Source organism: Phyllostomus hastatus, unplaced genomic scaffold, assembly GCF_019186645.2.
Source record: "Phyllostomus hastatus isolate PE091 unplaced genomic scaffold, TTU_PhHast_1.1 phas_contig_133, whole genome shotgun sequence".
NCBI lineage: Eukaryota > Metazoa > Chordata > Mammalia > Chiroptera > Phyllostomidae > Phyllostomus > Phyllostomus hastatus.
Genome location: NW_025333577.1, coordinates 2243374 through 2527073, shown reverse-complemented (window position 1 = coordinate 2527073; position 283700 = coordinate 2243374). Strand labels below are relative to the sequence as shown.

Below are 283700 nucleotides of genomic sequence, written 5' to 3'. Positions count from 1 at the left end.
TTTTTTAACTGTTGAAAACAATTATGTGATTTAAAATTGTATTTATTTATTTTAGAGAGATTGGAAGGGAGGAAGAAGGGGAAGGAGGGAAACATCCATGTTCGAGAGAAACATCTATCAACTGACTCTCTCACCCTTACACTGGGGACCTGGCCCGCAACCCAGTTGTACTCCTTGACTGGGAATCAAACTGGTGACCTTTCAGTTAGTAGCCTGCTACTGGCCAAGGCCAAAAAGAATTGTATTTGGACATGAAATGTCTCACTGAATTTTCTGAGATAAGATGTATTTTTCATTTCCATGATATTTAGCATGTACCTGGAAATAGTGGGTATGTACAAATTTTGTACCAGAATGGCCGTGATATCATCATCCATGAAGGTTTATAAAGTAGGCATGTGAATGTAAGAAAGACATTTTGAATTTTTGTATTTCTCCACCTTGCAGGGAAATGATCGTTATTTCACTTGTCAATGCAGTGACATTTTCTGCATGGGGACTGTTAAAGAGTTATGGAGCCATGACTGGTGTGGCTCAGTGGATTGAGTGCTGACATGCAAAGCAAAAGGTTGCTTGTTGGATTCCAAGTCAGGTCACAGACCTGCCTTGTGGGCTAGGTCCCCAGTAAGGGGCATTTATGAGGCAACCACACATTGATGTTTGTCTCCCTCTCTCCTTCCCTTCCTTTCTCTCTAAAAATAAATAAAATAATGTTAAAAAAATGAAATGAAGTTAAATTTCTAAAAAGAGTTATGAAGTGAGCAAACTATGGAAAGTTATGAATGTTTGTGAACAGGCATACAGTGATCATTACTTAAATAGAAACATGAGAAAATGCTCTACAAAGCCCAAGAACAGATAAGTCCTAAAGGGTTGGACATTAAGGGAACTTTGTCCTAAGAATGACAGAACTAACTTCAGCTATGGTTCCGCTGGAAATGTGGCCACCCTGAATATCTTTTTTCTACAATGCGTGAGTCATTTTCATTCTAGAGAACTTGAAGAAAAATAGTGAGGTGGAAAGATATAGGAAGATATAAGCCGAGGTTTAGAAGAGTAAATGAAAGCCATGACATCATGTTTCACTTGTTCAATAATCATTAGGTAATTACCTGACCTGTTTCAGAGGCTCACCTAGGTCTCAGGGAAGCTCTGTCTGATGTAGCTTGACTCCATGGCCAGGTTGCAGGGCAAATTGCAGAATTACCTTCATCCAGTAAGGCTCATTGTCCTCCAACTCACTGTCAGGAGGTGCATGTCATAATTGTGCCTTTAGTCAAAGAATAGGGCAAACCTGACTCCAGATGAAAATGCCCCAGGAATATAGGGAGTGCATGCAGCTCATTTTGGGGGCCAGATTGCCATCGATGGCCAATATACAGCACTGGATGTTCACCAGCTTTCAGATGAGTGCGTGGAAGATACTCTTGGAGCTCCACAGGGGCTTGTCTCTTTTCTGAGGATGACCTCAAGACTTTATCATAATATTCTAGGGCTGCACATCACTTGATGTCCTGTGGCTCTGGCACTTTCTTTTTAAGATTTTATTTATTTATTTATTTTTAGAGAGGGAAGGGAGGGTGATAGAGAGAAAGAAACATCAATGTGCAGTTGCTGGGGGTTATGGCCTGCAACCCAGCATATACCCTGGCTGGGAATCGAACCTGCGACACTTTGGGCTCTGACACTTTCAATAGAGAAACTTCATTAACTGAGTCTCCTAAGTTTTTGAAGTCAATTTGTTTTTCTTCCTAGCCCCAGAGAATTTCAGAGTCATGGTTTCTGTTTTGTTTGGTCCCTTTTTTTGACTATTATCTAAGTTGTCTCTTGACTTCTGGTCAAGGTTGTGGTATAGGCAGACATGGCTCCCCTCTTTGCACAACCACATACATATTACAACTAAAATAGAGAACAACTAGCACTCAGAACCATCAGATAAGGAGTTGAATGTGAGTCTGAGAACAAGGGAATGAAACAAACCTCATTCATCCAGACTGATAGGAGGGGCCCAGGTGAGGAATAGACTTGTCCCTCACCCATGGGTGGTGGATAAAGGTTTGGGAGGGATATCTGGGGAGCAAGGAGTCCAGCCCCACACCCAGCCCCTCCCCCAGGGTTCCAGTGCCTAGAAGATAAGTCCCCATAACTTCTGTCTGCAAAAACAAGTGGGGATTTCATTGGTGGAAGAAACTCTGGAGTCCCAAGCAGTTTCTTTTAAAGTCCCCCACACAGACTCACATACTCAGACTCAGTCCCTCTAGATCCAGAACAGCAGAGCAGCTTGAGACATTGTTGGTATACATGGAGAACCTGATGTGTCTGGCATCAAGATGAGCAGAGGCCATCATCCCTTTTCTAAATCTCCTACCCACACCCGACACAGCAAGCTGGTGCCGTATCTGGAACCACCCACCTGGCTAACTGTTTGACCCACCTCACAGATCCCTAGATACTCTGCCCCACCCTACTTATGGCCCCACCCAATCTGCTTTTCCATATGAATGAATGGTATTTGCTCGTGCTTTACAACTTCCTCAATTCTATCAAAAAACACCTGGCTTCAGTGAGCCCCAGACCCAGCAGTTGCTGCAGCCTGCCTACATTCTTAGCATGGTTTTGCATGGGAATCTACAAGACTAGCGCAAATAGCAGCCACCTCAGGATGCTTTCTAGATCAAGCAGGGTGGTTGAGGGCAAAGGACAGGTGGGAGCTGACCTTTGTCTGTACCACCTGGGAATCCCAAGGGGCAGAGCACCCAGTGGACACCTACAGACCATGTCAGAGCACCACCACCCTGCCCCTGCATAGTTGGTCCACCATGGATGGCAGAAATTGGTGGTCAGTGGTGACAGGCAATCCTTGCTTCTGACTGGCCTGGATAAATCCCTCCCATTGATCTGCCACCAGCAACCGAGGCTCAACTGCAAGAGAAGGGTATACTCAGCCTATATGAAGGGCACCCCTCAAGTACCCAGCTTGGGTGATAGGAGAAGTTGTGCCCCTGGGCCCTATAGGACACTTACTACACTAGGCCACACTACCAAGAAACGGAGTCAAAGCAGCTTTACCTAATACATAGAAGCAAACAAAGGGTGGCTGCCAAAATGAGTAGACAATGAAACATGGCCCAAAAAAGAACAGGTCAAAGTTCAAGCAAAACAAAATGGAGATTAGCAATCAATCAGATACAGACTTCAAAACTCTGTTTATCTGTATTGCCAGGGTCCAGCCCTGGTGGGTCTCAGGGTCCCCAAAAGAGGAACGGCTCAGGTGGAACAAGACAGACACCGGATGTGATGCCAGAGGATAGCCAGGCTCTCTAGACCTGACTGACTCACCGAGAAAAATCAATCTTTATTTTTATAGGGGAGGTTATACAACATTCAATGCATACTGTGATTATTAAAACAGAAACGGTTACCACAGAAATAATTTCTAAAAACACAGAAGGTTTTACAAATCAATCATGTTAAACAAAAAAATAACCAAAAAAATACAGGAAGTCCCACAGATCAACCACATTAAACAAAGGTTACTTTGACCAAGAGGGTCATTAATCAGAGAGCCAACGAAGCTATACGAGCACAAACTTTCAAATGCTGATTATAATTAAATATCTACTAAGTTTCTATAGATTGGTCTAAATCAAAGGGGTACAGGAGTGATTTAAAAATTAGTCACTGTTTATAGAAATTAGATTATCTGAATTAGATAAATGATTTTTTTGCCTAGGTCTATTAACTACATATCTAGGGGAGGCTATGCTATGTTTCCATGTACTGAGATTATTATATTTTAATTAAAACTCCTTCCTTCTCTATCTACATGGTCCCATCAATAACCACTCCTGCCCAGGGCATGGGAAAGGCAGTGGTTCTAATAAATCTTGAGCTTTTGAATGGTGACTCCTTAAACATTCCTAGCAATGGCCTCCTCCAGCGTTCTGGCAGCTAGTCTGCCCATAGTTTAATTCTATCTTTAACTTTCCAGGTGGGGGTAGTGGGCAGCATTAGGGTTATTAGGGGCTTCTAGTTAGTGTCAGCAAGTCATTTCACGCAGAGTCAGAGGCATCGTGCAAGGTTTTTTGTTATAAAGCACAGGTGTCCAAAAATCTCACCACCTGATGCTAATAGGGACAGGCATATGGGAAGAGATAGACAGGAGACCCGGCCACAGCTGCCTCTGCTGTGCAGATGCGTCTCACCCGACTCAACTGTGTCAAAGGTCAGCTGTTGGCCGGCTCCCGACAATGTGGCTCTTTCTGTGGCCACCGGGGCCCCTCTGCCACATTCAGGCCTTGGGATGAAAGCACAGTTTCAAGGTTTTCTTTTCCAGATAGTGGAAATGTTACATAAAATTTCAAGGACTTCCCTTCTTTCTTGCCAACATAGTGTCTCTTGTGATGTTGGAACACCTGGCAATATTATCAGACCAGACTCAGGACTGCTGAGTTAGCGTGTGGGACTTGTCTCCTTCCTCCTCCCTGCCTCAGTTTACTAGTTATTCTACCTAATTGGTAAAAGGTATTTCCTGGCAACCAGGGTGATAAATGCTGGCCAGTGACTGTATTGCAGTCTCAGAGTTCTTCCTATGCTGTCTCCTGCTTCAGATTGAGTGCCAGCCTGCGAACTGGAAGGTCATATGTTCAATTCCCAGTCAGGGCACATGCCTAGGTTGTGGGCCAGGTCCCCAGTTTGGGGCAGCAAAAGGCAACTTCCCACACTGTTGTCTCTTTCCCTCTCTTTCTCCGGCCCTTACCCTCTCTTTAAAAAGAAATAAATAAAATCTTTCCAAAAAGGTGGGGGTGGAAATGGAAATTTAAGATGCAGGCAACAATATATTATGTCATTCAGTTTCTATTACATCCCATAATCCACAATGAAGAATGCAGATCACCTCACAAAAGAGGAATGTGAAGGTCAAGAAGAAAAAAATAAAATGCCAAAGGTGAAAGATAAAGAGAGAGTCTTAAAAGCAGCCTAAGAAAAGAAGTTAGTTATCTACCAGAGAATTCTCATAAGACTATCAGCTGTCAATTTCTCAAAGAAACTTTGCAGGCTAGAAGGGATTGGTAAGAAATATTGAAAGTCATGAGAAGCAGGGACCTACACTGTAGCAGACTCCCGCTCATGGGGTCCACAGCGTTGTAGCTGAAACAAAAGAAATTCACAAGGACTACCAGATCCTGTGGAAGAAAAGGGCAATAGGCTTCTCTCTCAAGTGGAGCAAAAGCCTCAGTCCTTTCTCCACTGAGCTTTTATTGTCTTACTGGGCATATTACAAGAAGGTCCTCATTAACTATGCACAGGCTCACTCTAGGTGGTTACCTTTTACAGAAAACAAAGGAGAGGATTCCAGTAATCACATCGCAGAAGAAGGATATTTGCAAATGAAAAGGCAAGAGTGGTTGAACCGGTTACACTGGTCCTTGGAAAGTTTAGCATGGTTTTTAGGAAGTTTCTTTGCAGTAAATGTTTGCCACTGGGGGCTGGGCCCATGCCATGCAGAATGGTCTACTACACTACGCCAAGATTGCTCTACCTAGCAAAGATATCATTAGAATCCAAAGGCAGATAAAGAGTTACCCAGAGAAGAAAATACTAAAGGAATTCATCATGACTAAACCATTATTATGTGAAACATTAAAGAGACTTATTTAAGAAAAAAAAAAAAGATCAAAACTATGAACAATAAAATGACAAACAAGACAATATATCAACCATTGAATGTAGCCTTTCTGGCGGTGAGGCGCTCCCCAAGTCAACATGCCTCTCACTAAGCATCTCATTTATCCTTCTCCAGAAGAAGAGAAGAGGAAACACAAGAAGTGCCTGGTGCAGAGCCCCAGTTCCTACTGTAACCAGAAAAGACACCGGTGTTTGGGCTGCCTGTCACTACCAAATCCAATAAGCAATGACAGTGATTGAATCTTTTATAGGCGCTTTATTCAGATGGCCAGTGATCCGAGAAGATGGCAGGGCTCATACCCTAACAAACCATCTCCCTCTTTCTTTCCCAGGCAGATCTTTTATAAGGGGGTTGGGGGAGGGCAAACAAGGTGTCATCAAAAGCCTTTGAAATTCAACAGTTGCCTCCAAGGGGGAAGGGTAGTCGCTTGCTTCTTCCTGGTACAGACGTCTCCAGACTGAGGTGATCTCCAGCCAATGACCCAGGAGGTCAACTGCTTATTCTCAGGCGCCAGGATAGGCCTTATCTGTTGTTACTGAAACAAAAACTTAACATACACATTACTTGCTAGATTTATGACTATTTACCTTAAGCTAAATTTTCTCAAGTCTTAAGCCCCTATTACTACTTCATGGATGTGAAATGCCCTGGATGCTATACAATCACCGTCTGTAGCCATGCACAAACGGTAGTTTGGGTGTTGTCTTCTCCATTGCCCTCTCTCAGACTACAGGAGAAAAAACAAGATTTACAGAAGGATGTTCCTTCAGAAGGACGCATCACTAAAGTGCCTGAGTCAAGATGAGTGGGGCACCATGCCAAAAACATATTTTGGATAGAAACAAACCAACCAACAAACAATTAAATCTAAAAAAACAAACTAAGGAACAAGAACAGAGACACAGTCACAGATACGGAGTGCATTTTGATGGTTGCCATGTGGGAGAGGTGGTGAGGGGGAATGGCTAAAGAGGTGATGGGGTTAAGAAGTACACATGGGTAGTTACAGAATAGCCCTGGGGATGTAAAGTACAGTATAGGAAATGAAGTAGCCAAAGAACTTATATGCATGACCCATGGACATGAACAATGGTTGGGGGACTGCCTACGGGAGTTGGGGTACCTGGGTGGAGGGGGGCAAAAGGGAAAAAATTAGAAAAAGGGTAATAGTATAATCAATAAAAAATATTTTAAAAGGGAAGTAATTAAGGTCTATGAAGAAAAATAACTTGTCTCTGGAATTTTTTTTACAGGCATATGCATTCACTCTCTCTATCCTTGGTGCTTTTAGGCAGCACCTACAGGTTCAACTACTATGTTTTTAGGATCTTTGTCTGTGCTGAGGCTCTCATGTGGAAATTTCACCTAAATCAGTTGATAGGCTGTCTTTTGTGTGCCCACTGTGTCCACTATCTGGATACAGTTTCATCCCCCTCATGGACATAAGCTTGCTGACTTCACCACCAGACTGAGAGGGGTACTGATGCATGTCTTGGTAGGTGGCACACATCCAGTCTGTAGCTTTCATTAGGGGAGATCTCCTTAGTTGAATGGAGGTAGGGTGTATTGGGAACGTGCTTAACATTTACAAAGGGACTGTAAGTAACCAGAGGGAATGATGTCTTGGGTAAAGATTATCTTAAACTTTGAAATGTTTTAAAACCTGCAGTGACGTTAGCAGTCCAGATTTGAAAGATGATTTGAGACTGCAACCTTGACAACTAGTGCAATCTTTACAGGAACATTCTGTGCCGAATTCCTTTAAGGGCATGTCTTTGACGTCTTCAACATGTACTTCATTGTTTGAAAAAAGAATGTGTAATTTAAGTTAGAGGCATCAGCAGATCGAATCAGCAAGGAATCTAGTCACACTGCTGCCCAGGCAGAGCTATGCTTCTGCACTAGGCACAGATGCACTTAAGTGTTAGTGTGTTATGTATTACGTTTAATTTGCATTGTGGGTCCTACTGATGCAGGATAGAGACCATTAGGGACTGGAGCAAAGTTCCCAACCACATTCCACCTGAAGGAGACACAAGTTCCATGGCCTGAATGAGAGGCCTAGCAGGCATTCCAAATACTTTCTTGGCCAAGAAATGATGTCCACTGGGACAGCTATAGAGTAGATTTAGTATTCTTTGGGTATTCTTTGAGCAAACACCCACATATCCACCCCTCGAGTCAGCTCAGGATATACAGGATCTCATTCTTGGAATATACACCTTGTATTACTCAGAAGGCATGCGTGGACTATGACAAAGCTGAGTCAATAAAGACTCAGAAAATATATTTCCCTTGGGGCCATGCTGTAGGGCAGGACTTCCCTCGGTTTCCTGGCCAGCATTACCTCTTTTCTGTTTTCTTATTACCTGGTCGGGGTGTAGTGGTCACAGGATGGAAAGGAGAAGGCCCCAGTGTGCTGCTCCCCACAGAAGGAGTGAGGCCAAGTACGCTGCCCCGGTGTCCAGCATCAGGGTTGGGACAGTAACCACAATACCAGGAACAGCCTCCTTGCCCACTGCACCCGCCCCTCTCCTGCCACAGAGTCAGATGGTGGTGGCTGTGGTGAGGGACCCAGCTGAGGTTAGTGCATGGGCCCTGGGCCCTCCACCCTCAGCCCACTGAACCCTGCAGCCCAGGCCCACGGTGTGACCAGTGGGTGAGGGTGACCAGCCTAGATGCCCTCTTTGAAATATGTGAAGGGGTCGTTGACCCGCATAAACCCACACACCTGGCCTCTGCCTTGAAAGAGTCTGAGGGGGAGTCACGTCCTGACTGTGAGGCAGAGGTGTTGCACCTTCATTTTCAGGGTACTGGGAGCCCAGGATGGTTGTGAACCGAGGGAGACACAGGCTGTGTCATAGTTTTCAAAGCTGTTTAGATCCTTCTGAGATAGAAAGCCGACTGAAGTGTGGTGATGAAAACATTGAGATACAGGAACAGGAGTCCTTATCCAAGGTCGCAGGGTTGATAAGAGGGAGCACTGAGGAGAAACTTGGCTGGTGGTCACGTACTCCAGGGCTAGGTTGATACAGCTGAGACCTGCTTACCAGGAGCTGAGGGTGGTTGCTTGCTTCTTCCCACAGGTTCTGAAGTTGACAAGCATTATCAAACTAGACAAGGAAGGACAGGATGTCCCAGTCCCTACTTGGTGGTAACATTACTGAATAGTGTGTAAAGACTCTTCTCTTGGTAATATTCCAGCTTTCAAGTGAGGAGACCAGGGGGATACCCCAATCCTGAGTGTAGGTCACAAGTAATATCAAGATTCTCCCATTTGTGGTGTCAACATAAGAAACATTCAAACAGTAGAGACTTTTGAAAATGTTTATGTGAGCCGAACTGAGGATGAATTCCAGGAAACAAAATCTCAGTGCAGTGCAAAAGTGCTTTGGCAAATGGCAGTTTTACCACTTATTGTATACTTGAGAATCAAAAGGGAAAATGTGTAAGTTGGGAACTTGAAATCCATTGGTGATGGGTCACGGAGTTGGGAGAAAACAAAGCACGAAGATACCTGATATTAAATAAAAGGTAAAGATGAGTGGACACAGAATTCTTTTACATTACTGGGTATAACATTGTTAATATTTAATTAATTAACACAGTAATAACATGGAGTAGTACCTTGGTTTCTGCTGTCTTGCAGAGTTTGTGCCCTGAGGAGTAAGAAAAAAGGAAATTTATCCTGATATTCCAAAGGTGTGTTAACAAAGGTGCATAATACAAAGATGGGCTCCCTTAAAGTTAAAATTGATTTTCCTCAGGGAAGATAGAGGCCTAGGACATGACTACTTGCCAAGACTTGCTTTTAGTTAGGAACTTTTAATTTGAGATCATATACAGGGGTACTTTTAGTGTCTTAGTTTGTAAGGCCATCTGGGAGGACTCCCCTAAGCTAGTGTAGTATGTGAACCCTACCCATTTTTGGGGGGAGGGGATCCACTGGCAATCAGTGTAAGCAGTTAAGGCAGGATACATGGGAAGGGACACCAGCACCTGCTTGGAGATGCCACAGAGCTGAGAGTGCATCCCCCAGGTCTCTTTCCTTATGGTAAAAACAAGGCACAAGGGATTCAAAAATCAGACTTCAAAGTGGCGAAATGATAATTTGGTTATGTATTACCCAGTTAGTGTCTCCTGGGTTTAACAGGCTACATCTGGCTGCCTAGTAGAAAACAGATTATGGGGGTTCATGGAGAAGGCAGGGAGCTTTGAACCAGGAGAGTTCTATGATCCAGAGGAGAGCTGATGGACCCGAGTTGGGCCTCAGATGTAGGAGAAAAGGTTGAATTCTTGGTCCATCTTTTTTTAATTGAATTTTTTCCCCTTACCATTTATCTCCCTCATACCTCCTTCCACTTCCATCCACTCCCCTCCTCTTTACACTTTTTAAGAAGGGCAAGCATAGTTTCAGATTTTCAGTTGCAGGAAGAAAGGAAAGGGTTCAAAACCACCCCGGCATTTTTGGTCCTAGCAGCTGAAGCAGTGGAGGCTCCAGCAGCTGGCCTGGGGAGGATGGTGGTAGATTAATTTTCTTTAGAAATGTCAGAAGGTTCTTTTGGTACATGCTTTCACATGTCACAAAGAGAAGTAAGCAGAAACTGAAATGGTCAGGCCAATTCCCAGCCCGCCAGAGTGCTCATGACCTAGTCAAACCAGTTTTCCAACCGACTGGACTGCTCATGACTCAGTTATCTCAACTCAACTGATAGCCTGCAGCTCCATCGAAACTCTCCCAACACGCACAGTAGACATCTGGTGCTGGGCAAAATGGCCGGTGGTCACACTGACCCTGCCGTACCTGGGAATAGCCTGGCCCTGCACCTAACCTATTGTCTTGACTCTCATGCTGGAACCCTGAGGAACCCGCCTGGAAGAAAAAGAGATGAACCCCTCCCCTATCAGCTCACAAACCCTGTGCTTTTTCTTTTAGAAACCCCACTCTTGCCTTCCTCAGGGCTGAAGTCAACCCTGACTCAGCTGGCCTCTCAATGCAGCATCAAATAAAGGCACTTGGATCAGTTCATCAGGTTCCTCCCACCTCTATTTCTTGTACATTTCTAACAGAAAAATCTTGTGAGCAGCTAACACATGTGTCTGGAAATCAATCTATGGAAGGGTCGAGGAAGGAGTCATGCAAAAGTGGTGCCCCTTTTATGCAGGAGGGTGAAGGGGGCAGAGCTGAGGCAGTGCACCTGGGCGTGAAGCTGAGAAGCAGGGAGAGATCACACAGTGTGTGCACAGCTGGAGGAAGTGTGAGCTGATGGGCCTGGGTTCTTGGTGTTTGGATTTAAGGGTGAAGCCCAAGCCCATACACGGCTGTGTTTTGGAGGCATGATCTGGGAGACTCCGTGCAATTGTTTAGCAGGAAGAAAGGAGCCCTGCAGGCAGGGCCCTGAGTTTAGATGACATTCATCTGCCCCACTTCCTCTTCTCTCTGCCTTTGCTGAGGGCAATGTGAGTAATTAATGAGACTGTAATGAGACAGCAGGCAGCTCTGGCACCAAGCGCTGGTATCTTCTCTGAACAGGGGGCCCTGTAAGGGGTTGGGCATGGGGAAGAGTAGGATACAGGGTGTCAGACAGACTGTTCCAAATTCATTTGTATTAATTCTGACAGGTTGTTGCGACCTTTGAGGACATTGCCGTGTATTTTTCCAGGAAAGAATGGCTCCTCCTTGATGAGGTTCAGAGACGCCTATATCTCCATGTGATGCTGGAGAACTATGCTCTTATATCATCTCTGGGTAAGACACCGACTCTCCCTGAGCACTCTTCTTTGCCTTGCCTGTACACCCTTCCTCAGGGTGGCAGTTTGCTTCTTTTATCCTAAGCTTTAAGGGTCCTCACTAGACTTGTTCCCAGGGAAGAAGGAAAGCAGCAGCTGGTCTCAGGTTTGCCCCTGATCATGTCTGCAAGGATCCATTTTTGTTTGTTTCATTGCCCCCAACTAACTCACAGTTTCAAAAACAATCCTCCGTCTCACCTGTGACCTGGACTAGGCTTTGCATTTCCCCTGTGCCCTTCATTCCTCAGGGGTTGCTCTGTGCTCCCATGTGGCCTGTGAAGCACTATGTGCTCCCCCAGTGTGCTGGGTGGATCCTGGACTGGCAGGGCTGGTTTGCTTGCATTGCTCCCTACTCTCCCTGCTGCCCCCATACCTGCTGTACAGAACCCTCATAGGGAAGGATTTGACCTCAGTAGTATTGCCAGAAGCCTAACAGAATGCACATTGATGAGTAAGAAAAAGCATCTTTTATAGTCTCCAGCATTTCTACAACTATTTATATTTTTTGTCCTTACTGCAAAATATTTTTTGATTGTTAGAGAAAGAAGGGAGGGAGAAGGAGAAATATTGTGAAATAGAAGCATCAATTGGTTTTCTCCCATACATGTCTATAACAGGGACTCAAACCCATAATCTAGGTTTGCATCCTGACCAGGAATGAAAGTTGCAGCCTTTTGGGCCATGGGACAATGCCCTGAGTGCACCATTTGGCTAGGGCTGAATAAAATACTTATGCATATATTTATCAGCTCTGTTTTCTCAGTAGTATTTTCAAACTTCAATAATACCTTACTGCTTTTGAAATAGATGATCTACATATTGCAAGGAGAATATTCAAGTTGTCTAGTTGTGTTGCATTGTGTTTTCCACTTTCAGATCTCATATTATTTGCCTTTTTACTTGGTGCTCTGTGTTTGGGTGTGTAGTAATTACAATTGTTATCCTCCTGCTCTCTATGGTATTATTTGCATAGGATGTTTTTTATAATGAGAATGTACCTGCACAGAAGATGCTACATGACCCTTGCTTCATTATACTAGCATTATAATACATTAACATTGTGGAACCTCCTTCCCCAGTGGTCAATCAAGAAAGATCATGGGAGACCACAAGCGCAGTAGCTTTAAAGTAATGTAACTACTTGTACATGTGGAATAAAAGCCCACCCAAACTATCCAGGATCCCCATTAGGATACACCCTTAGAAACTGGGACAAGTTTGACCTTGAGTGTCTCAAGATAAAGACACTGACTTTCTTGTGTAACACAGCTTGGCCTCAGTATAAGTTGGGAGAGAGGGAGAAATGGCCTGAAAATAGGAGTAGCAATTACACCACCATACTCCAGTTATATCTATTCTGTCCGAGGCTAGGCAAGTGGTCGGAGCTTCCCTATGTAAAGACTTCTGTGTGTGTGTGTTATCTCACACTCCATCTCTTTGTTCTGGGTCAAAGGAAACATCTATTTTAGGGTTTACCGATGACATTCTAGATGACCTGCTTTTAAGTTCCACACCTGTGGTCGACGTCGCTGCGTCGTGAACCCTGGGTGAGTGTCCGAGCGGCGGAGCTCGCGCAAATCAGGACGCAGGGGATGCAAATGCGGGTGATCAAGAGCAAATGCATGCTCAGGCTTTATTAGCAGTGATATTTATAAAAATATATTTGGCAAGTATTCCTAAGTATATTGAATTTTAGCACAGCTGCACCTATTCAAAACAGCTCCTAACAAGTTTACATATTTGTAGAGTACACTTATATCTTTGTTCTTTTCCCAAGACTCATTTTCCCAAAACTCAACTCCTGGTATGAGATAATGGCTCTTATCCTACTAGCCCCGGGGGAGTAATACAAGCCAGGAGTCCGGTCTCAGAAAGCCTTCTTTCTGATGCCGCCTGGTTTGCCAGGGCTGACACAGACTTCCAGCTGCTTGTCCTTACTCAACCTGAGCCTCAGGAGTCCGCACATTATCCCCACACACACCTGTCTCTCAGGGGAAAGAAGAGGTTAGCACATCTGTTTCTCCGGGAGAATCTAATAAGCCTCAGAACCCTAAGACCTCAACCCCTGAGTTGACAACTACAACTTCTCCTCCACCCTACTCACCAATATACCCAAAGTTACCAAAGAAGGAGAAACCCAGTCCAGCGGGGCATACTAGGAGTGAGCCTCATATCTCCCTGCCCCTTCTGGCCTCCTGCCTCTGAGAGAAGTAGCAGGTGCAGAAGGCTCCCTACTTGAGTTCACATACCTTTCTCAATAGCTTACCTATAGTAGTGCAAGGAAAGGCTAGGAAACTTTTCTGAGCATCCCTCATGCTGCATTAATAACTTCCATATATTAACTTATGTTTTTGATATGGCTTGGAAGGACCTTTATATAGTTCTGACAACATGTTGCTCTCCAGAAGACAAGCAATTAATTTGGGAAGGGGCCCACAAACATGCAGATCAATTACATACTGAAGACCCTAGTAATTCGAGGCCTGCAGTGAATGCTGTCCCAGATCATGAGCCCAGTTGGGACTATAATACACCAGGAAGGAACAGAAGTAAATCTGTCATGATGCAGTGCTTATCAGATGGAATGAGGGCCTGTATCAAAAAGCCAGTGAATTATGATAAGGTTAAGGAAATAACATAAGGAAAGGAAGAGAACCCTGCACTCTTCCATAACAGACTGATAGAGGCCTTTCAGAAATACACTAACATAGACCCATCTTCTCTAGATAGGAAAAACTTTATCACCCAGTCAGCCCCTGATATATGTAAAAAGCTTCAGAAATTACAAATGGGGCCCCAAACCCCTTTGGCACAACTGATGGATGTTGCCTTTTCTGTCTTCATCAGCTGAGACTTAGAGGAAAGACAGGCCAAGCTGATAGGGGGCTTAAGACTTAGAAAATTTTAGCTTAAGGTAAATAGCCATAAATCTAGCAAGTAATGTGTATGTTAAGTTTTTGTTTCAGAAACTACAGATAAGGCCCATCTGGCGCCTGAGAAAAAGTGGCTGACCTCCTGGGGTGCTGGCTAGAGATTACCTCCTGGAGACATGTGTATTGGGAAGAACAGGCGACTACCCCTCCCCCTTGGAGATAGCTATTGCCTAGGATAGAAGTGCTGCAGCTGTGAACTTCAAAGACTCTCACTGATTCCTGTTTGCCCTCCCCCAACCCCCTTATAAAAGATCTGGCCAGGAAAGAAAGCGGAAGATGGTTTGTTAGTATATGAACCCACCATCTTCTCGGATCGCCGGCCATCTGAATAAAGCGCGTATAAAAGATTCAATCACTGTCATTGTTTATTGGATTTGGTAGTGACAGGCAGCCCGAACGCCGGTGTCTTTTTCAGTTACAAAGCTGCTTGCACTAGCTCTTAGCAACAACAATGGCCATGGACAGCCACCTCAAGGTAACCTGGGAAAGTCACAAAAGCATGGAGGACACAAGGATCAAGTGTGTTTTAGGTGCAAATGCCCTGGACACTAGGCAAAGGAATGTAGTAGGCCACTCCAGGGCCATGTCCCAAGCGCAGAGGAACAAACCCTGATACCTGCCACTGGAAGGCAGACTGCGCCCACTCCCAGAGCAGAAAGGGATCATCTCCTACGGCCACGGCAGCGCTTCAGGACTGAGGGTGCCTGTGCAGCAGGGTGGCCCCAGCCTACACCAGCATGTCAATCTCTACTGAAGAACCCTGGGTGAATCTTGATATGGCAGGTAAGAAAATTAATTTTCTTGTTGATACTGGGGCCACTTGGTCCTCAGTTCATGTACTGGGCCTCTCTCCTCTAACTCAAGTGGTATTATAGGGGTTGAAGGATAATCTAGGACTTGTTTTTACTTGTACCCCTATCATTCATCAGTTTGAAAGCCAAATTTTAAGGCATTCTTTCCTAATTATTCCACAATGCCCCATACCATTGCTAGGACGAGGCCTCTTAGCCAGATTAGGAGCTATTCTGAAGTTTTAGGAGGTACCAGAGAAGATCCTTATAATTATGCTAGCCTGTGAAGACAAGAAGGAAAATAATATCCCAGAGCAGATTTTACAAGGAGTAGATACCCTAGTTTGGGACTCTGTAGTTCCTGGCAGGGCCAGCACAGCCCAACCAGTCCAAATCTGCCTAAAGCCTGGGGTAGCTTATCCCCACAAGAAATACTATCCTATCAATCAGGGGGCCCTAGAGGGTCTGCAGCCCATCATAGAGAAGTTTATTACACACAGGCTGCCGGTACCCTGTCAATCATGTAATTGCATGTCTTTGATGTCAACATATACTCCACTATGTGGGAAAAAATGTGAATGTAAGTTAGAGGCATCCGATCACATCAATGAGGAATCCATCACAATGTGGCCCAGGCTGAGCTATGACTTCTGGCTACATTAGGTACACATGTACTTAAGTATTAGTGTGTTATTTATTACATTTAATGTACATTGCGCGTCCTACTGATACCGAATACACAGTATTAAGGACTAGAGCAACGTCCGCCAACCACATTCGGCCTGGGAGGGAGGCACGTGCCCCACGGCCTGAAACGAAGGTCCGGCAGGCATAGCAGACACGAACTCGCCCAAGAAATAATAAGGTCCACCCAGGCGGCTGTAGGGCAGATTGTGTTTTCTCACGGTATCTTTGAGGTCTAAACCACCAAATCCACTCCTGGAGTCCGATGGGGAAATCCAGGACCCCAGCCTTGGACCGTACAACCTACGTTACCTAGGAGGTAGGCGTGGAATATCACAGAGCTTCGTCCAGACTCAGGAAAGGTTATTTCCCTGCGGGCCACACTCGGGGGCGGGGCTTCCACCGGCCTCCTGGACGGTATTTCCTCCTCTCAGTTTCTACTTTGCTGGGTCAGGCGCTGGTAGTCACAAGATCGGTCGGAGAAGGCGCCAGTGGGCTGCTCCGTGCAGAAGCTGTGAGGCCAAGTGTGCTACCTGGGTGTCCGGTGTCAGGGTTGGGGCCGTAACCCCAGCACCAGGGACACCCTCCTTGCCCGCTGCTCCCAGACACCCTCGGGCCACAGAGTCCGAAGGCAATGGCGGAGACCGACCCAAGACGCCCCGCTGAGGTGAGTGAGTGTCCCCGGGCCTTCCTCCGCCTTCAGCCCACCGACCCGGGTGCAGGGCGCCCGTCAGGTCTTACAGCTCCGGCCCTGGCGTCTGGAATCTTAGGTGCTCGTGGGTAACACACGGTGTTACCGGTTGGTGTGGGTGACCAGCCAAGGTGCCGCCTTCTAAACACGTGCCGGTGTCGTTGACCCCGAAAGGCCGGCACACGTGGTCTTGGCCTTACATCTGCTTTAAACAGTCTGAGGTGGAGGGGTCTCACCTTCTTTCTGAGGGTCGGTCCGGGGAGTTCTGGATGGACGTGAACTGAAAGAGATGCAGGTTGTGTCATGGTTTTGAAAGCCTTTCAGATCCGTCTGAGAGAAAATCGGCAGGAGTGTGGTGATGACGACATTGAGGCACAGGAAGAAGGGCTCTTGTTAAAGGTCATGGAGCTGGTAAGAGGCCGCTCTGAGGAGACACTTGGCCGGAGGTCACCTTAGTCAGGGCTAGGTTGGGACAGCTAAGACCTGCTTACCAGGAGCTGAGAGTGGTTGATTGCTTCTTCCCACAGGTTCTGAAGTTGAAAATAATTATCAAACTAGACAAAGAAGGACAGGGTCCTTCCGATCCCCACCTGGTGATAACATTACCATTTAGTGTGTAAAGACTCTTCCCTTGGTAATTTTTCAACTTTAAATACGAAGACCCTGGTGATACACCAATCCTGAGTTCAGGTCTCGGGAAATATTAAGGTGCTCAGTGTCAAAAATATTCAAACTATAGAGACGTTTTAACATGTTTATTTGTGCCAAAGTGAGGACGGTTTCAGGACACAAAATCTCTATAGAGAGTGAAAATACTTAGGAAATGGCAGTTTTACCACTTACTTTATTTTATTATTATTTTTTTACCACTTATTTTATACATCTGAATCAAAAGGAAGATGTATAAGTTGGGAACTTGAAATCCAGTGGTGATGGGTCATGGAGGTGGGAGAAAGCAAAGCAGGAAAATCCCTGATATTAAATAAAAATTAAAGATGAATGGGCACACAATTGTTTTATATTACTGTGTATAACATCATTAATACTTAATGAATTAACATAATAATAACACAGAGTAGTTTCTTGGTCTCTGCCCTCATGCAGTGTTTGTGCCCTGAGAAAAAAGGAAATTATCCTGACATTCCAAAATGTTCCATATGTTAACAAATGTGCTAAATACAAAGATGGGCTCAGGTAAGATAAAAATTGACTTTCCTGCCCTGGCTGGTGTGGCTCAGTGGGCTGAGCGCCAGTCTGTGAACCAAAAGGTCCGTGGTTCAATTCCCAGTCAGGGCACATGACTATGTTGTGGGCCTGGCCTCTAGTTGGGGGCACACAAGTGGCTACCACACATTGATGTGAATTTGTCTCCCTCTCTTTCTCCCTCCTTTCCCTCTCTCTAAAAATAAATAAATAAAATCTTTTTAAAAATTGACTTTCCTCAGGGAAGATACAGACCTAGGACATGACTACTTGCCGTGACTCTCTTTTAGTTAGAAAGTTTTAATTTCAGACCACACATAGGGAGGGGTCTTTTCAGTCTCTCAGTTCCTAATGCCATCTCAGAGGACCTCCCCCACCCCACCGCAAACTGATCAGGTTTATTTTAGTATGTGCTCTCATCCCTTTTTTTTTATTTTTTGGTCCACAAAGCTAGCCAGTGTAAGCGTTGGTGGCTGGTCATCTGGGAAGGGACGCCTGCACCTCCAATTGCTTGGAGATGCCACAGAGCTGGGAATAGATATCTCAGTCTCCTTTGTTTGTGGTAAAAACAAGGTACAAGGGGGTGGAGAATCAGACTTACAAAGTAGCCAATGATAATTTGGGCATCTATTAGGGAGATAATGGGATGTTTGCATAAAACAAAGGAGTTGGTCTCTCCTGGGTGTAACAGGCTCCACCTGGCTGCCCAGTGGGAAACAGATTATGGGGGTTAATGGAAGAGGCCGGAAGCTCTGGATCCTGGACTTTTCTGATCCATAGGAGAGGTGATGGCACCAAGGTGGGCCTCAGGTAGGAGAAAAGGTTGGATTCTTGGTCCATCTTTTATTATTTTATTAAATTTTTTTGACATTACTTCTTATCTTCCTCATACCTTCTTGCACCTCCATCCACCCCCTTCCACTTTATTTTTTTTTAAGAAGGGCAAGGATAGTTTCAGATTTTGCAGTTGCAGGAAGAAGGAAAGGTTTCAAAGCCATCCCAATGTTTTTGGTCTCAGCAGCTAAAGCAGTAGAGGTTCCATCAACTGGGCTGGAGATGACGGAGGTAGATTAATTCCGTTTGAGAATATCAAGTGGTTCTTTTTCACGTTTTATCAGTTACAAAGACCATGTGGCAACATCTTGTGAGCAGCTAACATATGGGTCTGAAACCTGTGGAAGGGTAGAGGATGGAGTCATGCAAAAGTGGAGGCTCTTTCATGCAGGAGGGTGAAGGGGGCAGAGCTGAGGGAGCAAAATTGGGTGTAAAGCCAGGAAGCAGGGAGAAATCACACAGTGTGTGCACAACTAGAGGAAGTATGAGCTGATGACCCTGGGTTCTTGGTGTTTGGATTTACTCATGAAGCCTAAGCCCATATATGTCTGTGTTTTGGAGGCATGATTTGGGAGAGTCCGTGGGATTGTTTAGCAGGTAGAAAGGGGCGCTGCAGGCATGGCCCTGAGTTTAGATGGCCTTTATCTGCCCCACTTCCTCTTATCCTGCCTGTCTTGGCTGAGGATGATGTTTGAGATAAATGAGACTGTGATAAGACAACAGGCAGCTCTGGCACCAAGTTCTGCTGTTTCTCTGAAGGAGTGGTCTGTAAGGTGTTGTATGTGGGGAAGAGCAGAATACAGGGTCTCAGACAGACTGTTCCACATTCATTTGTATTAATTCTGACAGGTTGTGACCCTTGAGGAAGTTGCCGTGTACTTCTCCAGGACAGAATGGCTCCTCCTTGATGAGTCTCAGAGACGCCTGTACTTTGATGTCATGCTGGAGAACTATGCTGTTGTATCATCTCTGGGTAAGACTTTGACTCTCCCTGAGCAGTCTTTTTGCCTTGTCTGTACCCCCCTTTCCTCAGGGTTGCAGTTTGCTGCTTCTATCCTAAGCTCTAAGGGTCCTGACCTGACTTGTACCCAGGGAAAATGGACAGCAGTAGCTGCTCTGGGGCTTACTTACCCTTGATCATATCTGTAGGGGTGTTTCGTTGTTGTTTTCTGTTTGTTTCAATGCCCTCAATTTTAATAAACTAACTCACAGTTTCAAAAAAAAAAAATCCTCTCTCTTATCAGAGACGAAGTCTGGGCTTTGCATTTCCTCTTTGCCCTTCATTTCCTCAGGGGTGGCTCTGTCCTCCCATGTGGATTTGGGTCACCATTCACTTCCACAATGTTCTGGGTGGATCCTGGACTTGGCAGGGTTGGTGTGTTTGCAGTGACCCCTACTTTCCTTGCTTCCCCCATACCTGCTATATTGAACCCTCATAGGGAAGGATTTGACCTCAGTAGTATTGTGAGAAGCCGAATACTTGTGTTATCCTCACAAGTATTGTGAGTATTGTATTGTGAGAATCCTCACAATACTATTGTGAGTAGTGAGAAAAAGTATTTTTTTTTATATTCTTGAACATTTCTACAACTATATATATTTCTTATCCTCGTTGCAAAATATTTTTATTATTTGTTAAAGAAAGAAGGGAGGGAGAACGAGAACTATCATTGTGAAAGAGAAGCATCAATCAGTTTCTGCCTATACATGCCTTTAACATGCGATTGTTTCCACAATCTACATTTGTACTGTGACCAGGAATCAAACCTGCAACCTTGTGGTGCATGGGACAGGGCTCTAACTAACTGAGCCACTTGGCCAGAGCTGGATAACATACTATGCATATATTTATTAGTTCTGTTTTGTCAGTAGTGTTTTTAAATTTCAATAATTCCTTTTGCTTTTGAAATGGATGATTTACTCATCTTGGAAGGGGAATATCCAAGTTGTTTAGTAGTCTTGTTCTAGTAGTTTAGTTGCATTTTCCGCTTTTAGATCTCATATGTTTGCTTATGTACTTAGGTTCCCTGTAGTTGGCTACATAGTAATTAAATTGTTATTCTCCCGCTCTCTTGGTGTTATTTGCATGAAATATTTTTTGAAAGATTTTATTTATTTGTTTTTAGAGAGAAAGGAAGGGAAGGAAGAAGAGAGAAAAACATCAATTTTGGTTTTCTCTTGTGCACCCCCTACTGGGGAGCTGGCCCACAAAGCAGGCCTATCTATGCCTTTAATCTCTTCACCTTATTCACCCACCATGAGAATTGTTTTTAAAGATTATTTATTTATTTTTCTTTTGAGAAAAGAGAAGGGAGGGAGGAAGAGAGGGAAAGAAATATCAATGTGTGGTTGCCTCTTACTTGTCCCCCAGTTGGGAACACACCCACAACCCAAACATGTGCCTGACTGGGAATCAAACCTGTAACAATTTGATTTACAATCCACACTCAATCCACTGAGCCACACCAACCAGGAATGAATTTTTAAAAGTTTTTCCTTGAAACAAACTTATGCCTATGATCAGGACACAAGATCTCAAATTCTTCTGGGTCTTGTGTTTTTCATCCCTTCTCCCACTCTGTCTTTGATTGGAGAATTTCTTGAAGAACCTACTGTTGCCACCTTGTCATGTTTTTGGCTTCTTTTGTAGTTCCTTTATTGCCTTCCTATTTTGCTGTTGTGTGTGTGTGTGTGTGTGTGGCGGGGGGTTGATTCTTTTCTCTTTTGTACATGTATTACACCGCATTGTGCTTGTGGTTTTGTTTTTTTTAAGACTTATATAAAACTCATACTCTTAATAGTTTGTCGTAATCTGAAAACAGCTTCACTGCATGCAAAAATCCTATCCTGTCACTCTCTTCCACATCACCTCTTATATGTGTTGATGTCACACTTCACATCTTTCTATATTGTGTACCTATTGACATATGTTGACATATATTGACAGTGGTGATGTATATTTTTTAATACACTTTATCTTTTTCCTTTACAATAGAGTTAAATAAAGGACATCCACCAATGAACTGTCAGTATTATGAATCTCATATCCGACCTTACCAGAGAGTTTTACACTTTCCATGGTTTCCTGTTTCTTTTTTTAAATATGTTTTATTGATTATGTTACTACAGTCATCCCATTCCCCCCCTTTATTCCCCTCCACCCTGCACATCCCCTCCCACCTTCATTCCCCTCCTTTAGTTCATGTTCATGGGTCATATATGTAGGTTCTTTGGCTTCTACATTTCCTGTACTATTCTTAACCTCCCCCTGTCTATCTTCTACCTACCATTTATGCTACTTATTCTCTGTACCTTTTCCCCCTCTCTCCCCACCCACTCCCCCACAGATAACCCTCCATGTGATGTCTATTTCTGTGATTCTCTTCCTGTTCTAGTTGTTTGCTTAGTTTGTTTTTGTTTTTGTTTCAGGTTCAGTTGTTAGTAACTGAGTTTGTTGTCATCTTACTGTTCATTGTTTTGATCTTCCTTTTCTTAGATAAGTCCCTTCATATAATAATGGCTTGGTGACATGAACTCCTTTAACTTGACCTTATCTGGAAAGCTCTTTATCTGCCCTTCCATTCTAAATGAAAGCTTTGCTGGATAGAGCAATCTGGGACGTAGGTCCTTGCCTTTCATGACTTGGAATACTTCTTTCTAGCCTCTTCTTGCCTGTAAGTTCTCTTTTGAGAAATCAGCTGACAGTCTGATGGGAACTCCTTTGTAGTTAAATGTCTCCTTTTTTCTTGGTGCTTCTAGGATTCTCCCCTTAATTTTAATCTTGGGTAATGTAATTATGACGTACTTTGGTGTGTTCTTCCTTGGATCCAATTTCTTTGGACCTCTCTGAGCCTCCAGGACTTCCTGGAAGTCTATTTCCTTTGCCAGATTGGGGAAGTTCTCCTTTATTATTTGTTCAAATAACTTTTCCACTTGTTGCTCTTCCTCTTCTCCTTCTGGTACCCCTATAATTCAGATGTTGGACCATTTAAAGATGTTCTGGAGGTTCTTAAGCCTCTCCTCATTTTTTAAAATTCTCATTCCTTCATTCTTTTCTGATTGGATGTTTCTTCCTTCTGGTCTACACCGTTGATTTGAGTCCCAGTTTCCTTCCCATCACTGTTGGTTCCCTGTACATTTTCCCTTATTTCACTTAGCATAGCCTTTATTTTTTCATCTAATTTGTGATCATAATCAACCAATTCTGTGAGCATCATGATTACCAGCGTTCTGAACTGTGCATCTGGTATGTTGGCTATCTCTTCGTCACTTAGTTGTATTTTTTCTGGAGCTTTGATCTTTTCTTTCATTTGGGCCATTTTTTTGTCTCAGCATGCCTGTTACATAGTAAGGGGCAAAGCCTTAGGTGTTCACCAGGGCGGGACAACCCACATGGCTACGTTGTGACGCTGTATGTGGGGGAGCAGTCCAGGGAACAGTACTGCTTGCTCCACTCTCCACCAGCTTTCAGTCATTCCTCCTGTTACCCACAATCAAATTGGGCCCTTCTGTTGCTAATTCCTGGGTGGGTGGGCTTGTTCTTGCACTCTGTTGGTCTCGCCAATGAACTCTTCTCTGTGGCTGGGAGTTTCTCCTACTGCTGCCTCAACCCCCACTGGTGTTTTTAGTCAGAGGTTTGAGGCTTTATTTCCCCGCGCTGGAACCCTGGGTTGCATGGTCTCTCTTGTTCCTCAGTTGTTGTTCTTGGTTTATCTGCACTCAATGTAAGACCACCCACTCCACCAGCAGCTGCCTTGCTGTGAGTACTCTCTGCCCCTCCTACCAGTCTGGATGAATGTTTCTTCTTTAATTCCTTGGTTGTCGGACTTCCATACAGTTCAGTTTTCTGTCAGTTCTGGTTGTTTTTTTGTTTTTAAATTCGTTGTTATCCTTTTGGTTGTGTAAGGAGGCACAGTGTATCTGCCTACACCTCCATCTTGGTCGGAGTGCATTGCTGGGCCTGGATGGCTCCTGAGGCCTGACACTGCAGCGGGTTCCCCAGTGTCCTGTTTCTATGTAGTATGCCTTTATAGCAGCTCAGAGATCTTTTTTTTTTTTTGGCATTTCTAGTAAGTCAGGATGAGTAGAAATTAACTTCTTCATCATTTGTGTTTCCAGGAAGGTTTTTTCTCGTGACTTCTGAAGATGAGGCTTTTGGGATAAAGTATTGTGTTTTGCAGATGTTTTCTTGTAGTGTTTGAATATATCATTTGATATTTTCCAAGTTTGCAATGTTTCTTCAGAGAAATCTATTACTGGCCTTATGGGAATGTGTCCTTGCATGAGGAGTTTCTATTGTCTTTGGTCTTTGAAACTTCTTTTTGGTTTTGGTATTTGACCCTTTTATTACAAAATGTCCTGCTGAAATCCTCCATTGAATGCATACAGGGACCTGGAAGGATGTTGAACATGGCCATTCACATTTCTTTTTCATATTTCAAAGTCAATCTTTAACTCATTTTTGAAATAAATTTTTTATGCTTTGCCTTCCCCTCCCACTTACCTGTGTGTCATCTTCTCTCTTTTCCCCTTTTCTGGGACTCCCATGATGCAAATACAAGTTATTTCTGTGGCATTCCAAAATTCACCAAGGCTGTCCTCACAATATTTTTTACATGGAGTATTTTAAATCCCCTGCCTCTGAGGTGATGTATTCATTTTAGTCCTTGATTGTGTCTGCTTTTGAAACTCTTTTGCATTTTTCATTTTATTTATTGTATTCTTCAACTTTCAATTTCTGTTTCTATTTTTCGATTTCTGTTCTGTGATCCCCATGTTTTGTTCCCACATTTGTTCATTATGTCAAGTTCCTTATGTATTTGCTTGTACCTTAATGGAGTTTTTAGAAATGATTATTTGTATTCTTTTTTGGCAATTTATATTCCTCTATCTTTTAATTTAATTCTTTAACATTGTGATGTTCCTTTTGTCATTTTTCAAATATCTCCCTTTGTCTTAGTATCAATGTCTGATATTTGATGAAGCAGCTTTTTTGTTTGTTTGTTTTTGGACTTCAGGAACCAGTTCTGTTCAGAGGAATAGTTTTATCTGCATATGCTTATAAGAGTGCTTCCTAGCCCTGACTGTGTTTGTCTCCCTGTCTTTCTCTCTTCTTCCCTTCTCTAAAAAATAAAATAAATTTTTTTTTTAAAAAGAGTGTTTCCTAGGTGGTGTGGTGTGTTTTGGGCTGAGGAGAAGCTTCATTTCCTATCGTTCTTGCTTCCCCATGCCCAAGGTCAGCGATGTGAAGATTGAAGGGGTGCTCAGTGGCCAGGGCTGCGGCTTTCCAAATATTTAGTCATCTCTTGGAGTCTTTGGTGCCACAAAGTAGGCCGCTAGAGTCAATGGTAGCACAAGCTCAGTGTCTCCCAGAAGTTCTTACCCATGTGTTTTAATCTAACCCTGTTTCTTGAACCAATCTTTCCTGCTGTCCTTTTGTGTAGCTCTTTCTATTATGTTCTACCTTGTAGGTCTTTGAAATAACTGGTCTCATAAGCCTCTTCCCTTATCCTGAAGGGATGCTGTTTATCATGGATAATTGTCTAATTATTCTTGAAGGGGGTTGAATACTGGTATTTTTTTTTTAAAAGATTTTATTTATTTTTAGAGAGAGAAGGGAAGGAAATAGAGAGGGAGAGAAACATCAATGTGTGGTTGCCTCTCACACAACCCCAACTGGGGACCTGGCCTGCAGTGCTGGCCCATGTGCCCTGACTGGGAATCAAACTGGTTGACCCTGTGGTTCACAGGCCTGTGCTCAGTCCACTGAGCCACACCAGCCAGAGCCGAACACTGATATTTTTTATTCTGCCATCTTGCCATTTTCACTCATGTAGATGTTGTTCTTTGGGATTTTGGTGCAGAATTGGTTTATGACTTTGTTGCTCAGTCATCTCTTCTGCTTTCTCTTTGGAATGTAATTCCACTAGGGAGGGGAGGGAACAGTCCTTTGTGTATCACAAGAGGGACAGGCATCCAGCTGTGAAAGGATGGGCTCATAGGGTGTCTAGCATTGGTAAATGGCATTTGGGGAAATTTGATTCCAAGGCTTGGTTAAAACCTAATGAGGAACCTGTTCTGTTTAACTATATTTTGTCACCATTGCCAGTGGCCACACATTAATCAACTTGTCCTTTCCCAGTGTTGACACCTTACTAGTTTGTTACTTTTAATAATTGCCCATTGCACTCTTGATTTCCAGCCATGGGTGATCTCTGCCTATCTAACCTGTACACCACAACCCTTTCTCTGAGGCGTCTTTTTGGTGTGCTCTAACATTATGATCAATGCATGTTGCACCTTGAAATGTGCACGTATTTGTATAAATCCTAGCACAGCATCTGCTCCTCTGTGGTTAATTTTCATGGTTTGGGGCACATTCATATTCTCTATACAGCCTTACAACACAAGCAGGAATTGTTTTGCAAGCAGCCTCTAAGAAAGGAATATATTGCAAAGCCGGCCTCTCTTCTTTGTGTCTCACCGTGTTCTGCTTTCCTTCAATTCGTGAGTTGCCCGTTATTATAGCCCTGAGGGGCTTTTTTAGAGACTCTCCTTTGTCTTGGAAATCATCCCATAGAATCATGCCAGATGTTACAGAGCTAAATTAGTGAGGAAAAAAACATGCTCCCTATAGGTCAGTATATAATTCACCAGTGTTTGTTTTTCTTTAGGTTGCTGCTGTGGACCAACGGTTGTGGAGGCACCCACTGAACAGAATGTTACTGTAAGAGTCTCAGAGGCTGTGAATCTGAAGTCAGCGCTGTCTTCCCAGAAAAGCCACCCATGTGAGCGTTGTGGGTGTGTCTTAAGAGACATTTTACTCTTGCTTAACCAGCAGGGCAGCCAACAAGTCCCAACTCTGCTGAGGTGCGGGGCATGTGCAGAACCATTTTCTTTCAGTGCACAGAGTCACCAGCTCCAGGAGCAGGACACAACGCAGAATTGTTTCATAAGCAGTGTGAACAAGGTCTCCCTTGCAAACAGCTCTAATTCCGATGTGTCGTGGAAGCCTTGTACATCAGGTCAGGTTGAAAATTGCTTCCTCATCACCTCCAAACATCTTGAAAAATTGGCTGCCTTCACCATGAATAGGGGAAATGAAATTTCTAGGTCTGAAATGGCTTTTCAAACTCCAAATTATTACACTGCAACAGAACATCAAGCCAGTGGCTGTGATGACAGACTTGCTGAAGACCATAGTTTCCTTACTAGAAGACGGTGTTTTTTGTGTTGTGAATGTGGAAAGTCTTTTTCCAGAATCTCTGCCCTCCGTATTCATCAGAGAGTTCACACAGGAGAAAGGCCTTATAAATGTGGTACCTGTGGGAAATCTTATATTCGTAGCTCTGACCTCCGTAAACATGAGAAAATTCACTCTGCAGAAAGACCTTATGTGTGCACCAAATGTGGGAAGTCTTTTAAGCAAAGAAGTACCCTTAATGCTCATCAGAGAGTTCATACTGGAGAAAGGCCTTACAAGTGTGGTAAATGTGAAAAATCTTTCACCAGTAAACCTGTCCTCTTTTTTCATCAGAGAGTTCACACTGGAGAAAGGCCTTACGTGTGTGCTGAATGTGGGAAATGTTTCAACAGTAGCTGTTCCCTCCGTCGTCATTACAAAGTTCACACTGGAGAAAAGCCTTATAAGTGTGGTGAATGTGGGAAATCTTTTACTCGTAAATGTAGCCTCCGGTATCATCGCAGAATTCATACCGGAGAAAGGCCTTATGTGTGTGGTGAATGTGGGAAATCTTTTTCTCAAAACTTTACCCTCCATCGTCATCAGAAAATTCACACTGGAGAAAGGCCTCATAAGTGCGGTGATTGTGGTAAATCTTTTACCCATAGATCTGACCTGCGTAAACATCACAGAGTTCACACTGGAGAAAGGCCTTATAAGTGTAGCAAATGTGAGAAATCTTATACCACTTGCTCTTCTCTCCATTATCATCAGAAAGCACACAATTGAGAAAGACCATATGAGTGCAGTGAACATGGAAATCTTGTACCTGTAGCTCTGCCCTCCGTTTTCATCAAAGTGTTCACAGTGGTTAAAGTATTTATGCGTGCACTAAATGGGGAAGTCCTTTTTGCGTACCACTCATGTCAATTACCATCAAATTGTTCACACCTAGAAACACTTAAGAGTGTGGTGAATGTGGGAAATCTTTTATCTGTTGCATTAACTATCATTTGTATCAGAGACTACAAACCTGAGCAAAGTTTTATGGCTGCAGGGAATGTGAGAAATATTTGATCAATAACCTTCATTTTCCTTAAAGACTTCACATTGGAGAAAGGCCTCATGAGTGTGGTGAAAGTGGGAAAAACTTCTGTAGCAGTCCCCTCAGTTGTCATCAGAGAGTCACCCTGGAGAATGACCTTATGCCTGCAGTGATTTGGGAAATATTTTTCTTGTGTCATTGATTTCCACTAGTATGATAGAGTTTATACTGTCAAAATACAATTTGAGTGATGTGACTATGAGAATTTTCTTTAAAGATTTTATTCATTTTATTTTTAGACAGAGGAAAAGGGAGGGAGAGAACCATCAATATGTGGTTGCCTTTCATGCACCACCTGCTGGAGATCTGGCCCACAACCCAGGTATGTGCCCTGACTGGGAATCAAACTGGTGACCCTTTTTTTGCAGGCCGGTGCTCAATCAACTGAGCCACACTAGCCAGTGCATATATTAGAAATATTTGAACTGTAGACATTCCCTTTATTGTCATTAGAGAATTCACAATGTCTAAGTTCTTATAACAAGGAAATTTTTGAGATCTTTTATTATGTATCCATTACCTTTGTTCTCTTCTGAGATGTGACGCAGGAGAAAAATTTTTATATACCTGCAATATGAGAATTTTTTATGTAGCACAATCCTCCATTATATTCCCAGTTTCACTGTGGTAAAAGTTCTTATGAGTACAGGGAATGTGGGAAAATGTTTTTTGATTCTTTCTCCTTTCTTATCAGAAAGTTTACACAGGAGATAGCCTTTATGATGACATGAAATGGGAGAAATCTTTCACCTCCTTTCCATAGGCATGTTAATCATAGTTCACACTTGTGAAAGGCTTCATGCATGAAGTAAACATGAGAAATCTTTAGCCACGAGACTTACTATTTTGATGTTACAGAGTTGTCACTTTGTAAAATGTTAGATTGTAGGAAATGTTTTTTTTTTTCATTGTAATGATACTGAAAAAAACTTTCTGAAAATGCCCAAATTTAATTATATATGTTCACAGTGTGGTGATGTCTCAGATAGTTAATGTTTAAATTTTGGAGTAACTTACAAAGCGTGACTTTAACTAATTGCGCCTTTATGCATTCATGGTTACAGTGTATGATGGTTGTAGTCCCCCACTCTAACAAAATGTTGATTTGTTTAATTTTTATAATTTTAGCTTTTTTCATATATATGTCATCCTTTTTTTGTTGTTCTACTTGTATTTCTCTAAGGATTTATGAAAAGCATTTTTCTGGAGTGTGTGTAGTGGGGATTTATTTTTAGTATATTATGCGCTTTTATACTTTATCTATTATTTTATCATTTTGGGCTACTCTCCTTTAAAAAATGGGAGAGTTAGCCTTGGGTGGTTGTCTCAGTAGATTGAGCACCAGCCTGTGAACCAAAGGGTCACTGGTTCGAACCCCATCAGGGAGCATGTGCTGTTTGCAGGCAGGTCTCTGGTGGAGGGTGCACGAGAGGCGACTACACATTGATGTTTCTCTCTTTCTTCCTCCCTTCCCCTCTAAAATAAATAAATAAAATCTTTTAAAAAATAGGAGAGTGAAACAACTAAGAGCTATGTTGTAGTGTCACCCATTTTCACTCCTTGAATAACAAATAACTTTAAAAATTTTTGTTAATAATTTTGTGAAATATTGTTTTCATGGAATAATTCCTTTTAATAGTGGTAAACATATCCAAATTATTTGGATTCTTTTTTGCTGTACACAACGTAGTACATACATATCATATACTTTAAAGAATAAATCTGCATTATTAACCTACTTCTTTGCTTTTGTAAATTCAAACATTTAATAATATAATAATTTTTGCTTCAAAGTTTTTAGGCCTTTCTATGGTCTTTCATCTGGGGATGCTGGGCTGCAGCGGGACTTGAAGGTACACCAGGTGGTATGAGGATCGGTGGGTATTTGTTGTGTCTAAAAGCCCTTCTGGAAACAAAAGACAAGAAAACAGTGATTAGACTCCCCATATCTTGGCAGTCTCGTTTCAATCTTAGATTATTGACCGTAGTTATGGTAACAGAAAAGTGATTCAGTCTATAAGTTTAAATAGAGATATAAAGCAACCTTGCTCTGGGTTCAGTGGCACAGAAAGTTTAATGTCCTGTAAACCAAAAGGTTGTGTGTTCAATTACCGGTCAGGGTACATGCCTGTGAGTCGGTCCAGTTTCCAAGTTAGGGGAGTGGCAAACAATTAATGGTTTTGTACTTCAATATTTCTCTCTCCTTCTCCCTTCCTTACCCTCTCTAAAATCCAGAGAATAAGATATTTTTAAGAAAGAGCTGCCTTCATCTCTGAATGAAAGTTTTCCAGGGCAACTTGCTTTTTTACCATTATTATTTTTCAATCCTAACAACACCTGGGAATTAGTAACTGTTATTGTACTTCTGGGAAAAATAGGGTCGAGAAGAAGGGGTTTTTCCAGGGTCACAGAGCAGACAACTGTTAGATTGAAGTAGCTGGATTTGAACATGTGAGTCTGGCTTCAGGGCTGGGGACAATCTCTACCATAGGCCTCTCAGCACAAGGCAGGACGACAACAAACATCAGGGAACGACGTGAGAAACTTGGCTAGCTGCTGTTTTCATTGTTTTAATTATCATGAATTTTCTTCATTTTACTGATGTCTTAGGGTGTTTAACATCTGCCTCATGATCTTCATGGGAACCTTATCTGCCATTTCCAATGGTCTCTCCCAGGGAACCTACTTTGAGTCTTAGATGCATTTTGTCTATCTCCTTTTTGAGCTTAGTACACAGCTCACACTAATGAGACCCCAGTGATTCTCAGCTGGGTCTTTCTGCACATTCACTTACCTTTTGCATTTCAGGCTAGGATATTATGTACTCTTGTGAATATTATGCACTCTGTTTGATTGTTCAAGGGTTTTTTGTACATGTCACCGAGAACCTCCCTGCAGTGCTGAGAACAGCTGGCCCTGATACCTGGGATATATTCAGAAGTGATGCTAGAGACCTGCTGTATTGTTGTCTACTTAGTGGACGGTTCACCACTTCTTCAGTCAGGAAAGCGTCCCCTTGATCCTGTGTCCCAGGTGTGTCCAATCAGTGGCCCCTGGCGGACATGCAGCCCAGATGGCTATTAATGTGGCTGACACAAAATTGTAAACTAACTTACAACCTTATGACATTTACCACGTTTTCCGACTATAAGACGCACATTCCCCGCCCCCCATTTGGGAAGAGAAGGGGGTGCATCTTATAGTCCAAATGTAGCTTTACTTTTTACATTGATGAAATATTATGTTATTCATGTTATTAAATATTTAACCACATTTTTTGCTTGCAAAAATTTTTTTTTCTTATTTTTCTCTAAAACCTAGGTGCATCTTATGGTTCAAAAAATGCGTTATTTGAGATTACCTGTTGCAATGTATTTAATCTGTGGCCCGAGACAACCCTTCTTTCAGTGTGGCACAGAAATGCCAAAACATCAAGTAGTGGCTGGATGAGAAATTGAGGCTCACTGTGTTTTTCCTGCAGCCCTGACCATGTTCAGCAACCACATCCCCCTTTCCAACCTCCCCATGTCTGCACCAGAAATACTTCAGTAGGGACTAGTCCTTCTGAACAGACATTTTTCCTGATTGCTTGTGACAGGCCAGTGGTCCAAGTCAGGTTGGGTCTATGTGCACAGCCTTATTAGCATTGTTATGCTCATTGCTTTTTCAAGAATGGGATGAGTCTGCATCATCTTTGGTGATGTTTACAATCTGATCTTATGTTCCTAACAACATAATCCATCTAAAGGCACCAAGTGGCATACACGGACACTATCTGAAAATCAGCCTCTTTCCCCTGTTGTTTCCTCCTTACTGCTGTCATTAGAACGACTTGGATTAGTGCTAAATCTCTAAAGCCCTTCTAAGTGCTACTGATGATCTGGTTTCCACGTGGCACAGCTCTCAGCAGCCCTCATAAATTACCGGGATCTTGAGAATTATTTTGCTTTCATTGCATTTTCATGGTAACCTATCAATTGTCATAAGTCAAACAAATTTCCCCAGTTATTGAAGAAATACAAGTGCACATTTTAGCATGCAGTGCATACAAGAAAAATTGTATAGATCATGTTCCACAGAATAATAACTGTGGGCACAGCTATGTCCCCTAAGCAGAGATCAGGTATCAGGTCATTTGCAGGAACAATTCAGTCTCTTCCTGTTGAACTCTAAGATCATCCCTAGCCCTTAGTTTTAAGTTTCCTTATGGAAAATGGGCATGTGAACGTGAGAAAGACGTTTTGGATGGTTGTATTTCTCTACCTGGCAGGGAAATGATCATCATCTCACTTATCAATGAAGTGACAGTGTGCATGGGGACTGGAGATTATTTCTGTTAAAGTGTTATGGAGCCCTGCTTGGTGTTGCTCAGCGGATTGAGTGCTGACGTGCAAACCAAATGGTTGCTTGTTGGATTCCCAGTCAGGGCACAAGCCTGCATTGTGGGCCAGGTCCCCAGTAGCGGGTGTTTATGAGGCAACCACACATTGATGTTTATCTCCCTCTCATTCCCCTTCCCTTCTCTCTAAATATAAAATAAAATATTTAAAAAATGAAATTAAATTTATAAAAATGTATGGAGTGAGCAAACTATGGAAAGTTATTAATGTTGATGAATGGATGGATATACAATGATCAATTCCTAAATAGAAATATGAGAATGCACTCTACAAAGCCTGAGAACAGGTAAGTCGTAAAGGGTTGGACATTAAGGGAACTTTGTTCTAAGAATGAAAGGAGTAACGAGCTACAGCTGTGCTGGAAACGTGGCCACACGGAATATCTTTTTTATACAATACATGGGTCTTTTTCATTCTAGAGAACTTGAAGAAAAATAGTGAGGTGCAAAGATATAGTAAGGTGTAAACCGAGATTTAGAAGAGTAAACAAAAGCCATGATGTCATGTTTCACTTTTTCAATAATCATTAAGTAATTATCTGACCTGTTTCAGAGACTCACCCAGGTCTCAGGGAAGCTCTGTCTGATGTAGTTTGATTCCATTGCCAGGTTGCAGGGCAAATTGCAGAAGAGTGTGTGCAGCTCATCAGTGGGGCCAGATTGCCATCGGTGACCAACATATTTATTGCTCTAGATGTTCACCAGCTATCAGATGACAGGGTCATCTGTTGTGTTGAGTGTGTGGAAGATACTCTTGAAGCTCCACAGGGGCTTGTCTATTTTCTGAGGATGACCTCAAAGGCTTTATCATAATATTCTAGGGCCACACAGCACTCAATGTTTTGTGCTCTGACACTTCCGGTAGAGAAACTTCATTAAAGAGTCCATTTCTCTTTTTCTCCCAAGCCCTAAGGAGTTTCAGTGTCTCATGTTTTCTGTTATATTTGGTCCCTTTTGTGCCTCACTAAGTTGTCTCTGGATCTGGTCAATGTGGGGGTATAGACAGACATGACTTCTCTATTCCCAAAACCACATCAAAATTACAACTAAAATACATAACAACTAGCACTCAGAACCATCAGATACTGAGCTGAATATAAGTCTGAGAACAAGGGAATTAAAGAAACCACATCCATCCAGACTGATAGGAGGGGCACAGCTGAAGAACAGGCTTGTCCCTCACCCACGTGTGATGGATGAAAATTTGAGAGGGATATCTTGGGAGCAAATAGTCCAGTCCCACACTCAACCCCTCCCCCAGGGTTCCAGTGCCTGGAAGATAAGTCCCCATAACTTATGTCTGCAAAAACAAGTGGGGATTTCATTGGTGGAAAAAACTTCTAGTGTCCTAAGCAGTTTCTCTTAAAGTCCCCATACAGACTCACATACTCAGACTAATTCCCTCTGAGCTCCAGCACTGGCATAGCAACTTGAAAGGCACTCAGAACCATCAGATAAGGAGTTGAATGTGAGTCTGAGAATAAGGGAATGAAAGAAACCTCATCCATCCAGACTGATAGGAGGGGCCCAGGTGAGGCATAGACTTGTTCCCTCACCCATGGGTGGTGGATAAAGGTTTGGGAGGGATATCTGGGGAGCAAGGAGTCCAGCCCCACACCCAGTCCCTCCCCCAGGGTTCCAGTGCCTAGAAGATAAGTCCCCATAACTTCTGTCTGCAAAAAACAAGTGGGGATTTCATTGGTGGAAGAAACTCTGGAGTCCCAAGCAGTTTCTTTTAAAGTCCCCCACACAGACTCACATACTCAGACTCAGTCCCTCTAGATCCAGAACAGCAGAGCAGCTTGAAAGACATTGTTGGTATACATGGAGAACCTGATGTGTCTGGCATCAAGATGAGCAGAGGCCATCATCCCTTTTCTAAATCTCCTACTCGCACCCACAACAGCAAGCTGGTGCCGTATCTGGAACCACCCACCTGGCTAACTGTTTGACCCACCTCACAGATCCCTAGATACTCTGCCCCACCCTACTTATGGCCCCACCCAATCCGCTTTTCCATATGAATGAATGGTATTTGCTCGTGCTTTACAACTTCCTCAATTCTATCAAAAAACACCTGGCTTCAGTGAGCCCCAGACCCAGCAGTTTGCTGCAGCCTGCCTACATTCTTAGCATGGTTTTGCATGGGAATCTACAAGACTAGCGCAAATAGCAGCCACCTCAGGATGCTTTCTAGATCAAGCAGGGTGGTTGAGGGCAAAGGACAGGTGGGAGCTGACCTTTGTCTGTACCACCTGGGAATCCCAAGGGGCAGAGCACCCAGTGGACACCTACAGACCACGTCAGAGCACCACCACCCTGCCCCTGCATAGTTGGTCCACCATGGATGGCAGAAATTGGTGGTCAGTGGTGACAGGCAATCCTTGCTTCTAACTGGCCTGGATAAATCCCTCCCGTTGATCTGCCAACAGCAACCAAGGCTCAACTGCAAAAGGAGGGTGTACTACCAAAGGAGGGTGTGCCTACATGAAGGTACACCTGGAATACCTGGCTTGGGTGATAGGAGAAGTTGTGCCCTGGACCCTACAGGACACCTATTACATTAGGCCACACAACCAAGACACAGAGTCAAAACAGCTCTACCTAATACATAAAAACAAACACAGGGAGGCTGCCACAATGAGGGGACAGAGAAACATGGCCCAAAAGAAAGAGTAGGTCAAATATCCAGAAAAAGAGCTAAACAAAGTGGAGATTAGCAATCAATCAGATGCAGGCTTCAAAATTCTGTTTATTCTGATGCTCCAGAAAGTTCGTGAGGACCTCCACAGGATAAAAAAATCCAGTCAGAAGTAAAGCATACAGTAATTGAAACAGAGAACACCCCTGACTGGTGTAGCTCAGAGGATTGAGCACTGGCTGCAAACCAAATGGTTGCCAGTTCGATTCCCAGTGCGGGCACATGCCTGGGTTATGGGCCAGGTCCCCAGTATGGAGTGCTTGAGAGTCAACCACACACTGATACTTCCCTCCCTCTCTCCTTCTCTTCCCCTCTGTCTAAAAATGAATAAATAACATCTTAAAAAGAAAGAAACAGAGAACAATTTTGCATGGAAACAACAGTAGTGTTGATAAAGCTGAGAGTCAAATCAACTATATGGAACAAAGGGAAACAAACAACAACCAATCAGAACAACCATAGGAAAAAAGAATCCAAGAAATTAAGGATAGTATAAGCAGCCTAAAGGACAACTTTAAGAGATCCAACATTCACATCATGGGGGTGCAAGAAGGAAAACAGAAAGAACAAGTAGTTGGAAATCTATTTTGAAAAATAGTGATAGATAGGGCCCTGGCTGGCATAGCTCAGTGAATTGAGCGCGGGCTGTGAACCAAAGCATCGCAGGTTCGATTCCTAGTCAGGGCACATGCCTGGGTTGCAGGCCACAGCCCCCAGCAACCGCACATTGATGTTTCTCTCTCTTTCTCCCTCCCTTCCCTCTCTAAAAATAAATAAATAAAATCTTAAAAAAAAATAGTGATAGATAACTTGTCTAATTTTGTGAAGTAAATAGATATGCAAGTCCAGGAAGCAGAGTCCCAAACAAGATAGGTGCAAAGAGGCTCATTCCAAGACACATCAGTATCAAAGATTAACCCTGCCTGGTATAACTTAGTGGATTGAGTGCCAGCCTGTGAACTGGAAGGTTTTGAGTTTGATTCCCAGTCAGGATACATTCCTGGGTTGTGGGCCAGGTCCCCAGTTTGGGGCAGCGAGAGGCAACCTATCAATGTATCTCTTACATATCATTGATTCTTTCCATCTCTCCTTCCCTTACTCTCTTTTAAATAAATAAAATCTTTTTTAAAAAGGAGGAGGAGTGGAAATGGAAGTTTAAGATGCAGGCAATAATATATCATTCAGTTTCTATTATATTCCATAATCCATAGTGAAGAATGCAGATCACCTCACTAAAGAGGAATATTAAGGTCAAGAAGAAAAAAAATAAAATGCCAAAAGTGAAAGATAAAGAGAGAGTATTTTTTTAGTAATTTTTTAAATTATAAAAGTAAAAGAGGGCAACATCACACTAGTGGGATGGAAGTAGTTGCAATTCCCAGTGAATTTTCAAGGTGCTCATCGGATGTTTTTGGTTCTAATTTTACTTTTTTTTCCCATTTTTAAAAGTTTTATTGTTCAAATACAGTTTTCTGCCTTTTCTCACCATCTCTCCTCCACCACCCCAGCCATCCCCACTTCCCTCCCCCAATTTGAACCCCCCTTGGTTTTGTCCATGTGTCCTTTATAGTTGTTCCTGAAAACCCTTCACCCTTTTCCCCCAATTATCCCCTCCCATTTCCCCTCTGGTTACTGTCCGTTTGTTCTTAATTTCAAAGTCTCTGGTTATATTTTGCTTGCTTGGTTGTTTTGTTGATTAGGTTCCACTTAAAGGTGAGATCTTATGGTATTTACGTTTCACCACCTGGCTTATTTCACTTAGCATAATACTCTCCAGTTCCATCCATGCTGTTGCAAAGGGTAGGAGCTCCTTCTTTCTTTCTGCTGCATGGTGTTCCATTGTGTACATGTACCATAGTTTTTTGATTCATTCATTTACTGATGGGCACTTAGGTTGTTTCTAGCATGTGGCTATTGTAAATTGTGCTGCTATGAACATTGGGTGCATAGGGTTTTTTGGATTAATGTTTCAGGGTTCTTAGGATAAAATCCTAGCAGTGGAATTGCCAGGTCAAAAAGCAATTTCATTTTTAGTTTTCTGAGGAAATTCCATACTGTTTTTCACAGTGGTTGTACCAGTCTGCTGTTCCACCAACAGTGCACCAGGGTTCCTTTTTCTCCACATCCTCTACAACACTTGTTGTTTGTTACTTTGTTTATGATGGCCATTCTCACCAGTGTGAAGTGGTATCACATTGTGGTTTTAATTTGCACCTCTCTGGTGACTAGCGATGCAGAGCATCTTTTCATATGTCTCTGGACCCTTTGTATGTCCTCCTTGGAGAAGTGTCTGTTCAAGTCCTTTGCCCATTTTTTAATTTTTTTTTTGTCTTCCTAGAGTGGAGTTGCACGAGTTCTTTATATATTTTGGAGATCAAACCCTTGTCTGAGGTATCATTGGCAAATATGTTTTCCCATACAGTTGGTTCTCTTTTCATTTTAATGCTGTTTTTAAAGAGAGAGTCTTAAAAGCAGCATAAGAAAAGAAGTTAGTTACCTACAGGAGAATTGCCGGTGTCCAGCCTCGGCGAGTCTCAGGGTCCCCAAAGGAGGAACGGCTCAGGTGAAATGAGACAGACACCAGATGTGATGCCAGAGGATAGCCAGGCTCTCTAGACCTGACTGACTCACCGAGAAAAATCAATCTTTATTTTTATAGGGGAGGTTATACAACATTCAATGCATATTGTGATTATTAAAACAGAAATGGTTACCACAGAAATAATTTCTAAAAACACAGAAGGTTTACAAATCAATCATGTTAAACAAAAATTTTGTTTAATCATGTTAAACAAAAATAACCAAAAAGTACAGGAAGTCCCACAGATCAACCATATTAAACAAAGGTTATTTTGACCAAGAGGGTCATTAATCAGAGAGCCAACAAAGCTATACGAGCACAAACTTTCAAATGCTGATTATAATTAAATATCTACTAAGTTTCTATAGATTGGTCTAAATCAAAGGGGTACAAGGAGTGATTTAAAAATTAGTTACTGTTTATAGAAATTAGATTATCTGAATTAGATAAATGATTTTTTTGCCTAGGTCTATTAACTACATATCTAGGGGAGGCTATGTTATGTTTCCATGTACTGAGATTATTATATTTTAATTAAAACTCCTTCCTTCTCTATCTACATAGTCCCATCAATAACCACTCCTGCCCAGAGCATGGGAAAGGCAGTGTCTCTAATAAATCTTGAGCTTTTGAATAGTAACTCCCTAGACATTCCTAGCAATGGCCTCCTCCAGCATTCTGGCAGCTAGTCTGCCCATAGTTTAAATCTATCCTTAACTTTCCATGTGGGGGGAGTGGGCAGCATTAGGGTTATTAGGGGCTTCTAGTTAGTGTCAGCAAATCATTTCACGCAGAGTCAGAGGCATCGTGCAAGGTTTTTTGTTATAAAGCACAGGTGTCCAAAAATCTCACCACCTGATGCTAATAGGGACAGGCATATGGGAAGAGATAGACAGGAGACCCGGCCACAGCCTCTTTTGCTGTGCAGAGGCGATTCACCTGACCCAACTGTGTCAAAGGTCAGCTGTTTGTCGGCCCCCTCAACAGAGAATTCCCATAAGACCATCAGCTACCAATTATTCAAAAGAAACTTTGCAGGCTAGAAGAGATTAGGAAGAAATATTGAAAGTCATGAAAAGCAGGGGCCTACAGCCAAAATTGCTCTACCCAGCAAATATATCATTTAGAATCCAAGGGCAGATAAAGAGTTACCCAGACAAGAAAATACTAAAGGAGTTCATCATGACCAAACCATTATTATATAAAACGTTAAAGGGACTTATTTAAGAAAAAGAAGAAAATCAAAACTATGAACAATAAAATGGCAAACAAGACAATCTATTAACCACTGAATGTAGCCTTTCTGGCAGTAGGGAGCTCCCCACATCAACATGCCTCTTGCAAAAGATCTCCTTCATCCATCTCTAGGAGAGGAAAAGAGGAAACAAAAGAAGCACCTGGTACAGAGCTTCAATTCCTACATCATGGATGTGAAATGACCTGGATGCTATAAAGCCACCACCGTCTTTAACCATGCACAAATGATAGTTTTGTGTGTTGTCTTCTTCATTGCCCTCTCTCAGTCTACAGTAGGAAAAGAAAGGCTTACAGAAGGATGCTGTTTCAGATGGAAGCAGAACTAGAAGTACTGAATTAAGATGAGTGGGGAGCCTTCCCAAAAACACATTTTGGATAGAAAATTAAAAAAAAAACAATTGAATCTGAAAAACAAACTAAGCAACAAGAAGATCAAAGACCCCAGTCATGGATATGGAGAGCATTTTGATGGTTGCCATGTGGGAGAGGTGGTGTAGGGGAATGGCTGAAGATGTGAGGGGATTAACAAGTACACATAGGTAGTTACAGAATAGCCCTGGGGATATAAAGTAAAGTATAGGAAATGAAGTAGCCAAATAACTTATTATACGCATGACCCGTGTACATGAACAATGGTTGGAGAATTGCCTGAGGGAGTGGGTGATGCTGGGTGGAGGAGGGCATAAGGAGAAAACTTAGGACAACTGTAATAGCATAATCAATAAAATATTAAAATATAAAAAGTAATAAGGTCTATGAAGAAAAATAACTTGTCTTTGTAATTTTTCCCACAAGCATGTGCATTCACTCTCTCTATCCTTGGTGCTTTTAGGCAGCACCTACAGGTTCAGCTACTATGTTTTTTGTATCTGTGTCTGGGTCGAGATTCTGCTGTGAAAATTTCATCTAAATCAGTTGGTAGACTGTTGTGTCCACTATCTGGATACAGTTCATCCTTCTCATGGACATAAGCTTGCTGACTTCACCACCAAACTGAGAGGGGTACTAATGTACATCTTGGTAGGTGGCACACATCCAGTCTGTAGCCTTCCTTAGAGGAGGTCTCCTTAGTTGAATGGCAGGTAGGGTGTATTGAGAAGGTGCTTAGCATTTACAAAGGAACTGCAAGTAGCCTGAATGAATGATGTCTTGGGTCAAGGGTGTCATAAACTTTGCAATGTTTTAAAATCTGCGGTGACCAGCTGGTCCAGATTTGAAAAATGGTTTCAGACCGAGACTTCAACACCTAGTGCAATTAAAAACAACAAAAAAAGCCCTGACTGGCATAGCTCAGTGGATGGAGTGCGGGCTGGGAACCAGAGTGTCCCAGGTTCGATTCCCAGCCAGGGTACATGCCGGGGTTGCAGCCCATAACCCCCAGCAACTGCACATTGATGTTTCTCTCTCTCTATCTCTTTCCCTTCCCTCTCTAAAAGTAAATAAATAAAATCTTAAAAAAAAACAAAAAAAAGTGTATGTTAAGTTTTTTAAAAGGAAGAGACCTTACAGAATTTCTATTGAATTTTAATTTTTTATGGCATGTATACATACTCATAATTTTTAACAATTTATTTACTTTAAGAAAAAGAATGAGAGAGGGAAAGAGAAAAAAATTCTATTTGTTGTTCCACTTATATATGCATTCATTGGTTAATGTTTATGCAATTTATGTATTTTATCTTGTTATTCTTTTTTCATTTTCAAAGGTTTGTCCTATATTCCTGTGACATTTTAATGTATATGTGATGAGGAAACTAAGTATTACTCTGTTTCCCAGATTTGCTCACGTGAGCACACCCCCCTTTATTGCAATGTGCTTTATTAAGCTTCAGAGGACATGCATTTTCATCAACAGAAAGGCAAGACCCCCAGCAGCAAAAGATTGTATGCAACTCAACCAAGGCTCACATAATGGTTTACATTTATCAATAAAATATTTTTAAATTAAGCATATATTTTTATTTTTCACCTAGTGTTGTTGCATTCTTAATAGACCATAATGTGTACTTCACAACAAATAGATTAGGGTGACTAGCTTTATTAGCATATTCAGTTGGTTGGTCTGGGAATTTACATGCATTTTCTGGGCCAAATTCCTGTAATGGCTTATCTTTGATGTCTTTGACATGTACTCTATTGTTTGAAGAAAAAAAAAGTGTAATTTAAGTTAGAGGCATCAGATAAAATCAGTGAGTAATCCAGTCACAGTGTGACCCAGGAGAGGTAAGACTTCTGGGTACATCAAGCACAGATGCACTTAGGTATTAGTGTATTAATTATTACATTTAATTTGCTTTGTGAATCCTACTGATGCAGGGTAGAGAGCATTAGGGACTAGAGCAAAGTTCCCAAATACATTTGGCCTGAGGGAGGCACATGCCCCATTTTGTGCTAGGCCTGAATCAACAGCCCAGCAGGCACACGGGACCCTTTGTTGCCCAAGAAGCAATGTCCACCCAGGCAGCTATAGAGCAGATTGGGTATTCTTAGGGTATTCTTGGGGTGTAAACCTGGAGACTCGATCCAGGAGTCAGCTGGGGAAACCTCAGACCTCAGCCTTGAAGTCTGGGACCCAACCATGGAGTGTACAACCTACATTACCCGGAAGGCAGGGTGGAATGCCACAGAGCTGAGTCAATACTCAGAAAAGGCATTTCTCCTGGGGCCCTACTCTAAGGTGGAACTTCCATCGGTCTCTTGGCGGGCATTTCCTCTTTTCTCAGTTTTTATATTACCGGGTCAGGAAGTTGTGGTCGCAGGATTGAAAGAAGGCGCCAGGGCGTTGTTCCCCACAGAAGCTGTGAGGCCAAGTACGCTGCCGGGGTGTCTGACGTCAGGGTTGGGACAGTAACCCCAATACCAGGGATGCCCTCCTGCACCCCGCCCCCCGCTCCCGCCCCTTTCAGGTCACAGAGCACGATGGGGAAGGCCTCACTGAGGCGCTGGGCTGAGGTGAGTGGGTACACCCTTGGTCTTCACCACTCAGCCCACCGAGTACTGCAGCTCGGGTCGGGGACACCTGTCATGTCCTGCAGCCCAAGCCCTGGCTTCCGGAATCGTAGGTGCTTGTGGGTGACACGGTGTGACAGGGTTGGCGAGGGTGACAGGCCTTCTAAACATGTGCAGGTGTCGTTGACACCGAAAAACCCCGCAAACCTGACCTGGGACTCACATCTGGTTTGAACAGTCGGAGGTGAGCTCACGTCTTGACTGGGAGGCAGAGGCATTGCAGCTTCATTCTAATGGTCCTGGTCTCCCAGGATGGTCGTGCACTGAGAGAGGTACAGGCTGTGTCATGGTTTTGAAAGCCTTTTAGATCCTTCTAAGATAGGAAACCTACTGGAGTGGGGCAATGAGGACATTGAGGCACAGGAAGGGGAGTCCTTGTTAAGGGTCACAGAGCTGGTCAGAGGACTCGCTGAGGAGTCATTTAGCCTGAGGTCACCAGACTCCAGGACTAGGCAGAGATACAGCAGAGACCCGCTTACCAAGAGCTGAAGGGTGGTTGATTTCTTCTTCCCAGGTGCTCAAGTGGAAAATCATTATCAAATTAGACAAGGTAGGACAGGGATCTCAGTCCTTACCTGGTGGTGACATTACCATATAGTGTCTAAAGATTCTCCCCTCAGTAATTTTTCAGCTTTCAAGTGAGGAGACCCTGGGGATATGCTAATCCTGAGTGCAGGTCCCAGGAAATATCAAGGTCCTCCTGTTGCAGAAAATCACTTACACGCAGAGAGATAACGAAGCACAAACTTTATTACTCATGGGCTCAGAGGGGTTAAATTCCAAATTCTCTGAGCAAAGAGTCTAAGCTGGAGGTTTTTTTATATACTAGTTACACAGGCAGAAAGGGAGGGGGAACCAGCTGCTGAAAGCAAGCATGCAGAAGTGAAGGTCAGTGTTTTGGCCTTGAGATAATGGTTACCTTGGTAACGACTGCTGGTCAGCTTCTACCTAAAATAGTCCTGTGTAAAATTTTGCAAGTGTTACGGAGAACACTGTTTATCAAAGAAGCGCAGAGCATAGAAGCTTTTTCATGGGGTTTTTTCTTTTCCTGCCACATTCCCATTTCTGGTGTCAACATAAGAAACATTAAAACTGTAGAGACTTTTTAAAATGTTTATTTGAGCTGAACTGAGGACGGTTTTCAGGAAACAAAATCTCTATGGAGAGTGAAAATGCTTCAGACAATGGTAGTTTTACCACTTATTTTATACATCAGAATCAAAAAGGAAGTTGTATAAGTTGAGATCTTGAAATCTATTGGTGATGGGGTAGGGAGTTGGGAGAGAACAAAGCAGGAATACCCTTGATATTAAATAAAAGGGAAAGATGCATGGGCATACAATTGTTTTACATTACTGGGTATAAGATAGTTCGTATTCAATGAGTTAACACAATAATAACACAGAGCACAGGTCTCTGCTCCATACAGTGTTTGTGCCCTGAGGGATAAGAAAAAAGTAAATTACCCTGACAATCCAAAGGTATGTTAACAAAGGTGCCTAAATACAAAGATGGGCTCTGTGAAGGTTAAAAAATTGACCCTCCTCAGGGAATATACAGGCCTAGGACATGACTACTTGCCATGACTGGATTTTACTTAGAAAGTTTTAATTTCTCATTCTATATAGGGGTATTTTCAATCTCTCAGTTTGTAAGGCCATCTGGGAGTCCCCTAAGCTGATCATGATTAGTATATGCCCCCGGCCCCTTTGTTTTTTGGTTTTGGTCCACACAGGCAGCCAGTGTAAGCATTGAAGGCAGGTTATCTGGGAAGGGACATCTGCACTTAATAATGGTTGGAGATGCCATAGATCTGGGAATGGGTACCTCAAAAGTCTCCTTTGTGTTAAAAACAAAGTGCAAGCGGGTCAAGAATCAGATGTGTAAAGTAGCCAAATGATAATTTGCATATCTATTATGGAGATAATGGAACATTTGCGTAAGAGAAAGGAGTGGTCTCTCCAGTTTAACAGGCTCCCTCTGGCTGCCTAGTGGATAAGAGATTATGGGGATTAATGGAGGAGGCAGGGAGCCCTGGACCAGGTACCACCTATGGTCCAGAGGAGAGCTGATGGACCTGAGTTGGGCCTCACAGGTAAGAGAGAAAAGGTTGGATTCTTTGCCCATCTTTTTAATTGCATTTTTCCCCTTACTGTTTACCTTCCTCATACCTTCTTCCATTTCCATCTACCCTCCTCCACTTTATATTTTTAAGAAGGGCAAGTATAATTTCAGCTTTTGCAGTTGCAGAGTGTTCAAGACCACCCCAGCATTTATGGTGTAGCAGCTAAAGCAGTGCAAGTTCCATCAATTAGGCAGCAGAAGATGGTGGTAGATTAATTCTCTTTGGGAATATCAGAAGGTTCTTTTGGTTCACATTCTTAAAAGTCAAAGAACAATGAGTGGAAACATCTTGTGAGCAGCTAAACCATGTGTCTGGAAATCTGTGGAAGGGTAGAGGATGGAGTCATATCAAATGGTGGCTCTTTTGTGCATGAGCATGAAGGGGGCAGAGCTGAGGGAGCATAATTGGGTGTTAAGCCATGAAGCAGGGAGAGATCACAGTGTGTGCACAGCGGGACACTGTGTGTGCGCAGGTGTGAGCTAATGGCCCTGGGTTCTTGGTGTTTGGATTTAAGGGTGAAACCTAAGCCCATGTATGACTGTGTTTTGGAGGCATGATCTGGGAGACTGAGTGGAATTGTTTAGCAGGTAGAAAGGGGCGCTGCAGGCATGGCCCTTAGTTTAGATGGCATTTATCTGACCTACTTCCTCTCATCCTGCCTGCCTTTGCTAAAGGCAATGTGATTGATGAATAAGATTGTGATGAGACAGCAGACAGCTTTGGCACCAAGTGCTGCTGTGGGGTGGGGGGGCTCCGCCCACAGGGCCTACCCAGTCACCATAGATGAGACTAAGTCTACCAAGACATGATCCGCTTGGGGAGGAAAGGTGGCCGATCTCTCAAAGGAGAAGGGCTAGGAGCCTGTTCCTCAATGGGCTTTTATTGGGTTTGTTTATACAAGAATTCAGGTAAAGCTCATTAATCATTGCCAGGCAGTAAGGATCAAACAATAGATAACAAAGAACTCTGAGGGCCTATTTTGAGTCAGGGTCAGATAGCTAAAGAGCTGTAAAACTTTGAGGAACAAACTTACTTCTTGCTTGGGCCCTTATCATTTAATTGAGGGCATTCTAAACAAAGCAGGTTTCACAGGATTTTACATATTGTTTCTTAGGCCTGATCTCCTGGGGAACCGCCCTTTCCAGCACAGGGCTGCACCACCCTCTTTCATTGTTTCAGGCTTAGGTGGAGCAAGGGAAGTAAGGCAGCTAAGAGATTAGGAGATTTCTCACAGACAATGAGGACTCAGGCTTTGTCAACATCGAGGGGCGAGGGTCCATCACCCCCTTTTGGGGTAGCCCCCAAAGTCCTTCCTTGGGGGCCTCCCACATGATCGTGCCTGTCTTGGGTCGTTCCCCCCTTGGGGAATCTTACCCATCATTGGCTAACTGACCAAGCATTGGGGGCCAGTTATGGATGAAGTAAAAGGAGCAGAAGCAGCACTCCTGCCTGGGAGACAAGCTTTTGTCTCCCTGGTGGTTTACGGTCCAAGGTCACTCCCTCAGCCTTAGCCTTGCTGTGGATTACAGCTTCTGAAACCAGGCAGGGCGATTCCCAACACTTCTGTCTTCTCTGAAGGGGGTGGGGTTGGAAGGGGTTGGGCATGGGGAAGAGTAGGATACAGGGTGTCAGACTGACTGTTTCAGATTCATTTGTATTAATTCTGACAGGTTCTAGTGACCTTTGAGGATGTTGCTGTGTATCTCTCCAGGACAGAATGGCTCCTCCTTGATGAGACTCAGAGATGCCTGTACTTTAATGTCATACTGGAGAACTATGCTCTTATATCATCTCTGGGTAAGATGCCGACTCTCCCTGTGCACTCATCTTTGGATTGAGTGTGCCCCTCTTTCCCTCAAGAGTCCAGTTTGCTTCTTTTATCCTAATCTCTAAAGGTTCTGACCAGACTTGTTCCCAGGGAGAGATGGGCTGGAGCAGCTGGTCTCAGGTTGCCCCTCATCATGTCTGCAGGGGTCCATTTTTTTATGGTTGATTGTCCCAGATTTTAATAAACTAACTCACAGTTTAAAAAAAAAAAAGACCCTGTCTCTCACCAGCGACCTGGTCTGGGCTTTTCATTTCTCTAGTGTCCTTCATTCCAGAGGGGTTGCTCTGTCCTCCCATGTGGACTGCAGGCACTATTTGCTACCACAGTGTTCTGGGTGGATCCTGGACTTGGCAGGGCTGGTTTGCTTGCCCTGCCCTCAACTATCCCTGCTGCTACCTGTTGTACAGAACTCTCATAGGGAAGGATTCAACCTCAGTAGTATTGCAAGAAGCCGAATAGATTGCATATTGAGTAGTGAGAAAATATTTATGTTCTCAAACATTTCTACAACTATATATATTTTTATCCTCACTGCAAAATATTTTTATTGATTGTTAGAGAAAGAAGGGAAGGAGAAATATCAACGTGAAAGAGAAGCATTGATCAGTTTCTTCCTGTACACACCTTTAGCAGGCGATTGTCCCAGTGACCTACGTTTGTACCTTGACCAGGAATCAAACCTGCAGCCTTTTGGTACACAGGACAATGCTCTAACTGAGCCACTTGGCCAGGGTTGGTTAACATACTATGCATATATTTATTAGTTCTGGGTTTTTTTTTTTTAAGATTTTATTTATTTTTAGAGAGAGGGGAAGGAAGGGAGAACAAGGGACACTGAAACATCAATGTGTAGTTGCCTCTTGTGCGCCCCATACTGGAAACCTGGCCTGGAACCCAGGGATGTGCCCTGACTGAGAATTGACCTTGTGACCCTTTGGTTCACAGGCCAGAGCTCAATCCACTGAGCCACACCAGCCAGGGCTTATTAATTTTGTTTTGTTAGTAGTGTTTTCAAAGTTCAATAATTCCCTTTGCTTTTGAAATGGATGAGGTACTCATCTTGGAAGGGCAATGTCTAAGTTGTCTAGCGGCGTTGTGTTGCGTTTTCTGTGTCAGATTTCATTGTTTGCTTGTGTCCTCGGGTGCTCTGTATTTGGGTAACTAGTAATGAAAATTGTTGCCCTCCCACTCTCTTTGGTGTTATTTCCATGGAATATTTTTTTTGAAGACTTAATTATTTATTTTTAGAGAGATTGGTTGGGAAGGAGAGAAAAAACATCGATGGGTGGGTGCCTCTCATACACCCTCTACTGGGGACCTGGTCCACAATGCCAGCGTATGCCCTAATTGGGAGTGGAACCATCAGCCCTCTGTTTTATAGGCCCTTGCTCAGTCCACCGAGCTGCATCAACCAGGGCTGCGTGGATGCTTTTTATATCTCCTTATTTTAAGCATATTTGTGTCCATAAAGATTTAGTGAGTCTCCGGGAAGCAGCACATGTTGTGTCCTGGGGACTTTTTTTGCACAACACAATGTAAACCCATCCAGGCATCAGTTTATTTATTTATTTATTTACTTATTTCTATAGATTTTTTCATTTTTAAATACATTGACATACATCATTATATTTGTTTCATGCTTAGACATTTTGTAACTTACTAAATGATCATCTCTATAAATCTCACACCCATCTGAAACCATACATAATTAGTAGAATGTTATTGACTATATTTCCTAGGCTTTACTTTACATCCCCATGAATTTTGTGTAACTGCCCATTTGTAAGTTTTAATCTCTTCACTTCTTATACCCATTGTAAGAATTGATTTTTTAGAGATTATTTATTTATTTATTTTTAGAGAGAGGAGAAGGGAAGGAGAGAAATATCAGTGTGTGGTTGTCTATGGTGCACCCCCCAAATGGGGGCACGTCCACATACCAAACATGTGCCTGACTGTTAATCCAACCTGTGACGTTTTGCTTTACACTCTGCACTCAATCCACTGGGCCACACCAGCCAGGGCTGAATTTTTGTATGTCTTTTTTGAGCCAAACTGATGACAATGGCCAGGATGCAAGATCTCAAATGCTTTGTTTTATGTTTTTTATCCCTTTTCCCACTCTGTTAAGGGGAGAGACCTGGTTCTTCTTGCTGATGCATGTAAAAAAACTACAGATCAACAAATCTATTTGCATGTAATCAGTTTATTAGTGACCTGTTCCCATGGAAGAGAACAGGGCTGGGTAGATTAGGGGGTGAAGGTCAAAGTTTCAGGGCAAAGCAGGGAGGCAAAAGTAAGAGAGGCTGAAGACTAGGGTGGCAAGCCCCCAGGCAGCCTGAGGCCAGGTGGTCAGAGGCCCAGTGGCCTGGCAGCCAAGATCGCCTAGAGTGCCCCGAGCCCCCGAGAGAGAGTGAGTCTGTTGTTCTGAGGACTTATATAGTTGGTGGGATAGAAGGAAAAAAAAGTTACATATTAATTAACAGGTAAATGTGGTACCAGCTTTCCTGGGGGAATGTGACTACCCAAACTTAGGTATGTGTGGGGGTCTGTTAGCTCCAATCCTTATCTTGCTCCAGACTCCATTTGTTCATCTTGTTGTAAAATAAATACATGACAGGAGGCAGTTCATTAAAATCGGGGCACTTTCCAAAGTTATTATGGGCTCTTTCTGTAAGCATTAGGGACTCCTTCGTAAAACAGATAGTGACCAGAGGTAGATAATTAACCAAAGTTGCTTCATGGGCTTCCTCTTTGGGCACCATGGACATTCTCCCACATTCCAGGCCTTGGGATGAAAGCACAGTATCAGGGCTTTCTTTCTCAGATAGTGGAAGTGCTACATAAAATTTCAAGGACTTCCCTTCTTTCTTGCCAACATAGTGTTTCTTGTGATGTTGGAACACCTGGCAATACTATCAGACCAGGCTTAGGACTGCTGAGTTAACGTGTGAGACCTGTCTCCTTTCTCCTTCCTCCCTCAGTTTACTATTTAATTTACCTAATTGGTAAAAGGTGTTTCCTGGCAACCAGGGTGCTAGCTGCTGGCCAGTAACAGTATTGCAGTCTCAGAGTTCTTCCTATGCTGTCTCCTGCCTCAACTCTGTAACCTTGATTGGAAAATTTCTTGGAGAACATACTGTTGCCTCCTTGTCATGTTTTCTGCCTCTTGTGGAGTTCCTTTATTGCCTTCCTATTTTGCTGTCTTGTGTGTGTATGTGTGATTTTATTCCCTTCTCTTTTGTGTATCCATTACACAGTATTGTGCTTGTGGTTTGTTTTGATTAGACTTACATAAAACTCATACTCTTAACAGTTCATTGTAATCAAAAACAGCTTCACTACATGCAAAACTTCTACCCTGTCACTCTGCCACACCACTGCTTTATATGTATTGATTCACACTTCACATCTTTCTATATTGTGTACCTATTGACAAATATGTCACCATTGTTATTCATAATACACTTTATTTTTGTTCTATACAATAGAGTTAAATGAAGTACATCCACCAATGAACTGTCTTAGTATTGTGAACCTGATGACATCCTGGCTTTACCAGAAAGTTTTACAGTTTTCTACGGTTTCCTGTTTCTGTGCAGTATGCCTTTATTTCATCTCAAAGATTTTTTTTTAGCATATCCAATAAGTCAGGATTAATGGAAATTAGCTTCTTCACCTTTTGTGTTTCCAGGAAATTTTTTTTCTTCTGATTTCTGAGGATGAGGTTTGGGGGATAGTGTTCTTGTAGTGTTTTGAATATATCATGTGACATTCTCCAAAACCACAAGGTTTCTTCAGAAAAATCTATTGCTGCCCTTATGGAAGTGTTTTCCTTACTTGAGGAGCTTCTATTGTCTTTGGTCTTTGAAACTTTTTTTGGTTTTGATATTTGACCCTTTTATTAGAATATCTCATGCTGAAATCCTGTTTGCATCAAATGTGTACAGGAACCTGAGAGGTGTTGTACATGGCCATTCACATTTCTTTTTCCGATTTTGAAGTCAATCTTTAGCTTGTGTTTTAAAATAAATATTTTACACCTCTCCTTCCCCTCCAGTTTATCTATGTGTTTTGAATCTACCTCTGTTTGCTGAGCCAGTCTTCTTGCTTTCCTTTTGTGTAGCTCTTTGTATATGCCCCACTTTGTAGCTCTTAAGAATAACTGGTCTGTTAAGCCTCTTTGCCTTTCCTGAAGGGCTTGCTGTTTAGCATGGGTAGTTGTCTAATTATTTTCGAAGGGGGTTGAATACTTGTATTTTTTCTTCTTCAGCCTTCGTGTGGTCACTGACATAGATATTGTTCTTTTGGTTTTTTGCTGCAGAGTTTTTCTACGACTTTGTTGGTCAGTCATCTCTTCTGCTTTCTCTTTGGAGTTGAATCATCAGTATTCCATGTAATTACTCTAATGGTAGGGGAAGGAACAGTCCTTTATGTATCACAAGAGGGATAGGCAACCAGCCATGACAGGATGGGCTCACAGGGGATCTGGCATTGGTGAATGTCATTGGAGGAGAATTTGACTCCAAGGCTTGGTTAAAACCTAATGATAAACCTGTTCTGTTTAATTATATTTTGTCACCATTGCCAGTAGCCACACATTAATCAACTTGTCCTTTCCCAGTGTTGATACCTTATCAGTTTGTTACTTTTAATAATTTTCCTTTGCACTCTTGGTTTCCAGCAATGGATAATCTCTGCCTATCTAACTATACACCACAACCCTTTTTCTGAGGCATCTTTTTCATGTGCTTTCCCATTATGATCAATGTATGTTGCATCTTGAAGTGTCTATATATTTCTATAGAAACCTAGCACAGCATCTGCTCTACTGTTGTTGATTTTCATTGTTTTGGGCACACTCATATCTTCCACACAGTCTTACAAGACAAGCACAGAGGATTTTGCAAGTAGCCCCTAACAGTGGAATAACTTGTAGAGCCAGCATCTCTTCCTTGGGTCCTGTCCCATCTTAGTACCCTTTAATTAATGAGTTGCCCATTATTATAGACAGGAGGCACTTTTTTTGAGTCTCTCCTTTGTCTTGGAAATCATCCCATAGAATCATGCCAGATGTTACAGATGCAAATTAGTGATGAGAAAACCCTCTCCCTGTGGGTCAGTATGGACTTCACTAGCATTTGTTTTTCTTCAGGTTGTTGCTGTGCAGCAGAGCATGTGGTGGCACCCACTGAACAGAATGTTTCTATAAAAGTCTCAAAGGCTATGAATCTGAAGTCAACACCATCTTCCCAGAAGAGCCACCCATGTGAGAGTTGTGGGTGCATTTTGAGAGACATTTTCCTCTTGGTTGACCAGCAGGGAACCCAATAGGGCCCAGCACTGCTGAGGTGTGGGGCATGTGCAAAACCATTTTATTTCAGTGCAGAGAGTCACAAGCTCCAGGTTTTGGAGGACACAAAAAAGAATTGTTTCATAAGCAATGTGGACAGGGTCTTGCTAGCAAAGAGGTACAAATTCTATGTGCCATGGAAGCCTTGTACCTCTAGACAGGTTGAAAAATGTTTCCTCATCAGCTCTGGATATCATGAGGAACTAGTTGCTTACACCATGCACAGCGAAAACAAAATCTGTAAGTCTGGAATGAATTTTCAAACTGCAAAATATTACACCCCAAGAGAAAGAAAGAAAGTCATTGGCTGTGATAACACACATATTGAGGACCCAGAATTCCTTACTGGAAAAGAGCATTTCATGTTGTGAATGTGGCAAGTCTTTTATCAGAATTTCATCCCTCCATGTTCATCGGAGAGTTCACACCAGAGAAGGGCCTTATAAGTGCAGTGAATGTGGAAAATCTTACTCCAGTTACTCTGGTTTCCATCCTTATCAGAAAGTTCACACTGGAGAAAGGCCTTATGAGTGTATTGAATGTGGGAAATGTTTTAAACAGAGCTCTACCCTCTGCCATCATCACAGAGTTCACACAGGAGAAAGGCCTTATGAGTGCAGTGAATGCAGAAAATGTTTTACCTGTAGATCTTACCTCCTTCTTCATCAGAGAATTCACACTAGAGAAAGGCCTTGTGAGTGCAGTAAATGCAGTAAATCTTTTACCCAGAGCTCTGCCCTCCGTGTTCATCACAGAATTCACACAGGAGAAAAGGCCTTTTAGTTGTGGTGAATGTGGAAAATCTTTTACCCATAGCTTTTTCCTTCATCATCTTAAGAAAACTCACACTGAAGAAAGCCTGTATAAGCCTGGTGAATATGGAAAATCTTTTAACAGTAGCTCTAAACTTTGTCTGCACCACACAGCTCACACTGGAGAAAGGCCTTATAGGTGTAGCGAACATGGGAAATCTTGTACCTGAAGCTCTGCCCTCCACTTTCATGAAAGTGTTCACACTGGATAAAGTACTTATGAATCCACTAAATGGGGAAATACTTTTTTGTCTACTATTCACCTCAGTTATCATCCAAGTTTCATACCTAGAAACAATAGTGTGGTGAATGTGGGAAATCTTATCTGTTCCATTAACTATCATTGTTATCAGGGACTACACACAAGAGGAAAGTTTTATGGCTGCAGGGAATGTGGGAAATGTTGTTTAACCAGTAACTTTCTTTATCCTTGGAGACCTCACATTAGAGAAAGGCCTCATGAGTGCAGTGAAAATGGGAAAACCTTTTTCTGTAGCTTTCCTCTCTGTTGTCATCAGAGAGTTTTCCCTGGAGAATGGCTTTATACCAGCAGTGAATGTGAGAACTCATTTCCCTGTGTCAGTACTTCCCATTATTGTGAGAGAGTTACACTGCAGAAATGTGTTTTCAGTACTGTGAGTATGGCAAATCTCTTACCAGTAGCAACAATTTTATAAGACAGTTTACAAGGACTAATTTTTTATAAGTTTAGAATATTTGGGAAATCATTCCTTTCATGCACCTGGAGCTGGACTAGGGTTGACCCCTAACCTAGGTATGTGCTCTAATCCATAATCAATTTTATATCGTTTTGGTGACTGGATGATGCTCTTTCCACTGATCCACACTGGCCATGGCTCTCTCCCTCTTTCCTCAGTCTCTTTCCCCTCTCTCTAGAAATAAATAAGCAAATAAATAAATAAGTAATGTTTGAAACATACATCTATTCAGTGTCAGAATCAGACTATCTTATTTGATATTCAACAGCATGGGTGAAAAAACATTCAAAATACTTTTGGGGGATGTTTTATACTTTCCGCATAAGAGGAACTAAAATAACCTTTTGTAAAATTACTCACAAATAGAGTCCTCGAGTTTTTTGCCCATTCACATGACTTTTGTCTAAAACATGTCTTCTTGTACCAGCCTGGCCCTGCCACCACTGTGCTTGGCTGAGTTCAGAGATCTGTTGTAACCTGTAGTTTCCCTGGCTCTCCTCTCCTGACAATTTAGAGTGACGCACAAATGAAACCAAACATGACAGAGGTCTCAATAGTTCTTTATTGATTTCAATTGGTTAGATCTACCCATAACTGAAAGAGGAATATTTAAATTGTACTATTTTAGTACTTTTGTTATGTTGTATGCTGTATTATTGTTATGTTGTATTTTCTGACTTCAGATCTTATATTGTTTGCTTAATATACTGACCTAATATACTTGGGTGTCTGTGGTTGGATACATAGTAATTAAAATTGTTACCCTCTTAATAAAAAGACTCCTTTTTCAATTTATGGTCACCATTTTCTCTTGTGAGAATATGTGAGGTTGTCTTTTTGTCTGATACAATTTTATTTTTTATTTTTTAACTCTAATTTTTAAAATATTTTATTTATTGATTTATCTTTAGAGAGAGGAGAAAGAGAAGGAGAGAAACATCAATGTGTGGTTGCTTCTTGCATGCCCCCTACAGGGGACCTGGCCTGCAACTTAGACATGTTCCCCAACTGGGAATCAAACCAGCGACCCTTTGGTTTGCAGGCAGGCACTCAGTGCACTGAGCCACACCAGCCAGGGCTGTCTGATACAATTTTACCTAGTTCTGCTCTCTTTGTTTTTATATGTATGAAATATTTTTTAAAAGATTTCATTTATTGACTTCTGGCCAAGGTGGAGGCGGGGGTAGACACACTGTGCCACCTTGCACAACCAAAAGAAGGACAACAACAATTTAAAAACAAAAAACAACCAGAACTGACAGAAAATCGAACTGTATGGAAGTCCGACAACCAAGGAGTTAAAGAAGACATTCTTTCAGACTGGTAAGAGGGGCAGAGTTGGGCAGCTCCCAGCAAAGTGGCAGCTGGCGGACCCAGCGAGGCGGTGGATTGTGGAGTGGGGCATGGCAAGCAATGCTGCAGCTGGCCAGCAAGAGAGCGGTTGGCAGGTGGTCCCACATTTGTGTATAGATAAACCAGGCAAAACTGGGGAGTGAGACAGACCACGCAACCCAGGGTCCCAGCGTGGGGAAATAAAGCCTCAAACCACTGACTGAAAACACCTGCAGGGGTTGAGGCAGCAGCTAGAGAAACTCCCAGCCTCACCGGAGAGTTCGCTGGAGAGACTCACAGAGTCCTAGAATGTACACAAGCCCACCCGCACAGGAATAAGCACCAGAAGGGCCCAGTTTGCTTGGGGGAAGCAGGGGAAGTGACTGAAATCTGACAGAGAGTGGAGCAAGCACCATTGTTCCCTCTCAGACCTCTGCCCCACATACAGCATCACAACCCAGCGATGTGGGTTACCCTGTCCTGGTGAACACCTAAGGATCCACCCTTCCATGCATAACAGGCTTGTCAAGACAAAACAAAAAAAAATGACCCAAACTAAAGAACAGATCAAAGCTCCAGAAAAAATACAACTAAGCAATCAAGAGATCGGCAACCTATCAGATGCACAGTTCAAAGCACTGGTAATCAGGATGGTCACAGAATTTGGTTGAATTTGGTCACAAATTAGATGAAAAAAAATGAAGGCTACACTAAGTGAAATGAAGGAAAATGTATAGGGAATCAATAGTGATGGGAAGGAAATTGGAACTCAAATCAACGGTGTGGACCAGAAGGAAGAAAGAAACATCCAATCAGGAAAGAATGAAGGAACAAGAATTTTAAAAAATGAGGAGAGGCTTAAGAACCTCCAAGATATCTTTAAACATTCCAACATCTGAATTATAGGGGTACCAGAGGAGAAGAGGAAGAGCAACAAGTGGAAAAGTTATTTGAACAAATAATAAAGGAGAACTTCCCCAATCTGGTAAAGGAAATAGACTTCCAGGAAGTCCTGGAGGCTCAGAGAGGTCCAAAGAAGTTGGACACAAGGAGGAACACACCAAGGCACATCATAATTACATTACCCAAGATTAAAATTTAAGGAGAGAATCCTAGAAGCACCAAGAAAAAATGAGACATTTAACTACAAAGGAGTTCCCATCAGACTGTCAGCTGATTTCTCAAAAGAGACCTTACAGGCAAGAAGGAGCTGGAAAGAAGTATTCCAAGTCTACGAAAGGCAAGGACCTACATCCCAGATTGCTCTATCCAGCAAAGCTTTCATTTAGAATGGAAGGGCAGATAAAATGCTTCCTAGATAAGGTCAAGTTAAAGGAGTTCATCATTACCAAGCCCTTATTATATGAAATATTAAAGGGAGTTATCTAAGAAAAAGAATATAAAAAACATGTATAGTAAAATGGCAGCAAACTCACAATTAACAACCACACCTAAAACAAAAACAAAGTAAGCAAACAACTAGAACAGGAACAGAACCACAGAAATGGAGATCACATGGAGGGGTATCAACAGGGGAGTGGGCGGAGGAGAGAGGGGGAAAAGGTACAGAGAATAAGTGGCGTAGATGGTGGGTAGAAAATAGACAGGGGGAGGGTAAGAATAGTATGGGAAATATAAAAGCCAAAGAACTGATATGCATGACACATGGACATGAGCTAAAGGTGGGGAATGTGGGTGGGAGGGAGTGTGCAGGGTGGAAGGGAGTGAAGGGGGGAAAACGGGACAAATGTAATAGCATAATCAATAAAATATATTTTAAAAAGATTTTATTTATTTTTAGACGGAGGGGAGGAAGAAACAGAGGGAGAGAAAATTCTGCATTTGGTCGTCTCTCATTTTCCCCCTACTGGTGACCTGGCTCACAACCCAGAGTTGTGCCCTGACTGGGAATAGAACCACCAACACTTTGGTCTGTAGGCCTGTGAGCAAATCTACTGAGCCACACCAGCCAGGGCTACATGGAATACTTTTACATCTTTTTTTTATTTTCAACCTATTGGTGTCTGTAAATATTTTTTAAAATTATTTTATTTAATTTTATATAGAGGGGAAGGGAGGGAGAAACAGAAAGTGAAAAATTGATGTTCAGGAGAATTATCAATTGATTGCCTCTTATACAGACTCACCTGGTGATATGGCCCGTAATCCAGGTACACACCTAGAGTGAGATTTGGTGCTCAACCCTCTGATCCACACCAGCTAGTGTGAGGAGTAGTTTTATCTGTATGTGGATAGAAGAGTGCTTGTTAGATGATGTGTTCTGTGCTGAAAGAAGTTTCAATTCCCATTCTTGCTGCCCTAGGAGCTGAGGTCAGAGTGCTGAAGACTTTAGGGTCTTCAGTGGGCAGGGCAGCAGTCTTCCCAATATTTAGTGATTTTTTTTTTTTGGAGTCTTTCATGGCATATATTGCTGGGGATATATACTGATGTTATTCCTTCATAAATGATATTGTCACCAAGGAGATTCCTCTTGATATCCATGCTGACAAACTCTACAAGCTCCTTTGAAATGAAATTTATGAGAAGTTGCAGACATTACTGAGAATCCTGAAGTACTCAGAGACAATGGTTGCCATGGTCATTCACAAACAAGGCCCTTACAGTCCATGGGAGCACATGCTCAGTGGCTTGGAAAGGAAACACTCATCCTTGTCTTTTCAATCTAACGATCTTTCCTAAGTCTGTCCTGCAATTCTTTCTATGCAATTTTTTATACTCCACGTATGCCTGTTTGGAAAAACTGGTCTCCTAAGCATTGCATGCAAGTCAATGAAGACTCACATAATGGTTTACATTTCTTATCAATAAAGTATTTTTAAATTAGGTATGTATGTTTTTATATTTCACCTAGTGTTATTGCATTTTTAATAGACCACAATGTGCACTTCGGAACAAATTAATGTGACTAGCTAGCTTTATTAGCATATTCAGTCAGTTAGTCTGGAACTTTATGTGCACTTTCTGGGCCAAATTCCTATAATGGCATGTCTTTCATGTCTTCAACATATACTCCATTGTTTGAAAAAATAATGTGTAATGTAAATTGAAGGCATCATCAGATCAAATCATGAGGAATCCAGTCCCACTGCTGCTCAGGCAGAGCTAAGATTTTACTACACGTGTCACAGATGCACTTAAGCATTAGTGTATTATTTACTTAATTTGCATTGTGCGTCCTACTGATGCAGAATAGAGACCATTACGGACTAGAGCAAGGTCCTCCAACCCCATTTGGCCTGAAGGAGGCACTGGCCCCATGCTCTGAATCAAAGGCCTAGCAGACACAGCAGGACTTCCTCGCCCAAGGAATGACAGACGATAGGGCGCGACAGAACACACTGAGTATTCTCAGGGTATTCTTGGGCTGTTAATCCGCAAATCCACTCCTGAAGTCAGCTGGGGAAATACAGGATCTCAGCTTTGGAGTGTACAACCTACATTACCCAGAAGTCAGGCGTGGAACATCACCAGGCTGAGTCAAGAAAGACTCAGAAAAGGCATTTCCGTTAGGGCCCTACTCTAGGGCGGGACTTCCGTGGGTCTCCTGGAAGGCATTTCCTCTTCTCTCAGTTTCCTTACTACCGCGTCAGCATCTCGTGGTCACTGAATTGAAAAGAGAAAGTGCTTGTGTGCTGCTCCGCGCAGAAGCTGTGAGGCCAAGTACGCTGCCCGGGTGCCCGGCGTCAGGGTCGGGATGGTAACCCCAGTACCAGGGACACCCTCCTCGCCCGCCGCTCCCACCCATCTCCTGCCCCGGAGTCCGATGGCGGCGACCGCGCTGAGGCTTCGGGGCGAGGTGAGTGCGCGACCCCTGGCCCTCCTCCACCTTCGGCCCACCGAGCCCTGCAGCCCGCGAGCGGGTAGCCCGTCAAGTCCTGCGGCCCCGGCCCCGGCGTCCGGGATTGTAGTTGCTTGTGGGTGACCCACAGTGTCACAGGGTGGGCGAGGGCGACCGGCCGAGTTGCCGCCATCCAAACACGTGCCGGTGGCTTTGACCCGGACAAACCCGCACACGTGGCCTCGGCCTTACATTTGGCTTCAATAGTCTGAGGCGTAATCATGTCCTGACTGGGAGGCAGAGGTGTTGCATCTTCATTGTAATGGTAGTGGGAGTTCGGGATGGTCGTGAACCGAGGGAGACACAGGCTGTGTCATGGTTTTGAAAGCCTTCTGAGGTAGAAAACCGGCTGGAGTGGGGTGATGAGGACAGTGAGGCACAGGAAGAGGAGCCCTTGTCCAAAGTCACAGAGCTGGTAAGAGGCCCCACTGAAGAGACACTTGGCCGGAGGTCTCCAAACTCCACGGCTGGCCTGAGATACAGCAGAGACCTGCTTACCTGGAGCTGAGGGTGGTTGCTTGCTTCTTCCCACAGGTTCTGAAGTTGACAAGCATTATCAAACTAGACAAGGAAGTATAGGGTGTCCAAGTCCCTACCTGGTGGTGACATTACTGTATAGTGTCTAAAGACACTTCACTTGGTAATGTTCCAACTTTCAAATGAGCAGACCCTGGGGATACCCCAATTCTGAGTGCAGGTCTCAGGAAATATCAAGGTGTTCCCATTTCTGGTGTCAGCATAAGAAATATTCAAACTATAGAGACATTTTTAAATGTTTATTTGAGCCAAACTAATGACCATTTCCAGGAAACAAAATGACAACAGTGTGAAAATGCTTTGGAAAATGACAGTTTTACCCCTTATTTTATATATCAGTATAAAAAAGGTAGATGTATACGTCGAGAACTTGAAATCCATTGGTGATGGATTAGGGAGGTAGGAGAAAACAAAGCAGGAAAATCCCTGATGTTAAATAAAAGGGAAAGATGAATGCACACACAGTTGTTTTACATTACTGGGTATAAGATAGTGTGAATATTCAATGAATTAACACAATAACCAGGAGCAGTGTTTTGGTCCCTGCTATGTTGCTGCTTTTGTGCCCTGAGGGGTAAGAAAAAAGTAAATTATCCTGACATTCCAAAGATATGTTAACAAAGGTGCCAGAATACTAAGGTGGGCTCAAGGTAAAAATTGATTTTCTTCATGGAAGATAGAGGTTCAGGACATGACTGCTTGCTATGACTGGCTTTTGATTAAAAAGCTTTAATTTCACACCCTATATAGGGGTATTTTCAGTCTCTCAGTTTGTAAAGCCATCTGGGAGGAGTCCCCTAAGCTGATCATTAGTATGTGCCCCCTGCTCTTTTTTGTTTTTGGTCCACATACACAGCCCGTGTAAGCATTGAAGACAGGTTATCTGGAAGGGACATCTGCACTTAATAATAGTTGGAGATGCCACAGAGCTGGGAATAGGTACCTCAAGTCTCCTTTTTTTGTGTGTTATAAATAAGATGCAGGAGGGTCAAGGATCAGACATGTAAAGTGGCCCAATGACAATTTGGGTATGTTTTAGGGTGATGATGATGCATTTGCGTAAGAGAAGATGGTCTCTCCTAGGGGTAACAGGCTTCATCTGGCTGTATAGCGGAGAACAGATTATGGGAGTTAATGAAGGAGGCAGGGAGCCCTGGACCAGGTGAGTTCTCTAGAGGAGAGCTCATGGACCTGGGTTGGGCCTCAGAGGTGAGAGAAAAGGTTGGATTCTTGGTCCTTTATTTTATTTTATTTTATTCTATTTTTTCCCCATTACCTGTTATCTTCCTCGTGCCTTCTTCCACCTCCATGCACTTGCTCCGCATTACATTTTTTTTTTTTTAAGAAATGCAAGTATAGCTTTAAGTTTTGCAGCTGCAGGAAGAAAGGAAATGGTTGAAAATTACCCCAGCGTTTTTAGTCCTAGCAGCTGAAGCAGTAGAAGCTCCATCCACTGGGCAGTGGAAGATGGTGGTAGATTACGTCTCTTTGGCAATATCAGAAGGATCTTTTTGCTCATAAGTTACAAATAGCAGGAAATGGAAACATCTTGTGAGAAGTTAACACATTGGTCTGTAAATCTGTGGAAAGGTGGGGGATGGGGTCATGCCAAAGTTGTGGCTCTCTTGTGCATGAGGGTGAAGGGGGCAGAGCTGAGGGAGTGAATCTGGGGTGTGCAACTGAAACAGGTAGAGATCACACAGTGTATGCACAACTAGAGGAAGTATGAGCTGGTGGCCCTGGGTTCTTGGTGTTTGGATTTAAGGGTGAAGCCTGAGCCCACATATGGCTGTGTTTTGGAGGCATGATCTGGGAAAGTCAGTGGAATTGTTTAGTAGGAAGAATGGGGCCCTGCAAGCATGGCCCTGAGTTTAGATGGCATTCATCTGCCCTACTTCCTCTGATCCTACCTGTCTTTGCTGAGGGTAATATTAGTAATGAATGAGACTATGATGAGACAATAAGCAGCTCTGGCACCAAGTTCTGGTGTCTTCTCAGAATGAGGGGACCTGGAAGGGTTTGTCCTGGGGATAAGTAAGGTATGGGGGGTCAGACAGACTGTTCCAGATTCATTTGTATTAATTCTGACAGGTTCTAGTGACCTTTGAGGATGTTGCTGTGTATCTCTCCAGGACAGAATGGCTCCTCCTTGATGAGACCCAGAGACACCTGTACCTTAATGTCATGCTGGAGAACTATGCTCTTATATCATCTCTGGGTAAGACACTGACTCTCCCTGTGTACACTCATCTTTGAATTGACTGTGTCCCGCTTTTCCTCAGGGGTCCAGTTTGCTTCTTTTATCCTAAGCTCTAAAGGGTTCTGACCAGACTTGTTCCCAGGGAGAGATGGGCAGGAGCAACTGGTCTCAGGTTGCCCCTCATCATGCCTGCAGGGGTCCATTTTTTTATGGTTGATTGCCCCAGATTTTAATAAACTCATTCACAGTTTAAAAAAAAAGACCCTGTCTCTCACCAGTGACCTAGCCTGGGCTTTTCATTTCTCTAGTGTCCTTCATTCCAGAGGGGTTGCTCTGTCCTCCCATGTGAACTGTAGAGAATATATGCTTCCCTGTTTTTCTGGATAGATCCTGGACTTGGCAGGGCGGAAGTATTTTCATTGTCCGCTGCTCTTCCTACTGCCCCAATACCTGCTGTACTGAACTGTCACAGGGAAGAATTTGACCTCAGTGGTATTGCCACAAGCCTAATATATTTTACATTGATTAGTGAGAAAAAGTATTTTTTATATCTTCAAAAATTGATTTCATGATTAGGCATTGTATAACTTACTAAATGATCATGTCCATAAATCTCACACACATCTGACACCATACATAATCAGTAGAATGTTATTTATTCTGTCTCCTAGGCTGTACTTACATCTCTGTGGGTATTCTGTAACTGCCAGTTTGTACTTTTTAACCCCTTCAACATTTTTCACCAATCATGAGAATTTTTTATTACTGTTTATTTAAACCAAACTGAAGACAGTAGCCAAGACACATGATCTGAAATGTTTTTATGTCTTATGTTTTTTAGACCTTCACCCACTCATATCTCTGATTGGAGAATTTCTTGAAGAATACTATTGAAATCTTGTCATGTTTTCTGCCTCTTATAGTTCCTTTTTTGTCTTCCTATCTTGCTGTCGTGTGTGTGTGTGTGTGTGTGTGTGTGTGTGTGTGTGATTTGATTTGATTCCTTTCTGTCTTGTGCATCCATAACACAGTAGTATGCTTGTGGTTTGGTTTTTATTAGACTTACATAAAACTCGTAACAGTTCATTGTAACCTGAAAACAGCTTCACTGCATGCAAAAATTCAACCCTGTGACTCTGCCACACCAGCCCTTTATATTATTGTCACAGTTCACATTGTTCTATATTTTGTATCTATTCACAAATATGCACCATTGTTATTCTTAACATACTTTAGTTTTATCTCATAAAATAGAGTTAAAGTAGACTCCACAGATGAAATGTTTTAATATTGTATTAATATTAACTGTATTAACATTTAGTATTAGCACAGAGTTTTACACTTTCCCACAGTTTCCTGTTTCAATGTAGTATGCCTTTATTTCAGCTCAAAGATTTTTTTTTTTTTTTTTTTTTACATTTCTAGTAAACACAATGAGTGGAAATGAACTTCTTCACCTTTTGTGTTTCTGAGAAAGTGTTTTTCTTGTTATTTCTGAGGAGGAGGTTTTGGGATAAAGTATTGTTTTGCAGATATTTTCTTGTAGTGTTTTGAATATATCATTGGACATTCTCCAAGTCTGCAAGGTTTCTTCAGAGAAATCTATTGCTAGCTTATGGGAGTATTGTCCTTTCATGAGGCATTTCTGTTGTCTTTGGTATTTCAAATATTTTTTTTGCTTTTGCTTTTTGACCCTTTTATTATAATATGTCATGCTGATATCCTTTTTCCATTGAATGTGTACAGAGACCTGGGAGGATGTTGAACATGGCTACTCACATTTCTCTTTCATATTTTGAAGTCAATTTTTAGCTCATTTTTAAAAATAAATATTTTACGCTTCTTCCCCTCCCAATTATCTATCTCATATTTTCTCTCTTTTTCCCCTCCTCTGGGGCTCCCATAATACAAATATTGGTTATCTCTATGGTGTTCCTAAATTGATGTAGGGTGTCCTCACATTTTTTTCTTACACAGAACATTTTAAATCACCTGCCTCTGAGGTGATGTATTCATTTTACTCCTGTTGTTGCCTTCTTATGAGTCTTTTGCATTTTTCATTTTATTTATTGTATTCTTCAACTTCAAATTTGTTTCATTCTTTTTTTATAATTTCTGTTTCTCTGATCCCCATGTTTTGTTCCCATATTCGTTTGTTCATTATTTTGAGTTCCATATGTATTTGCTTATAACTCAATGAATTTTTCAGAAATAATTTTTTAATTATTCAGGAATTCATATACTTCCATATTTTGGCTTAATTTACTTTAATGTTGTGATGTTCCTTTTGTGATTTTTTTAATATTCTCCTTTGTCTTACTGTTGATGTCTGATATTTGATGAAGCAGTTGCTTTTTTGCACTTTATGAACCAATTCTGTTTATAGCTGTCATTTTATCTACATATGCACACAGGGGTGCTTGTTAGGTGGTGTGTTGTGTTTTGGGCTCATGAGAAACTTCCCTTCCCCTTCTTCTTGCTACCCTATGATCAAGGTCAGTGCTGCAGAGATTGAAGGGATCCTCAGTGGCCAGGGCTTCAGTTTTCCAAATGCTTAGTGATCTCTTGGAGGCTTTGGTGGCACAAAACATGATATGAGAGTCAATGGTAGCACAAACTCAGTGTTTCCCAGAAGTTCTTACCCTTGTATTTTCAATCTAACCCTGTTTGCTGAGCCACTCTTTATGCTTTTGTTTTGTGTAGCTCATTGTATTATCATCCACATAGTACCTCTTTGAAGTAACTGATCTCTTAAGGTTCTTCCCTTTCATAAAGGGGTGGTGTTTATCATGGATAATTATCCATGATTCTTGAAGGGGGTTGAATACTTTTATTTTTTTATTCTGCCATCTTGATGTGGTCACACAAATCTTTTTCTTTCTTTTTTTTTTTTGGTACAATGTTATTCTAAGATTGTGTTGATTATCCACTTCTTCTGCTTTCTTTGGAGTTGCATCATCTATATTTCACATACTTGCTTAAAGAGTTGGAAACTGGAAGAATCCTTTGTGTATCACGAGAAGGATAATAGTCCAGCCATGACAGATTGGGCTCATGGGAGGTCTGGTCGTAGGGAAGAATTTTATTCCAAGGCTTTGTTAACACATAATGAGCACCCTGTTCTCTTTAACTGTATTTAGTCACAATTGTGAATGGCCACACCTTAATCAGCTTGTCCTTTCTCATTTTTGTTACATTACCAGTTTATGTCTTTGAATAGTTTCCATTTGTTTCCTGGTTTCTAGCCTTGGATAATCTCTGCCTCTCTAACTTCTACACCATAACCATTTCTTTGAGGAGTCTTTTTCGTGTGCCCCTCCCCCTGCCATTTTTGATCAATGCATGTGCCCCTTGAAGTGTCCATGTATTTCTATAGAAACTTAGCACAGCATCTGCTCTACTGTTGTTGATTTTCATTCTTGTTTCCTGAATATTGTTTCGGGAACATTCATATCCTCCACATAGCGTTACAAGACAAGCACAGGGGGTTTTGCAGGTATCCCCTAACAGAGGAATAACTTATAGAGCCAGCATCTCTTCTTTGGGTCCTGTCCCATCTTAGTACCCTTTAATTAATGAGTTGCCCATTATTATAGATAGGAGGTACTTTTTTTGAGTCTCTCCTTTGTCTTGGAAATCATCCCATAGAATCATGCCAGATGTTACAGATGCAAATTAGTGATGAGAAAACCCTCTCCCTGTGGGTCAGTATGAACTTCACTAGCATTTGTTTTTCTTCAGGTTGTTGCTGTGCAGCAGAGCATGTGGTGGCACCCACTGAACAGAATATTACTATAAGAATCTCAAAGGCTATGAATCTGAAGTCAGCACTGTCTTTCCAGAAGAGCCACCCATGTGAAAGTTGTGGATGTGTCTTGAGAGACATTTTCCTCTTGGTTGACCAGCAGGGAACCCCACAGGGCCCAACACTGCTAAAGTGTGGGGCATGTGCAAAACCATTTTATTTCAGTGCACAGCATCACCAGCACCAGGAACAGGACACGACAAAGAATGGTTTCATAAGCAGTGTGGACAGGGTCTCAGTTGCAAAGAACTGCAATTTCCATGTGTCTTGGGATCCTTGTACCTCTAGTCAGGTTGGAAAATACTTCCTCATCAGCTCCAGATATTGTGAGCATCAGTCTGCTTACACCGTGCACAAGGAAAAGGAAAACTCTAAGCCTGGAATGACTTTTCAAACTACAAAGTATTACACCCCAAGAGAATGCAAGAAAGCCATTGGCTGTGATGACACACTCATTGAGGACCAGAGCTTCCTTACTGGAAGACAGTGTATTTTGTGTTGTGAATGTGGCAAGTCTTTTACCAGAATTTCTGCCCTCCATGTTCATCAGAGAGTTCACACTGGAGAAAGGTCTTACAAATGTGATGTATGTGGGAAATCTTTTGCCAGTCGCAGTGGCCTCTTATATCATCACAGAGTTCACACTGGAGAAAGGCCTCATGAGTGTAGTAAATGTGGCAAGTCTTTTACCCAGACCTCTACCCTCCGTCGTCATCAGAAAGTTCACACTGGAGAAAGGCCTTATAAGTGTGGTGAATGTGGGAAATCTTTCATCAGTCACTCTGTTCTCCGTCGTCATCAGAAAGTTCACACTGGAGAAAGGCCTTATAAGTGTGGTGAATGTGGGAAGGCTTTTACCCGTAGCTGTATCCTCAGGTATCATCACAGAATTCACACTGGAGAAAGACCTTATGAATGTGGTGAATGTGGGAAATCTTTTACCCAAAACTTTACCCTACGTGTTCATCAGAGAGTTCACACTGGAGAAAGCCTATATAAGTGCCATGAATGTAGTAAATCTTTTACCCGCAGCTGTGACCTTCTTGAACATAAGAGAGCTCACACTGGAGAAAGGCCTTATGAGTGCAGTCAATGCAGAAAATCTTTTATCCGTAAATTGGACCTTCGTATTCATCATAGAGTTCACACTGGAGAAAGGCCTTATGGCTGTGGTCAATGTGGAAAATCCTTTACCCGTAGCTCTTCCCTCCATCTTCATCACAGAGTTCACACTGGAGAAAGGCCTTATGAGTGCAGTCAATGTGGGAAATCTTTTTCCAGTAAGTATGGTTTTCATTGTCATCAGCGAGTTCACACTGGAGAAAGACCTTATGAGTGCCGTGAATGTAAGAAGTGTTTTAAACAGAGTTCCACTCTTATTCAGCACTACAGAGTTCATTCTAGAGAAAAATCCTATGAGTGCAGTTAATGTGGAAAACATGAGTAACTGCCTTTTGTCATTGAAGTGTTGGCACTGGATAAAGGCTTTTTGAGTGCATTGAAGTTCTGTAATCTTTCACCAGTAATTCTGCTGGTATTATCAGAGTTCACAAAGGAGAGAGGCTTTATGAGTGCTCCAAATGTAGGATATCCTGTAGCTATAGCAGTCACCCATATTAATATTGAATAGTTCACTCAAAAGAAAGGCCTTATGAGTGCAGTGACTGTGGGAAGTCTTTTTCTTGTATCAGTAATTTCCATTATTGTGAGTTTACACTGTAGAAATGCCTGTTGAGTGCTTGTGAATATGGGGAATCTTACATTGGCCATGATTTCCATTTCACCAGAATTCACAATGACTGAGTCTTTATAAGTTAAGTAACTTTGGAAAATCTTTTGTCACTTTGTTATATATTTGAGAGTTCACAAGGGTGAAAGGTTTTATATGTACATGCAATATGATACATTTTTTTCTTATAACACCAAGCTCCTTTATTCAGAGATTCCACTCTGGGGAAGAGCTTTATGAGTACAGTGAATGTTGGAAATGCTTTTTCTACCCTTTTTTTTTTTTTTTTTTTTTACTTATCATCAGAGAGGTCACACAGGATATAGGCCTTATGGGCACATCAAATTTAAATATTTTATCTTAGAGTCATAATCACTTTAATCACAGTTCAAACTGGTTAAAGGCTGCACATGTAAAGTGAAGTTGGAAGATGTGTAGCAATAAGTTTATACCCTTGGAACGTTGGAGTGTTCTCACTGTGTAAATGGTTATATTTTGGGAAATGTATTTGTTTTCCAGTGCAGGAACACTGAAGAGAACTTTCTGAGGAACCTCAGAATTTAATTTTATATGTTCACAGTGTGGACATGTCTCAGATTTTAATGTTTAAATTTCTGAAGAACCTAACAAAATAGAAACTAAATCAGCTGTGGCTTTACACATTCTTACTTGTAGTGTATGGGGGTTGTTTCTCCCCATCTAACAAAATCTTGAGTGTTTTATATTTGTCAGTTCTAGTTCTTTTTATATGTTCATCATGCTCTCTCTGTTGTTTTAGTTGCATTTCCCTGAGGATTTATAACGAGCATTTTTGTAGGTGTGTATGCACTACTGATATGTTTTTAGTATATTGTGTGCTCACATAATTTACCTATTGTGTTAATTTCAGCTAAGTCCTGTAACAGGATATAAAACAATAAAGATATGTGTTACAATGTCACCATTTCACTCCTTCAATGTCATGCAACTTTCCCTTTCTAGAAAATTGTATTGTTGGAATAATTGTTTTTAATAATGGAAAATATTCCTAATTATTAGGAATTTTGATGTAAAAACATAGTAATACATATCATATACTTTGCGGAATATTCTGGCATTACTAACACTCTTTATCACTTTTGTAAGTGCAAACAGTAATAAAAAAGCCTTGCTTGTTAGTGTTCACCCATTTTTATGGTCTGTCATCTAGGGTTTGTTGGGCTTGGAGGTGAAACTGGTGGTATGAGGATGAACAAGTATTTCCTGAGCCCTCTCTGAAGCCACAGAGAAGAGATCAGTGATTAGACCCCCCCCATACCGTGGGCCACACAAAGTGGGTCTAAAGCTTGGATTATTTGCTATTGTTTTGATTATAGGAATGTGATGCTCTGTAGGGGTCATTGTGTTCCCTTGTAATATAGTGGTAAAGAGCAGCCTTGATCACTCTGTCTTGGTGCTTGTACAAAAACTAGCTGCCTTACATTTAGTTATCAACTTTGGGTACCATCCAAAGGCCAAAACCCCATGCAACCTGTGCCCCAAGTTGTTGGGAAAAATAAATGGGGCTTCACAGATCTCCCATATCTGCAGCCTCTACCACAGGGAGGAGGTGGCTTGAGGGTTCCTAAGTATCTGTATGGATTCTCCACATGGGCATCTCTGGGTGTCAACAAAACTCCCCAAAACTCACTTCACTGACTGATAAGAAATTAATGAAGGGACTAACCATGGCCCTGATGAGAGCCAATAGAGGTAACCAAATTCTGTAAGCACTTACTGGTGATACTCCAGGATTTGCTTTTTGATTATTTATTTTTTATTTTTTTAGTTCATCCATCAGTAGGTCCATAACAGTTAGTGTATTTCTCAGGAAGTCAAATATCAGGAACATAAAGGGCTTTTTCAAGGTCACATGCAGAAGTCAGGCACAAGAGGCTTGATTCAAAGTCCTTAGTGCGGTTGCAGAGCTGGGGACATTCCCTATTGTGGCATATTAAGGCCTCAGCACAGGGCAGGGGGATAGTAAAGACCAAGAAAATGGGAAACTTAGCTGTTGCTCCTGTTTTCAGTGTTGTAATTTAATGAAATTTCCACATTTTTCTGATGGGTTAGAATGCTTAACATCTCCCTCACAGTCTTCATGGGAACCCTATGTCTCAGTTCCAGTGGTTTCTCCTGGGGAAACTACTTTGAGCTTTAGCTGCATTTTGTCTACCTCCTTTTTAAGTTTAATACAGCTAGGCAGTAAGGAGTCCCCAATGATTCATGGCAGAGTCTGTCTGCATGTTCACCATTTCTGCAAGGTAACTTTCGCATGACAGGCTTTGATTTTATCTACTGTGGTGAATGTGGTGCCTCAGTTTGACCTGTCAAGTGTTTTTGGTACATGCCACTGACATACACCCTGCAGTATTGAGGATGGCTGGATGTGATACCTGGGACATATTCAGAAGTGATCCTGGAGACCTATAGTATTGTTGTCTTTGGTGGAAAGTTCACGTCTTCATACAGAAAACTCAGTGCCCACTTGATCCTGTACTCTGTCCAGGACTGGCTGGAGGAGACAGTGGTGCTCACCATCCATTACCTGCAGCCCTGACCATGTTCAGTAGCCACATCCTCCTTTCCAATGTCCCTGTGTCTGCACCAGAGATCTCTGGGTAGGAACGTAGTCCTGAACAGAAGCCCTCACTACAGTGCCCAGTACACTCTGGTCACAACTGAAATTCTTAGTCCTGATTGCTCCAGACAGGGACAAATTGACCTAATTAGGCTGAATCAATGTCTCAATTGCCCAGTTAGCAGAGTTATGGCTCATGGGCTTTTTCAGAGAAGTGGGTGAGTCTGGAGTATCCTTGGTGGTATTTGCAATCTACTTCCATGACATTTTACGAAACAACACAATGCATTTAAAGGAACCAAGTAACGTGTGGACACTGAAAATCTCCATTTCCATGATCACATCCTCCTCACTGCTGTCAGTATAGTGTCTTGGATTAGTGCTGAATCTTTAAAGCCCTTCTAAATGTTAGTGATACTACATTTTCATCTGAGAGAGGTGAGGAGGGAGAAAGAAAGGTAGAGTTACATCCATGTGTGAGAGAAACATCGATCAATTTCCTCTCATATGCTCACTATTAGGGATGTGGCCCACAGCCCACATGTATTTCCTGACTGGGGATTGAACTGGTGACCTTTTAATTCACATGCTGGCATTCAGTCCACTGAGCCACACCAGCCAGGGCCAAAAATAATTGTTTTTGCACATGAAATTTCTTACTGCATTTTCTGAGATAAGATGTATTCTTAAGTTCTGTGAAGATTAACATGTACATGAAATAGTGGTTACATACAAAATGTATGTTTTTGTACTAATATGGCTGTGATATTGCCATCTGAAGGTTTCAAAAGTGACCATGTGAACATGAGAAATACGTTTTGGATTCCTGTATTTCTGCACCTTGCAGGAAAATAATCATTTTACCTGTAACTGCAGTTACAGTTTCTGCATGGGAACTGGAGAGTTATGGATCGACAATTTCTAAAGAAAGTTAATAATGTTGAGGGAGTCATACAAGAGTATTTCTAAAATAGATATATGAGACAATGATCTGTGATGCCCAAGAACAGGTAAGTCCCAATGGGTCATACCTAAAAGAAACTTAGTTCTCAGAATAACAGAACTAATTTGAGCCACAGCTCTACTGGAAACATAGCCACCCTGAATATCTTCTGCCTACCAAGTGTGGATCTTTTTCATTCTTGAGAACTTGAAGAAAAATAGTGAGGTGAGAAAGTATAGTGAAATGTGAGCTTAGAAATTTAGAAGAGTTAAAAGAAAGCCATGACATCATGTTTCATTTCTTCAGTAATCATTTACTAATTATGTCACCTGTTTCAGAACTCTCCAAGGTCTCACGGAAGCTCTGCCTAATGTATTTTAACTCCACGGCCTGGTGCTGGGCAAACTGCAGAAATTACTTTAATTCAGTAGGGCTCATTGGCCCTCCCACTCACTCTCAGGGGTCCCTGTCAGCATTGTAACTTTTGTCAAAGAATAGTGCAGATCTGCCTCTGGACAGCAATGTCCCAAGAATACAGGGAGTGAATGCAGCACATCAGTGGAGCCACATTGCCATTGATGGCCAACATATTGCTCTACATGCTCACCAACTTGCACATGACACGGTCATCTGTTATGTTGAATGCGTGGATGAGACTCTTGAAGCTCCACAGGAGCTTGTTGCTTTTCTGAGCATGACCTCAAGGCTTTATCATAGTATCCCAGGGCCACACATCACTCAGTGTCCTGTGGCTCTGACACTTCCAAGTAGAGCAATTTCATTAACTGGTGAGAGTCCGCTTTTGTTTTTCCTCCCTATTCCTAAGAATTTCAGAGTGTCATGGTTTCCGTTATGTTTGATCCCTTTTATGCCTTATTCTAAACCATCTCTAATTCTGGTCAAGATGACAGCATAGGCAGATGTGGCTCACCTTTTGAAAAACCACATCAAAATTACAACTAAAATATAGGACAGCCTTCATTGAGAATTGTCAGATATGGAGTTGAATGGAAGTATAAGAACAAGAGAAATAAGAAAGTACATCCATCCCCACTGGTAGTAGTGACACAGATGAGGAACGGAGTGGTCCCTTACCCACATGTGGTGGATAATTTCGGGAGAGATATTTTGGGAGCAAGGAGTCCAATGCCATACCAGACCCCAAGGCCAGGGTTCTTATGCCAGGAGGATAAATCCCCACAACTTCAGTCTGGAAAAACAAATGGGAATTCTGTTGGTGCAAGAAATATGAACTAAACAGTTTTCCTTGAAGACCCCAGACACAGACACACAAACTCATTCCCTCTGAGCTCCAGCACTGGCATACCAGCTATAGGTATCCTTGGTATACAGGAAGACACTTGTGTCTGGCCTCAAGCCAAGCAGAATCCATGTTCCATTTTCCCTGCCCCCCCCAAACCAGCAAGCTGGTGCCATATCTGAGACTCTATCAACCTAGCTAACAGTGGTTAACCTGCCTTAGAGATCCTTAGGGACTGCCCCACAAAACCTATGGCCTGATTTTCCACGCAACCTGATTTTCCATATGAATGGCTGGTCTTGGCTCCTGCTTCACAACTTCCTAAATTCTATCAAAAACTCCTGGCCTCAGTGAACCCCAAGCCTGGCACTAGTAGCAGCCTGCCTAGATGCATAGCATGGCTTTGCCTGGGAATCTCTAAGCCCACCACAAGTGGCAGATATCTCAGATTGCTTTCTCAGGCAAGGTGGCTGAGGATAAAAGACAGGTGGTAGGTGACCTTAGCCTTCACCATCTGGGAAACCCCATGGACAGAGCACCCAGTGGATAGCTATAGAGTATGTCAAAGTACCACCACCCTTCGACTTCAGAACTGATGCTCCACCAATGGGAGAAGTTGGTGGTCAGTGGTCACAGCCAATCCCTTCCTCTGATTGGCTTTGGTAAATTCTTCCCATTTGTCAACAGCAACCAAAGTTCAACTACAAGAGGAGTGTGTACTCAACCCACACAAAGGGCACACACCTGGAGTAGCCAGCTTGGGTGATAGGTGAGATTGTGCCATGAACCCTACAGGATGCCTACTACATTAGGCCGCACTACCAAGTCAGAGAGTAAAAGCAACTCTACCTAATACACAGAAACAAACACGGGGAGGCTGCCAAAATGAGGAAACAAAGAAACATGGCCCAAATGAAAGAAGCAAAACTCCAGAAAAAGAGCTCTACAAAATGGATATTAGCAATCAGTCATATGTAGATGTCAAAACTCTGTTTATTTGGATGTTGAAGAAACTTAGTGAGGTCCTCAGCAGCATAAAAAGGATTCCATCAGAAATAAAGAATATGCTAATTGAAATAAAGAATAATTTACAGGGGAACAACAGTAGACTTGATAACGCTGAGAAGCAAATCAATTATATGGAAAAGAAAGAAAGAAAAAAACAACCAATCAGAACAAGAAAAAAAGAATCAGCCTTGGCTGGTGTAGCTCAGTGGATTGAGTGTGGGCCTATGAACCAAAGGATTGCTGGTTCAATTCCCAGTCAGGGCACATGCTTGGGTTGTAGGCCAGGTCTCCAGCAGCAGGTGCATGAGAGGCAACCACACACTGAGGTTTCTCTTCCTCTCTTTCTCCTTTCCTTCACTCTCTAAAAATAAGTAAATATATTTTTTACTTTTTAAAAATATATTTTATTGATTAAGCCATTACAGTTGTCCCATTTCCCCCCCTTCACTCCCCTCCACCCTATACACCCCCTCCCACCTACATTCCCCCACTCTATTCCATGTCCATGGGTCATACATATAAGTTTTTTGGCTTCTACTTTTCCCATACTGTTCTTACCCTACCCCTGTCTATTTTCTACCTACCATCTATGCTACTTATTCTCTGTACCTTTTCCCCACTTTCTCCCCCTCCCACTCCCCTGTTGATCTCCATTTCTGTGGTTTTGTTCTTGAACTATTTGCTTAGTTTGTTTTTGTTTCAGGTGTGATTGTTAATAATTGTGAGTTTGCTGTCATTTTACTGAACATATTTTTAATCTTTTTTCTTAGATAAATCCCTTTAACATTTCATATAATAAGGGCTTGGTGATGATGAACTCCTTCAACTTCACCTTATCTGGGAAGCACTTTATCTGCCCTTCCATTCTAAATGAAAGCTTTGCTGGATAGAGTAATCTTGGATGTAGGTCCTTGCCTTTCATGACTTGGAATACTTCTTTCCAGCCCCTTCTTGCCTCTAAGGTCTCTTTTGAGAAATCAGCTGACAGTCTGATGGGAATTCCTTTGTAGGTAACTGCCTCCTTTTCTCTTGCTTCTTCTAGGATTCTCTCCTTATCTTTAACTTTTTCTAATGTAATTATGATGTGCCTTGGTGTGTTCCTCCTTGTGTCCAACTTCTTTGGACCTCTCTGAGCTTCCTGGACTTCCTGGAAGTCTATTTCCTTTGCCAGATTGGGGAAGTTCTCCTTTATTATTTGTTCAAATAATTTTCCACTTGTTGCTCTTCCTCTTTTCCTTCTGTTACCCCTATATTTTGGATGATGGATCATTTAAAGATGTCCTGGACGTTCCTAAGCCTCTCCTTAATTTTTTGAATTCTTGTTTCTTCATTCTTTTCTGGATGCTTTTTTCTTCCTTCTGATCTGCACTGTTGATTTGAGTCCCAGTTTCCTTCCCATCACTATTGGTTCCCTGTACATTTTCCTTTACAGTGATCCCTCACCTATTGTGGAAGTTATGTTCCAGAGACACCTGAGATAGGTGAAAATCCTCGAAGTAGCAGTGTTGTATTTATTTTATTTATGATATATATCTTAAGGCTTTATAAACCCTTCCCACACTCCTATAAACCTTTCCCACTCTCTCATTAACCTTTCTCACACTCTTATAAACACTTCATATGCTTTTAAACACTTTCTACACTCTTAAACCTATGTAATTTTAACAACATATAACATTCTATATGGGTATTCACCAGTGAAGTTTACTACAACTTGAATGATGAAGATCATGAATTATGTAGCTGTGTAGTACTGATGGCGATGAAGGTGATGATAATGAGATGAATGTACTGCACAGCCAAGAGGAGCATTACAGCTCTTCTGAAGGCACCACTTCATCAGGTGCTTCATCAGGTGGTGCAGTATCTTCATCCTGGGCCATAACTTCTATTTCCACTAAAGGCACAGGTGTAACTTCTCTTCATCCGAGTGGTGAACATAGTTATGGGAAGTTGCTGGCACTGTTTTTTATCCACAGAGGCTGCTTCTCCATGCAAAGAAACACTCTTGAGTCCAAAGCGTCTCTGAAATTTGTCAAACCAGCCCTTGCTGGCATCGAATGGGGGTTGGCATGGTGGGAGAAGCCCTCGGCAGTCTTGCTTCTGCGTCATCCTCATCTTCATCCTCGCCACCGTGGTGAACGTCCATGCTTTCCGCAAAACTATCATAAAGTTTCTTGACCTTCATCCGGATGGTGTTGGTATCCAGTGAGATATTCTTCTTCCTGCAGTCATTTATCCACAAGGCCAATGCAGACTCCATCTTCACAATGGCCTCATTGTGGGAAGTGACCACCCTCTTTGCATCTTGTTAAAAGTCATTGTTGCCATAGACCTAATATTCGTTTCATCTTTCTTTATGTAACGAACAGTAGATTCATTGATCCCATAGTGGTGGCCTACAGCTGCATAGCTTTTGCCTTCCTTTAACCTGTTGAGACGTTCCACCTTTTCTTTGATGGTAAGCATATTCCTCTGGTGCTTGGGTTCACTGCCAGAAGTCTTAGAAGGTGCAGAACATTTGAGTGGCATCATAGGGCTTGAAATAAATTCAAACTTTTACAAAAATTTCACAAAAACAACACCACAGAGCAACACTACATGCAGTGATCAGACATTGATATGAAGTAGACAAGAAGAGATGCTGAACGTATGGGTACAGTGTGGGAGAGCTAACAGACGAATGCTACAGTCAATCAGTGCCCAGGATACAGAACACAGTGCTGTGGTTGGTCACCTTCCATTCCATCAGCCAATAGTGTGCCATGTACAATCTCACACTGGCAAACTTGTGCAAGCGGTAGTGGCGTACTTCATTTCCACTGTGTACAGTGAAGTATTCATCCACTGATGAAATACGTACTGTATTTTATTTCAATTTAATATTCTTTTAATATGTTTGAATTAACATTTTTATATTTTAAATTTTTAAGCAAAAATAATTTAAATCATAAATATATAAATACCTATATACCACAAAATCCCACGATATAGCAAAAACTCCATGATACAGAATTAGATATATATATTTCTAAACCTGCAATACAGTGAAGCTGCAATAAGTGAACCATGATATAGCAAGGGATGACTATTTCACTTAGCTTATCCTTCATTCTTTCATTCAATTTGTGACCAAATTCAACCAATGCTGTGAGCATCCTGATTACCAGTGTTTTGAACTGTGCATCTGATAGGTTGGCTACGTCTTCGTCGCTGAGTTGTATTTTTTTCTGGAGCTTTGATTTGTTCTTTTGTTTAGGCCATTTTTTTGTGTGTGTCTTGATGCTCCTGTTACATAGTGAGGGGCGGAGCCTTAGGTGTGTCCACAGGTGTTTTCAATCAGTGGTTTGAGGCTTTATTTCCTGGTGCTGGGACTCTGGGTTGTTTGGTCCGTCCCGCTCCCCAGTTTCACCTGGTTTATCTGTGCATGAATGTGGGACTGCTCGGTCCGCCAGTGCTGCCTTGCCGGCCAGCTGCAGCCTTGCATGCTGCACCCCGTTCCACAATCCGCTGCCTCTCTGGGTCCGCCAGCTGCCACTTTGCGATGAGCTGCCTGACTCCGCCCCTCTTATCAGTCTGGAGTAATGTCTTCTTTAACTCCTTAGTTTTTAGATTTCCATACAGTTTGATTTTCTGTCAGTTCTGGTTGTTTTTTTGTTTTTAAATTGTTGCCCTTCTTTTAGTTGTGCTAGGAAGCACATGTGTCTACCTACACCTCCATCTTGGCCGGGAATCCAAAATATTTTTTTAAAAAGAAAAAAGAATCAAAACTTAGATGACAGTGTAAGCAGCCTCTGGGACAATTTCAAGAAATACATTTGCATTACTGGGGTACCAGAAGGAAAACAGAAAGAACAGGAAGCTGGAAATCTTTTTTTTTTTTAAATGAAAGCAAACAAACCTAATATTGTGAAGTAAATAGACATGCAAGTCCAGAAAGCACAAAGTGTCTGAAAAAACATGGATGCAAAAAGGCCCATTCCAAAACACATTATAATTAAACTGCTATAGATTAGCGCTGGCTGGTATGACTCAGTGGATCGAGCCTGGCCTGCAAAATTGAAGGTCGTGAGTTCAATTCCCAAGCAGGGCACATGCCTGGTTTGCAGGCCAGGTCCCCTTTTAGGGGCAGAGAGAGGCAACTCATCAATTTATTTCTCACACATCAAAGTTTGTCTCCCTCTCTTTCTCCTTCCCTTTGCCTCTCTCTAAAAACAAAGAAATAAAAAATCTTTTACAAAAGTGTGGCATGTGGAAATGGAAGTTTACAATACAGGCAACAATGTATTATATCATTGAGTTTCTATTATATTCCATAATCCAGAGTGAAGAACATAGATCAGCTCACAAAAGAAGAAGGTTAAGGTCAAGAAAAATAAAATAAAATTCCAAAGTTTAAAGATAAAGAGAGAATCTTAAAAGCAGCATAAGAAAAGAAGTTAGTTGGGTATAAGAGAATTCCCTTAAGACTGTCAGCTGCTATCTCAAAAGAAACTGCAGGCTAGAAGGGATTGGCAAGAGATATCAATGTCATGAAAAGCAGGATTTAGAGCCCAGATTGCTCTATTCAGCAAAGATATCATTTAGAAAGCAAGGGCAGATAAAGAGCTACCCCAGCAAGAAAATATTGAAGGAGATCATCAGAAGCAAACCATTATTATATGAAATGTTAAAAGCACATATTTAATAAAAAGATCAAAACTGAACAGCCTGGCTGGTGTAGCTCAGTGGATTGAGTGTAGGCTGCGAACCAAAGCATCGCAGGTTTGATTCCTAGCCAGGGCACATGTCTGGGTTGCAGGCCACGGCCTCCAGCAACCGCACATTGATGTTTCTCTCTCTCTCTTTCTCCCTCCCTTCCCTCTCTAAAAATAAATAAATAAAATCTTTAAAAAAAACCTGAACAATAAAATAGCAAAGAAGACTATCTACAATTGAATATAAAAAAGAAACTAAGCATCAAGAAGAACTGGACAGAGTCATGGATCTGAACAGCGTTTTTTAAATTTATTTTTTAAAGATTTTATTTATTTATTGTTAGAAAGAGGGGAAGGAAAAAAAAGAAATACATAGAGTAAAAAAAAAAAAAAGAGGGGAAGGGAGGGACAAAAACATCCATGTGTGGTTGCCTCTCAAGCACCCCTACTGGGTATCTGTACTGCAACCCAGGCATGTGCCCTGACTGGTAATCAAACCGGCAACCCTTTGGTTCTCAGGCCTGTAGTCAATCCACTCTGCCACACCCTATGGGACTGGAGAGTTTTTTGATTGTTCCCACATGGGAGAGGTGGTGAAGTGGAATGGCTGACCAGGTGAGGGGATTAAGAAGTACAAATCGGTAGTTACAGAATCGCCTTGGGTATATGAAATACAGTATAGGAAATGAAGTAGCCAAAAAACATATATGCATGATCCATGGACATGAACAATGATTGGGGAATTGCCTGAGGGAATGCGGGGGGGCTGGGTGGAGTGAGGCAAAAGAGAAAAAATTAGGACTATGATAAAGGCATAATCAATGAAATAGAAAAAAATAAAAGGGAGTAATTAAGGTGTATGAAATAAAAAATAACTTGTCTCTGGTATTTTTTACAGAGTCCTGTGTGTTCACTCTCTCTATCCTTGGTGCTTTTAGGCAGCACCTACATGTTGAACTACTGTTTTTTGTATCTCTGTTTGGGTCGAGATTCTGCTGTGAAAATTTCATCTGAATCAGTTAGTAGATCGTCTTCTGTCTGCCCATTGTATCCACTATCTGGATACAGTTCATCCTCCTCATGGACATAAGCTTGTTGACTACACCATCAAACTCAGAAGGTTACTGATGTATGTCTTGGTAGGTGGAACCCATCCAGCCTGTAGCCTTTGACAGCAGAGGTCTCCTTAGTTCAATGGCTGGTAGAGCTTGTTGGGCTGGTAGGGCATATGGGGAATGTACTTAGCATTTCCAAAGGGACTCCATGTAGGCTGAGGGAATGATGTCTTGGATCAAGGGTGTCATCAACTTTACAGTGTTTTAAAACCTACAATGACCTCAGGCAGTCCAGATTTGAAAAATGATTTGAGATTGCCACTTTGACACCTAGTACAATCAGAAACAGGAAAAAAAATGTTAAAAATTTTTAAAAGATTTTATTTATTTTAGAGAGATGGGGAAGGGAGGGCAAAAGAAAGGGCGTGAAACATCAATGTGTGGTTGCCTGTAGCACACCCCATACTGGGGATATGGCCTGCAACTCAGGCATGTGCCCTGACTGGGAATCAAACTGGCGATGCTTTGGTTCACAGGCCTGTGCTCAATCCACTGAGCTACACCAGCCAGGGCCAACATGTTAAATTTTTAAATAAGAAAAGACTTAATACAGAATTTCTATTGATTTTTAAATTTTTATATCATATATGCATACCCATAATTTTTAAGAATTTAATTTCTTTATTTTAAGAAAGAGAGAAACGTGAATTTGTTGCTCCACTTATTTATGCATGCATTGATGAATACTTATAGGTGCCCTGATAGGGGGTCAAACTCAACACCTTGCTGTTAGGGTCGACCCTCTACTCAGCTGAACTACCTGGCTAGGGCCCATATTTTCTTGTTTATTGTAATATTTCATGTAATATAAAAGAACTCTCAACCTAATATAGGTCAACTTTCATTATAGATATGTATTTCTATATTTACTTTAATTCTTGAATGTTGGGAACAAGGAAATTAAGAACTAAATTTAACCTTAATAGACAAGAACCACATTGTAGCTAAAAAGAAATGATAAAAGAGACAAAGTACAGTTAAAGCAAACATCCCGTGTCTAGCAGACGCTCTCCCTGGGTAGGCTAGATAAGCAGTGCTTTGTAGTTTTTAATGAGAAAATAGAAAACTAGCTAGCTAGAGCCAGGAGATTACTAGGTTAATGAACAAACAGCCTGCCTTCCTGCCTTATGAAAGAATGCTTGGTTTGAAATTCCCGCGAGCGGTCTTTGTAAGCGAATTGCTAACTGCCACGTCTGCTTCTGTATAATGCTTGCCTGCCCATATATAAGAACGTAGTTGTAAGCGCTCGGCGCAGCTCTCGTTTGCAGCTCCTTGTGGGCACTGTGTCGCTGGACACTTTAAGAGTTCGCCCCTGCGCAGGTTAAACTTGGCCAATAAAGTAACATCTTTGATACCCTGAAAGTCTCCGATATTTGTTCTCGAGTTTGTTGGATGCTACATTTTGGAGGCCCCAGCGAGATCACAGGTCGGAGACTGAAGGGACGGCTCGAGCCGGGTGAGTAGTGAGGATCCTCTTTCTGTTCCCGGTTTCGGCTCCGGAGTAGGGAAACTACCCTGTGGTGGTAGGCGGGACGCCGCCTGGGAGTTTTTGTTACTGGGAAAGAAAGTTCCGTGACTGGTCACATTAAAGAGAGGGAACTTTTGCGCCGCGCCGCGCTGCGATTGAAATATTTGAGTGTGTGAGTGAACGAGCTCGTGAATGACTGTGTTTGTAGCCCCACGGGGAAACCTACCGGGCATGAGAGGGCCCTAACCTGCGGTTCCTGTGTCAGGTCATACGGCATAATGGCTGGCAGTCTAACCTGGAGTCTGATCGGGCAGCCTTAGCCAAGATCGACATCACCTGCGAGAGGGCAGGCCAGGCGGGCGAGTGACTGTGTTCTGTGTCTTGTTTTGTCTGTGCGTTGTGTCACAAGTTGACTTCTGAATTACATGCCTAATTCGTGTGTGAGGGATATTGCCTTGTCTGTCGCCTTGTTGGTTTGTATTATTTGTCTCTTCTCCTATCTCCCGGACCTCATCAGAATGGGACAACAAGAATCGGTGCCAGGCTCACCCCTCGACTGTTTGCTAAAGAACTTCTCAGATTTCCAGAGGAGGGCGAGGGGTTATGGTGGACCCTCGCCAGATCCAGAGTTCCTCCGCACCCTTAGTCAACTCGAGTGGCCTGCATTTGATGTTGGGTGGCCCTCGGAGGGGACCTTTGACTTGCCTACCCTCTTTGCTGTTCGAGCCACAGTATACAGGGTTCCCCATCCAGATCAGTTTCTCTATATAGATGTCTGGGTCGACATCGCCACCGAGCGGCCCCGGCACACCAAGAAGTGTCAGGGTGGAAATCAGAGAGGGAGGTGGGCGGTGTGCCTAGCATCAGCGGGGAATAAGGCGAAAGGGAGGGGAACTGAGACCCAGGTCACCGCATCAGGCGGGCCCCCGGGATGGTCGAGACTACCCCGTCTTACCAGGGCCGCTGGAGGACCATTTAGATCCTGTGAATGCACCCCCGCCTTATCCCCGGAAGGAGGAGCCTGATTCTTCCTTGCAGGAGATAGGTGGAGTTTCCAGCCCGCCACATACACGAGGGGGAACTCGCTATGGAACGGGCGCAGGGGGCGCCGCCATCTTGCCTCCTCCGGGAGGCACCGCCACGTTGCCTTTGGCGGGGGGCGCCGCCATTTTGCCTCCTCTTGGAGGCGCCGCCATCTTGCCGCTCCGGGAAGCGCCCCCGGCACCGGATGCCCCGCCGCGGGCACCACCACAGTTAATCTATGTTCCCTTTTCCACTAGTGATTTGTATAATTGGAAGCATCAGAATCCCCCATTTTCTGAGAAACCCCAGGGATTGATTTCCCTCCTAGAAACTATTTTCAGGACTCACCAGCCAACCTGGGACGATTGTCAGCAGATTTTGCAGACTCTCTTTACATCAGAGGAAAGAGACCGTGTTATAAGGGAGGTGGCAAAATCTGTATTAGGACAGGAGGGGGAGACAATAGCTGGTAGAAGTGAGATTGAGGACATCCTCCCCTCTCAACCCCCTGCTTTGGACCCTAATACTACTGGGGGAAGAGATGCGCTCCCCCAGTACCGCAGGGTTCTGTTAAGGGGATTAAAGGCGGCAGCAAGGAAGCCTACCAATTTTAGCAAAGTCAGTTAATGGCTCAGAGAAAAGAAAATTTACATATGAAAGATAGAAGGTCAGAGGAGAGGGGCCAAGAAGATCTAGGTATTAAGACTGCTGCTGGCTGGTTAGAGTTCCTGCAGCCCCAGGGGATCCACTCCTGTGAGTGAAATGGGAAAAGTGCGCCTGAACTGGCATCGCTATCTTGAATCGGTCAAGAAACCAGATTCGGTGGAGGAAAAACCCCTACTGGGGCAGGGCAATATCCTTTTCGGAGACTTTTTTAGTGAGAGTAAGGCCAGAAGGCCAGTCTGCTAGATGTTATCTGGCACGTACTCTGTTTTGTACATTGGATCTGTTAAACTGGAAAAGCTCAAACCCTTCTTATGGACATAACCCTGCTAAAATGACTGATTTGATTGTGTCTGTTTTTTTGCCACTTATCTTCTCAATTGGGCAGACATAGGAGCCTTAAGGAATTCTTTGCTTCAGTAAGGGGGGATGAGCAGAGGCTGGTGTTGGATAAAGCAAATGAAAAGGCTTGGAGATTAAACCAAGAAAATCCAAATGGGGCTCTGAGCCTTCCCAGGGCAATACCTATAACTGAGCCCAACTGGGACCCTTAAGTGGATGGCCTTTCTCTCTTAGAGCATTATAAGGCATCCCTAAACAGAAAGTCTAAGTAAGTGCAGGCCATGCAACAAAAGTCCACAGAGGACTCTTCCCAACACTAAGAAACAGTTAAGGAGATTCCCGAGGATGGCAAGTGACTGCTGCATTTGAATTCCAAGCTTTGGGCTCACTGCTAATCCACTGTGTGAGGCTCTGAAGGGACCAGAATATAACCCTTTAAAGTGGACAAAGGAGCGCACTCAGGCTTTTGAGTCTCTGAAAGTGCACCTGGCTTCATCACCAGACTGGAATTGTCTCATGGAAAGAGAGTGAATGTGTGTATCAACTCAAGAAATCACACAGAAGGTTAGTAAAATCCTAGGAATTAAGTGAAGACTCCCGTGCCGCATCCCCTGACCGCTCTAAGACCCTGGGCGGAGGGGGAGAGAGGAACCACGAACTGTCGGAGACACCAATCAGAATCGGTGAGTGCCACATGCTGAGTCTAAGTACTGAGTTTAAGTATAATCCTTCCCAGTGTGGGAAAGGAACCAGGATTAAAAAAAAAGATTAATGGTTAAATCTGAATGTGTAAAAATTATGTGTAAAGAATGTGAAAGTTTTAAACCTGGAGTAGAGGAAACCTGAATTGTTTTCTGGTTTTGTAGGAAACGAGCAAGATTTCTAACATTGGTGTTGTTTCTAATCAGAAACCTTCTGTACTTTAAGACCTAGGAAAGGTTGCCTGTAACCGGTTGGGGAGGATGCCTTTGCCACTCGGGACCCAGGCAGGGTCATTTGGGGCTGATAAGTGCTTCAGCCATGGGCAAAGCAGCATGTCTCTGCCAAAAGACCGGGCCTGAAGAAGCATGTCTCTGTGCAAGAGAATGCCCCTACCTGTGTACTGTTCTGGAAACTCTGTGTTTTGGATTTTGCTCTGTATCTGCTCTAAAAAAAGAAATTAAGAATTCCAGGGAAGGTTAAAACTTCACACTCTATAGGAAAGTAAATAGGAAAGTGAAAGATACGTAAATGAAAAAAGGTGTATAAAAAGAAAGAATAAAAGGTTTGTAAATGTTAAAAAGGTCCATGGAAAACTGTAAAGATAAATGGAAAAGTGAAAGTTTTAGAAAAAAATTTATGTGGTGTGTGTTAGTAATGAAAGGTATAAGGCATAAAGATACAATCTTGGTGGATATCAGAAGCTGTATAAAATAAAGGGTTTGTGAATGTTGCAGAAAGTCTGTGGAAGTGAAGGTTTTAAGAAGTCCGGTGGATATCAGAAGGGAAAAGATTTTCCTTCAGGCTTTGTATTTTTCTCCCTACCTGATCCCTCCAGAATTTGGCATTCTGAAGGAGTGAATGATAATATAAAGTTTCTTTGCATAAAACCAATAAGACCGGTCGTTAATAGTGGTTTTGTTAACTGAGACTTTGACTGGAATGTCACACCTGAAGGAGGCATGTATGGGTTCTGGTCGTCACCAGAAAGCCCTGAGGAACTGGGATTGACTTGTGAAGCTAGCGTAAGCCCACGAAAAAAGCCTGGTACTTTGGTTGGTTGTGTGGTTCATGGCAGTCTTTCCAGGGAAGGAACGAAGGTTGCTTTCCTGAAAGATGGCTAAAAGGAACCTGTAAGCACAATGGAAGCCTCAAGGATTTGAGTGAAACAACTGGTACAGGCGAAGCCAGATGGCAAATGTGTGACTCTGCTTCTGTGCTCCAGGGGGGCGGACTGAGAAGTCAATCTAAAGGCTCCCTGTGTGAGTTCCAGCAAGGTAGACTCAAGGATCATAAGTGATCCAGGCTGCTCTTGGTGTGTTTATGCAAACAAACAGTCAAAATTAAAAGCGGGACTCAAAGTAGTCCCCCGTAATAAGTGAGGGTGATCTTAAGGAGAAAAATTGTGTTTCAAGGAGAATCACAATGCTTAGTATTGGACATCAGAATGGTGCAGCTAACTGTCTTAAAAGTTTGTTTTCATTTGAAAGTTGAAAACTAGGTTTGTAATATCACCAAAGATGTACAATTTATAGGTATGGAGGACCTGTGAAATTGCCATTGCTAAATGTTATTGCAGGAAGGACCTTGCAATTGAGTTTCTTCCCAAAAGACAGTTTCACAGGCACAGAGACTGATTTAGGGATTGTTGTGTGAATTTAACCTGTATGTTCTTCTGTTTTCATAGGGCATATGCCTATTACCTGAGTAATTGATTGAATGAGTGAGTGAATATAAACCTGGCTTAAGGAGCCCATTTTCATCATCACCCCCTGAGACTCAACGGTTTGGCTAAACTGAGTGGTTGGGTTAGTAAACGGTTTGGGCGGTCTGTGGGCTTCACCTAAAACTAATTTTGCCTTTTCTGTCTTGACGGCTTGGACAAAAAGGGCCCAGGTATCTGAAAGGAGGGAAATCCTAACATATTCCCCTCAGCCCGAGTGAAGTATAGCGGGCCACAAGTTTCGGATAGGTGTAGCATGCCTTGTACACCTTCCTCCAGATAAGCCATTCCTTACTTAAGTCCCTGCCTTTGTCATTTAGTGGTTATGATTTAATTGTGCCTTCCAACTTTTTCCAAATCTGCCACCTCCAGAATAGGACCAGGATGCCAACGGTCCAGTAATGCCAGCCTTTGGGCACCGAGCCTGAGACTTCCTGGTGACAGCCAACTGACCAGGATTCTGTAAGGTCTCTCTCTCCCCTTACAGGAAGGACTCCCTCCGTGCTGCACACCACCCCCCCCTTTCAGGGCACCCCTGACCCATGGGTGGGTAAAACAATGTCCATTTTTCAGCCGGAAGCAGTTACAAGAAGATGAGACCTTCGTCCATTGTCCTTTAAAAGAATTTAAAGTGGGTATATCTAAAAGGAGGGTGCAGCCAAAGGGTCCCCAAATAGAGATTTGGAGGACAAAATCCCCAGAAAATCAATTAGAAGAAAAAGTAGACTGGACCTTGGGATGTACTCCTGCTAGCAATCACTATAGGGCCCTACATTTTAAATAGGGTCATAGCCCTTATTAAAGAAAGAATAGAAGTAGTAAAGCTAATGGTTGTATCCCAACCCTATACTATGATTCCTGATGATGAAGAGTCAAGGGTTTGACAAACCCCCAAGAGAAAACGGGGGAATGTTGGGAACAAGGAAATTAAGAACTAAATTTAACCTTAATAGACAAGAACCACATTGTAGCTAAAAAGAAATGATAAAAGAGACAGAGTACAGTTAAAGCAAACATCCCGTGTCTAGCAGACGCTCTCCCCTGGGTAGGCTAGATAAGCAGTGCTTTGTAGTTTTTAATGAGAAAATAGAAAACTAGCTAGCTAGAGCCAGGAGATTACTAGGTTAATGAACAAACAGCCTGCCTTCCTGCCTTATGAAAGAATGCTTGGTTTGAAATTCCCGCGCGAGGTCTTTGTAAGCGAATTGCTAACTGCCATGTATGCTTCTGTATAATGCTTGCCTGCCCATATATAAGAACGTAGTTGTAAGCGCTCGGCGCAGCTCTCGTTTGCAGCTCCTTGTGGGCACTGTGTCGCTGGACACTTTAAGAGTTCGCCCCTGCGCAGGTTAAACTTGGCCAATAAAGTAACATCTTTGATACCCTGAAAGTCTCCGATATTTGTTCTCGAGTTTGCTGGATGCTACATTGAATATGTTCCTAATCTTACTGAATTGACAATGCCATACTAATCATCATCTCACCAATATATCAGTGATTTGTGTGAAACTCACAAACTGTTTCAATATGATAATTACAATACCATTTTCACACTAACAAAAATACCAAGAACTTTGTCAGAATTTACTTCTGCCAAGTTTTCCAACAATTTATTTCTTAATTGATATTGACATTACAAGTAGACTCCCATTTCTTTTATATCATCCATCTTTTAATTTCAAAGGTTTGTCCTATATTCCTGCAACATTTTTGTTGTATGTAGTTTGGGATAACTAGGTTATTAGTCTATATTTCAGATTTGCTAATGTGGGCACACCCCCATTTATTGCAATGTGCTGTGTTGAGCTTTAGAGAACACACATTTGAAATAACAGAAAGGAAAGACCCTCCACTAGCAAAAGACAAAGTTGAGTCGCATGCAACTCAACCAAGGCTCACATAATGGTTTACATTTTTTAATCAATAAAATATTTTTTTTAAAAGATTTTATTTATTTATTTTTAGAGAGGGAAGGGAGGGAGAAAGAGAGAGAGAGAAACATCCATGTGCGGTTGCTGGGGGCCATGGCCTACAACCCTGGTATGTGGCACTGGGAATCAAACCTGCGACACTTTGGTTCACAGCCCACGCTCAATCCACTGAGTTACGCCAGCCAGGGCTAATAAAATATTTTTAAGTTAAGGTATGTATATTGTTATTTCTCACATAGTGTTATTGAATATTTAATAGACTGCAATGTGTATTTTGGAAGAAACTAATTAGTGTGAATAGTTTTATTAGCATATTCAGTTGGTTAGTCTGGAACTTTACATACACTTCCTAGGTTAAGTTCCTGTAATTCACGTCTTTGATGTCTTCAAACTGTACTCCATTTTGGGAAAAAAAAAAAAAGTGTAATTTAAGTTAGAGGCATATCAAATCAGTGAGGAATCCAGTCACACTGCAGCTCAGACACAGCTAAGATTTCTGGCTGCGTCAGGCACAGATGCACTTATATATTAGTGTTTTTTATTACATTTAACTTGCAATGAGGGTCCTACTGATGCAGGATACAGACCATTAGGGAGTGGAGCAACATTCCCCAACCACGTTCGCCCGAAGGAGGCACGTAACCCATGGTCTGAATCAAAAGTCCTAGCAGGCGTAGCAGAGACTTCCTCAACCAAGACATGATGTTCCCCGGGTGGGCTATAGAACAGCTTTAATATTCTCAGGGTATTCTTGGGGTGTACACCCGCACAGACACTCCTGGAGTCCGCTGGGGAAATACACAGTCCCAGCCTTGGAGTGTGCAACCGGGAGGTAGGCGTGGAATATCAGAAGGCAGTGTCAATCAAGGCTCAGAACAGGCAGTTTCCTTGGAGCCCTACTCTAGGGCGGGACTTCCGTCGGTCTCCTGGCGGGCATTTCCTCTTCTCTTAGTTTCTGTTATCGGCTCAGGATCTCGTGGTCACAGGAAGGGAAGGGAAAGGCGCCAGAGTGCTGCTCCCCGCAGAAGCTGTGAGGCCAAGCACGCTGCCCGGGGTCTGGCGTGAGCATTGGGACAGAAACCTCAGTACGAGGGACACCCTCCTCGTCCGCCGCTCCCGCCGCTCCCGCCCCTCTCGGGCCACGGATGGCGGCGACCATGCTGAGGCGCGCGGCTAAGGTGAGTGCACGCCCCTTGGCCCTCAGCCCACCGACCCAAGCATCCGGGGTGCAGGGCGCCTTTCACGACCTACAGTCCAGGCCTGGGCCTCGGGGATCCTAGGCGCTACTGGGTGATCCACGGTGTAACGGGTGGGCGATGGTGACCGGCCGAGATCTCGCCTTCTAAACACGTGCAGGTATCGTTGACCCCAAAGACCCGCACACCTGGGCTCGGCCTTATATCTGCTTTAAACAGTCCAAGGCGGAGTCACGTCCTGACTGGGAGGCAGAAGTGTTGCACCTTCATTCTAATGGTCCTGGGAGCCCGGGATATTCGCGAATCCAAAGAGACACAGGCTGTGTCTTGGTTTTGAAAATCTTTTAGATTCTTGTCAGATAGAAAAGCGACGGGCGTGTGGTAATGAGGACAGTGAGGCACAGGAAGAGGAGCCCTTGTCCAAGGTCACAGAGTTGGTAAGAGGCCTCGCTGAGGAGACACTTGGCCGGAGGTCTCCAAACTCCACGGCTGGCCTGGGATACAGCAGAGACCTGCTTACCTGGAGCTGAGGGTGGTTGCTTGCTTCTTCCCACAGGTTCTGAAGTTGACAAGCATTATCAAACTAGACAAGGAAGTATAGGGTGTCCCAGTCCCTACCTGGTGGTGACATTACTGTATAGTGTCTAAAGACACTTCACTTGGTAATTTTCCAACTTTCAAATGAGCAGACCCTGGGGATACCCCAATTCTGAGTGCAGGTCTCAGGAAATACCAAGGTGTTCCCATTTCTGGTGTCAGCATAAGAAATATTCAAACTACAGAGACATTCTTAAATGTTTATTTGAGCCAAACTGATGACCATTTCCAGGAAACAAAAAGACAACTGTGAAAATGCTTCGGAAAATGGCAGTTTCACCACTTATTTTATACATCAGAATCAAAAGGGAAGAGATGTAAATTGGGAACTGGAAATCCATTGGTGATGGATTAGGGAGGTAGGAGAAAACAAAACAGGAAAATCCTTGGTGTTAAATAAAAGGTAAAGGTGAATGGACACACAATTCCTCTACATTACTGGGTGTTAGGTAGTTAATCTTTAGTTAATTTACACAATAATAACCCAGAGCAGTACCTTGATCTCTGCTCTGCTGCAGTGTTTGTGCCCTGAGTAGTAAGAAGAAAGGAAAGGAAATTATCCTGACATTCCAAGGGTGTGTTGACAAAAGTGCTGAAATACTAAGATGGGTTCAGGAAAGGTAAAAATTTAATTTCTTCAGGGAAGATACAGGCCCAGGACAAAAACACTTGTCATGATTCGCTTTTGGTTAGATTTAATTTCAGACCCGATATAGGGGTCTTTTCAGTCTTTTAGTTTGTAAGGCCATCTGGGAGAAGTCCATTAAGCTGTGCAGTTTTAGTGTGTGCCCCCTTTTGTTCTTGGTCCACACACGCAACCAGCATAAGCATTGAAGGCAAGTTATCTGGAAGGTACATCTGCACTTAATAATGGTTGGAGATGCCACAGAGCTGGGAATGGCTACCTCAATTCTCCTTTGTGTTGAAAACAAGATCTAAAGGGGTCAAGAATCAGACTTGTAAAGTGGCCAATTGATAATTTGGGTATCTATTAGGGAGATGATGGGACATTTGCATAAGAAAAAAGGAGTTGGTCTTTCCTGGTGTACCATGCTCTATTTGGATGCATAGTGGAGTATGGGGGTTAATGGAGGAGGCAGGGATCCCTGGGCCAGATGAGTTCTATGATCCAGAGGAGAGAGCTGATGGACCTGAATTGGGCCTCACAGGTAGTGTTACAGAAAATAACTCACACGCGGGAAAGATGGCGAGACACAAACTTTTATTACGCACAGGCTCAGAGGGGTTAACTACCCAAATTCTGAGCAAAGAGCTTAAGCTGGAGTTTCCTTTAAATGTTACAAGGCAAAAAGGGAGGGGGGAAACAACGGCTAAAGCAAGCATACAGAAGCAGAAGCGAAGGTTAATGCTTTGGCCTTGAGATAACTATTTCCTTGGGAACGCCTGCTGATCAGCTCCTACCTAAAAACAGCTACTGCTCAGCTGTGTCCTGTCACATTAAAACAAAAGGCACTGAAATTTTGCAAGTGTTACAGAGAGCACTGCTTATCAAGGAAGCTGCAGAGCATAGAAGCTTTTTCATGGGGTTTTCTTTTCCTACCACAGTAGGAGAAAAGGTTGGATTCTTTGTCCATCTTTTCCTTTTTTTGAATGTATTTGTTCCCACTACTATTTATGTCCCTCATACCTTCTTGTATGGCTATCCACGCCCTCCCCTTTACATTTTTTAAAGAAGGGCAAGTATAGTTTCAGATTTTTCAGTTGCAGGAAGAAAGGAGGGGGTTCAAAATCACCCCAGCATTTTTGGTCCTAGCAGCTGGGCTGGGGAAGATGGTGGTAGGTTAATTCTTTTCGTGAATATTAGAAGGTTCTTTCAATTCGTACTTTTATAAGTTAAAAAGAGCAGTAAGTGGAAACATCTTTTGAGCAGCTAATATATTGGTCTATAAATCTATGGAAGAGTCGAGGATAGAATTAATACAAAAGTGGTGGCTCTTCTATGCAGGAGGGTGAAAGGGCAGAGCTGAGGGAGTGAACCTGGGGTGTAAAATTGTGAAGCCGGGAGAGATCTCACAGGGGTGTGCACAACTAGAGGGAGTGTAAGCTGATGGCCCTGGGTTCTTGGTGTTTGGATTTAAGGGTGAAGCCCAATTTGGAAGCATGATCTGGGAGAGTCGGTGGAATTATTTAGCAGGAAGGATGGGGCCCTACAGGCAGGGCCCTGAGTTTAAATGTCATTCATCTGCCTCCCTTCCTCTCATCCTGCTGCCTTTGCTGAAGGCGATGTAAGTAATGAATGAGACTGATGAGAGACAGCAGGCAGCTCTGGCAGGAAGCTCTGTTGTCTTCTCTGATGGGGGGCATTGGAAGGGTTTGAGCCTGGGGAAGAGTGTGATAGGGCACATCAGACAGACTGTTCCACATTCATTTGTATTAATTCTGACAGGATCTTGTGACCTTTGAGGATGTCGCCGTGCACCTCTCCAAGAAAGAATGGCTCCTCCTGGATGAGTCTCAGAGACGCCTGTACCTCGATGTGATGTTGGATAACTATGGTCTTGTATCATCTCTGGGTAAGACATCAACTCTCCCTACACACTCTTCTTTTCCTTGCCTGTCCACCCCTTCCTCAGGGTTGCAGCTTGCTTCTCCTATATGAAGCTCTAAGTGTCCTCACCTGACTTGTACCCAGGGAGTGGTGGACAGCAGCAGTTAGTCTCAGGCTTACCACATCTGCAGGGGTCCATTTTCTTGTAGTTAATTGTGCCAGATTTTAATAAACTCACAATTTAAAAAAAAAGAAAAGACCCTCCATCTCACAGTGATCTGTACAAGGCTTTGCATTTCCTTTGTGCCCTTCATTCCTCGGGGATTTCTCTTGTCTTTCCATGTGGTCTTTGGGCAATATATGCTTCCCCAGTTTTTCAGTCAGAGGTTTTGAGGCTTTATTTCCCTGCACTAGAACCCTGGGTTACAGGGTCTATCTTGCTTTCCAGTTGTTCCTCCTGGTTTATCTGCATGCTAATGTGGGACCTCCTGCTCCACCAGCCGCTGCCTTGCCTTGTGTCCTATCCATCTCTGCCCTTTCTACAGGTGTGGATGAATGTTTCTTCTTTAACCCCTTGGTTGTCAGGTGTCCATACAGTTTTGATTTTCTGGCAGTCCTGATTATTTTTTTATTTCATGCCAGCTGTTACAGGTGCAAATCAGTGATGAGAAAACCTGCCTATAGGTCAGTATGTGCTTTACTAGCTTTTGTTTTTCTTTAGGTTGCTGCTGTGGAGCAGAGGATGTGGAGACACCCAATGAACAAAATATTACTGTAAGAGTCTCAAAGGCTATGAATCTTAAGACAGCACTGTCTTCCCGGAAGAGCCACCCCTGTGAGAGTTGTGGGTGTGTCTTGAGAAATATTTTCTTCTTGGTTAACCAGCAGGGAAACCAACGGGGCCCAACACAGCTGAGGTGTGGGGCATGTGCAAAATCATTTTATTTCAGTGCATGGAGTCACCAGTACCAGGAGCAGGGCGCAACACAGAATGGTTTCATAAGAAGTGTAGACAGGGTCTCACTTGAAAAGAGCAGCAATTTCTATGTGCCCAGGGATCCTCGTAGGTCTAGTCTGATTGGAAAATACTTGCTCATCAGTTCTGGACGTCGTGAGCAACTGGCTGCTTGCTCCATGTCTAGAGGAAACAAAATCTCTAAGTCTGGAATGACTTTTAACACTACAAAATATTACATCCCAAGAAAGGGCAAGAAGACAATTGGTTGTGATGACAAACTTGTTGAGAACCAGAGATTCCTTACTGGAAGAAAGCGTTTTTTGTGTTGTGAATGTGGGAAGTCTTTTATTGGAATTTCTGCCCTCCGTGTTCATCAGAGACTTCACACTGGAGAAGGGGTTTATAAATGTGGTCAATGTGGGAAATCTTTTACACAAAATATCATCCTCCGTCGTCATCAGAAAGTTCACACTGGAGAAAGTCCTTATGAGTGCGGTCAGTGTGGAAAATCTTTTACCCATAGTAGTTCCCTCCATCTTCATCACAGAGATCACATTAGAGACAGGTATTATGAGTGCAGTCAGTGTGGAAGATCTTTTCCCAATTGGTATGGTTTTCATTGTCATCAGCGAGTTCACACTGGAGAAAAACCTTATGAATGTAGTGAATGTAAGAAGTGTTTTGGGCAGAGCTCCGCCCTTATTCAGCACTACAGAGTTCATTCTGGAGAAAAACCGTTATGGAAAACATACAATTAGCTCTGCCTTTTGTCATTGAAGTGTTAGCACTGGATAAAGGCTTTTTGAGTGCAGTGAAGTTCTGTAATCTTTCACCAGTAATTCTGCTGGTATTATCAGAGTTCACAAAGGAGAGAGGCTTTATGAGTGCTCTAAATGTAGGATATCCTGTAGCTATAGCAGTCACCCATATTAATATTGAATAGTTCACTCAAAAGAAAGGCCTTATGAGTGCAGTGACTGTGGGAAGTCTTTTTCTTGTATCAGTAATTTCCATTATTGTGAGAACACTGTAGAAATGCCTGTTGAGTGCTTGTGAATATGGGGAATCTTACAGTAGCCATGATTTCCATTTCACCAGAATTCACAATGACTGAGTCTTTATAAGTTAAGTAACTTTGGAAAATCTTTTGTCACTTTGTTATATATTTGAGAGTTCACAGGGGTGAAAGGTTTTATATATACAAGCAATATGATAATTTTATTTTCTTATAACACCAAGCTCCTTTATTCAGAGATTCCACTCTGGGGAAGAGCTTTATGAGTACAGTGAATGTTGGAAATGCTTTTTCTACCCTTTTTTTTACTTATCAGAGAGGTCACACAGGATATAGGCCTTATGGGCACATCAAATTTAAATATTTTATCTTAGAGTCATAATCACTTTAATCACAGTTCAAACTGGTTAAAGGCTGCACATGTAAAGTGAAGTTGGAAGATCTGTAGCAATAAGTTTATACCCTTGGAATGTTGGAGTGTTCTCACTGTGTAAATGGTTATATTTTTGGAAATGTGTTTGTTTTCCAGTGCAGGAACACTGAAGAGAATTTTCTGAGGAACCTCAGAATTTAATTTTATATGTTCACAGTGTGGACATGTCTCAGATTTTAATGTTTAAATTTCTGAAGAACCTAACAAGATAGAAACTAAACCAGCTGTGACTTTACACATTCTTACTCGTAGTGTATGGGGGTTGTTTCTCCCCATCTAACAAAATCTTGAGTGTTTTATATTTGTCAGTTCTAGTTCTTTTTATATGTTCATCATGCTCTCTCTGTTGTTTTAGTTGCATTTCCCTAAGGATTTAAAATGAGCATTTTTGTAGGTGTGTATGCACTACTGATATGTTTTTAGTATATTGTGTGCTCACATAATTTACCTTTTGTACTAATTACAGCTAAGTCCTGTAACAGGATATAAAACAATAAAGATATGTGTTACAATGTCACCATTTCACTCCTTCAATATCATGTAGTTTTCTCTATGGAAAATTGTATTGTTGGAATAATTGTCTTTAATAATGGAAACTATTCCTAATTATTAGGAATTTTGATGTACAAACATAGTAATACATATCATATACTTTGCAGAATACTCTGCATTATTAACACTTTATCACTCTTGTAAGTGCAAACAGTAATATAATAAAAAGCAAGGGACTAACCACAGCCCTGATGAGGGCCAATAGAGGTAACCAAATTCTGTAAGCACTTACCGGTGGTATTAGTATTCCAGGATTTGCTTTTTGGTGATGATTATGTTTTTAGTTCATCCATCAGTAAGTCCATAACAGTTAGTGTATTTCTCAGGAAGTCAAATATCAGGAACATAAAGGGCTTTTTCAGGTCACACGCAGAAGTCAGGCACAAGAGGCTTGATTCAAAGTCATTAGTGCGGTTGCAGAGCTGGGGACATTCCCTATTGTGGCATATTAAGGCCTCAGCACAGGGCAGGGGGATAGTAAAGACCAAGAAAATGGGAAACTTAGCTGTTGCTCCTGTTTTCAGTATTGCAATTTAATGTAATTTCTGCATTTTTTCTGGGAAAAATGGGTTACCAGGCATTTGATGGGTGAGAATGCTTAACATCTACCTCACAGTCTTCATGGGAACCCTATGTCTCAGTTCCAGTGGTTTCTCCTGGGGAAACTACTTTGAGCTTTAGCTGCATTTTGTCTACCTCCTTTTTAAGTTTAACACAACTAGGCAGTAAGGAGTCCCCTATGATTCATGGCAGAGTCTTTCTGCACGTTCACTTACATTTTTATGACAGGCTTTGATTTTATCCACTGTGGTGAATTTAATGCTTCAATTTGACCCATCTTTTTTTTTTTTTTTGTACATGCCACTGACATGCACTCTGCAGAATTGAGGATGGCTGGATGTGACACCTTGGGCATACTCAGAAGTGACCCTGGAGACCTATAATATTGTTATCTCCTTCCTGGAGTGTTCACATCTTCTTAATTTAGGAAACTCGGTGCCCACTTGATCTCCTCCAGTCAGTCCTATCCAGGACTGGCTAGAGGAGACAGTGGTGCTCACCATCCATTCTCTGCAGCCATGACCATGTTCAACAACCACATCCTCCTGTCCAATGTCCCTGTGTCTGCACCCCCTTTGGGTAAGAACATAGTCCTGACGAAAGCCCTCACTACAGTGCCCAGTACACTGGTCACAACTGTGATTCTTAGTCCTAAGTTCTCCAGATGGTCAGATTAGCCATATTAAGTTGAGTCCATGTCTTTATGGTTCAGTAGAATTATGGCTCATGGGCTTTTTCAGAAGATGGTGAGTCTGGAGCATCTTTGGTGATTTACAATCTTTCCATGGCATTTTTTTAAATGACATAATGGATTTAAAGGAACCAGGTGGCATGTATGGACACTGAAAATCTTTTGTCATTTCCTCCTCTCTGTCAGTACAGTGTCTTGGATTAGTGCTGTATCTTTAAAAACCGTCTAAATGTTAATGAGTTTCCGTATACTTCTGATGGAGAGTAAGGGAGATAGAAAAAGAAACATCCACGTGTGAGAATTCTATCTATTCCTTCTCACGTGACTATTACTGGTGACCATGACCATAGTCCATGCATGTTCCCTGACCTAGAAACAAACTGGTGACCTTCCAGTTCACACACTGGCATTCAATCCACTGAGCCACACCAGCCAGGGCCAAAAATTACTTTTTGTACATGAAACTTCTCACTGAATTTTCTGAGGTAAGATGTTTGGTTTTGGGTTTTTTTTTAAGATTTTATTTATTTGTTTTTAGAGAGGGAAGGGAGGGAGAGAGAGAGAGAAACATCAATGTGTGGTTGCTGGGGTTCATGGCCTACAACCCAGGCATGTACCCTGACTGGGAATCGAACCTGTGACATTTTGGTTCGCAGCCTGTGCTCAATCCACTGACTACGCCAGCCAGGCTAAGATATTTTTTTTAAACTCTATGAAGATTAACGTGTACCTGGAAATAGTGGTCAAATACAAAATGTACAGTTTTGTGCCAGAATGGCTGTGATATTGCCATCTTAAGGTTTCAAAAGTGAGCATGTGAACACAAGAAACACTTTGGATTCTGTATTTCTGCACCTTGCAGGGAAATGATAATCATTTTACCTGTCAATGCAATAATAATTTCTGCATGGGGACTAGAGATTATTTCTGTAAAAGAATTATGGATTGGCCCTAGTTGGTGTGGCTTAGTGGATTGAATGTGGGCCTGCGAACCAGAGGGTCACCAGTTTAATTCCCAGTCAGGGCGCATGTGTGGGTTGCAGGCCAGGTCCCCCAGTAGGGGACGCGTGAGAGGCAACCATTGATGTTTCTTTCCTCTTTCTCCCTCCCTTCCCATCTCGCTAAAAATAAATAAAATATTTTTAAAAAGAGTTATGGATTGAGCTAACTAAAGGTAATAATGTTGATGGAATTATGTCATGAATATTACTAAAATAACTATATGGCAAAATGCTCTATGTAGCCTAAGAACAGGTAAGACAGACTAACTTGAGCTATGGCCCTGCTGGAAACGGCTACCCTGAATATCTTTCTTCAAAGTGTGGGTCCTTTTCATTCCAGACAACTGGAAGAAAAATAGTGAGGTGAGAAATTCAGAAGAGTTAAAGCCATGACACCATGTTTCGTTTCTTCAATAATCATTTACTAATTATGTCACCTGTTTCATAGTCTCATCTTGGCCTTAGGGAAGCTTTGGCTAATGTAGTTTGACTCCATGGCCAGGTTGTAGGGCAAATTGCAGAAATTACTTCATTCAATAGGCCTCATTGGCCCTCTCACTGTCAGGAGGTCTGTGTCAGGATTGTACCTTTTATCAAAGAATAGGGCAGGCCTGCCTCTGGTCAGCAATGTCCCAGGAATACTCTGCATGCATGCAGCTCATCTTTGGGGCCAGGTTGCCCTCGATGACAATATATTGCTCTAGGTGTTCACCAGCTTTCAGATGACGGGGTCATCTGTTTTGTTGAGGTGTGGAAGATAGTCTTCGAGCTCCACAGGGGCTTGTTGCTTTTCTGGGGATGACCTCAAAGGCTTTATCATATTCTAGGGCCATACATCACTCTATGTCCTGTGGCTCTGACACTTCCAAGTAGAAATCTTCATTAATTAAAGAGAGTCCATTTCTGTTTTCCCTCTCTTCCTAAGAATTTCAGTCTCATAGTTATGGATGACAGCTTAGGCAGACATGGTTCAACTCTTCACACAACCACATCAAAATTACAACTAAAATATAGAACAACCATGACTCAGAACTGTCAGATACGGAGTTGAATGGAAGTCTGAGAACAAGGGCATTAAAGAAATCTCATCCATCCAGAACTGGCAGAAGGGGCAGAGATGAGGGGAGAGCTGGTCCCTCACTGATGTGTGGTGCATAAAAATTCAGTAGGGATATCTTGGCAGCAAGGAGTCCAGAGCCACATGAGGCTCCCCAGCCCAGGGTTCCAGAGCCATGAGGATACATCCCCATAACTTTAGTCTTTAAAAACAAGTCAGGATTCTGTTGGTGCAAGAAAATGGAAGTCCCAAGCAATTTCTCTTAAAGACCCCAGACAGAGGCTCACCTACTCAGACTCAGTCCCTCTGACTTCCAGCATCTGTATAGCAGCTTGAAAGTCACCTTTGGTATACGGGGAGACACTGAAGCGTCTGGCCTCAAGGTGAGCAGAGGCCATGGGCCCTTTTGTAAACCTTTTCCCCTGCCTCCCATAGCCACAGCAAGAGCCATACCTGAGACCAACAACCTGGCTAACTGGGTTTGACCTGCTATAAAGACTGCCCCACCCAGCTTACGGGCCAATCCAAACTGCTTTTCCATCAAACAAAAAACACCAGGCTTCAGTGAGTCCCAGGCCTGGCACTAGCAGCAGCTGGCCTAGGTTCATAGCACAGCTTTGCCTGGGAATCTCCAAGCCCAGCCCAAGTAGCAGCCATCTCCGATTGCTTTATAGCTCAGGCAGGGTGGCTGACCTTGGCCTGAACCACCTGGGGAACCCCAGGGACAGAGCTCCCAGTGGACAGCTACAGACCACGTCAATGCACCACCATTCTTCCCCTGCATAGTTGATCTTCCATGGATGGCAAAGTTGGTGGTCAGTGGTCACAGTCAATCCTTGCTTCTGACTACCCTGGGTAAATGATGAGTTAAAGAAATATTAAGAATCCTCCCAGTTTATGCCTGAGCCGTGACCTCTTATTGTAAGAATGAAATATAGGTGTGCTGTCTCCCAGGGAGAACTAGCCCTTCTCCACGGAACACTAAGCACCACTGATTTTTAACTTAGTACCTGTGAGCTCTAATTGTTCCCTTGGGAAAGAACTGGCTATTCTCCTGGAGGAAATGGTTGGTCAGTGGAGTCACGAAAGTGGCGCATAGCCACTTTTGTCTAAAACATATTTAAGCAGAGCCCCCAAAGTGAGACTTTGGAATCCCACCTGAGGGAAGAATGCTTTACTCAGAACTGTTTCCAGATGCGGGGGGCCTCTGCCCGCAGGCCCCCCACCCCAGCCGCCACGGATGATAATAAGTCTACCAAGACACCATCTGCTTGGGGAGGAAAGGTGGCCAATCTCTCAAAGGAGAACAGTCAAGAGCCTTTTCCTCAATGGGCTTTTATTGGGTTGTTTTTGCACAGGAATACAGGTAAAGCTCATCAATCATTGTCAGGCAGTAAGGATCAAATAATAGATAGCATACAAAAAACCACGAGGGCTTATTCCGAGTCAGGGTCCATTAGCTAAAGTGCTACAAAACTTTGGGAAACAAACTCATTTCCTGCTCAGACCCTTATAATTTAATTGAGAACATTCTTAACAAAGCAGGTTTCACAGGATTTTAGGTATTCTTTCTTAGGCCTGATTGCGCTGGGGAAACCCGCCCCTTCCAACACAGACAGGGATGCACTGCCCTCTGTCATTGTTTCAGGCTTAAGTCAGACATGGGAAGTAAGGCAGTTGAGAGATTAGGAGGCTTCTCACAGACAGAATAAGGACTCAGTCTATGTCAAAGCCAAGGGGTGAGGGTCCATCGGCCCCTTTTGTTATAGCCTCCCAAGTCCTTCACTGGGGGCCCCTGTGATTGTGCCTGTTTAAGTCATCCCTCCCTTGAGGAATCTTACCCATCATTGGCTAACCGATCATGCATTGGGGGCCAGGCAGGGTGAAGTAAAAGGGGCAGAAGAGGTGCCCCAGCCAGGGAGATAAGCTTTGTCTCCTTAGTGGCTTATGATCCCAAGGTTGCTCACTCAGCCTTAGCCATGGAGGGGTTAAAGCTTCTGAAATGAGGCAGGGAAGTTCCCAACACCCAGATGAACCCCCCTAATGCGGCTGCCTCTGGGATTTCCCAGCATCTGTATTCGGGTGTTGGTGATTTTCCCATCTGGTGATGTATGTTCTTGATTCTTGTTTTCTATTTGCTCTTGCTTAACAAATTGCTTAACTATTCACCTTTGACTTGGAGTCTTTATTGTCTGCAAATCTGAGCCTCCAAATTAAGTAGCCATGATCTCATATGTGCCTCTTAACAGCACTGTAAATTCCTCCCATTGATCTTCTGACAGCATCCAAGGCTCTACAAGAGACTGGTGTACTCAGTCCACACAAAAGGCGCACCTTGAGTACTCAGCTTGGGTGACAGAAGAAGATGTGCCACTAGACCATACAGGACACCTACTACATTAGGCCACACTACCAAGACACAGAGTCAAAGCACCTCTACCTAATACATATAAACAAACACAGGAAGGCTGCCAAAACGAGGAGACAAAGAAACGTGGCCCAGAGGGGAGGTGGGAGGGGATAACGGGGGGAGGGGAAGGGTTTTCAGGAATAACTATGAAAGACACATAGACAAAACCAAGTGGAGATGGAAGCAGAGGAGGGAGGTGGGGATGGTCTTGGTGGAGTGTGGTGGTGGGGGGAATGCAGACAACTATACTTGAACAACAATAAAATTTTTAAAAAAATTTTTGGGGAGACCTCAGTCAAGATGGAGGCATAGGTAGACACACTGTGCCTCCTCACACAACCAAGATAGGGACAATAACAATTTAGAAACAGAATAACAACCATAACTGACAACCAAGAAGTTAAAATAGACACATTCATCCAGACTGGTAGAAGGGGCGGAGTCAGGCAGCCGGGTGCAGGTCTCAGCGTGTAGAGCAGAGAGCATTGGGATGGGGCGCGCAAGACCGCAGTGGGCAGACCCTGAGCTTGCAAGCGGCAGCTGGCAGACCTCTGCTGAGGGGTGGCAATCAGCAGACCCAGCGAGGCACTGCGCGCAACCCAGGATCACATTGCTGGGAAATAGAGCCTTGGGACACTGATTGAAAACACCTGTGGGGGTTGAGGAACAGGGAGAGACTCCCAGCCTCACAGGAGAGGTCGTTGGAAAGTTCCATGGGGTGCACAAGCCCACCCACATGGGAATCAGCACCAGAAAGATCCAGTTTGCTTGGGGGAAGCAGCGGAAGGGACTGAGGTCTGACAGAGAGTGGAGCAAATGCCATTGTTTCCTCTCGGACCCTGCCCCCACATACAGCGTCACAACTCAGCGACTGGGGTGCCCCACCCCAGTGAACACTTAAGGCTCTGCCCCTCATATGTAACAGGTGCGAGCAGACCAAAGGAAAAAAAAAAGAGATGGCTCAAACAGAACTGAAAACCTCTCAACCAATACTTTTAAATGACTGAGAGATAGCCAACCTATCAGATGCACAGTTCAAAGCACTGGTAATCCGGATGCTCACAGAATTGGTTGATTTTGGTCACAAATTAGATGAACAAATGCAGGCTACGATAAGAGAAATTAAGGAAAATGCACAGGGCACCAATAGTGATGGAAGGAAACTGGGACTCAAAATGATAGAGTGGACCAGAAGGAAGAAAGAAACAACCAAACAGAAAAGAATAGAGAAATAAGAATTTTTTTTTAAATGAGGAGAAGCTTGGGAACCTCCAGGACATCTTTAAATGTTCCAACATCCAAATTATAGGGGTACCAGAAGGAGAAGAGGAAGAGCAACAAGTGGAAAACTTATTTGAACAAATAATAAAGGAGGACTTCCCCAATCTGGCAAAGGAAATAGACTTCCAAGAAGTCCAGGAAGTTCAGAGTCCCAAAGAAGTTGAACCCAAGAAGGAACACACCAAGGCACATCATAATTACATTAGCCAAGGTAAAAATGAAGGAGAGAATCCTAGAAGCAGCAAGAGATAAGGAGACAGTGACCTACAAAGGAGTTCCCATTAGACTGTCAGCTGATTTCTCAAAAGAGACCTTGCAGGCAAGAAGGGGCTGGAAAGAAGTATTCCAAGTCATGAAAGGCAAGGACCTACATCCCAGATTGCTCTATCCAGCCAAGCTTTCATTTAGAATGGAAGGGGAGATAAAATGTCTCTCAGATAAGGTCAAGTTAAAGGAGTTCACCATTGTCAGGATGGGCAGGGCAGGACAAAATGGTGGCTGAACCTGGAAAAGACGGCTGACATCAAACTAGGGCATGAGGATAACCACCAATATGTTGCCACTTTGTTCGGAGGGACCCAATCCCCAGCCCCCACGAAGAGGGCCAACCGAAATAAAACCCGCCATATTCCCTGTTTGCTCACGACTTTCTCAGCCCCACCGTGCGGACTGAGAAACCTCACCCAGGCGTGCAAATCCCAATAAAGCTCTATACTGCCTAATTTTGTGGCTGATTAGCATTTATTCCTCGGTGGAGCCTTAAAAAAAACCCTTTCATTTGGTGCCAAAACCTGGGAGGAGTAGTTGTCCACTGAAGACCGCTCCTCTCCCAACTCCCCGAGGAGGCCTCATGGCCACCCCACCAGTCTGAGCACCGAACCAGGGTAAGTGTCGCCATCCCTCAACTTCCTGGTCCTTGGACTCCGACTCCGGGTCCCCGTCTGCTGGAGAGGCTGCTCTCCTACCGAAAATTGTAGCGCTATGTCGGGGGTAGCCCTTCCGGGAGAAACTGTTCTCTCTCCGGGATTCAAGAAAGGGTGGAGACATCCCCCAGCCTTGTGCTCCATTTCTGTCCAACTTGGTCGGTGACTTGAGTTACGGGACGCCAATTCTCGGTCACCAATCTTCCATCCTTGGGGCCAGGAACGGGGGAGCAGGGGTCCAAGCCAGATCCTAAGTCACCTCTAGGGTGCCTTCTGAAAAATTTGCCAGCAATTGACCCTGACCTCAAGCAAAAACAGCTGATTTTTCTGTCCGCTATGGCCTGGCCATTATATTAGCTCAATAACCTACCCTGTTAACCCAACCTCCAATTTCACCTACCCTAGTCAACCTTCAGGTATGGGAAACCTCCAAGCCTGTTATGGATTCTCACCACACCCCAGTCATCATCACGCTGAAAAACCCCACCATCTTTCTTTCTAGACCCCAGTTCCCAATCTCTGAAGCCCATCATAGAGGTCTCAGACCTATCATCTCCCGCCTTATGGGGCAGGGACTTTTAATTCCGACCAACTCCCCGAGTAACACCCCAATTCTTCCAGTTCGGAAACCATCAGGAATATACTGGTTAGTCCAAGACCTAAGGCTCATTAATAAAGCAGTAGTCCCTATCCACCCGGCAGTCCCAAACCCCTACACTCTCCCCTCCCGCATCCCACCTACCAACACCTATTTTTCTGTTCTGGACCTCAAAAATGCCTTCTTTACTATCCCCCTCCATCAGGATTCATATTTTCTTTTTGCCTTTACCTGGACTGACCCTGACACCAACCTCTCACAACAACTGACATGGACAGTCCTTCAAGTCTCTGTTCAAGTTCCTAGATCCCCTCTTCTCCTTCCCAAATCTTCTCCAGTCCATCAAACAGGTGCACTCTGAATGCTCAGTCTGCTCTAAAACATCAACCCAGGAAGGCCTTAAACCAACTCACCAGATGAGAGGACATCTCCCTGGCTAGAACTGGCAAATCAACTTCACTCACATGCCTCCTCACAAAAAATTCCACTGCCTTTTAACTTTTATTGACATATTTTCAAGTTGGATTGAGGTCCATCCCATGATAAGAGAAACAGCAGATCAGTAGCCAACTTCCTCCTCAACCACATTGTCCCACAATTTGGGCTGCCCTCCTCTATCCAGTCAGACAACGGCCCAGGCTTCATCTCCCAAATTGTCCAGCAGGTCTCCACCTCCCTCGGCATCACCTGGAAGCTGCACATTCCTTATTATCCCCAGTCTCCCAGTAAAGTAGAATGGACTAAGAGCATCCTGAAAACCTACCTAACCACACATACCCTAAAAATTAGAGGTTCCTGGGCCTCTCTGCTCCCTCTAGCCCTCACTCAGATATGGGCAGACCCACAAAAACCAACAGGACTTAGCCCTTTTGAATTACTGTATGGCTGCCTTTTCCTAATTAACCATAACCTACCAGTACACACTCCCCCTCTGGCCTCCTATCTGTCTTATCTCTCTCTCCTCTGGCATCTTCTCTGTAAACACACTGACAGAGTTCTTCCTCCAGTAGGGGGGTGTCCGGAGACAGGCCCGGCCACTCTCCTACAGCCTGGAGACCAGGTATTACTCAAGGAGCTCCGACTTGGACCGCTCCAGCCCAAGTGAATGGGACCCCATACTGTCATTCTGACCACCCCCAGAGCAGCAAAATTAGTGAGTCAGCCAGTGTGGGTTCACCTCTCCCACCTTAAGCCAGCCCCTGCTTCAGAAAAGTGGTCAGCACAGCTCATAGGAGATACCCAAGTCCACTTTACTCGAACACCAGGCTCCCCAGATGAAGTCGCTGCAAACCGACTTTGTTCTCCCACTTTGGGCAAAGGCCATACTCAAACTGCAGAATAAGTATGTTTAGAGGTTCTTTGTGTGTAAAACACACTAAAAAAAAAAAACGGGCAAGTAATTTCTCACACTGTCACTTCTGCGGATTGCCCTCCCTCTGGGTGCTCTACATACATCCTTCTCTCTGCACCGGCCAGTAGCTTTAAAGGACTAGACAGTGCCAGACACTTAGATAATTTCCCCACTATGTGTTTCCTCTACGATCAGACAGAGGAAAGATGCAAATGGTGGCCAGACAAATATGGAGGCTGCCCTTATAACTCCTGCAGGCATCATGAATGGCCCAAAAACACAACCATGGACCCTAATTATCACAGATCCGTGGGATTCCAAGTGGGAACAGGGAGAAAAGAAAACTATACCAAGACTTTTCATACTCACCACCCCGCCCCCCCCAGAATTCGATTGAAATATACCAAGCCCTTGTCCCAGGCCCATAGAATAAAACCATACTGACAGATACTATCCTAACACATGAACAGTCTCTACTAACAAAAATCCGGCAAGAAAAATAAAATACCCCCTTCTCTTGGCTTGGCCTCGTATGTGAAGGTATTTCCCTCCTAAACCTTACTGGTATAGGAAATATTACCGATTGTTTCTTATGTGCTTATCTCGACCGTTTCCCGATCGCAGCGGTCCCCATTCCCACTCCTCTCAATGTCACTGACTCCCCCACACCTTTCCTCTTAAAGGACGTACCTCTTCTTCAAGATCCCGAACGCCATCCATAGGTATGTTATGCCACTAATAGCATCTCCCCCTGAAACCACACTATACCCATATCAGGAACCACTACCAGCCCCCCCACCAGCACATTTTTTTGGTGCAATGAAGCGCTGCTGCGGACCATGAACTCCTCCTCTGCCTTCCCCTGCTTCCCAACTGTGCTGACCCCACAGCTTATGCATTATGGAGAAGGAGAGATCAGGGACAAACTAACCAGGCATAAAGAAAAACAAGCTGTCTTCCTGCCCATAGTAGTAAGTCTAACCTTTACCACAACCCTGGCAACAGCTAGAATAGGCAGCGCTGGGTTAACAAACAGTCTCCAAGCCACTCGCCAATTACAGGCTGAGCTGGAGCAGGCCCTTAATGCCTCTGTCACCTCTCTAGCATCTTTGCAGAAACAGATAACCTCGGTAGCCCAGGTTGCCCTCCAAAACCGCAGAGCTCTAGACCTACTAACAGCAGAAAAAGGAGGAACATGTCTCTCCCTGCAGGAACAGTTCTGCTTCTATGTGAATGAGAGCGGCATAGTAGAAGAGAATGTTAACACCCTACAGAACCTCAGGGACGAATTACGCCGAGACCACGCCACTCCTGAAACAATACTCTGTGGTGGCATTCTCTACTCTTTACCACCCTGGCCCCGGTCCTAGGGCCAGTCATAATAATCTACATACTATTAATGCTTGGCCCCTGTTTCCTGAAATTCCTCCAGGAAAGAATTCACAAAGCCTCCCAGGTTACATTTAACCAGTTGCTGCTTCAGGCCCAAACCTACTTGCCCCTCCCTAACGAACCAGAAACAGCCAACCTCTAGCCCCTCCCCTCTACGCTCTGCTGACAGCAGGAAGTAGCCAGATCGAACACGGCGCCCCTTATCCTATCAAAGAGGTCGGAATGTCAGTATGGGCGGGGTAGGACAAAACGGCAGCTGAGCTACGACCCGGAAAAGATGGCTGACATCAAACCAGGGTGCGAGGAGAACCACCAATGATATGTTGCTACTTTGTTTGGAGGGAACCAATCCCCAGACCCCACGAAGAGGACCAACCAAAATAAAACCCTGCCATGTTCCCTGTTTGCTCGTGACTTTCTTAGCCCCACTGTGTGGACCGAGAAATGTCACCCGGGCGCACAAACCCCAATAAAGCTCTATACTGCCTAATTTTGTGGCTGATTTGCATTTATTCCTCGGTGGAGCTTAAAAAAACCTTTCAATCATTACCAAGCCCTTATTTTATGAAATGTTAGAGGGATTTATCTAAGAAAAAGAAGATAAAAAACGTACAGTAAAATGACAGCAAACTCACAATTATTAACAACCACACCTAAAAAAAAACTAAGCAAAAAACTAGAACAGGAACAGACCCACAGAAATAGAGAACACATGGAGGGTTAGCAACAGGGGAGTTGGGGGCGGGAGGTACAGAGAATAAGTAGCATAGATGGTAGGTAGAAAATAGACAAGGGGAGGGCAAGAATAGTATGGGAAATGTAGAAGCTAAAGAACTTATGACACATGGACATGAACTAAAGGTGGGGAATGTGGGTGGGAGAGGGTGTGCAGGGTGGAGGGGAATAAAGAGGGGTAAGGGGACAACTGTAATAGCATAATCTAAGATATATTTTAAAAATTTGGGGGGAAAAATAAATATATAGATAATAAAAAAAGAAACATGGTCCAAATGAAAGAACAGATCAAAACTACAGAAAAAGAGCTATCCAAAATGGATATTAGCAATCAGTCATATACAGACTTCAAAACTGTTTATTTGTTCTCCAGAAAGTTAGTAAGGACCTCAACAGCATAATGCTATGTGTTTGTGGCTGCATCCACCTCCTCCACAGTGGCGTGTGTGACAACCCCAAGCCTCTAGAGTATTTGGTGTTTGGATCTCTCATCACATAGTTTCTGAGTGTTCCCCATTGGTCAGCATGGCTTCTCAGATCCTCATCACATGCTGCAAAACTCTATCCTCCAATAATGAGCTTCCTTAGCTGTTTGGGCTCTTTTTTAAAAAAAGATTTTATTTATTCATTTTTAGAGAGGGAAGGGAGGGAGAAAGAGAGAGAGAGGAACATCAATGTGCGGTTGCTGGGGGCCATGGCCTGCAACCCAGGCATGTGCCCTGACTGGGAATCGAACCTGCGATGCTTTGGTTCGCAGCCCGCACTCAACCCACTGAGCTACGCCAGCCAGGGCTGTTTGGGCTCTTTGAAAGACTCTGGCTTAGACATGACAATTGCAGGAGGGAGACTTTAACAATGATACTGTCCTTCACTATATCGCGGTTCACTTATTGCGGCTTCACTGTATCGTGTTTTGTTTTGTTCTTTTTTTAATCTAATTCTGAATCGTGGAGTTTTCGCTACATCATGGAATTTTGCGGTACTGTACTTCGGTGGTGAGTACCCATATAGAATTTTATATGCTGTTAAAATTACGTAGGTTTAAGAGTGTATGAAATGTTTATAAGAATGTGGGAAAGGTTAATAAGAGAGTGGGAAAGGTTTATAGGAGTGTGGGAAGGGTTTATAAAGCCTTAAAATATATATAAATAATAAAATAAATATAATGCCGCTACTTCGAGGATTTTCACCTATCACGGGAGTCTCTGGAACATAACTCCTGCGATAGGTGAGGGATCACTGTGCTTAGCAGCATCCACCTCCAGAAAGGGTTAGTATTTATTTTCTTACTGGTGAAAACACTTGTTTTGGCCCATGAAATGTTTTATGGAGTTTTCTGATAAGATGTATTTTTAACTTCTGTGAATATAACATGAATCTGGAAATTGTAATTATATATACACAATTTACATTATAACCAGAATGTCTGTGATTTTGCCATCCATTAAGGTTTATAAAGTGAACATGTGAACGTGAGACAATCGTTTTGGATTGTTATATTTCTCCACATTGCAGGGAAATAATCATCAGTTTACCTGTAAATGCAGTGACAGTTTATGCATGGTGACTGGAGATCATTTTTTATAAAAGAGTTGTGAAGTAAGCAAACTACAGAAAGGTATTGATGTTGATGAACAGACTTATACAATGTGCATTTCTTAAATAGCTAATAAGAGAAAATGCTCTATGAAGCCCTAGAAAAGGCAAATCACAATGGATAGTACAAAAGGTATTTAGCTAAGAATGAGAGAATTAACTTGAGCTATGGCTCTGCTGGAAACATGGCTACCCTGGAATTCTTTCTACAAAATGTGGGTTCTTTGCATTCCTGAGGTCTTGAGGAAAAATAGTAAGGTGAGAAAGATATAGTAAGGTGTGAGTCAAGAAATTTAGATAAGTTAAAGGAAAGTAAGAAACATTCATACTGCAGAGACTGTTTCTTAAATACTTCATTTATTTATTTTGAGGCAGAAGGGAAGGGAGGGAGAAAGAGCGAGAGAATCATCAATGTGTGCTTGCCTCTCACACATCCCCTACTGGGGACCTTGCTAGCAACTGAGTCATGTGTTCTGACTAGGAATCAAACTGAGGACCATTTGGTTTACAGGCTGGCACTCAATCCACTGAGCCACACCAGCCAGGGCTGGAAAGACTGTTTTTAATGTGTATTTGAGCCAAACTGAGGATGATTTCCAGGAAATAAAATTTCAAGGAAGTGTGAAAATGCATTGGAAAATGGCAGTTTTACCACTAATTTTATACATCAGAATCAAAAAGGAAGATATAAATGGGAACTTGGAAATCCACTGGTAATGGGTTAGAGAGGCAGAAGAAAACAAAGCAGTAAAATCCCTGATATTAGATAAAAAAGCAAAAATGAATGAAACCCAGTTCTTTTACATTGGTGGATATGACATAGTTAATATTTGGTTAATTAACACAATAATTAGAACAATGGGGTTTTTGGTTTTTTGTTTTGGTCTTTGCTCTGGTGCAGTGCTTGTGCCCTGAGGGGTAAGAAAAAAGGAAATTACCCTGACCTTACAAATGTACGTTAACATAGGTGCAAAAGTTCAAAATGTTCTCATATAAGGTAAAAATTGACCTTTTTCAGGGAAGATACAGTCCTAGACATGCCTACTTGCCATGACTTGCTTTTACTTAGAAAGTTTTAATTTCAGAGCATATATAGGGGTATTTGCAGACTCTCGGTTTGTAAGGCCATCTCGGAAGAGTCCACTAAGATGGTGAGGTTTAGTTTGGGCCTGAGCCTTTTCTTTCTTTGGTCCACAGAGGTAGCATGCGTAAGCAGTTAAGAAGGGCCACCTGCACCTGCAAATGCTTGGAGATGCCACAGAGCTGGGAATAGGTACCTCAAGTCTACTTTCCTTGTGTTAAAAACAAGGGGTAAAAGGGAGGGGTCAAGAATCAGACTTGTAAAATGACCAAATGATAATTTGGATATCCACTGTAGATATTGGGGCATTTGCATAAGAAAAAGTAGCTGGTCTCTCTTGAGTTTAACAGGATCCATCTGGCTGCCTAGTTTAAAACAGATTGTGGGGGTTAATGTAGGAAGCAGGGAGCTCTAGACCAAGGAAGTTCTATGATTCAGAGGAGAGCTGATGGACCATAGTTGGGCCTCAGAGGTAGGAGAAAAGGTTGGGTTCTTGGTCCATCTTTTATTTTTTATTGCATTTTCACATTACCATTTACCCCCTTCACATCCTCTTCCACTTTCATCCACATACTCTCCCTTCCATTTTTTAAGAACGGCAAGTCGAGTTTCAGAGTTTGCAGTTACAGTAGAGAAAGGAAAAGGTTCAAAATCACCCCAGCATTTTTGGTCTTAACAGCTAAAGCAGTAGAGGCTCCATCAGCTGGACAGGGGAAGATGGTAATAGGTTAGTTCTCTTTGGGAATATGGGAACATTCTTTTTGTTCACACTTTTAGAAGTTTCAAAGAGCAGTGAGTGGAAATCCCCATGAGCAGCTGACATATGGGCCTGGAAACGTGTGGAAGGGTGGAGGACGGAGTCAAGCAAAAGTGGTGGCTCTTTTGTGCATGAGAGTGAGGGTGTCAAAGCTAAAGGAGTGAACCTGGATGTGAGGATGTAAGGAGGAAGAGGTCATACAGCATTTGCACAGCTAGAGGAAGTGTGATCTGATGGGTCTGGGTTCTTGGTGTTTGGATTGAAGGGTGAAGCCTAAGCCCATATATTGCTGTGTGTTGGAGGCAAGATCTGGGAGATTCAGTGAAAGTGCTTACCAGGAAGAATGGGGCCCTGTAGGCATAGCCCTGAGTTTAGATGGTATAAAGCAGGAGTTTGAGCCCAGGGATCTGAATTGTTCCTTTGGATAAGTTGAAAAAACCACAAAGAGACTTGGATGGATCAAATATGTTTATTGATTTTAGAGAGAGGAAGGAAAAGAGATAGCTAAAAATGTGAGAGAGACACATCAATTCACCCCAACTGGGGATGGGTATTGAACTCACCATTTAGGTATGAGCTCCGACAGGGAATCACATCTTTCTGTTTATAGGACGATACTCCAACCAACTAAGCCATATTAGCCAGGACTCTCATATCCTTAAATTGACCTTGAATCTATGGTCCTGGGATGTGATTTTTGTGGTTTTGCACACATTCAACTTCTTCTATGCAGCCTCTTATCACGAGGAGGAAAGGTCCTACAGGAAGCCATTTGTGGAGAATCAACTAGTAAACCCTGCCTCTCTTCTTTGTCTCCCATTCTATGCTTGTGTGTTTCTTTGTGAAGTCTCCACCATTTACTGAACTTTGGGGCCAAACCATATATGACAGCCATTTCCTCCAAGTCTGAGTCTTTATCTTGAAAATCATCCCATAGAATCATGCCTAATTGTGCAAGATGGATGTTTGCAATGGGAATAGTCTTTCCCTATTCACCCAACATCAAATTCACCAGGCTTTCTTTTTGTTCAGGTTGCTGCTCTGGAGCAGCAGATGTGGAGGATCCCACAGAACAGAACCTTTCTGTATGTGTGTCGCAGGCAAAGGATCCAAAGGAAGCTTTGTCTTCCCAGAAGAGCCACCCCAGTGAGTGTTCTTGGCCAGTCTTGCGAGACATTTTCCTTTTGGTTGACCAGCAAAGAACACAACACAGCCAGAAACTTCAGGTGTGGTGCATGTGCAAAATGATTTTATTGCAGAGCAAAGCAGCTCCAGCGCCAGGAGTAGCACATGAGGGAGAAGCTTTCCATACGAGGTGTGGACAGGGCCTCAGTTGTGAAGGGCTGCAATTTGAATCTGTCCCAAAAGATTTTTACCTGTGGGGAGCTTGGGCAGAACATTTTTACCAGCTCAGGACATGTCCAACAACAGGCTATTTACACCTGGGAAAGGCCAAATGAAATGTCAACATCTGGGGTGGGTTCTCAAAGATAAAACATTATCACACAAGGAAAGAATGTAAGAAAGCCACAGGCTGCAAACATACTTCTTCCAGAACAGGTTGTCCAAACTGGAAGACTGTTTTTTGTGCCGTGAACATGAAAAATGTTTTCTAGGAACCTCTGGTCTTTATCATCATCAGAAAAATAAAAAAAGAGGAAGCCTTACATGGATTCCTGCCACACTCACTGCACTTACATGTGCAGTGAATGTGGGAAATATTTTATCAAGAACTCTGCCCTTGTTATCATGAGAAATTAATACAAGAGAACATTATCATCAGAGTTCAAATAGAATGAAGACTTTTTGAGAATGGTAAATATTCGTAATCTTTTAGCCAAAATTATATCATGTTTGGACAAATGAGAGTTCACTTTGGAGGATATTTTTGGATGTGTAGAAAATGTACACTTTTACCCTGGCTGGTGTAGCTCAGTGGATGCAAGCGAGTGCTGTCCTGTGAACCAAAGGGTTACCAGTTCAATTCCCAGTCAGGGCACATTGCCTGGGTTGTGGGCCAGGTCCCCAATTGGGAATGTGCCAGAAATAACCTAACATTGATGTTTCTCTCTCTTTTTCTCCCTCCCTTCTCTCTCTAAAAATAAATAAAGAAAATCTTTAAAAAAATATACACTGTCTTTGGTTCGGTTTAACAACACTGGAGAAAACTCTGAGGAGTCATTTTTCTGAATTTAATCATTTACATGCAAACATCAAAGGAAGGGAGATATTGAAATAACTATTAGTTGTCTGGAAAGAATCTGTTTATATCTTTCATAATTTCATTTATTTCTTCTTAAGGAGGGGGGAGGGAGAAAGTGAGTGAAACATTCATGCCAGAAATAAATATCAAGAGGTATTGAATACCCCAAAGGCCTGAACCCGCAACCCAGACATGTGCCCTGACTGGAAATCTAAGCAGCCACTTTTTGCTTTGGGGGACAGTAACACTCAATCAACTGAGCCACACGAGTCATGGGAAAGTATGTGTGTTTATGTTACATTTTTTAAACTTCCCAGGGTTCTTGTTAGATTTATGTCAATGGAAGTTTCTGTGTCCAAAACTATTTCACCTGTACCACCTAGCAGGTACTCACAGTTTTTTCTTTCTTTAAATCTTCAGTTTTCATCGGTCACTGTCCTACTGTCCTCAGGGAAGCTGACTTTGTTCTCTGATTTGTTGGAGGAAATTAGGAGTAGCCTGAGCCCTTAGGAGATCTGCATTTCTGTCACTCTGACTAGTTGGTGCATGGACCTGACTTAGTGTTGACCCCAGAAAACAGCATCTGAGTTCAGCTGGCAGCTTGCAAAACATGTTTCTTTTTGGAAAACCTGTTGTCTGGAAATAATCCGTTTATATTTTTCACAATTTCATTTATTTATTTTTAGGGAGAGGGGGAGGGAGAAAGTGAGTGAAACATTCTGTATCCTATATTTTTCCAGGATAGCTCTGGTGAATATTTCCAGCATTGAAGTCACAGGATAGAATGGCCAGGTCCATGTCTGTTTGGTGTGTAAAATAATGAAGGTGTGTTTTTGTTTAAGTCCCCTTTCAGTTTGGATGTTTTATTTACTGTGTGGGGTAGGATATAGCCAGATTTGTGCTCTACAAGCATGAAGAAGTAAACAAATTTTATGGTGGTTTCAGAATTTCTCTGCCTCACAGGTGGCGCAACGGTGCCAAAATTAGTGCTGCCCACCTCCTTCTAGGTCAGATTGCGGAGCTCTGTGATACTCATATCAAGTCTGGATGCTATGAGTTTTAGGAGTCACAGGTCAGTTTCAAGAGGGGTAACAACTTCAGTTGCATGTAGGATCAGCATGACTTGTTTCCTTTGTCAGAGTAATGCACCATTTTCAAGGGAATCACTCAGAAACTCTTGCAAGGAATGCTATGTCCTAATGCCAACAGTACAATTGGTGTTGGTCACTGGTCTTAGGACCAAAGGGGTATGGAAAACCATGATTGCTACACAATAGCTGGGCTAATAGAGATTGGAGGAGACTGCAGCCAAATAGATGGAATGTGCCTCTTCTAAATGTGCATCCACAAAGGTTCCTGGCAAAAGACTGCCAGATCAGTGTGTTCACAAATCTGACGATCTTCAGGCAAGTTTCTTTTTATGGCCAAAGTCATTGTTATAGAAAATCATCAAAAGATTTTGCAGATTTCTTTGCCTTCTCAGATATTTATCTGAAGATTATTGGTGTCCAGGCAGGAAGTCAGTGTTACCAAAAAGTGTTATCTATTGTTCAGAAATGTGATTTTTGTGACCCAGTCAGCATTCTTATTGAATAAGTGAAAGATGTTCAGTGTGGTATATTGTCACTGAGAAGTGCTACCTCTGTAGTGCATGAGAATATGGATTGAATAGAGTTTCCAAACCTATTTCTAAAAAGTCTTGGGCATATAGATATTTATATGATATAGATATTTATATTTAGATATTAAATATAGATATTTGTATTTATAAGGCACATCATAATTACATTGCCCAAAATTAAAGATAAGGAGAGAATCCTAAAAGCAGCAAGAGAAAAGGAGAGAGTTACCTATGAAGGAGTTCCCATAAGACTGTCAGCTGATTTCTCAAAAGAAAACTTGAAGGCAAGAAGGGGCTGGAGAGAAGTATTCCAAGTCAGGAAAGACAAGAACCTACATCCAAGATTACTGTATCCAGCAAAACTATCATTTAGAATGGAAGGGCAGATAAAGTGCTTTCCAGACAAGATCAAGTTAAAAAAAATCATCATCACCACACCCTTATTATATGAAATGTTAAAGGGAGTTATCTATGAAAAAGAAAATGATAAAAAATATGAACAGTATAATGACAACAAACTCACAACTATCAACAACTGAACCTGAAAAATAAAAAACAAAAACAAACTAAGCAAACAATTAGAACAGGAACAGAATCACGGAAATGGAGATCACATGGAGGGTTATCAGTGGGGAGGGGAGGGGGGAGACTGGGGGGGGAAATGTACAGGGAATAAGAAGCATAAACGGTAGGTACAAAATAGACAGTGGGAGGTTAAGAAATAACATAGGAATGGAGAAGCCAAAGAACTTATATGTATGACCCATGGACATAAAGGTGCAGGGGTGAACAGTGGTGAAGAGGAATGCAAGGCAGAGGGGACTAAAGGGGAAAATGGGATAACTGTAATAGCATAATCAATAAAATATATTTTTTAAAAAAGAAAATAAATAAATAAGTTTACAACCTGGCTTTAAAACCTTAAATGAAGTCTAGCCAAGTAGTCAAAAAGAATATATTTTATGTTATTGTAAATTATAAGGTGGTAGGTGCTGTTGAAACATGAAAAAAGCAGCACAACACAAATAAAAGTATGTGCATCCTGCATATTTTAGAGCTTTCACTGAAACAGTGAAGAAGGTTGTGATTAGATCAGGATGCTGTTCTGTGGACAATAAAAATGCAGTACAATTTTCCCATGTTTGCAGCTTGGCTGTAGTGTCAGACCATTTCTATGACCACTGTGCCCATAGCAGGGTGCTGAAAATACTGTGTTTTTTACTTTTTGAAAAATGATTTTTAAGTAATATCTGGTAAGTTTTTAGATTTTTCAACTCCTCTCATGTTATCTAGTTTTAATTTGTTTTTCAGGCTTTGGATTATATTTTAGTGTTATGTTTGCTCTAAATTTTTAATTAAGACAGGCTTCTTCGCAGGTTCGATTCCCAGTCAGGGCACATACCTGGGTTGCAGGCCATGGCCCCCAGCAACGGCACATTGATGTTTCTCTCTCTCTCTTTCTACCTCCCTTCTCTCCCTAAAAAATAAATAAATAAATAAATAAATAAATAAATAAATAAATAAAATCTTAAAAAAAAAGACAGGCTTCTTACAGTACTGTTGATATTTGATATTATTGCACACATGTATGCCCATATTTTTTTTGTTAATCCTAACATTTTATGTGCTTTTTAATTTTCTGGGGTATACATAGGTTGAGTATGAATATGTACTTTATTTACTCTAAGTATAATTTCTAAATAGATTCATCTTATTCCACGGGGAATGTGAGAAACATGTCGCCCCTGCTCTTAAATATGTCTGCACAGGGGAAAATCTCTTTCCTTATGATAACTGCAATATCACTTTGAAGTTAGAATAGTACAAATAACCTTGTCAGAATTCAATTCTCCCAGTTTTTCAAAACTTTATTTTTCTTAATGGATGTTTCTAACTAAACAGTTGACTTCCATTTAAGTTTATATTTTGTACCTTAGTTATTTTCTATATCAAACATGTGACTTACATTCTTGTGTTACTTCTGACGCAGGTGCGGTGGTGTAAGTAAACCATTTATCTGAAAAACTTTTTCAGGCCCTGTCATGCAGAAGTACTTCCTTTTTCTGTGACTGGCTGTGTGGTGTTGCAGAGATAATGCATGTTCATCATCGTGCACGCGAGTACTGTCACCAGACAGAAAACATCATTTATCCTTTTCAGAACGCGTTATCTCCCAGTAGCTTTTCCAGGGAGTCTGGGTCTTGTCTCTTGGTGTCAGGTAGGAAACCTCTTTTCAATTCCTTGGGCTCTAGGAACCACAGTACCCAGAAGGCTGTTCAAGGGCTGAGCCTATAAGGCCCAGAAAAGGCTTTTCTGCTGGGGCCAAACGCATGTGGGCGGGACTTCCGTCGCCCTGCTGGCGGGCATTTTGTCTTCTCTCAGAATCACCTCACCCTAGGAAGGATGGTGAATGCAGTCCCGCAGTGGAGATCCTAGTGACAAGAAATCGAAGAGACCTGGTCGTGGGGTCACAAAAGCGATTGTGAGCGTCTGTGACTCCGCTTAGGTAACCGAGATGGGGACCACGATGCCCGACGACCCCTCCTGGCCCGCTGCTCCCGCCCTGCTCCTCACACAGAGTTTGCCTGCGGCGACCCCTCCGAGGAGCCCAGTTGAGGTGAGTGCGCGTCCCAGCGCCCTCCATTCTCAGCCCACGGAGCCCTGAAGGCTCCGGGAGAGGGGCCCCTGTCCCGTCCTGCAGCCCACGCCCCGGCCTCGTTAATCGTAGGTGCTCATTGGTGACACAGGGTGTGAAGGGGCTGAAGGGACCACCTGCTGACACCCTGAAAGACCCGCAAACTGGGATCGGCCTCACATCTGCTTGAAACGGTCTGAAGCGGAGTCACGTCCTGACTGGGAGGCAGGGGGGTTGCACCTTCATTCTGAGGGTCCTGGGAGCCCGGAATGGTCGTGAACAGAGAGAAACACAGGTTCCGTCACGGTTTTGAAAGCCTTTTAGACCTTTCTGAGGTAGAAAACCGACTGGAGTGGGGTGATGAGGACAGTGGGGCACAGGAAGAGGGCCGTTTTTCAAGATCACAGGGCTGATAAGCGGCCGTGCTGAGTAGACATTTGGCCGGAGGTCACCAGACTCCAGGGCTGGGCGAGGATACAGCTGACACCTGCTTACCTGGAGCTGAAGGGTGGTTGATTGCTTCTTCCCACAGGTTCTGAGGTTGAAAATCATTATCAAACTAGACAAGGAAGTATAGGGTGTCCCAGTCCCTCCCTGGTGATAACACTACTGTAATAGTGTCCAAAGACTCTTCCTTTGGTTTTTTTCCTGGCTCTTGGATGTGGGGACCCTGGGGATACCCCAATCCTGAGTGCAGGTCACTGGTAATATCAAGGTGCTCCCACTTCTTGTGTCAATTAAAGAAAATTTCAAATCTTTAGAGAAATTTAAAAAAATATTCTATTTATTTGTAGGGAGACGGGAAGGGAAGGAGGGACACATCAATGTGTGGTTGCCTCTCGTTTGCCCCCTATAGGGGCATGACTTTGCTTGCAACCCAGGCATGTGCCCTGACTGGAAATGGAACCAGCCACCCTTTGGTTCACAGGCCAGTGCTCAATCCACTGATCCACACCAGCCAGGGTACTTTAGAACATTTTTAAGAAATCTTTATTATATTTTTTCTAGTATCATTTATTCCCCCTTTACCCCTTAGAGACTTTTAAAAATGTTTATTTTAGTCAAAAGGACGTTGATTACAAAGAAACAATGGAGTGAGAAAATGCTTCAGAAAATGGCATTTTTACTACTTGTTTTATACATCAGAATCAAAAGGGAAGACATAAGTGGAAAATGTGACATCAATTGGTGATAGGTTAGAGAGGCAGGAATATACAAAGAAGGAAACTCTGATATTAGATAAAAATAAAAATGTTCATTTATATTTGTGGGTACAAGATAGTTAATATTTAATTAATTAACACTATAATAACAGTGAGGGGTTTTTGGTCTCTTTTTCTGGTGCAGTGTTTGTGTTTTGCAGGGTAAGAAAAAAGGAAATTATCCTGATATCCTAAGGGTATGTTAACATAAGTGCAAAAATACAAAGATGGGACTAGTTAAGGTAAAAATTGACCTTCCTCAAGGAAGATACTGACTTAGGACATGGCTACTTACCATGACTTGCTTTTAGTTAGAATGTTTTAAATTCAGACTATATATAAGGGTGGTTTCAGTTTTTCATTTTGTAGGCCATCATGGAGGACTCCCCTAAGCTGATCAGGTTTAGTTTGTGCCCTCCCTTTTTTTTTCCAGTCCACACAGGCAGCCACTTTAAACAGTTAATTCAGGTAACCCAGGAAGGGACACCTGCACTTAATAATGCTTAGAGATGTCACAGAACTTAGAATAGGTACCTCAGGTCTCCTTTGTTTGTGTTAAAAACAAGGAGCAAGAGGATCAAGAATTAGACTTATAAAGTGGCCAAATAGTAATTAGGGTATTCATAGTGGGGATGCTGGAGTATTTGCATAAGGGAAAGAAGTTGGTTTCTCCTGGATTTAACAGGCTCCTTGTGGATGCATACTGGAAATACATATTATGGGGGTTAATGGAGGAGGCAGGGAGCACTGGCCTAGGCAAGTTCTATGATCCAAAGGAGAGCTGATAGATGCAGAGGAGAGCTGATTAACAAGAAATGGGCCTCAGGTAGGAGAAAAGGTTGGTTTCTTGGTCCATCTTTTATTTTCTTATTATGTGTTTTTACATTACCCTTTATCCCCCTCATACCCTCTTCCACCTCCATCCACACTTTCCCCCTTCCATTTCTAAAGAATGTCAAGTAGAGTTGCAGATTTTGCAGCTGCAGGAGAGAAAGGAAAGGGTTCAAAATCACTCTAGCATTTTTCATCCTAGCACCTGAAGCAGTGGAGGCTCCATCAGCTGGGCAGGGGAGGATGGTGGTATGTTAATTCTCTTTGAGAATATCAGAAGGATGTTTTGATTCACACTTTTAAAAGTTTCAAAGAGCAGTGAGTGGAAATATCTCGTGAGTGAACACAGGGGTCTGGAAATCTGTGGAAGGGTTGAGGTAGGAGTAATTAAAAAATGGTGGCTCTTTAGGGTGAGGGTTAAGGTGGTAGAGCTGAGGTTGTGTGTTGGGAACTGCCCTGCCTGGTTTCAGGACCTATAACCCCCTCATGGCTAAGGCTGAGTGAGTGACCTTGGGACTGTAAGCCACTAAGGAGACAAAGCTTATCTCCATGGCAGGGGTGCTGCCTCTGCTTCTTTTACTTTATCCTGCCTTACCCCCAATGCTTGATGGATTAGCCAATGATGGGTAAGATTCCTCAAGGGAGGGACGACCTAAGACACGCATAGTCACAGGGACCCCCAGAGAAGGACTTGGGGGCTACAGAAAAGGGGTGATAGACCCTCGCCCCTTGGCTTTGACATAGGCCTGACTTAAGCATGAAATAATGCTGGTGGTGGGTGCAGCCCTGTGCTGGAAAGGGCAGGTTCCCTAGGGCAATCAGGCCTAAGGAAGAATACCTAAAATACTGTGAAACCTGCTTTGTTAAGAATGCTCTCAATTAAATGATAAGAGTCCAAGCAGGAAGTGAGTTGGTTCCTCAAAGTTTTATGGCTATTTAGCTATCTAACCCTGACTCAAAATAGGCCCTTAGAGTTCTCTGCATGTTATCTATTGTTTGGTCCTTACTGCCTGATAATTATTAATGAGCTTTACGTATACACACCCTGTATTCCTATGCAAATTGAATCCAATAAAAGTCTCTCAAGGCTAGGGTCAGGACACTCTCATTTTGAGAGGGTGGCAGAGGCCTCCGAGGCTTGCTCTTCCCTTGAGAGAGAAGTTGCACCATCCCTTTTTCTCCATAATGCTGCGGACACTGTGGGCCAGTGTCTGCATCAGGTGTGAACCCCAGGGTAAAGATCTGAAGGGGTAGAGATCACACAGTTGTGCACAGCTAGAGATAGTGTGAACTCATGGTTCTAGGTACCTGGTGTAGGGAATTAAGGGTGAAGCATAAGACCATGTTTGGTTGTGTCTTGAAGGTATGATGTGGGAGACTCAGTGCATAGGATGAGGCTCTGCAGGGTGGACCCTGAGTTTAGATGGCATTTATCTGCCCCACTTCCTGTTATCCTGCCTATCTATGCCAAGGGCAATGTGAGTGATTAATGAGATTGTGATGAGAGTGCAGGCAGCTCCGGCAGCACCAAGGGCTCTTTTCTCAACTAAGGACCCTGTAGGGGGTTGAGTGTGGGTAAGAGTAAGATAGTGAGTTCTCAGACACACTTTTCCACATTTATTTTCATTAATTCCGACAGGTTGTTGTGGTCTTTGAGGATGTCGCCATGTATTTCTCCAGGACAGAATGGTGCCTCCTTGGTGAGGCTCAGAGATGCCTGTACCTTGAGGTGATGCTGGAAAACTATGCTCTTATATCATCACTGGGTAAGACAGTCACTCTCCCATTGCACTCTTCTTTGGTATGCCTTCACTCCCCATTCTTATGGGTTTCCTTTTGCTTCTATTCTAAGCTCTAATGGTCCTGACCAGACTCATACCCAGGGAGGAATGGATAGCAGCATCTGGGCTTTGGTGTGTTGTAGGAACCTCAGTTCTCCTTTCTGACACAGTAAAGAATTACAGACCAGCAAGTTTACTAGCGTGCAAACAGAATTTATTACTAATACCTTCTCATGGAAGAGAATGGGTCTTGCAAAGTTGGGGGTATAAGTTGTAGGTTTACTTCAAGGCAAGGGTGGCAAAAAGCATCAGGACTTTGTCCTTAGGACTCATGTAGTGGGAGGATTGGGGTGAGATGTTACATATTTACTGATGGGCAAAGGTGGTGCCAGCTTTCCCTGGGGGAATGTGACTACCCAAAAGTCAGTATATAGTCAGGGTCTGTCAGCCTGAATTCTTATCTTGATCCAGACCACATTTGGTCATCTTGTAAAACAGATACATGACAGGAGGCAGGTAATTAAAGTTGAGGTGGTTTTCCAAAGTTATTTATGGGATCTTTCTGTAAACACTAGGGACCTCCTCATAAAACAGATAGTGACCAGAAACAGGCAATTAACCAAAGCTGTTTTATGAACCTTGTTTGGGTGCTGTGGGTCCCCTTCCCCCTTTCTTTCAACACTGGGGATGAATGCACAGTTTCAAAGGCTTTCTTCCCCCAGACAGGGAAAACTATACATAGAATTTCAAGGGCTTCCCCCCTCCTGTGCTAGCATGTGTTTTCTGTGATATTGGGAACACCTGGCAATATTATTGGACCAGATTCAGGACTGCTGAGGTAGTGGGTGAGACATGTCTTCCTTCTCCTCCTTGACTTTACTACCTATTCTGCCTGACAGGATCACTCGTAATCCTCTCTCTAGGGATCCTTCTTTTTGCTTCATTGTCCCAACCTTCAGGAAACTAACTCACATTGTCAAGAAACAATAAAACCCCCACTCTCTCCTGGTGACCTTGACTAAGGTTTGCATAGTCCCCATGCCCTCTGTTCCCTAGGGAGCCCTCTGCTCTCACGCATTGATTTTGGGCACTGCTTGCTTGCTTCAGTTTTCTGAGTAGATCCTGGACTTGGCTGAGCTGGTTTGTTTGCACTGCCCCCTTCTCTCCCTGCATCCCCAATACCTGCTATACTGAACCCTCTTAGGGAAGAATTTGAAATCAGCAGTGTTGCCAGAGGCTAATGGATTTCTCATTGGTTAGTGAGAAAATATATTTTTTATATTTCTGTTGATCATCCTACAACTATATATATTTTTTATCCTCAATGGAAAATATTTTTATTGATTGTTAGAAGAAGGGAGGGAGAAGTAGAAACATCGGTGTGAAAGAGAAGCATGGATAAGTTGCCCCCATATATACCTTTAATAGGGGTTCAAACCCAAAACCTATTCATGCATGGGACCATGCTATAACTAACTGAGCCACTTGGGCAGGGCTGGATAAAACACTATACATATATTTATTAGTTCTGTTTTCTCAATATGTTCAAACTTCAATAATTCCTTATTGCTTTCAAATGGGATAATCTGCCCATTGTTGAAAGGGGGATATTTAAGTTGTCTAGTACTGTTGCATTGTGTTTTCTGCCTTTAGATCTCATCTTGTTGGCTTAATGTACTTAGGTGCTCTGTGGTTGGTTGCATTGTAATTCACATTCAAATTCCTACACACCCATACATCATAAGCAGGAAGGGCTGCAGGCAGCCATTAACAGAAATATTTTGTAAACCCCTCTTCCTTGTGTCCTGTTGTGTCCTATTATCCTTCAATTAATGAGGTGTCCATTATCACTGACCTCAGGGGTTTATTTAGAGCCTGTCACACTTGTCTTGATAATCATCACATAGAATCGTACCAGATGTTACAGATGCAAATTAGTGATGAGAAAACCCTCTCCCTGTGGGTCAGTATGGACTTCACTAGCATTTGTTTTTCTTCAGGTTGTTGCTGTGCAGCAGAGCATGTGGTGGCACCCACTGAACAGAATATTACTATAAGAATCTCAAAGGCTATGAATCTGAAGTCAGCACTGTCTTTCCAGAAGAGCCACCCATGTGAAAGTTGTGGATGTGTCTTGAGAGACATTTTCCTCTTGTTTGACCAGCAGGGAACCCAACAGAAGCCGATACTGCTGAAGTGTGGGGCATGTGCAAAACCATTTTATTTCAGTGCACAGGGTTACCAGCAGCAGGAGCAGGGCACAACAGAGAATTGTTTCATAAGCAATGTGGACAGGGTTTCACTTGAAAAGAGCTGCAATTCCCATATGTCATGGAATCCTTGTACTTCTAGTCAGGTTGGAAAATGCTTCATCAGCCCCCAACATCTAGAGCAATTGGATGTTCCCACCATGCACAGGACAAACAAAATCTCTAAGTCTGGAATGACTTTACAAAGTACAAAATATTACACTACAAGAGAATGCAAGAAAGCCATTGACTGTGATACACTTCTTGAGGACCAGGGATTCCTTCCTGGAAGACAATGTTTTATGAACTGTGAAATTGGAAAAACTGTTAACTGTAGCTCTTCCCTCCCTGTTCATCAGAGAGTTCACAGTGGAGAGAGGCCTTATGAATGCATTGAATGTGGAAAATCTTTTAACTTTAGCTCTGAACTTTCTAAACATTCTGGAGAAAGGACTTACACATGTGATAAATGTGGGACATCTTTTACCTATAGTTCTACCTTCTGTTATCATCAGACAGTTAACACTGGAGAAAGGCCTTATGAGTGCAGTGGATGTGGAAAATCTTTTACCTTTATCTCAGCCCTCCATTATCATTACAGAGTTCACACTGGAGAAAGGCCTCATAAGTGCAGTCAATGTGGAAAATCTTTTACTAGTAGTTCGAACCTCCGTTATCATCACAGAATTCACACTGGAGAAAGACCTTACAAGTGCGGTGAATGTGGGAAGTCTTTTACCCACCGCTCTCCCCTGCATGCACATGAGAAAGTTCACATTGCAGAGAGGCCTTATGTGTGTAGTAAATGTGGGAAATCTTTTAAGAGAAAAGGTATCTTTAACTCTCATCAGAAAGTTCACACTGGAGAAAGGCCTTATCAGTGCAGTGAATGTGGGAAATATTTTAAGAGAAAAGATTACTTTAATTCTCATCAGAGACTTCACACTGGAGAAAGGCTTAATAAATGTGGTGAATGTGGGAAATATTTTACCCATAGCTCTACCCTGCGTAAACATCAGAAAGTTCACACTGTAGAAAAGCCTTATGAGTGCCGTGAATGTGGGAAGTATTTTAAGAGAAAAGATAACTTTAATTCTCATCACAGAGTACACACCGGAGAAAGACCTTATACATGTGGTGAATGTGGGAAATCTTTTACCCACAGCTCTACCCTGTGTAAACATCAGAGAGTTCATAGTGGAGAAAGGCCTTATGAGTGCAGTGAATGTGGAAAATTTTTTACGCGTAGCTCATCCCTCCATTATCATCACAGAATTCACACTGGAGAAAGGCCTTATAAGTGCAGTAAGTGCAAAAAATCTTTTACCCGTAGCTCTGAACTTAGTAAACATCACAGAGTTCATAGAGGAGAAAAGCCTTAGTAGTGTGATAAATGTGGGAAATTGTAGACCAGTAGCTCTGCCCTCTGTAAACTTCACAGAGTTCACACTTGAAAAAGGCCTTACGAGTGCAGGGGGTATGGGAAACTTTATACCTGTAGCTGTGCCCTCCATTTTTATCAGTGTTCACACTGGATGAAGACCTTATGAATGCACTAAATTAGGAAATCCTTTATGTCTATCAGTCAGGTCCATTACCATCAAAGAGTTCACACTAAACGAATACCTGTGAGGGCAGTAAATGCAGGAAATGTTTTCTCTGTAGCATTAACCTTCATTGTTATCAGAGACTGCACACATAGCAAAGTTTTATGGCTACAGGAAATGTGAGAAATTTTGTTTTATCAGTAACCTTTGTTATCCTTAGAGACTTCACATAGGAGAAAGGCTGTATGAGTGCAATGAAATTGGAAATATCTTTTTCTGTGCAGTTCTTGCTATTGTCATCAGAGAATTCATAATGGAATGGCCTTATGCCTGCAGTGAACGTGTGTAATGTTTTTCGTGTATCAGTGATTTCCACTAGTATGTTAGAATTTCACTGGGGAAATGCAATTACAGTAATTATGAATATGAAGTATTTTAACTGTAGCCATTCCCTTCATTGTTATTAGAGAATTGACAATGTCTTAGTTCTTATAACTAAAGAAAACTTGAGAAATCTTATTTTCTATCCATTGTGTGTGTTAACTTCTGAGAAGTCACTCAGGGGAAACATTTTTACATACATCAAATATGAGAAGTTTTTGGGTTTTTTGTATCACTAGCCTCCATTATATTCCTATTTTCATTCTGGTGGAAGGCCTCATGAGTACAGGGAATGTGGGAAAATATTTTTTGATTCTTTCTCTTTTCTATCATCCGAGAGTTTACACATAGATAGGCCTTATGGGGATATCACATGCAGGAAATCTTTTACCTCGTAGCCATAACTGCTTTAATCATAGTTCACACTGGTTAAAGTCTTCGAACATGAAGTGAACACAGGAAATCTTTAGCCATAAGTCTCTACCCTTTGAATACTGGAGAGTTCTAACTGTCTAAATGGTTACTAAAATTTCAGGAAATGTACTATTTTTTTCAGTGTAATGACTCTAAAGAAAACTTACTGAGAAAAATGTCTGAGTTTAATTTTATATGTTCATGGTGTGGACATGTCTCAGAAGTTTAATGTTTAAATTTTGAAGAACCTAACAAAGTACGACCTAAACTAATGGTACCTTTTGGATTCATATTTATAGTGTATGAGGGTTGCATTTCCCCACTCTAACAAAATCTTAATTGTTTAATTTTTATCATTTTAGCTTTTTTCATACATATATCATGTACTCACTGTTTTAGTTGCATTTCCCTAAGGATTTTTGATGAACGTTTTTGCAGGAGTGTATGTACTAGAGATATTTTTTTAGTAAAATGTGTGCTCACATAATTTACCTATTAATTTGGGTACTCCCCTTTAACACAGGACAGTGAAACAACAAAGATCTATGTTGTAGTATCACCCATTTTCAATCCTGAATAACAAATACTTTTTTATTTATGAATTAGCTGTTTTGTAAAATAATTGTTTTTAGTTTTTTAAGATTTTATGTATTTATGTATTTATGTAGAGAGAGAGGAAGGGAGGGAGAAAGAAAGGGAGAGAAACATCAATGTGTGGATGCCTCTCAAGTGGCCCCCACTAGGGACCCAGCCCACAATCCAGGCATGTGCCCTGACTGGCAACCCTTTGGTTTGCGGCCCATGCTCAATCCACTGAACTACACCAGGCAGGTGAATAACTGTTTTTAATAGTGGAAAACATACCCAAATTATTTGGATTTTTTTTTGAAAAGATTTTATTTATTTTTAGAGAGGGGAAGGGAAGGAGAAAGAGGGACAGAAACATCTGTGTGTGGTTGCCTTTCACATGCCTCCCTACTGGGGACCTGGCCTGCAGCCCAGGCATGTGCCCTGTGAGGAGATTGAAACAGTGAACCATTGGTTCACAGGCTGGAGTTTAATCCACTGAGCCACAACAGCCAGGGCTGTTTGGTTTTTTTTTTTTTGTTTTGGTTTGGTTTTTTGGCTGTACACAATGTAGTTGGCACATTTTATATACTTGAACGAATAATCTGAATCATTAACACTTTATTGATTTTGTAAATTCAAACATACAGTAATAAAATAAAAAGCTTTGCTTCTTAGTTTTCAGCCATTTGTGGTCTATCATCTGAGGTTTGCTGGGCTGCAGCAGGAGTTGAAGGTGCACCAGTTGGTAATAGGATGGATGTATACCTTCCACGTTCTCCCGAACACAAGAGAACAAGTGACTGAACTCACTTTATCTTGGCCTTCCAACCTGGGATTAAATCATAGGTTACTGACTGTTGTTATGATTGTAGGAAAGTGGTGCTGTCTATGGGACTCAGGATTTTCCTGTATAAAATACGGATAAAAAGCAACATTGACCTGGGTTGAGGGGCACAGTGGGGGAGTGTTGCCCCGCAAACGAAAAGGTTGCAGTTTCAGTTCCTGGTGAGGCCACTTGCCTGGGGATTGTACTAGGTCCCTCTCTCCCTCCTTTACCCTGTCTCTAAAATAAGTGATAAGTTAAAATATTTCTTAAAAAGAGCAGCCTTCACCCCTGAAAGGACAAAATTCCTCTTTAAAAAAGATTTTATTTATTTATTTTTAGAGAGAGGGAGAGAAACATCAATGTATGGTTGCCTCTCACATGGCCCTCACTGGGGACCTGGCCTGCAACCCAGGAGTGTGCCCTGACTCGCAATGAAACCAGTGACCTGTGGTTCACAGCCCACACTCAATCCACTGATCTACACCAGCCAGGGCCAAAATCTCTATTTTAGGCTCTCTTTACCAGAGCTACCTACCTCTCTATTCCTTGACTTAGGCACAATTAATTGTTTTTCTGAGCATCTGTTGTCAGGACTAGAAAGATTACCAAACTCACTCTCTATTCAGGTGTTTTAGAAACATACAAAGAACACACACCAGATCCTCACATCGGGACCCTAAACCCAAAGATAGAACAAGTGTGCACCATCAGCCTGAAACCTGTTTAATAACTGATTGCTACAACTACCCTGCTGCGAAGACCCTGCTGTTTATCAGCCAATAAAAAGTAGCCCAACCTTTCACCTCCAGTGCTGCCTCTCATGTACTTAGGTCCCTATTCTCTCTTGTAAAGGGAGTAAAACTTTGCTCTCTGCATTTTCTTTTCTTTGTGGATTCTTTCACAGCCAGTGTCACCTGCCTTGCTAACAGTCCCAGCCTTGGTGCTTATTTAAAAAGTAGTGGCTACACCACCAGTTATCACTGGTGGCTGCTATCCATAAGCCAGTGACTCTTGGGACCCTCTGACCCAAGTGCTTGTGAAAATAAATGGAGCTTCTCAGATCCCTCATATCTGTTGCAGACTCCTCCCCTTGAGGAGGTAGCTTCAGGGCTCCTCAGTTTCGATATGAATCCCCCACTGGGGCATCTCAGGGTGACAATAAAACCCCAAAACTCACTTCACTGACTGATATTAAGTAAACAGAAGACACTAACTATGGCTGTTGTGAGGATCAATAGAAGTAACGGAACTCACTTAACACAGGTTTTAATATTCCAGGGTTTGCTTTTTTTTAAAGATTTTATTTTTTATTTATTTAGAGAGAGGGAAGGGAAGGAGGAAGAGATGGAGAGAAACATCAATGATTGGTTGCCCATCATGTGTCCCCAACTGGGGACCTGGCCCGCAACCTAGGCATGTGCCCTGACTGGGAACTGAACCGGCAACCTTTTGGTTCACAGGCCTGTACTCAATCCACTGGGCTACACTAGCCAGGACTCCAGGGTTTGCTTTTGATCATTTTTTTTTTTATTCTAACAGCACTCTGGGTATTAGTAATTTACTGGGGAAAATTAGTAATTTAGTGGGGAAAGTAGGATCAGGAATAGGAAGGGGTTTTTCCAAGATCACAGAGCAGATAGGTGCCAGATTGAAGAGCCTAAATTCAACTGAGTTTGGCTCCAGATCTGGAAACAGCCTGTATCATAGCATATTAGGCCTTCTGTCATTTCCATTGTCTCTCCAAGGAAAACTACTTCGAGACTTAGTTGCATTTTGTCTACCTCATTTCTGAGCTTAGTGCAGAGCTCAGCAATAATGAGACCCCAGTAATTCTAGGCAAGGTGTTTTTGCTATCTTGTATATGACAGGCTAGAATATTTATCCAGTGTGGTGAATATGGTGCCTCAGCTGGACCTGCAAGTGTTTTTGGTACATGTCATTGACATGCACTCTGCAGTATTGAGGACAGCTGGACATTATACCTAGGATACATTCAGAAGTGATGATGAAGACCTATTTTATTGTTAACACCTGAACATTATACCAGGGATACATTCAGAAGTGATGATGAAGGTCTATTTTATTGTTATCTCCTTGGTAAAGTGTTCACCTCTTCTTTGCACAGAAAACTCAGTGCCCACTTGATCTTGTACTCTGTCAGGACTGGCTGCAGGAGACATTGGTACTCACCATCTATCTCCTGTGGCCCTGACCATGTTCAGCAACCACATCATCCTTTCCAACCTCCTTGTGTCTGCACCAGAGATACTTGGGTAGGAACTAGCCCTTCTGAACATAAACGCTCATTCCATTGCCCAGCACGCTCTAGCCACAATGAAGATTCTTATTCCTGATTGCTCCAGACAGAGGCCAGTGGCCACATTGATTATGTGTATGTGTGCATGGCCCAATTAGCATTGTTACAGCTGATGGCTCTTTCAGAGAACAGGATGAGTCTGCAGCATCCTTGGTGATATTTGCAATCTGACCTTACAATATTCCTGAACAACACAATCCACTTAAATGCACAGGTGGCATTCATGGACACTCTCTGAAAATTGACCCCCTTCCTCTTGTTGTTTCCTCCTCAGTGCTCTCAGGAGAGTGTCTTCACTTAGTGCTGAAGCTCTAAAGCCCTTCTAAATTTTCCATTTTCCACATGAAACAGCCCTCAGCAGCCCTTGTAAGTTACTTAGGACTTGAGCATTATTTTGATGTCATTGCATTTTCATGGTAACCTATCACAAGTCCTAAGGCAAATTGATTTTCTTAGTTATTGGAGAGATACAAGTACACTTTTTAGGATGCAATGTATTCAAGAAAACTTATGTAGGTCATGTTGAGAATAATAACCATGGGCACAGCTATGTTCTCTTAAGCAGAGGTCAGGTATCAGGTCATTTGCAGGCACATTTCAGTCTCCTCCTATTGAACTCTAAGATCATCCCCAGCCCTGAGCTTTAAGTTTCCTTACATCGTTCGAAAGTTTCTTTACATTGTGCTTGTTTATATTGCTACTTGTACTTTACAACCTTTTATTAACATGCCTTTCAAGTATGTCTTGGCATCTCACTAAATGCTACAGAAAGTTAACTTTTATTTTTATTTTATTGATCTGTTACTATGGTTGTCCCAGTTATCCCCTGGTGCCCCCTCCACACAGTACACCATTCCCTCCAGCAATCCCCCCTCTTAGTTCATGTCCATGGACCATGCATATAAGTTTTTCAGCTTTTCATTTTCTATAATATTCTTAACATCCCACTATCTATTTTGTACCTATGAATTATGCTTTATAATCTCTGCATGTTTTCCTCCATCCCTCCCCTTCCTCCTCCCATCAGATACCCTCCAAATGATCTCCATACATATGATTCTGTTCCTGTTCTTATTGTTTGCTTAGTTTGTTTTGATGTGATGAATTGCATCGAAGAATTAGATCAAAGTACAGAGGGGTATTCCTGTTGATTAATGGAGTTATACAATGAGAATTACTTATATAGTTAGAAAATAAAAAGCTCTACTAAGCCCGAGAACAGGTAAGACACAATGGGTGGTAAATAAAGGACACTGACTCTAAGAATGAGAGGTTTAACCTGAGCAATTTCTCTCCTGGGAACTTGGCTACCATGAAATTGTTGTTTCTACAAAGTGTGAGTCTTTTTAACTGATGAGAACTTGGAAAAAATAGGTGACAAAGATAGCAAGCCATTACAGAAATATAAAGAAGAGTTGAAGAAGAGATATAGCATCATGTTTCATTTCTTCAATCATTTAGTAATTTTTATATTCATCTGATTCAGAAGCTCTGCTAGTTCTGTGTTATGTATCAATTAATAAATAAATATGTTTGCAACCTGGCTTCTTCAAAGCCTTAACTGAAAGCTAGCCAAGTAGTCAAGAAGAAATTATATTATTGTAAACGATAAGGTGATAAGTGCTGTTGAAACATGAAAAAAACAACACACCAAAAAGTATGTGCATCCTGAGTATTTTAAAAGCATTAAAAGAGGGGAGAAGGTTGTGATTAGATCAGGATGCTGTTCCATGGATAATAAAAATATAGTACAATTTTTCCATGTTTGCATCTTGGCTGGAGCATCAGATCATTTCTATGACCACTGTGCCCATGGCAGGGTGCTGAAAATACTGTGTTTTTTATTTTTTGAAAAGTGATTTTTAATATCTGGTAAGTTTTTAGATTTTTTCAACTCTCATGTTACTTAGTTTTAATGTTTTTCAAGGTTTGGTTTATATTTTAGTGTTATGTTTGCTCTAAATTTTTAAATAAGACAGGCTTGTTACAGTATTATTGATGTTTGAAATTGCACACACATATGCCCATATATTTTGTTAATCCCAACATTTTATGTGCTTTTTAATTTTCTGGGGTATACATAGGTTGAGTATGAATATGTACTTTATTTACTCTAAGTATAATTTCTAAATAGATTCATCTTATTCCATTGGGAATGTGAGAAACATGGCACCTCTGCTCTTAAATATGTCTGCACAGGGAAAAATCTCTTTCCTTATGATAATTACAATATCACTTTGAAGTTAAAATAATACAAATAACCTTGTCAGAATTCAATTCTCCCAGTTTTTCAAAACTTCTTTTAGTGGATGTTTCTAACTAAACAATTGACTTCAAGTTTATATTTTGTATCTTAGTTCTTTTTTATATCAAACGTTTGACTTACATTCCTGGGTTATCTCTGACATACATGTGATGTTAAGGTCATTTCTCTGATAAAATTTTCCAGGCCCTGTAATGCAGGAGCACCATATTTTTTGGGCTATGAGATGCACTTTTTTCCCCCCCAAATTTGGGAGGAATAATGGTTGTTAGTGCTGCTGTTGAGTTCTGTTTACATTTACATTGGTGAAATATTATGTTATTTATGTTATTAAATATTTTACATTTTTTGCTTCAAAAATTTTTTTCCTATTTTCCTCTAAAACCTAGGTGCGTCTTATGGTCCAAAAATACGGGTACCTCCTTTTTCTGTGACTGGCTGTGTGGAGTTGCAGAGGTAGTGCATGTTCATCATCGTGCACGTGAGACCCGTTACCAGAAACAGATGACATCATTTATCATATTCAGGACGCGTTGTCTCCCAGTAGGTTTCCCTCAGATCTGGGACTTTTCTCTTGAAATCAGGTAGGAAACCCCTTTTCATCTCCTTGTTTTCTAGGAACTGCAGTCCCCAGAAGGCTGTTCAGGGCTGAACCAATGAAGGCTCAGAAAAGGCTTTTCCGCTGGGGCCAAACGCATGTGGGCGGGACTTCCGTCGCCCTGCTGGCGGGCATTTTGCCTGCTCTCAGGCTCATCTCTCCGGTCAGAGGGAGGTGAGCGCTGGGCCTCGGTGGAGGTGCTCTTGAGAAGAGACCTGGTCGCTGCGTCACAAACGCAATTGGGAGGCTCCGTGAATCCGCTTGGGTGACCGGGGCCTCGTCCGCGATGGGTACCGCGGTGCTCGGCGCCCCCTCCTGGCCCCCGGCTCCCTCACAGCTCAGCACACAGATTGCCATGGCGGCGGCCGCGCTGAGGCGCCCGGCTGAGGTGAGTGCTCAGTCATCGGGCCCTCAACCCCTCATTCCACCGAGCCCTGGATCTCGAGTGCGGGGCGCCGGTGACGCCCTGCAGCCTACGCTCCTGTGTTCTGGACGTGTGGCGCTCGTGGGTGACACAGGGAGTGACGGCGTGGCAGAGGGTGATGGGCTGAGGGGCCACGGAGTAACGACGCGCAGTTGCTGCTGACCCTGAAGGACCTGCAAACTAATGTCGGCCTCACATCTCGTTCAAACAGTGTGAGGCGGAGTCGGGTCCTAACTGGGAGGCAGAGGGTTTGCACCTTCATTCTCAGAGTCCTGGGAGCCTGGAAACGTCGTGAACCGAGAGAGACACAGGCTGTGTAATTGTTTTCAAAGCTTTTAGGAGTCTGCTGAGATAGAAAACCGACTGGAGTCTGGTGATGAGAACAGAGAGGCACTGGTAGCGGAGCCCCTTGTTGAAGGCCGCACCGAGGAGACACTTGGCCTGAGGTCACCAGACCCCAGGGCTGGGCGGGGATACAGCTGAGACCGGCTTACCAATAGGTGAAGGTGATTGATTGCGTCTTCCCCACAGGTTCTGAAGCTGAAAGGCATTATCGAACTAGACAAGGAAGGAAAGGGTGTCCCAGTTCCTACCTGGTGGTGACATTCATTACCTTATAGTGTCTAAAGACTCTTTCCTTGGTAATTTCCCAGCTTTCAGATTTGGGCACCCTGCGGATACCCAGTCCTGAGTGCAGGTCACTGGTATATCAAGGTGCACCCATTTCTGGTGTCAATGTAAGAAACACTCCAATTTTTAGAGTTTAATTTTTTAATGTTTATTTTAGCCAAACTGGCGATGATTGCCAGGAAACCAAATCTCAAAAGAGTGAGAAAATGCTTCGGAATATGGCAGTTATATTTTATTTTTTAAAAGATTTTATCTATTTACTTTTAGAGGGGAAGGAAAGGAGAAAGAGGGAGAGAAACATCTATGTGTGGTTGCCTCTCTTGCGCCCCCTACTGGGGATCCGGCTGTCAACCCAGGCATGTGCCCTGACTGGGAATCCAGCTGGTGACCCTTTGATTCACAGGCGGGCGTTTGATCCACTGAGCTATACCAGCCAGGGCTGCAATATAGCAGTTTTAGTACTTATTTTATACAGCAGAATCGAAAGGGAAGACGCAAGTAGGGAACTTGAAATTAAATGGGTGATAGGTTAAGGAGGCAGGAGAAAACAAAGAAGGAAGCTCTTTGATATTAGATAAAAAGTAAGTGTTCTTTTACATTTTTGGATATAGTATAGTTAATATTAATTGATTAACAGTAGTAAGAACAATGAGGGTTTTTTTTTAGTCTATTGTCATGCAGATGTTGTGCCCTTAGGGGTAAGAAAAAAGGAAATTACACTGATGTTCCAAAGGTATGTTAACGTAGGTGCAAAAATAGAAAGATGGGCTCAGTTAAGGTAAAAATTGACCTTTCTCGGGGAAGATACAGGCCTACGAGAAAACTTGCCATTACCTGTTTTGAGTTAGAAAGTTTTAATTTCAGACCATCTACGGAGTATTTTCCACCTCTCAGTTTGTAAGGCCATCATGGTAGATTCCATAAAAACTGTCAGTTTTAGCATGTGGTTACCCCCTTTTTGGGGGATCCACAATGGCAGCCCATGAAAGCAGTTATTGAAAGCTATCCAGGGAGAATCACATCCATATGCAAATACTTGGAGGTGCCACAGAGCTAGGATAGGTATCTAAGGTCTCCTTTCTTTGTGTTAAAAACCAGGAACAGGGGGGTCAAGAATCACAGTTGTAAAGTGGCCAAATGGTCATTTTCATGAAGAGAATGGGGCATTTGCATAGGAAAAGGAGCTAGGCTCTCCTAGGTTTAACAGGCTACATCTGACTGCATAGTGGGAAATAACTATGGGAGTTAAAAAATGGTGTCAGGGAACCCAGAACCAGGAAGGTTCTAGGGTCCCAGGACAGACGAAGCAGCATTGGGCCTCAGAGTTTGAAGAAAAAGTTGGATTGTTGGTCCATTTTTTTTCTTTCTTTTTTTTTTCATTATTTATCCCCTTTATACCCTCTTCCACCTCTCCTCACTCCTCTCTCCCCTCTAAAAAAAAGAAGTACAAGTATAAAGTTTCAGATTTTGCAGCTACAGGAAAGAAAGAGTGTTCAAAACCACCCCAGCAATTTTGGTTCTAGCAGCTGAAGGTGAATTGGTGGAAAAGAAGAATGGGGCCCTGCAGGCACAGCCCTGAGTTTAGATGGGATTTATCTGCTCCACTTCCTCTCATTCTTCCTTCCTTTGCTGAAGGTGATGAGAGTGATTAATGAGATCATGATGAGACTGTAGGCATCCCTGGCACCAAGGGTTGATGTCTTTTCTGATTTTGGCCCTGCAGATGGTTGGTCATGGGGAAGTAGGATTCTGGGGTCTCAGACTTTTCCAGATTTATTTTTGTTAATTCTGACAGGTTGTTGTGACCTTTGAGGATGTTGCTGTGTATTTCTCCAGGACAGAATGGCACCTCCTTGATGAGGCTCAGAGATGCCTGTACATCAATGTGATGCTGGAGAACTATGCTCTTATATCTTCGCTAGGTAAGACACTGACTCTCCCTGTGTGCCCTTCTTTGGCACACCTGCGTCCCTGTTTCCTCAGGTTTGCCGTTTGCTTCTTCTATTCCAAGCTTTATAGGTCCCAACCAGACTTGTACCCAGGGGACAATGGACAGCAGTATCTAGTCTTGGGATTTTTACAGGATACACTTGATTCGTCTTTCCAATACAGTAAAGAGTTACAGATTAGCAGTCTACTAGCATTAAGCAGAGTTCATTAGTGATACATTCTCATGGAAGACAACAAGCCTTGCCAAGGTCTGGGCAAAAGGCATAAGTTATGGACATTGCAGGGTAAGGGCAGCAAAAAGCATCAGGTCCTTTGTCCTGAGAACTTACATAGTTGGTGGGATGGGGAGGTGGGAATTACATGTTGATTGACAGCCAAAGGTGGTTCCAGCTTCCCCTGGGGCAGAGGTTACTACCCAAAAGTAGGTATGTGCAGGCAGGTTATTAGCCCAAATTCTCATCTTGCTCCAGGCCACATTTGGTTATCCTGTTGTGTACAGATACATAACGGGAAGCAGATCTTTAAAGTTAAGGTAGTTACCCAAAGTTATTTATGGGATCTGTCTGTAAGCACTAGGGACCCCCTCATAAAACAGTAGTGACCAGAGACAGGCAATTAACTAGGTTTTTATGAACGTTCTTCTTTGGGCACTGTGGACCCATTCCTGCTTTTCTTCTAGGCCTTGGGATTAATATACAGTTTCAAAGCCTTTCTTTCCCAGATAGTGGAAACTATACATAAAATTTCAAAGGCTTTTCCCCCTCCTGTGTTAGCATAGTGTTTTGTGATGTTCAGAACGCCTGGCAATATAATTGGACCAGGCTCAGGGCTACTGAGGTAGTGGGTGAGACACTTCTCCCTCCTCCCTGCCTGAGTTTAATGTCTCTTCTACCTAACAGGCTCACCTATGATCATGTCTCCAAGGGTCCTTTTTTGTTTGTTTGTTTGTTTGTTTGTTTCATTGCCCCAAACTTTAATGAACTAACTCACATTTTCATTTAAAAAAAACCCTCACACTCTTCTGGTGACTATGACTAGGGCTTGCATTTTGCCCGTACTCTCTACAACTATATATATATTTTTTTAGCCTCACTGGAAAATATTTTCATTGCGCCTTGACTGGTGTGGCTCAGTGGATTGAGTGCCAGCCTACAAACCAAAGGGTTGTCAGTTCAATTCCCAGTCAGGGCACATACCTGGGTTGCAGTCTAGGTCCTCAGTGGGCAGGCAGCGTGTGAGAGGCAACCACACATTGATGTTTCTCTCTCCCTCTGTTTCCTCCTCCCTTCCCCTCTCTAAAAATAAATAAATCTTTTTTAAAAAACATACTTTCATTGATTGTTAGAGAAAGAAGAGAGGGATAAGGAGAAACATCAATGTGAGAGAGGCATTGAACTATAAACTTCTTTAAAAGGGGATCAAATCCTCAAACTATTTCTGAAAGAGGGCAATGCTCTAAGTAACTGAGGCACATGGCCACGGCTGGATAAACTACTATGCATGTATTAGTTCTGTTTTCTCAATAGTGTTCTCAAAACTTCAGTAATTCCTAAATTGTTTAAAACAGGATGATCCACCCATTGTTGGAAGGGGAATATTTAAGTCGTCTAGTACTGTTGCATTGCATTTTCTGCCTTAAGATCTCATGTTGTTTCGTTAATGTACTTAGGGGCTCTGTGGTTGGGTGCATAGTAATTAAAATTGTTATCCTCCTGATCTCTTTGGTGTTATTTGCATGGAATATTTTTTACACTTCTTTATTTTCAGCATATTTGTGTCTGTAAAGATTTCACGAGTCTCTTGGAAGCAGCATACATTGTGTCTTGCGGAGATTTTTTTTTTTGTGGGAAGACAAGTTTCGCCTTTCTTTAAAATATTTTATTTTTAAATACAATTGACATACATTATTACTTTCATGATTAGACATTATATAGCTTACTAAGTGTGATCATCTTGATAAATCTCATATGCACCCGACACCATACATAATTAGTAGACTGTTACTGACTATATTCGGTGTTTGGATGGTCTGTGCTGCTAGCTGTGAAAGAATTCACAAAGAGAAGAAAGTATAGGTAGTAATGTTTTTATTCCCTCTGCAAAAAAGGAGAGGGGCATGGTGTGGAGAGAAGCACCAGTATTGAGGGGTGGAGGCTTTGAGCTTTAATTGGATTATAACTGGATCAAAACAGGATGGGAAGGTTGCTGTTTCCTGGCCCTTGGGCTGTTGGGGCTGCAGTTTGTTGCAATGTTATCTTCTGCCTTTGGCTGTAGGAAGCAGTTGCTCGGGTTATTCTTGCTTTCCAGTAATTTCCAGTCCTGGGGACTTAAGCTCAGAAGAGTAAAATGGCATTCATGTTTAACAAGGTCATGGGCCTGCTCAGCAAATGGTGCTACAATAGCAAATGGCACTGACTTTATCCATTCAAACATTTTATTTTTATCCTATACAATAGAGTTAAATAAAGTACACTTCAGCCCGTAACTGTTTCAGTGTTGGGAACCTGGTGACATCCAGCCTTACCAGAGTTTTACACTTTATTACATTTCCTATTTGTATATAATATGCCTTTATTTCAGCTGAAAGACCTTATTTCTGAGGAATAGTTTTTCTGATTTGCAGATGTTTTCCTTTCATGCTTTGAATATATCAATTGATATTCTCCAAACCTGCCAGGTATCTTCAGAGAAATCTGTTGATAGCCTCACGGGAGTGTTGTCCTTACATGAGGAGTTTTTGTCATCTTTGGTTGTTCAGACTTTTTCTTGCTCTTGATTTTTGACACTTTTATTATAATGTTATCTTGCTGAAGTTCTTTTTGCATTAAATCTGTACTGGGACCTGGGAGGGTTTTGAACATGGCTATTCACTTTTTTTTTTTTTTCATATTTTGAAGTCAATCTTCAGCTCATTTTTTAAAATAAATTTTTATGCTTCTTCTCTTCCTGTTTATTTCTCATTTTCAGTTCTTTTCACCTCCTCTGGTACACCCACAATGCAATATAGGTTATCTCTATGATGTTCCGATATTCACACAGGCTGTCCTCATTTTTTTTTTTTTTTCCCCCACATGGATGATTTTAAATAACCTGCCTCTGGGGTGACATATTCATTTTACTGTGTGATCTTGTTTGGTCTTGAAACTCTTTTGCATTTTTAATTTTATACATTGTATTCTTCAACTCCCAAATATCTATTGCATTCTTTTTTTATGATTTCTCTCTCTCTGGTCCTGTGTTTTGTTCCTGTATTTGCTTGTTCATTATGTTGAATTCCATGTGTATTTGCTTGTATCTCATTGATGTTTTTGAGAATGATTATTTGAATTATTTTTCTGGCAATTTATATACTTCCTCTTTTTTTGTTTAATTCACTTTAAAATTGTGATGTTCCTTTGTGATTTTTTTTTTTTTCATATTTCCCTTTTTCTTAGTGTTGATGTCTGATATTTGATGAAGCAGTTACTTTTTGGGACTTCATGAACCAATTCTGTTTAGAGAAGTAGTTTTATCTGCATATGCATACAAGGGTGCTTGCTAGGTGGTATGCTGTGTTTTGCGTTGAGGAGAAGCTTCACTTCCCATCATTCTTGCTGCCCCATGACCAAGGTTAGCGTTGTGAAGATTGAAGGGATCCTCAGTGGCCAGGGCTGTGGTGTTCCAAATATTTAGTGATCTTTTTTGGAGTCTTTGGAGGCATAAAACAGGCCACTAGAGTCAATGGTAACACAAGCGCAGTGCCTCCAAAAAGTTCTTACCCTAGTGTTTTGAATCTAACCCTGTTTGCTAAGCTATTTTTCTTGCTATTGTTTTTCTGTTTTAAGATTTATTTATTTTTAGAGAGAGCGAAAGAGAAGAAAGAGAGGGAGTGAAAATGACAGAGCTAGAGGTCCATCAATCAGATGCCTCTTGCACACTCCCATCTGAGGACATGGCCTGCATAACAGCCATGTGCTCTGACTGGGAATCGAACCTGTAGTCTTTCAGTTTATAGGCTGGCACTCCATCCACTGAGCCATACAAGCCAGGGCTTTCCTGGAATTCTTCTGCCTAGCTCTTTGTGTTCTCCACTTTGTAGCTCTTTGGTATAACTGGTCTCTTTAGCTTCTCCTTTCCTGAAGGGATGTGGTTTTATATGGATGATTGTCTAATTATTCTTGAAGGGGATTAAATATTTGTATTTTTTATTCTGCCCTCTTGGTATCATCACACACAAAGCTCTTTTTTTTTTCTTACTTGCCTTTTTTTTTTTTGTGCAGAGTTCTATGACAGTATTGGTTATTATCTCTTCTCTTTCTCTTTAGAGTTGCATCATCAGTATTCCACATAATTGATTAATGGAGAGTCAAGTGGAAGAATCCTTGGTGTAACACAAGAGAGACAGGAATCCACCTATGACAAAATGGGCTCAGAGGTGGTCTGGAGTTGGTGAACGGCAGTTGGGGAGAATTTGATTCCAGGGCTTTGTTAAAACATAGTGAGGAAGTTGTTCTCTTTAACTGTATTTTGTCACCATTACCGGTGGCTACACTTTAATACACTTATCCTTTCCCAGTATTGACATATTGTCCTTTATTACTTTAATAGTTTTAATTTCTACCCTGGCTTCCAGCCATGGAAACTCTCTGCCTCTCTAACCTCTACACCACCACTATTTCCCAGAGGGGTCTTTTTGATGTACTCTCCACCTTTGATCAATGCCTTTTGCACCTTGCAGTGTGCACATATTTTTCTATAAACCTGATCTGATCTGATCTTCTGATCTTCTGATCTTCTGTGGTTGATTTTCATGAAGTTGCACGCATTCATATTCCTCTACACAGCAGGCAGCCACTAACAGAGGAACATCTTGTAAACCCAGCCTGTCTTCATTGTGTTCCTTCTAATCCTAGTGCCCTTTGTTTAATGAGTTCCCATTATTTACTGAATTGAGGGGCTTTTTTCAGTGTCTGTCCCACTTGTCTTGGAAATCATCACATAGAATCATGCCAGGGGTTACAGATGCATATTTGTGATGAGAAAACCCACTTCCTAAGGTCAGTATGAACTTCAGTAATGTTTCTTTTTGTTCAGGTTGCTGCTGTGGAACAGAGGAGGTGGAGGCAGCCATTCAAGAGAATATATCTGCAGGAGACTCAAAGGCTAAGAATATTAAATCAGCACTGTCTTCCCAGAAAAGCCACCCCTGTGAGAGTTGTGGGTTCATCTTGAAAGACATTTTCCTCTTGGCTGACCAGCAGGGAACACAACAGAACCCAACACTGCTGAGGTGTGGGGCATGTGCAAAACCATACTATTTCAGTGCACAGAGTTACCAGCACCAGGAGGAACAGATAACAAAGAATCATTTCATAAGCAGTGTGGAGAGGATCTCACTTGCAAAGAGCTGCAATTTCCATGTGTCTTGGAATCCTTGTGCCTCTAGTCAGGTTGAAAAGCATTTCCTCATTAACTCAGGGCATCTTGAGCAACTGGCTGCTCACACCATGCCCAGGGAAAATGACATCTCTAAGTCTGTAGTGACTTTTCAAACTACAAAATATGACAATGGAAAAGAATACAAGAAAGCCATTGGGTGTGACAGCATACTTGTTGAGGACCAAAGATTCCTTACAGAAAGACAGTGTGTTTTATGTTGTGAATGTGGGAAATCCTTTACCACTAGCTCTTCCCTCCGTGTTCATCAGAGAATTCATACTGGAGAAAGGCCTTATGAGTGCAGTGAATGTGGAAAATCTTTTAACTTTAGTTCTGCCCTACGGTATCATCAGAGAGTTCACACTGGAGAAAGGCCTTATGAGTGTGGTGAATGTGGGAAATCTTTTACTGGTAGCTCTGGCCTTCGTAATCATCAGAGTGTTCATACTGGAGAAAGGCCTTATGATTGCAGTGAATGTGGGAAATCTTTTGCCGGAAGCTCTGGCCTGCGATATCATCAGAGAATTCATGCTGGGGAAAGGCCTTATGAGTGCAATGAATGTGGGAAGTCTTTTACTGGTAGCTCTGGACTCCGTAATCATCAGAGTGTTCATAATGGAGAAAAACCTTATAAATGCAGTAAATGTAAAAAATCATTTACCAGGAGCTCTACCCTCCGTCATCATCAGAATGTTCACAATGGAGAAAGGCCTTATCAGTGTAGTGAATGTGGAAAATCTTTTACCTATAGCTTTTCACTCCAGTATCATCAGAGAGTTCACACTGGAGAAGGGCCTGATGAGTCCAGTGAAGGTGGAAAATCTTTCACCAGTAGCTCTGAACTTTGTAAACATCACAGAGGTCACACTGGAGAAAGGCCTTATGAGTGCAGTGAATGTGGAAAATCTTTTACCATTAGCTCGTCTCTCCGTTATCATTACAGAGTTCACACTGGAGAAAGGCCTTATAAGTGTGGTGAATGTGGGAAATCTTTTACCAGTAGCTCTGCTCTCCGTAATCATCAAAGTGTCCACACTGGAGAAAGACCTTATGAGTGCAGTATATGTGAAAAATCTTTTACCAGGAGCTTTTCCCTTCGTCATCATCAGAAAATTCACACTGGAGAAAGGCCTTATGAGTGCAGTGAATGTGGAAAATGTTTTGCCATTAGCTCATCCCTCCGTTATCATCACAGAGTTCACACTGGAGAAAGGCCTTATAAGTGTGGTGAATGTGGGAAGTCTTTTCCCTGCAAATCTGGCCTCATTCGTCATCAGAGAGTTCACACCGGAGAAAGGCCTTATGAGTGTGGTGAATGTGGGAAATGTTTTAAGAAAAAAGATTACTTTAATTCTCATCTGATTTCACACTGGAGAAAAGCATTATGAGTGGTGAATGTAGGAAATTTTTTACCCATAGGGGTTGCCTTCTGTTGTCACCAGAAAGTTCACACTGGATTAAGGCCTTTTGTGTGCAGTGAATGTGGAAAATCTTTTACCAATAAATCTGCCCTCCATTATCATCACAAAGTTCACACTAGAGAATTGCCTTGTAAGTGTGGTAAATCTGGAAAATATTTTACCAGTTGCTGTGAACTTTGTAAACATCACAGAGTTCACACTGGAGAAAGTTTGTATCAGTTCAGTGAATGTGAGTGATCTTATACCAGTAGCTCTGCCTACTGTAAACAAAATTCACACTTAAAAAAGACCTTCAGAGTGCACTGAATGTGGGAAGTCCTTTACTTGTGGCAGTCACTTCCATTATCATCAGAATTCACACCAAAGAAATGCCTATGAGGGCAGTAAATGCAGAAAATCTTATCTGTAGCATTAACCTTCATTGTAATCAGACTACACACCGGAGTGAAGTTTTATGGCTGCATGGAATGTGGGAGATTTTATTTTATCAGTAACCTTCCTTATCCTTAGAGATTTCACATATGAGAAAGACCTTATGAGTGCAGTGAACTTGGAAAATTCTTCTTCTGTAGGAGTCCCCTCTTATCATCAGAGAGTTCACCCTGGAGAATGGTCTTATGCCTACAGTGAATGTGTGTAATGTTATTCTTGTATCAGTGATTTCCATTAGTACAATAAGAGTTTAGGGTGCATTTAAGTGATGTAAATATGAGAAATCTTTTAACTGTAGCCATTCCCTTCATTGTCATTAGAGAATTCACAATATCTTAGTTCTTAGAACTAAAGAAAATCGGGAAACCTTTCATTTTTATCCATTTTCTTTGTTATCTTCTAAGAAGTCACACAGGAGAAATGTTTTTTTATACATGCAATATGAGATTTTGGGGGGGTGGGTAGCACTAGCCTCCATTATATTGAGACATTTTAATCTGGTGAAAGGTGTTGAGTATGGGGAATGCGGAATATTCTTTTCGATCCTTTCTCATCATTAGAGAGTTTACACAGGAGATAGGTCTTACAGGTACATCAAATGTGGGACACATTTTGACTCATAGACACCTTAATCATAGTTCACACTGGTTGATGGCTTCAGGTATGAAGTGAACATGGGAAATCTTTAGGCATAAGTCTGTATACATACCCTTTTGATGTAGGAGAGGTCTCACTGCATAAATGCTTAACTTTTAGGAAAAAAATTTTTTCAGTGTGACTGAAATGACACCGAAGAAAACTTTGTAAGAAAACTTCTGAGGTTAAATTTATATGCTCACAGTGTGGACGTGTCTCAGAAGTTTAATGTTTATATTTTGAAGTACCTAGCAAAGTACTATCTAAACTAGGTGTGTCATACAGTGTATGAGGGTTGCATTTCCCCACTCTAACAAAATCTTGATTTGTTTAATTTTTATAATTTTTGCTCTTTTCATATGTTCATTATGCTCTCTCTGTTGTGTTAGTTGCATTTCCCTAAGGATTTATGATGAGCATTTTCGCAGGAGTGTATATATTAGTGATGTTTTTTTAGTAAAAGATGTACTTACATAATCTACCTATTTTATTAAATTGGGTTACTCACCTTGAACAAATAGAATGAAACAACAAAGATCTGTGTTTTAAAGTCACCCATTTTGACTCCTTAAGTAAATAATTCTTGTTTTATAGAGTAACTTTTTTGTATAATTGTTTTTAATAGTGGAAGGCATACAAATTACTTGGATTTTTTGTTTTCTTTTTTTGCTGTACACTATGTAGTATGTACATAATATATACTTTAAGGAATGAGTTGCATTATTAACACTTCATTGTTTTGTAAATTCAAACATTTAGTAATATAATATAATATAATAAAGCCTTGCTTTTTAGTTTTAAGCTGTTTCTATGGACTGCCATCTGGGTTTTGTTGGGTTGCTGCCAGCATGAAGGTACACCAGGTGGTATGAAGATGAACAGGTATTTGTTGAGACTCAGCCCTCCTAGAAGCCAAAGGCAAGAGAATAGTGATTGGACTCCCAGTACCTTGGCCATGCAACCTGGGTTTAAATATTAGATTATTGACCATTGTTATGATTGCAGGAACTTGATGCATTCTTGTAGGCCTCAGGATTAGCTGTGTAAAATAGGGCTAAACAGCAACCTTGCCCTGGGTTGAGTGCCACAGTGGGTTCAGTATTCTGCAAACAAAATGGTTGCAGGTTCAATTCCAGGTTGGGACATGCCTGGGTTTTGGACCAGGTCCCTAGTAAGGAAAATGCAAGAAACACAAAATTAATGTTTTGTGCACTTCAATATTCCTCTCCCTCACCCTAGCTCTGAAAATAAGTGAATGTAAGTTAAAATATTTTTCAAAAAGAACAGCCCTCTTCCCTGAAAGGACAAAACCCACCTTTTAGGCGCTCTAAACCAGAGCCACATATCCATCCCTTGACCTTGTCAGGCAGAATTAACTTGTTTGAGCCTCTGTTGTCAGGACTGGAGAGGTTACAGAACTCGTCCCCCATTCAGATATTTTAGAAACTTACCAAAAAAGCACATACCAAATCCCAACACCTGGACCCTAACCCAAAATATAACAGCAAACTGAAGCCTGTACAATCTGTTGGAAACCTGTTTTATAAGTAAGTACCACAACTACCCAGCTGCAAAGCTGCCCTTTATCACCTGATAAGAACTCAAAGCCCCAGCCGTTCACCACCAGCGCTACCACTCATGCACTTAGGCCCCTTTCCTCTCTTGGAGAGTGAGTAAAACTTTGCTTTCTGCTTTTGTTCTCTGAATTATTTCACAGCTCCTGTTACTGGCCACACAAACCCAATTTTGGTACTTACTTCAAAAGTAGTGGCTATACCACTAAGTTATCACACTGGTGGATGCTATCCACAAGCCAGTGACTCCTGGGACCTCACCCAAGTACTTGTGAAAATAAATGGAGCTTCTTAGATCTCTCATCTGCTGCAGTCCACACAGTCTCTTCCCCATGGAGGAGGTGGCTCCTTGATCTCAATGTGGATCCCTGCTGTTGCATCTAAGTGACAAACTCCCCAAAGCTCACTTCACTGACAGGAAATTAAGGCACTGACTGGCTCTTGTAAGAATCAATGGAGGTAATGAAAGTCACTGAACACTTAACAGGCATTCGTATTTCAGGGTTTGCTTTTTGATCATTACAGTTTTTTAAAATTCTAACAATACCCTAGGATTAGTAGATGTTACTGTATTTCTGGGGGAATTATAGTTGGGAAGAGGAAGGGGTTTTTACAGGGTCACATAGCAAAGGGAGGTCAGATTGAAGAGCCTAGGTTCAATCTTGTGAGTCTAGCTCTAGAGCTGGGGACAATCTCTACCATAGCGTATTAGGCCCCCCAGAAGAAGGTAGGAGGACAGCAAAGACCAGGCAAGTAAAACTCATCTAGCTGCTGTTTTCATTGTTGCAATTGTCAAAAAATCTCTGCATTTGTCTTATGTCTTAAAAGTGTGTTTAATATCTTCCTCAGTCTTCATAGGAGCCCTATCTGTCATTTCCAGTGGTCTGCAGGGGGAACTACTTTGAGCCTTAGCTGCATTTGTCTACCTCTTTTTTGAGCTTATTACAGAGTTCAGCACTAATGAGATCTGGTGAATCAGAGCTGGGTCTTTCTGCACACTTGTTTTGTGAATGATAGGTTAGGATACTATCCACTATGGTGAATGTGGTGCTTCAGTTTTACACTACAAGTGTTTTTACTACATGTCTCTGATCCACTCTGCAATATTGAGGACAGCTGAACATGTTACCTGGGATATATTCACAAGTCATGGTGGAGACCTGAAGTATAGTATCTCCTTGATGGAGTGTTCACATCTTCTTACAGGAAACTCAATGCCCACTTGATACTGTACACTGTCAAGTACTGGCTGGGGGGAAACAATGGTGTTCATCTATTCCCTGCAGGCCTGACCATGTTTGACAACCACATCCTGCTTTTTAGCTTCCCAGTGTCTACACCAGTGATACTTGGGCCGGGATAAGTTGTTCTGAACATAAATTCTCATTCCATTGCCCAGTACATGCTGGCCATAATTAAGATTCTCACTCCTAATTGTTCCAGGGAGGGGCCAATTGGCCAAATCAGGTTGGGTCTGTGTCTGCATGTCCCATTTGCATTGTTACAGCTGGAGGGAGGGTGACTCTAAAGCATCCTTGGTGATATTTGCAGACTGCTCTTATATATTCCAAAATAACACAATCCATTTAAAGTCATCAAGTGGCATGCATGGGCACCCTGAAAATCTATTCTTTCCCTTTGCCATTTCCTCCTCACTACTGTCAGTACAATGCCTTGGATTAGTGCTGAATCTTTAAAGCCCTTCTAAATCTTAACTGATTTTCCATTTTCAACAGATGGAGCACCCCTGAATACCACTCGTTAGTTACTTGGGATTTAAGCATTAATTTGATGTCATTTCGTCATCAAGGTAACCTATCAGTAGTCATAAGTCAAATTTATCTTCCCAGTTATTGGAAAGATACAAGTATATTTTTTAGGATGCAGTGTATATAAGGAAAACTAGGTCATGTTAAAGGGAACAGTAACCATGGGCACAGCTATGTTCCCCTAAGCAGAGATCAGGTATCAGGTGATCTGCAGGCACAGTTCAGTCTCCTACTGAACTCTAAGATCATCCGCAGCCCTTAGCTTTAAGTTCCTTTACATGCACATTGTTTATATTGCTACTCGTATTTTACAAACTTTTTTTTTTTAGAGAAAGGGGATGTGAGGGAGAAAGAGAGAAATAGCAATATGTGGTTGCCTCTCATCCTCCCTGCCCCCGCAGCTGGGGACCTAGCCTGCAACTCAGGCATGTGCCCTGACTGGGAATTGAACTGGTGACCCTTTGGTTTGCAGGCCAGCACTCAACCTACTGAGCCACACCATCCAGGGCTACAAGCTTTTATTGACATATTTTTCAAGTGTGTCTTGGTGTCTCACTAAATCTTACAGAAAGTTTTTATACTAACATTCATACACATTTTTAAAACAGTGCCATAGAATTCTTTTGCAAATCATGCTTTGAAAAGGTCAACAATACATAACAATTGCTTAACAGACTAATATTAACTGAAAAAATTAATAACACTTTTTATTGGGGATCATATTACAATGAACATGGAGGGGTTCAGTGTATTTGCTCATCAATGAGAACAACAATACTCTACAGAGTTTGTAGTGGAATCCTGGATGGGGCATCCTAGGCAACTCTAAAGCAAGTAGATGATTTGGCACCATGGCTCCCAGGCCCTAAGAATACAAGGGGGACCCAAAACACTTGAATTATCTTCTGGAGTGTGGGTCCCTTGTAGTATAGGCTTCCCCAGCTAGGAAGTGTTCTAGGAACTGACCTTAATTAATGTACAAGCTGGCATTTGGAGAGGCTGCATTCACATTTAGTGAATTTTTTTGAAGACTCTTATGTTTTCCCATTTTATGATGGGTGATTTATGAGTGTACCTGCCCACAATGTGCTGAGTGTTCAGCAGTTTTTGACTAAAATTGGCAAGACCCTGTGCCCCACTTTCCCTATTCACCCCATCTTGCCCGGAGCATCTTTTTGCCTTCATAGATGAACAAACTCAAAGAGAAACATTTTGCCTTGGTGGAAGAGGTGAAATGAAAATGGCCGAAATACTAAAAGTCATCAAAATTGATTAGCTCAAAAACAGCAGTGGAAAAAAGAACTCTATAGGTGTATTACATCAAATGGAGAATACTTTGAAGATGACTGACTTTCCAACATGTAAGACTACACAATTTTTAATAAATTCCAGTGGGTTTTTCTGGGTCCCCTCTCATATCCCTCTGCATCTTTCACTGTTTTTTTAAAGAGGATTTAAAAGAATTTTAGATTTCATTTATTTTTTAGAGAGGGGAAAGGAAGGACAAAGAGGGGGAGAGAAATATTGATGTACCAGAGAAGGAACATCATGCCTCTGGCACACCCCCAGTGGGGAACCTGACCAACCCAGGCATGTTCCCTGAACGGGAATCCAACCAGTGACCTTTAGGTTTGCAGGCTGGTGTTCAGTCCACTGGGCCACACCAGCCAGCATTCAAGAGGATATTAATTTTTTTTTTAATGTTCCTACTCTCCTGAATGTGGTCTCTCTCTCTTTTTTTTTAAGATTTTATTTATTTATTTTTAGAGAGAAGGAAGGGAGGGAGAAAAGGAGAGAAACACTCATGTATGGTTGCCTCTCACGTGGCCCCCACTAGGGACCTGGCGCACAACCCAGGCATGTGCCCTGAGTGGGAACTGAACCGGCGACCCCTTGGTTTCAAGCCTGTGCTCAGTCCACTGAGCTATATCTCCCACCCAGGGAGATATTAATAATTTATTGATTACACATGATAATAGGTGCTACACCAACTTCATCCCCATTAATTTGTCTTTTACTATAATGAATTTAGATGTATTGCATAAGATATGTAAACTATCATTAATAATCAAATTAATTCCATTACTCTGCTGTGGTGAACCTTTTAAAGGTGAACTCAAGGTCACCACACAGTAACTATCAAATGAACTACACAAAGTTTTTAAAGATGATGGCTTGTGTGCTTAAGCAGGTTGTAAATGTATTTTAAATGGAACCTGGTATCACCCTGAAGGAATTCTATGTAACTTTACACTGTTGGGATTATTTAACATGTCTTCAGAGTAGAATAACTTTACACAGCACATTTAAAACACACACACACAGAGCTCTGACCACTGTGGCAATGTTGGGTGGGCATCAATCTGCTAAGCAAAATGTTCCAAGTTTGATTCTCTGTTGAGGGCACTTGCCAAGGTTTCAGATTCCATTTCTGGTCAAGGAGTGTCTGAGAGGCAATCAATTGATATTTCTCTATGGAGGTATAGAATAAGCATTATTTAAATAGCTATAAGAGAAAATACTCTATGAAGCTTGAGAACAGGTAAATCTCAAAGGGTGGTAAATAAAATCACTGAGTTCTACCCTGGGTGGTGTAGCTCAGCGATGGAGCCCAGGCCTGTGAACCAAAGAATTCAATTCCCAGTCAAAGCACAGGCCTGTGTTATGGGCCAGGTCCTCAGTAGGGGGTGCACGAGAGGCAACCACACATTGATGTTTCCCCCTCTTTCTCTTTCCTTTCCTCTCTCTCTAAAAATAAATAAATTCTTTTTAAAAACCTGAGTTCTGAGAAAAGAGAGAATTAACTTGAGCAGACACTTGGCTACAATGCAATCCTGCTTTCTCCAAAGTGTGGGTCTATTTCATTCATGAGAACTTAAGCAAAATTAGTGAACTGAGAAATCTAGAAGCCTTGAAGAAAAGCCATGATATGATGTTTCATCTCTTCAACAATCATTTACTAGTTATTTAGGTCTAGAGGATATTTAGGTCTAAGGGAAGGTGTGTTTGATGTAGTTTGACTCCATAGCCAGGGTGCAGTGCAAATTGAAATTACCTTCATCCTGAAGTGCTCATTGGCTCTCTCACTCACCGTCAGGAGGTCAAAGTCAAAGTTATGCATCTTGTCAAAGAAGAGCTTGGATTTGCACTCTCTGCATGACATTGTCCTGGGAATTACAGAGAGTGGATAGAACTCATTTCTGTGACCAGACTGGCATCAATGAGCAGTATATTCCCCTAGGTATTTGCCAGCTTTTAGATGACAAGATTGTCTGTGGTTGTGAGTGTTTGGAAGATGCTCTCTTTGCTCCACAGGGACTTGTTGTATTTTTGTGGGGATGCTGTCAAAGTCCTTATGATTGTACTCTAGGGCTACACATCACTTGATGTCCTGCGGCTCTTACACTTACAAGTTGAGAATATTCATTAACTAAGTAACACTCGTTTCTGTGTCTCCTCCCAGTTTCCATGAACTTCAGAGTCTTGTGGATTTTGCTAAATTCGGTCCCAATGTGCCTCCAAATTGTCTCTGGAATTTATTCCACATGCATGTGCATTCACTCTCTCTGTACTTGGGGCTCTGAGGCAGCATCTGCAGATTCAGCTGTGTTCTATTCCTTGGACATTTGTCCCGGGTGAGATTCTGTTGTGAAAATGTCATCTGATTTGCTGGTAGGCGGTCTCCTGAATGCATACCGTGTCTACCAGCTGGAAAGTTTCATTCTCCTTGTGAAATAAGCATACTTCTTTTCAACACCATTTTGAGAGGGGTTGTAACATGTGTCCCTTGTATTTTGGTATGTGGCACGTGTTAAGTCTGCAAACTTTGTTGGCTGGGATCTTCTTTGCTGAATGGCTGGTAGGGCATATCCCAAAAGTGCTCAGGAATCCCCCAGGGAACCCACGCAGCCTGAAGGGTGGTCTTGGATCAAGGGTATCACAAACTTTGCAATCTCTGCAACCTGCAAACTCCTCAGCTGGTCCAGATGGTGAAAGATGAGTTGAGACTCAACATCTATTGCAATCTGAGAGACAGAAAAAAAAAGCCCTTTAAATATTTAAATAGGAAAAACCTTCAGAAAAATTACTATTGATTTTTAACTTATATTTCATGTATGCATACACATCATTTTGTTTTAAATTTATGTATTGATTTTACAGAGGAAGTGAGAGAGGGAAACATAGATTTGTTGTTTCATTTATTTTATTAATATTTAAATTATAAAGAATTAGATTTTCATTTATGTTTATATTATGCATCATTTTTATTTTTGAAGGTTTGTCGTATATTCTTGTGGTATATTTGTCCTATGTATGATGGGGTAACTAGGTTATTAGTGTATATCACAGATTTTCTAATGGGGGCATACTCCCCTCTATTGTAGTGTGCTTTATTGAGCTTCAGAAAATATGTATTTATGACCCTCTACCTACAAATAGATAGCATGCAATTCAACGAAGGCTCAGATAATGGTTTATATTTTTAATCAATGAAGTGTTTTAAAATTATGGTTTTACATTATTTTCGACCTAGTATAATTGCATATTTAATAGACTACAATGTTCACTTAAGAACAAATAGATTAGTGTGACTAGCTTTATTATCGTATTTAGTTTGTGGTCTGGAACTTTATATGCACTTTCTGGGCTGAATTCCTGTACTTGCATGTCTTTGATGTCTTCAACATGTACTACATTGTTTGCAAAAAAAAAATGTATAATTTAAGTCAGAGGCATCAGATCAAATCAGTTAGGACTCTATTAATGCTGTTCAGGCAGAGCTAAGACTTCTGGCTACATCAGGCACAGATGCACTTAAGTACTGGTGTATTATTTATTGCATTTAATTTGGACTGTGGGTCCAACTGATGCGTGACAGGTAGCATTAAAGACTGGAGCAACCTTCCCAACCACATTCGGCATGAAGAAGGCACATGCCCCATGGCCTGAATCAAAAGGCCTGGCGTAGCAGAGACTTCCTCGCCCAAGAAATGACATCCAATAGAGAGCGATAGAACGCACTGAGTATTCTCAGGGTATTCTTAGGGTATAAAGTTGCAAATCCACTCCTGGAGTCAGCTCAGGAAATACAGGATCTTAGCCTTGGAGTGTAAACCTACATTACCCAGAGGCAGGCGTGGAATATCACTAGGCTGAGTCAATAAAGACTCAGAAAAAGCATTTCCGTTAAGGCCATTCTGCAGGGCGGGACTTCCGTGGGTCTCCTGGGGGCATTTCCTCTTCTCTCAGTTTCCCTATTACCTGGTCAGGGTCTCGTGGTCACAGTATGGGAAGGACAAGGCGCTAGGAAGCTGCTCCCCATAGGAACTGTGAGGCCAAGCACGCTGCCCGGGTGTCTGACGTCAGGGTTGGGACAGTAACCCCAGTACCAGGGACACCCTCCTGGCCCGCAGGGCCGCTCCTCTCCGGCCACAGAGTCCGATGGCGGCGGTGACCGCGCTAAGGCGACGGGCTGAGGTGAGTGCACGTCCCCGGGCCCTGCGCCCTCAGCCCACCGAGCCTAGCAGCCCGGGTGCGGGACGCCTGTCACGTCCTGCAGCCCGGACCCCTGCGTCTGGGACCATGAGGCGCTAGTAGGTGACCCACGGTGTGACGAGGTGGGCGAGGGTGACCAGCCGAGGTGCAGCCTTCTAAGCACGTGCAGATATCATTGACCGGGAAAGACAGCGAACTGGGATCGGCCTTACCTCTGGTTTCAACAGTCTGAGGCGGAGTCACGTCCTGACTGGGAGGCAGAGGGGTTGCACATTCATTCTAATGGTTCTGGGAGCTGGAGAAGGTCTTGAACCGAGAGAGAGACAGACAGGCTGTGTCACGGTTTTGAAAGCCTTTTAGATCCTTCTGAGATAGAAAACCCAGTGGAGTGTGGTGATGACAGGCACAAGAAGAGGAGCCATTGTTGAAGGTCACAGGGCTGGTAAGCGGCCGCATTGAGGAAACACTTGCTGAAGGTCACAGTACTCCAGGGATGGTTCTAGGTACAGCTGAGACCTGCTTACCTGGAGCTTAACGGTGGTTGACTGAGACTTCCCCCATAGGTTCTGAAGTTGAAAACTATTTTGTAAACTAGACAAAGAAGGACAGGGTGTCTCAGTCCCTGCCTGGTGGTGACATTATCTTATAGTGTCAAAAGACTCTTCCCTTGCTAATGTCCTAGCTCTTGGATGTGGGGACCCTGGGGATACCCCAATCCTGAGTGCAGGTCACAGGTAATATCAAGATGCTCCCATTTTCCATTTCTGTTGTCAAGGTAAGAAACATTCAAACTATAGAGAGGTTTTTTTTATACTAATTTGAGTCAAATTGAGAAGTAAAGTTAAGACAAAATCTCAAGGGAGTGTGAAAACTTCAGAAAATGGCAGTTTTACTATTTACTTCATACATCAGAATCAGGAAGTAAAGTAGAAATGGAAACTTGAAACCCATTGGTGATAGGTTAGGGAGGTGGGAGAAAACAAAGCAGGAAAATCACTGTTTTTAGATAAAAAGTAAAAATGAATGGAAACATGATTCTCTTACATTGGTGGGTATAAGGTAGTTAATATTTAGTTAATTAACACAAAAATAATAACACTGCAGTGTTTTTTGTCTTTGTTCTGGTGCAGTGTTTGTGCCCTGAGTGGTAAGTAAAAAGGATATTATCCTGAAATTCCAAAGCTATGTTACAAAGGAGCAAAAATGCAAAGATGGGCTTACTTAAGGTAAAAATTGACCTTCCTCGGGAAAGACACAGGCCTAGGACATGACTATTTGCCATGACTCACTTTTAGTTAGAAAGTTTTAATTTCAGACCATATGTAGAGGCTTTTCAGTCTCTCAGTTTGTAAGGCCATGGGAGAACACTCTTAAGCTGTCAGGTTTAGTATGTGCCTCCCTGCCCCACACTTGTTTGGTTCCCACAAACAGCCAGTGTAAGCAGTTAAGGCAGGTTATCCAGGGAAGGACACCTGCACTGAAAAATTCTTGGAGGTGCCACAGAGCTGGATGTGGGTCACTCAGGTCTCCTTTGTGTTAAAGACAAGGAAGAAGGGGGTACAAGAATCAGATTTATAAAGTGGCCAGATGGTAACTTGGGTATCTATTATGGAGATAATAGTGCATTTGCATAAGAGAAAGGACTTGGCGACTCCTGGGTTTAACAGGCTCCATCTGGCTGCGTACTGGAAAACATGATGGGGATGAATGGAGGAGCAGGGAGCCCTGGACCAGGCAGGTTCTGTAATTCATAGCAGATGGACCAGAGTTGGGCGTTAGAGGTAGGAGAAAAGGTTGGATTTTGGTACATGTTTTATTTCTTTAAAAAGTTTTATTTATTTTTAGATAGAAGGGAAGGGAGGGAGAAAGAGAGGGAGAGAAACAGCAACCCGTTGGCTCTTGGACACCCCTAACTGGAGGTCTGGCCTGAAACCCAAGTATGTGCCCCAGCCAGGAATGGAGCCCACAACCCTTTGGTTTATGGGACTGCACTCTAACCAACTGAGCTGTACCAGTCAGGGTTATCTTTTATTTTTTTTTTATTGTGTTTTTATCCATTACCATTTATCCACTTCATACCCACTTCCACCACCCTGCCTTTTCATTAAAAAAAAAAAAAAAGATTTATTTGTTTTAGGGAAGGAGAGAAACATCAATGTGTGATTTTTCTCTTGAACTGGGGACCTGGTCCGCAACCCAGGCATGTGCCCCCGACTGGGGACTTGAACAAGTGACTCTGGTTCACAGGCCAGCACTCAATCCACTGAGCCACACCAACCAGGGCCCTCTTCCATTTTTTAAGAAGGGCCACTATGGCCCTGCTGGTGTGGCTCTGGATTGAGTGCTGGCCTGTGAACCACAAGGTCACTGGTTTGATTCCCAGTCAGTGCACATGCCTAGGTTATTGGCCAGTTCCCTAGTTGGGGGCATGCGAGAACCAACTGATCAATGTTTGTCTCATACATTGATGTTTCGTTCCTTCCCATCCCCTGTCTCTAAAAATAAATAAGTAAATAAGTAAGTAAATAAATAAATCTTAAAAAAAAAAGACAGGTAAGTACAGCTTCATATTTTGCAGCTGCAGGAAAAAAGGAAAGAGCTCAAAACCACTGCAGCACTTTTGGTCCTAGCAGCTGAAGCAGTGGAGGCTCTATCAACTGGGCTGGGGAGGATGGTGGTAGGTTAATTCTCTTTGGGAATATCAGAATGTTGTTTTGGTTCACACTTTTAAAAGTTCGAAGAGCAGTGACTGGAAACACCCTGTGAGCACCTGAACATATGATTCTGTAAATCTGTGGAAGGATCCATGATGGAGTGAAGCAAAAGTGGAAGCTCTTTTGTACATGAGGGTGAAGGAGGCAGAGCTGAGAGAGTGAACTTGGGTGTGAAGATGTAAAGCAGGTAGAGATCACACAGTAACATGCACAGCTAGAGGGAATATGAGCTGATGGTCCTCCCAACCTGGTGTTGGGACATAAGGGGGAAGCATAAGCCCATGTTTGGCTCTGTTTTGGAGGAGTGATCTGGGAGACTCAGTGGAACTGTTTATCAGGAAGAATGGGGCCCTGGAGTCATGTACCCAAGTTTAGGTGGCAGTTTATCTGCCCTACTTCCTCATCTGCCTTACTTTGTGGAGGGTGATGAGAGTCATAAATGAGACTGATAAGACAGTAGGCATCTTTGACACCAAGCACTGGTGTCTTCTCTGAACTGGGGAGGCCCTGCAAGGGATTCAGTTAGGGAATATTAGGATTTCAGAGTCTGAGACAGACTCTGGATTCATTTGTTTTAATTCTGACAGGTCGTTTTGACCTTTGAGGACGTTGCCGTGTACCTCTCCAGGAAAGAATGGCTCCTCCTGGATGAGGCTCAGAGACGCCTGTACCTCGATGTGATGCTAGAGAACTATGCTCTTGTATCATCACTGGGTAAGACACTGACTCTCGCTGCGCACTGTTCTTTGGACTGCCTGCACCCCCCTTTCCTCATGGTTGCAGTTTGCTTCTGTCCTAAGCTCTAAGGGTCCTGACACCCAGACTTGTACTCAGATAGCAATGGACAGCAGCAACGGGAGTCACGCTTACCCCAATCCTGTGTCCAGAAGTCCTTTTTGTTCTTCATTGTTGGCAATTTTAATAAACTAACTCATGTTAATTAAAAAAAAAAAAAGCCCTCCATCTCACCAATCACTTGGATTAGGCTTTGCATCCCCCCAAGGCCTTCATTCCTCAGGGGTTGCTCTGTCCTCACATGTGGATTGTGCACACTGTTTGCTTTTCTAGATTTCTGGGTAGATCCTGAACTTGACAGAGCTGGTTTACTTGCAGTGCCCCCTATTCTCCCTGCTGCCCCCATACCTGCTGTATAGAATCTTCAGGGAAGGATTTGAGGTTACTGGTATTGCTGGAAGTCTAATAGATTTCACACTGATTAGTGAGAAAAAGCATTTTTAAATTTTCTCTATCATTTCTACAACTATATATTTTTTAATCCTCACTGCAAAATATTATTATTGATTGTTAGAGAGAAGGAGGTAGGAGGAAGGACAAATACCAATGTGAGAGGAGAGCATCGATCAGTTTCTTCCCATACATGCCTTTAACAGGGGATTGTCCCTGCAACCTGTGTTTGTGCCCTGACCAGGAATCAAAGCTGCAACCTTTTGGTACATGGGACAATGCTCTAACTAACTAAGTTACCTGGCCATGGCTGGACTATGCATATGTTCATTAAGTCTGTTTCCTCTATTATGTATTCAAACTTCAATAATTCCTTATTGCTTTCCAAAGGGATGATCCATTGTTGAAAGGGGAACGTTTAAGTTGTCTAGTACTGTTGCATTGTGCTTTCTGCCTTCAGATCTCATATCGTTTGCTTACGCACTTAGGTGCTCTTGGTTGGGTACATAGTAATTAAAATTGTTATCTTCTTTCTCTCTTTAGTGTTACTTGCATGGAATATATTTTCCATCTCTTTGAGTGTATTTGTGTCCATAAAGATTAATTATCTCTTGGAAAAAGCATATATTGTGTCTTGTGGGAATTTTTTTTTTTGGAACAGAAGGTAAGCTTAACCAGGCATCAATGTATTTATTCATTCATTTATTTATTTCTGTAAATATTTTTATTTTTAAATATCATTGACATATATTTTTATATTAGTTTTATGATTAGACATTGTATAACTTACTAAGTGATCATCTCCATAAATCTCACACTCGTCTGACAACATACGTTATTGGTAGAATGCTATTGACTATACTCTCTAGGTCAGGGGTATCAAACTCATTTTCACCGGGTGCCACATCAGCCTTGAAGTTGCCTTCAAAGGGCCAAATGTAATTTCAACTCCTTAACAGTTAAGGAGTAGTTACTTTTATACAGTCCTAAAATTATTTCAGCCCTTTGAAGGCAACTGCGTGGTTAATGTGGCCCCCAGTGAAAAAGAGTTTGACACCCCTTCTCTAGGCTGTCCTTTACATCCTAATGATTACTTGGTAACTGCCAATTTGTACTTTTTAATCCCTTCATCTTTTTCACCTATGATAAGAATTTTTTAAGTGTTTATGTGAGGCAAACAGATGACAGTAGCCAGAAAGCCAGATATCAAATGCTTTTGTATTTTGTTGTTGTTTTTTTAAAGATTTTATTTATTTATTTATTTATTTATTTTAGACAGGGGGAAGGGAGGGATAAAGAGAGGGAGAGAAACATCAATGTATGGTTGCCTCTCATGTGTCCTCTACTGGGGACCTGACCTGCAGCCCAGGCATGTGCCCTGATTGGGAATAGAACCAGCAACCCTTTGGTTTGCAGGCTGGCACTCAATCCACTTATCCACACCAGCCAGGGCTGTATCTTGTGTTTTTATTCCATCAGTCACTCTTATGTCTCTTGATTGAAGAATTTTTTTAAAAAATATTTATTTTTAGACAGTGGGGAAGGGAGGGAGAAAGAGAGAAACATTGCTCTGCACCAGGGAACCTGTTTCACAACTCAGGCACGTGTCCTAACTGGGAATCAAACCAGCGACAGTTTGCTTTGCAGTCTGGTGCTCAAGCCACTGAGCCATGCCAGCCAAGGACTGATTGAAGAATTTTTTGAAGGTCCTACTATTGCCACGTTGTCATGTTTTCTGCCTCTTGTGTACTTCTTTTTTTGTCTTCCTATCTTGCTTTTCTTTTTTTTTTAGATTTGATTCTTTCTCTTGGGCATCCATTAGACAGGCTTGTGCTTGTGTTTTGTTTTTATTAAACTTCATAAAACAACTCATACTCTTAACACTTCATTGTAACCTTGAAACAGCTTTGCTTGCATGCAAAAAAATTACCCTCGACTCCCTGCTATATCACCACTTTATATTTTTGATGTCACAGTTCACGTCTTTCTATATTGTGTGTCTATTTACAAATTCTTGTCACCATTGTTATTCTCAATACACTTAATTTTTATCCTATACAGTAGAGTTAAATAAAGTATACTTCACCAAGAACTGTTCTAGTATTCAGAACTTGATGACATCCTGGCCTTACCAGAGTATTTTATACTTTGCTACAGGCTTCTATTTCTATGTAGCATGTGTTTATTTTAGCTGATGTATCTCTCCTCCACCCCAGCCCCCTACATTTCTAGTAAGTCAGGATGAATGGAAATTAACTTCTTCACATTTTGTCATTCCAGGAAAATGTGTTTTTTTTCCTTGTTATTTCTGAGGAAGAGCTTTTCTGGATTAAGTATTGCCAGTTTGCAGATATTTTCCTTTAGTGTTTTGAATACATCATTTGGTATTCTCCAAGACTGCAAGGTTTTTTCAGAGAAATCTGTCGTTGGCCTTATGGGGAGTGTTGTCCTTATATAGGAGTGTCTATTCTCTTTGGTCTTTCAAACTTATTCTTGTTTTTGATTTTTGACACTTTTATTATAATGTATCTTGCTGAAGTTCTGTTTGCATTAAACGTGTACTGGGACCTGGGAGGATCTTTAAGATGACTATTCACACTTCTTTTCATATTTTCAGGTTGAACTTTAACTCATTTTTTAAATTAAAAATGTTATGCTTCTTCTTCCTCTCCATTTTTCTCTTGCTCTCTTTTTTTCTCTTTTTCACCCCCTCTGGGACCCCCATAATACAAATATAGGTTATCTCTGTGGTGTTTTAGTATTCACATAGGCCGTCTTCAGTTTTTTTCTTTTACATGGATGTTTTCAAATCGCCTGCCTCTGAGGTGATATATTCATTTTACTCCTTGATCTTGTCTGCTTTTGAAAGTCTTTTGCATTTTTCATTTCATTCATAATTTTCTGCAACTTCCAAATTTCTGTTTCATTCTCTTTTATGATTTCTATATTTCTGAACTCCATGTTTTTTCCCATATTTGCTTGTTCATTATGTTGAGTTCCATGTGTATTCGCCTGTGCCTCACTGATGTTTTTGGATTTTTTTTGTTTATTTTTTAAGGATTTTATTTATTTATTTTTAGACAGAGGGGAAGGGAGGGAGAAAGCGATGGAGAGAAACATCAACATGTGGTTGCCCCTTGCATGCTCCCCACTAGGGACCCAGCCTGCAACCCAGGCATATGCCCTGACTTGGAATTGAACCGCTATGCTTTGGTTCACAGTCTGGCACTCTATCCACTGAGCAACACCATCCAAGGCTCCAACTGATGTTTTTAAAAATTATTATTTGAATTATTTTTCTCATAGTTTTTATACCTCCAGTTTTTTTGTTTAATTCACATTAAAATTATGATGTGTCTTTTGTCACTTTTTTTTCATATTTCCCTTTGTCTTAGTGTTGTGTGATATTTGATTAAACAGTTATTATTTTTTACTTATGGGCCAATTCTGTTTATAGAACTGGTTTTTCTGCATATGCACATAATGGTACTTTCTAAGTGGTTTGTTGTGTCTGGAGTGATGATGTTTCACTTCCCATTCTTCTTGTAGCCCCATGAGCTAGGTCACTCTATTGAAGATTGAAGGGTTGATCAGTGGCCAGGGCTGCAGCTTCCAACTATTTAACAATCTCTTTTGGAGTTTTAGTGACACAAAACAGGCCACTAGAATCAATGGTAACATAAGCGCTGTGTCTCCAAGGTTTTACCCTTGTGTTTTGCATCTAACCTTATTTGCTAAGCCTGCACTCCAACTCCACTTCATATTATGCTCTACTTTATCGCTCTTTGGAGTTACTGGTCTCTTAAGCCTCTCTTCCATTTCTGAAGGGATGTTGTTTATCATGGATAATTGTCTGATTATTTTGGAAGGGGTAGAATATTTGTATCTTTTCTTCTGCCACATTGCTATTGTCATTCACATAGATCTTTCTCTTTTGGTTTGTTTATACAGAGTTGTTCTATGACAGTGCTGGTTATTCATCTCGTCTGTTTTCTCTTTGAAGTTCCATCATCGGTATTCCATGTAAATACTTAATTGGGAGGGAAGTAGAAGAGTCCTTTGTATATCACACGGGTGACATGAGTCCAGCCAGGACAGGATAGGCTCACAGAAGATCTGGCATTAATTAATGGCCATTGGGGAAAATTTGCTTCCATGACGTTATTAAAATATAATGAGGAACCTGTTCTCTTTAACTGTATTTTGTCACCATTGCCAGTGCCTACAGTTTAATCTACTTGTCCTTTTCCAGTGTTGCCACATTGCCAGTTTGTCACTTTTAATAGTTTTCCTTTCTCCTCTGACTTCCAGCTGTGATTAATCTTCACCTCTCTAACCTTAACACCACAACCATTTCTCTGAGGAATCACTTTGGTGTGCTTTTCAATTTTGATTAATGCCTTTTTGTCCTGAATTGTGCACATATTCCATACAAAACCTGCACAGCATATACTCTGCTGTGGTTGATTTTCATGGTTTGGGGCACATTCATACCCAAGTGTACAGTCTGACGTCAGTGAGGAAGGGTTTTCCAGGCAGCCATTAGCAGAGGAACAACTTGTAAACTGTGCCTCTCTTCCTTGTGTCCCTTCCTATCTTAGTGTCCTTTGTTTAATGAGGTCCCCATTATCTACTGACCTGAGGCCTTTCTCAGAGCCTATCTCACTAATCTGGGAAATCATCACATAGATGCATGTCAGATGTTTCAGATTCAAATTGGTGTTGAATAAACCTCCTCCCTATAGGTCACTATGTACTTCACTAGCACTTGTTTTTCTTCAGGTTGCTGCTGCGGATCAGAGGACATGGTGGCACCCATGGAACACAATATTTCTGTAAGAAAGTTGGAGGCTAAGAATCCTAAGTCTGCCAAGTCTTCCCAGAATAGCCACCCCTGTGAGAGTTGTGAGCCTATCTTGAGAGACATTTTCCTCATGGTTGACCAGCACAGAATACAAAAAAGGCCCACACTGCTGAGGTGTGGGGCATGTGCAAAACCATTTTATTTCAGTGCACAGTATAACAAGCACCAGGAGGAGCATACAACAAAGAATTCTTTCATAGGCAGTGTGGACAGAGTCTCAAGTGCAAAGAGCTCCAATTTCAATGCATCATGGAAGCCTTGTACCTCTAGTAAGGGAGGAAAATGCTTTGTCATCATCCCAGGACATATTGAGCAACTGGATGCTCATACCATGCACAGAGCAAACAAAATCGCTAAATCCAAAATGACTTTTCAAAGTAAAAAGTATTACATCCCAAGAGAATGCAAGAAAGCCATTGGCTGCGATGACACACTTGTTGAGGACCAGAGATTTCTTACAGGAAGACAGCGTTTTGTGTGTTGTGAATGTGGAAAATCTTTTACCAATAGCTCTTCCCTTTGTGTTCATCAGAGAGTTCACACTGGAGAAAGGCCTAATAAAGGCAGTGAATGTGGAAAATCTTTCACCAGTATCTCTGACCTTTGTAAACATCAAAGAGTTAACACTGGAGAAAGGCCTTATGGGTGCAATATATGTGGAAAATCTTTTACCAGTAGCCGGAACCTCCGTGGTCATCAGAGAGTTCACACTGGAGAAAGGCCTTATGAGTGTGGTGAATGTGGGAAATCCTTTACCCGTACTAATGCCCTCCATTATCATCAGAAAGTTCACAGGGGAGAAAGGCCATATGAGTGCGGTGAATGTGGAAAATCTTTTACCAGTAGTTGGAATCTCCTTTATCATCAAAGAGTTCACACTGGCGAAAGGCCTTATGAGTGCAGGGAATGTGGGAAAAGTTTTACCACTCGCTCTCTTCTTCATATTCATTTGAGACTTCACACTGGAGAAAGGCCTTATGAATGCAGTGAATGTGGGAAGTCTTTCACCAGTAGCTCTGCCCTTCATTCTCATCAGAGAGTTCACACTGCAGAAAAGCCTTATGAATGTGGTGAATGTGGGAAATCATTTAAGATGAAATACAACCTTAATTGTCATCAGAGAGTGCACACTGGAGAAAAGCCTTATGAGTGCTCTCAGTGTGGGAAATCCTTTACCAATCGCAGTCTTCTTCATATTCATCTAAGACTTCACACTGGAGAAAGGCCATATGAATGCAGTGAATGTGGGAAATCTTTTACCAGGACTTCTGCCTTCCATGCTCATAAGAGGGTTCACACTGCAGAAAAGCCCTATGCATGTGGTGAATGTGGGAAATCATTTAAGTTGAAACACCACTATAATTCTCACCAGAGACTTCACACTGGAGAAAGGCCTTATGAATGCTCTCAATGTGGGAAGTCTTTTACCCGTAGCTCTCTTCTTCGTATTCATCAGAATTCACATTGCAGAAAGAACTCAAGAGTGCAGTGAATATAAGAAGTACTTTACAAAAAGAACCATCCTTTATTAAACACCATTGAATTCATTCTGGAGAAAAGCCATATCAGTGAAGTTAATGTGGAAAAACTGATATGAATAGCTCTGTGTTTTTCATAACTGTAGTGTTTACACAGGATTAAAGGCGTTTTGGGTACAGTAAAACTGAGGTATCTTTAACATGAACTCTGCTGTCTGTTATCAGAGATTTCACAGAGGAGATAGCTTTTATGAGTGCTCTGACAGTAGGACATCTTTTTCCTGGGGCTGTTACCTCTGTTGTCATCAGAGAGTTCACACAGCTGAATGGCCTTATGCCTGCAGTTAATGTGGAAGTCTTTTTTTATATCAATGATTTTTCTTATTATGAGAGAATTTACACTATGGATACACCATTTGAGTGCTGTGAATGTGGAAATTTAAGAGTCACCACTATTTTTATTGTCATCATGAAATTCACAAGGATTAAATTTTCATAAGTTAAAATTTGGGAAACTTCCAGTCAAGGTGGCAGAATAGGCAGACGTGGCTCACCTCTGAACAGCCACATCAAAATTACTACTAAGGTGTAGAACAGCTGTTACTAAGGAATGTCAGAAATGAAGCTGAATGGAAGTCTGACAACTATGAAATTGAGTTGAATGGAGTTCTAACAAAATTAAAGAAATAACATCGATACTGACTAGTAGGAAGGGTGCAGACATGGAAAGGCTGGTATCACAACCACATGGATAAAAATTCATGAGTGATATCTCAGGAGCCAGGGATCCCAAACTCACACCAGGGCCCCCAGACCAGGATTCCAATGCCAAGAAGATAAGTCCCCACAACTTCTGGCGGCAACAAAAAGCAGCAGGGACTGAGTCAGTGGAAGAAACTGCTGGAGCCACAAGTAGGTCCTCTTAAAGAACCCACACATGGACTCAATTACACAGACTCAGTCCCTCTGAGCTGCAGCACCAGGATAGCAGTTTGAATGGCACCATTGGTCTACTGGGAAAAACGGAATTGTCTTTCTTCAAGGTGAGCAGAGGCCACAGGTACCTTTGCTGTATCCTCCTTCCATAGAGCTGATAAGCTGGTGCCATGCCTGATACTCTTATCAACCTGTTAACTCTTATAACACTGTTGTACCTGCCCTGGAGATTCCCCAAAGAATCTGCCCTATTCAACTTAAGGTCCCACCCAAGCTGCTTTTCCATATGAATGGCTGGTTTTGACTCATGCTTCACACCTTATTAAATTCTATTAAACAAGCAGCAGCTGTCCTCAGTAAACCCCAGGCCTGGCAATAGCAGCAGCCAGTCTCGTTTCACAGCTTGGCTTCACCTGGGAATCTCCAAGCTCAGCATAAGTAACAGCCATCTCAGATTGTTTTATATTTCAGGTAGGGTGGCCCAGGGCAAAACACAGATGGGACAGATCTTGCACATGTGGTGGGCAGCTATAGACCACATCAGAGTGCCAACATCCTGCCCCTGCACAACTGATCTTTCACGTAGAGTAGAGAGTGGTGGGCAGTGGTCACAGCCAGTTCTCGTACCTGACTGGCCTGAGTAAATCCCATTGATCTTCAACAGCAATGAAGGCTCAACTACAAGAGATGGGTATAATTTGTCCACATGAAGGGTGCACCTTGAGTGCCCAGCTAGCGTGATGGGGAAGGTTGTGCCACTGGACACTATAGGACACCTACTACATTAGGCCACACTGTGAAGACATGGAGTCAAAGCAGCTCTACCTAATTCATAGAAACAAACATAGGGAGGCTGCCAAAATGAGGAGACAAAGACAGCCCAAATAAAAGGACAGATCAAAACTCCAGAAAAAGCTAAATGAAATGAAGATAAGCAATTGATCAGATGAATATTTCAAAATGCTGGTTATTAGGATGCTCAAGGAACTTAGGATATCAGCAGTAGAAAAATACCCAGTGAGGAATGAAGGATACAGTAATTTACAGGGAAACAAAGGTAGAGTGGATGAAGCTGAGAATCAAATCAATGATTTGGATCATAAGGAAGCAAAAAACAACACACAACAAGAAAAGAATTTTTAAAAATGAGGATAGTATAAGCCCTGGCTGGCGTAGCTCAGTGGATTGAGTGCGGGCTGTGAACCAAAGTGTCGCAGGTTCAATTCCCAGCCAGGGTACATTCCTGGCTTGCAGGCCATAACCCCCAGCAACCACACATTGATGTTTCTCTCTCTACATCTCCCTCCCTTCCCTCTCTAAAAATAAATGAATAAATCTTTAAAAAAAAACACAAAAAAATGAGGATAGTATCAACAGCCTCTGGGACAACTTCAAGGGGTATGACATTTGAATCAGGGGTGCCAGAAGGAGAAGAGAAAGCAAGAAATTAAAAATCTCTGATAAAATAGTGAAAGAAAACTTCCTGCTCTGGCTGGTGTGGTTCAGTGGATTGAGCAATGGCCTGCGAACCAAAGGGTCACTGGTTAAATTCCCAGTCAGGGCACATGCCTTGGTTGTGAGCCAAGTTGTGGCCCCGGTAGGGCGTGTGCAAGAGGCAACCACTCATGATGTTTCTTTCCCTTTCCATAAAAATAAATAAAATATTTGTTAAAAAGGAAAACTTCCTTAATTTTGTGAAGTAAACAAACATGCAAATCCGGGAAGCATAGAGTCCAATATGATGTTTACAAAGAGGCATACTCCAAGACACATCATAATGAAAAGGCCAAAGGTTTAAGATAGAGAGGCTCTTAGAAACAGCAAGGCAAAATAAGTTCCTTACTAGATGGTTGCCAGATGGAAGGGGAAGTGGGAGAATGGATGAAGAGGTGAGGGGATTTTATATGTTCACATGTCTCAGAAGTTTAATGTTGAAATTTTGAAGAATGTAACAAATATGATCTAAACTAATTGTGCCTTTATGCATTCTTACTCAGTGTATGAGGGTTGCATTTCCCCACTCTTAAGAAAATAGAGATTTGTTTAAATTTTATAATTTAACTCTTTTTGTTTGTTTTTCATGCTCTTTCTGTTTAAATTGCATTTTTCTAAGGATTTATGATCATTTTTGGAGAATTGTATGTACTACTGATATGTTTTTAGCAAAATGTGTGCTCACATAATTCACCTATTTTATGAATTTGGGGAACTTGTCTTTAACAAGTAGGACAGTTGGAACTACAGATTTCTATGTTGTAATGTCACCCATTTTCACTCCTTGAATAAAATAATTTTCACTTTGTGGAATAATTTTTTTGGAGTAATTGTTTTTAATATTAGAAAGCATGCCCAAAAGACTTGGATTATTCTTGCGGTACACAGTGTGCTAGGTACACATATACTTTAAAGAATAATCTGCATTATTAACTGCCACGTCCTCTTCCAACCATGTTGTCTGACAAGGTCCGAATGTGGAAAGGAGGAATTCAAGGAATCCATCTTCCTGGAAGAGAACATGGCATACAAAGGGGGGCAGTAATTTTCCTGGGGATTGCTCTTAATAATTTCCTTGCTAATATTAATCATGGTCTTACTTTGTACCCTGATTCCCATAAGAACAGGCCGTGAGGAGAAAGAGGCTCAAAGTAAGTCCATGATTAACTTTGAGGGAAATTCTGAAGGGATAACTAGTTCTCCCCAGACTATTGAATCATGCCCAAATTGTTTAAACAAGGTGTTTATAAACCTGAGTAAGAAATTATCCCTGACTGTCCCATAAAAGAATTCATGAATCAGTTACAACAGGCTAAATTATTGGCAGATTCTCCCACACCTGTTCCTTATCCACAGATACAAAGGGTTTCCAAGAAAACAAGAAAAAACTATTAGACCCCTACCCACAGCCCAGGGATACCCCTGGGTAGCATATTGGATTAATTGGCAAATTATGGTATTCCCCAAGAGGAGCTAATAGTCTCCAGAGGGTTCCAGATCCCCCATTGCCTTATACAGGAGCATATAATGAGGATGACATTAGAATGGTCAATAAGGATGGAGTCCAAGTGCCTTATAATAGTCTAAATTTCATGGAAAGGTTAGCTCGAAGCAGACCTCCCTGGTGTTTATTAACTAAGGAACAAAAAAGGTCACTATTCCGCCAGCTTGTCAAAGGATTTTGCCCACATTTCCCCCTATCATGCAGCAGCTGCCAAAAAGAACTCTTTGAACTATCCAAACAAAAATAGAATAAGACATGAGAAAGTCAAGAATGGCCTGTACCCTACAAAATTTAATAAAATTGTCTATCACCTTTTAGGTCAAAAGGTTTACTGTGGCTGGATTTCCTGTCTATCTCTCCTTACATGTTTGTTTTGGTGATCAAAAGGTGGTGGGATTGTTAGATACCTGTATTTCAGGTTTATTGATTCGCATAATTCCAATGAAGTTGTACAAAATAATTTCTTGACCAGAGAACAAAATCCCCTCTAATGAAATAGCCCCTGAATGTCTAAAAGTTGTTGGAGTAACAGCCCCTTTTTTACCTTGAATAGGAATATATATCAATTAGAATTAGACAGGCAAAGAAATAAGAAAAGCTGGTTAGCTATTACAAACTAAGCATGTAGAAACAATTACCAGGGAGTCAGAGTCCATAGTATATAAAGAAACATTTTAGATAGAATAGATAGATAGCTAAGTTAGACATCACAAAGGCATTATAATAAATTACCTATAACCTCTACTCAATCTAGCATATCCTTTTGCCCCATGACAAATTCTAAAAACTTTAAGAAACAATAAGACATTCATACATACAGCTATTTTTAATGTCTGATTTAAAAGGTCCCTAGACTAGCATGACCTGATACCCAGGTAGAAAATTTCCTGCTTCGCCTAACCGCAAATGTTAATCACTGCCAAAAAATGAAAATATAAAAACCTGCTTGTACTTGCAATAAATGGAACAGAGCTTCACCGTCCTTTGAGTCGTGTTGTCATCTGTCTCCCATCGCCAACGCCTTACCCACCTTTCAGGAACCCCTGGACCCAGTTGTGGCCAGACCTCAGCAATTAACACACTTCATCACTTTTGTAAATTCAAACTTATAGGACTGTAATTAAAAAGCCTTGCTTTTTAGTTTTTGTTTTTATGGTGTGTTGTCTGGTGTTTGCTGGCTGCTGCAGGACCCGTAGATGCTCCAGGTGAAATCAGTATGAACTGGTATTTGTTGAGTCAGAAGTCCAAAAGAAGAGTCAGTGATTAAACTCCTCATACCTTGGGCCTTCCAATATGGCTTTAAATCTTAGATAATTGACCATAGTTTTGATTATAGAAAAGTGATGCACTCTATGGCCTCAGTATTTTCCTGTGTAAAATAGGGATAAAAAGCAACCTTGCCCTGGCTGGAGTGGCACAGTGAGTTGAGTGTTACCCCACCAACTAAAAGGTTGCAGGTTCAATTCCCAGTCAGGAATTGGTTGTGGGCCAAGTCCCCAGTAGGGGTGCTTGAGAGGCAAGCACATATTCACGTTTCCCTCTCTGTCTCTCTTCATCTCTCTAAAAATGAAATCTTTTTTAAAAAGCAGCATTCCTCCCTGAAAGGATAAAAAGTCCCCTTTTAGGCCCTCTTTTTCCAGAGCTACCTATTCACTTCTTGACCCTGTCAGGCAGAATTAATTTGTTTTCTGAGCCTCTTCTCAGGACTGGAGAGATTACTGAAAATGTCCTTCCCATAGGTGGTTTAGAAACTTATACATATGGCATATCGGACCAAAAGGCCTGGACCTAAACCCAAAGATAAGAGCATAATAAACTGAACCCTGCATAATCACCCTGAAACCTATTTTATACCTAATTGCCATGACTACCCATATGCACACACCTCATCCTTTGTAACCCAATAAAAAACTCACAACCCCAACCTTTCACCAAGAGTGCTGCCTGTCATACACTTAGGCCACTGTCCTCTCTTGGAAAGTGAATAAAACCTTGCTCTCTGCATTTTCTCTTTGTGAAGTTTCTCACTGCCAGTGTCACTGTCAATGCTAATAACCCCAGCCTTGGTACTTATTTGGAAAGTAGTGACTATACCATCAGTCATCACGTATTGTTGCCACCCACACACCAGACATCACTGGGACCTTCTGCCCCACGTGCTTGTGAAAATGAATGGAGCTTCTCAGATTCTCCATATCTGCTACAGTCCACATGGACTCAGCCTTGTGGACAATGTGACTTCAGGGCTCCTTGGTCTCAGTATGATTTCCCCACTGGGGCATCTGAGTGATAATAAAACTCCCCAAAACTCACTTCATTAACTTATGAATTTAATGAAGGCAGGAACTATGACCCTGATGAGGATCACTAGAGTTATGAAACTCACTGAACCCTTACAAGTACTAATATTTCAAGATTTGCTTTTTGATCATTTTGATTTTTTTAATATTTCACTTTATTTTTAGAGAGAGGGGAAAGGAGGGAGACAGAGATGGAGAGAAAATGGATCAATTGGTTGCCTCTCCCACTGGGGGACCTGGCTCACAACCCAGGCATGTGCCCTGACTGGGAATTGAACTACCAACCTTGGCTCTGCAGGCTGCCACTCAGTCCACTGAGCCATACCAGCCAGAGCTTGGTCATTTTTAAAATTCTAACAGCACCCTAGAGATTAGTATCTTACTGTATATTTGAGGAAGTTGACAATTGGGAAGAAGAGTCAGGTTTTTCAAGGTCACAGAGTAGACGAATGTCAGATTGAAGTGGCTGGGTTCAAATTAATGAATCTGGCTCTGTGGGTGGGGGCAATCTCTACCATGGCATAGTAAACTATCTTTCTGCATGTTTACTTATCTTTTGCATGACTGGCTTCCATTTTACCTACTGTGGTGAATGTTGTGCCTCAGTTTGACCCTTCAAATGTTTTTGGTACATGTCACTGACATGTACTCTGCAGTACTGAGGACAACTGGACATGATACCTGGGACATATTCAAAAGTGATGCTGGAGATCTATAATATTATCTTCTTGGTGAAGTGTTCACCTCTTCTTCATACAGGAAACTCAGTACCCACTTGACCCTGTACTCTGGCAGGACTGGCTGGAGGAGACAATGGTGCTCACCATCTATTCCCTGCAGTCCTGGCCATGTTCAGCAACCACATCCTCCTTTCCAGTCTCCCCATGTTTGCACCAGAGTTAGTGGGGTAGGAACAAGTCCTTCTGAACATAAACTCTCATTCCATTTCCCAGTACACTCTCCCCACAACTGAGATTCCTACTCCTGATTATTCACAGTGGGTCAATCAGCCAAATCAGTTTGGTTCTATGCATGCACAGCCCAAATAGCATTTTTATGGTTGATGGGTCTTTTCAGAGAAGAGGGTGAGGACCAGCATCCTTGGTGATACTTACACTCTCTTCTTATGATATGTTCCTTGCTGGAGTCCAGCTCCAGCAGGTCCAGGGATTCCCAATGGAGGGACAGCATCGGCAGAGAAATGACACGAGAGGTGCAGTTTCAAGCTCAACAGCCAGGCATCTCTCATGGGCTCTTGAGTTCTTTATTTTTATACAGTTGGGTGTGTACATGTGGCATATGTGAAAGCAATAAAAAAGTGAGGTTTTCAAGGCATATTTGCTTTATCATTGTTCTGCAGAAAATATGACACATAATAGTAGCTGTTTATTGCATATTATTGTGCAAGCTTTTAGCTCCTAATCTTTGCAATTAATCAGTAACACATTTTACCACATTATATAACACCTTAATTTCTTAAAGCTTAACTTAATTTTAATCTATATATTCTAAAGTTGCAAGCTGGGCATGTAGCTGGGCACAGGACTGTTTTAGCTCACTGACAAAGGCCATGCAGAAGGTTTTTGTGGTCAATGTGGTTAGTATCTGTCACTTCTCACTTCAGCGCCAGAACCCTGTCACCTTATGCAAGTAATAATCTTTGTTTTGCTCAGTCCATTTGGCTGCCTGCCATCTACCTTGGTGTTGATGCATTTTTATTATTTGTTTCCATCTTTGATGTCTGACCATCTTTGATTGTCTTTAGGCAATAAACGCCATGGGGGCCCTGATCACTTAAGCATTTCATAGAAGTGGAGTGTATAATAATCTTCCCAATGCCCATTCTTTGAACTCTCTAACCCACTTAGGAGAACACTCTGGTGGGGAGTCACTCTCCAATGAGCTGTCATTTTCTTTCTTACTTCCGAAGAACTGTATTTCTTCTGCGGAATTGCCATTTGTCCCAGTCCCATGGTAAATCACATAGACCCTAAGCACGGGTAGTAATACAGTGATTAAGCAGAGGAGTGCCAGGTACTCCCCCCCCACCCCCCCCACCCCCGCCGTGTCTGCTGTGCCAACGCAAGGCTCCCTCTGTGACTGTGTCAGACAGCAGGGCTGGGCTGGCTCCCAGCACTGAGGGCCTATTTTGAGTCAGGGTCAGATAGCTAAATGGCCATAAAACTTTGAGGAACAAACTCACTTCTCACTTGGACCCTTATCATTTCATTGGGAGCGTTCTAAACAAAGCAGGTTACACAAGATTTTATATATTCTTTCTTAGGTCTGATCAGGTCTGATCGCCCTAGGGAACCCGCCCTTTCCAGCACAGGGCTGCAGGGTTTCAGGCTTAAGGCATTGTTTCAGGCTTAAGGCATTGTTTCAGGCTTAAGTCAGGCAGGGGAAGTAAGGCAGCCAAGAGATTAGGAGACTCCTTGCAGACAGAATGAGGACTCAAGCTATGTCAAAGCCAAGGGGCTAGGGTCCAACACGCCCTTTTGCTATAACCCCTCAAGTCCTTCCCTGGGTCTCCCACATGATCGTGGCTTTCTTCAATCGTTCCCCCCTTGGGGAATCTTACCAGTCATTGGCTAACCGATTAAGCATCGGGAGACAGGCAGGGTGAAGTAAAAGGAGCAGAAGCGGCACCCCTGCCAGAGAGAGAAGCTTTGTCTCCTTAGAAGCTTATGGTTCGTCGCTCACTCAGCCTTAGCCATGGGAATGGGGGGAGAGGAGGGGTGGTTACAGCTTCTGAAACCAGGCAGAGCGATTCCTAACAAATAAGTTCTTTTGAATTTGTGTTTCAGAATACTTAGGGTATATTCCCAGCAGTCGAATTGCTGGGTTATGAGGAAGTTCAAGTTTTAATGTTTTGAGGAAACTATACTCTTTTCCCACAGTGGTTGCACCAGTCTGCATTCCTACCAACAGTGCCCTAGGTTCCCTTTTCTCCACATCCTTACCAGCAGTTGTTCTTTGTTGATTTAATAGTGATGGCTGTTATGGCAGGTGTGGGATGACATCTCATTGCAGCTTTAATTTGCATCCCTGTGATGGCTAGTGTTTCTGAGCATCCTTATATATGTCTCTGGGCCATCTGTATGTCCTCCTTGGAGAAGTGTCTTTTGAAGTCCTTTTCCCATTTTTTAATTGGATTCTTTGTCTTCCTGGTGTAGAGTTATATGAGTTCTTTATATATTTTGGAGATCAAACCCTTTCCAGATGTATCATTTGCAAATATGTTCTCCCATGTAGTCAGTTCCTTTTTCGTTTTGATGATGGTTTCTTTAGCCGTGTAGAAACTTTTTAATTTGATGTAATCCAATTTGTTTATTTTTTCCCCTTGCCCTAGTATTCATTGCATTTTTTTTTGAAGACTCAACACATTTGCCCATTTTATGATGGGTGATTTGTGAGTGCACCTGCCCACACTGTGCTGAGTGTTCAGCAGTTTTTGACCAAAAATGGTATGACCCCTATACCCCACCCTCCCTATTCACCCAATCTTGCCCCAAGTGACTTATTTTTGTTTTTGTCTCCCTAGATTAAAAAAGTCCTCAAAGAGAAATATTTGGCCTTGGTGGAAGACAAGAAACAAACATGGCAGAAACACTAAAAGCCACCAAAATCAATGAGTTAAAAAACTTGAAGCAGTTAAAGAAAAGATCTTGATAGGTGTATTGCATCAAAGGGAGAGTTCTTTGAAGGTGACTAAAGTTTCAACATGTAAAAATAAATACACAATATTTTATAAATAAATTCTCGAAGTTTCTTTTAGGTTCCCTCTCATATATCCCTCTGCCTCTCAGTATTTTCTTTTTTTTTTCCAAGGGAATATTAAATCATTTCATGATTACACATGATAATGGGTGCTACACAAACTTCATTCCCATCAATAATTTTATCTGGTACTATAACTGAATTTAGACATATTGTATAAGATATATAAACTATCAATAATAACCAAATTAACTCCATGACTCCGCTTGGGTGAACCTTTTAATAGTGAACTCAAGGTCACAACACAGTAACTATCAGTTCAAATACACCAAGTTCTTTGAAGGTAATGGTTTATGTGCCCATGCAGATTTTTAAAAAAGATTTATTTATTTATTTTTAGAGAGGGAAGGGAGGGAGAAAGAGAGAGAGAGAGAAACATCAATGTGTGGTTGCTGGGGGCCGTGGCCTGCAACCCAGGCATTTGCCCTGGCTGGTAATTGAACCTGCGATGCTTTGGTTCGCAGCCCGCACTCAATCCACTGAGCTACGCCAACCAGGGCTCCCATGCAGATTTTAAATGTATTTCAGATTGAATCTAGCATCACCCTGAAGGAATTCTATATAACTTCACACTGTTGGTGTTACTTACCAAGATGGCATCAGAGTAAACTACCTTTATACAGAACATTTAAAACACACACTCACACACACACACGCACACCCCCTGGATGGTGTGGCTCACTGGATTGAGCACTGGTCAGTGAACTAATAGGTCACTGGTTCCATTCCTGTTCAGGGCAAATGCTTAAGTCTAAGGCCAGGTCCATGGTTGGGAGCATGTGAGAGGCAATTGATCAATATATCTTTTACACGTTGATGTTTCTCTCCATCTCTTTCTCTCTCCCTTCCCCTCTTGCAAAATAAATAAATAAAATCTTTAAACACACACACTTACACACTTAGCTATGCCTCCTGTGTTCAGTGGGATGGGCTGCTATTTTCCTACTAAGTGAAAGGTTGTAAATTAGATTCTCAGGGTACTTACTGAAGTTTCAGATTCCATTTCTGGTCAAGGTGCATGTGAGAGGCAATCAATTAGTGATTTTCTATGGCATTATACAATGAGCATTATTTAAATAGCCAGAAGAGAAAATGCTCTATGAAGCCTGAGAACATGTAAGTTTCAAAGGGTGGTAAATAAAGGACACTGAGTTCTAAGATATGAGAGAATGAACTTGAGCTATGGCTCTGCAGGAAACTTGGCTACCATGAAATTCTACTTTCTACAAAGTGTGGGTCCTTTTTATTCCTAAGAACTTGAGGAAAATTAGTGAGCTAAGAAAAATATAGTAATTTGTGAGCTGATAAATTTAGAAGTGTTGAAGGAAAGCCATGATATCATGTTTCATTTCTTCAACAATCATTTACTAATTATCTCATCAGCTTCAGAGGATACTTAGGCCTAAGGGAAGGTGTGGTCAACATAATTTGACTCCATGATGAAGGGTTAAAGGGGCTCTAAAAATTCTCCCTGTTTATGCCTGAGTTGTGACCTTCATTGGAAAAGCAAAATATAGTGCTGTCTCCCAGGGAGAACTGACCCTTCTCCCTGGGAGATTAGTACCTTTTGATCTTTAGCTGTTCCCTTGGGAGAATTGGCCCTTCTCCCAGATGGAATGGTTAGTTAGTCAAAATCACACAAGGCCCTTGGCACATAGTCATGTTTATCTAAAACATATTTAATCATAGCCCCAAAGTGCGACTTTGGAATCCCACCCAAGGGAAGGACGCTTTGCTCAGAACTGTTCCCAAACGAACCCAGACCACTGCTGCCTCTTGGGGTTCCCCAGTGTCTGTGTTTGGGTGTAGGTGATTTCTTGTCTGGTGATGGATGCTCTTGATTCTTGCTTTTCTTTTTGGTCTCGCTTAATAAAGTGCTTAACTATTCACCTTTGACTTGGGGATCTTTATTATCTGTGAATCTGAACCTTCAAATTAAGTGGCCATGATCTCATACATGCCCCTTAATGGCACAGATGGCCAGGTTTTAGGGCAAATTGAAGAAATTACTTTCACCCTGACATGCTCATTGGCCGTCTCACTCACTGTCAGGAGGTCAATGTCAGAGTTGTGCCTCTTGTCAGAGTTTGAACCAGACTCTCTGGATGACAGTGTCCCAGGAATTAAGACAGTGGACACAGCTCATTAGTGTGGCCATACTGGCATTGGTGGGCAACGTATTTCCCAAGGTATTTTCCAGCTTTCACATGACAGGGTCGTCTGTGGTTGTGAGTGTTTGGAAGATGCTCTTGGTGCTCCACAGGGGCTTGTCATCTTTTTGTGTGTGAGGATGCTGTCAAATGCTTTATCATAGTATTCTAAGGTCACACATCACTGAGTGTCCTGTGGCTGTTACACTTACAAGTAGAGCATCTTCATTAACTGAGGAACATCCATTTTCATGTGTGCTCTAAATTCCCACAATCTTGAGAGTCTTGTGGATTTTCTTAAATTTGGGTCCATATGAGTCTTACTCCAAGTTGATTCTGGAATTTATTCCACAGGCATATGGATTCACTCTCTCTCTCTGCTCAGTGCTCTGAGGGAGCATCTGCAGGTTCAACTGTGTCCTTCCTAGGGTATTTGTCCCAGGTGAGATCCTGCTGTGAAAATGTCATCTGGTTTGCTGGTAGGTGGTCTCCTGTATGCATGCCATGTCCACCAGCTGGAAAGTTTCATTCTTCTTGTAGACGCAAGCATACTTCTCTCTACCACTAAACTGAGATGTGTGGTAATGTGTGTCCCTTGTATTTTGGTATGTGGCACATGCTCAGTCTGCAGATTTTGTCGGCTTGGATCTCCTTTGCTGAATGCCTGGTAGAGCATATCCCAAAAATGCTCAGGAATCCCATAGGGAGCCCATGCAGCCTGAAGGGTGGTCTTAGATCAAGGGTGTCACAAACTTTGCAGTCTCTATAACCTGCAAACTCCTCAGCTGGTCCAGATGGTGAAAGGTGAGTTGAGAGACCTCAACACCTACTGCAATCTGAGAGACAGGAAAAAGTCCTTTAAAGTTTTAAACAGGACAAAATTTCTTTAAAATTACTATTGATTTTTAATTTTCATTTCATGCATGCTTACTTTTAATATTGTTTTAAATTTATGTATTGATTTTATATAGAGAGAGGAAGTAAGAGAGAGGGAGAGAAACATTGGTTTGTTGTTCTACTTATGCATTCATTGATTGATTTTTTTTTAGAGATTTTAATTTATTTATTTTAGTGGAAGGGAAGGGAGGGAGAAAGAGAGGGAGAGAAATATCAATGCATGCTTGCCTCTCATGTACCTCCCCCACTGGGGAACTGACTTGGCCTGCAACCCAGGCATTTGCCCTGAGTGGGATTCAAAGCGATGACCCTTTGATTTGCAGGCTGGTGCTCAGCCCACTGAGCCACACCAGCCAGGGCTGATTGATTCTTACATGTGCCCTGACCAGGTATCAAACCCACAATCTTGGTGTGTCGTGTTGATGATTTGACCAACTGAGCTACCTGCCCATGGCAGCTCATAATTTCTTATTTATTATATTTCATGTAATGATGTAAAAGAATTCTGAGCTGAACATTGGTAAACTTTTATTATACACATGTACTTCTTCATTTACTTAAATATAATTCCTGAATGTGTTTCTAATGTTATTGCATTGAGAATATCATACTCATCATTACCTCATCTATAAATTTTTTACTATGTCTGTAACTCACCAGTTCTATTTCATTATGACAATTACAATCCCATTTTCACACTAACAAAAATACCAATAACTTTGTCAAAATTCAATTCTCCAAGTTTATCATCAATTAACTTTTCCTAATTAATATTTAAATTGCAAATAAATAGGCTTTCATTTATATTTATATTATGCATCTTTTTTATTTTCAAAGGTTTGCCCTACTTTTTGTCATATATTTGTCATGTGTATGATGGGGTAGCTAGGTTATTTCTCTGGTAAAATTTCCCAGAGTTTTCAATCTGGGCATACCTTTCTTATAATTTTATTTTTTAAAAGATTTTATTTATTTACTTTTAGAGAGAGGGGAAGGGAAGAAGAAAGAGAGGGAGAGAAACATCAGTGTGTGGTTGCCTATTCCACACCCCCTACTGAGGATCTGGCCTGCAACCCAGGCATGTGCCCTGACTGGGAATCAAACCAACGACCCATTGGTTCGGGCGCTCAATCTACTGAGCTACACTAGCCATGACTTATAATTTTACTTTAAAAAAATTTTATTTTATAAATTTATTGATTTTGAAGAGAGAAATGAAGAAAGGAGAGAGTGGAAGAGAAACATCAATTTATTGTTCCACTTTTTAGGCATTCATTAGTCAATTTTTTCTTTTTTTAATTATATTTTACTTATTATGCTATTACAGTTGTTTTAATTGTCTCCCTTTGCCTCCCTCCACCCAGCACCCCCCACTCCACCAGGCAATCCCCACTCCACTGTTCAGTTCCATGAGTCATGCATTTAAATTCTTTGGCTGCTCCATTTTCAATACCGTAATTTCCATCCTCATGGGCATACCCTTTTTTATTGTGATGTGCTTTATTGAGGTTCAGATGTAGCATCCAGCAAACGCGAGAACAAGTATCGGAGACTTTCAGGGTATCAAAGATGTTACTTTATTGGCCAAGTTTAATCTGCGCAGGGGCGAACTCTCAAAGTGTCCAGCAACACAGTGCCCACAAGGAGCTGCAAACGAGAGCCGTGAGCGCTTACAACTACGTTCTTATATATGGGCGGGCAAGCAAGCGTTATACAGAAGCAGACGTGGCAGTTAGTAATTCGCTTACAAAGACCGTGCGCGGGAATTTCAAACCAAGCATTCTTTCATAAGGCGGGAAGGCAGGATGTTTGTTCATTAACCTAGTAATCTCCTGGCTCTAGCTAGCTAGGTTCTTATTTTCTGATTAAAACTACAAAGCATTGCTTATCTAGCCTACCCAGGGGAGAGCATCTGCTAGACACGGGATGTTTGCTTAACTGTACTCTGGCTCTTTTATCATTTCTTTTTAGCTACAATGTGGTTCTTGTCTATTAAGGTTAAATTTAGTTCTTAATTTCCTTGTTCCCAACACAGAGACAATGCATTTTCATTAACAAGAAAGGCAAAAAGAGTGCATGCAACTGATTGAAGGATTAGATGATTTTTTGCATTTTTAATGAAGTATTTTTAAATTATGGTATATAGAATTATTTCTTTTTTTAAAAGACTTTCTTTACTTATTTTTAGAGAGGGGAACAGAGGGAGAAAGAGAGGGGAGAAACATCAATGTGCAGTTGTCTCTCACACCCTGCCTACTGGGGAACTGGCCCACAGTCCAGGCATGTGCCCTAAGTGGTAATCGAATGGGTGACCCTTTAGTTTGCAGGTCAGCACTCAATCTACTGAGCCACACCAGCTAGGGCATTTGTTATTTCTGACATAGTGCTATTGCATATTTAATAGATTACAATATGCATCAACAAATTAGTGTTACTACCTTGACTGTCATATTCAGTTGGTTCATCTGGAACTCTACATGTAATTTCTGGACTGAATTCCTGTAATTGCATGTCTTTGAGGTCTTCAATATATACTTCATTTATTTTTTTTTCAAAAATGTATAATTTAAGCAAGAGGCAAAAGATCAAATTTGTCTTGATGGTAGTCACTCTGCTCACCAAAAGAGCTGAGATTTCTGATTGCATCAGGATCAGTTGCCCTTAAGTATTAGTGTATTTTTTAAAAAAGATTTCATTTTATTTTTAGACAGAGGGGAAGGGAGGGAGAAAGAGGGGAACATCAATGTGTGGTTGCCTCTCACGCCACCACCTGGTGACAGGGCCTGCAACCTAGGCATGTGCCCTGACTGGGAATCGAAATAGAAACTCTTTGGTTCACAGGCTGGTAATGAATCCACTGAGCCACACGAGCCAGGGCTTAGTGTATATTTTATTACATTGACTTTGCCAAGTGGGTACAACTAGGGCAGAACAGATAGTGTTATGTCTGGAGCAACCTCCCCCAAACACGTTCTACATGAAGAAGCCATAAGTCAGATGGCGTGAATCAAAAAGAGACAGGATGCCTGGAGGTCAGAAATGGCAGGTGCTGAAGAAAGATAGGCAAAAGCTGCAGTTAAACCCAAAGCAAAAGAAACAAACAAAAAAAGTGCAAGCACACCACAGACTACCTCGCCCAAGAAATGAAGGAACGATGTTCACCAAGGTGTGATAGCCCCTAGTACTCGGCATGCTTGTTGGGCTGTCTGTCCGAAAATCCCCTGCCAGAGTCCGCTGAGGAAACTGAGGATGCTGGCCTTGGAGTGGAAGAACTACACAACCCAGAAGGCGGGCGTAGAACATAGCGATTCTGATCGAAAAAGCCTCAGAAGACGCATTTCCGTTTGGGCTGTACTGCAGGGCAGGACTTCCGTACCTTCCAGTGGCGGGCATTTCCTCTTCTCTTATTTCGTTATTACGCGATCAGGATCTTGCCGTCCCGACATGAAAAGGAGAAGAAGGCGCGAGAGTGCTGGTGGTCGCAGCAGGCGTGAGGCCCAGCGACGCGGCTCTGGTGAGCGGTGCCAGGGCCGGGACAGGAACGCCGACACCAAGGCCAGCCTTGTCGCCTCTCCGCTCCGCGCCCGGCGTCCGATGGCGGCGGTCTCGCTGAGGCGCAGGGCCCAGGTGAGTGCGCGCAGCCGGGCCCACCCCCCTCACCCCCTCACCCCACGGAGGCTTCCACCCCGGGTCCCGGTGCAGTGGATCAGGAGACGCTCGTGGGTGACACAGGGTGTGACGAGCAGGGAGTTGGGGGGCGGGCTGAGGGGCCGACAGTGGTTTTGGTTACTGAACCTCCAACACACCGGGGGCTGCGCCTGTCCTGGTTTGTTCCTAAAACTTGGGTTTGTCAGACAGCCTTATTGTCCTTGACTGGCCCAGGGTCAATTTGAATAAACAAGTCAGTGTGAGACTAAAGCAAGTTTTACTCAGGAAAAAAGGGAAGAGGCCAGTGTGGGCGCCACTGAAGGAAGCAAAACGTGTGCCTCCGAGTGGACTCCGGCCAACTGGAGAGAGAGGAGCGAGTGCTCAGTCAGCTCTTGGGATTTTATGTATTTCCCAGGGCAGGGGCTTTGTCTCCAAGCTTTGTGGTGGCAAAATCTGAGGGGGTCTTCTGGGTGGGAGGTGTCCTTGTAATTTCCATTTCCGTGATTGCCACAGGAGCTTCCTGCCTTTCACTGTTTTGCTTTTAGAGAGAGGGTGCTGGGGTCCAGCCTCGACGGGTCTCAGGGTCCCCGAAGGAGGAATGGCTCAGGCGAAGGAGGAACGGCTCAGGCGAAGAAAATGGAGCGAGACACCAGGTGGGGTGCCAGAGGACAGTCAGGCTTTTTGGGCCCGACTGACTCACCGAGAAGAATTAATCTTTATTTTTATAGGGGAGGTTATACAATATTCTATGGAGCAAGTGCATAGTGTAATTATTAAAGCAGAAACGGTTACCATAGAAATAACTTCGAAAAGTACAGAAGGTTTTACAGATCAGTCATGTTAAAGAAATAATCGAAAAGTACAGGAGGTCCCACAGATCAACCATGTTAAACATAGGTTATTTTGACCAAGAGAGTTATCAATCAGATAGCCAACGAAGCTATATGGGCACAAACTTTCAGGTGCCAATTAGTAACTAGGTGTCTATTAAGATTCTAGGGACTGGTCTAAGTTAAAAGGATGCAAGGGGTGATTTATAGGTTATATAGAACCTAGCTATTGTCTATTGAGGTTAGATTTGTCTAGGTTAGGTAACTGGTTTCCTGCCTAGTTCTTTTGATTTATACATCTTGGGCGGGGGCCATGTTTTGTATTTGTTTCCATGTATTGAGATTATTATATTCAACTAGAACTCCTTGCTTTACCCACCTGGTCCCATTAATCAACGTTCCTGTCCAGGGTATGGGAGGGGTAGTGGCTCTAATAAATCTTGAGCTTTTAAGTGGTGACTCCTTAAGGACCATTCCTAGCAACAGCTTCCTCCAGCATTCTGGCAGCTGGTCTACCCATAGTTTAATTTTGTCCTTAACTTCCCAGGTGGGGAAAGTAGGCAGCATTAGGGTTTTTAGGGACTTTTGTTCTGTGGTCAGCAAGTCATTTTGCACAGAATCAGAGGCATCCTGCAGATTTTTTATTTAACGCACAGGTATCTAAAAATCCCACCACCTATTGCTAGCAGGGACAGGCATACAGGAAGAGATAGACAGGAGATCTGGCCACAGTTGCCTCTACTGTGCAGCTCATCCGTCCCAACTGTGTCAATGGTCGGCTGTTGGTCTGCTCCCTACAAGAGGGAAAGGGAAGGAGAAGGAAAGGGAGAGAAAAATCAATTTGTAGGCGCCCCCACTACTGGGGACCTGGCCTGCAACCCAGGCATGTGCCCTAGACTGGAAATCGAAGCAGCGACCCTTTGGGTTTGCACAGGGGTGCTCAATCCACTGAGCAATACCAGGCAGTGATTCCCAAACTTCTTTCTGACCTGTCTCAATTGTACTAGATCGTTAAGAATATCTGAGACTCTCTGGAAGCCATATGCTAAGTTCATGGGTGATTTCTGAGAGATGCCTGTGGTGTGGAGCAGGAGGTGGCAGAGCTAAGGGAGTGAACCTGGATGTGAAAGAGGCAGAGATCACACAGTGTTGTGCACAGCTGGAGGAAGTGTGAGCTCATGGTCCTGAGTACCTGCTCTGGGGATTTAAGGGTGAAGTATAAGCCCATGTTTGCTTATGTGTTGGAGGCATGATGTGGGAGACTCAGACAAATTGCTTGGCGGGATGGAAGGGGCCCTGAGCTTTGATCCTATTTATCTGTGGTACATCCCATCCCTGCTGCTTTGCTGAGGGTGGTAAGAGTGATTAGTGAGACAGACAGAGAAACAGAAGTCAGCACTGGGGCCATGGACCGGTGTCTTCTCTGAACTGGGGCCTCTGGAGCGGTTTGGACAGGGGGAAGGGTAGGATTGCAGGGTCCAGAAGAAAGTCTGTTCCAAATTCATTTGTATTAATTTTGACAGGATAAGGTGACCTTGGAGGATGTCACCGTATATTTCTCCAGGACAGAATGGCGCCTCCTTGATGAGACTCAGAGACACCTGTACCTCAATGTGATGCTGGAGAACTTTGCTCTTATATCCTCGCTGGGTAAGACCCTCAACCTCTCCTGGTGACCTTGACTAGGGCTTGCATTTCCCCTTGCCCTCTCTTCCCTAGGGTGGGCTCTGTCCTCACGTGTGGACTGTCAGCACTGCTTGCTAGTTTGCTTGTATTGCCCCCTACTCTCCCTGCAGCCCCAATACCTGCTGTACAAAACCCCCATAGGGAAGGATTTGAGGTGAGTAGTGTTGTCAGAAGCCTAATGGATTCCACCTTCATGAGTGAGGAAAAGCATTTTTTATATTTTTGTTCATCAATTTTACATATTTTTTGGAAAATGTTTACACCATTAGCCTTGCTTTTAACCATATTTTTGGGCTAATGATTAGTCTTTTTCTTTTCATTTTTATTCACTGATTTTTGCAGAGACAGAGAGGAAAACATTGATTATTATTCCACTTACTCTCCCTGCAGCCCCAATACCTGCTGTACAGAAAGAACCCTCTACTGATTGTAACTACTGATTGATTCTTGTATGTGTTTTGACCAGGGGATGAACCCTCAGCCTTGGGGAATCAACATCACTCTAAGCAACTGAGCTACTAGGCCAGGATAGGCTAACTTTGTATATTTTATAAATTAACTTATGTGATTCAGGAACATGTTTTCTTATACTTTGCTTTATTATACTTCACAGATATTGATATTGAGTTTTTTACAAGTTAAATATTTCTGTCAGAAAACCTGCCATTTTAATAAGCTGAGATGCTGGTTACCAATTTTCAGCATTGAAATATTTTAATTAAGTTATGTAGTATTCTTTATACAAAGCTATTGCATTAATAGATTGCAGTATAATGTAAACAGCAATTTTATTCACTGAGAAATCAAAAAATCTGTGTAACTTTTTTTGTGTATCACAGTATTCATTTTATTATGGTGATCTGAACTGAATTGATAATATTTCCTTCTTTTTTATAAAGATTTTATTTATTTATTTTTAGAGAAAGGAATGGAGAGAGGAGAGAAGGAAATACCAATATGTGGTTGCCACTTGTGTGCCCCATACTGGAGACCTGGTCCACAACCCAGGCATGCACCCCAGACTGGGAATCCAACTGGCAACCCCTTGATTCACAGGCTGGCACTCAATTCACTGAGCCACACCAGCCAGGGCACAGCTTGTAATATTTCCAGGAAATACCTTTACATGGGTTCCAAGTATTTTTTCCCATCCTGTAAATGTGCTTTTCATTTTGTTAATTGCTGTTGTGCTGTGCAGAAGGTTATTAGTTTGTTGTAGTTTTGTAGTTCAGATTGTGTATTTTTGCCTGGAGGTTAATGTCATATCCAGTAAATTATTGCCAATACAAATCTCCAAAGCTTTTTTTCTAGGTTGTCTTGAAGGAGTTTGTGTGTGTGTGTGTTCTTTTTTAAGATTTTGATTTTTTACTTTTAGAGAGAGGGGAAGGGAGGAGAGGGAGAGAAAAATAATGTTTGGTTGCCTTCCATGTGCCCTACTTGGGGGACTCGGCCTACAACCCAGGCATGTGCCCTGACCAGGAATCTAACCGGCAACCTTTTTGTTCGCAGAAGAGCACTCAGTCAGTCCCCTAAGGCACACTAGCCAGGGTGTCTTGAAGGAATTTCTGAGTTTTGAGACTGACACTAATTTTTTAATCATTTGGGAACTAATTTATTTTTTAAGATTTTATTTACTTATTTTTAGAGAGGGAAGGGAGGGAGATGAGAGAGAGAGAGAGAAACATCAATGTGCGGTTGCTGGGGGTCATGGCCTGCAACCCAGGCATGTACCCTGGCTGGGAATCGAACCTGGGACACTTTGTTTCCCAGCCCGCGCTCAATCCACTGAGCTACGCCAGCCAGGGCTTAGGAACTAATTTTTATCAGTGGTGTCCAGTTTTGCTGTTTGACATGTGAGTGTCCAGTTACCCTGGCATCATTCATTGAAGAAACTATCTTTTTGTCACATGTGTCTTTCTGTTTTTGTCAAACTTTAATGGAAATTTGTGCCTGGGTTTGTTTTTGCGTTCTCTATTCCTGACCTGTTGGTCTGTGTTTATGACAATAACAACACACTGTTTGGCTTGGGCTTTGTAATACCTTGAAGTCAGGAAGTGTGATGCCTCTAGATCTGTTGTTGTTGCTCTAGATTGCTTTTGCTATTCAAGGTCTTTTGAGGTTTCCTCTATTTCAGGATTCCTTTTTTAAAGATTTTGTTTAAAATACCATTGGAATTGTGATCAAAATTGCATTTAATCTGTAGATTGCTTTGGGGAGTATAACATTTTAACAGTAATAAATCTTAAAACCCAAGAACACAAGATTTCTTTTCATTTGTGTTTTCTTCCACATCTTTGATCAATGTCTAGTAGTATTCAGTGTACAGACCTTTCACCTGAATGTTTGAATTGATTCCTGTATCCTTTCTTGGTTTTGATGCTGTTGTAAATTTCTTTACTTTCTTAATAACCCATTTAAAGAGTTTATTGTTAGTGCATAAATACCAAACTGATGTTCATTCTGTATCCTGTATCTTCATTGAATTTATTAATTTCAGAAGTTTGTAATAAAATGTTGATAATTTTCTGTATGTTGGGTCATGTCATCAGGAAATCTCTCTTAATGTTGCTTTGTGGTTCTTAGTGTCAGGTGTACTGTCTCAAAAAAGAGCTCTTTATTTTCTTTGCTAACTTTGAGTTTAGTTTCTTCTTGTTTTTCTAAGTTCCTGAGGTGCATGTTTAGGTGGTTTATTGGAGATCTTTTATCTCAAGGTGGGATTGATCGCTACAAAGTTTGGTGTTAGAATTGTATTTTCTGCTCCACATACATAAGCTTTGGTATGTTGTGTTTTTTCTTCCTTTTGTCCCTAGATGTTTTTTGAGTTACCTCATTTTTTTCTTTGACCTGCTCTTTCTTGAGGAGTGTTGTGATTCATTTCATCATAACTGTGAATACTCCATCTTTCTTTTTTTTTATATTTATTTATTTTTAGGCAGAGGGGAAGGGAGGGAGCAAGAGAGACAGAAACATCAATGTGTCGTTGCCTTTCACGTGGCCCCCTACTGGGCCCGCAACCCAGGCATGTGCCCTGACTGGGAATCAAACCGGCGACTCTTTGGTTCGCAGCCTGCACTCAATCCACTGAGCTACACCAGCCAGGGCAATACTCCATCTTTCTTAACATTAAAATTGATTTCTAGTTTTATACCATTGCAACCAGATAAGACGCTTGATGTAATTTCTACTGAAAGTTCAAAACATGTTTCTTGACCTAACATATGACCTACATAGATATTGTTTCTTGTGCCCTTGACTAGACTACATCCTTTGTTGTATTTGGATGAAATGTTCTGTAAATATTTATTATATTGTAAAGTATAGTCAAACTTCAGTGATTCCTTAATGCTTTCAGATGGGATGATCCAGGTATTGTTGAACAGGGGTATTAAATTTCCCTAATAATGTTGGACTAATACTGGGTTTCTATTTTCACCTTCAGTTCTGATATTATTTCCTTAATATTTTTTTTAAAGGATTCTATTTATTTATTTTTAGAGGGGAAGGGAAGCAGAAAGATATGAAGAGAAACATCAATGTATGGTTGCCTCTCATGCGCTCCCTACTGGGGATATGGCCTGCAACAGACAAATGTGCCCTGACTGGAAATCAACCACCCACCCCTTACTTCCCAGGCCAGCACTCAATCCATTGAGGCATACCAGCCAGAGCTATTTCCTTAATAATCTTAATATATGTTGTTGGACGCTTAATACTTAAAATTTTGTCCTCAGTTTTTTAAAGATTTTATTCGTTTATTTTTAGAGAGAAGTGAAAAGAGGGAGAAAGAGAAGAAGAGAAACATTAATAGGTGGTTGCCTATCACATGCCCCCTACTAGGGACCTAGCTTGCATCCCAGGCATGTGCCCTGACTGGGAATCCAACTGGCAACCCTTTGGTTTGCAGGCGGGTGCTCAGTCCACTGAGCCACACCAGCCAGGACAAATTGTCCTCTTGATGAATTGACCACTTATCATCCTGTGATGACCTTTCTCTTTTGTGTCAGTGTATGAGGTTGTCTATTTTATCTGAGAAAATTTTAGCTACTCCTGTCCTCTTTTGGTTTTCTTTCCAATAAATATGTTTCCCTTGTTTTTCTTTCAGGCTATTTGTGTCCATAAAGGTTTGGGAAGCATATATTGTGTGTGTGTTTTTTTTTTATCCCTTCAACCACTCTATGTCTTTTGATTGGAAAGTTTGTTGAAGAACCTATTAGCTATTTTTTTAGTGGTTTCCGGTACTTTTGTAGTTTCTTTATCTTTTTGTCTGTCTTCCTTTGTGATTTCATCATTTTTTATGGTGTTGTGCTTAAACTCCTTTCTTTTTTGTGTATCTATTACATAGGCATTTGCTTGTGGTTTCTGAGAGGCTTAGATAAAACAACTAAGACACTCAACAGGTTTTTTGTTTGTTTGTTTGTTTGTTTGTTAAGATTTCTTTCTTTCTTTATTTATTTTTAGAGAGGGAAGGGAGGGAGAGAGAGAGAGAAACATCAATGTGCGGTTGCTGGGGGCCGTGGCCTGCAACCCAGGCATGTGCCCTGAGTGGGAATCAAACCTGCGATGCTTTGGTTCGCAGCCTGCGCTCAATCCACTGAGCTATGCCAGCCAGGGCGACACTCAACAGTTTATTTTCTCTAGATGGCAGCTTCAATTGCATACAAAAATTCTTCCCTTTGACTCTTCACCACACTACTCCTTTATATGTTTTTAATGTCACAATTCACATCTTTTAAATTGTATATCTGTTAAGGTACACAATGTTAGCTTTGTTGTTTTTACTCCTTTTAAGTTTTAATGTTTGTAATAGTTTTAAGTAATGTACATTGTACCAATGCAGTCTTGCTATATTGTGAATTCCACTCTCAGATTTAGTTACACTTTTTTATATATTCATGTTTCTGTTAAGTATTCTTTCATTTCAACATGAAGAACTTCCTTTGGGATTTATGAGGGGGGTTTTTTAATTATATTTTATTGATTACCCTCTTACAGTTGTCCCAGTTTTTCCTTTTTTTCACCCCTCTACCCAGCACCCCACACTCCCTCAGGCAATTCCCCAACCATTGTTCATGTGCATGGGTCATGCATATAAGTTCTTTAGCTACTTCATTTCCTATACTGTACTTTACATCCCCATGGCTATTCTGTAACTACCTATTTGTACTTTTTAATTCCCTCACCTCTTTACCCATTGTCCTCCCCTCATCCCCTGCTGTCTGACAACCATCAAAAAGTTCTTTGTATTGATGATTCTGTCTCTTATCTTTTTGTTTGCTTAGTTTTTTTAGATTCAGCTTTTGATGGATAAGTATTTTTGCCTTTTTATTGTTCATAGCTTTGATCTTCTTTTTCTTAAATAAGTCCCTTTAACATTTCATATAATAATGGTTTGGTGATGATGAACTCCTTCAGTTTTTTTTCTTGTCTGAGAAGCTCTTTATCTACCCTTTGATATCTTCGCTGGGTAGAGGGATCTTGGCTATAGTTCCCAGCTTTTCATGACTTTTAATATGTCTTGCCAGTCCCTTCTAGCCAACAAAGTTTCTTTTGAGAAATCAGCTGGCAGTCTTATGGGAACTCCCCTGTAGGTAACTAACTGCATTTCTCTTGGTGCTTTTAAGATTCTTTCTTTATCCTTAACCTTTGGCATTTTCATTATGCTGTGTCTTGGAGTAGGCCTCTTTATATCCATCTTGTTTGGGACTTCATTATTTTTTCAAATAGATTTCCAATTTCTTGCTCTTTCTCTTCTCTTTCAGGGACCCCTATGATGAGAATGTTGGACCTCCTGAAGTTGTGTCAGTGGCTGCTTATACTATCTTCTTTTCTTTCTTGGATTCTTTTTTCTTCTCTTACTCTGATTGGTTGTTTTGGCTACCTTATGTTCCATATTATTGATTTGATTCTGGGTTTCATCCTTTCTATTATTGTTTCCCTGTAAATTGTTCTTTAATTTAATTAATGTATCCTTTGTTACTCACTGGATCTTTTTTATGCTGTTGAGATCCTCACTAAGTTCCTTGAGCATCATTATAACCAGTGTTTTGAACTCTGCATCTGATAGATTACTTATCTTCATTACATTTAGTTCTTTTTCTGGAGTTTTGATCTGGTTTGTTTTTTGTTTTTTGTTTCTGTTTTTTTTTTCCATTTAGAGCCCAAGGGTGCCCAACCTTCTGGCGTCTCTGGGCTACACTGGAAGAAGAATAATAGTCTTGAGCCACACATTAAATACAAACACTAATGAAAACTGATGAGCAAAAAAAAAGTTCAGAGATATGACAGAGATTTCATATTGGGCAACATGCAGCCCATGGGCCATTGTTTGGACATCCCTGAAATTAGGGCCATGTTCCTTTATCTCCTTGTTTTTCCAGCCTCCATGTGTCTTGGTAGTATGTGTCTGTGTCTTGGTAGTATGGTCTAATGTAGGAGGCATCCTGTAGGATCCAGTGGCCCAGCCTCCCCTATCATCCAAGCTGGATACTCAAGGTGCACACTCTGTGTGGGCTGAGTATACCCTCCTTTTGTAGTTGAGCCTTGGTTGTTGTTAGCAGATCAGTGGGAGGCATTTACCCAAACCAGTCAGCTGCAAGGATTGTCTGTGACCACTGACCACCAGCATCCATACTACATGAAGAATCAGCTGTGCAGGGGAGGGTGGTGATGCTCTGACATGGTCTGAAGCTGTCCAGTGGGTGCTTTGTCCCTGGCATTTCCCAGGTGGTGCAGGAGAAGCTCAGCCCCCATCTGTTTTTTGCTCAAGGTCACACTGCCTCAGCTCTAAAGCAATATGAGATGGCTGCTACCTGTGCTGGGCTTGGAGATTCCTAGGTAAATCTAGGCTGGCTGGTTCTATTTCCGGACCTGGGGCTCACTGAGGCCAGCTGTTACTTGTTTGAGAGGATTTAGGAAGTTGTGAAGCATGTGCCAAGATGAGTCATTCATATGGTAAAGTTGCTTAGGTGAGCCCATAAGTTGCCTGGGCCAGAGTCTCTGGGGATCTCCAAGTCAGGTTAAGCAGTGTTAGCCAGGTTGATGTGAGTCTTAGATATGGCACAAGCTTGCTGGCTCTGTGGCAGGAAGGTTTAGCAAAGGGACAGTGACATCTGCTCTCCTTAACGTCAGATACTTCAGTTTCTCCCAATATACCACTGGTGCCTTTTAAGCTGCTACCCTGGTGCTGGAGCTCAGAGGGACTGAGGCTGAGTAGGTGGGTCTGTGTGTAGGTTCTTTAAGAGGACCTGCTTGGGGGCCCAGCATTTTCTCCATTGTCTCAATCCCCACTGGATTTTACAGCCAGAAGTTGTGGGGACTTATCTTCCTGGCACTGGAACTCTGGGCTGGGGTCCTGGTGTGGGGCTGGGACTCCTTGATCTTGAGATATCCCTCCTGAATTTTATCTATCACATGTGGGTGTGGGACCAGCCCATTCTCTGTCTGCACCTCTCCTACAAGTCTGGATGGATGAGGTTTCTTTAATTCTGTAGTTGTCAGACTTCCTTTCACCTCAGTTTCTGACCATTCTGAGTGATGGTTGTTGTACCTTTTGGTTGTAATTTTGATGTGGTTGTGTGAAGTGGCGATCCATGTTGGCCTACGCAGCCTTCTTGTCCAGAAGTTTCTCCTTTGAGATTTCTACTGAGTCATGGTGAGTGGCAATGAACTTTCTCAGCTTCTCTTGCCTGGGCATGTCTTTCTTATTTCTGAAGAACAGGTTTTCTGGATATATACTGTTGGTTTGCACATTTTCGTCTTTTAGTGTTTTCAATATATCACTTCATTTTCTTCTGGCCTTTAAGATTTTTTCACAGAACTTTACCCATACAATATGGGTGTGTTTTTTCTGTGAGAAGTGTTTCTAGTCTCTTTGTGCTTTCAAAATGTCTTTGCTTTGCATTTTTGACATTTTTATTATAATGTGTCTTGGTGAAGTCCTACTCCCATCAACCTGTACAGTTACTTGTGAGAAACCGCAAACTTGATTATTTTCATGTCTTTCAGATTTGGGAAGTCAGTCTTCAGGTTGTTATTTAAAATCAACTTTCTAATTCTCTTTCTCTCACATTTTTTCTCACATCTCCTATTCTGCTATTTTGCTGATGTCACTTATAGAGATCTTTTTGCTTGCTAGAGTCTGTTTTGTGCTCTCTTGTTTTATCATAGTTTTATCATTCATCTCCAGTTTCTTTTTTAGGATTTTTTTTTATCCAAATGCCATGGCATGGCTCCAATGACAGTTAAGGGGAAGAGTCATTTGTGCATCACAGGAGGGGCATGACTTCATCCATTTGGGTGGGCTCAGAAAGGGTTTATGCCTTGGTGAATGGCAGTTGGTGAGGATTTGATGCCAGGGATTTGTTAAGGTCATAACTAGGAACTCATTTATTTAACAGAGTTTTTTACCATTGCTTTCTTACACCTTAATCTACTTGACCTTGTATATTGTTGATACTTTTCTAACTACTCTGTGTTTTGACAGTTATCATTTCTCCTAGGATTCCCAGCCTGTGAATAATTTCCATTTTTCTAAACCCTTCACCCTGGCTGGTGTGGCTCAGTGGATTGAGTGCCCACCTGCAAACAAAAGGGTTGCAGGTTCAATTCCCAGTCTAGGGCACACGCCTGTGTTGCAGGCCAGGTCCCTGGTAGGGGGAGCGCAAGAGGCAACCATACACTGATGTTTTTCTCTCTTCTCCCACCCTTCCCCTCTCTATAAATAAATAAATAAATAAATAAATAAATGCCCTTCACCTCAACCATTTCTCTCCTCACTGCTCTCCATCCTTGATCCATGCATGTAGAGCTTCATAATGTGGGCTGAGTATACCCTCAGTATTCATTTTTATCATTATTTTTTAATTTCTCACCTGAGGCTATGTTTATTTTTTTGAGATAGAGAGAGATGTGATAAAGAAACAACAATCAGTTAATCATTTGGCTTCTGCACATACCCCAACTGGGGATGGAGACCAACCTGCAGCCTTTTTGTTTATGCTCCAACCAAGTGGCCACCTCAGCAAGGACTTGGGTATTCTGTTTCCCCACCCCCTCCCTTTGGAAGATTTTAATATATATATTTTTATTGTATTTTTTCATTACCATTTATTCCCCTTATACTCCCCATTTCCTCCTCCTGCTGTCACCACACTATTGTCTGTTTCCATGAGTCCTTTTTCCTTTTTGCTCAATTTCCCCACCCCGAGAACTGTCACCCTACTCTCTATCTATAAGTCTGGCTCTATGTTGCTTGTTAGTTCACTTTGTTCCTTAGAATCCACATGAGTGAAATCATACGATATTTGTCTTTGAGTAGCTTATTTCACTTAATACAATGTTCTTCAGGTCCATCCATGCTGTCATAAGGGATAAAATTTTTATGGCTGGGTAGTTCCGTTGTGTATATGTACCAGATCTTTTTTTTTTTAACTTTATTTTGTTTAAAGATTTTCCAATTGATTTTTAGAGAGAGGGGGTGGGAGGGAGAACAACACCCAAACCACTCACCCACACCAGTCAGGGCAGCACTTACATATTCTAATATTGTCCTTGAATATCATATGCTCTGATGAAATTGATTTTTGTTTTGAAGAGAAATTCTAATGATTTTATGTGTTTATTCTTAGAGAGAGGAGGAGGGAGAGAGAAACATCAATGTGTGGTAGAAACATCAGTTGGTTGCCTTTTCAATGTGCCTCAACTTGGGACTGCATCTGCAACCCAAACATCTATTCTGAGCAGGAATGGAACTGGCAACATTTTGCTGTGCATGATGACACCAAACCAACTTTGCTAGACTAGCCAGGGCTGTGATTGGTTTTTATGGGTTCACGCACATTCAAATTCTTCTACACAGCCTGTCATTACCAGAAGGAAAGGTCCTATTTTCCCAATTAAGGAAAAACTAGTAGGCCCTACCTCCTGTCCTCCTGTCTTTGTTTTACATTCTATGCTTGTATCTTTTTTGGTGAGCTCTCCACCATTTATTGACCTTTGGGGCCAGCCAATGTATAACAGCCCTTTCCTCAGTGTAACTCATTGTCTTGAAAATCATTCCATAGGATCATGCCTAGCTGTGACAGATGAACATTTGTGACTATAATACTCCTTCAGGATATGGTTAGCATACATTTCAAAAGTATTTTCTTTTTGTCAGGTTGCTGCTGTGGAGCAGAGGATGTGGAGGCACCCACTGAACAGAACCTTTCTACACAAGCATCACAGGAAAAGAATCTTAAGATAGCTTTGCCTTCCCAGAAGGGCCACCCCTGTGAGAGCTGTGGGCTGGTCTTGAGAGATATTTTCCTCTTGGTTGACCAGCAGGGAATGGAAGATAGCCAGAAACTGTTGAGATGTGGAGCCTGTAAAAAACTATTTTATTTCAGAGCAAAGCATCACCAGGAGCAGTATATGAGAGAAAAGCCATCCATACGAGGTGGGGACAGAGCCTCCCTTGTGAAGGGCAGCAATTTTAATGTGTCCCAAAAGCTTTTTACTTGTGGGGAGGTTGGGCAGAATGTTTTTACCAGATCAGGACATGTCCAACAACAGGCTACTTACCCCAGGGACAAGCCAAAAGAAATGGCAGCATCTGAGGAGGGTTTTCACAGGAGAAAACATCACACAGGCAAGGAATGTAAGAAAGCCATTGGCTGCAAACGTCCACTTGATCCAGATCAAGCTGTCAAAACTGGAAGACAGTGTTTTGTGTGCCATGAATGTGAAAAATGTTCTCTAGAAATCTCTGGGCGTCATTATCAACAGAAAGTTCACACAGGAGAAAAGCCATATAAGTGCAGTGAATGTGGAAAAAGCTTAGTTCATTTAGGAGAAAGGCCTTATAGGTGTGGTGAATGTGGAAAATGTTTTAAACAAAGTTCAAGCCTCATTATACACCAGAGAGTCCATACTGGAGAGAAGCCTTATGAGTGTGACAAATGTGGGAAATCCTTTAGCCAATGGGGAAGCCTCATTCAACACCAAAGGATTCACACTGGAGAAAAGCCATATCAGTGCACTGAATGTGGGAAATATTTTACCAGAATGTCTGGCCTTCATCGTCATCAAAGACTTCACACTGGAGAAAGGCCTTATGAGTGCAGTGAATGTGGAAAATCTTTTAAGAGGAAATGGCACTTTCTTTGTCATCAATATACTCACACGGAAGAAAGGCCTTATGAGTGCGATGAATGTGGGAAGTGTTTTAAGAGTAAATGGCACGTTCGTTGTCATCAGAAACTTCACACTGGAGAAAAGCCTTATCAGTGCAGTGAATGTGGGAAATCTTTCATTGTAAATTCTGCCCTCCTGTATCATCAGAGAGTTCACACTGAAGAGAAGCGTTATAAGTGCAATGAATGTGGAAAATCATTTATTTGGAGCTCTAGCCTTCTTTATCATCAGAGGGTTCACACTGGAGAAAGGCCTTATAAGTGCAGTGAATGTGGGAAATCTTTTAATAGGAAATATCCGTTCCGTTGTCATCAGAGAGTTCACAATGGAAAAAGGCCTTAGGAGTGCAGTTAAAGTGGAACACCTTATACCACTAGCCATGGCTTCTGTTCCCATCAGAGGTTTTGCACTAAAGAAAGGCATTAAAAGTGCACTGAATATAGGAAATCTTTTTTCATCAGCAGTAATGTTCACTATTCTCAGAAAGCTCCCAGAGGAGAAAGGTCATATTAGCTTAGTGAATGTGGGAAATCTTTTATCAGAATCTCTGACCTTTGTTGTCATACCAGACAAAGAACTTTTAAAAACAAATTGTTCACCTATGAGTATGTTTATTCTTTTAGAGAAAATGAAAAGGACAGAGATAAAATGATGTGAGACCAAAACATCAATTGGTTGCCTCTCCTACATGCCCCAATGAGGGAATGAACCTGGGCACTGGGCAAGTGTCCTGACTCACCATCAAACCACCGACCTTTTCTTTGCAGGATGATTCCCAACCAACTGAGCCACAGTGGTCAGGACCACCTCAAGTACTTCTGACAGCAGCATGAATTTTTCCCTTGTGAATGGGGTATGCCAATAATTTTGAAGGGAATCACTTTCAAGAGTTTTTCAAAGGTCCATGTGTTATAACATCTATAATTACATAAGTTAAGTGATAGTCTCTGAGTTGTATGACCAAAGGAGTTAGGGTAAACCATGATTATTACAGAATCACGTGCATAAAAAAGATTTGGGAAGACTGCAGCCAGCTATACTCAATGTGCTGCTTCTAGACCTGTCCAGAAATATTTCTGTGAAAAAGACTGCAGAGTCGGTGTGTACACAAATCTGAGGATCTCCAAGCATGTTTGTCTTCTAGTCCAAGTCACTGTCATTGAAAATTAATAGTTTTGTGGATTTATGTACCCTGCCATATGTTTACCTGAAGACCACTGATGTCTACACAGAAAAATTAAAGATGGAGAAAAGTGGTATCTTGTCCAGTGGTGTGGCTTTTGTGATTCATCTAGCATTTCTGCTGATTTGGTTGAAAGTCATTCATTGATTGGCATATTGGCTATAACTAAGGCAAGAGTGACCCTGGAGGGCATGAGAACATGGGTTGAATATAGAGTTGTCAAATCTATTATCCAGAACGTTGGACAGGCAGTATTTTTGTTATATTGAAGCATTTTTGAAATGTTTTAATTAGCAAATAGTGTATTTGAATGAGAATATGTGATGGAATTTTACATATGTATTAAGCTGAAACCCTCACCATAATTATAATGCTAACCATATCTGTTTCTGTGTATTTACCTCACGTCCTTTTATAACCACTCTCCCTGCCCTTCACAATTCTCTAATTGACCATTGCTTTACTTTTCCCTTTAATGGGTAACTTTGCATTCCCTGGAATTTATATGATGAGAATAAAAGTTTTTGTTTTAATTTATGGTGCATAAATACTTGAAGATTTATTTTGATATGTTTGTAACTCATCTTTTTTTCTGCAATATTTTTGTCTTTGAATTTGTCAACATTTGTTTATTCATTTGTTCATGGACATTGGGTTATTTCTAATTTTTGATTATTTAAAATAAAGCTGGGACAAACATTTGCGTGTAATTCTTGCTCTTCCTCATCTCCTTCTGCAATCTCTATAATTCGGATGTTGGCATGTTTGGAGATGTCCCAGAGTCGTCTTGTACACTCTTTGTCGTTTTTTTTTTTAATTCTTGTTTATTATTTCTGTTCTAGTTGAATGTTTTCTTCTTCCTTGTCTTCCAAATTGTTTATTTGAATCCCAGCTTCCTTCCCTCCACTGTTGGTTTCTTGTCAACTTTCTTTTATTTCACTTAGTGTAGCCTTCATTTCTTCCTTTATGTTTTTGTAATACTCAGTGAGTTCTCTGAGCATCCTGATCACCAGTGTTTTGAACTACATCTCATAGGTTGTCTCTCTCTGTTTTGTTTAGTTGTTTCTCTGCAGTTTTGTTCTCTTCTTTCATTTGGGCCATATTTCTCTGTCTCCTCAATTTGGCAGCCTCCCTGAATTTGTTGCTGTGTGTTAGGTAGAGCTGGTTTGATGCCCTGTCTTAGCACACCTGTTAAGTTGTATGGGCGAAACCTTAGGTGTTTGCCAGAGTAGGGCAACCCACTTCACTTTGTGGCTCTGTGTGTGGAGGAGGAGTCGGGAAGGGCACAATGCTGCTGCTTAGCTTCTGGAGGCTTGTCTGGCACTTGCTATGTCTTCAGTCATTTCACCCACTTCCTGTCTGTGACTGGCATCCTTTTAGTTGTGTCCCGGTGGTGGTTCCCAGAGTGGGTGGGCTTGCGTATGTTCTAAGTCTGTGGGCTGGGCCCTTTAAATGAACTCCCCTGAGAAACTGACAGTTTCTTCCACCACCCCAACCCCCAAAGGTTTTTTAAGCCAGAAATTATGAGGCTTTATTTTGCTGGCACTGAAGCCTGGGCTGCACTGTCTGGCCTGGTGTTGGGATCACTTGTTCCCAAGGTATCCTTCCCAATTTTTATCCACCACACATGAACGTGAGACTGCATTCTGACCCTGGTGCTGCATCTCCAATGCCACACCACATCCTTTCCTCCCAAGCTTTTTCCCTCTTACACATGTAGATGAATATGGCTTCTTCAGATACTTGGTTGTTGACTTATATACAGTTTGATTTTCCTGCAGTTCTGGGTGATTTTTTGTGTTAAAGTTAGTTGTGGTTCTTATGGTTGTGTGAGAAGGCACAGTGTGTCTACTTACAACTCCATCTTGACTGGGAGTCCCAGGCTGCATGGATTTAAAAACTGAAGCTCCACCCTGTCTGGTGTGGCTCAGGGAATTGAGTGCCAGCTTGTGAACCAAAGGGTTGCCAGTTCAATTCCCAATCAGGACACATGCCTGGGCTCTGGGCCAGGTCTTCAGTAGGAGCTCATGAGAGGCAACCACACATTGATGTTTCTCTCTCCCTCTCCTTCCCTTAACCTCTCTCTACAAATAAATATATAAAATAGATTTTAAAAACCCTGAAGCTCCATGCCATCATTGGGCTTAAGTTTCTTTTACTTTCTCCTCCTCGTCCTTGTTCAAGCAAAAGGAGCCATCAGGCAGGCTATTGGTTACTATGACCTGCTTGTTGGGGTCATTGAGGATGTGGTAATTGCCCTCTTCTAATTCATGCTGATGTCCATGCAGCGCAAGATGTGCCAGGTGTTGCCCTCGCTGGTGTAGCTCAGTGGATTGAGCATGGGCTGCAAACCAAAGGGTCACTTGTTTGATTCCCAGTCGGCATATGCCTGGGTTGCAGGCCAGGTCTCCAGTGGGGGCCATGTGAGAGGTAACCACACATTGATGTTTCTCTACCTCTTTCTCCCTCCTCCACTTTCAAAAAATAAATAAATAAAATCTTAAAAAAAAAAAAAAAAGATGTGCCTGGTGTTCTCTATGCTCAGGCTGATGTGGTTGGGAAACTCATTCGACTTTAACTGCTGGGTGCCCAGGATGACATGATACAAGGGGTCATTCACATGGTTTTGGGACATGTAAGCAAGCCTACTGACTCAAATCCAGCCAGCAAACCACAGAAACCCCATTGAGCCAGCTTGTAGCTATTGTTCTTCAACTTTATGGCAAGGACAGCCCCTGACTGAGAGTCCAGTCTATGCCACACAGTGCATGGAGTGTCACTTTGTTGAGGGTGCTAATGTTGATGAAGGACACTTCCCCATGGGCTGTGCAACAATGGAAAATTAGGGCCTGAGTGTTTCCAAGCTTCTACCTACAAGACTAGTTTTCAACAGAGGTTATTTCTTTCTTACCCATGTCATCCTCTACAAATGGGTTTGGGTTGGTTCTTCATCTTCAGGCGCTGCTGGGAGAAGCTGTGATTCATGTAGGTTGACTCCATGGCCAGGTTTCAGTCTTACAAAGGGGCTCTTTGGTAGTCTCATTGTCAGGAGGTCAAAGTCAAAATTGTGGCCACTGTCAAAGAAGAGCTTGGACCTGACATGTCCAGGAAATACAGGGAGTGGGCACAGCTCATCAGTGTGCACAACATGGTATTGGTGGCCAACACATTGCTCTAGATATTACAAGTTTCAGATGACAGGGTCAACTGTGGTGGTGAATATGTGGCAGATGCTCTTGAAGCTCCACAGGGGCTTGTTGCTCTTTCTGGGGATGCGGTCAAAGCCTTTATCATAGTATTGTAGGGCCATGCATCACTGATTGTCCTGTGGCTCTGACACAAGATGCTTCAGGTAGAGCACCTTCATTAACAGAAAAGTCCATTTCTCTTCCTGCTCCCAGTCTTTAAACAAACTTCAGAGACTCATGGTTTCTCTTATTTTCATTTGGTTCTCAATCTAAATTGTCCCTGGAATTGTTTTTTCCACAGATGTGTACATTCACTCTCTCTGCTTGGCCCTCTCAGGCAGGGTCTGCAGATCTTTGAATTTGCAGAGGTTCATCCATGCTAATCACATTAGATTCTGCTGGTAGGTTGTCTTCTGTGAGTACATTGTGTCCACCAACTGGAAACAGTTTCATCTTCCTAAAAAATGTAAGCGTACCAATTTCCACCACCAAAGTGAGAGTACTCATTCATGTCCTTCTTGACTTGATATGTGGCACCCTTTCAGACTGCAAACTTTGTGATCCTTTCTCCTTTGTTGAATGTGTGGTAAGGCATATTTTGAAAATGCACAAAGGGCTGTCCTGGATCAAGGGTGTCATACACTTTTCTATCTTATAAAACCTGCAAGGATCTCGGCCAGCCCATACAGCAAATGATGGTTAGAGACGGAGACCTCGACACTAGCTGCTATCTGAAGAACGAAGGGAAGGTACTTTAAAATTTTAAGTAAAAGAGAACTTCTTACAGGATTACTATTGATTTTTAATTAAAAAATTATTTATTGATGTCAGAGAGAGATGATGGGACAGAAAATAGGGAAACATCAGTTTGTTGTTCCACTTCTGCATGCATTCATTGGTTAATTCTTCTATATTCCCTGATTGTGGATTGAACCCACAACTTTGGAGTACCTAGACAATGCTCTAAGTACCTGAGCTACCCAGGCAAGGCTGGTTTTTAATTTTTATTGCATTTACACATACCCATAATAGATAATTAAGATATTTCATGTGATGTAAAAAAGATGGTGATCTATGCATAGGTCAAAATTCGGTATGAATTTGTACTTCTTCACTTACTATAAGTGTAATTTGTGAATATGTTTCTAATCTTATCACACTGACAATGCCATATATATGATCTCTACTATAAATCTTTAAATATGTCTGTTACTCAGAAGGTGTCTGTTATTATGGTAATTATAATAGCATTGTCACAGTAACAAAAATACCAAAACTTTGTCAAAATTCAGTTTTCTCAGTTTTTCAAAATTAATTTTTCTCAATTGAAATTTAAATTATAAACAGTTTGTGTTTATATTATGCATTTTAGATTTTTTATTTCACAAGTCTCTCCTACATTCTTGTGTTATGTTTTTCAAATGTATGATGGTGTAACTAGATCTTTGCCTAGTAACATTTCCCAGATTCTTGAATTTGAGCATACCACCCTTTATTGTGGTATTGAGTTTCACAGACAATGTCTTTTCATCAACCTGAAGACAAGACTCTCCTGCTGCAAAAAGATTGCATGTAATTCATTGAAGAATAGTTGTTGCATTTTTTAGTAACAAGTATTCTAATTGAGGTATGTACAATATTATTTTTGAGATAATGCTATGGCACAGTGAGTATACTACAGTAGTTTATTGTGTAACCGTAAATTTTATATGCACTGCAAAACCAACAAATTCATGTGAGTAGCTTTGTGGGCATATTTGATTGATTGGTCTGGAACCGAACATGCACTGTTTTGGAGGAATGCTTGTACTTATATGTATTTGATGTCCACAATATGTTCTCCATTGTTTGCAATAAATGTATAATTTGAGCCAGAGGATTCAGCTCAAACCCAACTTGAGTCTAGCCACACTGCTGCACAGGCAGACCTGAGAGACTTCTCATTACATCAAGAATACATGCTGTGAAGTATTAGTGTCTGTTTTGTGACATTAGCTGCATAGTGAGCCCAACTGGTGCAGGATAAACAGCATTAGGGACTTCAGCCACTCCCCCCCAAAGACAGTCTGCCTGAAGGCCCTGGATGCCAGGTGACCTGATCAGCAAGAAAAGGATGCCCGAAGGTTAGAGAGAGCAAATCCTTCAGAAAGCTATGCAAAACCAGCAGTTAAAGGAAGCCATCCATGTTCACCAGAGACAAACTTGCCCTAGAAATAACTCCCCTGGGGACACTAGATCACACTTAATATTTTCACTGTATTCTTGTGATACGTGCACCAAAACTCACAGTGGGTAAGCTTCAAAACCAGGCTGGAAGCCAGACCCAGTCTTAACCTTCTATGCCAATTTCTTTCTTACACTTTTGTTATCTGGAAACAAACCCAAATAAATATCCCTAGCCCTTACTTCAGCCATCATTCAGTGGTGGATAAGCCACACTCCCTTGTCCAAAAAGTACAGTATTTCTAATAAACTTTTGCTCCTCATGCTCCTGCAGAAGGAACTCTGGGCTGTGCATTTGCCCCACTCCCTTCATTCCTCAGGGGTTGCTCTGTCTGCACATGTGGACTGTGTACAGTTTGCTTTTCCAGATTTCTGGGTAGGTCTTGTACTTGGCAGGCCTGCTTTTTTGGCACTGCCCCCTTTTCTCCCTGCTGCCCCAATACCTGCTGTACTGAACTCTTAGGGAAGGATTTGACCTCAGTGGTATTGCTGGAAACCTAATAGATTTCACATTGATTAGTGAGGAAACCCATTTTTTATATTCCTCTTGATCATTTCTACATCAGAGGTATGTTTATGGATTGTTAGAGAGAAGAATAGAGGGAGGGAGAAAGAGAGAATGAGAGGGAGAAAAATGTCAATGTGAGAGAGAAGTATTTGCTGTCAGTTGCCTGCCATCTGCACCCAAACCGGGGATCGAACTTGCAACCTAGGTATGTGCCCCGACCAGGAATCAAACCTGTAACCTTTTGGTTCGCAGGACAATGATCCTTAGATCATTAACTGATCTAATGATTAACTGAGTCACCCGGCCATGGCTGGATAAAATATTCTGTATATGTTTATTAGTTGTATTTTGTCTAAAGAGTACTCAAACTTCAATAATTACTTAATCCTTTTGAACAGGATGAGCTATCTATTTTTGAAAGAGGAATATTTGTCTAGTACTGTTGCGTTGCAGTTTCTGCTTTCAGATCTCATATTGTTTGCTTAATGTTCTTAGGTGCTTTATGGTGGGGTACATAGTAATTAAAATTGTTATCCTCTAATTGACTTCTTTATCATTTTAGGATGACCTATTCCCCTTTTGACAGTGTTTGAGGTTGTCTGTTTTGTGTGATACATTTTAGCTACTCCTGTTCTCTTTGGTTATATTTGCATGAAATATTTATTACATCTCTTTGTTTTCAGCTTATTTCTGTTCATGAAGATTCGGTGAGACTCTTGGAAGCACCATATATTGTGTCTTGTGAAGATTTTTGCAGGGGGTGGGGTGAGTGAGAAGTGCCAGGGAGACAAAAGCAAAGCCTAAGCAGGCTTTTCCAGTAGTTCTATCCTCAACTTATTTATTTTTATAAATAAATATTTTTATTTTTATTTTTATTTTTTAAAGCTTTCATTGATTTTATTTATTTATTTTTAGAAAGAGGGGGAGGGAGGGAGAAAGGGAGGGAGAGAAACATCAATGTGTGGTTGCCTCTCACGTGGCTTACCTGCAAACCAGGCATGTGCCCTAACTGGGAATTGAGCTAGCAACCCTTTGGTTCACAGCCCAAGCTCAATCCACTGAGCTACACCACCAGTAAATAAATATTTTTAAATTAAAGTTGCCATGCATTTTGATATTAGTTTCATGTGTACACCCCAGTGATTAGACATTATAATTATAATATAACTTACTAAGTGATCTTTCTGATAAATCTAGCCATATATAGATATTAGACACCATACATAGGTTTTAGAATGTTATTGACTCTGTTTCCTAGACTGTACTTTACGTCCTCATGGCTATTCTGTCACTGTCAATGTGTACTTCTTGATCCCTTCACCTTTTTCACCGCCATGAAAATTTTTTAAATGTTTATTTGAGCCAAACTGATGTCAATGGCCAGGAAGCAAGATCTCAAATGCTTTCGTGTCTCTGCTGTGGTTGTTATTCATGGTTTGGGGCACATTCACATTCCTCTACAAAGCCTAACATCCTGCCTCTCTTCCTTGTGTCCTGTCCTATCCTAGTGTTTTTTGTTTAATGAGGTGCCCCTTACTTACTGACCTTAGTGGCCTGTAATGTACAGCAATGTTTTCTAAGTCTATCTTAGTTGCCTTGAAAATCATCCCATTGAATCATAACTAGATGTGACAGACAAAAATTTGTTATGAGGATACCCCTTCCCAATAGGTCAATATGTACTTCACCAGGGGTTTCTTTTGTTCAGGTTTCTGCTGTGGAGCAGAAGACATGGAAGCATCCATTGAACAGAACATTTCTCTAAGAGTGTTGCCGTCAAAGAATATTACGGCACCTGTGTCTTCTCAGAACTCCAAGCCCTGTAAGAATTGTGGGCCAGTCTTGAGAGATATTTTCCTATTAGCTGACCAGAAGGGAACAGAACAGAGGCCCACACTGCTAAGGTGTGGGGCATGTGGTAAACATTTTTATTTTAGTGCAAAGTGTCACCAGCACACAACAAAGAATTGTGTCATAGTAGCATGCACTCTCATAATTTCTTGTTTATTATAATATTTCTTGTGATGTAAAGAAATTCTCAGCTCAGCATTCCTCAACTTTCATTATGAATATGTACTTCTTTATTTATTCTAAATATAATTCCTGAATATGTCCCTAATCTTACTGCAGTGACAATGCCATCCTTATCATCATCTCACCTATAAATTATTAACTACATCTGTAACTCACAAGTTCTATTTCATTATGATAATTACAATAGCATTTTTATACCAACAAAAATACAAATAACTTTGTCAGAATTCAAGTCTCCCACTTTTTCAAACATTAGTTTTTAAATTGATATTTAAATTATAAATATATAGCCTTTCATTTATGTTTATATTATGCATTCTTTCATTTTAACAGTTAGTTTTACATTCTTGTGTTACACTTATGGCATGTATGATTGTGCACCAAGACATTCGTTTAAAAATTTTCGTTCTCCAATGGGAATATATCTCCCTGTATTGAGCTGTGCTTTATTGAGCTTCAGAGATAATGCACATTCAACAATACAAAGGCAAGACCTTCCACCTGCAAAAAGATTGTATGCAACTCAATGAAGGCTCAGGTGATGGTTTGTATTCTTAATTAATAAAATTTTAAAATCAAGGTGTATATTGTTACTTTTTGCAGTGCCATAGCACACTTAATAGACTACAGTAGTGTATAGGGTAAACATAAATTTTTAAAAAGTTTAGAAATATGGTATTTTAAAAATACTCATTTGATACGTTCAGTGATTTTTAGAGCAAGGGGAATGGAGAGAAAGAGAAAAGTTGATCTGAGAAATATACGGTAAATTGGTTGCCTCCAGCATATGTCCTTACTGAGGATCAAACTCAATCTAGGTATGTGCCCGAACCTGAAATCAAAATGCCGATGTTTTTTGGTGCATGGGACCACGCTCCAAACAACAAGGCCACCAGACCAGGGCTCTCCTCATCAGGGTTCTCTGTGTATTCTTGCGGTGTATGTCCCATAATCCACATCCGGAGTCAGCTGGAGAAATACAGATACCAGGCCTTGGAGGGTAAGAACTACATTACCCAGAAGGCCAGGGGTGGAATGCCGCCACAGGGAGCCAATGGAGACTCAAAAAAAGGCATTTCCGGTTGGGCACTGATGGAGGACTAGACTTCGGTGGTTCTCTAGACGGGCATTTCCTTTACTCTCAGTTTCCTTATTACCACGGTGAGGATCTCGTGGTCAGGGAGTCGAATGTAGAAGACGTGAGAATGGTGGTCACACTAAGTGTGAAGCTCGGCCGTTCCGCTTCGGTGACCAGCGTCAGAGCGGGGACAGAGTTCGTCTTGCCCCGGGGACCACTGTTTTCTGCTGCTCCGGCCCGGCTCAGCCCACGGAGTTTGATGGCGGCGCCCGCGCTGAGGCGCCCAGCTGAGGTGAACGCGCGTCCCCCAACCCTCCCCCTCAGCCCACCGAGCCCTGCAGCCCAGGCCGCGGCGTCTGGGAGCGCCAGGCGCTCACGGGTGACACACGGTGTGACGGGAGTAGGGAGAGGGTGACGGGCTGAGGGGCCAGGGGCGGTTTTCTCACTAAACCTCCAACACACCGGGGTGATCCTTCCTGCCCTGGACGTTCCTAAAATTTCCCGTGTCAGACAACCTTTAGGTCCTTGACTGGCCCAGGAAGGTTTGAAGGACAAATCGGGTTGAGACTAAAGCAAGTTTTATTTTGGTAGAAAAAAAAAAGAGGCCAGTGTGGGAGCCACTGTGAAGGAAGCAAAACCAGTGTTTCTGAGTAGATGCGCGCCAACTGGAGAGACTGGAGCGAGTGCTGAGATAGTTCTTGGACTTTTATGTTTCCAAGGGTGAGGGCCTCTGTCGCCAAGCTTTTTGGTGCCAAATTCTGAGCCTTCTGTTTGGGAGTGGGGCTTGTTCTGATTCCTGTGATTGCCGCGGGCTTCCTGCCATTAAGTGTTTCCCTTTGTGCGGAGAGGTTGGGGCTCAGATTAAAGGATGTGGGATTTTACCACCAGTGGTGAGGATTTTTCTCTTAAATTCGTTCTGTCCTGTTTCAGTTGTTCTGGAGCATTTTGAAATATCTGAGCACTCTCTGGAAGCCACATGCTAAGTTCATGGGTAATTTCAGAGAGATGCCTGTGGTGTGGAGCAGGAGGTGATAGAGCTGAGGGAGTGAACCTGGGTGTGAAGCTGTGAGGGAGGAAGAAATCACACAGTGTGTGTGCACAGCCAGAGGTAGTGTGAGCACCTGGGTACCAGGTGTAGGGACGTAAGGGTGAAGTATAAGCCCATGTTTGGCTGAGTGTTGGAGGCATGAGCTGGGAGACTTAGTGAAATTGTTGGGCAGGAAGGTTGGAGCTCTGCAGGCATGGCCTGGAATTTAGATGCTATTTGTCTGCTGCACATCACATCACTGCTGATGTTGCTGAGGGCAATCACAGTGATTCTTGGGATCATGAGCAGATAGTGTCACTGGTACCGGGGCCTGGTGTTGTTACTGGACACCGGCCTTGGCCTGAGCAGGTTTGCCTAGGGTCAGTTGGTAATGTGTGAGTTCTTCAGTTTGTGTAGGAAAGGTTTCACATAACACAAGATCAGGTGACTATGAGGATACACTGATTAAACCTGGGGACAGTAAAACAAGGAAGGGCTTAGCACAAAAAAAGCAAAAGGAGAGCCTATATGGGGCTGCCACAGCTCACTAGGAAGTCAGAGAAAAGGAGGCTTTGAGGATAGGTTCAGGGAACCTGCCTGGGACAAGCTGCCAGTTGCCCATTGCCTTAGAGTTTAGGAGATGTTTGCCTTGAAATAAGTAGGAGGGGGGAAGGAAATGGTGCTGGTTGCTCCTCAGAGGGAGAAGACACACACTGGTCATTTGTCTTGAGGCTTTTCTCTCTTCTTGGAGGAGGGAATCTTAGCAAAGGTCTTGGGAGAGCTTCAGTAAAATATTCACCAGTTTTCCAGGTATGCTCTCTTAGGGTCATGGTCACCGCTGATTGGTCAGTGACACAGCAAGGGGTCTTTAGTCACTACAGTTGGTCCTGGCATTACACACCTGGTTTTGCTGCTTTTCTGGGCCTGGAGCTGAAATATGGAAGCCTAGATGTTATCTCCAGGGAGGAAAGGCCAGGGGAGAAGAGGTTACCCTGGGGGTGAGGTCCTTGTTTTCGCAGATTTGCCCCTGTCAGGCACTTCTGGTGACAGTCTTCACTGGCTGTAAATTACTTGGCCGTTGTGTTCAGCTTTCTGTCTCAGTCTCTCTATTCCATGTGCCAAGAAACTTTCCTAGCTTCTCAGTATACTGTCTCAGTATCTTGTGGCAGGGGCAGCAATGGAGGATGGTGAATATGGGGAAGATGTGTGAATAGTAGTAGGATTGTGAGTTCTCAGAGACACAATGTTCTTGTTTCTTTTTTATTCATCCTAATAGGTTGGTTTTACCTTTGAGGACATTGCTGTGTACTTCTCTCAAGAGGAATGGCACCTCCTTGATGAGGTTCAGAGACGCCTGTACCTGGATGTGATGCTGGAGAACTTTGCTCTTATATCCTCACTGGGTAAGATACATACCCCTAGGCTACACAGTGACCTGGAGTAGGCTTTGTAGTTTCCATGCCCCATTTCTTCAGGGTGTGTTCTTTCCTCACATATGGACTATGGGTACTGCTCGCTTCCCTGATTTTGGGGGTAGATGTTGTTTTTAGCAGGGTTGGTTTGTTAGCACTGCCCTGTTCTCTCCCTGCAGCCCCAATACCTGCTGTACTGAATCCTCATAGGGAAGTATTTGTGGTTGCTGGTCTTGCAAAGAGCCAAATGGATTCCACCTTGGTTAGTGAGAAAAAGAATATTTTATATTCCTCATGGTCATTTTTATATGTTCTTTTGAAAAACATCTATGCATTCTAAGTCCTTCTTTAATTGTAATTTTTTGCGCCCTGGCTGGCGTAGCTCAGTGGATTGAGTGCAGGCTGGGAACCAAAGTGTCCCAGGTTCGATTCCCAGCCAGGGTACATGCCTGGGTTGCAGGCCATAACCCCCAGCAACCGCACATTGATGTTTCTTTCTCTATCTCCCTCCCTTCCCTCTCTAAAAAGTAAATAAATAAAATATTTTTTAAAAATTGTAATTTTCTTTTGCTAATGAATCTTTTTAATATCTTGTATATTTTATATATCAATTCCTTATCAGATATATCTTTTTGCATTTACTTAATTTTACTTCACAGATATTACATTTTTACAAATTTGGTTTATGGAAACTCTCAGCAGATCTATTGAGGCCATTTTTTGAGCAGTCATAGTATATGGTTAGTGTTTTTTAGTGATAAAGTATTTTTAATTTTTATGTACACTTTTGCAGACATAAATCTATTGAGCTATTAGGAGACTAGAATATAATGTAAACACAGCTTTATTATTCACTGGATATCAAAAATTTTATGTGACTCCTTACATGTGATACTCATTTTATTGTGGAGGTCTGACCTGAACCTATACTTCCAAGGGATAATTGTATGTTGTTTGCAAGTGTTTTCTACCATCCTCTAGATTGTATTTTTGTTTCATTCATTTTTTGTTTTGCTGTGCAGAAGCTTTTTCATTAGTTGTAGTTTAGATTTTTTTATTTTTATTTTTGTTTCCTGTGTTTTGGGATCATATCCAGAAAATCAGTGCTGACAACAATTTCACAGAGCTTTTTTCTCTAGATTGTCGTCTATGAGCTTTACATTTTTAGCTCTTGTATTTAATTTTTAATCCATTTGGAGTTAATTGTTATTAGTGGTATAATACTCAGTTTTCCTAACAGGCTTCATTATAAAGACTATGCTTTTTTCCATATATGTTCTCCCAGTTTTTATCAAAGATTACTTGATTATATGTGCTTGGGTTTATTTTTGCATTCTCTATACAGGGCTATTGGTTTATGTTTCCGTGTTCTTGCTAGTAACACCCTGTTTGGTTGCTGTAATGTAATAGAGTGAAATGAGAAAACTTGTTACCACCAGCGTTGTTCTTCCTGTTGAATATTGCTGTGGCTACTGAAGGTCTTCTGAGGTTGCATACATTTCAGAACTTATATTCTATTTCTGTGTGAAATACCATTACAGTTCTGATTGGATTGCATTAAATCAGTAGTAAATACATTTTAACAATATTAGTTCTTGGAATTTAAGAATGAATAATATCTTCCTATTTGTGGGGAGGCTCCGCCTGCAGGGCCTCCCTGGCCACCACAGATGAGAATAAGTCTACCAAGACATCTGCTTGGGGAGAAAGGGTGGCCAATCTCTCAAAGGAGAAGGGCTAGGAGGCTGATCCTCAATGGCCTTTTATTGTGTTCATTTACACAAAAATTCAGGTAAGGCTCATTAACCATTGCCAGGCAGTGAGGATCAAACAATGGATAACAAAGAAGTCTGAGGGCCTATTTTGAGTCAGGATCAGATAGCTAAAGAGCTGTGAAACTTTGAGGAACACACTTACTTCTTGCTTGGACCCTTATCATTTAATTGAGGGCATTCTAAACAAAGCAGGTTTCACAGGATTTTACATATTGTTTCTTAGGCCTAATCGCCTGGGGGAACCCGCTCTTTCCAGCACAGGGCTGTACCACCCTCTCTCATTGTTTCAGGCTTAGGTGGAGCAAGGGAAGTAAGGCAGCCAAGAGATTAGGAGATTTCTCTCAGACAGTGAGGACTCAAGCTTTGTCAACATTGAGGGGTGAGGGTCCATCACCCCCTTTTGCTGTAGCCCCCAAAGTCCTTCCTTGGGGGCCTCCCACGTGATCATGCCTGTGTTAGGTCTTTTCCCCCTTGGGGAATCTTACCCATGATTGGCTAACTGACCAAGCATTGGGGGCCAGGCAGGGTGAAGTAAAAGGAGCAGAAGCGTGCTCCTGCCAGGGAGATAAGCTTTTGTCTCCTTGGTGGGTTACAGCCCAAGGTCGCTCCCTCAACCTTAGACTTGATGGGGGTCACAGCTTCTGAAACCAGGCAGGGCGGTTCCCAACATCACTTCTGTGTTCTTGCTAGTAACACACTGTTTGGTTGCTATAATGTAATAGAGTGAAATGAGAGAACTTGTTGCCAACAGCTTTGTTCTTCCTGCGAAAGATTGCCATGACTACTGAAGGTCTTCTGAGGTTGCATACATTTCAGAATTTATATTCTATTTCTGTGTGAAATGCCAGTACAGTTCTGATTGGATTGCACTAAATCAGTAGTAAATACATTTTAACAATATTAGTTCTTGGAATTTAAGAATAAATAATGTCTTCCGATTTATTTGTGTTTTTTTTTCATCTCTTTTGTCAGTCTTACAGTGTTTAATGTACAGATCTCTCACTTTTTTGGGTAAATTTATTCCTGGGTATTTTATGGCTTTTCAAGCTATTATAATGGAGATTGCTTTCTTAATTTCTCTGTCAGATCTTATTGTTATATCTCTTATATTGTATAGAAATGGAGCTGATTTGCATGTCGATTGTGTATCCTGTCAGTTTACTTAATTTGTTCATTAGTTTTTGAAGTTCATGGTGGAATCTAAATGATATTATGTATATGAGGTTATATCACAGGGACGTTAAACTCATTTTCACTGGGGGCCACATCAGCCTTGCAGTTGCCTTCAAAGGGCCAAATGTAATTTGAGGACTGTATAAATGTAACTACTCCTTAACTGTTAAGGGAGAGCTCAGTACTGCCACAGGGTAGAAACAAGGTGCGGGGCCAGATAAAACAAGGTGGAGGGCCGGAATCAACCCATGGGCCTTGTGTTTTCCACCTGTGTTATATCACCTGCAGGCATCTCAGGATCCTTCATGGTTTGTAGTATCAGGTATAATGTGTAATCTCTCATTAAGATTTGCCAATTTTCTGTATCTTTTTTTAAAAATGGGTAATCATTTTGTTCTTTTGTTATTATTTTCTGTATTTTAGCTCTTAGAACTGTTTGTTCTGTACCTCAGGCATAGTGGTTGGTAGCCTGTGTTTCCACTCACATTTGCCTCTGGATGTATTTGAATTCTTTTGTTTTTTTTTCTTTGACTTGTTAATTTTTTAGGAGTCTGTTTAATTTCTACATGTTTGTGAATTTTTCACCTTTTTTGCAACTAAAATTTATTTCTACATTCATACCATTGCAACCAGAAAAGTTCCCTGATCTAACATCATCTACTTAGATGATATTCCCTATATACTTAAAAGGAATGTGTAATCTGCTGCATTTGGATGTAATGTTTTATCTATTTCTATTGCCTTTCTCGAAAGTATAGTTAAACTTCAGTAGTTTCTTGATTGTTTTTCAGTTGGTATGATTTACCTATTGTTGAAAAGGGAGTACTGAAGTTCTTAACTGCTTTGGGTTGCATTTTCCGCCTTCAGGTCTGACAATATTTAAAAAAAATTCTTAGGTGTTCTAATCTTGGGCGCATAACATTTATTTTTTTAATTTATTGATTTTACAGAGTGAGAGAGAGAAACAGTGATTTGTTGTTCCACTCATTTATGTACTTATTGTTTGATTCTTGTATGTATACTGACTGGGGATCAAGCCCACAATCTTGGCATGTTAGGACAGTGCTCTAAACATTGGGTACATATTTAAAATTGCTATATCCACTTGATGAATTGACTTTTTTATCATTCTATGATGACCATTGTCTCTTGAAAGAATTCTTTGTCTGATAGAAATTTAGCTGCTCCTGCTCTCTCGGTGCCTATTTGCATGTAATATTTTTTCCATTTTTATACTTTCAGCCTATTTGTTCCCAAAAGGGTGAAGTAAGTCTCTTGTAGGCTGCATATATTGGCTCTTTTGTTTTTATCCCTTCAGCTACTCTGTGTCTTTTCATTGAGGAATTTGTTTAAGGAGCTAGTATTGAGGTCTTCATTGTTTTCTTGCTCTTTTGTAGTTCCTTTGTTTTTCTTCTCTTCCTTTATGATTTGATCATTTTTTTTTAGTAGAATGCTTTGATCCCTTTCTTTGTTGTATATTATGTAAGTTTTTATTTGCCATTTCCATGAGGAGTATGTAAAATAACTCAAAAGTCCATTTTAATGTAATAAAAGCTTCAATTGCATATAAATATTTTAAATTTGTATCTCTCACAGAACATAGCATTTTATGTTTTCAGTGTTACAATTCACATCTCTTATATTGGGCATCTAATATCAAATTATTGTAGGGGGATATAAATGGTCATGGAAAAAATAAAAATAAATCATAAATTTTAAAACAAAAAAATTATTGTAGCCATCATTTTTACTACTTTTACTTTTTAACCTTTATAATAGAGTTATGTGGTATACACTTGACCAATAGAGTATTGTAGTATTGAGTTTGATTACATTCTCAGCTTTACCAGTGAGCTTCCTGTGTTTTTATTTAGTAACCTTTCATTTTAGCTTGAATGACATTCTTTGACATTTCTTTTTCTTTTTTATTGATTTTAGAGCCACAGAAACAGTTGATTTGTTGTTCCACTTATCTATGCATTCATTGGTTGATTATTGTGTGTGCCCTGACTGTGGATCAAACCCACAACCTTGATGTGTCAGGATGACACTCTATCCAATTGAGCTACCTGACCATATTTTTTTGCATTTCTAACAAGTCAGGTTGAGTGGCAGTAAACTTCCTCAGCTTTTGTTTGTCTGAGAAACTATTTTTTTGTTTGTTTGTTTCTAAGGGGCTGTCTTTCTGGGTACAGTCTTGTTGAATGGCAGTTGTTTTCTTTTAGTGTTTTGAATATATCACCTGGTTTTCTCCTAGCCTGAATGGCTTCTGCTGAGAATTTTTTATTCTTTATCTTTTTTTTTTTAAAATATGTATTTTATTGATGTGGGGTTGTTTTTTGTGTGAGAAAAGTTTATTTTCTCTTCGTGCTTTATGAGTACTCTTTTGCTTTTATTTTTGACACTCATTGTAATATGTTTCGGTGAGATCCTGTTTGCATTGAATTTGTACAGGGACCTGTGAGAATAATGAACTTGTATGACCACATTTTCAATTAGATATTGAAAGTCAGTCTTCAGCTTCTTTATTTCCTCCTTCCTTCTTTTCTTTATTTCTTCCTTCCTTCCTTCCTTTCATTGGGGTGACACTGGTTAACAAAATAACACAGGTTACAGATGCACAATTCTACTGCGCATCGTCTGTGGAATGTTATGTGTTCATGGATCTTTTGGAATTCATGCCTTTGAACTCTGCAGTGTCCTCTGAGGTGTAAACTCTGGAGAGGTTTTAGATATTACAGGGGCTTTGAAGCATTTCATCAACAAAATTTGTCAGTGTCCTTCATTGAACAGGCCATTAGGGTTCAATTTGACACGAGCAAACTGGCTAAAAGAGCTAGCCTTTATATTTGTCTTTTGGCCCCAGCCAAGATCTTTATGCATCTTTGTACACCCAGTGTATCCAGTCATTGTTTCTGTGCATTTGTTTCTTTTTGCTCCTTTGCATTGCTCTTTGTGTCAATTGAACTCTTATTCCCCTCCCTTGGGTCTGTTTTTGTTCCTGGATAACTGTCTACTTGTGCTGGGAAGGGTAATGAATTCTGGTAACTCCTAATCTACCATGTTGCTGGTGTCACACATACAGGTCTTTTTCCTGTGGTTTGTTTTGTGCTGTGTTTTTCTACCGTAGTGCTGGCTATCCCTCTCTTCAGTTTCTCTCTTTGGAAGTGTATTTTCTATCTGTCTGCTATGTAGTGAATCATATGGGAGTTAAGGGCAAGGGTCCTTTGTGCATCACAGGATGCACATTACTTCATCCACGGTAGGGTGGGATCACAAACAGCCTTGCTTTGGTCAGTTGGTAAAAGGTTTTATGTTAGGGTTTTATTAAGGTCATAACTGGGAACCCAGGCTGTCCAGCAGTGTTTTGTTATCATTTCCAGTGCCCACACCCCACTCTGCTTGTTTTTGCCCACACTTTGCCAACTGGTCGGTTCTAGCAATTATTATTTATAATCAGACTTGTAGTTTATGGATGATCTTCACCTCTGTAAACTCTACACCTCAACCATTTCTCTTTGTACTGCTCTTCAACTGTGGTACTTGACTGCAGCACATTACAGTGTGCACATATCCTTGTGTTGACTGTGAACAGCATCTGTTCTGCTGCAATTAATTTTCATGGCTTTGAGCGCTTCCACATTCTTTTACATAGCCTCATGACAACAGCAAGAACAGTCACAAAACAAGAAGAGGAACTACTTGTAAACCATGTCTCTTTCTTTTGTGTCATTCTGTGTTTCTGTCCTACCATTGGTGAAGTTTTTGCCACTTACTGCCATTAAGGGTTTGAGCCATTTTTGCAGAGTCTTAACTCACTTGTATTGAAATCTTTCTATACTATCTGCCTAGATGTGACATATGGACATTTATGATGTGATTACCTTTTTTTTAAAAGAATTTATTTATGTATTTTTAGAGAGAAGGCAAGTGAGGGAGAGAGGGAGAGAAACATTGGCCCGCAACCCAGGCATGTGCCCTGACTGGGAACTGAATCCATGACCCTTCAGTTCACAGGCCAGTGCTCAATCCACTGAGCCACACCAGCTAGGGCTGATTACCTTTTCTTTATAAGATCAAAATATATTTCACTAACATTTCTTTGTCTTTAGGATGCTGCTGTGGAAAAGAGAATGTGGAGGCACCCATTGAACACAGCATTTCTGTACAAGCATCACAGGCAAAGAATTCCAGTGCAGCTTCATCTTCCCAGAAGAGCCACCCATGTGAGAGTTGTGCGCCAGTGCTAAGAGACATTTTCCTCTTGGTTGACCAGAAGGGAACACAACATAGCCTGACACTGCTGAAGTGTGGGGCATGTGCAAAACGATTTTATTTCAGTGCAAATTATTACCAGCCTGAAGAGCAGCACATGAGAGAGAAATCCTTTATATATAGAGTGGAGAAGGTCTCTGTTGTGAATAGCAGCAATTTCCATAAATCAAAAACTTTTATTGCTGGGGAGGTTGGGAATAATTTTCTAACCATCTCAGGAAATCTCCAGCAAAATGACACTGAAATCAGGGAAAGACCAAATAAAATTCCTGTGTCTGGAGTGACATTTCAGAGAAGAAAAAATCATTATACCTGGAAATCATGCAAGAATACCACTGGCCACAAGCACACTCTTGGACAGGATGAGGGTGTTCATAATGGAAGACAGTGTTTTTTGTGCCATGAATGTGGGAAATATTTTACCAGCAGCTATGGCCTTCGTTGTCATGAGAGACTTCACAAAGGAGAAAGGCCTTATGAGTGCAGTGAATGCGGAAAGTCTTTTACCACAGCTAGTAGCCTTGGAAAACATCAAAGAGTTCATCCTGGAGAAAGGCCTTATGAATGCAGTGAATGTGGGAAATCTTTCACAAGCAGCTTTGGCCTTCAGTGTCATCAGAGAGTTCACACAAGGGAAAGGCATTATAAGTGCAATGAATGTGACAGATCTTTTACCAGTAGCAGTAAGCTCTGTTATCATGAGAGAGTTCACACTGCTGAGAGGCCTTATGTGTGCCATGAATGTGGGAAATCTTTTTTCTTTAGAAGTCGCCTCCGTTTTCATGAAAGAGTTCATACTAGAGAAAGGCCTTATGAGTGCCATGAATGTGGAAAATCTTATACCTGGAGCAGTAACCTCTATGCTCATAAGAGAGTTCACACTGGTGAAAGGCCCTATGTGTGCAGTCAATGTGGGAAATCTTTTCAAAGAAATTCTGACCTTCGTTTACATCAGATAGTTCATACTGGAGAAAGGCCTTATGAGTGCAATAAATGTGGAAAATCTTTCACCAGTAACAACGGCCTTCGTTATCATCAGAGATTTCACACTGGAGAAAGGCCTTATGAGTGCAGTGAGTGTGGGAAATTTCTCGTGAGTAACAATGGCCTCCGTTATCACCAGAGAGTTCATAAGGGAGAAAGGCCTTATGAGTGCAATAAATGTGGGAGATCTTTTACCAGTAGCAGTGACCTCCGTTGTCATCAGAAAGTCCATACAAGAAAAAGGCTTTATGCCTGTAGTCATTGTGGGAAATCTTTTGTTCGTGTTAGTAACCTTCACTATCATGAGAGATTGCACACTGTAGAAAGGCCTTGTGAGTGTCCTAAATAGAAAAATCTTTTAACAGCAGTCATTGCCTTTATTGTCATCCAAGAATTCACACACTAAGGCCTTTTGAGTGCAAAAAATATGAAAAATATTTTACCATGTTGCCATATTATTTTGTTATACATCACACAAGAGAAAGGCCTCAATGTAAGCAGCAAATGTAGGAAATCTTTTACCTGTAGCTGTGGCCTCTGTTGTCAAAGAACTCAAGTTGGTTAAAGGGTTCAGGCATGAAGTAAATGTGGGAAATTATTTAGCCATAAAATTATGCCCTCTTGACATTGAATAGTTAACACTCTGAAAATGCTTAGGTTTTAGGGAATGCTATTTTCTTGTTCATTATAATGACACTGAAGAAAACTGAGTATCCATCCATCTGGGTTAACCTTTATACAAATATTCACAGAGTGGACATTTCTCATAAGTTCATGATGTAAACTGATTGTAACTTTTTAGATTCTTACCAGCAGTGTAGGAGAGTTCCATTTCAGCCACACTAAAAAGCTGTTGATTTGCTTAAACTTTATTAATTTTAGCTTTTTAAATAGGTTTGTTGTGCACTCTTGCTGTTATAGTTGCATTTTTATAAGAATTCATGAGCATTTTTGCAGATGTGTATTTAATAATTATAAAATTTTAGTAAAATGTGTGCTCATGTGATTTACTTATTTTATTATGAATTTAAATGCTTTAACCAATAGGACAGTGAAACAACAGATATGTTACAATGCATTGTCACTTATTTTTACTTCCTCAATAACAGGCATAACTCTTGCTTTATGGTATAATTGTTTTCAATACAGGGAAAATATTTCCAGTTTTTAAAAAGTATTTTGGTATATACACTATTATTTAGGCATATTCCATACACTTGATAGAATATTCTACAAAAAAAGGAAAAAAAGAATGATCTGCATTATTAAGGCATTTCATTACTTTTGTAAGTTCAAACATTTACTAATATAAAAATCCTTTTTATTTCTTTTAATTATTCAAGTATAGTTGTCTGCATTTGCCACCCTCCCCCCCACCCATCGCCACCTCCCTCCCCTCTTTTCCACCCCTCCTTGGTTTTGTCCATATGTCCTTTATAGTTGTAAAAGCCTTCCTTGTAAGTGTTACTAATTTTTGTGGTCTATCTTCTGGGGTGTGCTGGGATGGAGCAAATGCAAAGGTGCACCAGGTGGTATGAAGGTGAGGGTCTGTTGAGTTCCAAAGCCCTTCTGAAAATGAAAGAGATCAGTGCCCCAACTCTTCATACCTTTGTCCATGCAACCTGAGTTAAAATATCAGAACTCCAACAATCACCACAATAACAGAGAAAGCATCCCTCATATTTTTTGTAAGATGGGAGCAATGGGCTGCCGTACACCAGGCTTTAGTGCTGTACCTGGTAGAGCCAGTGTGCACAAAATGACTGGTCCCATTATGTGTGGGTGTCATCCACAGACCAGATGCCCCTGGGACCCTTTGCATCCCAGTGCTTGAGAAAATAAATTGGGCCTCTCAGGACCCCTGACTGGCTAAGGTTCACACAGACCCCCACCACATGGAGGAGATGTCTTCACAGCACTGAGGTGTTGGCGTGGATTTTTTTTTACCAGGGAAGGGAAGGGAATTTTTTTTTTTTTAACCAGGGAGGATCAATAGAGGTAACAAAACACTGAATACGTACCATTGCCGGTATTCCAGGGTTTTTGAGCCTTTTTTTTTTTTAATACTTATAATATCCTGGAAATTTGAGGAAATCAAGGATCAGAACAATAAAGTGAGCCCTGGCTGTTGTAGCTCATTGGATTGAGCGGTGGCCTGCGAACCAAAGGATATCTAGTTCAATTCCCAGTCAGGGCACATGTCTGAGTTGTGGGCCAAGTGCCCAGTGAGGGGTATATGAGAGGCAAACACACATTGATGTTTCTCTCCCTCTCTCCTTCCCTTCCCCTCTCTAAAATCTTAAAAAAAAATAAAGTTATAAAGATAGAAAGATAAAGTGAGTTTTCCAAGTTCATACATCAGATAAGTGTCAGATTCCAGAGGCTGCATAAACCAGAGACTCTGACTCTAGAGCTAGGGACAATCCAGGACATGTGAAGCCCTCAATTTAGAGCAGATGGCTAGGGAGGAGCAGGGAGGCTCAAGTGCTGCTGCTGCTTTAATTGGAATTATAATCATGATTTTTTTCTTGTTACTCTGTTGTGTCAGAGCACTCACTGTCTGCCCCACAAACTTGATGGGAATGCCATCTGTTGTCATCTCCAATAGTGACTCCAAGGGAAACGTTTTTTGAGTCTCAGGTGAATTTCGTCTGCCTCAACTTTGAGATTAGCACAGAGCTGGCCCTAAGGAGACCCAGTGATTCATGGCCTGGGTCTTTACCTTCACCCACCTTTATCTGACAGGACAGCCACCCCTTGTTCCCCTTAATACACACTAGAACTGTGTTAATCTCAGGGTGACTCGCTAGAACTCCCTGAACCTCATGCAGGTAATGATGGCACTTACTTTGGCTCTGGGGATCAGTAAAGGGAACAAATAGTACTTGCTGGTATCAGGATTCCAGGGTTAGGGTTTAGAGCATTTTCTTTTTTTTAATTCTCACAAGACGCTGGGAATGTAAACTAACATTGAAGTGCTGAGAAAATCCAGGATTAGAGAAATAAAACATCCTCCAAGTTAACACAGCACACTGTCAAAGAGGCTGGTTTCTAACTTTGGATTCTGGCTCCAGAGCCCAGGACAGTGTCACTGCTGTGAAACCTTCACTGGGGCAGATACACAGGGAGAACCAGGTAGGGTTAGTTGAAGCTGCCCTTTCCATTGTAATTATTTTTTTCTTCCATTCCCCTAACATCTAAGAGTACTTACGCACTGCCCTCCAGTCTCCAGAAAAATGGCATCATATGTCACCTCCAGTAGTTTCTCCCAGTAAACCTTTTTTTCAGTCTGAGTTGCAATTTGCCTCTTTTTTGAGCTCAGCATAGAGTGTGACCCTCAGGAGACCTCAGTAATTTGGGCTGGGTCTCTGCACCTTCACCCACCTTTTGGGTGTCAGGATGTGATACCATCCCTTGAGATGAATTTGATATCTTAATTTGTCTCTTAGAGTATTGACATTACATGGTTCTACATTCACCCTGAAGGACAGGGTACAATAGGATGTAAATTTTGGGACTTCATATTCAAAAGTGATGCTGGAGACCTGCAGGATGCTGGTCTCATTGGGTGAGTGCTCACCTCTTCTCCGTGCAAGGGTCCTACTGCCTATGTTATTTTGTTGTCTGTCCAGAGTGGCTTTATGAGACACTGATGCTCACCATTTCTTTCCTGCATCCCTGACCATGTTCTGAACCAAAGTCATTTTTTTGCAGTCTCTGTCTGCACCAAGGACTTTGTACATAGTATTTTTATATATACAAACCCTGACCCCAGTGTCCAGCATACTCTATCCACAATGCAGATTCTTTTACTCCTGATTCCAGTTAGCAGAGAGATGCAAATATACTTTTAAAAAAAGATTATTTATTTTTAGAGAGGGCAAGGGAAGAAGAAAGAGGGAAAGAAACATTGACATGCAAGAGACACATCAATTGGTTGCTTCTCAACCCCCAACCAGGGACCTGGCCTACAACCCAGGCATATGACCTGGCCAGGAATGAAACTGGCAATCTTTTGGTTTGTCAGATGGCATCCAACACACTGACCTATACCAGTCAGTGCCCAAATACACTTTTTAGAGTATAATCTCTATAAGAAAATTTAATGTAGGTCATTTTTATTTACTGATTGATTTGAAGTAGAAAGAAATGAGAGAAAGGAGCATCCATTTGTTTTCCCAGTTATGTATGCATTCATTGGTTGAATGAATTGGTATATTCCCTGATCTGGGATGGAACCTGCAACCTTAACATATGGGGTGACCCTCTAACCACCCAACCAAATGATCTTCCCAGACAGACTGATTTAGAGTGTTATAAACAAAATTTAACCAAGTAAATTTAAAGATAATTGGCTTTAAGTGATCCTTAATCTGGCAGCAACCCATCTAATAACATGAAAGGTGCTCAGATTTGCATGAAATGGAGGGAGGAAGAAACTTAGATGTTCAAGGTGGATTTAATGAGGGAAGTCAAAAGTTACAAATTTTTAGCTTTAGCCCTGGCCGGTGTGGCTCAGTGTGTTGGACACCATCCAGCAAACCAAAAATTGCCAGTTTGATTCCGGGTCAGGGCATATGCCTGGGTTGCAGGCCAGGTCCTTGGTTGGGGGTTGTGAGAGGCTATCGATCCATGTTTCCCTCTTTCCCTCCCTTCTGTCTCTCTAAAAAATAAATAAATAAAATATTTTTAAAAACTGAAAAATGGTTTTTAGCTTTAGTTATAGTTAATATGTTTAGTGATTAATGCATGTAGAAAACTGGTTCCATGAAGTGGAATGCATGACTGGACATAACCTAACTGTAGAATGCCAAGAAGCAAGTCAACTTTTGTGTCCCAGGAGGATGGCAAGTGATCAAGATGGTATCTGCACCATTGTGCTCCAGAGAGGGGACATCCATCGACCAGGATACAGATAAACAATCAGTGGTCAGCAGATAGATGCTAGAAAAGCATCCAACAACACACATTAAAATTATTAAGGAAATAGCTCTGGCTGGTGTAGCTCAGTGGATTGAGCAAGGGCCTGTGAACCAAAGGGTCACCGGTTTGATTCCTACTCAGGGCACATACCTGGGTTGCAGGCCAGGTACTCAGTAGGGGACACGTGAAAGGCAACCACACATTGATGTTTCTCCCCCTCTCTTTCTTCCTCCCTTCTCTCTAAAAGGAAATAAAAGAGAGAGAGAGGCTGGAAAAATCGCTGGACTGCAATTTTTATCTGATTTTTTCCTTGAATTAGATTAGGGCACCTTACCTACTTTTTTCTTGAATTCCAAAACCACTACCTACCCTGCCCTTATTATTAAAAGGCTAGCCTGACATGAGATGTTAAGACAGTTTTTAAGGTACATAACCTGCCATCTTCTTTAGACTGTTGGCATGTGAATAATGCACACAGAAAAATTAAATTTTCTTTTTGTCCAAACCTGGAGAGAATTTTTTAAAGAATTTATTTGAGCTACCACTGGTAACAATGCCTGGAAACAAGATCTCAAATTCTCTAAAATTCAATACTTGTCTCTACTTTTTGGTTCTGTCAGTGACAGGCAGCACAAATGCCAACTTTTCTTATTACAGATTATTTCAAGCAAAGTCACTTTCCCTTAGGGGAAGACAAAAGTCTTAATAGGAGGCTTTGCCCTGACTGGTGTGGTTCAGTGGCTTGGGAGTGTGCCTGCAAAGCGGAAGGTTAGAGATTCAGTTCCCTCAGGACACATGCCTGGATTGCTGGACAGGTCCCTGGTTGGTGACAGGCAAGTGGCAACCAACTGATTTCTCCTTCTTGTGCCTCATTTTCCCTTCTCTCTAAAAATAAATAAAATCTTCTAAAAATAAATGAGGTTTTATAGGAAGCAGGGTGGGGCATGGAAGCAATTAGAAAGGACCGGATATTTCTGAGCCAGGACATCTTTTCATTAGAGGAAAAGATCTAGAGGGGTTTTTGTCTTGCAGATTGCCTCTTCTAACTAAGGGGAATGGAGAGGGTTTGTAAGAAAGATCACCTGAAGATCACATTGGACAGAAAATGTCAAACTGGGTAAGACTAGATTTCCGTAAACCTACAATTACATCATGAATTAAACTTGGTTTCGTATCTTGGGCTTTCAGCATCACTGATGCCATTTTGGGCCTGTGGTTTTTGAAAAATAACCTGTTCTTCCAAAGCACAGGTAACACGCCTTAAATTTGCATGTGAATTGGGAGGCCAGTCTTCCGGATCTGACCCCTGAAGCTAGGTTCCGGTACATTGTGTCGGAACTGCAAATTAACAGAAAGCAAAGTCCTCCCTCGAGATAGGAGGAGTATCAATTTACGCATCCTTCCAGTTGCTCAGGATAGAGAACTCCATTCCTTAGGACCGCCAGAGCTCTGAGAACTACATTACCCAGAAGACGGAGGGCTTCGTGGAGCCAATCCCAAATCGAAAGAAAGCATTTCTCTGAGATTTCACCAATTTGGGGCGGGACTTCCGACATCCTCCTCCTGGCGGCCATTCTTGCTCCCATTCTTGTGAGTCTATTCGGCTTTGGGTAGGTGAGCCGCTTATGAGGTGATAAAACGGAGAAAGAGCAAAGGAGTCGTAGTCCCTGCCGAACAGACAGGAGTCTGACACTCGGTGACACCGCCCGTGAGGCCCGCCACCGCGGAGAATCGAACCGCGGTCCGGGGGACCCTTCCGCACTCGCCGCTCCCGCCCCGCTCCGCCCACACTGTCGGATGGCGGCGGCTTCGAGGAGGCGCCCAGCTGCGGTGAGTGCGCGTCCCGGTGCCCTCCACCCTCACCCTCCGGAGTCTCGCAGTCCGGGTGCGGGGCGCCCGTCCTGTCCTGCAGCCCAAACCCTGGTGGACGGCGTTTAGGTGGCGGAATGCAGATCTTCCTGCCGGTGCTGCTATTTGGTCAGAAAGAGTAGGTAGGGTGCGGGATGAGTTTTCTTCTGACTCTGAATCTAATGGGGGTGCTGCGCACAGAAATACAAGTAAAGGATGGAGGTGATCACGGTGACTGTGGCGGGTGACGAAGCCTTCAGTGGGACGAGTGGACGTGATGGTTCTGGAGACGGGAGTAGCTGAGATGACTTGACACAGGGCAAAGCTCCTGCATGTTCGCTAGAGCTGGATCCACTCCGTGTGTGCACTGTGCTGTGTGGGGTCTGAGGGAGTCTCAGATTTGCTGGTGGCTAAGGTCTGGGACACGTGTGGTCATTTTTGAGTGTCTGTTCCTGGCACGGTGACGATCAGGACTGGGATTTTTAGGGAAGGCCGTGTGGAGAGAGCCCATTGAGGCTGAGCAGTACAGCACACTAGTGGAAGGGGATCATGGCCATCTGAATTTCACATGTGGTTCTGGGAGGCGAACACTGAAGCGAGAGCCAGAGGAGGTCTTCGAAGCAGCGTCTCCACAAATGCATACCTGTGGGAGCTCAGGTGGGGACTGAAGGTGTCAGAGGGACAATCTACATAATGATGTGATTATTGAGAAAAGGTGTGAGTTACTGTCCAAGGACCCTAGTATTGGGCACTGAAGGGCAAAGCGTGAGCCCACACTTGGCTGTGTCTTGTCACAATCTAGACACCCCAAAGGGAATTAATGACAGGGTGGATGGGACCCTACAAGCCAGGACCAGAGCTGGATTACATCTCTGTGCCTTCCTGCCTGATGAGACCGAGGGCTGAACAATAATGAATAAAAAGGGACCTGAGTGTAGGGCAGGCATCAGTGGAATTCCTCTGAGATGTGCAGCTTTGGAGAAGGGTGAGTGTGGGATAGATGTGAGGGGGGGGTTGTGGGCTCTCACACACAGAATGTTCATGCTTTTTTCTGTCCCCATGATAACAGGCCAGTGTGACCTTTGAGGATGTTGCTGTGCACTTCTCCTGGGAGGAATGGAGGCTGCTTGATGAGGCTCAGAGACGCCTGTACCTCTGTGTGATGCTGGAGAACTTTTCACTTATATCCTCTCTGGGTAAGACCCACAGCCTCACCAGTGACTCGGACTAGACTCTACTCCATCCACCCCAAGACCTTTCTCAGTACTTAGGTGTAGACCACGGGCACTGCTTGCTGCCCTAGTTTTCTGGGTAGTTGCTGTATTGCTAGGGCTGGTGTGTTTTCACTGCCCTCATCTCTCCCTGTAGTCCCAGTCCTAAACCCTTTTAGGGAAGAATTCAAGGTCAGTACTATTGCATTGAGCTTAGTGGATTCAGTGCTTGCCCTCTCAGAGTCTGGGTTAATGTGTCCAGGTCCACATCACTTCTGCATCCCAGGGTTTGAGTCCTTCTTTTAGCTGTCATTTCCTCCTGCCTCCCTGGGCCAGGAGTTGCAGGTGTTGTCCTGGTCATTAGGTATCTGAACCATGGACTTGTCTTAAAATACCTCCGGTACATAGTGTATAGTCTTTAGATCTGTTTTCCATTTTTTCCCCTAGCTTTGTGGAGGTATAAACTTGTATATATTGAAGTGTAGAGTGTGGTGATTTTATACATTTAGTGAAATAATTGCCACAGTGAAGTCAATTCAACATCCATCACTATAGAAAATTAACTTATTTTTTAATGCTAAGAATGGTTAAGATCTACTCTCTTGAATTTCAAGTATATGAAGTTGTTAACTATAGTCACCATGCTTTTAATTACATCCTCAGAACTTACTCATCTTTTTTTTTTTTTAAGATTTCATTATTTATTTAATAAATAAAGAGAGGGGGGACGGGAAGGCAAAAGAGAATGAGAGAAACATCAATGTGTGGTTGCCTCTCACATGCACCTCCCACAGCTGACCTGGCCCACCACCGAGTCATGTGCCCTTTGGTTCTCAGGCTAGCACTCAATCCACTGAGCCACACCAGCCAGGAAAAAAATCTCTCATATTTTAAAGGAATGTTTGTACCTTTCTACCAGCAAGGTCCTGTTTTCCACTACACCCCAGATTCTGGCATTCTACTTGTTTTTTCATAATTTTGAATTTTTTTTTTAACATTTCAGCCTTATTTTACTTGGGTTTCGTTATATCCACACCTGCACTAACACTTCTTTCTGCAGTGTTTTTCTTTTTTGAAGATTTTCTTTATTTGTTTTTAGAGAGAGGGAAAGCGGGGGGAGAAAGAGAGGGAGAGAAACATCAGTGTGTGGTTGCCTCTCACAGGCCCACCACCAGATTCCTGGCCCAAAACCTAGGCATGTATCCTCACTGGGAATCAAACCAGCAGCCCTTTGGTTCTCAGGCTAGTGGATTGAACCAGCAATCAAACCACTGAGCAACACTATCCAGGGCGCTCTCTGCAGTGTTGATGATAGACATCTTATCAGGTTAGAGGTGATATCATTGTTGGTTTGATTTGTATTTAATGTTGATTAGTGAGGAAAAATGTTTGTGTATGTCTGTGCATGTGTTTTGGTGACAAAACATGGAAAGAAATACATTTTCTGTATTTGTTTGCCATTTTTAGATTTTTGATTAAATGTTTATTCAGATTTGGGCCAACTTTTTAATTTGTTCTTTTGCTTTTGAGTTCTTTGAGCACCTTATATGTTAGATATTTACTCTTTATGAGACCATTCTTACAAATATTGCCTCGATTTTCATTTTGTTGGTTGCTTTCTCTTATTTACTTTTTTTAAAAATAGGATTGGTGTGTGTGTGTGTGTGTGTGTGTATTAAGATTTTATTTATTTTTACAGAGAGAGGAAGGGAGGGAGAAAGAGAGGGAGAGAAACATCAGTGTGTGGTTGCCTCTCATGTGGCCCCCACTGGGGACCTAGCCTGCAACCCAGGCATGTTCCCTGACCGGGAATCAAACTGGCAGCCCTTCGGTTCACAGCCTGTGCTCAATCCACTGAGCTACACCAGTCAGGGCTATTTTATTTACTTTTAGAGAGAGTGAAAGGGAGGGAGAAAGAGGGAGATACATCAATGTGTGACAGATACACCAATGAATCAGTTGCATCAACCCCAACTAGGTACCTGGCCTGGAACCTAGGCATGTGCCCTGACTAGGAACTGAACTAGTGACCTTTCTGTTCACAGGCCAGGGCTCAGTCCACTGAGCCACACCACCCAGGGCTTTTGATTGCTTTCTTTGCTGTGCAGAATCTTTTCTTTTAAAGATTTTATTTATTTTTAGAGAGCAGGGAAAGGAGGGAGAAAAAGAGGGAGAGAAACATCCATGAGTTGTTGCCTCTTGTGCACCCTCCACTGGAGACCAGGCTTGCAACACAGTTATGTGCCCTGACTGGGAATTGAGCCAGTGAATCTTTGGTTGACAGGCTGGCACTCAGTCCACTGAGCCACATCAGCCAGGGCATTTGCAGAATCTTTTTAGTTTGATATAGCCTGGCTTATTTATTTTTGCCTTTCTTATCTGCTTGTGGTGTCATCCAAAATATTATTGCCAATACCAATGTCAAGGTCTTCTTTCCCAAAGAATTTTGTATTTTCATGTGTTACATTTGAGAGTTTACTGCATTTTTAGTTAATTTTTGTGAGTGGTGTATGGTTGGGGGTCTGGTATATGTTCAATATTTCATCACTATTTATTTAACTTTATTTTATTGATTTTCATAGAGAGAGAGTGAGAGAGTCAGAAACATCAGTTTATGATCTTGTATGTGCCCTGAAACCTTGGCACATTGGGATAATGCTCTAACTAGTTGAACTACCTGGCCAAGGCTCAACACTATTAGTTGATCAAACTATCTTTTCCCCATTGAGTGTTTTTGGTGTCCTTATTAAAGAATAGTTGCCCACATATGTGGGTTTATTTCTGGGCTGTCTATATTCTGTTTCTTAGATCTTTGTGTCCATGTGTCTATTTGTGTTGATTAATATTGATTTGTAATATGGTTTAAATCCTGAAGTTTTGGCCCTCAACAGTGGCCTGAGGTGGTTGGGTGTTGTCCCACAAAGCTAAAGGATGCTGGTTCCATTCTTGGTCAGGGCATATACCTGGGTTTTGCGTTTGGTCCCCAGTTGGGGTGTGTACAAGAGGTGACTGATCAATGTTTCTCTCTCACCTCAGTATTCTCTCCCTATCTTTCTCTGTCCTTCTCTTGTAAAGATAAATAATGTCTTAAAAAAAGTAAATAATGAAATGTGATGCTTCTGTCTCTACCCTTGATCTTCTTGAAAATTCCTTTGGCTATTGGAGATCATTTGTTGTTTGAATTTTAGGATTCTTTTTTTGTTTCTGGTAAAAATATTAACAGACTTTTGTAGAGATTGCATTGAATCATTTGGTGGTTTTATTAGAAATAGCCAGCCCTGGCTGGTATGGCTCACTAGTTTGAGTGCTGGCCTGCAAACCAAAGGATCAGTGGTTTAATTCCCATTCAGAGCATATGCCTGGGTTTTGGGCCAACTTCCCAGTACAGGGCATTCGAGAGGCACATGCATATTGATGTTTATCTCCATCTTCTTCCCTTCCCCTCTCAAAAATAAATAAATAAATACATCTTTGTTAAAAAAGAAATATCCTAACAATAATAATTCTTCCAATCCAAGAACACAGGATGTCTTTTCATTAATTTCTGTGTTTAGTTCCTTTCATCACTGTGTTAAAGTTTGAGTCCACATTGTTCTCCTCCTTGATTAAATTTATTCTTAAGTATTTTATTGTGTTTAATGCTATGGGTCTCTTAATTTCTTATTGAGATATTTTATTAGTGCTATGATGCATCTTGATTTTTATGTGGATTCGGGGTTCTGTAAATTTACAGGGCTTGTTCATTCTGCCATGGGTTTTTTTTCTTAGTGCAGATTTTAGGTTTTTATTAATACAGACTTATATCATCTGCAAACACAAGCAGTTTTACTTTTTTTCTGTATAGCTTTTTATTTATCCTGGCAGGAGAACATGGTCACTGATCTTGGAGGGAAAGGAAGGGGGAGAGAAACATTGATGTGAGAGTGAGAGGGAAACGTTGATCAGTTGCGTCTCCTACATGCCCTGACCTGGGACCAAACCGCAACCCTAGGGTGTGCCCTGACTGGGGGGTGGAACTGCTGACCATTTGCTTTACAGGACGATGCCCAAGAAACTGAGCAAAACTGATGAGGGCAATATCAATTATTTTTTTTAATTTTTAAAAATGATTTTATTTATTTACTTTAGAGAGAGGGGAAGGGAGAAGGAGAGGGAGAGGAACATCCATGTGCCAGATACATCAGTCAGTTGCCTCTTGCACACCTGCATACCCCTACACCCTTTATCAAGGACCTGCCCTGCTGTGGGGAGGCTCTGCCCACAGAGCCCTCCTGTCCTCCACAGAGGAGAATAAGTCTACCAAGATGCGATCTCCTTAGGGAGGAAAGGTGGCCAGTCTCTTGAGTGCTCATTCTTGAGCCTGTTCCTCAATGGACTTTTATTAGGTTTAATTTGCATAGGAACACAGGGCTTATAGGTAAAGTTCATCAATCATTGTCCAGCAGTTATGATCAAGGAATGGATATTCAAAGAAATATAATGTCTTTTTCTGAGTCAGGGTCAGCTACATAGAGTGACCTCAAAGGGCCATAAAACTTTGGGAAACAAACTCATTTTATGCTTAGATTGTTATCATTTAAATTGAGGGTATTCTTACCAAAGCAGGTTTCACAGGATTTTATACATTCCTTTCTTAGGCCTGATCTCCCTAGGAAACCCCCATTCCAGGACAGGGCCACACCCACCTCCAGCATTATTTTAGGTTTAAGTCAGGTAGTGGGTGGGGGCAGCCAAGAGATTAGGAGACTTTATACAGATAGAATGAGCACTCATGCTCTGACAAAGCTGAGGGGTGAGGGTCCATCACCCCTTTTTCTATAGTCCCCTAAGTACTTCCCTGGTGGCCCCTTCTGTGACCCTGACTATCTTAGGTTGTCCTTCCCTTGAGGAATCTTACCCATCTTTGGCTAACCAGTCATCCACCTTGGGCCAGGCAGGTTGAAGTAGGCAGCACCCCTACTGGGAACATGTTTTATCTCCTTTAGTGGCTTATAGTCCCAAGGTATTTTTACTCAGCCTTAGCCATGGGGGTTTACAACTTCTAAAACAGACAGGGTACTGCTGAATCCACTGAGACACTCCAGCCAGGTCCATTATTTTTTCAAATAACCTTAGGATAACCTATAATTTATGTAGACTTTTTTTTACTCTCTAGTGCTTTTCATTACTTTTTCCTTTGGATGGTTTTAAAAGACCTTTCAATTTCTGAATCATTTCTTTGATGTATCAAGTAAACTGTTGATGCTCTCTGCCCCATTCTTTTCCTTTCATTTATTATCTTTTTAAGCACCATAATTTCTGTTTCTTTTATTTTGAAGTCCTTCTGACCATTCACAGATCTTCATTTCTTTGGGGTAATTGATAAATTACTGTGTTTTCTTGTTTGGGGGTTTGTTGTCATGTTTCCTTGATGGGGTGTGTGTGTGTGTACTTTGGAGCCTTGTGTTGATGACTGTACATTTCACAGAGCAGAATTTCTTGCAGACTTCATGGAAAGGTTTTACGGGGCAAGATCCTGTGTGTGGGTGTCACTGTGCAGACTTAGTAGGATGTTGCAGTTTTCAATACAAGGAGGCCCAGCAGCTTAGTGTCTGAATCTGTGTCACCTGAGGTCAACATTAGGGAAACAATAGCTAAGACTGTGGGTGTTGACACCAGTAGAGAAGGTTTCTGAGGACTTCTCAACTTTGTTCTCTCGTGGGAACTGTTTTGGCTGAGTGGTTCCCTTTTGGTGCCAAGTGCAGGGGGTCTTCATGGTGATGATGCAGTTGGTGTCTGATCTTTGGGCACCTGTAGAGCAGGTGTGAATCTGGATTCTAGACTCTGAGTAGACTCAGAGGAATAGCAGTAGTAAGGTCTCAGATACTGACAAGCCCCCAGGAAAATTGACATTGTTGTGTGAGATGCAGTCACACACCGATCAGTTCTGGAGCCTGTGACCAGCACACAGGTACACACAGAGAGACAGTGATTCTGGTGTCTGAGGAGCCGGCTGCCCCTCAGTGGTCATGGCTTTGGTACCTGAGCCCTAAGCACTCACTTGATGGCTGTGGAGTCAGGGTCTAAAATGCAGGCATCCCAGGAGCAGCTGTGGCTCTGGGGCCTGGGATTTGGGAGATGTGGCTGCCCTGGTGCTGGAAAGGGGGAGCGAGGAGAACTCACCCACTCTGGTCCCACAGGTTGCCTGTGGTGGTGGCCCTTGGTACCGTCAGTGTTAAGGCTGCCAGTGTCCTCTGGGGAGTAGGCAGCTTGGACCCAGGGCAACACGTGCTGGGTTTCCTCTGCTGTGCATATTGTAGGAGTTCTCACTTTCAGCAAGATCTGTGGTCTCTGTGGCAAAGGCTTTGGGGTTTTTGGCAGAGCACGGCATTGGGAACACTATGTCATCTGCCCTGTAGCTGGTATGCATGGCTCCTGCCTTATTGTTTCTTTTCCATCTCTGTCTATGTTCACTAAGCTAATGTCACCACCTGATCTCTTTGTGTGAATATTCTCCTTTTTATAGTCCACTGTGTTGCTGTAATATCTTTTTGTTTTATTATATTTTTATATTTTTCTGATAGGGAAAGGGAGGAAGAAAGAAGGAGAAAAACATTGATGTGAGAGAGAAATATCAATTGGTTGCCATTTGAACAAGGCTGAACTGGGAACCAAACCCCCAACCTTTTGCTTTTTATGATGACTCAAACCACCTCAGTTACACCAGGCATGGTGCTATAGTGTTTCAGTGGTACTTTTTAGTCCTCCAAGGACCAATTTTCTCTGTGTATAACTGTCTTAATATTTTGTTGTTAGTAATCAAGGCTGGTTTCTTCCACCATCATGCTGACATGACTCACCTACATCTCTTTTCTGCGTCTGTTCTATGCTTTCTTGCTCTGGGACAATGCTGGCCATTCAGTGTTCCTGGTTTTTCCTTTTGTCACCCGTGTTCTATGTAGCTGTCCTGCTAAGCCTTTTCGGGGGAGAGTCCTTTCTGCACGTTTTTTACGATGGATCTCTCTCCAACAATGGCAAAGTGGGCTCACAGGAGGTGTGGTAGCTATGGAGATTGTGAACTCAGGACCTTGTTCAGATCATATCAGGAATGTGACTTTTTTTCAACCATAGTTTTGCTATTATTGCCAGTAGCCCCACCCACTTCTACCTTTTCCAGCTTTGACACTTTGCTGACTTGTCAGTCCTACTACTTGTCACTTCCCCCATGGTTTCCAGCTCAGGGATATTTCTACCTCCATTGATTCACATTTCACCCTTTCTCTCACCCCTCTGTCTGTAGTACTCTTGAACACTGGCGCTCATGTGTTATTCACCTAGACACTTACAGATCTATATTTGACCTTGTACAGTAGCTCATATCTTGCAATTGGACAGTAATGGGTTTGTATGCGTGCTTCTACCCAGCCTAATGTCAGCAGCAGAGAGAAACATGCAGGAAGCTGTTGGCAGAGGAAATGCATTGTAAGCCCTGTCTCTCTTCCGTGTGTCATGCCCTGTGCGAGTATCCTTCCCCTGGAAAGGTTTTCATTATATTGTGACCTTAGAGGCCCAATAAAATATAAGAATCAGCCAGTCCTTCAGTGGAACTTTCTCACTTTGAAGAATATTTCGTGTATTCTTGCTTTTGTGTGACACATAGAATTGTGTGCTGTGGTTCTCTGCTCCTTATAGTCAATAGGTACTTCACCAGCATTTCTCTGCATTCAGGTTGCTGCTGTGGAAGAAAGGATGTGGAGACACCCATTAAACAGAATGTTTCTGTACGAGTATCACAAACCAAGAATCCCAAGGCAGCTTCATCTTCCCAGAAGACTCACCCCTGTGCGAGTTGTGGGCCCGTCTTGAGAGACATTTTCACCTTGGTAGAGCAGCAGGGCACACAACATAGCCCGACACTGCTGAGGTGTGGGGCATGTGCAAAACGATTTCATTTCAGTGCAAAGTGTCAACAGTACCAGGAACAGCATATGGGACAGAAACCTTTTAGAAGTAGTGTGGGTAGGGCATCATTTGTGAAGAGCTGCAGAATCCATGTGTCAGGGACACGCTTTATCAATGGCGAGGTTGAGAAGGAGTGCCTAGCCAGCTCAGGACATCAGCAGCAGCAGGACACCCATAATGTGAAGGAGCCCAACAAAGACACCCAGTGGGAAGCAACGTTACAAAGCAGAAAAACTCATTACGCTTTGGAAGAAGGCAAGAAAGCCTTCAACCCCCAACACATACTTGTGGACCAAGCAGTTCATACTGGAAGACAGTGTTTTGTGTGCAATGAATGTGGAAAAACATTCAGGTACAAATCCTCATTTATCACGCACTGCAGAGGCCACACTGGAAAAACTTTACATGTGTATGGTAGAAGTAGAAAATCCTTCGGTGGAAGCTCAGCTCGCAGTCATCATGAAAAAAGTCAAATAGGAACAAGGCAGTATAAGTGCAGCAAATGTGGAAAATCCTTAAGCCACAAATATTTCCTCATACCTCCCTTGGGACAGCACAATGGAGAAAACAGTTTTGTGTGCAGTGAATGTACACAACCTTTTAGTCATAGTTCAGTGTTGATTCCTTATCAGAGAGTTCACACTGGAGAAAAGCCTTATAAGTGTAATGACTGTTCCAAATCTTTTACCTCTGTTGCTGCTCTAAATTATCATCAGAGCTCTCACACAGGAGAAAGGCCTTATGGGTGTAATGAATGTGGGAAATCTTTTATTTCTAGGTCTGACCTGCGTTATCATCAAAGAGTTCACACTGGAGAGAGACCTCATGAGTGTAGTGAATGTGGGAAATCTTTTATTACTCGTACTGCTCTTCGTTATCATCAGAGAGTTCACACTGGAGAAAGGCCTTATGAATGTAGGCAATGTGGGAAGTCCTTTACCCGTAGAAATAACCTTCTCATACACCTGAGAGTTCATTCAGGGTATAGGCCTTATGAATGCAGTGAATGTGGTAAATCTTTTACTTTTAGCTCTAGCCTTCGTTATCATCATAGAGTTCATACAGGAGAAAGGCCTTATGATTGTAATGAGTGTGGAAAATCCTTTAACAATAGGTGGACACTTGTTCGACACCAGAGAATTCACACAGGAGAAAAACCTTATGTGTGCAGTAAATGTGGCAAATCTTTTACTTGTAGCTCTACCCTTCAGTATCATGAGCGAGGCCACCTTGGAGAAAGGCCTTATGAGTGCACTGAATGCGATAGATCTTTTACCACTAGCTCTGCCCTTCGTTACCATCAGAGTGTTCACACAGGAGAAAGGCCTTATGGGTGCAGTGAATGTGGGAGATCTTTTATCTCTAGATCTGACTTCCAGTATCATCAGAAAACTCATTCAGGAGAAAGGCCTTATGAGTGCAGTGTATGTGGGAAATCCTTTATTCGAAGAAATAACCTCATTTTACACCAGAGAGTTCACACAGGAGAAAGACCTTACAAGTGCAGTGAGTGTGGGAAATCTTTTAACAATAAGTCGACACTCATTCAACACTTGAGAGTTCACACAGGAGAAAAACCTTACGTGTGCAGTGAATGTGGGAAATCCTTTACTTCTAGCTCCACACTCTGTTATCATCTGAGAACTCATGCGGGAAAAAGGCCTTATGAGTGTCGTGAATGTGGGAAATGTTTTACATCCAGTTCCACCCTGAATTACCATCAGAGAGTTCATACAGGAGAAAGACCTTATAAGTGCAATGAGTGTGGGAAATCTTTTACCTTTAGCTCAAGCCTCCGTTATCATCACAGAGTACATACTGGAGAGAGACCATATGAATGCAGTGAATGTGGAAAAACCTTTAAGGATAGGTCACAATTTACTAAACACCAGAGAGGTCACACTGGACAAAGGCCTTATGAGTGTAGTGAATGTGGGAAATGTTTTAGCCACAAATCTTCCCTCTCAATACACCAGAAAATTCATAATAGAGAAAGGTCTTACAAATGCAGTGAATGTGGTAAATCTTTTACCTCTACGTCTGGACTTGGTTATCATCGGAGACTTCACAGGGGAGAAAAGCCCTATCAGTGCATTGAATGTGGGAAATCTTTTACCAGCAGCTCAATACTTGTTAGACACCAGAGAGTTCACACTGGAGAAAGGCCTTATGAGTGCAGTGAATGTGGCAAATCTTTTGCTAGCAGTGATACACTTTCTTATCATCAGAGAGTTCATACAGGAACAAAGCCTTACAAATGCAGTCAGTGTGAAAAATCCTTTGCCTCTGGTTCCACCCTCCGCTATCATCAGAGAGTTCACACAGGAGAAAGGCCTTATGAGTGTGGTGAATGTGGAAAATCTTTTATCTGTAGTTCCAAACTTCGTTATCATCAGCGAGTTCACACAGGAGAAAGGCCTTATGAGTGCAGTGAATGTGGAAAGTCATTTAGGGATAGTTCCCAATTCAGTCAACACCGGAGAGGTCATACTGGAGAAAGGCCTTATGAGTGTAGAGATTGTGGAAAATTTTTTATGCGAAAATCTACCCTGTCTCAACATCAAAGAGTTCACACTAGAGAAGAGCCTTAAATGTGTTGAGAATGTACAATATTCTGTTGTACATTCTGAATGTGTAACAGTCCTGGAGGAAACTCTGAATCTAAGCTGTTACATTTAAATTGACCCAATGAGGAGATTCCTTCTAAATTTCATTCATGTGGGAAATGTGTATATTGTATTTTCTTTGTTGCTCAGGACTCTTTTTAGGTTTATGGTTCAAACAGATTGTGTAGCTGTAACCTTTTCCTCTTTACCAGGGGCAGGTTTACAAACTTTGCAAGAGTCCACACCCTAATGTTCACTCAGGGAAACTGACCTCTTGTCCTCACATATACTGTAGTAAAGTAGGAATAATGTGAGCACTTGGGTGTCAGCTTTCCCTTTATGACTAATTTGGAGTCCAAAGGATTCGTTGGTCTCACATGATACTTTTGATGACTTTTTCCAGCTAGCAGTTCATAAACCTAGGAAGTGCCTGCTGCACATTGCTTTGGCTTGTACAATAATTGAGGCCTTACTCTTAAGTCCATACTAATCTTTATTTTTAAAATTAAAAGAAGATTTTATTTATTTATTTTTAGCAAGGAGGAAGGAGGGAGAAATAGAGGGAGAGAAACAGATCAGTTGCTTTTCTCACGTCCCCAACTTGGGACCCAACCTGCAACCCAGGCATGTGCCCTGATCAGGAACTGCAGCAGCAACCTACTGGGTCATGGGCCAGTGCTCAATCTACTGAGCCACACCAGCCAGGGCTGTTTTTAATTTTTATTGATTTTTAGAGAAGGGAGAGAGAATTATTGATTTATTGTTTCTCTTATTTATGCATTCATTTGTTTATTATGTACCCAGACAAGGGTTTGAACCCACAACCTTGGCACATTGGTCTGATGCTCTAACTGAACTACCCAGCCAGTGCTCTCCTTTAAAATTAGTTGTACTTTTTACTGTACAGGGTAGTTTATAAACTGATTTGGGCTCTACAAGCATGAAGAGGTGAACATTTTCCAGCTTCAGACATTCTCTGGTTGTGGACAGTCGATGGCAGAAAATAGCTGGCCAGTTTTGACCAAATTTTTGTAGCTCTCCAAAGTTCCCTAGAAAGGAATGAAGGGCTTTCTGGTTCTCATTTGGATATTGTGTTTTAGGAATCTCAGAGATTACCCTGAGGAGGTGGCAGATATAAGACCCTCAGATAGTCACGAGAGTAGCATGATTTTTCCTTTACCCGAAGCTGATGGCACAGATTGTATCAGAACTGGGAATGGCTTGTCTTCTGGTCTTCAGGAAATGTGCCTTGCTGTCCACAATTCATTGGACTAGGGTAACTGGTTGAGAGACTGGGTCTAGGAAAAACCGTAGCTGGTGCAGAAAAAGTAGCCCATAATGACTGGAGAAATTGCAGCCAGATAGATTAATGTGCCTCTTCTAAACATGTATCCAGGATTCTTTTTGCAAGTGCAACTGTGATCAATTTGCACAGATCTGAGACCTCCCAAGCATGATTATTTTGTGTAGCTGAGGTCCATATTTTAATAAAACTTAGTCCAGTAGGCGCATAATATGTATGGGTTTTGCATCCTTGGATTTCACTGTGGGTGGAAAATGCTAAAAGAAAGTTACATTGTTGCTCACATGTAACCATGTAGTTAGCTGTATAGTGGTTGTATGATTGTTCCTACTAAACATGAACAGTTTTTCTTGCTCTTCAAAACCACAATATAAAAAGTATATAAAACGTAGGCCCTGGCTGGTGTAGCTGAGTGGATTGAGCACGGGACTGGGAAGCAAAGGGTTCGATTCCCAGTCAGTACACATGCCTGTGTTGCAGGCCACATTCCCCAGTGAGGGGAGTGTAAGAGGGAGCCAAAAATTGGTGTTTCCCTCCCTCCCTGCACCTCTGTTTAAAAATAAATAACATCTTTAAAAATGAAGTATATAAAATTTATATTGCATTATGTATTATAAGTAATCTAGGAATTTGTTAAGGTATACAGAACATTGTAGGCTATATGCAAACCTTATGCCATTTTATATAAGGGACTTGAACATCCACAGACTGGTATTTGCAGACTCGTGAAATCAATCCCTCATAGATAGTGTCTTAGAGTATAAAGCAAGAAATATTACATGGGTAGCCTTGATAGATGTCACTTGGTTGGGTGTCATGGAAAGTGAAGTCACCAGTTTCATTCCTGCCCATGGCACATGCAAGAGTTGCGCCTTTGCCCCAGGCAAGCAGGAAGCAAACCAATCTTTGTTTCTTACATCAATGTTTCTTCATCTTATCCTTGTCTTCCCCCTTCTCTAAAAATAAATAAAATCTTAAAAAAAAAGAAATGTTATGTGTGTAAAATTGTCCCTAAATGGGCAATGCATAATCATTACCTACCAGGAAGAGAGAGGGGTTTTTTTCTTTTTCTTTTTTGAAATTGGACTAAAAGTAGAACTTGTAGAACTTGTCTACTGCTTCAGAAATACCCAAAGCTGTAGAGAATTGTTAGAGTTTATGTGAGCCACAATGATGACATATGCCTAGGAGAAAAATCTAATGCTTTTGAGAATAAATTTTGTACTTTTATGTAGTTGAAGTTGAGGGTACAGAAGGGCAACTGCAGGGAGTTTGGCAAAAGCAAAGTGTGATGGGGATTACAGGATGGTTAATAAAATTGTACACTCTCTTGAGGGTTCATTGTCCCATTGAGTGCTATTAGCGGTACTTTTGGTATTCTGAAGGAGTATTAACCTACAGACACATTAAAAAGACAAGGCTGCCTTAGCACTTTTCCCTAAAGAAGTTTCAGGCCTGGCATGTGACTCCCCACTATGCCCTTCAGGGTTAGGAGTTGATGATCAGATAGATCGCCCTTTGAAGTTACTTTCCACAGAATCCCCGCCCCCTTTTGGGGGGTTGGTACTGCCTATTTAAAGCTATTCAGAATATACGTCGTCTTTCTTTCCAACCATGGCTCAGTATGGAGTCATTTTTGTTTGTTCTTGGTTAATCATAAAGCAAAATACAAGTACACACTTAAGGCTACACATATTTGGAGGCAATAACAACGTCCTGCTATGCCTGGACTGTTTTGTATGTGAGTAACTGGAAGGACATTTCCTTTCAGATCAAGAGATTTGAGAGCATCTCAAATATTTTTCATTCTGGGAGCAGGCTGAAATTCATGAAAGGAGGAGTTGTGTCTTCGGCTGTAGTTCACAATGAGCAAAGGCTCTGGAAATCGGTACATCACCGCAGGATCACTGCCTTACAACATTCTTGTGGGCAATGATTGAGAACTTTTCTGCCGCTTCTTAAGGTCCGAGGAACTACATTGCCCAGAAGTGCATGCGCGAAGTTAAACCAATGACGTACCAGACTGAAAGCATTTCCTTGAAACTGACGTGGGGCGGGGCTTCCGGTTCTCTCTCCTGGCGGCCATACTTGCTCTGTGTGTGTGGAGTCGGTCCGTTGAATCGTGTCAGTTTTGAGGTAACAAATCCGAGAAAGAGCCACGGAGTCTTGGTCCTTGTCTCACAGACTCGAGTTTGAAGCGCGCAGAGGACACCCGGGTGGCCGGTGCGAAGGCCGTTTCCTCGAACACAGATCTCGTACCTCAGTCCCGAGTTGATGGCTGTGGCCAGTGTGAGGCGCCCAGCTGAGGTGAGTGTGTAACCCAGGCCCTCTCCTAACCCCGTCCCGAGCCCTGCAGCCCAGGTTCCTGGGCGCCAGTCAAGTACTGCAGCCTCAGCCGCGGTCGGTCAACCGTGTTTAGGTGGCGGAATGCACGTCGATCTGGCAGCGGTACTACTTGGTCAGGAAAAGAGGGTGCGGGTTGAAGAGTTGTTTCTTGCTCTGCAGTTCATCAATGTGCTCCATACAGGAAAAAAAGTGAAGGAAGGAGGTGGTTACGGTAACTGTGTGGCAAGTGAGGAAGGCTTCGATGGTACAAGTGGAAATGATAGTTCTGGAGGCAGAAGAGTAACTGCGATGACGTGGCACTGAGGGCAAAGTTGCTGTTTGTTTACCAGGGCAGTATTCACCCCGCGTGTGCTGTGCTGTGCTGAGGTCTTGGGGGAGGGTGGTTTCAGTCCTGTTGGTGGACAAAAGCTGGGACAAATGTCACTTTTGATTGTCACTGTACCTGGAATGGAGACCATCAGAATTGGGGTTTTAAACTGGTGAAAGCCCATTGTGGCTGCTGAGAACAGCCAGTCGGAAAGGGTAATGGGCATCAGAAGTTCACACGTGCTTCTGGGAGGCAAATATTGAAATAAGAGCTAGAAGTATAGAGGAGTCTTTCAAAGCAGCGTCTCCACAAATGTGTGCCTATGGGAGCTCAAGTGGTGACTGAAGGTGTCAAAGGGACAATCTACGTAATGATGTGATTATTGAGAAAAAGTGAGTTATTGTCCCAGAGCCCTTGGGCACTGAAGGGTGAAGCATGAGCCCACACTTGCCTGTGTCTTGTCACAATCTAGAGACCACAAAGGGAATTAATGACAGGGTGGATGGGACCTTACAAGCCAGGACCAGAACTGGATTACATCTCTGTGCTTTCCTGCCTGATGAGGCTGAGGGCTGAACAATAATGAATAAAAAGGGACCTGAGGGTAGGACAGGTATCAGTGGAATTCCTCTGAGATGTGCAGCTTTAGAGAAGGTTGGGTGTGGGGTAGATGTGCGGCAGGTGGGTTGTGGTTCTCACACACAGAATGTTTATGTTTTTTTCTGTCCCCATGATAACAGGCCAGTGTGACCTTTGAGGATGTTGCTGTGCACTTCTCCTGGGAGGAATGGAGGCTACTTGATGAGGCTCAGAGACGCCTGTACCTCTGTGTGATGCTGGAGAACTTTTCACTTATATCCTCTCTGGGTAAGACCCACAGCCTCACCAGTGACTCGGACTAGACTCTACTCCATCCACCCCAAGACCTTTCTCAGTGCTCAGGTGTAGACCACGGGCACTGCTTGCTGCCCTAGTTTTCTGGGTAGTTGCTGTATTGCTAGGGCTGGTGTGTTTTCACTGCCCTCATCTCTCCCTGTAGTCCCAGTCCTAAACCCTTTTAGGGAAGAATTCAAGGTCAGTACTATTGCATTGAGCTTGGTGCATTCACAGTGCTTGCCCTCTCAGTGTCTGGGTTAATGTGTCCAGATCTGCGTCACTTCTGCATCCTGGGGTTTGAGTCTTTCTTTTAGCTGTCATTTCCTGCCTCCCTGGGCCAGGAGTTGCAGGTGTTGTCCTGGTCATTAGGTATCTGAACCATGGACTTGTCTTAAAATACCTTCGGTACATAGTGTGTAGTCTTTAGATCTGTTTTCCTTTTTTTCCCCTAGCTTTGTGGAGGTATAAACTCGTATATATTGAAGTGTAGAGTGTAGTGATTTTATGCATTTAGTGAAATAATTGCCACAGTGAAGTTAATTCAACATCACTATAGAAAATTACCTTATTTTTTTTTATGCTAAGAATCCTTAAGATCTACTCTCTTGAATTTCAAGTATATGATATTGTTAACTATAGGTACCACGCTTTTAATTACTTCTTCAGAATTCACTCATCTTTTAAAGGAATGTTTGTCCCTGACCAACAGGTACCCATTTTGCAGTACACTCCAGATCCTGGCATTCTGCTCTTTTTTCATAATTTTGATTTTCTTTCTTACATTTCAACCACATGTACAGCAGTTTTAGTATATGTACACCTGCACTTCTCTCTTGTTTTTTAAAAAAGATTTTATTCATTTATTTTTAGAGAGAGGGAAAGGGCGAGAGAAGAAAAAGAGGGAGAGAAACATCAATGTGTGGTTGCCTCTCACATGCCCCCTACCCAGGACCTGGCCCACAACCCAGGCATGTGCCCTCACTGGAAATCAAACTGGCGACCCTTTGGTTTTCAGGTGGGGACTCAGTCCACTGAGCCACCCCAGGCAAGGCTCTCTGCTGTTTTAATGATAGCCATCTTATCAGGTGGGGGGTTGATATCATTCTTGGTTTGATTTGCATTTTATGTTGCTTAGTGAGTAAAAACGAGTGTATGTGTGTTTTATGTTTTTCGGTGCCAAAACATGGAAGGAAGTACATTTATCATATCTCTGTGGACCATTTTTAGATTTGGGATTAAATAATTATTCTGGTTTGTTGCCAATTTTTTGATTTTCTATTGAGTTGTATGGGACCTTGTATGTTTTGGATATTTACCCCTTAGGGGACAGTTTTTACAAATATTCTCTTATATTCCATTTTGTTCATTCCTTTCTTTTTAACATTTAATTTAATTTTATTATTTATTGAGAGAGTGAAACAGACAGAGAAACACCAATGTGTGAGAGATACATCCATCAATCAGTTGTCTCGCCCTCATCTGGGGACTTGGCCTGCAATTTAGGCATGTGCCCTGACTCAGAACTGACTGGTGACCTTTCAGTCAACACTTCAGTGCTCAATCCACTGAGCCACACCAGCCAGGGCTGTTGATTGCTTTCTTTACTATGCAGAATTGCTTTCTTTACTATGAAGTTTGAGGTAGCCTAGCTTACTTTTTGCTTTTCTTGCCTGTTTGGGGTGTCATCCAAAATATTGTTGCCAGAGCCAGTTTCAAAAAGATCTTTTTTCCCAAGAAATTTTGTATTTCATGTGTTATGTTTGAGGGTTTAGTACATTTTGAGTTAATTTTTCTGACAGTTATAAAGTAGGGTGTCAGGTATATTTTCAGTTTTCTCAACACTTTTAATTTATTTTACTGATTTTTATAAAGAGTGGGTGGGAGGAGAGAGAGAAGCAGAAACATCGATTTGTTGTTCCACTTATTTATGCATTCATTAGTAGATTCATGTTGTTTGTCCCTGATCAGGGATTGAACCTGAAACCTTGGTGCATCAGGATGATGCTCTAAGCAATTGATTTTCCTGGCCAAAGCTCAACACTATTTCTTGGATAAACTATCTTTTCCCCATTGTGTGGTTTTGGTGTTCTTAGCAAAGAATAGTTGCCCACATATTTGGGTTTATTTCTGGGCTGTTTATATTCTGTTTCTTAAATCTGTGTGTCCATGTGTCTATTAACATCTCTTTTGGTTAATATTGTTTTGCAGTATGGTTTAAATCCTTAAGTGTTAGCCCTGAACAGTGTGTCTCAGTGGTTGGGTGTTATCTCTCAAAGGTAAAGGTTGCTAGTTCTATTCTTGGTCAGGGCACATGCCTGGGTTTCAGGTTTGGTCTCCATTGGGATGTGTACAAAAGGCAACTGATCAGTGTTTCTCTCTCATCTCAGTATTTGTCTCTCTTTCTCCCTCCCTTGTCCTCGAAAAATAAATGAAGTCTTAAAAAAGTAAATCATGAAGTATGATGCCTCTATCTCTGTAGTTGATCTTCTTGATCAAAATTGCTTTGACTATTGGATATCATTTGTTGTTTGAATTTTAGGATTCTTTTTCTGTTCCTGGTAAAAAATGTTATGGATTTTGGTAGAGATTGCATTGAATCATTTGGTCATTTTGTTTATTAGAAATATTTTAACAATAATAATTGTTCCTATTCAAATATACAGGATATCTTTCCATTAGTTTGTATCTTCAATTTCTTTGAAAACTGTGTTATAATTTTTAGAATCCAAATCTTTCTCCTCCTTGATTAAATTTATTTCTAAGTATTTTATTGTTTTTAATGCTATGGATTTCTTCATTTCCTACTGAAATATTTTGTTAGTGTTATGATGCATCTGATTTTTATGTAGATTTGGGGTTCTGTAAATTTACAGGGATTGTTCTTCTAGCAGAGTTTTTATTTATTTTTTTGTGTGCAGATTTTAGGTTTAATCATATAAACTTATGTCATCTGCAAACACAAGCAGTTTTACTTCTTTTTTGGTACAGCTTTTTATTTATCCTGAGAGGAGAATATGGTCACTGATCTTGGAAGGAAAGGAAGGGGGAGAGACAGGGAGAGAAACATTGATGTGAGAGTGACAGGGAAACATTGATCAGTTGCTTCTCTTACATGCCCTGACCTGGGACCAAACCACAATCCTGGCATGTGCCCTGACTGGGCATGGAATCACTGACCATTCCCTTTATAGGACAATACCCAAGAAACTGAGCCACACTGGTCAGGGCAATATCGATGATCTTTTAAAGCTTTTCAAAAAGATTTTATTTATTTATTTTAGGTGGGGGAGGAAGGGAGAAAGAGAGGGAGAGAAACATCCATGTGCTAGATACATCAATCAGTTGCCTCTTGAATACCTGCACACCCCCACACCCCAATCCAGGACCTGGCCTGCAACTGAGGCATTTGTCCTGATGGGGAATGGAACTGCAGACCTATAGTTTTGCAGGGTGGTGCTGAATCCATTGAGACACTCCAGCCAGGGCCATTATTTTTTCAAATAACCCTATGATAACGTGTAATTATGTAGACTTTCTTCACTCTATTTAGTTCTTTTGATTACTTTTCCTTTGGATGGTATTAAAACACCTTTCCATTTCTGAATCACTCTGCCCCATTCTTTTCATTTATTATCTTTTTAAGCACCATAATTTCTGTTTCTTTTATTTTGAAGTCCTTCTGACCATTCACAGATCTTCATTTCTTTGGGGTAATTGATAAATTACTGTGTTTTCTTGTTTGGGGGTTTGTTGTCATGTTTCCTTGATGGGGTGTGTGTGTGTGTGTGTGTGTGTGTGTGTGTGTGTGTGTGTGTACTTTGGAGCCTTGTGTTGATGACTGTACATTTCACAGAGCAGAATTTCTTGCAGACTTCATGGAAAGGTTTTACGGGGCAAGATCCTGTGTGTGGGTGTCACTGTGCAGACTTAGTAGGATGTTGCAGTTTTCAATACAAGGAGGCCCAGCAGCTTAGTGTCTGAATCTGTGTCACCTGAGGTCAACATTAGGGAAACAATAGCTAAGACTGTGGGTGTTGACACCAGTAGAGAAGGTTTCTGAGGACTTCTCAACTTTGTTCTCTCGTGGGAACTGTTTTGGCTGAGTGGTTCCCTTTTGGTGCCAAGTGCAGGGGGTCTTCATGGTGATGATGCAGTTGGTGTCTGATCTTTGGGCACCTGTAGAGCAGGTGTGAATCTGATTCTAGACTCTGAGTAGACTCAGAGGAATAGCAGTAGTAAGGTCTCAGATACTGACAAGCCCCCAGGAAAATTGACATTGTTGTGTGAGATGCAGTCACACACCGATCAGTTCTGGAGCCTGTGACCAGCACACAGGTACACACAGAGAGACAGTGATTCTGGTGTCTGAGGAGCCGGCTGCCCCTCAGTGGTCATGGCTTTGGTGCCTGAGCCCTAAGCACTCACTTGATGGCTGTGGAGTCAGGGTCTAAGATGCAGGCATCCCAGGAGCAGCTGTGGCTCTGGGGCCTGGGATTTGGGAGATGTGGCTGCCCTGGTGCTGGAAAGGGGGAGCAAGGAGAACTCACCCACTCTGGTCCCACAGGTTGCCTGTGGTGGTGGCCCTTGGTACCGTCAGTGTTAAGGCTGCCAGTGTCCTCTGGGGAGTAGGCAGCTTGGACCCAGGGCAACACGTGCTGGGTTTCCTCTGCTGTGCATATTGTAGGAGTTCTCACTTTCAGCAGGATCTGTGGTCTCTGTGGCAAAGGCTTTGGGGTTTTTGGCAGAGCACGGCATTGGGAACACTATGTCATCTGCCCTGTAGCTGGTATGCATGGCTTCTGCCTTATTGTTTCTTTTCCATTTCTGTCTGTGTTCACTAAGCTAATGTCACCACCTGATCTCTTTGTGTGGATATTCTCCTTTTCATTTTCCACTGTGTTGCTGTGTGTCTTTTTGTTTTTAAGTTGTTTCATTATTTTTCTAAAAAACATTTTTATGATAGGGAAAGGGAGGGAGAAAAAACATAGATGTGAGAGAAATATCAGTTGCTTGTCTTTTGAACGCGGCCCAGCTAAGTACTGAGCCAACAAAGTGGGCATATGCACTGATCAGGAATTGAATTCCTGACCTTCTGTAGAATGATGCACAACCAGTTGAGCTACACCAGGCATGGTGCTGTAGCATTTTAATGATACTCTTTAGTGCTCCAAGGACCAATTTTCTCTGTGTATAACTGTCTTAATATTTTGTTATTAGTAATCAAGGCTGGTTTCTTTCACCATCATGCTGATATGACTCACCTACGTCTCTTTTCTGCATCTGTTCTATGCTTCCTTGCTCTGGGACAATGCTGGCCATTCAGTGTTCCTGGTTTTTCCTTTTGTCACCCATGTTCTATGTAGCTGCCCTGCTAGGACTTTGAGGGAAGAGTCCTATCTACATGAATCACAGGATGGATCTCTCTCTAACAATGGCAAAGTGGGCTCACAGGAGGTGTGGTAGCTATGGAGATTGTGAACTCAGGATCTCGTTCAGATCATATCAGGAATATGACTTTTTTTCAACCATAGTTTTGCTGTTATTGCCAGTAGCCCCACCCACTTCTACCTTTTCCAGCTTTGACACTTTGCTGACTTGTCAGTCCTACTACTTGTCACTTCCCCCATGGTTTCCAGCTCAGGGATATTTCTACCTCCATTGATTCACATTTCACCCTTTCTCTCACCCCTCTGTCTGTAGTACTCTTGAACATTGGCGCTCATGTGTTATTCACCCAGACACTCACAAATCTATATATTGATCTTGTACAGCAGCTCATATCTTGCAATTGGACAGTAATGGGTTTGTATGCATGCTTCTACCCAGCCTAATGTCAGCAGCAGAAAGGAACATGCAGGAAGCTGTTGGCAGAGGAAATGCATTATAAGCCCTGTCTCTCTTCCGTGTGTCATGCCCTGTGCGAGTATCCTTCCCCTGGAAAGGTTTCCATTATATTGTGACCTTGGAGGCCCAATAAAAGACAAGAATCAGCCAGTCCTTCAGTAGCACTTTCTCATTTTGAAGAACATTTCATGTATTCTTGCTTTCATGTGACATATACATATGTGTGCTGGGGTTCTCTGCTGTTAATAGATACTTCACCTGCATTTCTCTGTATTCAGGTTGCTGCTGTGGAAGAAAGGATGTGGAGACACCCATTGAACAGAATGTTTCTGTACAAGTATCACAAACCAAGAATCCCAAGGCAACTTCATCTTCCCAGAAGACTCACCCCTGTGCGAGTTGTGGGCCTGTCTTGAGAGACATGTTCACCTTGGTAGAGCAGCAGGGCACACAACACAGCCCGACACTGCTGAGGTGTGGGGCATGTGCAAAACGATTTCATTTCAGTGCAAAGTGTCAACAGTACCAGGAACAGCATATGGGACAGAAACCCTTCAGTAGTACTCTGTGCAGGTCCTCATTTGTGAAGAGCTGCAAAATCCACATGTCAGAGAATCCCTTTACCTGTGATGAGGTTGAGATTGACTTCCTGGCCAGCTCAGGTCCTCAGCAGCAGCAGGACACCCATAATGTGAAGGAGCCCAACAAAGACACCCAGTGGGAAGCAATGTTACAAAGCACAAAAAGTCTTTACAGTTCAGTAGAAGGCAAGAAAGCCTTCAACCCCCAACACATACTTGTGGACCAAGCAGTTCATACTGGAAGACAGTGTTTTGTGTGCAATGAATGTGGAAAAACATTCAGGTACAAATCCTCATTTATCACACACTGCACAGAGCACACTGGAGAAAGTTTCTGTGTGGGTGGTGAAAGTGGAAAATCATTTAGTGAAGCCTCAACCCTCAGTGAGCATCAAAAGATTCATACTGGAGCAAGGCAGTATAAGTGCAGCAAATGTGGAAAATCCTTAAGCCACAAATATTTCCTCATACCTCCCTTGGGACAGCACAATGGAGAAAACAGTTTTGTGTGCAGTGAATGTACAGAACCTTTTAGTCATAGTTCAGTGTTGATTCCCCATCAGAGAGTTCACACTGGAGAAAAGCCTTATAAGTGTAATGACTGTTCCAAATCTTTTACCTCTGTTGCTGCTCTAAATGATCATCAGAGCTCTCACACAGGAGACGGGCCTTATGGTTGCCGTGAATGTGGGAAATCTTTTACATCTACATACACCCTGAATAATCATCAGAGAGTTCATACAGGAGAAAGAGCTTATAAGTGCAATGAGTGTGGGAAATCTTTTACCTCTACCTCAAGCCTCCGTTATCATCACAGAGTGCATACTGGAGAGAGACCATATGAATGCAGTGAATGTGGAAAAACCTTTAAGGATAGGTCACAATTTACTAAACACCAGAGAGTTCACACTGGAGAAAGGCCTTATGAGTGCAGTGAATGTGGAAAGTCTTTTACCAGTAGCAGTAGCCTTTCTTATCATCAGAGAGTTCATACAGGAACAAAGCCTTACAAATGTGGTCAGTGTGAAAAATCTTTCGCCTCTGGTTCCACCCTCCGCTATCATCAGAGAATTCACACAAGAGAAAGGCCTTATGAGTGTGGTGAATGTGGAAAATCTTTTATCTGTAGTTCCAAACTTCGTTATCATCAGCGAATTCACACTGGAGAAAGGCCTTATGAATGTACGGAATGTGGGAAGTCTTATGCCCATAGAAATAACCTTCTTACACACCTGATAGTTCACTCAGGGAGTAGTCCTTATGAGTGCAGTGAGTGTGGAAAATATTTTACCTTTAGGTCTACCCTTCGTTACCATCATAGAATTCACACTGGAGAAAAGCCTTATGTGTGCAGTTTATGTGGCAAATCTTTTACTTCTAGCTCTACTCTTCGATGTCATGAGCGACGGCACCTTGGGCGAAGAACTCATGAATGCCATGAATGTGGGAAGTCTTTTACATCTAGTTCTACCCTTAGTTACCATCAGAGAATTCATACAGGAGAAAGACCTTATAAGTGCAATGAGTGTGGGAAATCTTTTACCTTTAGCTCAAGCCTCCGTTATCATCACAGAATGCATACTGGAGAAAGACCATATAAATGCAGTGAATGTGGAAAAACCTTTAAAGATAGTTCTCAATTTGTTAAACACCAGAGAGGTCACACTGGACAGAGGCCTTATGAGTGTAGTGAATGTGGGAAATCCTTTCATATCAAATACTCCCTCTCAATGCACCAGAAAATTCATAACAGAGAAAGGTCTTACAAGTGCAGTGAATGTGGTAAATCTTTTACCTCTGCTCCCGGCCTTCGTTATCATCAGAGACTTCACAGGGGTGAAAAGCCATATCAGTGCATTGAATGTGGAAAATCTTTTACTAGCAAGTCATCACTTGTTAGACACCAGAGAGTTCACACTGGAGAAAGGCCTTATGAGTGCACTGAATGTGGCAAATCTTTTACTTGTCGCTACTCCCTTCAATGTCACGAGCGAGTGCACCGTGGAGAAAGGCCTTATGAGTGTGGTGAATGTGGAAAATCTTTTATCAGTAGTTCCAACCTTCGTTATCATCAGCGAGTTCACACAGAAGACAGGCGTTATGAGTGCAGTGAATGTGGAAAGTCATTTAAGGATAGTTCCCAATTCAGCAAACACCAGAGAGTTCACACTGAAAAAAGACCTTATGAGTGCAGTGAATGTGGGAAATTTTTTAAGCGAATATCTACCCTGACTCAACATCAGAGAGTTCACACTAGAGAAAAGCCTTAAATGTGTTGCGAATGTACAATTTTCTGTTCAGTGTAACAAATAGCCTTGGAGGAAACTGAGGAGCCACCTGTCTGAATCTAAGCTGTTACATTTGAATTGACCCAATGAGGAGATTCCTTCTAAATTTCATTCATGTGGGAAATGTGTGGAAATGTAATTTCTTACTTGCTCAGGACTCTTTTTAGGTTTACAGTGCAAATTGTGTGGGTATAGCCTTTTCCACTTTACCACGGGGCAGGTTTACAAACTTTGCAAGAGTCCACACCCTAATGTGCTCAGGGAAACTGACCTCTTGTCCTCACATATACTGTAGTAAAGTAGGAATAATGTGAGCACTTAGGTGTCAGCTTTCCCTTTATGACTAATTTTGAGTCCCAGGGGTTCATTGGTCTTACGTGATACTTTTGATGACTTTTTCTAGCTAGCAGTTCATAAATCTAGGAAGTGCCTGTTGCACATTGCTTTGGCTTGTAGAATAATTGAGGCCTTACTCTTAATTTCATGCTAATCTTTATTTTTAAAATCAAAAAGATTTTATTTATTTCTAGCAAGGAGGAAGGAGGGAGAAATAGAAACGTAGATCAGTTGCTTCTCTCATGTCCCCAGCTTGGGACCCAACCTGCAACCCAGCCATATGCCCTGATCAGGAACTGCAGTAGCAACCTTGTGGGCCATAGGCCAGTGCTCAATCTACTGAGCTACACCAGCCAGGGCTGTTTTTAATTTTTATATATTGATTTTTAGAGAAGGGGGAGAGAGAATTATTTGTTTCTTATTTATGCATTCATTTGTTGATTATTTATGTACCCAGACAAGGGTTTGAACCCACAACCTTGGCACACTGGGGTGATGCTCTAACTAACTGAGCTACCCAGCCAGCGCTCTCCTTTAAAATTGGTTGTTTTGTTTTTTTTTTTTTTTTTACTGTGCAGAGTAGTTTATAAACTGATTTGGGCTCTACAAGTATGAAGAGGTGAATATTTTCCAGATCTCAAACATTCTCTGCTTGTGGACAGACTGTTGTGGACAATTGATGGCAGAAACTAACTGGCCAGTTTTGACCAAATTTCTGTGGCTCTCCAAAGTTTCCTAGAAAGGAATGAAGGGCTTTCTGGTTTTCATTTGGATATTGTGTTTTAGGAGTCTCAGAGATTACCCTGAGGAGGTGGCAGATATAAGACCCTCAGATAGTTACGAGAGTAGCATGATTTTTCCTTTACCCGAAGCTGATGGCACAGATTGTATCAGTGGGTCGTCATCTTCTGGTATTCAGGAAGTGAAATGGCCTGCTGTCCATATTTCATTGGACTAGGGTCACTGACCCTAGTCAGTGGGGAGAGACTGGGTTCAGGGAAGACCATAGTTGGTGCAGAAAAAGTGGCCCATTATAGATTGGAGAAACTGCAGCCAGCTCGATGAATGTGCCTCTTCTACACATGTACCCAGAATTCTTTCTGGGACCCTGACTGCACGATCAGTCTGCACATATCTGAGTACTCCCAGGCATGGTTATTTTGTATAGCTGAATTTGGTCATTTAAAAAAGAATAATTGAGTTCTGGGGGGTGTGGCTCAGTGCATTGAGTGCTGGTCTGGGAACCAAATGGTTGCAGGTTTGATTCTCAGGGCAAATGGTTTGCAGTTCAGGCCCCCAGTTGAGGCGTGCGAGAATCTGATCTTTCTGTTTCTTCCTCCGCTCCTCTCTCTCAAAATAAATAAATTGGGTGGGAAATGGGGATGGGTGTGGCGAGGGAAAGTGGTAGTGGGTAATGGAGAGAATTGTATTCGAACAACTATAAAAATGATTAAAAAATAAAAAAATATTTTAAAAATATTTTAAAAAGTCAAGTTGGGCCATTGTATCCATGGGTTTCACATCCTTGCATTACACTAATCATGAGTGGAAAATATTAAAATATAACTTACATTTTTGCTCACGTGTACTATGTACTTCTAGCTGTATATTGGTTGTGTGGTTTTGCCTGCTGAACATGAATAGTTTTTCTCGATATTCTGTAAAACTACAATACAAAAAAAGTATATAAAATTTATATTGCATTATGTATTATAAGTAATCTAGAAATTTGTTAACGTCTACAGGACATATGTAGGCTATATACAAATCTTATGTCATTTTATATGTAAGTATTTGCAGGGTCATGGAATCAATCCCTCATAGATAGTGTTTGTCTTAGATTATAAATTAAGAAATATTACATGGGTAGCCCTGACTGATGTGGCTCAGTTGATTGGGTGTCATGGAAAGTGAGTTTGCCTGTTTCATTCCTCGCCATGGCACGTGCCAGAGTTGCGGATTTGGTCCTGGTAAGCAGGAGGCAACTGATCTATGTTTCTCTCACATCAGTGTTTCTTCCCTTCACCTTCTTCCTCTTCTCCCTTTCTATAAGTAAATAGTCTTTTTTATAAAGAAACACTATGCAGGTAAAGTCCGTAAGTGGGCAGAATATAATCATTGACTACGGGGAAGAGAGAGGTTTTTTCTTTTGTTTGTTTGTTCATGGACTAGAAGAACTTGACATGAGGAACACCTGAAGCTGTAGAGAATTTTTAAGAGTTTATGTGATCCAAAATGATGACATGCCTGGGAGAAAAGTCTCCAATGCTTTTGAGAATAAGTTTTGCACTTTTATGCAGTTGAAATTGAGGGTACAGAGGGAAAACTGCATGGAGTTTGGCAAAAGCAAAGTGTGAAGGGGATTACAGGATAGTTAACAAAATTGTACACTCTCTTGAGGGTTCATTGTCCCATTGAGTGCTATTAGCGGTACTTTTGATACTCTGAAGGAGTATTAACCTACAGACACATTAAAAAGACAAAGCTGCCTTAGCACTTTTCCCTAAAGAAGTTTCAGGCCTGGCATGTGACTCCCCACTATGCCCTTCAGGGTTAGGAGTTGATGATCAGATAGATCGCCCTTTGAAGTTACTTTCCACAGAATCCCCGCCCCCTTTTGGGGGGTTGGTACTGCCTATTTAAAGCTATTCAGAATATACGTCGTCTTTCCAACCATGGCTCAGTATGGAGTCATTTTTGTTTGTTCTTGGTTAATCATAAAGCAAAATACAAGTACACACTTAAGGCTACACACATTTGGAGGCAATAACAACGTCCTGCTATGCCTGGACTATTTTGTATGAGTAACTGGAAGGACATTTCCTTTCAGATCAAGAGATTTGAGAGCATCTCAAATATTTTTCATTCTGGGAGCAGGCTGAAATTCATGAAAGGAGGAGTTGTGTCTTCGGCTGTAGGTCACAATGAGCAAAGGCTCTGGAAATCGGTACATCACCGCAGGATCACTGCCTTACAACATTCTTGTGGGCAATGATTGAGAACTTTTCTGCCGCTTCTTAAGGTCCGAGGAACTACATTGCCCAGAAGTGCATGCGCGAAGTTAAACCAATGACGTACCAGACTGAAAGCATTTCCTTGAAACTGACGTGGGGCGGGGCTTCCGGTTCTCTCCTGGCGGCCATACTTGCTCTGTGTGTGTGGAGTCGGTCCGTTGAATCGTGTCGGTTTTGAGGTAACAAATCCGAGAAAGAGCCACGGAGTCTTGGTCCTTGTCACTCAGGCTCGAGTTTGAAGCGCGCAGAGGACACCCGGGTGGCCGGTGCGAAGGCCGTCTCCTCGAACACAGATCTCGTACCTCAGTCCCGAGTTGATGGCTGTGCCGAGTTGATGGCTGTGGCCAGTGTGAGGCGCCCAGCTGAGGTGAGTGTGTAACCCAGGCCCTCTCCTAACCCCGTCCCGAGCCCTGCAGCCGCAGCCGCGGTCGACCGTGTTTAGGTGGCGGAATGCATGTCGATCTGGCAGCGGTATTACTTGGTCAGAAAGAACCAAGGTACGGGATGTGGAGTTTTTTTGTTCTCTGCACTTGCTCATGGTGCTGCGCAATAAATACAAGTGAAGGAGGGAGGTGGTCATGGTGATTGTGTGGCAGGTGATGAAGGTTTCAGTCGTACTAGTGGACATAATTCTGAGGCAGAAGAGTAACTTAGATTACATGACACTGAGGGCAAAGCTGCTTTTTCACTACTGCAAGATCCACTCTGTGTGTGTGCTGTGTGTGATGAAGTCTGTGGGGTCTCAGTCTTAAGGTCTGAGATATTCCTTTATTATGTAAATGGGTGTATCCTTCCGTACTCATTCACACATAAAATAAGTACACGCATAGCTGGAAACATTATGACATTGCTTTTCAAGTGTATGTAACCTGAAGAATTAGTCAGTGTTGTCACTATGTCTGGTCAAGAGGAAAAAGTTCCATGTAGGGCCATAAGAAGACTATTAGGTTGCAATGAAGCAGGTGGACAAACTAGAGCCCTGCCACTGGTTCCACAGGAAAACCTCTCTCTTGCCTGTGTCACTGACAGCAATTGTGTCTGCCCCATTCCTGAACATTGCTTTATTTGCATACTAATTTTTAGTACATATGCTAACATATACTCAAATTCCTTTGAGTAATCTTACATATATCTCAACCAGAGAGCAACTTAAGTAATACTATGCTAATAGAGTTTTACAATCACAGCAAAATTGAACAGCAGGTTTAGATATTTTTCCTATACCTCTGCCCCCAAAACCTGTATAGCCTCCCTCAATACCAATATCCCCCAACCTGAGATTTTTTTACAATTTATAAACCTACACTGACACATCATCCTTCAAAGACAAGTTTACATAAAGTTCATTCTTGTTGTATATTCTACTGGTTTGGACAAATGTTTTATAAACAAAATTTCCAGAAGACCCTTCTGAGAAATTGAAAGGGACTTTTTTCTTTTGGATTTGCAAATCAGGGAACACAGCCTTCAGTAAAAACAAGACATACCCTGAGTGGGGACAGTGGAATGGGGTTTTTGAAGATGCATTTTAGGTTTTTTGTTTTTTGTTTTTTTATTATAAATTCAACTTTTTATTATAAACCAATTTTTAAGTATATTTTATTGATTGTGCTATTACAGTTGTCCTGATTTTTTTCTCCCCTCTATCCTCCCTTCCACCCTGTACCCTACCCCTGTTTTCCAGCATTCCCCCTCCCCCTTTGGTTCATGCCCATGGGTTGTACATAAGTTCTTTGACTTGTGTTTCCTATAGTATCCTTAAACTCTCCCTGTCTATTTTATGCCTACCAATTATGCTTCTTATTCCCTGTACCTCCCCCCCATTTTCCTCCTCCCCACTGAAAACCCTCTATGTGATCTCCATTTCTCTGGTTCTATTCCTTTTCTAGTTGTTTGCTTAGTTTTTGTTTTGTGTTTTAGATTAATTTGCTAGTCATGACTTTGTAGTCATTTTACTGTTCAGTTTTTGATCTTCTGTTTCTTAGATAAGTTCCTTTAACATTTCACCTAAGGGCTTGGTATGATGAACTCCTTTAACTTGACCTCATCTGGGAAGCACTTTATCTGCCCTTCCATTCTAAATGATAGCTTTGCTGGATAGAGTATTCTTGGCCATAGGTCCTTGTCTTCCATGACTTCAAATACTTCTTTCTAGCCCGTTCTTGACTACAAGGTTTCTTTTGAGAAATCAGCTGATGGTCTTATGGGCACTTTTTTGTAGGTAACTCTCTCCTTTCCTCTTGCTGCTTTTAAGATTCTCTCTTAATCTTTAATCTTGGCTAACCTACTTATGAGGTGCCTCGGTGTGTTCCTCCTTGGGTCCAAGTTCTTTGGGACTCTCTGGGCTTCCTGGAAGTCTGTTTCCTTTGCCAGATTGGGTAAGTTTTCCTTCATTATTTGTTCAAATAAGTCTTCAATTCCTTGTTCTTGTTCTTTTTCTGGCACCCCTATGATTCAGATGTTAAGAGCGCTTAAAGTTGTCTCATAGATTCCTAAGCCTCTCCTGGTGTTTCTGAATTTTTGTTCCTTCATTCTCTTCTGGTTGGATGTTTATTCTTCCTTTTGTTTCAAATCGTAGATTTGAGTCCTGCTTTCCTTCCCTTCACTATTGGTTTCCTGTATATTTTACTTTATTTCACTTTGGGTAGCCTTCATTTCTTCCTTCCTTTTGTGAACGAGCTCAATCAGTTCTGTGACCTTCCTGATTACCATTGTTTTGAACTCTGCATGAGATACGTTGTCTCTCCTCCTTGCTTAGCTCTTTTTCTGGAGTTTTGATGTTCTTTCATTTAGGCCATATTTCTTTGTCTCAACACAGTTGTTATGTTGTAAGGGGGTGGAGTCTTATGTATTAGCTGGGGCAGGGCAACTCTGTTTGCTGCATTGTGGTGCTGTGAGGGACAGGTCAGAGAAGGAACAATGCCGTTTGCCTACTCTGCTCTAGCTACTCTTTCCAAGGACATCTCCTATGAGAATGGGAGTTTCTTCTGCCATGGTAATCCCTGCAGTATTTACTAGTTTTGAGTCTTTAGTTTCCTGTTTAGCCAGCCCTGCCTGGCCTGTGTAGTCTGCTGCCTTGCTGCACGTCCTCTCCAGTTGGCTGCTTGTCTCCCATCTCTGCCCGTCCTACCTGGGTGAATGTTTCTTTAACTCCTTGGTTGTTGGAGTTCCTTGCAGTTTCATTTTGTGGCACTTCTGGTTGTTTATTGTTTTTAAATCAGTTGTTATCCTTCTTTTGGTTTTGCGAGGAAGCAAAGCATTTCTACCTATTCCTACATCTTGGCCAGAACCTCAAGATGCATTTTTGCAAGGTGACAGTCAAAGAGATGAGCTGCTAGGGAGTAAGTTCACAAACTTACATCATTCATTTTCTGATTGGTAGGGTCAACTGGACCTTCAATGTTCAGGTGATCCAGTGGTTAACAGGTGGAGCTGTGAGTTGAGAGCAATGAGCAATATGAGGGGGAACCCAAAAAACCCTGGAATGTGTTTATAAAAAATTATGTGTTTATTCTTACATGTTTAAACTTCATTGACATTCAAAGTACTCTCCATTTGATGCAATACACCTATCAAGACTTTTTTTCCCATTACTGAAAACAGTTTTTGAACTTGTCAGTTTTGATGCCTTTTAGTGCTTCTGTTTTTTGTTTTACCTCTTCCACATCAGCAAAACATTTCCTTTTGAGGGCTTTTTTTTTTCTTTTTTTTTTTTTAATCCAGGGAAACAAAACAAAGTCACTCAGGGCAAGTACAGGTAAATAGGAAGGGTGGGGTTGGGGTCATGCTGTTTTCGGTCAAAAACTGAATACCCAGCGCTGTGTGGGCAGGTGTGCTCTTAAATCACCCATCATGAAATGAGCAAACACAATGAGTCTTAAAGAAAATTCACTGAAGCCAAACACAGCTTCTCTCAGTGCCAGCTGGTATAGTGATACAGATGGGTTCCTAGAACCCTCACCTGGGCAGGGCAATCCTATACTACAGTGGGGCCACACTGCACGAGATAATTCCGTGATGGTTTTTTGTTTGGGGAGGGGGTCCTTCCTTGTATATGATTAAGCATTTAGCAACGTCCTAATTTAAGTTCAGGTCTGCAGAATGAAAAGTTTTAATTACAGTTTTAGTACAGGGAGTGTTGGTTGTCAGCAGCATAAGAAGTAGCATTGTTGGACAGCATAGTCATGCTGTGGGTGGTTTTGGAGCCCAAAGAATAAAGTCATGATTTGTAAGCTGCTTCAGAGACTAAACTGCAAAATATACAAATAAATGTTGGGCCACAAATTATGAAATTAAAGTTCTTACAAGTCTTCACTGTGATGACATGTACCTATCCACCTTTATATCACAGTGTTTTAGTGGCATAAAAAATTTCTGCACTCTGCCTATTCATCCCTCCCTGTAGGGCCTAACAATAAGCTTTTGATTGTCAGGGCATCAATTTCAGACGTCTGTCGGTAATAAACATATTGCCAGCTGTGTGACATAGCAACTAGGTAAGAAACCAGGCCTACCTACCTACGAAGTTCTCCTGTAAAAAGGTCTAGCCCTGGCTGGTGTGGCTGAATGGATTGAGTGCTGGCCTGTGAACCAAAAGGTGACTGGTTCCATTTCCAGTCAGGACACATGCCTGGGTTACAAGCCAAGTCCCCCATTTGGAGGTATGTGTGAAGCAACCACACGTTGATGTTTCTCTCCATCTCTTTCTCTCTCCCTTCCATTCTCTAAAAATAAATAATTTTTTTAAGTTCTAGATTACATAGATAACTGTTTACATGACCCTGTTTTTCTCTCTCCACACCTTAATTCCAATTTTACATTAATTCCCAAAGTTACAAAGTTTTGGTCAACAGAAATTATTTTAGTCAGCTGCCTGATAAAGCCCCACACAGGTCAGAAAGGGCAACATAGGTACACATGCTTCCCAAATAACCAAACTTATGGCAAATCTCCCAACTGTGGACAACTGGATATATGAGATCATATTCAGACAGATGGCTTCTTATGGTTTCTTCCAGTGTCATAATACTAAACAAGAAAAGTACACATTCCTTTGCACATCTGAGGTCTTTCTCCAATCTAAATTCTGCATTGTATATTAAGGAAAATCCTTTGGGAAAAGAATTTTCCACATTCCAAGAACTCCTGGGTAAACTCTCTGGTGGTGAAAGACTGTGGGTAAAGGAGTTTTTACATTTGCTACACATAATGCCTTCATCTTGTATGAACTCTCAGATAATAACAAACTCCAGAGATATAGGTAAAATATTTCTTATATTCACTACATTCATAAAACCATTTTCCATATGAAATCTCAGGTGTTAAGAAGGTAAAATCTATGGCTAAAGGATTTTCCATATTTTTACTTTCAAATGCATTTCCCAATGTGAACTCTCATGTTAACTCGACTGGGAACTATCCTTAAAGGATTTCGCATGTTCGCTGCAATCATAAGGCCTCTATCTTGTGTGAACTCGCTGATGTATGAGAAGGTGATTTCTCTGGAAAAAAAAAAAAAAAAAAAAGATTTCCCACAGTCACTGCACACATAAGGCCTTTCTCCTGTGTGAACTCTTCAATGTTGAATGAGTGCCCAGCTCTCAGGAAAAGATTTCCCACATTCACTGTACTCATAAGGCCTTAACCCAATATGAACACTCTGATGATAATAGAAGCCAGAGCCAGATGAAAACGATCAGTACACATTCAGTACATTGATAAGGTTTTTCTCCAGTGTAAACTTTTGAGTGTTCAGTGAGGTAATAATTTGCTCTAAAGGACTTCCCACATTCAGAACATTCATAAGGCCTTTTTACTTGTATGATTTCTCCGATGGTCACAAATGGCATAATGAGAGGTAAAAGATTTCCCACATTCATGACACTCATAAAGCCCTTCTCCACTGTGAAGTCCCTGATGATAAAGAAGTTTCTTCCTAGTGGTAAAAGTCTTGCCACATATACTGCACTCACAAGGCTTTCTCCTGTGTGAACTCTCAGATGTATATGAAAGGAACGTTTTTGGATATTGGATAAAGGATTTTCCACATTCATTGCACTCATAAAGCCTTTCTCCTGTATGAACTCTGTGATGATTTCTGAAGTTAAAACCAGATACAAAAGATTTTTCACATTCATTGCACTGATACAGTCTTTCTCTTGTATGAACTCTCTGGTGTGCTAGAAGGTGATGTCTTTGGATAAAGGATTTCCCACAGTCACTGCATTCATAAGAGCTCTCTTGTGTGTGTATTGTCTGATGATTACTGAGGTTGGAACCAGCTGAAAAAGATTTCCCACATTCACCGCACTGGTAAGGCCTTTCTCCAGTGTGAACTTTCTTATGATAATGAAAAGCAGAGCTGGAGGTAAAACATTTCCCACATTGACTACACTTATAAGGCCTTTCACCAGTGTGAACTCTGGTGAACAACTAATGAGGACTGACATCTGAATGCCTTTCTACATTGAGGGCACAAAAGACACTGTGCTGAAGGGTTTCTTACATTCTCCCAGGTTGGAACAAGTTTTTCTCTTTTGTACCATTGCCTGCCTCTGGGTGATTTTGTTGGACACCCCCCTGGTCTGAGTGTTCTGCTGCTGTAGATGTTCTGAGGTGGCCAGGAAGTCCACTTCGACTTCGTCACAGGTAAAGGGCTTCTCTGAAACACAGAATTTATAGCTCTTCACAAATAAGGCCCTGCTGCTTCTCAAAGGTTTCTCTCCCTGGTGCTACTTCTGGTGTGTTTGGAGGTTTGCACTACAATTAAATTGTTTCATACACATCCCACACCTGAACATTATTACTTGGCTGTGTGGTGTTCCTCAGTGCTCAGCCAACTGGAATATGTCTATCAAGACTGGACCACAAGTCTGACAGAAGTGAGCCTTCAGGGAAGACAGAGATGCCCTGAAGGTGTTGGCCTGTGACACTCCCACAGAAACATTCTGTTCAAAGGGGGCTTCTACATTCTCTGGTCCACAGCAACCACCTGAACGCAAATAAACGCTGGTGAAATACATGTTGACTATAGAGATGCAATGTCATCACAAATGGGTATTTGTTACATCAGAAGTAAGTCTAGGGGATGGTTTTCAATGAGGGGAGTTAACATGTGGATGGGGAAGTAGCTCCTGAGCATTACCCACCTCCTAACACAAAAGAAGATAAAGTTCTAACCAGGAAAAGGACACAATAAGGTATAATAGAAAGAAGATATGCCATGGCTGATGTTGCTCAGTGGATTGAGTATAGGCCTGCAAGCCAAAGGGTCATTGGTTCGATTCCCAGTCAGGGAACATGCTTGGGTTGCAGGCCAACTCCCCAGCAAGGAGTGTGCAAGAGGCAACCACACATTGATGTTTCTCTCCCTCTTTCTCCTCTTCCCCTCTCTCTAAAAATAAAGTCTTTTTTAAAAAATCAACCAATGAATACATACATAAAACATGGGAGAAAATCTGATTTAAGTGACTAACAGGTAAATTTTAATGAGAAATTGCTCTTCCTTACTAATCAGCAGGGGACTGTAAAGCCAAACAACGAGATATTACCTCATACATGTTATGAGGACTATCACCAACAAGACAAGAGGTAAGTATTAGTAAACATATATAGAGAAAGGAACACTGTACACTGTTGATAGGAATGTAAACTCTTAAAGGCATTTTGAAAAGTAGTATAGAGCTCTGGCTGTGTGGCTATGAGGATTGAGCACCAGCCTCAAAACTAATAGGTCAGTGGTTCAGATCTCGGTCAGGGCACAAGCCTGCATTGTGTGCCAGATCCCCAGAGGCAAAAGATGAATGTTTCTCTGTTTCTCCCCTCTCTATAAAAATAAAATACTTTTTAAAAAAAGAATGAAAATACCTGAAAATGTGTGAAAATAAATAAAAACCCTACAGTATAAGCCAGCAAATCTGACTTCCTGGCATACACTGAAGGAAATAAAATCAAAAGAGACATGTTTATTCTCATGTGTACTTCATTGTTCACAATACACAAGCTATAGATACAACGTAATTGTCTAGCCAGGGGTAATTGGATAAAAAAGAGGTGTTACACACGTATACAACCCCTTGGGATATTATTCAGCTTAACAAAAATAAAGGTATAAAAATAAAAAAGAGACAAAGGAAGAAAAAAACCTGCCATATGCAACTACTTGGATGAACCTGGAGGGCATTAGGCAAAATGAAATAAGCCAGTCGCATGAAGTTATATAAGTACTGTATGATAGCACTTAGCTGTGGAATCTAAACAACAGCAAAAAAAAATTGGACTCACAGAAACTGAGTAGCCTGACAAGGCCAAGGGGAGGAAAAGTGGAAAGTTACCAATCAAAAGGTAACAAGCCTTCCTATAAAATGAATCAAGTTTTGAGGATCTAATGTAAACATAGTGCCCACAGTAAATAATACTGTACACTTAAAAGTTGCTGGGAGAGTATGTCTTAAGCCCTATTACAAAAAGTGGTAATTATATCAGGTGACAAATGTTTATTAACTTGATTATGGGAATTATTTAACAAGATATACATATATCAGACTATCACATTTTACATTTCAAACACCTTGTATATACCATTTTACAGACTCAGAGTCCTACCCAGAGAGGATATTAAGTGCCAGCTTCTCTAGCATCATTACATCGTGGTATAGGTGTCTCTGAGCCTCGTCAAGGAGACTCCATTCCTCCCAGGAGAAGAGTACAGAAATGTCCTCAAAGGTCACACTGGCCTGTCAAGATGCGGACAGAGGAAACCACAAACTTGGTCTTTCTGAGAACCTCATAGTCCACCTCACAGATCCTTCCCTCCTGCCCATCCTCCTCCAGGGCTCCCCCAATCAGACACCAGGCCCTAGTGACAGAGATGTCTGCTCACCTCTTACAGTCCTCTAATGACTGTGTTCAGCCCTCAGCAACAGGCAGTGGGGACACACGGACCTCACCCAAGCTGTGGGCCATACCTGCAGGGCCCCATGCCCCCTGCAGAGCAATTCCCTGCAGGGGTCTCCCAGACTACCTGCTAGACTCAGCAAAGGTGGGCTCCTTCACCTGGTCCCACCAGGGCCTTCGGGCCATCAGCTCACACGACCTACCGTGTGCACACCACTCGTACATGCTACTTTCTAACACCTTTGGTCCCCACAGCTCTGCGACCGCCCTTCCCTGCATGACAGGCATCTCTCTCCACTAAGCCGGTGTGTGGGCCGTGGCACCCAGAGTGCTCAAGAGACTCAAATACTATCCAGCACAGCGCCATCCTCTGACGGGTCCCACAGCCGGGGAAAGCCCAATGAGACTCCTCAGTCCTCCCTGCCTGCCTCAGACCTTCATTTCATTAATTAGGCACCCAGAAGGGCATGTACATTCCAGTTACAAATAACCCCGGTCCACTATGCACTGTACTTGCTGTCCTCTCAGTAGCCACAACACACCTGTATCCACTCGGGCCCCTCGTGTCCCGGACGCCAGGGCGGGGGCTGCAGGGCGTGACAGACGCCGGAACTCTGGTTGCAGGGCTCCGTGGGCTGCGGGGGCAGTGCCCAGGGGACGCGCACTTACCTGGACCCAGCGCCTCAGCGAGTTGAGAAGTCAGTCCCGCTCCTAGAAGTCCCACTCCAAACGCAGAAATCATGGATATGCACACACGCTGATCTTTCATTGGTTTACTCGGCGCTGGTTCTTCTGGGTATTGTAGTTCCCTGACCCTAGAGCCCACAAGGAAAGAGTTCTCCATCCTGGCCTGCTAGGACGTGTGTTAAGCTCTGGTTGGTGGGGCTCAGTGGAGTTGCAGGCCAGGTCCCCAATTAAGGGCATGTGAGAGGCAACCGATCAATGTATCTCTCATATATTGCTGTTTCTCTCCCTCTTTTTCTCCCTCCCTTCACCCTCTCTCTAAAAAAGTAAATAAAACCTTAAAAGAAAGAAAGGAAGAAAGAAAAGGGAGGGAGGAGGAAGGAAAGAAGGAAGGAAGGACCTTTGTTAAGGGAAGGATCCAGCAAAAGTAGTGTTCCTACTTCCTGAGAGGGTTTTTCTTCATAGTTTACTGCAGCAAAAGGCATAATTTGATGTTCTGTGAAGTCAGCCTGTGATGCTCTCAAATATCGTGATCTGAACGGGCTCTTTGTATAGAGTCATTCCCACATAACATTCAGGCATAGCAGGGCACATTGTTATTGCCTTCGAATGCGTGTGAGGTAGATATTTGTATTTTGTTTTATTGTGAATGGCCGAGAACTATAGAAATGACTCCATATTGAGTCATTGCTGGGAAGAAAGAAAGGAAGTATTCTGAATTAGATGAACAAGCAGCAGTTTGTGAAAGGACAAAGCTGATGCAATTTTCTGTCATGGTACCATTTGCAGAGCAGGCCTGTGAACTTGTTAACCATGACTGCCATCTTACTCTTCTGCGCTTATGTCACCAGGACTGGAAGTTACTGGAAAGCAAGAATAGAATGTGACTAACCACTGCCCACAGCCACAGGCAAAATATCACACTGGAGCAAACTGCAGCTTATGCAAAACCAGTGGAAACCTATGCTGCAACACTCCTAACAGCCCAGCAACAACACACAGCCACAGCCAACCCCAACCCTGTACAATCCAATAAAAGGTCAAGTCCTCCACCCTTCAGTACTGGTGCATTTCTCCACCATGTAGCCCCTTTTCGATCTTGGAAAGTGAATAAAACTTTGTTCTCTGCATTTTCTTCTCTTTGTGAATTCTTTCACAGCCAGCGTCACCTGCCACCCTAACAGCTTGTGAAAAAGATAATGGAGTTCTCTTAATTATTCCTTCCAGGGTGATTAGATCCGTTAGTTATTTACCTTTTTGGTTGCCATTGAAAATGGAGGTTTTTAACAATTCTAATTGAGTTGAAAAGATATTGTATGGTTTTGATAATAGAAGAAATAAGGTATGGAGGTAATTTTTGAAGGAAAAGGAAAAAAAGTTGTTCTAAGAATGATTATTTCTCAATGAATAAGAAGGTTTGTGAAAGCTGTAGAAAGATTTGTAGAAAGTTATGAAAGTTATAAAAGTTTGTGAAAGTTTTGTTTGTAAAGAAAAAAACCCCAGGCCTGGCTACTGGCTAAGTTAGTTGGAGTTTTGTCCTGTATACCAAAAAGTTGCAAGTTTGATTCCTGATCAGCACACATACTTAGGCTGTGGGTTTTCTCCCCAGGCAGAATGCCTATAGGAGGCAACCAATCAATGTTTCTCTCTCACATCAATGTTTCTCTCTCCTAAAATCAATAAACACATTTTCAGGTGAGTACTAAAACAAAAGACAAAAATATTAGTTAGGCTTTAGTCTCTCTTCCCCCACTTAATTTCTCTCCAGTGACATTCTTTAACAACACTGGTGGGATCTGGAGTTGTTTTCATCACACCCTCTCTTCCCATCATCAATGAGGGGAAAACCTACCTGTCAGCTGCTGAGTAACTATTTCATTAAAATGTGTCTCTTTCAATGCTGAGACAAAAAGTAAACCTGCCTTCTGGACACTAAGTTACCTTCCCACATGACCATTCTTAGATAATCCCCAGGTGATGGTGTCTGGTGAGTCAGGACTTAAACAACCCTGATGTTTGAAGGGACCCCTTTCCTCTTCCTTGTTTTAATAAAGATCTGATCAGATCACTGGAGTGGAATAGGGAGGGGCCATAGAAGGAGATAGCCCAAGGCAATGGTAAACAGTCTAGGACAGGTTTGGCTGAGAAGATGAATGCCTCTAGAGTGTATGGAATTATGGGCTAGATTTGAAATACAAGAGGGGCTCTCAGGCTCTAAGTCTCTCTGTCTCTCTTTCTTTGGCTCTCTCTTCCTTGAGGATGCCTGGATGACTGTGCTACAGCTCCCTGCATTTCGCAATGGATGGTATATTAGATAGGCAGCCTGGCAGAGGGTGCAGGGTTATCATTCTTTGGGTGTTCTAGAGGGGACAAGCTCTGAGGCAGAAGCCTGCTATTCTTCCAAAATTGTGTAGCTTTTATCTTATGTTGATTTTTAGTCTGTAAACTAACCCTATAGAAATAAGATAATTAACAACTAACAGGAGGAATACTAGGAGAACAAAAGATTTCCCACAATCATTACACTGATAAGGCCTTTCTTCTGTGTTAACTCTCTGGTATGTAAGGAGGTGAAGCTTTTGGAAAAGGGATTTCCCATAATCACTGCATTCATAAAGTCTCTCTCCTGTGTGTACTCTCTGATGAGCCCTAAAGTTGGAACCAAATGCAAAATATTTTCCATTTTCACTATATTTACAAAGCCTTTCTCCTATGTGACCTCTCTGATGTTAAATGAAGTGGGACTTTATAAAATTTCCCACATACACTACAGTAATAAGGCCTTTTTCCAGTATGAACTCTCAGATGGTAAGGAGGGCAAAGATGAGAGCTAAAACATTTCCCATGTTCACTACATTCATAAGACCTGGATCCATTGTGAACACTCTCAGGATAACGTAGGCCTAGATGAGATGTAAAAGATTTCCCACATTCACTGCATTCGTAAGACTTTCTTCCACTATGAGCTATCTGGTGTTGAGTGAGGTATGACTCATGGCTAAAGGATTTCCAACATTCAGTGCACTCATAAGGCCTTTTTCCTGTGTGTACTCTCTGGTGTAGAATGAGTATTGAACTACTGGCAAAAAGATTCCTACATTTCTCTATGTATTTTGCAATGTAGAAAGTACTAAACTATTGGTAAAATATTTTCCCCACTCACTGCACTCATAAGGCCTTGCTCCAGTGTAAACTCTCGTAAGCACAATGAGGTAAGATTTTGTGTAAAGATTTCCCACATTGTGTGCATTCATAAAGACTTTCTCCAATGTGAACTTTTCATTGTCAAATAAGTGCATGGCCAGCTTGGGCACCTGGTGGGGTTGAAAAGAGAGGATAATCCAGCAGGTGACCAAGGCTTCTGAGGAATAAATGGACAAGAGAAGGACATGGAGGCAAAGGTATAACTGAAGGCATATGACATGGAGTCCTGCTGTTTATTTGCTGCTCTACATGGTGAGAGTATGGAGCCCCACATGTCAGGTCCAGAGACATCGTATCAGCCCTCTTTCTTGCTCTTGTGCACTGAGACAGTGATCAATGTAGCCATGCGTTTAGAACACCAGGACGAGCTATTTCTTTGAGGTGTTGAGTCTGGGAGTAGAATGAGCAGAGAAGGGATGTATGTGTTTAGAGGCAATAGCAACTTACAGTTTTAGAAGAGATCCTACTAATAGAATGAACTACCTCCATTATGACAGAGCATGATCTTTGAGGGCATGGCCAGCAACTTCAACCAGAAATGGGGGCTCCTTGGTGAGGCTCAGAGGCTGATGTACTGTGATTAGTTGTGGTATTCATGGGTAAGACCTTAACATCCCTCCTAGAAATCCTGGTCTCATCTCTGTCTTCCCGCCCTCCCCAGTCATTTCTGTCATTCCACAGCTGGATCATGGCTCTAGTAACATCCACTTTCCAGCTGAGATGCGCTAAGTGGTGTGCTCTGCTCCCAGAAAAATCTCTCCCACAGCAGCCCCATCACCTACTTCAAAGAAAGAACTCGAGTGTTAGGGTGTCAGGAATCTTGCTGTCAGCTTAATGAATCTCACCTGGCTTACATTTTCCTTGTCTTGGGCACAGTGTGAGAGCTCAATGTTTCAGGTTCTGCCCCCTTCCTCTGAGACAGTCTAGTAAGCCAGGATGAGTGGGATAGGGAAGCTGAACAAAGTGGCTGAACAATTTCCAGCTAGATGCAGAAAGTCACTTCCTTAAGAGAAAATGTCTAGTCCCAGAAAAGCAACAAAACCAGGTGGGCAACACCAGGACCAGCTGCAATGACTAATGACTGTCTGCCGTCGCACTTACCAATCAGTAGAGAGAACAACCCTGAAAAAGCAATCCTGGAAAACTGACGAATATTTTGTGAAACCCTCCCCTGAGGCCTAAGATGCGGGACTGCAAGAAAGAAAGCCCTCAAGACAGCTGCAGCTCCTGTGGCTTATCAGTTGGTGGTGAGTCATCCTGTACAGCAGATTCTATTCCTGGTCCAGGTGCATATGGGAGGCAACCCATCGTTTCCCTGTCATACTGATGTTTCTCTGTCACACGTCCTTCCTCTGTCTAAAAAGCAATGAAAAAATGTCTCTGGCTGAGGATAAAAAAAAACACAAAACACCCAAAACCCCTCAAGATAAAGGGCCCAGGGGGTGCTCTTTCTCTGGGGAGTAGGCATGCACCATTCCCCTCCCCCTTTTTTTCTCCCACAAGACTTGCAGCAGCAGGTCATCCTGGACCAACACCCCACCTGGAAACTGTCTCCAAAGCCCCCCTTTCCCTGACTTCCCAATGAGCTAAGGCAACCAGCACAGGTTCTCCTGTTGCTTCTTTGATGCCAAACTCTTCCTTGTTTCCCTGTCCCCAGCTTTAATACCCTCATAGTACCTAGGCTCGTGCTGCGAATTTTTGCGGGGGACACAAAGTCAAGAACCCAAACACTACTGGCTGTGTCTGGGCAGCTCTGCTCAGGATCAGATCCCCTGTATGGTAACACCTCCAGGTAGTTCCTGGTGGCTGCTAAGAATTGCAAGCACTGTCACAATTACTATTAACATGATCAAGGGACTGCTCTGATAAGTACCTTTTTTAGGTTTCTGTAACATAGTTTTTCCTACTTTTTGTTGTGTGCTGAGCCACAAACTGATCATTTTGTTTGCTGGTCTCCTTTTCCCTTCAGTCTTGTGACTCTGAATTTTTGAACCATCTCTTTAAAAATTTAAAGATACAGCTTCCTCCACGCTGCCTATGGGGGTGGCAGCCATCTCTTACTCGGCACCATGGCAGCCCTCAGACCCCTCGTGAAACCCAAGATTGTCAAAAAGAGGACCAAGAAGTTCATTCGGCACCAGTCAGACCGTTATCTCAAAATTAAGCTGAACTGGCGGAAACCCAGAGGCATTGACAATAGGGTGCGCAGAAGATTCAAGGGCCAGATATTGATGCCCAACATTGGTTATGGAAGCAACAAGAAAACAAAGCACATGCTGCCCAGTGGTTTTCGAAAGTTCCTGGTCCATAACGTCAAGGAGCTTGAAGTGCTGCTGATGTGCAACAAATCTTACTGTTCTGAGATTGCTCACAACGTCTTCTCAAAGAACTGCAAAGCCATTGTGGAAAGAGCAGCCCAGCTGGCCATCAGAGTCACCAATCCCAATGCCAGGCTGTGCAGTGAAGAAAATGAATAGACAGATTGTGTGCACTTAAAATTCTGCCAAAAAAAAAAAATTAAAGATACGAACAGCCTTTTTCTTTCTTTCTTTTTTTTTAAAGATTTTATTTATTTATTTTTTTTTTTAGAGAGGGAAGGGAGGGAGAAAGAGAGAGAAACATCAATGTGTGGTTGTTGGGGGCCATGGCCTGCAACCCAGGCATGTGCCCTGACAGGGAATCAAACCTACGACACTTTGGTTCACAGCCCGCGCTCAATCCACTGGGCTACGGCAGCCAGGTTTTTCTTCCTTAAATGCAAACATAAAGGGAGAAAGCTCCTCCACCTCTGCAGCCCATGTGAGGGGAGGAGCCTAACTTCAGTGGTCAGCTGGCTACAACATCAAAAACCACATTCTCTCATAAGGATGTTTGCCTTTCCTCTGGATGAAGCCTAAGGTGAACAGGGTGAGCTCTGCCTGACAAATGCTGCTGTCAAGACTGGTTACTTGGGGACTAGTTGTTTATTTTTATTTTTTAAGTATATTTTATTGATTCTGCTGTCACAGTTTTCCCAATTTTTTCCCCCCTTATCCCTCCTCTGCCCTGAACCCCCCAACCCTCCGGCATTTCGCCCCCTTCATTCATGCCCATGGGTTGTACGTACAAGTTTTTTGGCTTCTCTGTTTCCTACACCATTCTCAACCTCTCCCCGTCTATTTTATGCCTACCCTGTTTATTTCTAATACACACCTGTACTGGGTTTTATCCGCTTAGCTATTTAGAGGGGTGAAGTTTGTCTTTGCTGTTTCTTACTGGATTGCCTGTGATGCACATCAAACCTGACTTAATAATTATTTAATAACAGTAAGTTGCTCTTCCTAGTCCCTTCATAGAGAGGATTTCTGGACTTGGAGTAGATATTGTTTGTATTTGCTCAACAATCACCACCACACAGCTGATAGCAGAGACTCTACCTCAAGCACCCATCTCAGCTGATAGGGGACAGGGTGTAACAGGACCCCACAGAGAGGTCAGGAAAACCTCCTTTCTAGGAACATCATTGACAAGGATGAGCCCTATGGGTATATTTTTTTCTGGAACCAAGAGGAGGGTAGCTCTGTTCTGTTTAAAGATAAACTGAGGTACATTAAAACTTTGATGGTTTTATTTGAGACAATTGTCCAATCAGGCAACACCAAACCAGACTCCCGGAAAGGCTTTTGTTGAGCAGAAGGAAAGTAAAGCAAGAAAATGATTGGACTGGCTACAATGTTAAGGAGTTGCCTCATTTCAAAAAGCCTAGTTGACTGTGATTGGTTGTTCTTAGCTTTCAATTTCTTACCATTGAGACATCTACAAGAATTTACTCTGAATTAGATTTTCAGTTTGCTCATGCAAGCTGCATAGCATTGGACACAGCATAAATTTTTTTTTGAAAAAGTTAAGATATATTTTACTAGTATGGAAAACAATCCATTAAGTAAAGAAGTCATTCATGTATTTAAAATTGAGTGCAATTCAAACATATATCTTTGTTGCTCATTGTCCTTGTTGTTAAGGAAAACAGCCCTGGCTGGTGTGGCTCAGTGGACTGAGCGATGGCCTGTGAACCAAGGGGTCGCCAGTTCAGTTCCCAGTCAGGGAACATGCCTGGGTTGCGGGCCAGGTCCCTGGTGGGGGGACATGGGTGAGAGGCAGCCATACATTGATATTTCACTCCCTCTCTTTCTCCCTCCCTTCCCTTCTGTCTAAAAATAAATAAATAAAATCTTAAAAAAAAAAAAAAAAGGAAAATGGCCCTGGCTGGTGTGGCTCAGTGGATTGAGCTCTGTCTGGCAAACCAAAAGTTCACCAATTTGATTCCAGGTCAGGGCACATGCCTGGGTTGCAGGCCAGGTCCTCAGCTGGGGGCATGTGAGAAGCAACTGATATTTCTCTACTGCTCTTTCTCCCTCCTTTCCCCTCTCTCTAAAGTTTAATAAAGTCTTAAAAAAGGAAAATGGTCAATGTTTGTAAAATAGGCAAAAGTTATCAACAGACATTTTCCCAGACATTACACATAGCAAATACATATTAAAATCTACTCATCAAGAAAGCTTAAGAAAATGCAATTAAAACAAAAATAAGATAGCACTACAAACTATTTTTAAAAGCTAAATTAAAAATAACAAAAAAAGTATTGATGACATTGTGGAACAATGGAACTCCCATAAAGATAAGAATGCAGCCCTGGCTGGCATAGCTCAGTGGATTGAACGCAGGCTGCGAACCAAAGTGTCACAGGTTTGATTCCCAGTCAGGGCACATGCCTGGGTTGCAGGCCACGGCCCCCAACTACTGCACATTGATCTTTCTCTCTCTCTCTCTCTCTCCCTGTCTCCCTTCCCTCTCTAAAAATAAATAAATAAAATCTTAAAAAAAAGATAGGAATGTAGACAAGTACAATCACGTTACATCACAATTTGTTAGTTTCTTCAAAAGTTAATACTCACCTACTTACCTGTGACTCAGACATTACACTATAAATTATTGACAAAAGATAAATAAAACATATTCACAGAAAGAATTGTACACATAGGTTTATACAAACTTCATTTATTATAATCAAAAAAATGGAAATACCCCAAATGTCCATAAAAGGATGAATGAATAAACCAATTGTCATATATCCAAAGATAGCAATAATATAAAGGAAACAAAAAAATAAGTAAACATTTAATGATTCCATCATATAAATTATAACAAATACAAAATTATCTATACTAAGGGAAAGTAAATCAAGTTATTTGAAGGGCTGTGATGTGTAGGGAAAGATTTAAAAAGGACAAGAGGCAAAAATACACTGGCAGGTTAAGTCATTCCCATAACTACAATGATGCTTTCAGTTTTATATGTACTTCAAACCATCAAATATGACACTTTAAATATGCACAGTTTATTACATGTATGTTTGTTTTCCTGCCTGTGCAACATGGCCTTGGGTAAGCGTCATTACAGGAATTCACAAAACATTTATTTTCTATAACAAAGACTTCAGGCACACCAGATAAAAACACCTGGCCCTGGCTGGTGTGGCTCAGTGGATTGAGCACCAGCCTGCAAACCTGAGTCACCAGTTTGATTCCCAGTCAGGGCACATTCCTGGATTGTGGCCAGGTTCCCCAGCTAGGGGCATGTGAGAGGCAACCTATTGATGTATCTTTCTCACATCAATGTTTCTCTCCCTCTTTCTCCCTTCCTTCCCCTGTCTAAAAATAAATAAAATCTTAAAAAAAAACATGCCTGGAGATCCTAAGATTTGTGTGCACACTGATCCTGCACAGTCATTGTTACAGAAATGCTTGTGTATTTAAGAAGCACATTCCATTGTGTTGGCTAAAGTCTCCAATCCCTACAAATCCAGTGCCATTTCTGTAGCAGTTACAGTTTCCAGTAACCCCAATGGTCTTATGGTTCATTGCAGGACCTAGGAAACAGGTTCCCTTCAACATACCCTGAGATTATCCCCTGTGAATCATGGGAAAATTCATGCTGCTCCAAGAAGTACTTGAGATGATCACATCTGAGATTATCACACCACAGGGTGATTTCTAAATCTCCTAAAATTCATAGCTTCTAGGCTTCATACAAAGACCAAAAAGCCATGCAGTCCTTCCTAGAAAGAATGTAAATTTGGCAAAAATTGGTGAGCTGTATTTTGCCATTATACCGTCCTTATGAAGAACACGAAATTGGGGATCCTCATTAAAACGTTCACCTTTCATACTTGTGGAGCCAAACTCTGTTTATGAAATATACCACTCACTAAATAGAACTCAGAAAATAAAAGAGAACTGACACAGCAAGGAATTAAACAGTATTGTACAAACCAGAGCAACGTGCAGCAAAGAGGTCAAGTTGGTAACTTGGAAACTAGAAAAATTCCTGGGAGAACATGGCCCTCCAGCCAGACTCATGTGATATTCTCTGAGCCAATAAAGGATTGGATTTTTGCCCAGTGTGACTCCAAAGACCTCAAGAAAACTCCTCTTTTCCTCCAATACACAAGAGAACACAAGTCAGCACAGCAGGATGGTAATGGACACAAACTGTGGGGACTTGCCACATGGTAGTCTGAAATGACTTTGAAAACAGAAAATGGCAAAGAGCCCTGGGCAGGTTAGAAAGTGCAACATAGACACACATGATTCCCACATAACTAAACTTATGGTGAATCTCCCAACTGTGGACAACTGGATATATGAGATCAAATTCAGACAGATGGCTTCTTATCGTTTATTCCAGTGTCATTATACGGACAAGAAAAGTGCACATTCCCTTGCACATCTAGGGTCTTTCTCCAGTGTAAATTCTACACTGTATAATAAGGTGAATTCTTTAAGGATTTTCTACATTTTGTGCACTTATAAGGCCTTTCTCCTAAATGAATTATCTGGTGGTGAAAGACTGTGAAACTATGGGTAAAGGAATTTTCACCTTTGCTACACCATAGGCCTTCATCCTGTGTAAATTATCAGAAAACAAACTCCAGATACAACATTTCCTACATTCCATACACTTATAAAATCATTTTGCAGTATGAAGTCTCGGGTGTTAAGAAAGGTAAAACTTATGGCTAAAAGATTTCCCACATTTTTTAACTCACGCACCTTTCTACAGTTTAGCACTGAACTGCCCAGTGTTAATTGGACTGGGAACTATCCTTAAAAGATTTCCCACATTTGCTGGATCATAAGGCCTTCATCTTGTGTGAACTCGTTGGTGTACAAGAAGGTGATGTCTCTGGATAAAGGATTTACCACACTCACTGCACACATAAGGCCTTTCACCTGTGTGAGTTCTTCGATGGCGAATGAGTGCTGAGCTCTTGGGAAAAGATTTCCCACATTCACTGCACCCATAAGGCCTTAACCCAGTGTGAATACTCTGATGATAACGGAGGCCAGAGCCAGAGGAAAAAGATTTCCCACATTCAGTACATTGGTAAGGCTTTTCTCCAGTGTGAACTCTCCAGTGTTCAATGAGGTAAGAATTTGCTCTAAAGGACTTCCCACATTCAGTGCATTCATAAGGCCTTTGGCTGGTATGAACTCTCTGATGATCACGGAGGGCATAACTAGAGGTAAAAGATTTTCCACATTCATGGCACTCATGAGGCCCTTCTCCACTGTGAACTCCCTGATGATAACGGAGTTTCCTCCTAGTGGTAAAAGAAATTCCACATACACTGCACTCATAAGGCCTTTCTCCTGTGTGAACTCTTAGGTGTATAAGAAAGTAGCATTTTTGGATAAAGGATTTTCCACATTCATTGCACTCATAAGGCTTTTCTCCAGTATGAACTCTCTGATGATTTCTCAGGTTAAAACCAGATGCAAAAGATTTTCCACATTCATTGCACGGATACGGCCTTTCTCCTGTATGAACTCTCTGGTGTGTAAGAAGGTGATGTCTTTGGATAAAGGATTTCCCACAGTCACTGCACTCATAAGGTCTTTCTCCAGTGTGAACTCTCTGATGATTACTAAGGTTGGAACCAGCTGAAAAAGATTTCCCACATTCGGTACACTGAAAAGGCATTTCTCCTGTATGAACTCTCTGGTGTAAAAGAAGGTGATGTCTTTGAATAAAAGATTTCTCACACTCACTGCACTCATAGGGTCTCTCTCCTGTGTGTACTCTCTGATGATTACTGAGGTTGGAAACAGATAAAAAAGACTTCCCACATTCACTGCACTGATAAGGCCTTTCTCCAGTGTGAACTTTCTTATGATAATGAAAAGCAGAGCTAGAGGTAAAACATTTCCCACATTCACTACACTGATAAGGCCTTTCACCTGTGTGAACTCTCTGATGTTGGATGAGGTTGGACCTTTGGCTATAAGATTTCCCACATTCACTGCACTTATAAGGCTTTCTTCCAGTGTGAACTCTCAGATGATAACGAAGGCCGGGGCGAGAAGTAAAACATTTCCCACATTGACTACACTCATAAGACCTGGATCCATTGTGAACACTCTCATGATAACGTAGGCCTGGACGAGACGTAAAAGATTTCCCACATTCACTGCATTCGTAAGACTTTCTTCCACTATGAACTATCTGGTGTTGAGTGAGGTACGACTCATGGCTAAAGGATTTCCAACATTCAGTGCACTCATAAGGCCTTTTTCCTGTGTGAACTCTTTGGTGTAGAATGAGTATTGAACAACTGGTAAAGGATTTCCCACACTTAATGCACTCAAAAGGCCTTTCTCCTGTATGTACTTTCTGGTGTAAAATAAGTACTGAACTATTGGTAAAACATTTCCCACATTCACTACACTGATAAGGCCTTGTGCTAGTGTGAACTCTCATATGTACAATGAGGTAAAATTTTCGTCTAAAGGCTTTTCCGCATTGCATACACTCATAACGCCTTTCTCCAGAGTGAACCATTCGTTGTCGAATAAAGATGGATCTACGGCTGAACAACTGCACACATTCACAGCACAGGTCACGTATTTTTTTAGTATGATTTCTCCAAGGATAAATAAGAACAAATTTTCGGTTAAAGGACTTCCCACATTTGCTGCATTTGTACTGTCTTGCCTGACAATAATTTCTTTGATGACGACTAAGGGTTGAGGTTAGCCTAAAAGACTGGCCACATTTGCCACATACATGAAGATTTTTACCGGTGTGAACTCTCTGGTGAACAACTAATGAGGACTGATTCCTAAATGCTTTCCCACATTCAGGGCACACAAAACACTGTCTTCCAGTGTGGATGTCCTGGTCCTGAGCATGTGTATGTCTAGGGCTGAAGACTTTCTTACATTCTGTCCAGGTCAGAAGAGTTTTTCTCTTTTCTCTAGTTTCCCCACACTGTGTGATTTTGTTGGGTTCTTCCCCGGTATGAGTCACTTGCTGCTGTAGATGTTCTGAGGTAGCCAGGATGTTCTTCCCAACTTCATCACAAATAAAGGGCTTTTCTGAAACAAGGAATTTATGGCTCTTCACAAACAAGGTCCTGTCCACACTGCTTCTTAAAGGTTTCGCTCCCAGGTGCTGCTCCTGGTGTGTTAGGAGGTTTGCACTACAATTAAATTGTTTCATACATACCCCACACCTCAACACTTTTTGGCTGTGTGGTGTTCCTTGGTGCTCAGCCAACTGGAATATGTCTCTCAAGACTGGACCACAAGTCTGACAGAAGTGAGCCTTCAGGGAAGACAGAGATGCCCTGGAGGTGTTGGCCTGTGACACTCCCACAGAAACATTCTGTTCAAAGGGGGCTTCTACATCCTCTGGTCCACAGCAGCCACCTGAACACAAATAAACGCTGGTGAAGTACATGTTGACTATAGGGATGCAATGTCATCACAAATGGGTATTTGTTACATCAGGAGTAAGTCTAGGGGATGGTTTTCAATGAGGGGAGTTAACACGTGATAGAGAAGTGGCTCCTGAGCATTAGCCACCTCTAAGACAAAAGAATGTAAAGTTCTTACTAAGGAAAGGACACAAGAATAAAGTGTAAGACAAAGAAGATAAGCATGTTCTAAAATTTGTTCATTGGGCCCTGTCTGGTGTTGCTCAGTGGACTGAGTGCTGGCCTGTGAACCAAATGGTTGCTAGCTCAGTTCCCAGTCGGGGCACATGCCTGGGTTGCAGGCTGGGTTCCTGGTGGGAGGTGCACGGGAGGCTACCATACATTGATGTTTCTCTCCCTCTCCTTCTCTCTCGCTTCCCCGCTCTAAAAATAAATAAAATCTTAAAAATAAAATAAAATTTGTTTCTTGGAGGAAGGATTCCTGTAGGAACTTTTTTGCTTGTGAAATGAGGCTGTGTAGAAGAACATGTCAAACCCAGCAGAAAAAAACCAATTGCAGTAGAGTAGTTGCCATTCAAGCCAATGTAAGGATGCATGCTAATCTCATGACATGTGTGGACCAACAGCACAGAGCAATAGAGGAAGAGATGAGAGAGATGTGTGAGATATGAAGTCCAAAGAGGAGGAGATTCTCCATGGCCTACAAGTCAGGGTAAATGTAACAAAGTTACAAAATTTAGCAAAGTGGCAATATTAAGGAAAGAAAATTAGAAGTGGAGTGTAGCCCTGACTGGTGTGGCTCAGTTGGGCGTCATTTTGCAAAGAGAAAAGGTCAGGGGTTCTATTCTCAGTCAGGGTATACACCTGGCATTGTGGGTCTGGTCTCCATTGTGGTGTGTGTAAGAGGTAACTAACCAATTTTTTTTCACACACTGCTGTTTCTCTCTGTTTCTTTCTCCCTCCCTTCCTCCCTCTCTAAAATTAAATAAATAAAATCTTTAAAAAATAAAAAAAATGTGGTTCAGCACTGAAAATGACAACAAAACATGAAACTTTTAGGTTTCTACTACTAACTACTACTTTCTAACTACTAACCAAATGAAAACAGTCCTGGTTTGATCAAAACAGTGTTGAGCCCTGGCTGGTGTGGCTCAATGAATGGATTGAGTACTGGCCTGTGACCCAAAGGATCACTGGTTTGATTCCCAGTCAGGGCACATGCCTGGGTTGCAGGCCAGGTCCCTAGTGGGGGGCACCTCGGAGGCAACCACACAGATGTTTCTCTCCCTCTTTTGCTCCCACCCTTCCCCTCTGTCTAAAAATAAATAAATAAAATCTTAAAAAAAAAACGAGTGTTGACATCACACCCTACCCAGCCTCAACATGACCAGATGCCTGTGAGTTCACCTTGCAGCCTCAGCTATTGAGAAATGCTACAATATACAATATTTGCCATCCTTGATCTCAGCTGTCAAGAGCCAAAACTGCCACACATGGGCAGTCCAATGACCTCACAACCAACCCAAAGTGAAGACTTTATACACCAAAAAAACCCTGTAATGGAAGGAAAGGGTGACTGATCCATCAAATGCGGAGACATCAAAAGTTCATAAGGAACACACAGAAAAAGCAAAGAATCATGGCAGCACCAAAGGAGCATAGCAAGTGTCCAGCAAGTGAAGGCAACAAAGTCTGGACAAAGGATTCAAAATAGCCCTGGCTGGGTAGCTCAGTTAGTTAGTGTGTAGTCCTGGTATGTCAAGGTTGTGGGTTTGATTCCTAGTCAGGGCACATACAAATAATAAACTAATAAATGCATGAAAAAATTGAGCAACAAATCATTGTTTATCAATCGAATCAATAATAAAAAAATTCAAAATAATTTTTTACAGAAGCTTAGACAGCTCTAAGAGAACACAGAGAAAACTCAGGGAAATCAGGAAAAGGCATAAATACATCAACTTCAGAGAAAAACTTCTTTAAAATTCAGTTTTTTCCCATTATTATTTATCCCCACTATACCCTCTTCCACCTCCACCCACCCACCCAAGAAAGAAACTTTAAAAAAAAATGAGTTAAATAGAAATTCTGGCCCTGGCTGGTGTGGCTCTGTGGATTGAGCACTGGCCCGTGAACAGAAGGTCACAGGTTTAATTCCCAGTCAGGACATATGCCTGTGCCTATCAGGGCAGCTCCCTGGATGGCAGCTGATTGTAACAGGAGTAACTACCAAAAAAATATTTTTTAAAAAAGGGAAAGAAAGCCCTGGCTGGCGTAGCTCAGTGGATTGAGCGCGGGCTGGGAACCAAAGTGTCCCAGGTTCGATTCCCAGCCAGGGTACATTCCTGGGTTGCAGGCCATAACCCCCAGCAACCGCACTATTGATGTCTCTCTCTCTCTCTCTCTCTCTCTCTCTCTCTCCCCCCCTCCTTTCCCTCCCTAAAAATAAATAAATAAAATCTTTAAATAAATAAATAAATAAATAAATAAAATAAAATGAAAAAGGGAAAGAAATGGTGGAGGGGTTAGTTGGGGGTGGAAGAGAGAATAAGGGTTAAATGGTAAAGGAAAAAATAAAATAAAATAAAAATTAAGAAAGCAATCACATTAATGAATATCAAAAACAATAAATACATACACATAAATATAACCTAGGAGGTGAAAGATCTAGACACTGAAACCTATAAGACATTAATGGAAAAAAAAATCCCTGAAGACACAAACAAATGGAAAGATATCTTATGTTCATGGATTGGAAAAATTAAGATTGTTAAAATGTCCATACTACCAAATACAATGTACAGATCCAATGCAATACCTATTAAAATTCCAATGGAATTTTTTGTGTAAATAGAAAGGGAGTCCTAAAATTCACATGGAACCACAAATGGCCTCAAATAGACAAAACAATCTTTTTTAAAAAGATTTTATTTATTTATTTTTAGAGAGAGAGGAAGGGAAGGAGAAAGAGAGGGAGAGAAGCATCAATGTGTGGTTGCCTCTTATGAGCACCACCTGGAACCTGGCCTACAACCCAGGCATGTGCTCTGGCTGGTAATCAACAGGTGACCCTTTGGTTCACAGGCTGGCACTCAATCCACTGAACCACACTACCCAGGCCATCAATCCTGAGTAAGATCAAAACTAAAAGTACCACACTTCCTAATTTCAAACTATATTATGAAGCTACACTAATCAAAAAAGTATGATACTGACATAAAAGCAGACATAAGAGAGATGGATTAGAATCAAGAACTCATTAAAGAATCCCATGTATAGCCCTGGCTGGTGTGGCTCAGTGGACTGAGTGCAGGCCTGTGAACTGAAAACTTGCTGGTAGATTCCAGGTTGGAACACATGCTTGGGCTGCCAGCCAGGTCCCCAGTTTGGGGTGTACAAGACTCAACTGATCACTGTATCTCTAGCACATTGATGTTTCTCTGCCTCTCTTTCTCCTCCCCTTCCCCTATTTCTAAAAATAAATTAACAAAATCTCAAAAAAAATCCTATGTATATATATATGGTCAACTGATCTTTAACAAAGGCAGCAAGAACACACAATGAGGACAAATAGTCTTTTTCAATAGTGCCGGGAAAATGGCATACCTACATGTGAAAATATAAAATTGGATCCCTATCTTTCACCACTAACAATGAACTCAAAATGGATTAGTTAAATATAAGACATGAAAATGTTAAGTGGCTATTAGGTAAGTTTTAATATAAAGTTGCACTTCCTCAAAAATAAGCAGGAGCCCTGGCTGGTGTGGCTCAGTGGATTGAGTGCCATCCTGCAAACTGAAGGGTTTGCAGTCAGATTCCCAGTCAGGGCACAGGCCTGGGTTGCAGGCCAGGTCCCCAGTTGGGGGCATGTGAGAGGCAGTTCATCAATGTACCTATCACATAGTGATGTTTCTCTTCCTCTCTTTCTCTCTCCTTTCCCCTCTCTCTAAAAGTAAATAAATAAAATCTGAAAAAAATAAGCAGGAAAATGTAAATCCAAACCACAATGAGATATTACCCCATACATACTAGGAGGGCTATTATTAGAAAGACAAGAGGTGTTAGCAAACATGTAGAGAGAAGGAAACACTTGTACAGTGTTGGTGGGAATGTAAATTCATAAAGGCATTATGAAAAACCATGGAAATATCTCAAAAAATGCAAAGTACAAATACCTTTTCAGCCAGCAATCCTACTTCTTTTTCAAAAGATATTATTTCTTTAAAAATTAAAATGTAATTTAAAATGTAAAACATGGTGATTAGAGTTAATAATACTCTATTGTACACTTAAAAGTTAGTAGAAAAGTATGTCTTAAGTGCTATTACCCCCACCCCAAAATGATTATATCGGGTGAGGGAAATGTTCACTGACTTGATTATGGCAATTATTTCACAATATTTACACATATCCATCATCACATCATACACTTTGAATACACACCATTTTACAGATCAGCAATGCTGAAACAAAACAGACAAAAGATCTAAACAAAACTCTACAAACTATGCAAAAGAGTCTTAAAAACAGCCCATGGTAAATAGTAATGGTGACAATGCTCCCAATTTCTAGCATAGGGAGGCTCTAGGAAATGTCAGCTAAAGGAAGGGACCAAAACAATTACTATGGCTGTGGACACAGTGACTGGCCCAAGGGGTGGGCAAGCATAGTGGAATGCATAGGGTCACCGTAATCCGTCCAAATGAGAAGAGGGTATTGCAGCAGGTATTGAGACTGCAGCCCAGAGAAAATGGCAGTGCAACACCCAGCCCCAGAAACACAGCAGCCTGGAGAAGGAAGCGGGCCCTGTGGTCTACATGTGAGAAGGACAGAGCACCCTCTGGGGTGAGGAGAGTAAGGCAGAACAGAGACCAGTCCACATTACTGATGAAACTGTACAAGTCTTACCCAGTGAGGATATAAGTGCAAAGTTCTCCAGCATCACATCAAAGTACAGACGTCTCTGAGCCTCATCAAGGAGCCTCCATTCCTCCCAGGAGAAGTGCACGGCAACATCAGCAAAGGTCACTCTGGCCTGTCAAGATGCGGACAGAGGAAACCACAAACTGTCTTTCTGAGAACCTCACAGTCCATCACCTCACACATCTTCTCCCAGCTCATCCTCCTCCAGGGTTCCCGCAGCAGAAGAGATGCCAGGCCCTGGAGACTGGGATGCCTGTTCACTTCTCAGGGAACCTAATGACTGTGTGCAGCCCTCAGTAACAGGGGACACGTGGACCTCATCCAAGCTGTGGGCCATACCTGCAGGGCCCCCACCCTCCTGCAGAGCAATTCCCCCCAGGGGTATCCCAGACTGTACCTGCTGGACTCAGCAAAAATGGGCTCCTGCTTCACCTGGTTCCACCCCAAGGCCTTGGGGCCATCAGCTCACATGACCTACACGCCCGCACAAAACTGTGTACTCGCTACCTTCTAACACCTTCGGTTCCCACAGTTCCACCTCCACAGATCTGTGACTGCCCTGCCCTGTTTCACAGGCAACTCTCTCCACTCACCCGGTGGGCGACCCACGGCACCCAGAGTGCTCGAGAGACTCAAACACCATACAGCACAGCGCCATCCTGTGACGGGTCCCACAGCTGGGGAAAGCCCAGTGAGGAGCTGCAGTCCTCCCTGCCGGCCTCTGACCTTCACTTCATTATTAGCACCCAGAAGAGCATGTAAATTTCAGACACGAATAAGCCCGGTCCCCTCTGCACTGTACTTGCTGCCCCCTCAGTAGCCACAACCCTCCTGCCTCCACTCAGCCTTCATCGCAATCCCGGACTCCCGGGCCGGGGTGCAAGATGTGACAGGAGCCCCGCACCCGGGCTGCAGAGCTCAGTGGGGTGAGAGTGGGGAGGACCCGGGGGACCCGCACTCACCTCTGCCGGGCGCCGCAGCGCGGACGCTGCCATCGGACTAGAGATCAGACCGGCGCGAGCGGGGCGTGCAGGGCGCGTGCAGACGGCGAGGAGGGAGCGGTGGCAGAGGCGGGAGAGGTGAGGGGTCCCTGGATAAAGTGGTCCTGGTATCGGCCGTGGCACGGGTCATCCGGGCGGCATAGCACAGCCTCACGGCCGTGTCTGTGCGGTGAAAGCAACGACGCCTTTGCGCCTACTAGTTTGGTCAGGTCAGTCCCCACCGATGCAGGGGAGCTGAAAAAATGCCCGCCACGAGGAAGACGCCTCAAGTCACGCCCCAAGTGGATGAGATTTCAAGGAAAAACTTTCATCCTGGTGTGCCATTGGCTCAACTCCGCCCCAGGTTTTCTGGGTAAGGTAGTTCCCAGGTCTCCAGAGGCCGCAAGAAAGGAGTTTTCCATCCTGGTCTACTAGAAGGTTTGCTATGCAAGGAATTTAGCAAAAGGGACGTTCCCACTCCCTGGGGCAAAATGAATGTCTGCAGCAACAGACATCATTTGTTTTGCCGTGAAGCTCAGCCTGCCCCCAGAAGATAAAAATATTTTACATGCTCTCAAATCTCCTGATGCAAAAGGGAATATCCTTCTACAGAGTCATTCATACATAAAGTAGTACAGGCATAGTTGGACACGTAACCATTGCTCTGAAAGTGTCTGTAATCTGAGGTGAATATTTGTTATTTTGTTGTGTTATGATTGGCCAAGAACAAGAGAAATGACTCCATACAGAGCCATGGCTCTGAAGACAGAAGATGGATAGTCTGAATTAGGTGAACAAGATTAAGTTTGTACAAGGGAGAAAAGAAAAGGTTCTATGGAAAGAGATATTCCAGGTTGATTGGGTCATAAATTCCTACCTGAGCAGGGCACGTGGATAGTCTCACCCTAGGACTAAAACTGTTTTAGTGAAAGGTTTTAGGGCAGCCCTGTCCATTGTTCTTGTGCATCTAGGTTTAACACACCTTTGAAATACCAGCAATAATAGCCCTTGAAGGAAGCATTAACCTTCAAGAGAGCACATAATGTTGTTAAGTATCCAGTAATCCAGTCCTCACTTTGCTTTCCTAAAATGTCATGTAATTTTGTTTATATTTCCTCTGTAATTTCAATGGCATAGAAATTTGCAAAACTGTTATTCTCAGGAGCAGTTGAGATCTTGCTCCTAGGCATACATCATAATTTTGGCTCAAATATTTCTTATCAAAATTCTCTACAGCTTTGGACTTTTCTTATGTTGACAAGCTCTACCTCTGGTTCCCAAAGAAAACTTCTCTCTTGCTTGTAGAGTCCTGCCCATTGAGGAACACTTTTATCCACATAATATTTCTTACTCCATAATATAAGATATACAGTTGTTCCTCAGTTTCCATCAGGGCCCTGCAGACACCAAAATCTATAGATGATCAAGTCCCTTATATAAAATGGCATAGTCTTTGCATATAGTGTACATATATCCTCCTTTTGAATTTAAATAATCTCTAGATTAATTGTAATACACAATGCAATATAAATGTTATGTAAATAGTAGTTAAATAGTATTTTTAGGGAATAACAGCAGGAAAAATATCTGTTCATGTTCAGTACACACACAAACATGCAACCATCATAGCTCTAACTACATAGAACATCAAGAAGAGAATAACATTTATTTTAGAATATTTTCCATCCAAGAATAGTTGAATCCAAGGATGCAAAACCCATGAATAATGAGGGCTGACTGCATTCAATCTTTTCTTAAATATTTTATTTATTTATTTTTAGAGAGAGGGGAAGTGAGGGAGAAAGAAAGGGAGAGAGGCATTGATGTGGGATAGATCAGTTGCCTCTCGCACGCCCCCAACTGGGAACCTGGGCCACAACCCAGGAGTATGCCCTGACTTGAAATCAAACTGGTAACCTTTCACTGGCTAGCACCCAGTCCACTGAGCCACACCAGCCAGGGATCAACCTTTTTAAAGCTTTTATTTCCTTTTTAGAGAAAAGGGAAGGGAGGGAGAAAGACAGGGAGAGAAACATCAATCAGTTGCTTCTCACATTCCCCCAACTAGGGACCTGGACTGCAACCCAGACATGTGTCCTGACAGGGGATCTAACCAGTGACATTTTGATTCACAGGCCAACACTCAACCCACTGAGGCACACCAGCCAGGGCTGTACTCAATTTTTTTTTTCATGAACAGATATCTTCTTTAAATGGAGAACAAGTTAACTAATGCTATTTTGGTATGGGTCAGCTGATGCAAGTTTCACAGTCACAGCAAATGTGCAAATGGAGTATCTGAACACTGAGATTAAGAGGGCATTTTAAGCCCATGATCTCATATCCTTGCTTGTGCTTATCATTTTCCATAAATTGCAGGTGCAGTTCTTCATGGGGAATTGGGTAAAACCCAAAAAGCAAAGCAGTTTTGAAACACAAAGTTTCAGAAACTTAGTAACATGTTTATGTAGTTATTCAAAGATAGTGGCACAAATAATTCTGAGGAAATATCAGAGGTTGTTGAAGAAAGTTAATACCTCAGAGATGTTTTTTGTTATTTTTTTCCTTGAAAACATTAAGTAATACCAGCACAGACACAAAATATAAAAGAAAAAGTATGTGGCTATACAGTAAATTACAATGTGATATAAAGAAGTCCAAAGAGGACTTCTGGCCAAGATGGACAAGTAGGTAGACACTCTGTGACTCCTCACACAACCAAAATAAGGACAACATCAATTTAAAAACAAAAAACAACCAGTACCAACAGAAAACTGAACTGTATGGAAGTCTGACAACCAAGGAGTTAAACTAGACATATTCATCCAGACTGGTAGGAGCGGCAGAGTCAGGGGGCCTGGCGGAGAGGGGTCTCAGCAAAGCGGTGGCTGGCGGACCCATCCAGGCAGCAGATTGTGGAGGGGCGTGGTACACAAGGCGGCTGGCAGACCAGGCGGTCCCACATTTGCACACAGATAAACCAGGCGAAACTGGGGAGTGAGACAGACCACACAACCCAGGGTCCCAGTGTGGGGAAATAGAGCCTGAAAACACTGATTGAAAACACCTGTTGGTGGTGGGGTGTCAGGAGAGACTCCCAGCCTCACAGGAGAGTTCGTTAGAGAGACCCACAGGGTCATAGAATGTATACAGACACACCCACCCGGGAATCAGCATGCACCAGAAGGGCCCAATTTGCTTGTGGGAAGCAGGGGAAGTGACTGAAATCTGGCAGAGAGAGTAGCAAGCACGGTTGTTTCCTCTCAAACCCCTGCCCCACATACAGTGTCACAACACAGTGAGTGGGTTACCCCGCCGCGGTGAACACCTAAGGCTCCACCCCTCACTACATACAGGTCAGCTGAAACAAACAAACAAAAAAGATACGAATGAAAGAACAGGTCAAAGCTCCAGAAAAAATACAACTAAGCGACGAAGAGATAGCCAACCTATCAGATGCACAGTTCGAAACACTGGTGATCAGGGTGCTCACAGAATTGGTTGAATTTGCTCGCAAATTAGATGAAAAAATGAAGGCTACGCTAAGTGAAATAAAGGAAAATGTACAGGGAACCTATAGTGATGGGAAGGAAACTGGAACTCAAATCAATGGAGTGGACCAGGAGGAAGAAAGAAACATCCAATCAGAAAAGAATGAAGAATCAAAAATTCAAAAAAAAAAAAAATGAGCAGAGGCTTAGGAACCTCCAGGACATCTTAAAACATTTCAACATCTGAATTATAGGGATACCAGAAAGAGAAGAGGAAGAGCAACAAGTGGAAAACTTATCTAAACAAATAATAAAGGAGAACTTCCCCAAACTGGCAAAGGAAATAGACTTCCAGGAAGTCCAGGAAGCTCACAGAATCTCAAAGAAGTTGGACCCAAGAAGGAACACACCAAGGCACATCATAATTACATTAGCCAAGATGAAAGACAAGGAGAGAATCTTTTTTTTAAGATTTTAATTAATTTATTTATTTTTAGAGAGGGAAGAGAAGGAGAGAGAGAGAGAGAGAGAGAAACATCAATGTGCAGTTGCTGTGGGCCGTGGCCTGCAACCCAGGCATGTGCCCTGACTGGGAATCGAACCTACGATGCTTTGGTTCGCAGCCCGCGCTCCATCCACTGAGCTACGCCAGCCAGGGCAGGAGAGAATCTTGAAAGCAGCAAGAAAAAAGGAAACAGTTACCTACAAAGGAGTGCCCATAAGACTTTTCAAGAGACCTTACAGGCAAGGAGGGGCTGGAAAGAAGTATTCCAAGTCATGAAAGGCAAGGACCTACATCCAAGATTTCTCTATCCAGCAAAGCTTTCATTTAGAATGGAATGGAAGATAAAGTGCTTCTCAGATAGGTTATGTTAAAAGAGTTAACCATCACCAAGCCCTTATTATATGAAATATTAAAGGGACTTATGTAAGAAAAAGAAGATAAAAAACATGTGCAGTAAAATGACAGCAAGCTCACATTTATTAACAACCACACCTAAAACAAAAACAAAAACAAACTAAGCAAACAACTAGAACAGGAACAGAACCACAGAAATGGAGATCACATGGAGGGTTGGCAACAGGGCAATCAGAGGAGGAGAGAGGGGTTAAGGGTACAGAGAATAAGTAGCATAGATGGTAGGTAGAAAATAGACAGGGGGAAGGTAAGAGTAATATGAGAAATGTAGAAGCTAAAGAACTTATGACACATGGACATGAACTAAAGGGGGGAATGTGGGTGGGAGCGGGGGTGCAGGGTAGAGGGGAGTGAAGGGGGAAAATGGGACAACTGTAATAACATAATAAAATATATTTTAAAAAAGAAGTCTAAAGACTCATCTAAATATGATCTAAGTCAGATATGAGTGAGACTCAAGGTCCTATTTATTCTGAGACAAACTTCCTTTCCTGCTATGAACCTGTGAAAGTAGAAGTTATGTGCTTCCAAAAGACAATGGTGAAACAGGAGTAGGATACACATTTCCATTTCAAACAGAGGAAATGAGAAATAAAGATGCTATATCCAAAGCAAGTTCAAACTTTGACCAAGTGCAAACTTCATGAGATCATATGACTCACGAATAATCTTAAGCTTGAAGCTATGCCTTTCAGATCCTCTGGGACAGTGGTCCTGCCCGTCTCTGCAGTAGCAGTGGACAAGAGTCCTGCTCCCAGGGATTGGCCTCGTGTGAATCCCACACTCAGGGTTCTGTATAGATGCTCTGGGTGGTTCCATTCACAAGATATTCAGGTGAGTTGGTGGTGTGATCCACTGTGGTGGAGGGAAAAAGGTAAATGGATTTTATATCAGTTTTTAAAATAGGCCAGCCTGGATTTTCTGACTGAGATGGTGAGAGAGGAATGAAGCATCGAGAATGACTCCAAGATTTCTGGTATTAGCTACTGGAAGGAAGGAAGCTCTGTCACTGAGATGGGTGGCCCACAGCAGGAGTACATTTCACTGGCATTATCAGCAGTTGTCTTTTTGGTCATGTTCAGTGTATGAGATATTTGAGAGAACAAAGGACTGCAACAATTCAGTGGACAGCTAGACCCACAGGCCTGGTGCTGTGGGAGGGGCTTTTGGATGGACCCATGTACAAGAGGTGCTGGACAGTGTGTGGAGCAGGGGAGTGCTTAGTAATATTATTAGGAGGAAATCTGGACATGATGGTAATGCTAATAGTCCATCAGGAAGCGAGGGTGGGTGCCGCAAGTGCATGTCTGGCTTGGGCACCTGGTGGGGTTGGGAACAGAGTAATCTGGCAGGTGGCCAAGTCTTCTGAGGACTAAATGGAGGTGGGAGCAGAGGTGTCACTGAAGCAAAATGATGTGGAAGCATGTTGTTTGTTTACTGTTTTATAAGGTAAGAGAATATGTGGCCTGACATGTCATGTCCAGAGGCAAAATAGCATCTGCCCACTATCCTGCTCTGGTTGTGCCCTGAGATGGTGATCAATGTGGCCCCAGAGGAGGGACTGGGACCTGTTGTCTTCTTTAAGGCTGGGAGATTGAGAGTTGTTGACCAGAGGATGGATATCTGTATGTTTATGTGTGTGTCTGTGGGAGGGGCATGTATCAACTTACAGTTTTAGAAGAGATCCTACTAATAGAATGAACTACCTCCATTATGACAGAGCATGATCTTTGAGGACATGGCCAATAACTTCCACCAGAAATGAGGGCTCCTCGGTGAGCCTCAGAGTTGCATGTACTGTGATTAGATGCTGGAGAATTCTGTACTTATGATATCCATGGGTAAGACCCTCACATCCCTCCTAGAATCCTGGGCTCATCTCTGTCTTCCTTCCCTCCCCAGTCATTTCTATCATTCCACAGCTGGACCATGGCTCTAGTAATATCCACTTTCTAGCATTCGTGCTGAGGACACCAGTGCTGAGTGGTGTGCTCTGCTCCCAGAAAATTTCTCCCACAGTAGCCTTATCATCACCTACTTCAAAGAAAGAACTTGAGTGTTGGGGTGTCAGGAATCTTGTGGTCAGCTTAATGCATCTCACCTGGCCTACATTTTCCTTGGCTTGGGCACAGTGTGGGAGCTCAGTGTCTCAGGTTCTGCTCCCTTTCTCCAGGTATTTCCTGGTGGTTGCCTCTGCTAAGAATTGCAGGCACTGTCATGATCACTATCAATGTGAACCATAGATTGTTTTATTTGAGGAAACAATTGTCCAATCAGGCAGCATCAAACCAGACGAGAGGAAAGGCTTTTGTTTAGCAGAAGGAAAGTAAAGGATGAAAATGATTGGCTCATATAGGTTAAGGAGTTGCCTCATTTGAAAAAGTCTACTTGCTTGTCTGTGACCAGTCATTCTCAATTTCTTACCATAGAGACATTTGTAAGAATTTACTCTGAATTAGATTTTCAGTTTGCCCATGCAGGCTAGATGGCATTGGACCCACCTCAGCCTGATGGCCTCCTTCTTTAATCACATTTCCAAGCCAAAGAAGCAGGTTGTTAAATGGCTTCAGTGTCTGGAGCTCTCACAGGGCTCCCAGGCACTGGAGGTCCTCAAGCCCTTGTCGCCATTAGCCAGCTTGGCTCATTATAGATACTCTGAGGGTGTCCACTAGGAAGTGTAGCTCTGCTGCTCCTCCGAGTGTGCACACCTGCAGCCCCATGGACTGGAGCAGGAGGAAAGCAGCATGGCCTTCCCTAGGAATCTTCTCAGGGTTTCACCTCTGCACAGACCTGTCCATTAGCACCTAGGGGCTCATTACAAATGTGGTTTCTCAGCCCCAAACCCAAACCTACCCATTCACTTTGGGGGCAGTGTGCAAGAATCAGTATTTTGAGACACCTTCAGGTGATGTTGATGCAGAATAAGGGGAATTCCATTTTGCTGTGGGGCTGTGGACAGGGCACCTGAGATTCATGTGACTTACATGAGTCTCTTTTACAGCTGCAAAATTTCACAACTGAGGTTGCAAAAGTTTAGTAGGGCATGTTATTTTAATTTAAAAATGCATAGAATGTCCAAATTTCTATTGTTTATTAATGGATTACTACCTCCTTATAAACATTGAAAGTGAAAAGCATCACCAATTACTGTATATCCTGGAGAAAAACAGTTTTAAAGATAGTATCCATTTAGCTTTCTGCAAATACAGATGGCTGAATGTGTGGGTTTTAAAATTTGTTCCTATATTGTATTTCTTAGTACAATAAAGTGACGTTTTATCAATCTGCACTGAGATTTTCTCCATTAACAATATATTTTGGAAAACTGAATTGTTGAACATTTGGAGTGTGACTTTTGCCCATCCCAATGTGATCTGCGCTATGCTTCATGTAAAAAAGAGTGGTGAGGGCGTGGGCTGGGCGGAGGGCAAAGGGGGAATAGTTGGGACAACTGTAGTAGAATAATAATAAAGTATTTTTAAAAAAGTAAGTGGTGAGAGCCCTGACCGGTGTGGCTCAGTGAACTGAGCTCTAGCCTGCAAACTGAAAGGCTGCTGATTTGATTCCCACAGGGCACATGCCTGGGTTGCAGGTGGGTCCCTGGTTGGGAAAATGGAAGAAGCAACCATCAGTGTTTCTCTCTTTTTCTACCCGCTTCTTAGACTCCAAAGAAGCAAAAACTCAGGGAGGACTATTCTTCCTAAATCACTTCTGTGAGGGAGCAACTCCCTTTAGGTGTTCACGGGGGCTCCCAGGGCACACCACCCTTGTGTCACAGAAACAGTGGATCTCTGGATTTTCACTGTTGTGTCTGGGCATTCACCACCCTAAGCTGTGATCTGAAGATGTGATCTCAGATAAGATGTGGCACTGTGACTTGAAGTATCTGCATCCATAGAAAAAAGGGACTCACCCTCAGGGATGAGAAAGCAGGTGCCCTCAGAGATGAGAAAGTAGGGAGAGCTTGGTGTGGACCAAGCTGACATCGGGTGCCCAGAGGTTCATTAGTCAGCTGCTCCAGAGCCTGTCCTCCTCAGAGGCCTCACTGGGGACAGGAGAGACCAGCAATGACCCCAGTGATCAGAGCATCTTCCTGGGATCAGGGCATCTGGAAAAGTGACCCAGGGCGGTGTGGTGAAATGTGTGGAAGGTAAAACCTATTGGAGATCGACCAACAATTACAGAAAGGGAAAGAGGAAAAACGCCTGGAGTATTCAGATGAGAACTCCTTAGAAGGTATGGGTGGGACCTTGGCTGGTATGGCTTAGTTGGTTGGACTTTCGTAGCCAAAAGGTGGAGGGTTTGATTCCCAGTAAGGTCATATGCCTGGGTTGTTGGCTAGGTTCCATCTTGACACGTATAATCCTGTCCAGGTGCATATGGAGGGCAGCCAATAGGTGCTTTTTTTCTTGCATTGATA

General features: G+C 42.2%; 12 protein-coding genes and 3 pseudogenes across 17 annotated transcripts; 13 read left to right on the top strand and 2 right to left on the bottom strand.

The window, feature by feature from the left end:
• Positions 1-5766: 5766 nt before the first annotated feature.
• Positions 5767-6475, top strand: LOC123826028 (annotated as a pseudogene).
• A 10406-nt stretch (positions 6476-16881) lies between these two features.
• LOC123826027 (zinc finger protein 587B-like) lies at positions 16882-27632 on the top strand. Its single transcript, XM_045849717.1, has 4 exons — positions 16882-16989; positions 19465-19588; positions 26289-27209; positions 27304-27632. Exons 1-4 carry the CDS (start codon positions 16882-16884, stop codon positions 27630-27632), a joined length of 1482 nt encoding a protein of 493 aa, XP_045705673.1.
• Positions 27633-38914: 11282 nt separating this feature from the next.
• LOC123826214 lies at positions 38915-39166 on the top strand (annotated as a pseudogene).
• Positions 39167-51561: 12395 nt separating this feature from the next.
• LOC123826019 (putative zinc finger protein 826) lies at positions 51562-52137 on the top strand. Its single transcript, XM_045849704.1, has one exon. The coding sequence runs from the start codon at positions 51562-51564 to the stop codon at positions 52135-52137; it is 576 nt and encodes a 191-aa protein (XP_045705660.1).
• Positions 52138-57630: 5493 nt separating this feature from the next.
• Positions 57631-67312, top strand: LOC123826170 (zinc finger protein 501-like). 3 transcript variants are annotated; one of them, XM_045850135.1, is made up of 3 exons: positions 57631-57699; positions 60506-60632; positions 64356-67312. In XM_045850135.1, exons 2-3 carry the CDS (start codon positions 60599-60601, stop codon positions 65846-65848), a joined length of 1527 nt encoding a protein of 508 aa, XP_045706091.1. In that variant the 5' UTR covers positions 57631-57699; positions 60506-60598; the 3' UTR covers positions 65849-67312. The 3 variants fall into 3 exon arrangements, with proteins under 3 accessions (XP_045706091.1, XP_045706082.1, XP_045706099.1); XM_045850126.1 differs by having other exon boundaries at positions 57639-57835; XM_045850143.1 differs by lacking the exon at positions 57631-57699 and adding an exon at positions 57729-57835 and having other exon boundaries at positions 60547-60632.
• A 19252-nt stretch (positions 67313-86564) lies between these two features.
• LOC123826149 (zinc finger protein 211-like) lies at positions 86565-192009 on the top strand. Of its 3 annotated transcripts, XM_045850085.1 has the most exons (4): positions 176175-176431; positions 176998-177105; positions 178806-178932; positions 189125-192009. In XM_045850085.1, the coding sequence occupies exons 1-4, from the start codon at positions 176249-176251 to the stop codon at positions 190480-190482; spliced, it is 1776 nt and encodes a 591-aa protein (XP_045706041.1). In that variant the 5' UTR covers positions 176175-176248; the 3' UTR covers positions 190483-192009. The 3 variants fall into 3 exon arrangements, with proteins under 3 accessions (XP_045706059.1, XP_045706041.1, XP_045706049.1); XM_045850103.1 differs by lacking the exons at positions 176175-176431; positions 176998-177105; positions 178806-178932 and adding exons at positions 86565-86798; positions 89821-89947; XM_045850093.1 differs by lacking the exon at positions 176998-177105.
• LOC123826139 (zinc finger protein 345-like) lies at positions 114501-123878 on the top strand. The gene is made up of 3 exons (XM_045850073.1): positions 114501-114755; positions 118446-118572; positions 120588-123878. The coding sequence occupies exons 1-3, from the start codon at positions 114654-114656 to the stop codon at positions 122216-122218; spliced, it is 1860 nt and encodes a 619-aa protein (XP_045706029.1). The 5' UTR covers positions 114501-114653; the 3' UTR covers positions 122219-123878.
• LOC123826124 (zinc finger protein 883-like) lies at positions 129864-141464 on the top strand. The gene is made up of 3 exons (XM_045850030.1): positions 129864-130140; positions 132602-132728; positions 137830-141464. The coding sequence occupies exons 1-3, from the start codon at positions 130039-130041 to the stop codon at positions 139560-139562; spliced, it is 1962 nt and encodes a 653-aa protein (XP_045705986.1). The 5' UTR covers positions 129864-130038; the 3' UTR covers positions 139563-141464.
• Positions 149310-161550, top strand: LOC123826162 (zinc finger protein 256-like). The gene is made up of 3 exons (XM_045850114.1): positions 149310-149484; positions 152804-152930; positions 158184-161550. The coding sequence occupies exons 1-3, from the start codon at positions 149449-149451 to the stop codon at positions 159755-159757; spliced, it is 1737 nt and encodes a 578-aa protein (XP_045706070.1). The 5' UTR covers positions 149310-149448; the 3' UTR covers positions 159758-161550.
• Positions 192010-193467: 1458 nt separating the features above from the next.
• Positions 193468-200235, bottom strand: LOC123826012 (annotated as a pseudogene).
• Positions 200236-200370: 135 nt separating this feature from the next.
• Positions 200371-212181, top strand: LOC123826227 (zinc finger protein 211-like). Its single transcript, XM_045850215.1, has 3 exons — positions 200371-200646; positions 202658-202784; positions 209854-212181. The coding sequence occupies exons 1-3, from the start codon at positions 200482-200484 to the stop codon at positions 211347-211349; spliced, it is 1788 nt and encodes a 595-aa protein (XP_045706171.1). The 5' UTR covers positions 200371-200481; the 3' UTR covers positions 211350-212181.
• A 5314-nt stretch (positions 212182-217495) lies between these two features.
• On the top strand, positions 217496-231778 carry LOC123825768 (zinc finger protein 271-like). Its single transcript, XM_045849426.1, has 3 exons — positions 217496-217753; positions 218841-218967; positions 226690-231778. The coding sequence occupies exons 1-3, from the start codon at positions 217721-217723 to the stop codon at positions 229512-229514; spliced, it is 2985 nt and encodes a 994-aa protein (XP_045705382.1). The 5' UTR covers positions 217496-217720; the 3' UTR covers positions 229515-231778.
• On the top strand, positions 218840-243815 carry LOC123825779 (zinc finger protein 665-like). Of its 2 annotated transcripts, XM_045849431.1 has the most exons (4): positions 218840-218967; positions 233017-233139; positions 234226-234352; positions 240484-243815. In XM_045849431.1, the coding sequence occupies exons 2-4, from the start codon at positions 233107-233109 to the stop codon at positions 243054-243056; spliced, it is 2733 nt and encodes a 910-aa protein (XP_045705387.1). In that variant the 5' UTR covers positions 218840-218967; positions 233017-233106; the 3' UTR covers positions 243057-243815. The 2 variants fall into 2 exon arrangements, with proteins under 2 accessions (XP_045705387.1, XP_045705384.1); XM_045849428.1 differs by lacking the exon at positions 218840-218967 and having other exon boundaries at positions 232494-233139.
• A 17426-nt stretch (positions 243816-261241) lies between these two features.
• LOC123826859 (60S ribosomal protein L32-like) lies at positions 261242-261693 on the top strand. Its single transcript, XM_045851081.1, has one exon. The coding sequence runs from the start codon at positions 261277-261279 to the stop codon at positions 261682-261684; it is 408 nt and encodes a 135-aa protein (XP_045707037.1). The 5' UTR covers positions 261242-261276; the 3' UTR covers positions 261685-261693.
• A 3197-nt stretch (positions 261694-264890) lies between these two features.
• Positions 264891-275104, bottom strand: LOC123826852 (zinc finger protein 271-like). The gene is made up of 3 exons (XM_045851068.1): positions 274853-275104; positions 273876-274002; positions 264891-268956 (listed from the first exon to the last, which is right to left on the bottom strand). Exons 1-3 carry the CDS (start codon positions 274883-274885, stop codon positions 266390-266392), a joined length of 2727 nt encoding a protein of 908 aa, XP_045707024.1. The 5' UTR covers positions 274886-275104; the 3' UTR covers positions 264891-266389.
• Positions 275105-283700: the final 8596 nt, after the last annotated feature.

Excerpts from the sequence above, each read along its gene's own strand:
- LOC123826170 (XM_045850126.1), top strand. The coding sequence starts at position 57,734 with ATGGTAACCCCAGTACCAGGGACACCCTCCTCGCCCGCCGCTCCCACC. Across the intron at positions 57,836-60,505 it reads CGCTGAGGCTTCGGGGCGAG|GTTCTAGTGACCTTTGAGGA; the intron begins GTGAGTGCGCGA and ends TAATTCTGACAG. Across the intron at positions 60,633-64,355 it reads TGCTCTTATATCATCTCTGG|GTTGTTGCTGTGCAGCAGAG; the intron begins GTAAGACACTGA and ends GTTTTTCTTCAG.
- LOC123826019 (XM_045849704.1), top strand. The coding sequence starts at position 51,562 with ATGTTCATCGGAGAGTTCACACCAGAGAAGGGCCTTATAAGTGCAGTG.
- LOC123826227 (XM_045850215.1), top strand. The coding sequence starts at position 200,482 with ATGGTGGTCACACTAAGTGTGAAGCTCGGCCGTTCCGCTTCGGTGACC. Across the intron at positions 200,647-202,657 it reads CGCTGAGGCGCCCAGCTGAG|GTTGGTTTTACCTTTGAGGA; the intron begins GTGAACGCGCGT and ends TCATCCTAATAG. Across the intron at positions 202,785-209,853 it reads TGCTCTTATATCCTCACTGG|GATGCTGCTGTGGAAAAGAG; the intron begins GTAAGATACATA and ends CTTTGTCTTTAG.
- LOC123826149 (XM_045850085.1), top strand. The coding sequence starts at position 176,249 with ATGAAAAGGAGAAGAAGGCGCGAGAGTGCTGGTGGTCGCAGCAGGCGT. Across the intron at positions 176,432-176,997 it reads CGCTGAGGCGCAGGGCCCAG|AGAGAGGGTGCTGGGGTCCA; the intron begins GTGAGTGCGCGC and ends TTTTGCTTTTAG. Across the intron at positions 178,933-189,124 it reads TGCTCTTATATCCTCGCTGG|GTTGCTGCTGTGGAGCAGAG; the intron begins GTAAGACCCTCA and ends TCTTTTTGTCAG.
- LOC123826162 (XM_045850114.1), top strand. The coding sequence starts at position 149,449 with ATGGCGGCGGTGACCGCGCTAAGGCGACGGGCTGAG. Across the intron at positions 149,485-152,803 it reads CGCTAAGGCGACGGGCTGAG|GTCGTTTTGACCTTTGAGGA; the intron begins GTGAGTGCACGT and ends TAATTCTGACAG. Across the intron at positions 152,931-158,183 it reads TGCTCTTGTATCATCACTGG|GTTGCTGCTGCGGATCAGAG; the intron begins GTAAGACACTGA and ends GTTTTTCTTCAG.
- LOC123826027 (XM_045849717.1), top strand. The coding sequence starts at position 16,882 with ATGGTTTTGAAAGCCTTTCAGATCCGTCTGAGAGAAAATCGGCAGGAG. Across the intron at positions 19,589-26,288 it reads TGCTGTTGTATCATCTCTGG|GTTGCTGCTGTGGACCAACG; the intron begins GTAAGACTTTGA and ends GTTTTTCTTTAG. Across the intron at positions 27,210-27,303 it reads ATGTGGGAAATGTTTCAACA|CCTCCGGTATCATCGCAGAA; the intron begins GTAGCTGTTCCC and ends TCGTAAATGTAG.
- LOC123825768 (XM_045849426.1), top strand. The coding sequence starts at position 217,721 with ATGGCGGCGGCTTCGAGGAGGCGCCCAGCTGCG. Across the intron at positions 217,754-218,840 it reads CGAGGAGGCGCCCAGCTGCG|GCCAGTGTGACCTTTGAGGA; the intron begins GTGAGTGCGCGT and ends CCATGATAACAG. Across the intron at positions 218,968-226,689 it reads TTCACTTATATCCTCTCTGG|GTTGCTGCTGTGGAAGAAAG; the intron begins GTAAGACCCACA and ends CTCTGCATTCAG.
- LOC123826139 (XM_045850073.1), top strand. The coding sequence starts at position 114,654 with ATGGGGACCACGATGCCCGACGACCCCTCCTGGCCCGCTGCTCCCGCC. Across the intron at positions 114,756-118,445 it reads CTCCGAGGAGCCCAGTTGAG|GTTGTTGTGGTCTTTGAGGA; the intron begins GTGAGTGCGCGT and ends TAATTCCGACAG. Across the intron at positions 118,573-120,587 it reads TGCTCTTATATCATCACTGG|GTTGTTGCTGTGCAGCAGAG; the intron begins GTAAGACAGTCA and ends GTTTTTCTTCAG.
- LOC123825779 (XM_045849431.1), top strand. The coding sequence starts at position 233,107 with ATGGCTGTGGCCAGTGTGAGGCGCCCAGCTGAG. Across the intron at positions 233,140-234,225 it reads GTGTGAGGCGCCCAGCTGAG|GCCAGTGTGACCTTTGAGGA; the intron begins GTGAGTGTGTAA and ends CCATGATAACAG. Across the intron at positions 234,353-240,483 it reads TTCACTTATATCCTCTCTGG|GTTGCTGCTGTGGAAGAAAG; the intron begins GTAAGACCCACA and ends CTCTGTATTCAG.
- LOC123826852 (XM_045851068.1), bottom strand. The coding sequence starts at position 274,885 with ATGGCAGCGTCCGCGCTGCGGCGCCCGGCAGAG. Across the intron at positions 274,003-274,852 it reads CGCTGCGGCGCCCGGCAGAG|GCCAGAGTGACCTTTGCTGA; the intron begins GTGAGTGCGGGT and ends GCATCTTGACAG. Across the intron at positions 268,957-273,875 it reads TGCACTTATATCCTCACTGG|GTGGCTGCTGTGGACCAGAG; the intron begins GTAAGACTTGTA and ends ATTTGTGTTCAG.
- LOC123826124 (XM_045850030.1), top strand. The coding sequence starts at position 130,039 with ATGGGTACCGCGGTGCTCGGCGCCCCCTCCTGGCCCCCGGCTCCCTCA. Across the intron at positions 130,141-132,601 it reads CGCTGAGGCGCCCGGCTGAG|GTTGTTGTGACCTTTGAGGA; the intron begins GTGAGTGCTCAG and ends TAATTCTGACAG. Across the intron at positions 132,729-137,829 it reads TGCTCTTATATCTTCGCTAG|GTTGCTGCTGTGGAACAGAG; the intron begins GTAAGACACTGA and ends CTTTTTGTTCAG.
- LOC123826859 (XM_045851081.1), top strand. The coding sequence starts at position 261,277 with ATGGCAGCCCTCAGACCCCTCGTGAAACCCAAGATTGTCAAAAAGAGG.